Source organism: Anolis carolinensis, chromosome 3 (assembly GCF_035594765.1).
Source record: "Anolis carolinensis isolate JA03-04 chromosome 3, rAnoCar3.1.pri, whole genome shotgun sequence".
In the NCBI taxonomy this organism is placed as follows: domain Eukaryota; kingdom Metazoa; phylum Chordata; class Lepidosauria; order Squamata; family Dactyloidae; genus Anolis; species Anolis carolinensis.
This window is the reverse complement of record NC_085843.1, coordinates 242,862,713-243,151,070: the sequence shown is the minus strand read 5'-3', so window position 1 is coordinate 243,151,070 and position 288,358 is coordinate 242,862,713. Positions and strand designations below refer to the sequence as shown.

At 39.8% G+C, this 288,358-nt stretch overlaps 8 protein-coding genes across 15 annotated transcripts in view; 5 read left to right on the top strand and 3 right to left on the bottom strand.

Annotated features, from left to right (window-relative positions):
- Positions 1-894: 894 nt before the first annotated feature.
- On the top strand, positions 895-91,212 carry farp2 (FERM, ARH/RhoGEF and pleckstrin domain protein 2). 5 transcript variants are annotated; one of them, XR_010004702.1, is made up of 27 exons: positions 895-1,028; positions 10,887-11,118; positions 27,549-27,653; positions 30,828-30,870; positions 34,963-35,041; positions 36,442-36,539; positions 38,877-38,991; positions 43,293-43,440; positions 45,251-45,346; positions 50,449-50,612; positions 50,808-50,876; positions 53,487-53,544; positions 56,832-57,084; positions 69,312-69,475; positions 71,329-71,418; positions 71,989-72,122; positions 73,247-73,328; positions 73,723-73,960; positions 78,556-78,686; positions 79,612-79,680; positions 80,929-81,018; positions 81,607-81,689; positions 83,139-83,257; positions 84,196-84,359; positions 85,158-85,297; positions 88,050-88,157; positions 88,685-88,714. XR_010004702.1 is itself a non-coding variant. In XM_008106336.2 (27 exons), exons 1-27 carry the CDS (start codon positions 904-906, stop codon positions 89,992-89,994), a joined length of 3,276 nt encoding a protein of 1,091 aa, XP_008104543.2. In that variant the 5' UTR covers positions 895-903; the 3' UTR covers positions 89,995-91,212. The 5 variants fall into 5 exon arrangements, 4 of the variants coding, with proteins under 4 accessions (XP_008104543.2, XP_008104542.2, XP_016847603.2 ...); XM_008106336.2 differs by lacking the exon at positions 84,196-84,359 and adding an exon at positions 89,904-91,212 and having other exon boundaries at positions 88,685-88,836; XM_008106335.2 differs by lacking the exon at positions 85,158-85,297 and adding an exon at positions 89,904-91,212 and having other exon boundaries at positions 88,685-88,836.
- Positions 91,213-91,624: 412 nt separating this feature from the next.
- stk25 (serine/threonine kinase 25) lies at positions 91,625-123,447 on the bottom strand. The gene is made up of 12 exons (XM_008106338.3): positions 123,297-123,447; positions 121,229-121,343; positions 112,223-112,453; positions 110,534-110,590; positions 108,457-108,565; positions 98,948-99,105; positions 97,422-97,607; positions 97,051-97,196; positions 96,391-96,505; positions 95,745-95,816; positions 93,670-93,806; positions 91,625-93,276 (listed from the first exon to the last, which is right to left on the bottom strand). The coding sequence occupies exons 2-12, from the start codon at positions 121,256-121,258 to the stop codon at positions 93,237-93,239; spliced, it is 1,281 nt and encodes a 426-aa protein (XP_008104545.1). The 5' UTR covers positions 121,259-121,343; positions 123,297-123,447; the 3' UTR covers positions 91,625-93,236.
- Positions 123,448-151,902: 28,455 nt separating this feature from the next.
- bok (BCL2 family apoptosis regulator BOK) lies at positions 151,903-182,189 on the top strand. The gene is made up of 5 exons (XM_003218318.4): positions 151,903-152,098; positions 155,223-155,598; positions 170,223-170,351; positions 179,380-179,543; positions 181,200-182,189. Exons 2-5 carry the CDS (start codon positions 155,370-155,372, stop codon positions 181,323-181,325), a joined length of 648 nt encoding a protein of 215 aa, XP_003218366.1. The 5' UTR covers positions 151,903-152,098; positions 155,223-155,369; the 3' UTR covers positions 181,326-182,189.
- A 3,113-nt stretch (positions 182,190-185,302) lies between these two features.
- On the bottom strand, positions 185,303-216,031 carry thap4 (THAP domain containing 4). Of its 2 annotated transcripts, XM_003218319.4 has the most exons (6): positions 215,784-216,031; positions 209,019-210,172; positions 197,909-198,068; positions 193,692-193,801; positions 193,431-193,534; positions 185,303-185,645 (listed from the first exon to the last, which is right to left on the bottom strand). In XM_003218319.4, exons 1-6 carry the CDS (start codon positions 215,864-215,866, stop codon positions 185,526-185,528), a joined length of 1,731 nt encoding a protein of 576 aa, XP_003218367.2. In that variant the 5' UTR covers positions 215,867-216,031; the 3' UTR covers positions 185,303-185,525. The 2 variants fall into 2 exon arrangements, with proteins under 2 accessions (XP_003218367.2, XP_008104546.2); XM_008106339.3 differs by lacking the exons at positions 209,019-210,172; positions 215,784-216,031 and adding an exon at positions 206,355-206,497.
- A 771-nt stretch (positions 216,032-216,802) lies between these two features.
- Positions 216,803-247,386, top strand: atg4b (autophagy related 4B cysteine peptidase). 3 transcript variants are annotated; one of them, XM_062976516.1, is made up of 13 exons: positions 216,803-216,937; positions 227,084-227,182; positions 227,389-227,460; positions 229,755-229,853; positions 230,558-230,659; positions 231,375-231,447; positions 233,208-233,287; positions 234,251-234,447; positions 235,402-235,480; positions 243,672-243,817; positions 244,241-244,297; positions 244,895-244,988; positions 245,658-247,386. In XM_062976516.1, the coding sequence occupies exons 4-13, from the start codon at positions 229,793-229,795 to the stop codon at positions 245,729-245,731; spliced, it is 963 nt and encodes a 320-aa protein (XP_062832586.1). In that variant the 5' UTR covers positions 216,803-216,937; positions 227,084-227,182; positions 227,389-227,460; positions 229,755-229,792; the 3' UTR covers positions 245,732-247,386. The 3 variants fall into 3 exon arrangements, with proteins under 3 accessions (XP_062832586.1, XP_003218398.2, XP_062832587.1); XM_003218350.4 differs by lacking the exon at positions 216,803-216,937 and adding an exon at positions 216,994-217,140; XM_062976517.1 differs by lacking the exon at positions 216,803-216,937 and adding an exon at positions 224,771-224,793.
- Positions 247,387-248,494: 1,108 nt separating this feature from the next.
- dtymk (deoxythymidylate kinase) lies at positions 248,495-258,167 on the bottom strand. Its single transcript, XM_003218320.4, has 5 exons — positions 258,003-258,167; positions 254,412-254,520; positions 253,351-253,441; positions 249,869-250,066; positions 248,495-249,767 (listed from the first exon to the last, which is right to left on the bottom strand). Exons 1-5 carry the CDS (start codon positions 258,130-258,132, stop codon positions 249,657-249,659), a joined length of 639 nt encoding a protein of 212 aa, XP_003218368.1. The 5' UTR covers positions 258,133-258,167; the 3' UTR covers positions 248,495-249,656.
- Positions 258,168-258,658: 491 nt separating this feature from the next.
- ing5 (inhibitor of growth family member 5) lies at positions 258,659-274,018 on the top strand. The gene is made up of 8 exons (XM_003218351.4): positions 258,659-258,815; positions 261,796-261,867; positions 263,598-263,764; positions 264,927-265,038; positions 265,281-265,374; positions 267,595-267,730; positions 268,938-268,999; positions 270,516-274,018. Exons 1-8 carry the CDS (start codon positions 258,776-258,778, stop codon positions 270,553-270,555), a joined length of 723 nt encoding a protein of 240 aa, XP_003218399.2. The 5' UTR covers positions 258,659-258,775; the 3' UTR covers positions 270,556-274,018.
- Positions 274,019-276,430: 2,412 nt separating this feature from the next.
- d2hgdh (D-2-hydroxyglutarate dehydrogenase) overlaps positions 276,431-288,358 on the top strand; it is a 20,554-nt gene continuing 8,626 nt past the window's right edge. The window contains exons 1-6 of the mRNA XM_003218321.3: positions 276,431-276,552; positions 281,205-281,602; positions 281,834-281,891; positions 284,064-284,203; positions 285,570-285,763; positions 286,442-286,610. Of these exons, the coding sequence (XP_003218369.1) occupies positions 281,212-281,602; positions 281,834-281,891; positions 284,064-284,203; positions 285,570-285,763; positions 286,442-286,610 (952 nt within the window). The 5' untranslated portion in view covers positions 276,431-276,552; positions 281,205-281,211. The remainder of the gene's footprint in view (positions 276,553-281,204; positions 281,603-281,833; positions 281,892-284,063; positions 284,204-285,569; positions 285,764-286,441; positions 286,611-288,358) is intronic.

Genomic DNA, 288,358 nt, shown 5'->3' with positions numbered 1-288,358 from the left:
ATTCTCCCCAGCATCATTGTCTTCTCCATGCTTTCCTGTGTTCTTATTATGTGGCCAAAGTACTTCATCTTTGCCTGGAATATCCTTCCCTCCAGTGAGCAGCCGGGCATTATTTCCTGGACTATGGACTGGTTGGATCTTCTTGAAGTCCAAGGCACTCTCAGAATTTTCCTCCAACACCACAGTTTAAAAGCGTCTATCTTCCTTCACTCAGGCTTCCTTATGGTCCAGCTCTCGTATCCATAGGTTACTATGGAGAATACCATTGTTTTCACTATGTGGACCTTCGTTGCCAGTGTGATGTCTCTACTCTTCACTATTTTATCGAGATTGGTCATTGCTCTCCTCCCAAGAAGTAAACGTCTTCTGATTTCCTGGCTGCAGTCTGCGTCTGCAATCATCTTCGCACCAAAGAATACAAAGAATTCCAAATTAACTCTTTATCCCAGGTTATATTGCAATAGGAACGCATATATTCCATTTTAAAGCAGACAAGCTGGAATCAGATCCTGGGATAAAGGACAGTGTGGAAGAGCCCTTTAAGAGGGAGCAATATTACCTGTGAAGAACCTTTGCACAATGATGGTAATTTCAGGGCCTGGTTGAGATCTCCTGTCAGATCAGGAGACACTGGCCTGAAAAGTCATCTCGTGGGGAAAGTTTCAACTCCACCCGAATTTTTTTTCTTTTTTTGGCTACGGGCCTGTCTGTAGTAAATCTTAGAAATGTCACCTCGCCTGGGAGATGGCTTCTCTTCCGCCTCCTCCCTCTGACTAGAATCGCCTCACTCTCACTGCACCCCGTTCCCTAACGTCTGTGTTAGACTTTGGAGATGTGGCCCATTCCGCCAATGAGGAGCTCTGAATTGGATGGAAGCCCGCCCCGGGGAGCGCAGGTCAGCCAATGGGAAGGCGCGCTTGGCGGGGACGGCGCTGGCCTCCTGAAGCGGTTGAGGGGGGAGCGCGAGCGTTGGAGACGCGAGCGCGGAGTTGGGCGCGAGGCGTCGTCGCCGTCGCCGGTCTGAGGAGGTGAGGAGGGAAGGGAAGCGCGGGAAGGGAAAAGGGAAGGAAAGGGGAGTCTCTGCCGCTGTGGCGCTTCCTCAGAACCGCGCCGAGGGCCTGCTTGCCTTCCTGTGCGGGTAGAGGAGAGAGGGGACAGTTCAAAGCCGAGCCTCCTCTGTGCCTGAGGTTCAAACGCGGCCCGCTTCAGGAGAGGCGTTGCGTGGAGTTTGGGCACCTTCAGAATGTGCCTCTTCAGCTCCTAAAACTTGGCGATCCGAAGTTTCGTAGGGAAGAGTGAGATTAATACCTTCCTCATAACTCTGCAATTCTCTGTATCCGAGGATAGGTCTACACAGCCATATAATGTCGTTGACGCTGTATTTATCTGTCTAGACCAGGCAGGATGCGTCTACACCAGGCCTGGGCCAACTTGGGCCTTCCAGGTGTTTTGGACTTCAACTCCCACAATTCCTAACAGCCTACAGGCCGTTAGGAATTGTGGGAGTTGAAGTCTAAAACACCTGGAGGGCCCAAGTTGGCCCAGGCCTGATCTACAGTGTAGAATGAGTGGATTTTAATATTATTATAATATAATAGCATAATATAATTACTATATTTTTTATATCACTAACAAAAGGAAGAACAAGGAAATGCTTCATATATGGGTGATTGCGACAAGGCAGAACTAACCTTTGCCTCCTCAGCCTTCTCCCAAAAGGTTAACAGGTGCCTCAGACTGGTGGAAGCTCCATCTTTGGAAGCTTGTAGACAGAGGCTGGCTGGCCATCTGCCAGGAGTATTTTGATTGTGCTTTTCTTACATGACAGGGGGTTGGTTCAAAGGTCAGCTGCTAGACTGCTTACAGGAGCAGGATATAGAGAAATTACTTCGCTGCTGAAGCAGCTACACTGGCTTCTGGTTTGTTTCCGGCCGCAATTCAAGGTGCTGCCCAAGTCCTATACGGTTCGGGCCCATCCTACTTGAGGGACTGTATCTCCTTCTACCAATCCACTCAAGCCCTGAGATCCTCAGGAGAGGCCCTTCTCTCAGTCCCATCACCATTGCAGGCGCATTTGGTAGGAATGAGAGGGGGCCTTTTCAGTGGTGACCCCGTGATTCTGGAACTCCCTCCCTAATGAGGCACACCTTATGGCCTTTCACTCGCAAATTAAAACCTATCTGTGGAGCCAGGCATTCCCAGATGAATGATAATAGGCACCTCCAGTCTGATAAATATTTTGATAATACTTGACAAATAACCTCAGTGGCTTGCTGTAAGGTTTGAAATTGTTTTATTTGATATGTTAATTGGGTTTTTTATATCAGGGTATGATGTTTTAACTGATTATGTATTGTGGTCGGATGTATTTGTATGAATTTTATATGTTGTACACCACTTTGAATCCCACCCACAGGAGAGAAAAGCGGGATAGAAATGAATTATTATTATTATTAATAATAATAATAATAATTGGACTAGGTGGCCCATGTGGTCTCTTCCAACTCTGTGATTCTAAGGTGCTCCACTTGGGGAAGATGGAACAAAGGATGCAGTAGGGCAGGCATGGGCAAACTTGGGCCTTCTAGGTGTTTTGGACTTCAACTTCCACAATTCCTAATAGCCTATCGGCTTGAAAATATCTATTTTTTAAATCATCCCAAATGCAAACCTTGATGTCGCCACATTAATAATAATAATAATAATAATAATAATAATAATAATAATAATAATAATAATAATAATATCTTTATTTATACCCCACCACCATCTCCCCACCGGGGACTCGGGGCGGCTTATATGGGGCCATGCCCAGGACAATACAATATAGCAAAATATAAAAACAACATATCATAATACAATTACAACAATACAATAAATAATCATGTACAGTACAACACAAAATCAAAAAAGCAATATAACAGGGCGGGCCGCATGAACACTCAGTTAAAACTTGGGGTGAGAAAAAGATAAGAATAAAACCACGGGGAACAGAGACATAAGATAGCAAACAGTCTAGAGGATAGATGATGGGGGGGGGAGTAACAAAAAAGTGTGTAACAGTTACTCTCCGAAAGCACACCGGAAGAGCCATGTTTTTAAATCTTTCCTAAAGGCTAAAAGAGTGGGGGCTTGCCTGATTTCAATGGGCAGTGAGTTCCACAAACAGGGGGCCACAGCAGAAAAGGCCCTCTCCCTTGTTACATTACATTATTACACTATGCCCTTTGACAGGGTGGGCCGAAAGTCTCAAAGGCGTCTATTTTTTTTTTTTTAGTAAAAACTGCATTATATGGTGAGTGTAGACCAAGCACTTTGAACTGGGTTATCTGAGTCCACACTGCCGTATAATCCAGTTCAATATGGATTTTATTACAACTGTGTGGAAGGGGCCAAAATGCTTCTAAAGTACATTTAAAAGTAACTTTGAAAAGTAACTAAAACATTACCTTCTGCATTAAGATTGGGTAATTGCAGAGGGCGTGACAGTTTTTGCCCCTTCATCCACTTAGTGACTGCAAAAAGATTGGTCCTAAAGAAGTAATTTCTAGTTTCCATTTGTATGTATTTGTAGCCTGTAGTTTGTCTTGCATCCTTCCTTATGTTGCTTGGAAATGTCAAAAAGAAACTGCAATTCTGCTAGGCAAAACACAGTTCCAGAATTCCACAAAGTTGGAAATTATGGTTGGCCAAGGCTTCCAAACAAGCATACCCATAGAGATATACAGTCTCAGCTAAAAATGGTTGTAATTTCTAAAGGTCATCAAGACTGATCCCCATTCTCCTAGTAATAATAATAATAACAACAACAGTAATAATACATAATTGGAAAAGGGTCCCCCTAAAGGTCATCTAGACTGATTGAATTTGTGGATACGATCTGTGGATCTCTATGTTAAATTAAAAAAAATCCTGCTCTTTCTGGGTTGTTATTGACAAATCTGGCATGTGCGACTCTCATTATGGTGGACTTGGTTCCAGCATGTCAGTTTTTCCAAGGCGTTGATTTTAAATGATATGCTTGGATTCTCTCACACAGAGACTGCCTTCCAGAAGGCTTGTAGACCACTTACATGCTATGGTAGATGTAAAGATTGTATTTGGCTACTGGAATAAACATTTTGTTTTACTGTTTTCTACCATTTTGCCATACATTGTTTATCACCATTTAGCTGCATTGATGATCCTGTAGGTGTTTTTAAATACATGGTTGATTAAAACCTAATTGTCACATTGTGGATTGGAGGTTTGCTCTTGGAAAATGTTTCTTTATTTATAAGATATAAGCTGATATTCCTTGACATGAGTATAGCAGTACAGTGAAAGCTGTAGGTGGCTTGTGCAATACATGATGAACAGCTTATGTGATGGGTGTGTAGTTTATGGTGATCCTCAATTATGCACTTTTTCTATTTAGAAAATCTTCAATCTGGAACGATTGCCCAAGCTGCAGCTTTTTTTATATGAGATCGCACAGTATTAAATTGTTAAACTGTTAAATTCAAGTTGGAGAAAATTTATACAGTAATACAAAATGCCCATATTATGAGTATCTGAAGAGTATCTGGGGTGGAGGAATTGCACCTTCTTGTGTGATTGCAATGAGCATGCATAATGTGTTGCTATAGCACATTTTCCTGATATATATCTGCCTTCTTTTAGCGTCATGGTCCATAGCAATTAAAGGCCTACACATTGTAGTAGAAAATGTTGAGAATTTTGACCTTGATATAGAAGGCATTATATTTTACTTTCACATGAGTTATAATATACTCATAACTGAAGACACAAAACCCTCAGATAAAGAATAGTAAAGCAGTCTTAAGGATATATCGTGTATTTATGGGCATCATTGACCTTATAATGTTGATAACATCTTATGACATGTAAAGAAAAAGGTCCCAAGTTGTTGAATAATTTCCTTCACCTTTGATGAATGCTTTGCAGAGAGTAGCAGTTGAGTTTAACGCTAGATTGAAACTTGAAGTTCTAGTGGATCCTGTTTTACTTCTCATGTTGCTGTCAGCCCCTTTTTCTATCATTAACTTAAGAAAACCTGTACATTATTACATGTACAGTAATTCTAAATTGCACAAATGTTTGCAGGTTGTGTCGGGGAAAACCTCTAAAATTGTCAGAAAACTGTTCTACTACATCTGTGAGATATATAAACCTTACCACTAAAATCCAAATCCAATTGCTAGTCCCAACAAGAGTAGATCCAGTGAATGTGTGGTGAATATTAATCCTACACTGGTGTACATTTCAGTTGGCTACTTTAGTTGGAACTGGCAATTGGATTAGACACATAGGCAGATCTGGCCTACTGAGAAACCTGTACGTATTTTACTCTGCTTTTCAATGCATAAATCTGCAGTCAGAAAGTCTTTCTGCTAAGGGCTAAAATTCTTCCTTCGTTTCCTTCACTTAACATAGTGAACCTTGGGCATTGTTAATAGAGTAATAAAGTAGGTGAGCTTTTGACTCAGTTTACAATCCGTTTCTGACTATCTAGGCAACAAAATAAAATACCAAAGTACATTTCTGACTGAAAATAATTTAAAGTCATGTCTTTAAGAAAATATCCAAAATCTACACAAGAATACCATTTTTAGATAAATTTGGGGTGGGATAAGTCAAATGTGCAAACTTTTGAGATCTCCAAATTTCAGACATTGGGGAAGATGCTATAGAAACTACAAGATAGTGTAGCTCTCACAACATTTCACTTATTTTCCTTTTGAAATGTGAAAGGGGAGGAATTGTAGTTTCTTTTCAAGATACAGTATATATGTAACAATCACTTGGTGTCCTGATTTATCAGATATCCATTATTTGAAGAGTTGAAGTTCAGTTCTGTATTAGGAATGTATGAAAACCCTCACATTTCATATTTGTTGATTTGTGGAATGTGTGTGCCAATCATGCTCCCAACAAAACAAACCAATCCATGAGCATTTGGTATGCAGCAAAATAGCCATAGGTACCAATCTCTGGTTGTCCACCTAATCAGGTAGTACCTGATATGGTGTCATTCTATTGTTCATTTGCTAGTGATGGAGAGCAGTCCAAATTATGCCTCATGCGCTCCTTTTTTAGTCATCTGTAGAGGAATAATGGGCACCAACCATGCTTGCAGTGTGCACATCTGAGGCTATTTTGCTACATACCAAATGCCCTGGGGTTGGTATGTTGTGAGTGCAGCTGGCATCTGCTCTTTTCAAAAATGAGTGCTTGTCATACTCATAATAGACTGACCCTGATGTGTTTGGTGTACAGTAAATAGCCTCAGACCGGGTGAATCTATCTGTTGTGAATCTATCTGTTGTCTGCTTTTCCTATTCTACAGGCAATTGAGAGAGGATGATATGATGCAGGCCTGTATAAGCCCAATGCAAGTTTTACAAAGTTTCATGAAAACTGTAATCTGAAGAAAACCTGACAACCCTAATAAGTCTGTAACTCAAATTTCTCTTATCTTTTAACAAATTCTACTGCTACGACAATCAGTGTTGTGTCTCTCACCCTTCCTTGAAAAACATGTGCACCATGAAGTTGAATTACACTAAATAGACTACATAAATAGATTGTGATGGATCAATGTAAATAGCTAGTTATTTACAAAACAGTTGGGCTGAGTACACTGCCCATTTTTCCTTGTTTTAAATGCAAGGTGGGAATCTGAATATTACTGTTTATGTAGCTATCCATATGATAAATGGACAAGACTCGTACAGCATTGTGATTTAGTGAGTTATTTTCTATTTTATTAATTTCACTCATATGCTTGGAAAAATGTTCTAACAAATAATTGCAGCAAACTGTATCTCTTGAATTCATTTCACTATGTTGCAGCAGACCTAATGCATTTATATTGCAATTTAAATTGATACCTTGAATAAAAATTGTAGAAGGTCTTAAACTTTGGGGTTCCAAAATGATATCTGAATTTATAGTCATGTGTCTTCTTGCTTGAGAATAAGCCATATTGAGTCCATTGGGACTTATCTAGCTATAGGCTGTACGCATTATTTTCTGCTTCTTATTTTTCTTCATGTGTTTTATGGATAAAAAAATCAAGTGGGTATATGCAGTTGTTCCTGTTCATATACATCCTCATGTAGTATGCAAGCACATAGTTTGATTCCTGGTATTGACCTTTTTTGACATAGAGTGTTGCTTAGAATATTCCTATGTTTGCTTATAGATAGGTGGCTATTGGACACACTTGAACTAATTACAGACACTTTTAAGGAAATAATAGATAAAGATTGTATGATAATTGTAAGAGACAGTTACCAATAGATTTCTTTCTAGCTATCAAGATGATTACATTTAAGAAAGTATAAACTTGAGAAAGACACATTAAATGTATTATTACTAGGATTTTGTTGTATCTTTTTATAATTATCAAACTGAGTGATATTTTCTGTTAAGTACTATATGTTTGTGTATTTTAGTCTGCTTATTTTGCTATAAAGTCCTGATTTGTAGATTATTACCTGCTTATAGAGTTTGGAACATTTGCTCTAATGGTTTGCTATGTGTATTTAGTAAATTAATCTCATCATTTTGTATTAACCTTTATATTGGCTATATGTTTTAGGTTGTTGAATTAGGCTTACCATATTTGTTAATGCAGTTGAAGCTTGTATACATCTTTTGAATAAATTTAAGTCTTTGTACAGTCATTAGTGCATTTAGCATTTAAATTTATATATTGTATTATTGTTATCCTTTGTTCTTTCTGAAATCATGAAAAGACAGATGTCAGTATCTAAAGCAGTTGTTACTTTAGCACTTTACCTACTGCTTACAGTGTGCTATCTTTCCTGTTTTCTTGGTTCCCTACAAGGGCTATATTCTCTGTTTACATTAAATGAAGTTGCTCAGTACAGCTGCTGCTTTTCAAGTTAGTGTCCATTAGCATTCTTTTTGCTATGAAGTGACAAATTGGCACAGTGGCAAAAGATACATCCCAAAATCTTACATAAAAGATACTTAAGCCCTTCTGCAAGTGCCCCTTCAACTGTTAGTGTGATAGAGGGCCTTCTCTGTCTATTCTCCCCCATTATGGAAATCTATATATATAAAAGAGTGATGGCATCACGGCAATTCACAAAACAACAAAAGTACAGGCCCCCCAACCTCAAAATTTGACAACACAACCCATCATCCACGCCTCAAGGTTGATACAACAAAAAGAAAAGAAAAATAAAGTCCTAATTAGAGGGAGAGCAATAATTTTTTTTATCCAATTGCTGCCAGTTTAGAGGGCTAATCTCTGCCCACTTGGTTGCCTAGCAATCAAGGGGCAGCCAGGTTTCAGTTAGGGGACAGGCAGATTTAGGCCTCACTTAGGCTTCTTCCACAGATTATCTAATTTGCACTGGATTATATGGCAGTGTAGACTCAAGGCCCTTCCACACAGCTATATAACCCATTTATCATCTTATATTATCTGCTTTGCACTGGATTATCTTGACTCCACACTGCCATATAATCCACTTCAGTGTGCATTTTATACAGCTGTGAAGAAGGGGCCTCAGATAATCCAGTTCTAAGCAGATAATTTAAGATTAGAAATATACAGTAGAGTCTCACTTATCCAACGTAAACAGGCCGGCAGGATAAGTGAATATGTTGGATAATAAGAAGGGATTCCGGAAAAGCCAATTAAACATCAAATTAGGTAATCGTTATACAAATTAAGCACCAAAACATCATATTATACAACAAATTTGACAGAAAAAGTAGTTCCATGCGCAGTAATGCTATGTAGTATTTACAGTAGAGTCTCACTTATCCAACACTCGCTTATCCAACGTTCTGGATTATCCAACGCATTTTTGTAGTCAATGCTTTCAATATATCGTGATATTTTGGTGCTAAATTCATAAATACAGTAATTACTATATAGCATTACTGTGTACTGAACTACTTTTTCTGACAAATTTGTTGTCTAACATGATGTTTTGGTGCTTAATTTGTAAAATCATAACTTAATTTGATGTTTAATAGGGTTATCCTTAATTCCTCATTATCCAACATATTCGCTTATCCAATGTTCTGCCGGCCCGTTTATGTTGGATAAGTGAGACTCTACTGTACTGTATTTACAAATTTACCACTAAAATATCACAATGAATTTAAAACACTGACTACAAAAACATTGATTATGAAAAGGCAGACTGCGTTGGATAATCCAGAACATTGTATAAGCGAATGTTGGATAAGTGAGATTCTTCTTTAATATGAAATAATTACTGGGATAGAATAATGCAGAACAATATAATCTCTAAAACCAGGACAGTAAATAAACAGGGGAATTCCACACAGGAAACAATCGGGGCCAGCTAACACCTCCCAACAAAGTATTCCCATCATCAAAGTCTGGCAAATCCTGTTTTCTCAGGGCCACAGACAGTAGAAGCACATAAAATATCGCAAACACCACCACTCTGAAAACAAGGGAATTCCAGACAGAAAACAATCAGGGCCAGCTAACACCTCCCAACAAAGTATTCCCATAATCAAAGTCTGGAAAATCCTGTTTTCTCAGGGCCACAGACAGTAGAAGCACATAAAATATCGCAAACAACACCACTCTGAAAACAAGGGAATTCCAGACAGGAAACAATTAGGGCCAGCTAACACCTCCCAACAAAAAATTCACTCAGGGAGGAAACAGCCAGGCTTTAAAGCTGCAAGGCCATTACATCCTAATCATTTTTCCTAATTGCAGCATTCATACTTGCCTCCAACAAACAAAAAAAAACCAATCAGAAATATTGTATATTCACAACCTTTAGGAAATAATATCCCCTGATGGCGCAGCATGTTAAAGCGCTGAGCTGCTGAACCAAAAGGCCACAGGTTTGAATTGGGGGAGCGGAGAGAGCCCCCACTGTTAGCCCCAGCTTCTGCCAACCCAGAAGTTCGAAAACATGCAAATGTGAGTGCATCAATAGGTACTGCTCTGGCGGGAAGGTAACGCCGCTCCATGTAGTCATCCCACATGACCTTGGAGGAGTCTACGGACAACGCCGGCTCTTTGGCTTAGAAATGGAGATGAGCACCAACCTCCAGAGTCAGACACGACTGGACTTAATGTCTGGGGAAAACCTTGACCCTTGACCTTAACTACCACCAATTCCTCAATACTTTATTTCCCATACCACCAGACTTCGCCACAGCAACGCGTGGCCGGGCACAGCTAGTTCTCCTATAGAAAGCTTACATGAAATGAACATTGACATATTTCTACACCTGGAAAAGACTTATTTATTATCCTGTTGTTTTAAATATGCTGTTATTTTATTGTTTGTAGTATTTCACTTCAGGTTATAATACTGGATTATTTCTAAATTGTGGACTATTCATTGGTGGGGTGTTGTGTGGGTTCCAGGCTACATTCTTCATATTGGTGTTTCCGTTTTGTGATATTGTTTGCATTCTTGCTGGGGTTTTTTGTGATATTAATATTATTGTGTTCGTGTCTCTTCAAGTTGCTATTGATTTATGGCAACCTCATGAATTCTGTTACTCTGCTGTTCTAATCTTTAGGGGAAATCCTGGTAGTGTTGTATGGATTCTGTACTTTCTCTCCCTACTTAAAATAGATATAGAGACTGAACCAGTCTTATGAAGATGCATACTAAGCCCTATTTTGATATCTCAATAATCAGATATTAGTTTAGCAAACTTGTAACTACTTGTAGTTGTATGTTAACAGGAATTAACATTTCACCACTGAGTAAACAATTTTATTAACTCCAAGAAAAACATTTCCACAAGCTATACACTAGCATCACATTTTTTCTGCATAATTCATTCATTAAAACAAAACTAAAACACTTAAGCTGATGTATATTTTTCCCTGTTAGGTCATTGGATTATTGTTTGAAGGTGAAAATGGGGGAAATAGAAGGCACTTACAGAGTACTGCAGACTCCAGGTTCTCGTTTGGGAGTTCAGAAAAACTCTGGAGTGAGTACTTTGGAACCAGGACAAAACCTCTCCTCTGCCATAGCATCAGCACCAGCTAAAGCACATGAGAGGTCTCTGCAGATCAAAATAAAGCTTTTGGATAACACTGTGGAGGTCCTTGATATTGAGGTAAGTTTGAAATATATTTTTGCTTGGTTTTAATTGTTGTTTAATATTTGTTCTGAAGTATTTTTCTGTTAACTTAGATTGATATTTGTTCTGAAGTATTTTTCTGTTAACTTAGATTTTTGTATAACTTTATCAGGTTAAAAAGCTCTACTTTTAGATATGCTTGTTTTAGATCAATATTTAGCCATCTGATTTCCATGAAATCTAAACTGTGTATGGTTGGCCATGACTCACCATATTCTGAGACCTGAAAACCAGGAACTGTTTTTGGATTTTAAAAGATTTTCAAATGTAGCTATATAGGAAGTAATCTGGAAACGTTTACTCTACCCTATTATTTCCTGTGGTTTCACAAAAAGAAAAATCAGCTGCGTACTAGAGGAAAGGTACATACAAACAGATGTTAGCAACAGCAAGCTTTGCTGTATGGGAAGAAAAGAAGATGTAAGGATAATTTTATCAATTAAATCTTGAAACTTCTAGAATCAGTTGTGTTAGAATATTACTATTTGACAATATCTGCCTTCTACATGTATTACCTTTTGGACTGCAATTGGCAAACGTCTAGTGTTTCTAATACAGTAGAGTCTCACTTATCCAAGCCTCGCTTATCCAAGGTTCTGGATTATCCAAGCCATTTTTGTAGTCAATGTTTTCAATATATCGTGATATTTTGGTGCTAAATTCATAAATACAGCAATTACAACAACATTACTGCGTATTGAGCTACTTTTTCTGTCAAATTTGTTGTATAACATGATGTTTTGGTGCTTAATTTGTAAAATCATAACCTAATTTGATGTTTAATAGGCTTTTCCTTAATCCCTCCTTATTATCCAAGATATTCACTTATCCAAGCTTCTGCCGGCCCGTTTAGCTTGGATAAGTGAGACTCTGCTGTACCTCTAAAAAACAATCAGACTAAGGGAGGATTTTTTGTAACAAGAAACCCTCATTTAAAATTTTTTTGAGGCTTTAATCATTCTTTTGCAATGCATTACTTGTATTTCAGAGTCTGTTCTCTACAATGTGAAAAGTATTAACAGCTTTTAAAATGCTGAATGTGGGAGGATGGGCTCTTTCAAATCCTATTAGATACCATACTTCTGGAATCTAAATGCCGTTGAGCATAGTTAGCCAGTGCCTTGTTGTCTAAGAAAAAAATTCAGAAAAAAATCACTGCCAGATGTTTGTCGTGACTCTCTGACTGAATATTCTAAATATGGCCAGTACACTTTCTTAAGCCTATTTTTATCTGCCCACAGACAAGAGTTAGTAATTCATGGCTATGGATATTGCAGGCTCTTCTAAAAAGTAATTTAAGCTTTCCATTCTCCCTGTTATTTGGTCCACAATATTGTTAAACCTGTTATTTTTCTTAATGACCTAACATTCCTTTAAAACAGTTTTTGAGGACAAGCATTTTACCGCCCATGAACTATAGTACTAGTCACCACAATTAGAATTTGGGCTTCAGATAGTTCTTACCTTAAGAAATAAATTCTGTTTCTTTGACAAAGAAATTATCTTGTTTGTGGTAATACTATTGCCTTAGAAATAACTTTTTAGTTTAACAATACTAGAATTGTAACAGACTCTTAAAATTACAATCAATGACTAGATTTGCAAGTAGGTTGGCAAATAATTTTGTGTGGGATACATAGTTCAATTTTATCTTCCTGCCAATGGTACTTTAAGTGAAAAAGTAATAGCACCATAATCTTCCAGTTAGTTTCAATCGCAAGTGTTTTCTATTCAGCATGCATTGCTCTTCTATTGTCTAACACATTGTTGTTTGTGCTGTTTGTGCTGTTTTTCCCCTTCAGTTTACTTATGTAGAATTTAGAAAGCTATCTTATGCCAAGTTAAACTATTGATCTCTCTAACTTGATATTATTGGCAGCCTTGCAGGCTTCAGATTATGGAGTATTTCCTTTATTTATGTGGATATTGAACTAAAACATGTACTCCACCATTTACTACAGCCCTTTCCTCTGTTGTGTGTCATCGCTGTCCTGCAGTACTCTAGTCCATAGAAGTCAGAGTCATGCTATCCTGCTTCATTTTAGTAATGCTTGTAGAAACACTTTAGACAAATACAGTGTTCCCTCACTTATCACTGGGGTTAGGTTCCAGGGACACCCACAATAAGTGAAAATCTGCGAAGTAGGGACACTATATTTATTTTAATATTTACACATTATTTTAGTAGTTATAGACTATTTTAAGTTTATCAATCAATTGTGTGTTGATAAATCACCTCCTTCTCCTTCCGTTGCCACTTGGGCTCCTTTTCTCTCCCTTTGGTTTCTCCATCCTCCCTTCCTTAGGCTGTAAATTGTAATTTTTTATGATTTATAATAGTCTTTTAGAAGTTATTGAAAAACCGCGAAACAGCGAAGCCGCAAAAAGTGAACCACGAAGTATTGAGGGAACATTGTACCAGTTTTCTGTATGGAGAGGTCTAGTAACAAAGTTTCTTCTTTGAGTTCTCTGTGAATGCACACTTGTGGAGAGGTTGTACGCATTTGCAGAGTACTAACAAAGTCACAGGCTGTATTTCCATTCTAATGTTCTGGAAACATTGATAAGCTATAATACACGTATTAAAAGTACCTATTTTACCTTTTTTAACCTTTAGCTTTCCTACCTTTTCATGTTTCTTGAATGTAATGGACATGTCTGCTGTTTATTGGGCTAGTATGGTGTGTATGTTTGGGGGGGGGGGACTTTTTAGGTTTCTTCTAATGCAGTGGTTCTCAACCTGGGGTCTCCAGATGTTTTTCGCCTACAACTCCCAGAAATACCAGCCAGTTTACCAGCTGTTAGGATTTCTGGGAGTTGAAGGCCAAAAACATATGGGGACCCCAGGTTGAGAACCACTGTTCTAGTGCTACAAACTTAGGGTTCCTTTTTTCTCAGAATGCAGTCATCTCGTTTACCTCCTGTTATTGGGAGACAGCAGCATGGGTGATGATGCCCCCCCCCCCCAAATCACTGTGAATGTAAAATCTGCAAACATGAAAGGCCAACGGTGCTGTCCACAAGGCTATAAGCTTGAGTTGACTGTTTCTCAATGAAAATGGGAAACTAAGGGGGGGGGGGGAGAGAATGGACTTGCTTACTCCATCCCTTAGGACTAGGGTCAGGATAGGGGCATGGATGACTGGAATTCTAACCAGGAACACTCTGGTTCAGTCATGGCTAGGAAATCTCTGGCATTCCAGATGTTCGGGTTTCAACTCCATTAAGCTCCAAACAATGTGACCAATGGTAAGAGATCCTTATTAAAAACACCCAGATGGTCATAAGGATACATATATTTATGTTCACAAATGATGTAGACATATGTATGACAGAGATTGATTCTTGAAGTTACAGATGCTTTACCACATATTACATTGTAATCTTACCCATTTGTGGTGCCTCAATTCACTCAGTGAGTTTCCTTGGTGAGGGCCAGGAATTCAAACTGTGGACTGTCAGAGGCCAAGTCCAACACTAAAACCACTACTCTATAGAGCAGGCATGGGCAAATTTATGCCCTCCAGGTGTTTTGTACTTCAACTCACAGAAATCCCAGCCAGCTTATCGGCAGTTAGGAATTGTGGGAATTGAAATCCAAAATATCTGGAGGTCTGAGGTTTGCCCATGCCTGCTGTAGAGGCTTTTTTACCCTTGTACTCTTTCCAAATATAAATTATTTCCAAGAAGAAACTTACCTACATAAAGTTACATATTTATTTATTTATTCTGCTAGTTACTAGGGTACAAGTTGATCCATATTTTCACAGAACCTTGACCTTCCTTCTGTATTTCCATCCTGAATGAAAACACTGGCAACTAAATCGTATTGCCAATTCCAAAACTTTTCAGTACAAATCCTCTGTTCATTTTAAGCTTGAATGTACTTTTTTAGCAATCAACTTACCAGTATGTTTTGAATGCATTTCAGGATCATGCATGAATCAAATAAATAAATTACTTATGGAAACATTGAAGGATCCCATTTTCCATGCTTTTAAATTTTTTGAATATTGTTTTGGAAACCCATGAAAAGTGAAAGATTTTGCTTGCAAAGATCCTGTAGTTGGTGCAATCCCTGGTGTCATCGGTCTTAGGGATTAAAACAGGCATGGGCAAACCCAGGCCCGCGGGCCGGATGCAGCCCTTTGGCCTCTTCTGCCCTGCCCCCATCTGCCTTGACCCCCCTTTCATCCTGTGGACATGGCGACCTGCTGCATCCTCAGCCTGAGAGGAGGGCTGAGGCAGGGACATGCAACAGGCAGCTGAGAGCTCTCTGGAGAACTCTCTGGCAGAGAAAGTGCCTGCAGCGTGGCATCCTCCTTCCTTCTTCTCTGCCTTCCTTCTTCCCTGCCTTCCTTCTTCTCTCCCTTCCTTCTTCTCTCCCTGACTCCACCTCCACCTCCTCCTCCTTGGGAGCCGTCAAGAGAAAGGAGAAGAAAAAGAAGGGGACTGATGCTGGTCCTCTTTCCCAGCAGCCCCGTGGCCAGCCAGCAAAGGAGCTGCAGCACTGTTGTCCTTTGTTTGAGCCCTCTTCTTCGGGTGGAGAAGCTGCCGCTGCCCTCTTCACCCACTTCTTGTCTCCCTCCTTCCCCCCTGCAGTGTCGATGGTTCCCCGCCACAGGAGCTCAGTCTCAACTTCACTCAGCCTGGAGAAGGGGGGGGGAGGAGCAAGATACAGGTGAGGAGGGTGGTGGCAGCAGCTGCTTCTCCACCTGCAGGAGAGGACTCATGCTATTCTGGAGGGCAACACCACTGCAGCTTCATTTCTGGCTGGGTGCAGGGGCTGGTGTCGCTCCCCTTCTTCTTTCCTTTCCTCCTTCCCTCTCCTGCCACCTCCTGAGGAGGTGGAGGAGGGGGAGAGTCAGGGAGGGAGAGAGTGAGTGCATGCACGTGCTGCAAGCCAGCCACTTTCTCTGCCGTAAAGAGAGGGGGGAAGAGAGGGAGAGACAGTGTGTGCACACCACAATCCAGGCTGGGGACACTGGGTATATGTGTCCCCAGGCTGAGAGGAGGGCCTGGGTATTCAAAACTATCCCCTGCACCAAGTACCCTTGCCCCCCCCCTCTGGCCCACCTGCCCCAGCCTGGTCTGCCATGTGGCCCACACCACAAAAAGTTTGCCCATGCCTGGATTAGAATATACTTTGAGCATTTCTAGTTTGAAGCAGTTCTTTTGGTAGACCTAGTGCTGTGAATGTGGCTTCCACTTCCCTTTCTATAACTGTGGGTTCATTTTCAGCTGTTACAACTTAATACGGTAAGAAAAGGGATGGAAGAATAGCTATATATTTAAGTAAAGAGATAAGCAGCTAAATAATGCTATCAAGATCTTTTAAGTTTGGAGTGAATGTTGTTCAGTTTGAGTTTTTATTTCTGAACATCAATATATATTCATCTAGTCTTAAAGCAGTAATCATTTACAGCTGTGGAGATATTTGGGTCACTGATAAAGAATGCAAAGTGTCCTTGGAATGCATGAAGGTGTATTTAGAAAAAAGCTTTATATGTTGGGTGAGCTAGATATACATGAAAGTGTGCTCATCATGTCTTTAGAAAAGTACATGAGTATGTGTGTCCTTTTCCTGTGTTTGTAACATATGTAGCATTTTATGTTTGTACAAATTTATTTTTTTAATATCCCACTTTTCTAAAACTCTGGGATTCAGTGTTGCTCTCAAGACAGGTTTTTTTTTTAAAAAGAGTAAGTTTTTTAAAAGCACTAAATTAAATTAATTAAAACATTTTAAAACATAGCAATGGAAATAAAATGTTATCCTTTTTCCAATAAAAGACCCAACTGCATCCATCAACAGCCAAAAGCCTATCTAAACAAAAAAAATAATAATTGTCAGCTAGAGAACAGAGAGGGCCAGCCTGGCCTGTGGGAAAAAATACCACAATCTTGGAGTAGCCACTGAGCAGGCTCCTCTCATTTATCTTTACCAGGCAGCAATGGTACTGAGGAAGAGCCCTCCTCCAAGTATCTTAAAACTTGGGTAGGGTCATATAAGAAAATATTGTTTATTGGATAGCTTGCATACAAGAGGTTATTTTAATTCCACTGATTCCTTCCTCTTAGGCTAACAGTTGAGTTTATGTTAATCCCCATGGGATTTTGAAGATACTACATTTTGTGACATTCAATATCCAAAAAATATATCGTATATGGAGAGTTTATAGATATTTGTGGAGTGTGAGAAAGTAAGAAGGCTTTTTGTATAAGATGCCCAGATCTTTGGGGGGGGGGGGGGGTTGTGCTCCGAGGTTAAGATAAGTAATGGATAAGTTGAGAAGGCAGAAAAAAAGAAAGAAAAGGCATTAAAGGAAATTTAAGGTGATGTAGGTTGTTATGAGATGTACAAATAGAAAGAACTCTGTCTTACAGCAAGGGAAAAGTGGACTAGTTAGAGCTTTAGAAGATATGCATTTGTGGCTCGTGAACCCATTTAAATTTACTCATCTACCACACTGACTAGTAATCAGCTATGAAGGACTGAAAATTTATTTTTATTGGCTGTAAGGTGGAAACTGCTTTTGGTTTTGTCATTAGAGTTTAACCTTAACGATATTAATCAATTTATCATTTAGTTCATGAGATGAATGTTTTTGTGAATATATTTCAAATCTTGCTTTTTATGAGGATATATTCAGGTCAAAATGAAATATGCAAGTAGCCAAAAAGAAAACCTGTTCTAGGAAACCTGCATTCCAGTGATTTTCAGCAACTTGAAATTTGAAAGCATATCTTGGTCATCTGCTTACTCCTTACTTTAGTAAATTTGGAGTAGAATCTATGGAATGTTAGGGGCAGGACTATAATAATGCTGTAACTAACTGTACAATGATGGCACAGTATAAAAATATTTGGCAGTAGTTTGAGAAATGAGCCAAAATGGGAAATTCCTGTTGAAATGTGACCTTTAAAGAAACTTAGGCCTTTCTACATTTTTATCAAGACTATAATAATGTACTGGAATATATGACTTCTTCCTTTGTGTAGCTGGTATGCAAATAAATGCAACATTAAACTGAAAATACAAAATTCATTTTCTGATTTGTAAAAGAACATTAAACCTTTACATGGGATTATTATATCTTAGCAAGAAAATTAGAAACTAAGAATTCAAGAAATAGCTTGAGCTAAATCCAGTTGCTAATGTGAATAATTTTCTTATTGCTCTGGAAAGCGCTAAAACATCCTTTGAGTTCCTATGTGCTTTTAGGTTATCTGTCAAATTATGGCAACCTCATGAATTTCGTAGGGCTTTCTTGGGCAAAGAATACTCAAAGGTGGTTTAAACAGTTTCTTCTTCTGAAATATAGCTTGAATATTCACAATACTGGTGGATATTCAATTTCCCTCTTCATAAATATATCAATCTTAGGATGGCATTTTATCTTTAAAAATATCCCTGCTACTTTGAAAAAATACTACATTTAATGTGATGTATATGTACATGTATTAGTTTTGGCATGTATATCATAGTACATAGTTCCACAGGCATTTCAGTTATTTCTCATAACTTAGATTTGTGAAATCTATTTTAAAACAGACATTCTAAAATAAGAAATGTTTTCTACATAATGTTTCTGACAAGGGCATAGCACTATGAAAAAAACCCCTTATATTTATATTTCAAGGCAATATTTTTCACTCCATATTTGAATATAATTTAAATAGTGCACATGTAAAAAAAACCAGTGTTGACAGCTGCCCAAGTGATAGCAACTTCTCTTACTTGGAAAGGGGCAAAGTTTTACCTTTTAGGACAGATATTTCTTGCTGACTATGAAACTACTGATCAGCCTGTAAACATGAGAATTAAGAACTTCAAACTTGTTTGAGATTGTGGAAAGGATGATGCAACAGTACTCACATTTGGGCTGGGTAAATCAAATATTACAAGTTCATATATTCGTCTTTCAATGTTTTTTTCTGGGAATTGAAAATTTGAGGGCTGTAATTGTAATATGAATTCTGCTTACTTAGCCTTGTCAAGTCCACATTCAATTCCTCAATTTACTTCACTGGATTAATAATTTTACAGAATTTCAGTGATTAACAAGGTCAAATGTCTGGCTCATAGAAGCCCTGCTCATAGTGAAAAATGATATAAAGTTGGCCCCCACATTCGCAAATGTTAGGGGTGAAGAATCCCCACAAATGTGGAAAGACATCAAATATCTCTAGGAGCAGAGCAAGACATCTTTGGATAGCCAGAAGGTTGGAGGTGCTGCTGTTGCTGTACTCTCCATGAAGCTGTGGAAAGCAGAGAAGTGACAATTTCAGTTGCCAACCCCCCGCCCCCTCAAGTCTGGGAACCAGTAGATATCAGTGGGAGATGAAATAGCCATTACTCCATACTCTGAAGCCATGGCAGAGCCACGAATGACAAATCCACACATGGAGAGGTTTGACTGTAATCAAAGTGCAATCATTAAGGGTATTCTTTTTTGAAATTATACACACACAAGGGAAACCTACATACATTAACTCCATATATTATTACGTAGGATATGACAAACAACATTACACACTAAACATACAATTACTGTATAAACTACAGGGAAGGCTAATATGAATCTTCTCCCTTTATCAGATATTATAGCTGATAAATACTTGAAGTTCCATTATTATTTGTATTACACTTCTAATAACTCCACATCTCTATATATAAAACCCAAAGTTGCAATATACTCCCATTTTGCCTTCATAAAATTAATAAACATGTCCCAGACCTTAATGGAATAATGGAAGAGACAAGCTTCTTCTTCTTCTTCTTCTTTGTTTTTTGTTTTTTTGTTATGAAGACTCCAAACCAACCTCCACTTGGAGACTTTGTTGTTGGCTTTCCTTTTCTGTCAAAACTGTAGTTGTACAACATGAATCTAGAGCTTGTGGACACAATCCAATCCAGAGAAGTTCTTACCCAGGCTCTCACTTTTCTTCCAATACTAGAGAATATCAGCCTTTTGTATCAATAGTAAAAAGTCCCTTTTTAAAATATTCTGCGACTAATTAGATATGACCTTTGGTTACTCTTCTATAATTACAAATAACCTTCTTCCAGTGATACGGCAGTGAGGAAAGATATAATTTAGGAAAGGTTTCTACCTCCAGGCACCATCCAGTTCCCTAGGGCAGTGGTTCTCACCCTTTCTTTCACCACGAATCCCCTTTTAAATACTTTTTGTGGCAATGTACTCCCATGACTTAACTCGAGATTTAAGGCAGTAGACTGCCTCAAATCATTATTTCCTTTTTATCATGAAGGTTCTTCAGAATTAGAGAATTAGAGAGAATGGAGTATCAGTTAATTTGTTAATGCATACACTCCTGTTATAATACAATATTTTGATTATAATGATTCCATATGAAACTATTATTATTATTATTATTATTATTATTATTATTTATACCCACTTTTTCTTTATAAAAAGTACCGTATATACTCGAAGATAAGCCGAGTTTTTCAGCCCTTATTTATGAGCTAACAAAGCCTCCCCCGGCTTATATTCGGGTCAAGGTCAAGCCAGCAGCGGAGCCTGGAGGCCACAGTATGTTTTCTTTTCCAAAACCTCCCTTCTTCGCTTCTCCTCCCAGGCTGGTTATCTTTTTTTTTTTGAGAGAGAGAGAAAGACAGAGACAAGAAGCGAATGTTTTCAAAAGCGAAAGGAGAATGTGAGAGAAACCCTTGCAAGACAGATTGCATGGGTAGAAGGGGAAGGAAAAAAGATATTCTTGAATTTTCACGATTCATTATTATTATTGTTATTATTACTACTACTATTACTACTACTATTATTGCAAGAACATTTGAGTCCAAAGGGAGGGAAGGAGGGAAAAGAGAGCAACAAAAGGTGTGTATTTCTTTTTATTCCTAAGGAAACAAAAATGAGGTTTTTTTGGGAGGGGAAGAGAAGTTTTTAAAAGACTTTTCTGGCTACTTTTAGAGTTTAAAAAAAGGAGAAAAAAAGAGATGGGAAAGGGCAGGAGAAAAGAGGACAAAGTTGTTTTTAGGGGGACTTTGCTTGCATTTCTTCCTTGGGCAAATGCATGCCCCAAAGCTTCTAAATATTTATATAGATGTTCCCCCTACAAATACATTAATATATGAATTTTCCCCTCATATGTTTACAGGTCTTTGCAAATCCTATGTAAATATAGATAGAGATTTCCATGTACCTGTATATCTGTTCCTATATGTATACATTAATTTTATATATGAATTTTATATCAATTTTACCCTCACATGTTTGCAAGTGCAGAGGGAAAATGCGCGCATGCACACATACACAAACACAGATGTCTAGATAGATATAAACATTGATAAATAGGGCTTGCAAATACTGCAGGAAGAAAATGCACATAGAGGATTTGCAAAGGTTTCAGGGGGAAATACACATGTGAAATTAGTATATATAATGATAGATCTATATCTAGCTCTGCATTATTTATGTAGGCATTATATGTTTGCCTGTTACTATGTTGGAAGCTGGCCTGAGTTTCCAGGGGGAGATAGATAGGGCAGGGTACAAATGAAGCTGTTGTTGATGATGATTATTATTAATATAAAGTTATTGTTGCTTTTCCACTTATAGAGTTAGTTTATTGTTTTTCTTTGAAATACAGTAAATATTCAAAACATTTAACCCACTGATGTCTCAATTAATGTAATTTTATTGGTATCTAATTTTATTTTTGAAATTTACCAGTAGCTACTGCATTTCCCACTCTCAGCTTATACTCGAGTCAATAAGTTTTCCCAGTTTTTTTGTGGTAAAATTAGGTGCCTCGGCTTATATTCGGGTCGGCTTATACTCGAGTATATACGGTAACTCAAAGCGACTTACAGTAAAACAAATGCAATACACATTGTAAGATCATAACAATACCCCTTTACCCCTTTGTAATATTATAAGATCATAACAATACATTGCAATTTTATCAATAAAGTTGGTATTTTGCCAGTGATCAATCATAGTGTTCTTTAAAAGAAAAAAAAAGGAAAGAAATACCATAGATCAGTGGTTCCCAACCTTTGGTCCTTCAAGTGTTTTGGACTTCAAATCCCACAATTCCTAACAATTGGTAAGCTGGCTGGAATTTCTGGGAGTTGAAGTCCAAGCACCTGGAGGAACAAAGGTTGGGAACCACTGCTATAGAAAAACTGAGTTATCCGGTATGACAAAGCCATCACACTGACATGAAACCTGAAGATGTCTCTTCAGAGAGAAAGAATTTAAAATAATAGTATCAATACTAATAGTAGTTAATAATTTAATAATAATAATAGTAATAATAATAATGATAGCAGAACAATAATAACATTAATAGACAGTAATAATGCCTCAGTAATACCAATAGCCATAACAATAATAATGACAGTACTACTACCTCTACTGGTACTACTACTACTACTAATAGTAGTAATAACAATAGTTGTATTAATAGAAATAATAATAACAGCAATACAGTGTTCCCTCACTTATCGCGGGGGTTACGTTGCAGGACCACCCGCGAAAAGTGAAAATCCGCAAAGTAGGGTCGCTATATTTGTTTTGTTTACAATCTCACTGGCAAGTAACATCTCTGTCCCCTACTCGTCTCTCAAGCATGCACATACCTTGTGAGGCGAAAACAAAGCTGCTTCAGCCTCCTTTTCTCTCGGCTTCTCCTTCCGCCCTTCCTTCCTTAGACTTCTCCTTAGGAAGGAAGTAGAAAGAGGGATTTATAATGTTATTTTATAATTTATACTATTAATTGTTTATTTAAAAACCACGAAACAGCGAGGACATGAAAAGCGAACCACGAAGTAGTGAGGGAACACTGTAATAACTTTTCTCTCAAATTGCAATTTTGAGATACTCATCTTACCATTCAGTAGTTTGGTGAGGCACTAGCACTCTGCCAAGTTAAAGCTACAAGTCCCATGATTCTGTAGCATTGAACTATTGCCATTAAAGTGGTGTAAAATTGCATTAATTTTACAGTATAGATTCACCCACTGACTTGGATAATGGAGCTTTCCATGTTGTTGCATCCCCTATCTGCTTGCCATCTACATATTAGTGAAAGCTCTCAAGATAGAATCTCTTTTAGGTTCCATTATGTGGTTAACTGATCACACCTGATCACTTAAAATGGTGTCACATAGCATTAATTCTACCGTATAGATATACTCTTAAATATCAAACTGTTTAGCGACTGAAGAAGTGAAATTATATCCATGAAAGTGCATGCTAAAATAAAATCAGATTTTGCCTTATAACTACTCTTTTGGATATGGTTTACTCACTGTATTCACCCAGTGGATTTCCAGATCAAAGCCTCCTTGGTGACAAATAAGGCCAGGCTGTGGCGCAGGCTGGTTAGTAGTTAGCTGCAATAAATCACTATGACCAAGAGGTCATGAGTTCGAGGCCAGGCCACCTTGGAGTGACCACCCAACAATTAAAATAAAAAATAGCCCTGCTGGTTGTTGACCTAAGTAACCCGAAAGACAGTTGCATCTGTCAAGTCGGAAAAATTGAGGTACCGCTTATGCAGGGAGGCTAATTTAACTGATTTATACCACCGGATGAGGAAGTACTCCATCAAAAAAGGACTCATTGTAACAGTGGATGATGAAGCAGCATCCCCTCCTGTGGCCGGAATCGAGCATACCCTCACAAAGCCAGAAGCTGGGAAGTTAAATAGCCTCTGTGTCTGTCTGTCTGTTGTTTGTCTAATGGCATTGAATGTTTGCCATATATATGTACATTGTGATCCGCCCTGAGTCCCCTTTGGGGTGAGAGCTGACTTCCAAAAAATGAAGGAAATACTGAGTGGCATTCCATGGACGTCAATATTAAAAGACAAGAGAGTTAAGAATAGATGGGAGTTTTTAAAAAGTGAAATACTTTTAAGTTGCCCAGAGTAGGGCAACTAAAATGATCAAGGGTCTGGAGAACAAGCCCTATGAGGAGCGGCTTAAATAACTGGGCGTGTTTAGCCTGCAGAAGAGAAGGCTGAGAGGAGACATGATGGCCATGTACAAATACGTGAAGGGAAGTCATGGGGAGGAGGGAGCAAGCTTGTTTTCTGCTGCCCTGCACACTAGGACGCGGAACAATGGCTTCAAACTACAGGAAAGGAGATTCCACCTGAACATCAGGAAGAACTTCCTAACTGTGAGAGCTGTTCGGCAGTGGAACTCTCTCCCCCAGACTGTGGTGGAGGCTCCTTCTTTGGAGGCTTTTAAGCAGAGGCTGGATGGCCATCTGTCAGGGGTGCTTTGAATGCGATTTCCTGCTTCTTGGCAGGGGGTTGGACTGGATGGCCCATGAGGTCTCTTCCAACTCTACGATTCTATGATTCTAACTCAAGGCGCAAATGCGAACAGTGCCAACAAAGAAAAAAAGAAAGACATGTGTGAAGAAGCCAGAATGGATGTCCAAAGAACTTCTAATCGGGCTAAGACTCAAAAGAGACATGCACAAGAAGTGGAAAAGGGGAGAAATCACCTAAGAAGAATTCAAACAAATAGCCAACTCCTGTAGGGAAAAGGTTTGCAAGGCATTTTGCAAGCGCAAAATGAGCTCAGGCTTGCCAGGGACATTAAAAACAACAAAAAATGCTTTTTTGCTTACTTTGGTAGAAAAAGAAAGAACAAGGAGGCAATAGTCCTCTGCGAAGAGAAGATGGGGTGATGGTGACAAGGGCTGATCTACTTAATGCCTTCTTTGCCTCGGTCTTCTCACAAAAAGAAAGCCATTTTCAACCTCGAATGGACAAAGGATTTGGGGAAATCCAACCCCAAATCGGGAAACAAGTTGTCCAGGAACACCTGGCCTCTCTAAACGAATTAAAGTCCCCAGGGCCAGATCAACTACATCTAAGAGTATTGAAGGAACCAGCTGAGGTTATTTTCGGAACCACTAGCAATTATCTTCGAAAATTCTTGGAGAACAGGAGAAGTCTCAGCAGATTGGAGGAGGGCAAATGTGGTCCCTATCATCAAGAAGGGAAAAAAGAAAGACCCAAACAATTACTGTCCGGTCAGCCTCACGTTGATACCAGGCAAGATTATGGAAAATATCATTAAGGAAGTGGTCTGCGAATATTTAGAAACAAATGCGGTCATTGCTAATAGCCAACACAGATTTACCAAAAACAAGTCATGCCAGACTAATCTGATCTCTTTTTTCGCTAGAGTTACGAATTGGCTTGATACAGGGAACACTGTGGATGTAGCGTATCAGGATTTCAGTAAGGCCTTTGACAAAGTTCCCCATGACCTTCTGGCAAACAAACTAGTAAAATGTGGACTAGACAAAACTACGGTTAGGTGGATCTGTAATTGGCTAAACGAACGAACCCAAAGGGTACTCACCAATGTGTTGTCTTCATCTTGGAAAGAAGTGACGAGTGGAGTGCCGCAGGGTTCCTTCCTGGGCCTGGTTCTGTTCAACATCTTTATTAACGACTTAGATTAAGGGTTAGACGGCACGATCATCAAGTCTGCAGATGACACCAAACTGGGAGGGATAGCTAACACTCTAGAAGACAGGAGCAGAATTCAAAATGATCTTGACAGACTAGAGATATGGACTGTATCTAACAAAATGAAGTTCAACAGGGAAAAATGCAAGATACTTCACTTCGGCAGAAAAAATGGAATGCAAAGATACAGAATGGGGGACGCCTGGCTCGACAGCAGTACATATGAAAAAGATCTTGGAGTCCTCATGGACAACAAGATAAACATGAGCCAACAATGTGATGCACCTGCTAAAAAAGCCAACGGGACTCTGGCCTGCATAAATAGGGGTATAGCATCTAAATCCAGGGAAGTCATGCTACCCCTCTATTCTGCCTTGGTCAGACCACACCTGGAATACTGTGTCCAATTTTGGGCACCGCAATTGAAGGGAGATGTTGACAAGCTGGAAAGCGTTCAGAGGAGGGCAACTAAAATGATCAAGTGTCTGGAGAACAAGCCCTATGAGGAGCGGCTTAAAGAACTGGGCATGTTTAGCCTGCAGAAGAGAAGGCTGAGAGGAGACATGATAGCCATGTACAAATACGTGATGGGAAGTCATAGGGAGGAGGGAGCAAGCTTGTTTTCTGCTGCCCTGCAGACTAGAACGCGGAACAATGGCTTCAAACTACAGGAAAGGAGATTCCACCTGAACATCAGGAAGAACTTCCTAACTGTGAGAGCTGTTCGGCAGTGGAACTCTCTCCCCCGGACAGTGGTGGAGGCTCCTTCTTTGGAGGCTTTTAAGCAGAGGCTGGATGGCCATCTGTCGGGGGTGCTTTGAATGCGATTTCTTGCTTCTTAGCAGGGGGTTGGACTGGATGGCCCATGAGGTCTCTTCCAACTCCATTATTCTATGATTCTATGAATATAAACACTGTAAGTAAGTAAGTAAATAAATAAATAATTACAAGAATCTCAGGGCACATCTACGCTGTAGAGTTAATGCAGTTTAACATCACTTTAACTGCCATGGCTCAATGCGATGGGTTCGTGGGATTTGGAGTTTGGTGAGACAACTGCATTCTTTGGAAGAGAAGGATAACGAACTTGTAAAATGACAACTCCCATGATACCATAGCATTGAGCCAGGGTAATTCAAGTGGAATCAAACTACATTAATTTTAAAGTGTTGATATGTGATTCCCAAACACTAGTCTTCCAGCTGTTTTGGACTTCAAATCTCAGAAGCCTCTGCTGCCTTGGCCAATGATCAGGGATCCTGGGAATCGAAGTCCAAAAGCATTTAGAAGATTATGTTTCTCCCTGTCTTTTAGTTACTCTGTTCTTCCTCCTTCCTGGATAGCCAGTCGCAGAGCAATCGATTGCGGGCGGCTGGTTTTGGGTATCCTCTATCAATGCGCTCTGGGATTGGCAAGTGTTGTCTGTCAGTTGCCAAACGACCTCAAGATGGTGGCAGATTTTAACTGCAAATAAATTGTAACATTTCTTCAATACTTTGTGGACCCCCTGTCATGACATTGTGGACCACAGGTTGAAAATCACTGCCTTAAGAAGTTACTATGAACATGGTAAAGACCTTAGTCTGGAGTAGTTAGTAATCTATACCATAGAAACTTCCTGAAATACGCCCTAAACAGGTGCACACCAACTGCACACTTGGTGAAATACAAGTAGGAGAAGACAATTGACCTTTGGAAATACGTGGAACACAACAAATCCAAATGATGTCAATGATTATATTGTTAGATATATCTCACTGACATAGTGCTAACTGGCATGAACTTTTTGGATTTTTTCCTTTATTTCATGATGAAACTTTAATGCTAGCATCAGTCATTGCTTTTCAGGAGTTAATATATTTCCTTTCTGAGTCCTGACAAACTGTACCCTACATTTTTACTTATTTTTGTTTTCCCAGTCAAAAAGTTATGGCCAAAAACTGCTGACAGAAGTATTTAATCGTCTGAATTTGGTTGAGTCTGACTACTTTGGAATTGAGTTCCAGAATATGCAGTCATATTGGGTATGTAACATATTTATCTCACTGGTAAAGTTTTTAATGGATTTCCTTTCATTTTGTGTTTTAGAAGAACTTTTACTCATACAACAGCTATGATTCAAATATTGCTTTGATTCAGATACAACAAATATCAATTCATCTTTTGGGGAAGGGAATTTCCTATCCTGTTTAAAATAAGCAGTAGTTAGACTACTGCAGAAAACCTCCTCCCTGGATCCCTGGACCCTCATAAATATAGACGAGCCTCTAACCTTTTTTTGGGCAGGATTGTTAAGAAGGCAGTTGCCCTCCAATTCCAGGTAGTCTTGGATGACACACCATTCCTTAACCCATTTCAAACCAATTTCAAAGTAGGATACGGAGTTGAGACTGCTATGGTCCCCTTAGTGAATGATCTCCATCTTAACACTGACAAGGGGTGTGTGCCCCTGTCAGTGCTTCTAGACCTCTCAGCGGCTTTCGATACAATCAACCATGGTATTCTTCTGGAACAAGGGAGGTGGCATTGGAGGCACTGTGCTGCAGTGGTTCCAGTCATACCTCTCAGGCAAGTTTCAGATGGTGATGCTTGTGTATAGCTTCTCTGCAAAAAAGGAGCTGTTGTATGGCATCCCACAAGGGACCATTTTATTTCCAATGCTTTTGAACATTTATATGAAACTGCTGGGAGAGATCATCTGGAGTCATGGGGCTGGATGTTATCAGTACACTGATGGCACCCAAATATATTTCTCCATGCCTTCAAAAACAGCATCAACTTAGTATGTCCCCTGAATCAATGCTTGGAGGTGCTTGCTATCAAGAATCCTAACCTTGAGATGGAGGTATTTCAACCAGTTCTGGTTGGGGTTATACATTCCCCGAAGGACTGTGTTTGCAACGTGGGAATGCTCCTGGATCTGTCTTTCGAAATGTCAGCTCAGGTGGATGTAGCGGTCAAGAGTGCTTACTACCAGCTACGCCCCCTCCTAGAATTGAAGAAAAAGGCTGTGTACACATTGGACCTCAAGGTTGGACTTGTAATGCATTTTACATTGGGCTACCTTTGTACCAAGTTCGGAAACTCCCATTAGTTCAAAACCTGACAGCCAGACTAGTTATCGAAACATTTAGGAGTGAGCTTATCACTTCTAGACTAAAATCACTCCATTGGATGCCAATTTGTTTCCAGGCAAAATACAAAGAGTTGGTGTTGACCTTTAAAGCACTACATGGTTTGAGTTCGTGTGACCTAAAGGATCGCCCTCTCCCGTACAATCCGCCTCGGGCAATTAGATCCCCTGGAGGGTAGCTACTTCAACCAGCCAGAACCCGACAGGCAACTGTCACCCAGAGATCCTTTTCATCAGCTGCCCCAAGACTGTGAAATGATCTGCCAAAAGAGCTCTGACAGCTAAATGAGCTGTCGGAATTTAAAACACAACTGAACCTCTCTCTTTCAGCAGGCCTACCCAGTTAGCTTTAACTATGACTTTGAAACCACTTTCGATGTTTATAGTGTTTTAACTTTTGTCTAATGTATTTTAATATGTATATGTTTTAAAATATGCTTTTATGATTGTGTTTTATCTACAGTATGTTTTAATATGTGATTCTATAGATGTGTTTGGGCCCCTGGTTGTGGCGCAGTGCGTTAAAGCGCTGAGCTGCTGAACTTGCAGACCGAAAGGTCCCAGGTTCAAATCCCGGGAGCAGAATGAGCGCCCACTGTTAGCCCCAGCTCCTGCCAACCTAGCAGTTCGAAAACATGCCAATGTGAGTAGATCAATAGGTACCGCTCCGGCGGGAAGGTAACGGCGCTCCATGCAGTCATGCCGGCCACATGACCTTGGAGGTGTTTACGGACAACACCGGCTCTTCGGCTTAGAAATGGAGATGAGCACCAACCCCCAGAGTCGGTCACGACTGGACTTAACATCAGGGGAAAACCTTTACCTTTTACCTATAGATGTGTTTGACTATGTTGTCACTGCCTTGAGCTGAAAGGATAGGCAGGTAATGAACAAATTATTATTAGTCATCAAAGTATCATTTAATGTGTCAAAAAACCTATATTCTGAGCTAAAGTAGTTATACAATGGCAGCTTTACTGTGGTTCTGTAATGCGTAGCCTCTCAAAACTGCTGTGAATGCTTCTTTTTGTTCCTTCTATTTTTGGTGAAGGAGATTTAAAACCTGTGTATTTCTGAATATACAAATCTGTTAATTTGCTTCCAGCCCAAGATCTTACAAACATATAAAAGTTTAAAGTTCGTAGAGTTTTAAGAAATCTTGTAAAGAGATTATGTTATATAAATGTGTTCAATGTATTTGATTTGATGGCAGAATGTGCACGTTTAGGTATAGCTATTTACAATGTACATATTATAGTTTTCAACTCATAGTACTGATTTTTCAAGGTTTATAGCAGAAATTTATATGACTAGTGATATGTCAGCTGATTTCTCAATGGGCAAAAAAGCCTCTGAAGTTATTTGTAAAGTGTGCATGTATACATGCAATTAATGTATGCATTGGAAAGGGTCCAAAGAATTATTTATTTTGGTTTTTATCACTATTTGAATTCCCTATATCTTAATTGCCATGATAGATTTCATACAGTCTCTTGTTTGACACTCCCAGAGAGAGTCCATTGTTTCCTTGATCCATGGATTCTATGGCACCAGTGTTTATATAGATAGTTCCTCTTCCCAGGATTCATCTAGACTGTAGAATTAATGCGGTTTGAGTCCATTTTAACTGCCTTGGCTCATTGCTATAGAATCCTGGTCTACAAAGTCTTTTATCTTCTATTCCAAAGAGACCTAGGGCCTCATAAAAACAACAACTCACAGACTTCACTAGCAATGAGCCAAGGTAGTTGAAATGATGTCACACTGCATTAAATCTGCAATGTGGATGCACCTCAGGTTCATACAAAACATGATATGCAATGAAAATGGAATCCACCCCACTTCCCTTTGTGGATTTCAGGAAACCATTCCTTTTTTCTTATGCTAATTTTCAATATGTTTTTATAATGGCTATTTACAGACTTGTGCTATGACTTACTGCTTAGCTAAGATAGTGGTTAAAACCACTAACCAGAGAAAATACTGCTTTATATCTGTCAAAACAAGTAAAGTCTGATTTTCTGTTTTGCTGTCAGTATAACTAGTTATTTTTTGTTTTCTTCAGATTTGGCTCGAGCCTATGAAACCTACCATTAAACAAATACGAAGTAAGTACATATATCTTTCTCAGATGAATTTCTTTTTAGAATTAAAGTAAAAATAGTCAATACAGCTATTTAGTGCTGTTATTAGCGGAGGATATTTTTTTTAAAAAACTTGAAGGTAGGTGGCTCAATAAGCATGACATGCAGCCTTATTGTGAGTAGTTTAATCAGTAGCTGAAGGTGTTATTTCCACAGCTGGAATAGCCAAAAAAAGCCTGAAGTTATTTAAGGTAGCTTGCAGATGGAATTTCCATTAGCTAATTCAACAATTCAAACCCATGTTTGGGGTTAGCGTGTTAAATTGCAAAAAAAGACAATAACTTTTAAATATAAGCTGTAGAAATAAATACAACATCAACATATTTCACAGACCAACATTTCTTTTCTGACTTAAAATGTATATTCCATCATGAGTTTTATAAAGTCACATTCATGTTCCCATGTGCCTCCTACAAACATTACTTATTTTTATTCTTGTCCTCGTGTGACTACCTTTTAACATTCGATAGGCTGGAAACAGTCTTGAGGACCATTCTGTAACAGTCCCCCTGGCTCCTAACTAAAATATCCTTTAGAGGGTGTGGGGGCAATTTCACCAGGATTTGAGGCCCCAATTCAACCGTTTTAAGCCCAGAAGAGGCATTTTTAAACAGGAAAACAGCCCAAGAGACATTGAAGGCCATTAAATACAACCTTTAAAAATGTAGCAGTGTGTGACGCAAACAACAGCTCTCCAAGTTCTTCTGGAGGGTCATTAAGGCCCCTTAACTGTTGACAGTTGCTCATCCCATTTTAATCAGCTATTTTTTAAAAAACCTTTACTTTTAACCAGTTGGTGTTTTTCAGCATTCACATGCTACTGGCACCTAAGATAGGATATGTTCCAGTGTTTTAGATTTTCTGTGTAGCACACGTTGGTAGCCAATGTAACTCAAGAAGTAGCATTGTTACTACTGTATGCTTGTTGGTAATTTGAAGTGTACATACCCTTTTGATAAAATACTGAAAAATACCAGAAAAATAAGAAAACTTATAGGGATTGTGTGGCATGATGATGATTTCTACTTTGCTTATCTCTTTGGATTGAGACCCAAAATAAAATGATAATCTTCATTTCAGATATGCTTTCAATACAGGCAACTCTCTGACAAATAAAATATTGTTGATTATCACTTTGTGTGTGTGTGTTTGTGTGTGCACATGCATGTGTCTTTCTTTGGTTATACTCCCAATAACAAAAAGTTACTGGTATAACATCTCCACTATTTACCCTTGAATACACACAGGTGTCTATTTACAAGACAAATTATTCGTGAAGGGGTTGAATATACTGATAGTGGCATACAAATGATTATTTTGTATTTAGTCAGCCCTGCTTCTAAGTTTATACTTCAGTCTGGCATTTGAAGACTATAGAAGCATCGGTAACAGACAGAGGAATAAATCTTCTTGACAACTTGGTTGTACTGTTCTAATTTCTGTTAGGGTGAGAGATGAGTAAGGGTTCTGTGTTTTAGTTTCCATTGTTTGATTTGCGCTGTATAAAAATAGAAATCTATTTTCTACCTGCTTCATTTTTGCAGGGATGCCAAAGTAAAGATGTATAGAATTTGTCCAGTTCTACCACTTTCTGTGAAAAGATTTTAAAGCCCAGTTGCTAAAGTGAATAGATTGATTTTATCTGTGACTAGCTGTGCCCGGCCACACGTTGCTGTGGCGAAGTATGGTGGTATAGGAAATAAAGTATTGAGGAATTGGTGGTAGTTAAGGTCAAGGGTAAAGGTTTTCCCCAGACATTAAGTCCAGTCGTGTCTTACTCTGGAGGTTGGTGCTCATCTCCATTTCTAAGCCGAAGAGCCGGCGTTGTCCGTAGACTCCTCCAAGGTCATGTGGGATGACTACATGGAGCGGCGTTACCTTCCCGCCAGAGCAGTACCTATTGATGCACTCACATTTGCATGTTTTCGAACTTCTGGGTTGGCAGAAGCTGGAGCTAACAGTGGTGGCTCTCTCCGCTCCCCCAATTCAAACCTGTGGCCTTTCGGTCCAGAAGTTCAGCAGCTCAGCGCTTTAACATGCTGCGCCATCAGGGGATATTATTTCCTAAAGGTTGTGAATATACAATATTTCTGATTGGTTTTTGTTTGTTTGTTGGAGGCAAGTATGAATGCTGCAATTAGGAAAAATGATTAGGATGTAATGGTCTTGCAGCTTTAAAGCCTGGCTGTTTCCTCCCTGAGTGAATTTTTTGTTGGGAGGTGTTAGCTGGCCCTGATTGTTTCCTGTCTGGAATTCCCTTGTTTTCAGAGTGATGTTGTTTGCGATATTTTATGTGCTTCTACTGCCTGTGGCCCTGAGAAAACAGGATTTGCCAGACTTTGATGATGGGAATACTTTGTTGGGAGGTGTTAGCTGGCCCTGATTGTTTCCTGTCTGGAATTCCCTTGTTTTCAGAGTGATGTTGTTTGCGATATTTTATGTGTTTCTACTGTCTGTGGCCCTGAGAAAACAGGATTTGCCAGACTTTGATGATGGGAATACTTTGTTGGGAGGTGTTAGCTGGCCCTGATTGTTTCCTGTCTGGAATTCCCCTGTTTATTTACTGTCCTGGTTTTAGAGATTATATTGTTCTGCATTATTCTATCCCAGTAATAATTTCATATTAAAGAAGAATCTCACTTATCCAACATTCGCTTATACAATGTTCTGGATTATCCAACGCAGTCTGCCTTTTCATAATCAATGTTTTTGTAGTCAGTGTTTTAAATTCATTGTGATATTTTAGTGGTAAATTTGTAAATACAGTACAGTAGAGTCTCACTTATCCAACATAAACGGGCCGGCAGAACGTTGGATAAGCGAATATGTTGGATAATGAGGAATTAAGGATAACCCTATTAAACGTCAAATTAAGTTATGATTTTACAAATTAAGCACCAAAACATCATGTTAGACAACAAATTTGTCAGAAAAAGTAGTTCAGTACACAGTAATGCTATATAGTAATTACTGTATTTATGAATTTAGCACCAAAATATCACGATATATTGAAAGCATTGACTACAAAAATGCGTTGGATAATCCAGAACGTTGGATAAGCGAGTGTTGGATAAGTGAGACTCTACTGTAAATACTACATAGCATTACTGCGCATGGAACTACTTTTTCTGTCAAATTTGTTGTATAATATGATGTTTTGGTGCTTAATTTGTATAACGATTACCTAATTTGATGTTTAATTGGCTTTTCTGAATCCCTTCTTATTATCCAACATATTCACTTATCCTGCCGGCCTGTTTACGTTGGATAAGTGAGACTCTACTGTATATTTCTAATCTTATATTATCTGCTCAGAACTGGATTATCTGAGGCCCCTTCTTCACAGCTGTATAAAATGCACACTGAAGTGGATTATATGGCAGTGTGGAGTCAAGATAATCCAGTGCAAAGCAGATAATATAAGATTATAAATGGATTATATAGCTGTGTGGTAGGGCCTTGAGTCTACACTGCCATATAATCCAGTGCAAATTAGATAATCTGTGGAAGAAGTCTAAGTGAGGCCTAAATCTGCCTGTCCCCTAACTGAAACCTGGCTGTCCCTTGGTTGCTAGGCAACCAAGTGGGCAGAGATTAGCCCTCTAAACTGGCAGCAGTTGGATAAAAACAATTATTGCTCTCCCTCTAATTAGGACTTTATTTTTCTTTTCTTTTTGTTGTATCAACCTTGAGGCATGGATGATGGGTTGTGTTGTCAAATTTTGAGGTTGGGGGGCCTGTACTTTTGTTGTTTTGTGAATTGCCGTGATGCCATCACTCTTTTATATATATAGATAAACCAGATGTTGCATCAGTTTACCATCTGTAAATTTATCCTATAGCAGCAATATGTCAGTGTTTTGGTACTGTACAAAGTTTTGGGAAGACCTGAAATTGCAGATCGTTCAAATCAGAACATTAGCTCAAAAGCAACCCATTAACAACATAAATGGGTAATTTTCATGACCTCCTTTTTGAATTTTAACAGTAATAATTCAATTTGAGTATTCAAAATGTGAAGGTAAAAGCTAATAAAATGTATTGACTTTTCAATAGGACCAAAGAATACAATGCTTCGTCTAGCTGTAAAGTTCTTTCCTCCTGATCCTGGTCAGTTGCAAGAGGAATATACCAGGTAAAGAATACGTGTTAATTTCTAAATTATTTTTTGTGAAACTATTGGGTAGGAGGTATGGGTTTTTGAAATAACACTTGAGAAATTAAGTCTTCATGGTGATGTTGAGTGTAGCTTTGTTTTGCTTTCAATAACACCAGTTTTTTTCTAACCTAATTTGGTAATGGAAAAAATTCTTCAGGTGTGTACAAATAGAATGTACATGTCACAAAATTGGTCAAAAGTGGCTATTTCGGAGGGGGGGGCAGAGGATTGATTAAATGACATAACTTCCTTGAGAAGAAAATACATGTTGTCATTTTGTGTATTCATGGCTTGGACATGTTGATACTTACTTCTGAGTAAACATACATAGGATTGAGCTGATAGTGACCCCTCCCAGCAGTAGCGCTATGTGATAGATAAGTATAAGTTCATATGTTACTCTGTTATGTCAACTCATAGAATAGTGCCCCACCAATTCTAGGATGGTTTATCTAAGTTCTATTTTCCAAACCCAGTCTATTGTGTTAGACCAATGTTTTCCTATGCATGTTATAAGCAGGAAATGTTTCTTCAGTGTTCTTCCTGAGATTCACTGAAACATTCTTGAGCAGATCTCTGTACCACCAAACTGCTAGTACTAGATTTTCTGCCAAGCCATGCTTTGTATTTCTAGTATTCTTTGCTTCACTGCACCTGCACATACTGTTATTAATGATTTTAGTCCATGCCATTTTTTCCACCCAGCTTTACTTACTGGCTTTCAGTTGTTTTTTAAGAGTTTTTTTTTTGCATTACTAAATGACTTCTGTGGATGCATTTAAGATCTATGGGAAATGATAGTGTATTGGGAGAAAAGTCTCTCATTCATAGTTTCTGCCAAGGCAAGGAAGATAAAGAAGTGTGTGTGTTTTGTTATATTTGGTAAAGAATTTGAACTATGTGTTCCATGACGCATCCTGTATAGGATGAAGTCTGAACTTGTATAGCAAGAATGGGGAACCTTTGTCCCTCTAGTTGTTCAATTCTAGCTATTAGCCACTTTTAGTTTAAAGCTCAACATCCCTAGACATAACATTGTTGTATGACTTGATGAGGCTGGATTATTTCTAAAAGTGTTACTGTTCCTGCCAGGTATGCTGGTCAGCAAAAACCAGTTAGAGGATGTAATGACAGTAGGTGTGTGTCACTGAACAGCAACTGCCAGATTGATGATGGTGATACAATCTTTCTCTTGGTTATTGATCACTGGAAGCAATGCCATCACTATATAGATACATAACCATAGTGTATTGCATGAACCACTTCTAATTATGTATTGCTGCTGACCTTGGCTTCATCTAATGTTTACACTCTTTTTCTGCCAGAATGGATTGTTTGCCACACAAGACATTATGCTATTGATTCTTCTTTTTTAGGTATCTATTTGCATTGCAAATCAAGAGGGATCTAGCAGAGGAACACCTTACCTGCAATGATAACACAGCAGCACTTCTCATATCTCACCTTCTGCAATGTTAGTATCAAGCGTGGCCTATGGGAATGTAGCATTACTACTCATTAGTGCAGGCAGTCCCCGAGTTACAAACGTCTGACTTACAAACTACTCATGGTTAAGAATGGGGGTGAGACTACTGCAAGTGAGAGAAATCTACTACTCGGAAGGGAAATTTATTCCTCTAAGAATGATCATGGGGAAAAGGTATCTCCACTGAAGCTTTATCACCAATCCTTTTTTCCACAGCAAGCCAATTTTTTCAAAATCCTGTCATCACTGAGACAGAAAGTGAGGTGAAATCATCTGAATAGTGGTACAGACAGAAAGGCAAACACCACAGGGATGTTAACCTTTCCCTGTGCTATCCATATTTTAAAAATATAATTTTTTGGCTGGGATAAATGCATTTTCCCTGGCACTGCCTCCGAGGACTGTTTGGAAGTTGCATCTGATATGAAATAATGATGTCTAAATGTTAGTACTAACCAGGAAATTTTAAAAAGTAACTGATTCTGTGTCAGCTGCACAGTTACCAATAAGCTTCTGAGCCCAAATTCAGAGTGTTGGTTTTAACCTTTAAAGCTCTAAGTAGCTCAGGATCATGATGCTATAGGGAACATCTGCAGTTGTGCCTATGCTTGTGTCAGAAGTCCTTCATGTCATTAAGATTGGAGAGTCTTGCCACTTCTCCAGGCAACATGTTACGTTGCCGAACCATTCTCACTGTCTAGACCTTTTTCTGACGTTCAATCAAGATCCATCCTCCTGTATTTAAGATCATTAGATCCGGTTCTTTCCTTTGAGACAACAGAGAACAGGCTTGCTCTACATTTTCTGTGACGGTCCTTGAGGTATTTAAAGAATGCAGCAATTTCACTGTTCTCTCATATGTTTTGTTCTCTGCCTCTCATCATCCTTGTTGCCATTCAGGATCTTTTGGGAAACTTCATAAAATCTTAAGAATTGATAAGGACTGTAAGAACCATCTAATCCAACCCCCTGCCTTGCAGGAAAACACATCTAAAGCATTCCTGAAAAATGCTGATTGAACCCATTTAAAGGCCTCTGAATAAGAAGATTACACCAATCTTCAAGGCAATCTATTCTACTATTAAACAGCTCTTGCAGCCAAGAACTTTTTCCTAATGTTTTGGTGGAATCTCTTTTTTTAAAAAAAATTGAATAAATTGATTTATATTTCAGTTTCTGAAACAGCATTTTCTACATGACATCCCTTCAAATATTTAAATATAGAATAGTCTTAAAAGTAGAGGAGCCATGCTGTTGAACCCTTTGCCATGTAGGGAATTTACAAAAGAAGTCTTTGTTTAAAAAGCTCCAAAGAAGAAGATTCCACCACATTCCAAAAAAGCATATTCCACTGTCAGACAGCTCTTGCCATCAGTCAGTTGTTCATAATGTTTAAGTGGAATTTCTATAGTTTAAATTCATTTCTCCATGTTCTAATCTAGAGAAGCAGAAACCAAGCCCTTTCTACCTTCAGTATCAGGTCCTTCAGATATTTAAATATAGCTATCATGTCACCTTTTAACATTCTTTTCTTCAGGGTAAACATACCCTGCTCCCTAAATCAGTTCTCATAGCATATGATTTCTACCACATTGAATTGACAGCTATGGGTGCATTTCCTGCATGATTTAGCAACATTTCATTACATGCCAGATTGTAGGCAGCAGTAGGAACTCTGTCCCCATTTCTCGTTTATTTCATGACAAATGATCATGTCTTAGAAAATTCTGTCACAGCTACCGATAAAAATTGGATGTAGTAAAACTCGTAACACAGGAAATTGCTTTTCAATGAAGCAGATAGCTGCTGACACAAGACTGGAAACATTTTTCCAGTGTTTCAGGCAGGATTATTTCCTCTTCCTATTTGAAGAGGCCAGGTACTGAAGCTCAGATCTTTGGTATGCAATGCATGTACTCAACTACTGAGCTATAGCTCTCCTTTCTTCTTTTAAGAACACCGTCAGTGAGAGTGGTTGGAAAAGACGGTAGGCAGATGCTTGCATGGAGTTGTGAACAAATAGGAATCGCATTGAAACCCAAATTATTTACATAATATTAAAAAAACATTCTGACATTCACCTCATAAAGTTACTGTATGAATCCCAAGGCATCTCATAGCACAGGTTAAAACAAAATATACCTAACTGTATGACAAACGTTCAATATGGTTGTAATAGTCATATCTTTTAAGAAAAGCCAAAGAATGAATGTTGGCTGATCTGAGTAATTAATCTCATATATGAAAGTACCTTTAAAAATTTGCTGAACCTGTGCAATTAGTTTTAAGGAACAGTTTCTTTTATATATTTCTCTTCTACCACAGCGGAGATCGGAGACTTTGATGAATCAGGGGACCGAGAACACCTTAAAAATAATCAGTATTTCCCAAACCAAGATAGACTGCAAGGAAAAATACTTGAATTTCACAGGAAACACATGTAAGTGAAAAATAGTACCCTGTTTCTATTATTCAGTACATTTTTATGCATTTTGGAAAATTACACCAATGTTGCAAGGAAGATGTTATCAATACATGTTGAATTGCCTGATTTTTAACAGACTGAAGTGAAAGCAAATTTCTTAGTATTAATCTGATAAATGATATGATAGTCTTATTCTGGTTTTTGTGGTTCACACTTACAGGATAATCTTACTTAGAACCCCTGTTCCACCCACCGAATGTATGCAAACTAGTTTTGTAACCACAAGTGAATTTGAGGTGCAATTGTTAGGTGGCAAGCCACATCGTGAGAGTAAAAATTAGATGGCTTCACCTTGTATTGAGATATCTTCTTCTATACTAAACAAATGTGGGATAATAAACACAGCAGTTAATGTATATTCTAAATACATTCTGATAAGAAACCAGACATTTCAAGAATTAAAAGCTTCATGCCTTAAGTTATTAGAAGTATGACTTTTCTGATTCCTCTTCAGCTTATTTTGTACTTTTTCAGCAGCTGCTCACTTGTCCACAAGTGTTCATTTCCTTAGTTATATTCATTGCAGAAGTAGAGAATCTTTTTCTTTACTGAGTTGCACTTCCTCGGGAATGTCAGAGGCTACATGCTGAATGCACATATCTAGTATGAAAGTGGATAGGCCGACTCTTTTAAATATCCACCCCGAAATGCTATTCTTCCAGAAGTCTGAACTTAACACTTATGGAGGGGTTTCAAATTAGTCCAAAAATTTGAGATGTTCCATAGTATCTCATGAATAGTATGAGGGTTTCATAAAGAATAGCTAGTTGACTCTATTAGTAGTTGTTTGGCTTTAAATATTAATTAAAAGCTTAGTCAATATTCTTACTGCATTTCTGTATTTTGGAGGCTTTTTCATTTTTCCCTTTTTCTTATAAGTTATTTGCACAATAAAAATATATGATGAAATAGTCTTCTTGCATAAAGCAGTTTTTTATGTCAGTCTCTGTATCAAATGTGTATTTCTGTGTCATCATCATCATCGTTGTCGTCATCGTCATCATCCTGTTTCTTGCCTGCCTTTCCCCATGCATGGAGGAACAGCATAATTTAAAATACAACACGAACTATTAGTTAAAAAACATAACACATACTCTAGATAAAACATCAGTTTTAAACAACATATAAGAGCAATACATTTAAAACTTAATACAAAGTTTAAAATTTATAATTTAAACGTCATCTGATTTATTTGACATAGAAATTCCCAATTGAGTACCTCTTAATATTTTCAACATGCTTCTTTATTTATCTTGAAACGCGCCTAAATGTATATTTATATACATATTTTATGAAGTTTTAATGAAACTTAATTTTAAATTGAATTGGAATGTTATTGTAATTGTTTATATGTGTGTTTTATTTATTTATTTACAACATTTATATCCAATCCTTCTCACCCGAGGGGACTCAGGGTGGCCTACAAAAATTGGCAAAATTTAATGCCCAAGAAATACAGTCATAAAAGCAAAACAATACATATAAATCCATTAAAACGTTATTAAAATACATTATAAAAACCTTAAAAACATATATAAAATTAATTCAATTCATTTTATATTTGTAAGCTGCCCTGAGTCCCCTTATTGGGTGAGAAGGGCGGGGTAGAAATACTGTAATAATAAATTTAACAGTAATATTTGACAGACTTTGAGATTTTGTTAAACTATCCATTGTGTACAATTCTTTTAAAAGACATCTATTGAGTGTATAAACATGATATGCAGGTCTTAATGGTATAATATATGTAAGAACCTTGGGCAAGAAAAAGAAGATTCTTTTCAAACCGTATTACTTGGGTATAAGACTTAATATTTAGTATCAGTTCCCTTTGCTGCCATTCTGAGCCTTGAGAAAAACAAATACAAATATAATTTAAATAATGTGTTTAAAAGATCCTAACTTGTTTGTTAAATTGGAAATAAATCGTTCACAAAATAATAATAAATAAATAAATAAATAATAAAACTTTATTTATACCCCAACCCATCTCCCAAAAAGGGACTCGGAGCAGCTTACAATCTATATCAATGACATTGAGAATGTTGTGTACTCCTTGGACATAATAAAAATCTCCTTTGAAGCATAAGCTTGTCTTGACAAAGGAAAAACAAACCAGGGAGAGGGTATTTTTTAAAAAAAAAATTAATAAAGCTCAACAGCAATTAAACTACTCACTCATTTTCTCTAATGATACATTGTTCATGACCCTGCTGACAGGTATTGCCAAACATGGAAGTTGCATTGTTATTCTATAGTAGTATGCAAGAACCTCTAGGAATGTCTATGGAGAAGTTCTGTTCTGCTCACTTGTGTGTTTTACAATATGTTTTTCTACTTTTTCAAGTTATGAACAGGAAAGTGACTACGGTAGTTGACTCTTGTGACTCAAGTTATCTGCCACTTGTTTGGTAGATCATTGCAGTAATGTTCAAATACTTCCGCAAGAACAAAATTCTTTTTTAAAACAACAGTGTTTGATCTGTTGAAATCTTTTGTTGGAATATATTTCTTCTCATGAAAATTCTCTAAATGGCAATGGACTGGAAGTAGGATGGCTAAGCAGATTTATCTACTTAACGGATAACGAAATTAGACCAGATTGTTTTCAGGCCAGTCTGTGAGGATTAGTCAACTGAAAACATCTGAAGATAATTGCTCTGAAACTGCTTTATGCTTGTAAACATTTGTTTGCATAGTGTGGATCAACTGGAATATTTTCTGTTTTGCTCCCCACTTCAAAAAGATTCTATCTTTTGAAGATTCAAGGCAGTTTAATTAAAACCACAGAGTTGTTTGGCAGGCATTGTGTACTGAATTCTTTTTGTCACAAAAATAGGTTGGAAATGTCAATAAATATTAATGCAGCTTAGGAAAGTGACGTTTATGGCTACATATTTTGGCAGCTCAAATGTGGTGGTTAGCCATTAATATCCAGTTTTTTCCCCTCATCTATTTTGCAAGCCAGAGAGAAGAAATTGAATATTTTTGTTTTCACTTTTAAACGAACTGGTGAATATGATAGGAGATGAAATCAAAGTCTTCACCCTATTCTAAATCAATAAAAAATCTATAAAAGTATTTACTGTGGGTGCCAAGGCAGGCAGAAAACTGTCAGAGAGACTGCATGCAACAGATCCTTTTTTGAAAACTGCATTGCTGAGGTATTAGTGAATGTTACTTAACATATTACAGGGTTATCTAATGCATACAAACCACAAGGTTGGGTTACAGTATTGTCATCCAGACAGAGGTCAATTTCCCTCCCAGACCTTACCATCACCACCACAGGTGTAACTGCTCAGTATGCCAAAATAACTTTTTTCTTCATGAACTGCACTTTTCCTGCCTTATAATAAATAGATCTCTCTGGAGCTTCCAACAACAATTTTATCTATATATATGAATGTAATCATTTGCTGTTACTGTATTCCAGCTGTTTTTTAGTAGTCAATAGGATCTTTTTGGGTCTTGCCTCATCCTACACCTTTGCCTCATTTTTCTAGGGAATAGCTGGTAATGTAACAACATTTACAGAATTGTAGAGCATAGTATTTGTTTTTAAAATTGTAAAAGGAAATGTAAAATGTTTCCAGACAAGACTGAGCAAATTAAGAATGCATCACATGTAAATAGCAATTACTACTGTATTTGAATCTCATTATGACGTCACTATAAGCTATTCTTGATAGTGGAATTAGGGCACAATCTGGCTTCTTTCAAGAACCAGGAGACCAAGGATCATGGGACTTTTCACCTCCTTCATTGTGACCATAGTGATGCCAACCTGGCTCCATCAACTAACAAAAGTAGAAGCTGGTTCTGCAACTTTTGTCCCCTCTCTGCCTGTCATAAGGAGCATTTGATCACAAATCCAGTAGTGATATGACTGCAGAATCCAAGGGAACCACACTTTCACCATTTATCTACCAGGAGTTTCTGACGTGTGTGGGTGAATGTCTGAGTGTGAAGTTTGTTATGATTGCTATTTATTGCTTGAAACTCATTTTGAGCAAAGGGTGAAATATCAGGCCGCAAAATAAATGAATAGATTGCCTTGTGCTTTACCATTTGCACATACTAATAAGATTGTGAAGGTTTGCTCCTTTTCTCTAACAAAGAATTTAATTTACTGCATTATTTAGTGATGGCTTATTGAATTATTATGTCAGAAATTTCCTTTAAAATTTTCCTAGCTTGCAAAAAAAATCACTAATTAACTAATAGTTCCTTTGTTTTTATTTTGATTACTATAGTGGCCAAACTCCTGCTGAATCAGATTTCCAAGTACTTGAAATAGCTCGGAAGTTAGAGATGTATGGCATGAGGTTTCACCTGGCATCTGACCGTGAGGGGACAAAGATTAATTTGGCTGTTTCACATACAGGTGTCTTGGTATTCCAGGTAGGAAAGAATTATTTAACATGATAAACTTTGGGTAGTTATGGCAACAGAACTTTGTATTTATATCAAGTCTGAGTAACTGTGTAACTGATCTAGGTCTAATATCTGTATGAATGGTTTGACCTCTCAGGGCTGTATCAGTCTCTATAACTTAGGGAGTGACACTAGTCATAGATGGAAGTCTCAATGGCTCTGGGGTGCCATTGCAAATGTGGGTCCTTTAATATCCCCACCCCCCAAATAAAGCCAAAAAGCAATGTTAGAGTATCTGGTAATTTAAATTTGAAATTTGACAGTTGTTGACTTCATTACTCAGCATAACAAAAACTAGGAAAGATACAGTCACTCATAACATTGGTAGTGTTCCTTCACTTGCCATAGCTATGTGGTTGTTATACTCCAGAAACTTCATTTTTGTGGCTGCCACAAACTATGTTGAATTAGTTGAGACTATATGAGATATTCATTGAAAAACTATAGCAGAACATGGTGCAGGATGTCCCTCAAAAACAAAGTTTTTGCAGTTTAATAATTTTTTCCATGTTTTTATGATAGAACAAATTAGGAAATGACATTTAGAACCCAAGAACAAAAATCCTGTTACGTAGTGTTATTGGGTGAACATCTAAGTGTGCTCTTTTATCATGAAATTAAACCTGCAACAGAGTAGTGGATTGTTAGCTACGAGCACATATTACATGTAGAGGTATAGTTTAAATAAGAGGTCTAAGCCTGTAGGTGAGATACTACAGGTTGTTCTAAATCTCCTTGGATGATTACAGCTAAGCTTTTACTATATTGTTTGGTTTATCAACAAAATATAATGAGGCTGGAACTGTAACTAGTTTAGATAAATAACAAACATTACTTGGAGTCTGAAATTGCTCTAACCAGGAAGATAGACAAATATCCCCATGTGAGCCGCCCCAAGTCCCCCTGGGGGAGATGGGAGCGGGATATAAAAATAAAGTTGTTGTTGTTGTTGTTGTTGTTGTTGTTGTTGTTGTTGTTATTATTATTATTATTATTATTATTATTATTATTATTATGATATGTCCTGCAGTAGTAGTTCAAATTGGAATTGCTAGTATCTTTTATTCTCCTGGCAGATGAATGAATGACATGAACTAATGTTGCCTTCCCCAATAGAACAGAAGAACTTAAGCATAAATCTTTGTAATGCATTGATATTATCCCTTGAAATTGATGTGATAGTCCCAATATTTTACCTTAGAATATTGGCAAGATCTATTGTTCTCTAAGGTAGCAAGAAAGGGAAAGGGGCAGGAAGAAGAGCTGTAATTCTTTCCTACTTTTTCTGTTGTAAGAAAGTCTTTGAAAACTATTTTTTGGTGCAGAGAAGTGTATTTTCTGCACAGGAAATAACATTTTTCACATAAGAAGTAATATGTCTGTGCAGTGATGGCTCCTGCACAGAAAATGTGTTTTCTGCACAAAATGGCCATCTATGGCTTTTGCACAGAATAATTCCTGAGCTGCAGAAATTCTCATATGTTCAGAACTCTTATCATCATTTCTTGACATTTGAGAAACATATTTTTTCAACTAGTTTAAAAATATTTTTGATTATTCTAGCAGGAAATAACATTGCAGCCTTAACACACTATAAAAGGTAAAACCAAAAACTTATAGATATTTTTGATAATTCAGCTTTTAACTTTTGTTAATCCTTTTGAATACATCGTAAGGGGGTTGAACGATTGTATTACTTTAATTACAAAGAACTAAAGAATACTTCACAATTTTAGTACATTTGTTCTTCAGTTGTTTCATATTGCCTTTAATATAGGGTAATACAAAAATCAATACTTTTAACTGGTCCAAAATAAGAAAGATAAGCTTCAAGAGAAAACGATTCCTCATCAAGCTTCACCCAGAAGTTCATGTAAGTAGAGTATCATTATGTTTCTTCCACAGTTTTTAACTATTTGCAGAAACACATCTAGCCTTGTTTGCACAACCCAAGTATTCTCGGGTCTTATAGTTTTTGATATTAATAAAGGATGCATACTTAATGCTGTAACTTAACCACTTTACAAATGTAGTGCTACACTAAACATTCTCTAGAGTAAGAAGATTATTGTAGACACAGTCAATATTAGAATGGAAAATCGAGAAAAAAATAAATGAATGCAGAAATCAGATCATCACAAGAACTAGCTCAATTAAAAGAGAAAGGAATTTAGCATTTTAGAAACAATATTTTTTTTTCTTGATAGAGGGTTTTTGGCATTTTACAGATTTATTTTTGAACAAATTATTTAACTATGATAGCTACTATCTTGTTGCATGGACTTTTAAAAATTAAAAGCAATGGATGTATTGTTTGAATTTTTTGATAAACCAGGTAGTTCTCTGTGTTTCCTATGAGAATGTAATATAATTTGCTTCACAGTGCAAAATCATGGTATTATGGAATTATGAAAATCTTGGTGGAAAATTGTCAATTTCATCCACGGACTAGAGACTAGTAATCCTCCATTTAATAAATTTGCCCCCTGTTTAATTGGGATTGATGAATTTAGTAAGACTCCTTTTTCATCCCTGCTTCTGGTAGATTTACTTGAAATTGTCATTTTTAGTTTACACTAGCTTGGGGACCCGGCGATGCCCGGGTCATTTGAGATTGGTATTATTTGTGTTATAATGTTATGCATTGTGTTTGGAATGGGTGAACTACAATTCCCAGAATCGTGGGTGAATCCTCCCCAAACCCTGCCAGTATTATAAGTTGGCCATTTTGGGTCTGTGTATCAGATGTGCTGGAGTAGTTTGTGGATGGGGGTGAACTACTGCAACTTCCAGATTCCCGGGGCAATTTCCCCAAAATATGTATCAGTATCCACACCAGGCAATATTCAGTCTGTGTGGCAAGTTTGGTGTAGATTCGTCATTGGCTGGGTTCAGTGGTCTTTGGATGGAGGTGAACTACAACTCCCAAAATCAAGGCCCCTTCCCACAAATACCTGCAGTATGTTCAGAAGGCCATGAGGCTTCTCTGTGTGAAGTCTGCTCCTAGTGCATTGTCAGTGGGGGTCAGTGTTTATCTGGCTGCAGGTGAACTATAACTCCCTTTTTCCCAAACTTGTCCAATATGTTGTATTGGTTATAGGGACTCTGTGTGCCAAGTGTGATGCTCATTCATTGAAGGTGAACTATAAATCCCAGTATCTACTACTCCTCAACTTCCAATCCACTTCCCCTCCAAACCCACCAATAATCAAATCTGGGCATATCGGGTCTGCATGGCAAGTTTTGTCCAGAGCCATCATTGTTTGGGTTCATAGCGTTCTGGGTATAAGTGAACTACAACTCCTCTATATTCCCCAGTAGGAGTGACAGCGCTCTGACTTGATGCAGGGTGAACTACAACTTCCACCATGTGGAGTCAATCCCTAAACTCCTGCAGTAAGTTTAGTTGCAGCTCAGTTCTGCTGTGTTTGTTATGCAGAGAGATTGGAAAGGAAAGGGCAGTGGGCGGGGCCATGCAAATTCCACAGCAATGGAGAACCCTGGGATGCCTGCCTGTGGTGGAAGAAAAAGCAAAATCTAGGATGAAATGGTCCGCAAATGAAAGCATTCCTTGGGTGGTGGGCTATAGTGTTTGGGAAGGACATTGGCAGGGGCTGGGCTGTATCTTCATGGCGCTCGCTGTAACCGCAATGTCAGTGGAAAAGAGTAACTTGCTAGATTCGTAACCCTGGGAATTATAGCCTGTTTGTGGAGGCCGGAGGCTGTCTGTGTGAGCAGACATCCGTGCCACGCACACACATACGGGTTTTTGCTTTTATTATGGACTAGCTTGGGGACCCGGCGATGCCCGGGTCATTTGAGAATGGTATTATTCGTCTTTTAATGTTATGTTTTCTGTTTGGAGTGGGTGAACTGCAATTCCCAGAATTGTGGCTGAATTCTCCCCAAACCCTGCCAGTATTATAAGTTGGCCATTTTGGGCCTGTGTACCAGGTGTGCTGCAGTACTCTCTGGATGGGGGTGAACTACTGCAACTTCCAGATTCCCAGGGCAATTGCCCCGAAATATCTATCAGTATCCCCAGCAGGTAACATTCAGTCTGTGTGCCAAGTTTGGTCTAGAATCGTCATTGGCTATATTCAGTGGTCTTTGGATGGAGGTGAACTACAACTCCCAAAATCAAGGCCCCTTCCCACAAATACCTGCAGTATGTTCAGTGGGTCATGTTTATCTGGCTGCAGGTGAACTATAACTCCCTTTTCCCCCAAACTTGTCCAATATGTTGTATTGGTTATGGGGGCTCTGTGTGCCAAGTTTGATGCTCATTCATTGCAGGTGAACTATAAATCCCAGTACCTACTACTCCTCAACTTCCAGTCCAGTTCCCCTCAAAACCCACCAGTAGTCAAATCTGGGCATATTGGGCCTGCATGGCAAGTTTGGCCGAGAGCCATCATTATTTGGGTTCATAGCGTTCTGGGTGTAGGTGAACTACAACTCCTCTATATTCCTCAGTAGGAGTGACAGTGCTCTGACTTGATGCAGGGTGAACTACAACTTCCACCATGTGGAGTCAGTTCCTAAACTCCTGCAGTAAGTTTAGTTGGAGCTCAGTTCTGCTGTGTTTGTTATGCAGAGAGATTGGAAAGGAAAGGGCAGTGGGCGGGGCCATGCAAATTCCACAGCAATGGAGAACCCTGGGATGCCTGCCTGTGGTGGAAGAAAAAGCAAAATCTAGGATGAAATGGTCCCCAAACGAAAGCATTACTTGGGTGGTGGGCCATAGTGTTGGGGAGGACATTGGCAGGAGCTGGGCTGCATGTTCATGGCGCTCGCTGTGACCACAATGTCAGTGGAAAAGAGTGACTTGCTAGATTGACCCTGGAAACTATAGCCTGTTTGTGGAGGCCAGAGGCTGTCTGTGTGAGCAGACATCTGTGCCACATACACACATACAGGTTTTCGCTTTTATTATGGATTTAGATTTAGATTTAGATTTAGGGTACCTATTGTATAAATGCAAGTCATTATTTGAACAATCTTGATTAAAATTGTGTTTGGTGTCTACTTGCCTTTCTCTTGTATGTCTTCAGATAACTTCTGGCTTATGGAGACCATAAGGTGGATCTGTCGTGGGGTTTTCTTCTCAAGATTTGTTCAATGGGGGGTGCCTTTGCCATTCTCTCAGGCTGAGAGAATGGGACTTGCTCAAAGCCACCCAGTGGGTTTCCATTTCTAAGTGAGGATTCAAACCCTGTCCTCCCAGAATCCTAGTCTAACACTCAAACCACTATTACTAGTGCGCAAGATCTGTTGTAGTTCTTTTGACTATTGAACTTTACTTCTGTATCTCCTGTAGTAGTGACCGTACTGTAGGTGTGATGTTTCAGAGGTAACTAAGTTTATATTATTCAGCCTCCAGCAATTATATACTTAAACATGTCATCTTCACTCATGCCATTCCAGACTGTGCTTGCCCCATTCATATGTGAATGGCCACTATGTCAAACATTTCACACTTTTCCTTAACTCTACACACTTACCCCTGAAATTATTTAGCATACTAATATATTGTGCAAAGATACAAACCCATACAATAGTTTGTCTTAAATTACCAAGACTATCTGGTGTAAGATACTGTTACTGAGGGTCAAAGTGGTTTGGTGCAAATGAAGCATAAAAACCTAAGTTGGAGGTCTTATCTAGTACAACTTTCTTTTCACACAGTGGACAATCAATTGGCTACACACAACGACTGGGAGGAAAGGAGTGCAACTTCATCCTCTGCCACATTTCCCATTGATTCAGGAAGTGATGTGTATCTGTTTGTTTAGAAGCCATGGATGGCCCTTCCTCCATGGACTGAAGTAATCCCCTTCAAAATTCTCCAAACTGGCACACATCACTATCTCTTCAACAATGAATTCTTCAATTTAATTGTGTTATTTATGTAGAAGCACTTACTTTTACTTCTCTTCAGTCTCGCACCATTTAGCTTTGCACATGGTACTAGGTTCTAGTACTCTCAGAGAAGGAAGAAGGTTTTCTTTGTCTGCTTTCTCTACAGCAGTGGGGTCCCCAGATGTTTTTGGCCTTCAACTCCCAGAAATACCAACAGCTGGTAAACTGGCTGGGGTTTCTAGGAGTTGTAGGCCAAAAACATCTGGGAACCACTGCTCTACAGCATGCATAATTTTACACACCTCTGTCATGTATTTCCTTCATTGGCTTTTTTTTCTGAGATAAATAGAAGCAATCATTGTACATTGTTCCTTATAGTGGAGTAACTCTAGTTTCTTGATCATTTTTTCACTTTTTCTGTACTTGGTTTGAGATAATTCTTACCAAATGTTTGGATAAAACAAACAATCAGACCAACAAAATAGGCTCTTAACACTCTTGCTACTGTTAAGCTCACTTACTGGTCAACAACTTCGTCCTTTTTAATTATGGATTAATTTTTTTCAGTAACACTTTGTATATAGTATTCCAGACTACCTACAAGTTGAGTATCACTTTTCTAAAATGTTTGGGACCAGAAGTATTTTTGGATTTTGGAACACCTACATTTGCATATGTGTATATAATGAGAAGTCTTGGAGATGAACCCAAGTCTTAAACACAAAATTCATTTATGTTTCATATATACTTTATACAAATTTCCTGAATGTAATTTTATTTGCAAATTTTACATAAGTTTTACATGAACCAAAGTTTGTATACATTGTACCATCATACAGCAAAGGTGTCACTATTTCAGCCACTCATGTGAATGTTTCTGGATTTTGGAATATTTTGGATTTTGGAATTCTGGATAAGTGATATTCAACCTGTATTCCATTTTTTCCAACTTATAATAAAAAGAAATGAGGGGGAGAGTTGCTCAGTATTTCCAAAATACTGTATTTTTGTCTTGGTAGTGATCTATGGGGTGTTCTAGAGCAGATTATCATGAACTGTGTTTTTATGTGAGTGCCTGTAGCAAATTTGAGCTTCATTGTATTTCAATTCTAGGGTCCATATCAGGACACTTTGGAATTTCTTTTAGGGAGTAGAGATGAGTGCAAGAACTTCTGGAAAATATGTGTTGAGTATCACACTTTCTTCAGGCTATTTGATCAGCCAAAACCAAAGTCAAAAGCAGTCTTCTTCAGCAGAGGGTCATCTTTCAGATACAGGTATGGAATAGCGATATTCATATTATTTCACAAAAATGTAATAAAAAACTTTTCCAGTAATTCCTTTTAAATTAAAGATCTTGGATCTTATTCCTTGAAAGCAACATATCTTTGTTAAGAGCCCAAAATTGTTTTTCTCATGGAGATAACTTTGGTAACAGTTCAACTTTTCTTTTTCTTCTCTTGGCTTTTCAGTGGGCGTACACAGAAACAATTGGTGGATTATGTTAAAGAGAGTGGGTTGAAAAAAATCCCATATGAAAGGTAACAAGCTATTTTATGAATGAAGAACTTTTATTGTTCCTTTATAGGTCATCGTGTGCTTTTAAATCTATTCTGAAATGATTTTTGTTTATATTTAGGATAAGTCGTTTTTGTGCAGATCAAACTATTCCACTCAATTCCTAGGTTTAAACTGTTAAATTGTTTCTGGTTTATTTGAACTTCAAATTGATTCTTGGAGCTGGAAATTGTATTGGACTGGAAGGAGCTATAATTTGCTTCCAAACTATTTTGTGCATCTTAAAGCCCCAGGTTATTTAGATCAATGGAAAAGAGAAAAAAGGGGTTGTTTTGAACACCAATTTTATTGCAATTAATGTCAGTTGAAATCATCTAATACTGGTCTTCTTTCTCCTGTATTTCCTTTTCACAAAGGAAGAGTAAATAATTGCCATGGGATCATCTCATAAGTTTGAGGCTACAGTATTAAAAGAATATCCCTACTGTATGACCCTGCCTATAGTTGATAATTTTAGAGCAGGGCTATGTAATTGTGGTGGCTCCCAGGTCAAATTTTCTACTCCTTGGATATTTCAGTGGTCACGTTTATTGCCAAAACTAGTCCCAGAATGGAAGTGGACAGAAGTCCACTTGTGGTTTTGAAAATGGCCATTATCTTATATTTAAACAGTGCAGAGAGCGCCTACAACCCATTGGAAGGGTGCTTTGTGTCTGTTCGAAAGGAAATCCATCTCATTTAGATTCAGAATAAAAGCAGGTCTAGGAGCTGGAAGCCCCAAGGACTGCAAAACCACCTTTAGGGGCTGTTTCTGGCTCCATGATCACACTCTGCACATACATACTTAAGGTAGAAGGCAGTAGGAAAAAGAGGACAATCACAAATTCAGATGGATAGACTCAATCAAAGAGGCATGGCATGAATCTGCAAAATAATAGGGTGAGTTGGAGGTCTTACGTTTATAGGGTTGCCATACATTGAAGCTGACTTCAATGATAATAAGGAGCCTCCGGTGGCGCAGCGGGTTAAACTGCTGAGCTGCTGAACTTGCTGACTGAAAGGTTGGTGGTTTGAATCTAGAGAGTGTGGTGAGCTCCCACTGTTAGCCCCAGCTTCTGCCAACCTAACAGTTCAAAAGTATGCAAATGTGAGTAGATCAATAGGTACCGCTTCGGTGGGAAGATAACGGCGCCCTATGCAGTCATGCCAGTCACATGACTTTCAAGGCATCTACGAACAATGTCGGCTCTTTGGCTTAGAAATGGAAATAAACACCAACCCCCATAATCGGACACGATTAGACGTAATGTCAGGGGAAAACCTTTACCTTGATGATAATTAATAGCAATACCTTAAGAGACTATTTTAGTTGGATAGGGACATGGGAGAGACATTTTTGCAGCTATATTCTGTTATGAAACTCCCTAAAGAGGTCAGATTGTCCCCATCTGCATAGTTTTAGCCATGTATATACATTTGTTTAGGCTTTCAAACAGCTTTAATCCACTTTTTGAATGTTTTAGTTGTTGTTTGCTCCGATTTTACTTATTACATATCTCATAGTTTTGGTTTGTTTATTGCCTCTACCCTTTTTTGGGGGAGGGGAGCAACTGACATATATTTTATAACTGGAGTCAGCATGGTTTACTGGTTGAGAATTGAACTATTTCTTTAAGGAGGGGGTTCAAATCCCTGCTTGGCCATGGAAACGCACTGGGTGACACACTGAGTCACACTCAGCCGCACAGGAAAGCAATGAAAAACCTCTGAATGAATCTTGTCAAGAAAACCCCATGATAGGTTTGCATTATAAAAAGGACTTCAAGGCACACAGCCACAAGAACAGTGTGCCAGTGTCTGTATGAAAATATATATTGAGAAACATAATTCTTTTATCTACAATTTAGGCATAAAATCAAGAATTGCTTCTAATAAATGAAATCATTTTTGATACAGTTCTGAGATATATCTACTATTATCAGTTTTATACCACTTATTCATTTGGTCAGACCACACCTGGAATACTGTGTCCAATTTTGGGCACCGCAGTGGAAGGGAGATGTTGACAAGCTGGAAAGCGTCCAGAGGAGGGCGACTAAAATGATTAAGGGTCTGGAGAACAAGCCCTATGAGGAGCAGCTTAAAGAGCTGGGCATGTTTAGCCTGCAAAAGAGAAGGCTGAGAGGAGACATGATAACCATGTACAAATATGTGAAGGGAAGTCATAGGGAGGAGGGAGCAAGCTTGTTTTCTGCTGCCCTGCAGACTGGGACACGGAACAATGGCTTCAAACTACAGGAAAGGAGGTTCCACCTGAACATCAGGAAGAACTTCCTCACTGTGAGAGCTGTTCGACAGTGGAACTCTCTCCCCCGGGCTGTGGTGGAGGCTCCTTCTTTGGAGGCTTTTAAGCAGAGGCTGGATGGCCATATGTCGGGGGTGCTTTGAATGCGATTTCCTGCTTCTTAGCGGGGGGTTGGACTGGATGGCCCATGAGGTCTCTTCCAACTCTACTATTCTATGATTCTATGATTTGAACTTACAACAGCCTGTGAAAGTAGTTGAAGAAAGATTCGCATGTTAAATATTTAGATTATTTCTCAGCACTAGTTACACCATATTTTTGTTCACAGGAGGCACAGCAAAACCAGAATGTCTGCTCATACCTTGAATCCTGATGCACCCAAACAAGTTAGTGTTGAAATGATGCTGTTATATATTTAGAGATAGTTTTTTGCATTTTTAATGATGTATCATTTTAAAATCAGTATTTCCCATTTTGGGTAGCAATATTACTGAACTTACCCATAGTTTTATTCTTTTGCATGAATTATGAAGCAAGCTTGCTTTGGGAACATGACAAATGAAATATTCTATCTCCTTTTCCTACCTTTTCAGTGGCAGACATCTGTGCCATGTCACAAGCTGAATATGAAACTCTTATATGAAGTTACTTTCAGAATTTTATCATTTTAAAAGTACAAGATTTTTTTTCAGATTTTTTTTTTTGGCACATGGAACTATGGTATTGCTTGGATCCAGGTCAAGATTTAATCTTAAATATTTCATAATGTCTCTTAGTGAAACCTTTCATTTATATGGGCAGGACTTATCAAATCAAGCTCTTCTCTGTTACAGTGACATTTTTTTTTCTGTAAACACACTTTGAGACAGCAAATATTGTTTGCGTGTTTATTTTCTTTTAATGAGCTGGATCCTAGAATTAATAAACTTTGCTAGTTCCCCAATATAGAATTGTAAGCCACTTGAATTCTCACAAAAAAACTTAGAAGGAAAGATTGTTCTTTCTAACATAGAATGCCTGTTCACTATGCTGCTCTTTCACACAGGACAACCACTCTACTCAGTTCTCATATCAGCTCTCCCAATTCGTTTACTATGGTAGCATTATTTGTGGGTGAGCCACACCAAAACTACTATGAAAAGGTCATTTACCTCATATCATCTGATAAACATAAAAATTTCCCAATAATATTCCCTAGTTCTTCATATAGCTCAACCAGAGATATATCAAAATAAATGATTGTATGAAGAAAAACTAATCAGGCACTAAAAGTACCCTGAAGCCAATAACTAAGCTGTCCAAATTGCCTGGATATCTCCTGAGTAATATTATTTTGTGGCTCAAATGAGGAATGTAGGTGTGTCTCAACGAAACTATTGTCTCTCACTTTGTGTTAGAATTGTGTGTATTTGTGTTTTGACACACTAGCAGATATAAGTAATGAATGGCGTTCACATTGTGAAGGGCATTGTTAGACTCTGTTCATTTATTATCTTTCATCTTAATAGTAATTCATCAGATTTAGTCATATTGAGATTTTCTCAATATAAATCTAAATATTTTCTGCCTCACAAACATTTAAAAAGTAAAAGGGTGAAAATACTTTTGTCTAAAGTTTCTTGAAATGCTTCACTATTAGCTAAGGAAACTATTGGAAAAGGCTGGTTTAGTCCAGGGAAGGGAAATAAGATAGTCTTTTATTTATTTATTTATTTATTTATTTATTTATTTATTTATTTACAGTATTTATATTCCGCCCTTCTCACCCCGAAGGGGACTCAGGGCGGATTACAATGAACACATATATGGCAAACATTCAATGCCAATAGACAAACAACATTCAGTTTTAGACAGACACAGAGGCATTTTTTTTAACATCTTCCAGCTTCACGATTTCCGGCCACAGGGGGAGCTGTTGCTTCACCGTCCATTGGTGGCTGTTCTTCCTCTTCTTTTCCTCGTGAGCAGTTTTATGGTGTTGTAGATTAGTTAAATTAGCCTCCCGCATAAAGCGACCCTAAATTTCCCTAATTGACAGATTCAACTGTCTTTCGGGGCTGCTAGGTCAATAGCAAGCCAGGGCTATTTTTTTTTTTTTATGGTCAGAGGCTTAACCCGACCCGGGCTTCGAACTCATGACCTCTCGGTCAGTAGTGATTTATAGCAGCTGGTTACTGATTTCTTTCTGAAACTGGTCCAGAGGGCTGGATATCAGTGGTTGTATCCTTTACTTAAAAAATTGCCCTATCTTCTGTCCCTTTCCTATTTGCATTTTTCCCTGCAGAAAGTAGACACTGTGTCTGCCTGCATCAGCTAAGTGTCTGGAGGAGCTGTTCCTCCAGGGTCTTACTGTATCATGCACTGGCCTTTTCTGTGGCTCTTTGTCCTGATCTGGATTATCCTGGTTAGGCTTGGGACTATTCCTCCATGAGCCATTTCCTCAGGTCCTGTAAGAGTCTACTTTTAGGGATCTTTCCATGACACCATCCAGCCCTCTTACATTGGTTCCAGAAGCCAACCCAATCCCCATTTTCCACTCTAGACTTAGTCTTTTCTTGCACTGTAACTCCTGACAGTTAAAACATATAGTGATTTGGAATGACAGGGGCTGTAGTCCAGTATATTTGGAAGACTCCTATTTGGAGAAGGTTGGTTTTAGAGGAATATCTAAAGTATGGTGAGAGTTATATATGACAATTCTGTAGTCGGGAATCATGTAATTCTAACTTAAGGCTCTTACCTATCTTCAGAAATGCAGTACCATGTACTGCATATACACATGTATAAGTCTAAAAATTGTAATCAAAAACCTACATCAACTTACCCACTGATCAGTATAAATACTGTACAATAATCTTTACCAAAAAAGGAATCATTTCATACTGCCCTGGAAGAACCTAAAAGAAGCACCAACCCCTTCTATTCTCTTTACTGCGGTACCACTTCTGTCTCTTTTAAATGCTTGCATGGGAAAATGGTGGCAGCAGCAAGATGGGTGATCCCCTCAGGCAGGATGGTGCTTTCTTCTTTCTGCAGAATGATCCTCAAATTATCCATAGGTGATATCAAAATCCATAACTTTGCTCCCCAAAACCTGCCTTCGGTTTATACTTGAGGTCGACTTATAAACGAGTATATGCGGTAAATGTGTTCATGTGCATGGAAACTTGCAACCTGCTAAATGAAATTTTGTGCTTGTAATAATAATTTAGGTGCTGCTGCACCATGCATTTGTAACCTACTCATGTAGCCATGACATTTTGTGTCTTTCACATTGAAACTACTTAATAGTCTTTAAGTCACTGCCATTTTAAAATATAGATTTTAGAACTGGAATGGCAAAACCAGCTCTTACTTTTTTGGGGATAATCCAAGGTAATATCTTTGTATTGTACCATTGCCACAAGGGTAGATGAGCAAGAGCCTGTACAGGTATTTAATTCCTGCAAAAAGGACAAGGATGAATCTTCAGGTCCTCACTTTTAGATCACACGAGGCATCTATGTTTAATTTCTGGTTCAGCTATCACCAAGTATGGTTTAAAGACATTGTATGTATAGTTTGTAGACCAATATCTGAACTTACTTGCATAGAGCGTATTTACATATCACTTCCTGTCAACGCAATTGCTAAAATAGTTTTCTAATATAAACCTCTCTTCTTTTCTCCCCAGAACCTCTCGTTTACAGATGGGTTGAGAACCCCTGGGTCTAATATATGTACATATTCTTCTTTACACTCGGATCATGTATTATCTGCAAACATTGCCAGCTTACCCACTTTCACAGAAAGCAATGCTTACTTTCTGGAGCCTAGAATGTTACATACGAGGAACTTGCCAGCAGAAGGAAATAGTGGGTCATCAGAAGAAACTGGGAAGAAAGTGGTACAGGAGCCTGGATCACCAGTACTCCAGTCATTCCAAGGTGTTGGGTTTTGTAATGTTGCAGAAGACAGCAGTCCCTTTTGTGCTGGTATTGAGAGTAGCTGTAGTTTAGGTGTAGCTTTAGAAAAGTGTTACAAAGAAAGTAATATTACTTGTAAAAATGACAATGATGAGGATGATTATACCACAGGTATGACTATTACTGCCAAACAACATGAGCCTCACGCGAGGGGTGTTCCACCTTTAAAACTGGTTAATTCCCAGCTTCAGGTTTCTGAAGAGTTCATTGATGATGATCCAACTGAAATTTCCTTTTTTGGTGGAGGATCTGAGGCATTTTCTTATTTGTATGGTGATTTAGATTTTCAGGAGTCAAATTTATCCAAGTGTCTCTCAAACTCAAGTGCTTTAACCAAAGAATTTTTGCAGCAAAATACTGTGTCGTGCCAATCAAGTCCTGATAGATACTCCACAGAAGCAGTAGATATGAACATGGATGATGAGTTTGAATTTGAACAAGATAGTGATTTCAATGGAAATGAGCAGCCATCAGATACCTCAGAACTATTTGAAGTTAAAGCTCAGGCCAGCAGAATGCAAAGTCTACTGAGCCCTTCTGAAACTAGTTCACTAATTAACAATCGATCTGAAAGTAGTTCTCTGAACAATTTAACCTTCAATGGTACATCATTTTTGCATACTTATGGTTCTGCTAATCATTCTGAAGCTAGCTCTATGGTGAATTTTCCAGCATATTCTGTTCGCTCTGAGTCAAGCTCAGCTTTTCAATTCACTGACATTATTGACCAGTTGGAACAACTGAGCTATCCTCCTACCACTACAGAAGACTCTAGTAGCAATGATGATTCTTGGGATTCTGAAACGGTTGCCCCATTAGATGTAAACCTCTTTTTTAGCAATCCTTTTGTTCAGGCTACTGGAGAGAATTTCACTCTTGACTTTCAGGACAATCTGAAAAATCTCACCCAAGAAGACAAAACAGAAAATACGCACACTAGCCATTAATATATATGCTGATATGGCACATTCATTTATTCCATTTAAAATCTGATTTTTTAAAAGAGAGTGTATATATTTACTATTTCTGATCTCATTCATTCTTGTGATTAGATTTTAAATTTACATACCATAGCTGACCGTCTCTTTATTACCACATTTTTATGTTGAAGTGTGGATGTCAACGGTACATAGAACATAGCTACTGTAACAGATAATGTATTGTAGTCAGCATTCCACATCTGCTGGGATTAGAGGCACAAAACCCCATGAAAGTAAAAAACCACAAATAAAGACATTGTTATTTTTTTAACCCAAGAAATTGCTGTTTGTTTTACGTCTTCCTGTGTGATTCTGTGGTCAATGTCTACTGGAGGCTAGCCATAGAGTTGTTCTTGAAGACCTAAAAGTTCCTAAAGATAACATATTAATTAAATCCACGAATAATCAAATCTACAAAGGTCAAAACCGCAAATGTGAAAAGCTGACTGTATATTATTTTAACCTCAGAAAATAGACCATCTGTAGTGATTGAGAATGCATCACAGTTGATGTTAACTGCATCTAGGTTTGAACGCAGCATGTCACAGTCAGCACTTGTATCCTGTGGGTTGATTTGAACTACCATGAAATATAGATGGTTGTTCAGCAGAGTGGCTGCATCTGAAATTAAGACAGATAGAAATTGAGCAGAAGGGACTCTGAAATATATCAATGTTGTTCAAGAAAACTCTACAGGCTTTCAAGTATCAAAAAACAGATTATGTTTTAGAGAGCTTGTATACAGGTATCCATTGTGTTTAGGACATCATTATGTTTTCTGAACTTAGAACCAGAGCTTTTTAGATAACAAACTTACTTTCTTCAATAATTGGACAGTCAGTATCTAGAAAAGGTACTTTGTAGTTTATTTTGTAGTTTCTTGTAGCTATTTTACTATAATACTATGAAGAAAAGCCAATAACTACTGAATTTATACAGGGTGGGTCAAAAGTCACAAAGGGGTCTCAATATTTAATAATTCTTTTATTTTTTGTTTTTATTTGAAGACACCATTGTAGGGATGTGCAAATCTGTTCTGTTTTTGTTTCAAATTTCGGGTGCCCCCCATACTGTTTTAGGGAAGATTGGGAGGCGTTCAGATTTGTAATTTGGAACCCTGAGTTCCATTTCCGTTTTGGAAAGAATATTCTCGAAATCAGAAGGCGGTGGGACAACCAAAAACAGAATGGATTCCGTGACGTTTCATACACCCCTACACCATTGTGACTTTTGGCTCACCCTGTGTAATAGGTTTGTGTGAATTAGAGGAAATCAATTATGGGAAGAACTGATTACTGTGACTTTGATTTAGAAATTATGTTTCTTCAAGAAATGATATCATGATTGCAGGAAGAATTTAAATAAATTGTAGTCCAAAGGAAGCACATAAAATGATTCAGATTACAATAATACTAGAAGACTGTGTGATGATAATTCCATCTCCTGATAAATATGTAAGAATGGATTCTGTGTTGCAAAGCATGAACTGAAGTTTTTTTTTATAGAAAAAGAAAACTCGAATGATGTTGCAGATAAATCTGAAAAGATGGTGTCTTAATGTTAATTAGGTCTGTGCAACTTTATGATTTTAATTCTTGCCAATATAAAAGGAAAAACGGTACAATATAAGAATATATCAGATTTCTTTTAAGATAAAGAAAATGTTACTTATTTTATATCATATGATAAATGGAATAATCTTCACTCTGGACTTGTTATTACATTTTAAAACCACTACTATAATCCTCATAACCAATTTTGTTAGATAGATTTTATGTAAGTGCTGCTTAGATTAATGAAATGATTATCTCTAGGCTTTTTGTTTCTGAATTTTCTGAATACAGTACTTTTATTTTTCCCACTAGAATTTAATAGTAGCTGTGGTGAAAGTCTCCTTATTCTTGAAATATTATATCAACAAGAATTATACTAGTTTGAGTTAGTAGCACCTTAAAGAATACATATCGTAGAGTGCAATCTTAAATATTTCTTTAAATATAACATATTTGGCCTTCCAGTAATTTCTCAGGAATGCCATGGCTCTGTATAACCAACCTTAGCTATGTTTTGGGGAGCAGGAATGTCCTCTGCTCATGGCTTTTCATAGACAATATTGAGCAAAGATTTTAATTCTTGGATTCCTTATTAGTATTAGTAGTACCATAAAATTGCTGTATATTATAAGAAAAAATATTTTAAAAGTTTTATTACTAGACTGGAGCTAGTCATTTATTATTTATCTTGGCCAATTGTTATTTGGAAAGGGCTTGCTTATTGACAGAAATATGTGCCACTTTGGTGATGCAAATTAGAAATGCTTAAAAATGAGGGCCACAAAATGATGACACGTGCTTGGGTTTTCCAAATAAGTATGTTAAATGATAACACGAGGCAGTTGTATTTCTTCTTATCAACTAGTTGTATAGAACAATCCACTTCTAAATTCCTGACATGAGAGAACTATTTACCTTTTACTTTTTAAAAAGCTTCCTATCAACATAATTGAGTCTGTTGGTAGGATCAAATGAGCTATCCCCTTCCCCCCCCCCCCCCCCCCCCCCCAGTTTGAAGCTTGGTATTTCCTGCATATGTTGTTCAGTACCAATATAAAGACTTCACATAAAATAGCACCACCAAATGCATGTCCTTAGATACATTTTCCATATTAGCCCAACAATGTTGCCCTTTTCAAACTTTCTTGAATCTCTTTTTATGGCAGTTTGAGTTTAAATGCCTTATCTTTTAATAAAAATAACTTTTAGAAGAGTTTTAAAGCTGAACCTTTCTCAGAGAATCCATTTGTAGGAATTTGGAGGATTCTTGAGAATTTTAAGTGGAGAGAAATAAAAAAATGTGCTGATCTCAACATGATAGAAATAGTAACCAACAGTTTGGAGCTGCTTCATCCTCCATGGAGCTCCCTCCCCTTTTTATTTTTTAAAATCAAACTATTTTTTTCTACTGCAGAATTAAACATGTTCTGGTCCATTTTTATTTTTATTTTGTCAATGCGGTCAGATGCGGAGAGACTCTAGTGCATCTATTTCCTCCAATAATTTTTGATCCTTTGTTAGGTTGAAAATCCTAGCTTCAGAAGAAAGTTCTGTGGCCTTCATGATGGTTGAGCAGGGCTTGAAGGGATCCAAGATGAGAGCTAACCCTCTAAGATTGAAACTTTGTCAACTACCTCATCTGTAGGGGGGATTTCTGGAATGTGCTCTTAGGACCATTTAAAATTTGTGCCTTTTTATAACAATGTAATAGTTTCTATTCTTAACATATCAGATTGTCTGTACTCTTGTCATTAAGTAGAAACTAGCTTTTGAGCTCCAAGCTTTATGGAAGTATGGGGTTTTTTTGGTAGTACTCTATAAAATATTTTTAAAATACTTATTTCACAAGATGTTACCAAACTTCTTCCTGACTTCAAAAGCAAGATCATTTTGATCCAAACAAAGATTGAAATGCAGAACTTAAAAGAAATATGTTGGATCAGCTTGTTTGTTTCCATTGGTTTTTTCTTTTTATTTTAAAGAATAAAGAATATAACTAGGGCGATGGTGGAAATAACCAGAAATTCAATCTCTTTCTCAGGCAGATCTCATTAATGGCTTCAATGTGCACAGTTATATAAAAAGGTGCTGTCTTATTCTATTCTTAATGGAGAACTGGGGAAGCATGCTTCTCAGAGTAATTTCTATGAAATTTATACTTCAGTAGGTGTTTAAATCTACTGAAGTGGTTCAACCCAATAGCATCTAGCAACATCCTCATAAATTCTGCTAAGTTTTTAAGTGCTAGAACTTAATTTGCTTATTTACAACTTTATAAAAATACAGTCCTGGTTTTTGTAAGAATTTCTGTTTGCCTCAGGGTCAGTAATCAGGCGGAGGGAAAATTAATAGTGAGGATTCCTCAGACATGAAGAGACATGAGATAGCCAAGGAGATGAATAATCTGTTTGTGAAATCAAGCTATTTTATAGTTATAGCAATAGCTATAGAAATGAGTTTTTCTCCATTGTACAATGTTAAAGTATTCAACTGCACTTTATGGTACATAGGAAGGTAGTATTAAATACTCCAGAACTTAATCAGATATATTCTGAACAATATTTTTAAACATTATTTTATGGCTGTACTCATTTTGTATTTAAACATATTTATTCCAGCCCTTTTAAAAGCATGCAAAGAGCTGGTTGGAGAATTTAGGGTGTTCTGGGGTAAACTGTTAAGAATCAACAGAACTGATAACATAGCAATGAACTGTTTGTATAATTAATTGTTATTACAGTAACCTCAGTATTTATATTAACCACTAAAATTGATGAGTTATTTTGGACAGGGTATTTACTTTGCATTCAAGTTGATTTTTAGACTGTTTTCAAATTTTAAAACAATAATTAGTTTCCATCAAGTCCAGTCAGCCCTCCACATTCATTGGGGTTAGGGGCACAAGACATTTGTGAAAATGAAAAATCACAAATAAAGATATTGTCATTTTTTTAAACCTGCAAAAATTCTCTATGAATGTCGAGAGCAGTGGTTCCCAATCTTTGGTCCTACAGGTGTTTTGGTCTTCAGTTCCCACAATTCCTAACAGATGGTTAACTGGCTGGGATTTCTAGGAGTTGAAGTCCAAAACACCTGGAGGACCACAGGTTAGCAACCACTGGTCTTCCAGCATGCTTCCATGATCCACCTCCATTGGAAAATGACCACAGAATCGCAGTTGTGGATCTAAAGATTACTAGAGAAGTGCTGTCACTAGAAATCTCTAGCTGAGGCCTGCACAATCTGTGGCTTTCCAGGTTTTTGAGACGCAAACTCCCAGAAGCCCTAGCCAGCTTGTCCAGTGACCAGGAATTCTGGGAGCTGAAGTCCAAAAACACCTGAAGGGCCATAAGTTGGGTAGGTCTGATCTAGGTCTTTCAGCTTAACTGAGAGACATTGACCATAGAGTCACACTGGAGGTGCTAGAGATTTCTAGGTAGATTATAATCAAATCTGAATGATCCAATCCACAAAAGTCAAAAACACGAATGTGGAGGGATGACTGTTTAAGAAAGATGGTACATATGTGTACCATATGGTTGTACTTTCTAGGAGGACATTAACCAAAAACCTGCTGGTAACTCATTCCCATTGTCATTTTGCAAAATCTTTGTTTTCCAAGGATTACACTTGATAGTGAAACTTCTATATTAAAACTATTGATTTCCAGTTTGTTTATTTGTTTATTAATAGTCAATCTCTTTCTCAGTAAATTTAGGATATAGAATTTTGGTGGACAAATTCATATTGTGAGCTTTTTGTAATTCTTTGTGCTTGTTTTGTAAAGTGTTGAAGGGGTCATCTATTTTATCACTAAGAACAATCTTAGGTGTCAGATCTGCAATAATCCATCAGTAATTAAAATGAATGAATAAAATAAACATGAGCTCCAAAAGTGCCATATTCAGAGTCAGGTGATACCTTCTGAGTGTGGAGGACATAGGAAAATTCAAATTGTTTGTATTGGTAGTAAATTGTGAAAGATTATCTTCAGAACATATTAGCCATATATATTAAAGTTTTATGCACCAATATTTTGTGCCTTGATATTAGTATTTACTTAATTGGTAATTTAATACATAAATATTCATGAGAGAAGTACATTTCCTGGACTGGATTTTCTAAATGCACCATTCTATCATTTTCATGCTTCATCTGTTCCTTTTTATACACTTTTCTGTTCACATTATCATAATCATATATCTGTGAATTTGTACTAATAGTTTTGAAATCGTTTATACAATAAAATGAGGAAGAATTCATTATGAATAACTATATGCTTTTAGCTTTTTTCTTGTTTACAATTTTATTTTTAAAAAGGTGGCCCTTTTCCAGTTTGGGGGTGATGTTTAGAAAAATAGAAGCCATTTCAATCAGCCTGGCATTGAATGCGATAATAGATATTTTTTCTTGAGACGTTTTGTTTTGTGATCATAATTATGTATGCATGTATACTTACAAAAATATGCTTGCCTTGACTGACATTCCTTTAATTGGTTTTGTGATGCCTTTGGTGAGACCTAGGACATCATATCGGTTTCATATTCTCATTAGTGATTCTGACAATCCTGCTCCAACTGCAAATGCCCCTCAAACCCACCTTAAAAGTGATTCAGCTTCTGGAGCAATGGATAACTTTGTTACTGCTGAATAGGGCACTTAAGGATTACGTGATCTAGCTTCTTCTACTAGTCAGCACAATGTTGCAACAGGTCTCCCCGCAGGGATCTCTGCTAGTGTTCCTTCCTGCATTACTCACTGGTGGAAGGGGCTGGTAACATCATCCTAAAGTACCCCACTCAGCAGCAAAGCGGGTCTTCAGATGGCTGAATGGCTTTTATGATGGGTTTCAATGGTTGGGTGAGGAGTTAAAAGCTGGCTACAGTGTGATAGCTACATGTTTGATTCATGATGTCAGCCTGTCATTGGTGCATATAGGTCTCTGAAAGTAATCAGTATTTAACTTAGCTGGTAGATTCCCCCCCCCCCCCCCCCAATTCCAAATAGACTATCCAGATTGTACCAGTAAAGGATTCTGTAGATCCAGTCATTTTTGGGGCTTCTCTTACTTAAAGTTGTTCATTTTGTCCTCCGTACTTGTTTTAGAATGCTGATTTAATATGCATAGTAAACTACATGCTTGGCACCCACTTTCTTCATGGTAAGCTTCTGAGACCAAAGCAGGGCTCATAGAGAACCAAGGCTGTTGGGTTTGCTTTTGCGTCTGAGGCAGATCTCTAAGGGGATCCCTTCATGGGAACAAAAAGACAGATATACCAAGTCCATTTATTTAATTCAATTCCTTAATCTGAATTAGCTTTATTTCACTGGAATTTGTCACCTAACCAAATCAGACTACTGTATTTGTGATTCAAAAGTATAATTACCTTGCTTATGTAATATTATATTCTTAAAATGTATAAAAAGATCTAATTGTCATCACGGTACAAGCTCTTTGCTATAAAAAGCACTTAATAGTACTGTCTGAAGGTGTGTTTCTCCAGACGTTGCATCCTTTAAGGAGAAACAGAAGTCAGTGTAGCACAGGTGATTTCACATTCAGTCATATTATCAAAAACTTTTCAAATTTCTAGGAAGCTTTATTTATAACTTCACACATTGAAATAAAAAGTCTTGGTCTGGGAAATGAAATACACCATAGTTTCTCTTTTTAACATTAAATTCCACATTGAAAATGGCAATGACACAATCTTAGACCTGTTCTTTGAAAACTTTTATGCAAGCTTTTATTACCAAGATGCAGAATGATACTGCATGGCTGTGTTCTGTGAATGCTTTGTTGCACAGAATCATTTCTTAAGGAACTACTGTTACAGGTAAGTAAAATATTTCCCATAGCATTTTTACATGCATCATATGTTTTCTTCTAGTTTTTTAGGATGATACAAACATGTATCACCTAGAGTCCCCTTGGGGAGAGAGGTTGAGTTCAAAATAAAGTTGATTATTATTATTATTAGATGCAAATGAAATATGAGAAAAGGCATTTCCTAGTAAAAGGTTTTGTAGACTTAACTTCATCAAATGCACTTTGTTGAGAAAACCAAATGATTGTGAGGTTATAATTCCACATTTTTTGTAAGAGTAGTAAGATATTTATAACTTAACATTAGTTCTGAATTAGTTCTTTATTGTAAAGAACTAAACAGAACTTACAACCACTACTTGTACAGCCAGGGAATGAGGCCTTAGATTATTTTTCAGGAAGGTAAAAATTCCACACCCAGTGTTCCATAATAGGAGATCTACAGTTTTAAGCAGCAGTGTTCTCATATTCCTGGGCTTTGAAATTTCACTTTGTTTGAAAATCAGTGTGACATTAAAGCTTTGGCTTAAATGTAAAATGTACAAAATACTTCAGCAATACCAAAATACCTCAATTAACAAAATCTCAAAAAAAAGCTCATTTTTTCAAATTCTTTTTACAGTGGCCCACTAGCTGAGAGGATTTTTTTTTAGCAGCATCAATATTGGATGATGGTGAAAGAGGGCTGGAGAAAGACTTTCAGTGCCACTTAGCAGTATGTCTGCAGTAAACAGTGCAATAAAGCTCGAGCTAGGAAACAATGAGATTCCTCTCTTGCTAAAACTACTGTGACTGTATGCGCCTGCCAGCAAGGGCCAAGGTAAGCAGCAGCTGCTGCTTCCAGAATCCCTTAACAAACATGCATGAACAGCAAAGCAGAGAAATGGGGGAAAGCAAATAAGTGCCTCTCACTAGCTATCGGCAGCATTATAAGGAATGGTAGGACTATATATTTGGCTACCAACATGAAAACAAAGAGCAGTGAAAATAAAAAAAAAAAAACGATTCCTGGATTCATTTTGGAAAATTCTTTCAAGTAATCTGAAGATTTTGAATTTTATTTTGTTTACTTATTGCATGTCTTACCTGATCCAGTAGTTTCATTTTGGCTGTGCATTCTGTCATTTTTGAATAAAAGTTGGTTGAAACACATTGAACTGCTTTTTTGTAGTGTGTGAACCTATCCCTATACTTGCAATGTTTTTCTGCCTCTAGTACCAAACTTACTGTTAACCAAGTAACGTCCACGGACACTGTTAACTGCAGTATTCTTCTACAATTTAAATTTTGCAAAATTAAAATTGTAAATATAAACATGTTAATAACAGTGTTGATTGCAAGCCATTTCAGTCCTGTTTTTAAGCATATAAATATAAAAATAGAGTAGTTAATATTGAAAAGTTTTTCACCCATGTGGTCTCAAAGCATTTTGTATTATACCTTTGTCATCCTTCAAAATATACAGTAAGTTGACTAGTATTATCCCTACTTTACAGTTAAAAGCTATGAGAAAGTGAGTTTCATAAAGAAATGTAGTCAAATTAATGGTTGAGCTAAGTTTCATGAAGAGGCTTACAGAATTCTAACTAATATATCACATTTCTGTTCCGGGGAATATTTTCAAGCCATGAATGGTTTAATGTGTAAATGCACAATCCGTGGATACAGAAGAATGACTATTCCAACTCTGTCAGAATAGGCTGCAAAATACTTCCATCAGTTGGCACCCTTGTAACATAAGATATTTGACAGCGCTTGATTACTTCTGAGAATGTATACTAATGCCTTTAAACTTTTAATATTGATTTGCATCAAGTTTCAAAACTCCATTGTTACAAACTTTAGTACAGCTAGCATAGAATGTGTGCCACAGCTTTTAGTGGCAGAATTAGTGTATTTTCAAAATGGAGAGAGTTTACCATTACAGGACCTCCCACCAATGTAGCAACAACATACAACATATATTGTGGGCCACCTCCTCATATATACTCATTATGTCCAGATTTGAGAGTTTAGATATCATTTGAGAAAATACAAATCACTGAGACAGTGTCAAAATGTTGGACACATTTATTTGCTCCTTTTCTTTATATCTAAATTGTATGTTGAAACTGATTTAACACTTTTCCCCGCAAGGGACAAATGCCAGCAAATTCTTGTCATGTGGCTCATGCAGTCCGAGGCCAGGCAGGGACCGCATTAACTGATACGAGATTCAGTTGCTTGGCCTGTTAATAGTTAACTTCATCCTCAATAGTTCGAATCTCTTCCAGGTGACTAAGCGTAACAATGTTTAGCTTCCTGAGTAAGTCACTCTGCACTAAAACTCCCTCTTCATGCTACTTCCCCCTTCCTTTACTTCAAACGTGATTTTCAAAAAGGCATTGCTTCCTGAGTCAAAAGACCAACACTGAATGCCTGTCAATAGTGCAGCAGAAAACTTGCAGTTGGCTCTCTTCCAACTTTGTAATCTCTGCTTGTAAAACAAGCATAAAAGTATTCCGTGTCTGTTGATTACCATGTCTATATGGTTACTTTGGGTAGACATTTCTGAACTGTACAGTATAAAGTTAAAAATAATAAAGTGTGGAATGAAGATTAAATGTTTGAAAGACTACAAAGGTTTCTGTTTTTTCTTGAGACTGCAGAGAATGGAATTTGGAGTGGGAGTGGCACTGTAGCTTTAGGAGCGTTTGCTAGTGTCGGCGTAGGAGCTGTTTTTGGTTTTGAGAGTGAATAACAATGAAAGGAACAGCCTAAGACAGAAGTTTGTGCTCCAAAATGCAAAATAGAATTTTTAGAGAATCAGAAATATTTTAAAACTTGGTTCTATGTTACTGGTTTGCTGTTTTGTAGAAACCATTTCTAACACCAGTATGTCAAACAGTACATTATATTTTCTTGCAAAAAGAAAGCTTAATAAGTTGTAACTGCTCCAAACATTAAATCTGAGATCATTTGCATAAAGAAACACACTTTGTATTTTGCTCAACAGATCTTTTGTTCCAGAGGAAAGCTACAAAAGAAGTCTTAACACTTTAGCTTAGAAACATTGAGTTAAAATACTGTCTTGACAATCTCCTTGGCTCTTCTTCTGTGATCCTTGCTAATGACAATTACCTTGTTGCCATGACTGTCTAAACAGATTCGCAAAAGCTTCTTGACAAACGGAAAACGTATCTCCACCCAATGAATAATGCAGTGTTGTTTTCAGCCAGTGGAGAAAACTCTGTATTGGGGATAATTCCACTTGTACATAGCTAGGGGAAGTCTTGGCTTCTGCACAGTGATAGACAGGGAATTTAGCCTGTAGTCTGCATTTCTGGAAAGATGTTTCCTGTCCACATACACATAGCTTTTGAAATCAGCTGTATTCTGAAAACATGACTTCTTTGTGGTCTCTGACTCAGACACTTAGGTTTTGTGCATGCATATGGGCATTAGCAACATCAGGAGGAAATTAAAACTCTTAAACTGAGATTTCTTATAAATCTGATTATTTTTAATATCAATTACTCTAAAAGTTTTTCCTGCTACTATGAGGTGTTAAAGAGAACTGTATTTATCCAGTGATATCATAATTAAAGCAGTGTATGGCTCTCTTGATAGATTTCAACAGAGAAAATTGGTTTATGGCTATTATTTTGTAGTGCACTTTGATCAAAAATCAGAATTCTTAGCAAATACTAGGTTGAACTATAGGAAGTACTGGTTAACTTTCTTGAACTGAAAGTGATCAGAGGAACTGTTTAAAACTTCATATGTGTCAAATATACTGCTAAAAACAAAACCCATTTTTAATATCATTTTTTCTTATGTGATACTTAGGTTCTCAGGTGGCTTCCTTTAAAATGAAGACTCCAATGACCTTGAACCCCCCATTTCAAGTGAATATGAATTCATCTGGACAAGGCTCATCTCCCCTTTTGAGCCCTGTCTTGAGTGATGTTGGTGGTGCAAGAATAGAAGAAGAGGACGAAACAAGGCGAAAGGTAAAGCAGGGGTGAAATGAATTTCATTTAAAAAAGGATGCAAATTATATTTCTGTTTATTGTATGATTCTCAACTTCTGCTATTTTCTACATTTCTATTTGTACAATATTAGCATGTTTGGGCCATATAGTCCATCCATTTGCCCCCTCAAAAGTCGTAAGCCACATAATGCATAATGCTTTCCCTGCATAGCTTTCTAACCAATTCGTTTTTTCTGTCATAAAATAATTTCATCTCTTTGTGTATTCTTAGGTGCTTAACTGCTAAGAAACTATTCTCCTAAATGTTGTTCCAAGAAAATAAACTGCATCATAATAGCTTGAGGTGGCATGGAATAACGTAAAAGACCTGACACGGTTTAGCAAAATAGTTTAAATCCAGCTGTTTTAGTCATCTTTGATATATCATGCTAGAGCCCAGTATTTGTCCATTCCTTTTCAGAAACATATTTTAAAGCATGTGTTTCTAAAGATTGGAGTGATGAAGACAAACCAGAGTTTATTTTTTAATCGTCCAAGCTCATTTAGTCCTTGATTAACAATACTAATATTTGTTATTAACAGTATTGATTACTGCTAGAGATTAAATCATGGGCAATATCAAACTGCCTAAAACAGAAAACAAAATCCTGAGATCATTTATGTGAGAGAAATGACATTTATAACAAAATCTTCCCCCTCTCCTACTATAAACACTAGAATTCCTGAGAATTCTGTTTTAACATAATATAAAGAAGGCTTTCAGGTTGATTTCCATAATAATGAGCTGACCATTTCATATTGTAAGCAATATTACTTTGCAGAGATATTTACTGAGGTGAGCAGTACTGTCTGGAGGCGTCAGGCAGTACCTCCTCCCAATTTATCCCAGCTGTTTTTATTGTCCTCAGCCTCATGAATTGACTCGCTTAGAAACTTCCAGGAGTGGAAATATACTTTTAAAATAGATCGAAAGACCCCACTGCGTTGTTTAACATATAAAGAGAGTCATTTTTCAACATTTGAAAGGCAACATTTAATCACTTCTACTTTTCTTTCTTTTTCCAGCACTTCTGGCAATCTTTGCAGCCCCTGGAAGGACTGCAGCTGCTAGAATCTTGCTAGAATCACTGTTCCCACAGTGCTGCCATCCACCCCATTCACATACTAAAGGAGTGATAAATTTGTGGCCCCCCAAGTGTTTAGCTTTCAATTCCCATCAGTCCTAGCCTATCTGGTCACAGGTCAGGGGTGGTGAAAAGTATAATTCCAGCAACCTGTGAAAAGCTACAGGTCTTCCCAAGTCTGGCCTATAGAAATAGCACTATTCTTCAAATTACCCACTCTCCTCCTGTCCATGCATCAGGGAACAGGGAAGAGGAAAGGTTCTACTTTCTTGGGCCACTTAACCAAGAGTCATATAGATGGAGCTTTGATCCACATTCAGCCTGGTTTGATTCCTATCTGTATGCTCAGTTTGAAAATTCCTATTTATGTTAATGTCAGAAATCTTCTCTTCCATTTTATTTCACTTATGAATTACATCCCGTTGTGGGCTTCTTTTATGACACTGGTTACTTGGTCACAGGAAACAGTTAATTATAAACAACTGGATCTGACCTTAAATCTGATTTAGTAACTCCTGTACACACCTTGAATTCAGATTTAATTTTGGAAAATAGCTGCTTCAAAATTTTGTTTTATTAAAAAAAATACAATTTAAAACCATTCACAGAGGGAGGTCATGATTTCAGCTGTGTGCAATATTGCTACATCTGGACATTTCAAGCAGTCTTATTATAGCTTAGCCAAGTTCATTGTTAATAGGAAACATTTTCTGTTTCATTTATTTGGGATTTACTTGTGCCTTGTAGAGATATCCAGCGGACAAAGCGTATTTCATTGCAAAAGAAATTCTTGCTACTGAACGGACTTATTTGAAGGACCTAGAAGTACTAACTGTAGTAAGTAATTTAAAGCTACTGTGGCCCATTGTTCTCCCCAAACAATTATCTTTGATCATTTCACAAGTCTTTGTCTTAATGTTTTCCTATAATCCCACTCTGTTTCAGTAGCTAGAAAGGGATCCAAATTCCTTGCATCTACTTCCTGAGTTTATCACATCATCTTCCCAGCAGCTTTTGTTTTGTTTTGGTGGTTTTGTTTTGGTGAACACTTTCACTCAAAAGCACACAGAATTTGCTACTGCAGATATGGCTATCGCATCATCTCATATCAAGGTTATTCTCTGACTAACTGTAATTTGGCACCTTCAGTTTCATTTGAGAGAAAAACCTATGAATAATGGGTATATTACCTACCAAATATATCAATGGGAATTTTTCAAGTTGCCATAATTGTGAACAATATTTTGTGCATCTTGTTTAGTGAATGCGTCTGGTGACAGATTTGTTTTCATTTTCAGTTTTTCCAAAATTGACTTTTCTGGGTTCTTTGATCATTTTCATGTTGCTTGTAGTAGAAAAACAAAGCCTTATTTCTCATTTATATTATTATTTATCTTTCATCTGCAGTGGTTCCGCAGTGCAGTTGTTAAGGAGAAAGCCATGCCGGACGGGCTCATGTCCTTGTTCTTCTCTAATATAGACCCTATCTATGAATTTCACAGTGGTTTCCTGAAGGAGCTTGAGCAGCGTCTAGTACTTTGGTGAGTTTAAACAGAATCGAGAATATTTGATGGATGGAATTTTCTTGACGTCTGATGAAACTTCTTATCTTTTAAACAGAGTAATTTAAATTAGCATTTTATTTGCTAAATACTTAGACAGAAAACTTTTCTGTCAATAGAAAGCAAGGAATGTGCCAGTCTAATTTATCTGGGAAGAGAGCTTCAGAATCTGGGAACACCTACTGAGAAGGCCCTCTCCCGTGTTCCTACAAGATATTCCTGCAAGTGGAGTGGGACAGAGACAAGGGCCTCCCCAGCAGATCTCAAAGCATGGGCTGCTTCATAAGAGAAAATACAGTCCTCCAAATGCCTTGTACCTGAGCCATATGGGGCTTTATAGGTCAAATGGACCACCCACTATAGCGGTTGCAACAAGGGAATTGTATGTTTCCTGTAGCCAGCCTTAGCTAGTTATCTGGCTGAAACTCTTTGGACCAGTTGGAGTTTTTGAACACTCTTCAAAGACAGCCTCCCATTATACTAATCCAACTGGGATATAACAAAGGCATGGGTCTCTTTGGCCAGGTCTAATATCTGAAAAAATGGGCACAGTTAGAGCACAAAGTTTAACTGTTCAAAGGCACTCCCAAATGATGCTGAAACTTCAGTTTCCAGGCTCTGAACTAATTCAAGGAGTACAACCAAAGCCCCTTCTATACTGTCATATAAAATCCGGATTATCTGTTTTGAAATTGATTATATGGCAGTGTAGACTCTTATAATCCAGCTCAAAGCAGATAAAGTGGATTATCTGCTTTGATAATCTGGATTATATGCCATTGTAGAAAGGGCCCAAGATGCAGAACTGAATTTTCAGGATGGTGGGGGGATTACCTCACCTATCACAGGGCAAATCCCTACTTCCTGCCTTTCGATTGAATAGGCTGAATTCCTATTCACTGATCTGCTTTTCTAGAAGCATGCCCTAACATGCTTGATTATAGTGAGATAAGATTTTATTTTTTAAAATTACAATTCTGGTTTACACTTAGGTAACTGTTGCTTTCTTTAAATAAACAGCTTTTGGAGGAGGACTATTACTGGAGAATAATTTTAGGGGCCAATTGTCTGTAGAGCATAACTTCTCAGTCTCTCAATTTTAGGGAGGGACGGTCAAGTGCTTCCACAAAAGGAGATTATCAACGAATTGGTGATGTGATGCTGAAAAACATGCATACACTAAAGGTATGGAAATATAAAACTCCCATGTCCTCGCCTATATTTCTGTTTAAGAATGATAGCACCAATTGACAAAATTGTCAAAAGACTGTTCTGTCTTCTAGTGTGTCCAGAGCAACATCGTTAATCTTCACAATGCAATATATCTCTTGAGTTCTCAAGTTTAAAAAAAATCTGAGATTTGTAGGAAGATCTTTGCCATATATGAGTAATACATATCCACATAGCTACAGGTTCACTTAAAAAAAAAAGCAAAGAAGAAGTGACATAGTCCAGATTTGCAAGTATCTAGAATTGCCTCAAGAATTAGATCTAATTGGAGAATTGTGTTTAAAAATATTAAACAATAATGTGTGTGAACATTTTTATGTCTCCACTTACGACTTTTCTTATCTCATAGGAGCTTACCAGCTACCTGCAGAAGCATGATGAAGTCTTGACAGAATTAGAGAAAGCAACTAAGCGTATTAAAAAACTGGAAATGGTTTATAAAGAGTTTGAACTCCAGAAAGTTTGTTATTTGCCACTCAACACTTTCCTTCTCAAACCCATCCAGAGGTTAATGCACTACAAACTGATCCTGGGGAGACTTTGCAAACACTACACACCAGATCACCGGGACTATGCGGACTGCCGGAGTAAGTGGTGGATTAAGTAAATAGTCACAACACTTTTAGCTGATTTTTTATCTTTTCATTTTCTGTTGCTAGTTGACAATACATGAATTATCTTGGTGGGAATTTTATTCTTTATTAGACTAATTTATAAGGTTTCATTTTGTTTGACCTCTGAGTTTTAAGAAGAAACCAGACCAAATGGAAAAGTTTCATGTTACAAACTATTACAAGGTTCTTGGTGTTTGTCTCAGGATCTCAGAATGGAGTCTTAATATCTACATTTTCAGCTTTAAAACTGCTTTTACTAACACCCTTTTATTTGGTGTTTGTGTAGTGGGATATTTACTTAATGGCTGATTCACACATACATGTACTTCTCTCAACAGATCAATACTTAATTGAACGCATTAGCAGCTTCATTGGAAAGTATTGACTTTGGAATTTGATATTTTATGACAGCTGTCATGATTAAATTAGGAACAAATGCGAATTGATATTATGTGCTTTTTTATCATATACTGTATATGCATTTAACAGACAAACTGAGAAGAGTATATTGCAGTTTAGCCATAGTATGGAGTTCACAGGCAGTTGCAAACATTGAGAAAATGTAAATACATTATTCCTATGTGGTTAGAGTGTTGTAATGCATCACAGTAATGAAGATCTGGTATCATGGTTATAGATATCGTGCTTTTGTTACATTTGCATGTATATTTTGCAAATGTAATAAAAGATGCAAAACAGAATGCCAGAACTACAAATGTTACATTTCTTCCTCCTGCATTCAGCACTCACTCATTTTCGTGCCTGCAAAATAGACATATGAAATCATCTGCCTCCTAGGATTGTTTTGTGAACAGAATAAGATTATGGAAACAAGTACGGCAATTAAAAATAACAGGATTGCCAATGATTTTGGTTTTAATTTTTAAGGGTTTTTCTAGCCATGGAAGGTACAATTTATGCTCCTATTAAAACAATAAAAACAAAAGTGTAAGGGGGTAAGGTGGGAGATCAATGCAGAGCATAAGCTTTTCTTTGTGGAAAATATGGCCAGCCTCTCTAACCATGAGCAACCTAATTGCTGTTCTGTTCTTCTGTTACCTTCCATCATCCTCTAAAAATGCAACACAACAATTTGAAAACCTGTGCTTTAAACACAAGGTGTAAAAATGTTAATGCAAACATGTGATTTTTCAGAATTCATTTGTATACTGCTGTGGCACAAAATAGAAACAACTCATGACTCCCTCAAGAGGGTATGGACAAGTTTGTTATGTTAGACTAAAGTAAATGATATATTTGTTCAAGCCAGGCCAGACCATCTACACAATTAGCATTCACATTTTCTTTATAGGAAAAAAATTGATGCATTTCTTTAGGTTGGAGAGCAAGCAAAATAAGGCTACTGAATATTGTGCTCACTGAAATTTACTGTAAATCTTTGCAGAATGCAGAAGTGTGTATTTTCATTCAATTTGATTCTTAAGCAAGAATTAGTGAAATATGACCCATTTAGTGAATTGCTGTCTGTATGCGATGTGAGTTAACAGCAGTAGGTCTTTAAAAATATTCCACCATAACCATAACCAAAGATCTAAAATCCATAGAAAGGAAAACCCTAGAATAATTAAGAAAACGCATGGAGGGGAAGTTAAAGGATTATAATAATCTGCAATTATCATGGTTCGGCAGAATAGCCCTAGTAAAAATGAAAGTCTTACCCAAAATAAATTTCTTGTTCAGAATGATACCATTAATGATTTCAGAAAAGGAAATAAATAAATGGCAACAAATGATAAACAAATATTGCAATAATGGTAAAAAGAACAGATTAAACAAACAAATTTGGTACAACCCCCAAAAAGGAGGATTGGGCCTTCCGAATATAAAAAAATATTATGAGGCAAACCAATTAAGATATGTAGTAGAGAAGATGATGGATGGAGAAGGTTTGGAATGGATGGAATCAGGGAATAAGGCAGTTGAGTGGAGAAAGGATAACATATTCTTTAAGGAAATCTCAAAGAAAGAGATAAAACAAATTGGAAATATATCATTAAGAAATATAATGGAAATATGGAGTAAATATAAAGGACAATTAATAAGAATTCAGTTTTAACGCCAATAATAATGGAAAAAGATTTCCCAAAGGAACTAAAAGGAACACTAGATAAAGAATTAGAAAAAAGGGAACTAAAAAGGGTAGGAAATTGGATAGAACAAAAAATGGAAAAGGTAAAAATGAGAGAAGAATTGAGAGGAATAAACATTTCTTGGATTCATTGGATTCAATTAGAAAAATGGAATGAAAACTGGTGGGCCCGAAATAAAACTGGAAAACAAATAACGCAATTTGAGGAATTAATAATAAAATCATTAAAAAGAGAAAATAATGAGCCATTAAAAGGAACAACAAGTAAAATATATAAAATACTAATTAAAGACAGAAAAAAAGAAAAGATTGACATTAAGAGAATCATGGGAGGAGGAATTAGGAACAAAGATAATGGAAAAAGAATGGGAGGAGATATGGAAAACAAGACAATTAAAAAACATGTCAATTAGAATAAAAGAAAATTATTACAAATTAAAAATTAAGTGGTATTTAACACCAAGAAGGTTAAATATTATGAATAAGAATAATAATGAAAAATGCTGGTGAGGGTGCCAGGAAATTGGAACCTACATACATATGTGGTGGGATTGTAAACATGTAAAAGGTTTTTGGGAATTGGTCATAAGGGAAATAGAAAATATTATGAATATAAAAATTAGAAGGAATCCAGTGGAAATATTACTTTTAATTAAAAAAGAGGGTGAGAAAGATAAGAGGGGGAAAAATTTAATAGAGATGCTATTAACAGCAGCTAGATTACTAATTGCAAAATATTGGAAAGGAGAAATGAAAATACAAATTAATGAATGGTATAAAGAAGTTTGGCGAATGGCACTGAATGACAAGCTAACATCAAATTTAAAAGTAAAGAAGGGATTATGGAAAAAATGATTTTGAAAGTATTTGGAGAAAATTTTTAGAAAAATTATTGGAAAAAGAAGATGGGAATTTACCTCCAAATGAAGAATTGAACTTTTGGTGGGACTACAGAAGAAGAGATGGCTCTGGGGAAGGGGAGCACAGGGGTGAATGTAAATAAAAGGGGGAAATGTATAGAACATGTTTATATAATTGTAACTTTTTCTCAAATAATAATAACAATAAAAAACTTCAAAAATATTCCACCATAAATATTCCACCAAGAGCTTGTGAGCACAAATGAACTGGAGATTGAAACATTCAGCCTAGTAGACAAGAGAGTTGTTTCAGGTGTTCCTTAGAGTTTAATAAGCCCCTTGGGATTTTTTTTCTCATTTTCAAAATAAAATCCCCTCTGAAATTTGTTGCAGTTCCAAAACTGGATCATCTTAGATTTAGGAGTTGTTATTTGAGCAGTAAAAGCCAAAGTGCACTAAACTAGTTGTGTGGGGTTTGTTTGTTTTGGCTCTACAGTTCCTGCTACATTTCTTTTTCTTTTGCCAGTTCTTGTTTTCTTAAGTGCCTCTTTCTTTTCTCTCATAGTTTCATCTATAATAATACCCCCTCATTCAGAGAAATGTAACGGCAACTTTTTCAGTGCTTCCCTTGTTGCAAATCCATGGAAACTCCACATACAGTTTTCTATTCTCCAATCTAGTTCTATAGGTGTTTTTAAAGCTAAGAGGGATAGCATGCTATGCTCATAGATTACATGATCATGCATTGTTTAACAGGGGAGAGTGGCACAGAAGCCACACTATCACTGCCTCCAGTAGTCATTATGACAGATGTGAAGACTATTGTCGGTAACCTTCCAACTGCTAAATTGTAAAGTCTGACTTATGTTTACTGACATTTGTTTATATCACCTGATCATGTTGTCATATAACATATTTAAATAAGGCTTATGAAGGTGTAAAGTAATACACCATCAAATACACATTTCAAGTGAAATGTTAGTTAACCTAACATTTCACAAGTGGTAACTATTGAGTAAGTATATTATGTCATGTATAGGTCTAGTCATTTTAGTCAAAAATTAACCTTAAAACCTGTGTCACCTTATTGCAGAGATCACTGTAAATACTGTAGCTTAACTTTTATCAAAAGGGGAACCACCCCTTTCTCCGAGCATAATAAGAAAAGGTAAGAGCTTCATCTCTACTGAGAGAACCCAAAAGAAATACCAACCCTCCTCTGCTTTCTCCACTATTACTTTCTCTTCTGGACTCTTTTGAATGCCAAAATGGCAGTAAGGGTCTTAAGTATCTGGCCCCCTGACAGAATGCTAGCCCTTTCCCCTCTCTGTAGTATAACCTCTGACATATCTATGGGTCCCATTAAAATCCATATTTTGCCCCCAAACCTACCCTTGACTAATACATGAGATCAACTTATACACAAATGTGTATGGTAGTTTTCTCAGCGAATATTTCATGTCTTTAATAAGTAGATGTGACCTTAATTTAGGATAACATCTTAACTCTTTTTACATTTATGTAATGTTTTAGGTTAGATCAGTGCTGCTGTGATCTGTTGAGTTTGTGTGTTTATGTTTTGTCATCCTCACCCGCAGGTTCACTGAAGGAAATCACAGAAATGACATCACGACTTCAAAACAGCCTCATCCGCTTGGAAAATTTCCAGAAGCTGACAGAGTTACAGCATGACCTCCTTGGCATTGACAACCTTGTAGCAGCTGGCAGAGTAAGAAGTTCTTTTTCATTTTAGGTTTAAGCTTTAAAGTTACTAAACTTTCCTATTCTTTTGCTTGTTGGATTCCAGCATAGTGTGATGGCTTTAGGAATTTTATTGCTGTACTTCAGAGCTAATAAAAAAACTACCCAGTGCTCTTGCCAAAAATGCATTTCATCACTGAAACATGCATATCATATTTTGCCAGCATGTATCTAGAAACCTATTATGAAATCTGGTTGTTCGAAGTGCCATTATTTTATTGTTTCGCTGTTTCAGTCATGTTAGTCACCTTGGATACGCAATGGCAACTAGACACAGCTGGGCACATCTTCCTCAGCCACTCATTGGCTGCATGAATGCATCATCTAGATGCTGTTTTATACCAAGGGGATGGAGTGCCCTGGAGGGCTACAGTAGTGCTTCCTTCCACATATGCACAGCAACGCTTGGATGGTCCCAGGCCTATGACAACAGCCAGCTAGTGGTTGGGAAGGAACTGTGCCCAGGATCTGTCTAAATGGTGGCATTCACTTGAGGAAATAGGTGCTGCTGTTACTCTCCAGACCAGGCCTGCACAACTTGTGACCCTCTAAGTGTTTGGCTTCGAACTCCCAAAAGCCTTGGGCAGCTTGTCTAGTGATCAGAAATTTTGGGAACTGAATCCCAAAACATCTGAAGGGCCATGGGCTGTGCAGGCCTTCTCCAGACTAATGGTGAAGGCAATATGGCTGAAATCTGTCAAATAGTATCTTAGCCACAGTGCTATTTTTTGACTAAAAGTGGAGATGGAAACAACAGGAAAGTGCTCTTGTTTCTTGGAGACTGAAGAGCCATTAAATCCGACTTTTCTTGTAAGCTACCTTGAAAAAAGCATGATGGAAACAATCAAGGAAACACTGAGAAAAGAAAATACTTTTTATCGTTTTTTGCACAGGAATTTATCCGGGAAGGCTGCTTATACAAGTTAACAAAAAAGGGTTTACAGCAAAGGATGTTCTTTCTGGTGAGTTCATTCTTTCTTCAAGATTGTGATTCATGATGTTGCTACCTTCTTACAAGTGATGGTCGATCGTTTTGAAAGTCCAGTTCCTGTAGATTCTCTCCTACACTGTACTTATGATAGGGTTTTTTGTTTGTTTTTTTCGTGTCAGGAGCAACCGGAGTTGCTTCTGGAGTGAGAGAATTGGCCGTCTACAAGGACGTTGCCCAGGGGACGCCCGGATCTTTTGATGTTTTACCACCTTGTGGGAGGCTTCTCTCATGTCCCCACATGGAGCAGGAGCTGACGGAGGGAGCTCATCCGCGCTCTCCCCAGGTGGGATTCGAACCTGGCAGCCTTCAGGTCAGCAACCCAACCTTCAAGTCACAAGGCTTTTATCCCCTAGGCCATTGGAGGCTCCATGACAGGGTTATTTATGTGAACTTCCTATTGGGTTATAGCAGAAATATCCTTTTTACTAGACTGACCTGTTTTCTGATGTGGACAATTAAATTAATGGGTCTCCAAGCCAAAATTGAGTATGCTCTGAGGGGGCTGCGAGAGGCAGAATGCCACTTCCCACATGTACTGTGTAGGTAATGACTTTGTACATGGTTTCCTCAATTTTCAGTGTTGTTTTGTTAAGGAGATTCTGAGAAAACTATCTTTGAGGCCTTGAGAAAGTGATTACTGTTAGGTATTTTAGTCACCATTATGAACCATTAAGTGCAAGTCTTTTTCTTGTACAGAAAGGTTTTTGATGACTGCATATGAATTAAATATTAGATGAAAACCATATTCTTAATCTAGTAAAATCTTTATAATGGTTTGCAAAATCCTGGATTATCTTTGGGAAGTGAGGTTGATTTTTAAAAGTTGTATTTATGCTAAGCTACAGCTAAGAAATAATATAGATATCATGTGGACTGCTAAGCAAATTTTATTTATGGTGGTGGTACATATTCATTTTGCCACTGAATGTTATGGAACATGGATGTAAGCATGGATTTTGAAGTAAGCAAGGAAAGAAAAGCAATGTACAAATAAAGTGATAATGATGGGAGAGTTTTGTGTAAATATCTAAAGCTGTGGTTCCCAAACTTTAGGTCTCCAAATGCTTTAAGCTTCATCTCCCAGAATTCCTGACTGTTGGCTGTGTCAGCTAGGGCTTCTGGAAGCTTAAATCCAAAATGCCTCTAGGGCCAGAATTTGGGAATCACTGAGATAAAGGGTGTTGTTAACCTAAATTTTAATAGTATTTCTGCCCCTCAGTTTTCAGATATGTTGCTATACACAAGCAAAGGAGTCACAGGAACCAATCAGTTCAAAATTCATGGCCATCTTCCTCTTCATGGGATGCTGGTAAGTGGTTTTCTGTACAGTAGCCAGGTGTTAACATAATTAACTACACATCGTCTTAATACGAACTTTTTTCTGTTGAACTGTAAAGTGACTGTTTCTAGTGGCTTTGAAGTTTTTCTTTGGGTGCTTATATGCATAATTGCCTGTGTTAAAAATAGCTGGAAAAGCAAGCACTCTCGGTTTTCTGGCCTCTGAGTGCTTGACAACAAGACTGAACGTGTTGTTTCCCTTTTCCAAGGTCAGCTGGATGTGATAATGATGTTGCTTCCACCCAAAACACTGCAGGTTCTCTCATTCTTTAATGAAATTTTTGTGTATGTTTTTAATTTTCAGCTGATAGTGCTGGATCCTCCGGTGAGTAATAAGCCCAGTGAGCATATTGGCTAGTCTATTTACCACCTTTTGAAGTGGCAATGTAATTGTAGCTGATAGTTTTTCCCCACTAGAAGCCAATTAGATATGTCTATGCTTTCAAAAGTAGCTGATGTGCAGATTTGTCACTGTTGTCAGGCTGTTACTTTCCACTCGCAATTACAGATGTATGTACTATTGTTATCTGCATGTTGATGCAAGTTTCTTCTGTTCCAGGTGGAAGAGAGCGAAAATGAATGGTCTGTACCTCATTGCTTCACAATCTATTCTGCTCAGAAGACTATAGTGGTGGCAGCAAGGTAAACTTTTTTCTCAACCCTTAATGATGAAAAAGTGTGGGTAGAGAAACATTGTCACACAAGTTTCACCCCACTTCTGCTCCAGGTTAAGTAGAAGAAGAAATGTAGATGATGTACCTCTAAGTCTATACCCATATGTTTTCTGTTTCTTTCTTTGCTTTCACATTTTGTTTGTATTGTATGGCTTCCAACCAGGTTCAAAGAAAGACAGTGGCAGCTTGCAATCTCATTGTGAAGATATATCTGCGTACTGGCATGGTGTGTCCTTTATTCTTAAGAAGCTTCAGGTTCAAGAATAATACAAGTTTCTGCACTGTTCTGTAGATTTTTAAAAAATAATATTTATATGAAATATAAAATTATTGAGAAAAGCTTTTGTGCTTGCCAGACTGTTGAATTTTTGGACTTTAGGGTCTCTAGATTATAGATGTGTTAGTTATCCTTGGACATCACTTCTCAAGGTACCATGATTTAATCCTTTTCTCAGGGTACCATGGGAAGAATAGTTTAGTGGAATGTGCTAAGAAGGACTTCTTTAACTTTTTCCACTTGCAACCCCTTTCCATCTGAATTTTTTTACAGGATTCTAGATATATTGGTATATAAAATAGGTATAAAATCAAACATGTACTGATAATAAATCGGCATTTCTTTTTGTGGAGTATACAGCTGAAGCATTTTCAGTAGAGTCCACTGTTAACACTGCATGTTATTGCTATAGATTTACTGTTGTCAGTTTTTGTGGTCCCAACATTGTAAAGGTTAAAGGTAAAGGTTTCCCCTGACGTTAAGTCCAGTCATGTCTGACTCTGGGGGTTGGTGCTCATCTCCATTTCTAAGCCGAAGAGCCGGCGTTGTCCGTACACACCTCCAAGGTCATGTGGCTGGCATGACTGCATGGAGCACCGTTACCTTCCCGCCGGAGCGGTAATAATAATAATAATAAAACTTTATTTATACCCCGCCACCATTTCCCCGTGGGGACTCGGGGCGGCTCACAATGTTACAAAAGTAACAGCGCAAATACATTAACAATACACACAGTTTAAAACACAAGAAGATGATAAAACAAGTTAAAACAAAGATTTAAACAACAGTAATAATATCAATAGTAATAATATCAAACAACCACCAATGCAATGATGGTACCTATTGATCTACTCATATTGGCATATTTTCGAACTGCTAGGTTGGCAGAAGCTTTAGCAACATTGAGCTAAGGGGATTCACAGTTTAAGATATCCCCAGTCAAGATAATTATGGACCTCGCTCAAATATAAATCCCTGAATTCTTTAAGATGAAGCCACCACACAAATACAATTATATATGGAAATTATAGAAATGCTAGATTTTGTCTGAACGTTGGTCAAGCAGTCTTCCTTTGCTCCATAAATCACACATACCTCTGGAAGCATCATGCTTACCCATCAATCCAATTCATTTTTCAGCACTCGCCTGGAAATGGGGAAGTGGATGGAAGATCTCAACATGGCCATTGAAATGGCAAAGAAAACCAGTGACAAATCAGACATGGTTCTGGAAAATTCCCTCTGCAGTCGTTCTAACAGTAAGTGCTACCTGTGATTTGTGACTCTTGGTTAATTATGCTCTCTGCATGTTTCATTGGGAAGGGAAAAAGTATAGATCACATAATCTATCAGTGTTCTGGCTTCATAAGCTTCCATATCTGCTCTGATGCTCCAGATATTTAAGGCTTGGCAAATAAGAAAGCTCAGCTGTTAGAAATAGTATTTTTTTTTTCATTGTGTTATTTTCCTGTTCCACTCTCTGCACTGGAAAATATCTGTGTGGTGGCTTCATCTTATCCATGTAAGACCACTGTTAACATTCAAATCTATGAAAGCCATTTAGTACAATTTCAGGTTATGTGTTCTCCTGATTGTCTTCTAGTATACAATACAGGCAGTCTCTGGGTTATGGACAAGATTCTATAAGTTTGTTCTTAAGATGAATTTGTATGCAAGTTGGGAACAAGTACATTTTATAAGTGGAACTCCAGCCTTTTTTTTTTTGTATTGGATAGCTTCGTGAACACCTCTGTCGTGTTTGTTTTTCAGTCTTTGCTCCTGTTCAGAAGATTTCACTTCACTTTTTGTCCCTGTGACAATTGGATTTTGAAAACTTGGGGCCATCATGGAATCAGGGATTGGTGATAAAGTTTCATTGGAGACACCTTTTTCCCATGATAATTCTTGCAGGAGTGAATTTCCCTTCCAAGGGGTAGATTTCACTTCCTGTTGTCTCGCCCTTGTTCTTAACTATGAGTTGTGCGTACGTTGATATCCGTAACTCGGGGACTACCTGTAGTTGTGTTATGGTTGTGAAACTCTGTATCCATCGATGTTCCACATTGAGTGAGCAATGGATGCCAGGACCAGAGTAATCTATGCATGTTGTTTCCTCTTTGGAGTGGAAGGATCCATGCCACTGGCTCTGCCCATATACCACAGTCTGTTAAATGTCTGCTCCCTTCTCCTCCCTCAGGATCCTCAGATGAGGTTTCTCTAGAACAGGAGTCCGAAGAGGACATTCATTCTTCTCGTAGCTCCCTGGACAGGCAGAGCCACCACCGAGCCAACACTACCATGCATGTCTGCTGGTATCGCAACACCAGCGTCTCCATGACTGATCACAGTGTGGCCGTCGAGGTACCCAGCAGCAGCAGAGCCCATGTCCCTTTCACACGCCACTCTGTTGTCTGTCTTGGTTGCTGGTTTATCTGCACTGCACACACTTTTGTGGTTTTCACCCTCATCTCCATCACTGCCTTCACTGATTTCACTGGCTGTATGTGTGCGAGAGAGAGCAAATGAATGAGTGACTACAAGATGTGTGAATGTATCATTTGTGTCTTATCTGCATGTTTCCATCATTTTCTCAGCTAGAGGTGCTTTGAGGAAATCTGATTAAGAAAGAAAAATCCCCACAATCTCTATAAGAAAAGAAATGGCTAAACAAAACACTAGCTGCAAAAGCCTTTTTTCAGTTTCACGTCTATACAGTTGGAGAGTCCCAACTCTGCCTGAACTTTGCATATAATTTTGGGTAATCTTTTCACATAACAAAAACTCAGAAAAACAATAGATTCGTAGCAGTTAAATCAATTTGACACGGCTGCTGTTTTAACATCAGAAAGCTAATGGAGGGAACTAACTTTGGACTATGAAGCCAAACATGTGTGTTCTTGTCTGTGACTAATTCCTGTGTAATGACCCCTGCCTTCATTAAAATGTTTAATCTTCCCACTTTTTCCCAAAGCGCTGTGATCTCTTGCATTGCTGATCTTACGACTTAACAAACCATGGACTGTGTGGCATCTACATTTCTTTTTGTCGCTGCTGCTGTTGCTTTTTTCATGCTATTTCTTTTAACAATCCTTTTCAAGTACTCTCCTTTCTTGCTCTAATTTCTCTTTTCTTTCTCTTTCTATACTCTTTTCTGCTCAGTCTTCTACTCCCTTGCTGTTTCTCCAGAGCTTCCTCCTCGCTATTTGCTGGGCCAGACTCAACGGCCCAACACAATCACCCACGTTTGCTGGTACCGGAATCAGAGCCTATCCTTGTCTGATTATCTGTGCATGATTCAGGTAAAGCAGCCTCTTCTACTCTCAATATTGTAAGGAGGATCTGTGTAAACCAGGAAGAGAAAAACATAGTCATGGGAGATGCTCCTGGACAGTAATCAAACCGGACCAGCCAGAAGATATAGTATCTGGGGGGCTGCACTTTGCCTGCCCTGGAGTGCTTACTATTTGAGTCACCTCCATCACAGTGCTCACTCAAACATGGTTCTAGCATGCAAAAACATGGATCTGATATAACAAAATCTGTTGTAAGAACAATCCTTTCCCTAACTACACAGTACCAATTTTATAATTTAAATTGGAGACGGGAATTGGGTGTTCATCTGTATGTTGTTGGATGGCAACTCTCAACTGTCTTAATACAGCGATAGCCAATTTTTATACCTAGTTTAATGAATTTCATTTATTGCATAGATTTGATCATAGCAGATGACGATTATCCCCCTCCCACCTAGTGATCAGGTTTCAGTTTATCAGGTGTTCAATATGACATTCTTGTTCAATGGTCTTCAGAACCTTGCCCCCAATTCTTTGACCCTGCATTTGTCTCTTGTGCCTTGTTTGTCTTTCTTCTGTCTTGTCTCATTAATCAAATTCAGGTTTTCTGTATTGCTTAATAATTGTTACTGTGTTGTGGGAATCAGAGGACACACTTAAATCAAAATGAGATGGAAGGGTTAACTAGGATGTATATTAAGGCCTGAAATCTAGGTAATAACTACATCCATAATTACTCTGCCTTACATCCATGGAAAAGATGTCAAATGCATGTTGTTATAGAGAAATTGATCACTCTGTAAAAAAGGTGAATAAACAGCATATGGCATTACATTAGAACTCTTCAGAGTTTCTCCATAATCAAACAAAATATAATTCAGACTATATTTTATCCTTTGTGTAATACTTCCACAAGTCCAAATTTAAAATAATAACATTCTGTTCTAGCTATACAGATTGGGAAAAAGGGTAACTTGCTCAGATTGGAGGAAAGTTGTCTTAGTCTTTCCCTTTCCTTTTAAAAAGTGGGTGGATGTTAATTTTGCATCCAAAGAAAACCGAGCAGATTGAAATGGACATGGTAGCTTTACTGTCTTTTAAAAATATGTTGAATGACAGTTCCATTATGGAATCTTCATAGCAGGAAGCGTAAAGCTGAAAAGAGTTAAGAGATTACATTGTTCAAAATGATGCCATTATTTGTAAGGGGAGAGAGTTGGATTTTATTTTGCTGTATCTCTAATTCTATAAGAGGATGTATCTGTAACACACCCATGTTCTTCATGGTATACAGCAGGGGTCCTCAAACTTTTAAAGCATAGGGCCAGTCCACCATCCTTCAGACTCTTGAGGGGCCAAATTATCATTTGAAAAAAAAATGAAAAAATTCCTATGCACACTGCACATATCTTATTTGTAGTGCAAAACAACAACAATAACAATGAAAGACCAATACAATATTTAAAAATGAAAATAATTTTAACCAGCATAAACCTATCAGGATTTCAATAGGAAGTGTGGGCCTGCTTCTGGCTAATGAGATAGTCTTATAGTTAATTAGGATTGTTGTTGTGTGGGTCTTCAAGTCAATTCAGACTTTGGGCGAGCCGAAGTCCAAAATTATTTATTTATTCATTTACTACATTTATTTACTACATTTATATCCCACCCTGAAGGGAACTCAGAGCAGCTGTATGTACATACAATATATTATATTATTAGCATAGCACAATATTAGCATTATATATTACTATATTGAACTATACCACTATACTGTAATATTACAGTAGAATTTCACTTTTCCAACATAAACGGGCCGGCAGAACGTTGGATTAGCGAATATGTTGGATAATAAGGAGAGATTAAGAAAAAGCCTATTAAACATCAAAATAGGTTATGATTTTACAAATTAAACACCAAAACATCATGTTATACAACAAATTTGACAGAAAAAGTAGTTCATTACACATTAATGCTATGTGGTAATTACTGCATTTACGAATTTAGCACCAAAATAACACAATATATTGAAAACATTGACTACAAAAATGCGTTGGATAATCCAGAACGTTGGATAAGTGAGACTCTACTGTATATGTAATATATAGCATATAATTAATATTATTATATGGTATTATTATTAATATTATATTGTATACATTGATAATATTATTATCAATATCATATGTATATACAATATATTATATTATTAAAACTGATATAAAAATCTTATATTATAAATGAGGGCGGGGGCCAGGTAAATGACCTTGGAGGGCCGCATCCGGCCCCCGGGCCTTAGTTTGGGGACCCCTGGTATACAGTATAGGGATCTGTGGGAGGAAAAAGGGGGTATTCTTAAAGTATAAAATATTTTACTTAGATGAACTGATAAATAGCCTTGTCACCAGAATTGCAGTTTTCCCATTTATTACACAAATGATCTAATCAAGTGGTTCTCAACCTGTGGGTCCACGGGTGTTTTGGCCTACAACTCCTAGAAATCCCAGCCAGTTTACCAGCTATTAGGATTTCTGGGAGTTGAAGGCCAAAAGATCTGGGGACCCACAGGTTGAGAACCACTGATCTAATCATACAAAGTTATTTTCCGTGTGCCATGAGCTATTCCTCAACTTACCGAGAGTCACACCTTAGAAGGAGCAATCTGTTTTTAAATATGGAGTTCCAATAGTTCTTTGTTGACCTGTAAGGGAGAAATGATCTCAGCTTCTCACACCATTTTTTTCTCTATTTTGTGTAGAACCAGCTGTCAGGATATCTACTAAGGAAATTCAAAAACAGTAATGGATGGCAGAAATTATGGGTGGTTTTCACAAACTTCTGCCTATTTTTCTACAAAACACACCAGGTAAAAATGTTGAGCTGTGGTTAGGCTCACATTAAGATTTACCCTCATCCTAGAAATATATTTTGTCTCTTACTTTAGTTTACACATGTGTCTCTTTACACCACCTTTGCAAATTAGACGTGGCAAGTGTAGTTTTCATCTGAAGTGAGAATTCTTTCCAGTGCCAGAGCAACAGAAAATGAATATTGGTCATAGTATGTGCTGTATGCTTTCTTTAACAGAGGAGTTGAAGCTGATTGTTCAAAGACACTTAGTTTAACAAAATTCCCAAGGGAACATTGTACTCATCCATAGAAGGACTAGGGCTTTTTCTATTGTGGGATATCCAGTTAAATATGAATACTCAGTAGGTTCTTTATGATAGGCAGGTGTGTGCTGGTCAAGAATAGATTGCATTTGGTACATTAAAACAATGTGATGATGTTGTATAGTTGTTTTAAATTGATGTGCTGTTTATTTGTAATTTAGAAAAGGTTGTTAAATGGAGATACAGTCATCTGCTAAATAAGGAAATTTGCTGTTCCCAGGATGATTATCCCCTGGCGAGTTTGCCACTCCTTGGCTATGCAGTCAGCATCCCAGTGGAGGCAGATGGCATCCAGAAGGATTATGTCTTCAAGCTGCAGTTTAAGTCTCATGTGTATTTCTTCAGGGCTGAAAGCAAGTACACCTTTGAAAGGTAATGTGCTCTGTGGACCTGATTTGTGAGGGTTATTTTGTTCACTGCCTGGTAATCCATTTTAAAAACTTTATAGAATATGAGTAAGGTTATGCTTTTTTCTTGCCACTTCTACATTTATTCATGAGCACAGTGGTTGGTGAACTCAAATGATGCCTCAAACATGCATGAACTTTATGCATAAATAGTCCATATAGAGATTTTCCTCGTTCACAATTTGCAGTGTACAAACCAGATGGATCAGAGATGATTTTGAGGCAGGCATATGGAAAGATGGTGTAGAAATACTTTTCCCCCCCAAGATCTTTTCTCAGTTTTTTTAAAGTAGGGAGTACTTTGGGAAATCGGGGAAGGGCTGTACTATTTTACCCATTTTTTCTAGCACAAAAAGAAATCAACAGAAGCAATCTAACAAACATCTTTTACGCTGGGTCTTATTGAGGATAGAGTCAACTGACATGGCATGCCTTATATCTGAGAAGGATGTGAACTAAGGATTTTCACATGATGATCCATCATGCAACAAAGATTATTGAGAAGAATTTAATTGCCCTGCCAGACTTGAAGGGTGTTCCTCATAAATGCGCTACTGTGCAAGTTCAATAATAAGCAGCTTGTTTGTCTACTTGTTCCTTCTGGGCTGGGTGAAACAGCAAAACTGCATGATGCCTACAGAAAACCAGGGGAGATTTTAAAAATGGGTCCCTGATGATAAGTTTTTCTTTATTCTATGACATCTTTGTTGGAGTGATCTGGCTCATACTTTTCACCTTTGGTCCCCCAGATGATTTGGACTTCAGCTCCCACAACTCCTAATAGCTGGTAAACTGGCTGTTAGGAGGCTCAGAGGTTGAGAACCATTTAACACTAAGCAGTGGAAGTGATGGAAAATTGCAGGTCTCCTAGCTTGTTCCCATTTTAATATTCTACTTCCATCATATTAAAAAAATAAATGCTTATTTTATCAAAAAGCTTTAAGTAGAAAGGTTTAATATTTTCACCTAACTTACTCAAATAATAATTGGCATGTAGCTCAGCTCTTGAGTGTTGTTGTTTTCTCTCCTCAGGTGGATGGAAGTGATAAAGAGAGCCACAAGTTCTCCTGGAAGATCTAGTCTCCACATCCCAAAGGATGAAAAAGAAAAGACCACAAACTGAAAGCAGAGCTGGGCCTCTGTTAAATGTTCATTTTCTGTAGCAATGCAGAATTGGGGACAGGAGCCTGAGCCTGAGAGCAGTATAAAGAGAAACCTCCTGTTACTATTGTGGCCAAGTTAGTTGCCTCATGGAAATTGATTTTTTTTTTTTTGCAGTTACCCAAAGAGAATCTCAAGAACTCCATTCATGGAAGAATTATGGTTGCTGAATTTAAACTTAAAACAAATAGCATTTGGCAATATTGTCTGGATGATTGTAAAGTCTGATGACTTTCAAGTGGCTTCCTAGGTTAATGCTCAATTCTGGCTAAACAATCCTTGTGCAACTTGTTCTGTCAGCCTACCAGCCAGACATGCCTTGCATGCTGCTACCAGCATTCATATTTATATAAAAATTTGCATTTCCTACTTACTGTAGAATAAAGTATCCTGAAAGCTGTTACATAGCAACTTTCGCCCTTCTTATTTTCCCAAAGCAGACAAACACACTGTTCTACAATTAACATGGCTTCTCTGAACCAGTTATTACATCTCTGCAAGGCACAGATAAATGAAATTTCTGGTCATATCAATTTTTCCTGTGACTTAGGGCAGTGCCACCAAGCATTTTGGCAGACTCTATACTGAGTTTTGCTTAATAAAGATGTGAAATCTTCCATGGTACGAATCAATCGTCGTTTTAAAAAAAGACAGGCTGCATGAGTCCATGAAAAAGAAATCCGGGCTCTACATTAGGACAATAGTTTTATTAGGATGATGTTGCCCTTGGATAGTAGTGGAAAGTAGTTTGCTGGTCTGATGATGGATGGTGTTAAAGCAAAGTTTATTTAATATGTTATGCTATATTGAACAACAATGTGGTGATGGGTAGTGTATTTTAAAGGAAACAGACTGGGGTGGAAAATTATTTATATATTTAACATTGATTTTTGTCATATGAGAAACTAGAGGAGAGATGGTAAGCATTTATACCTAGTCCCTTCATTACTCTTAAAATTGATAAAAACATTGTGTGGGGTGAATGAGTCTTCTAGGTAAAAGGTTAAGGGTTGGTACCCACACAAGACCCTAAAGGGAAGACTGTTTTCTGTTCAATATCTTCATCGGTAATCTGCAAAGTGCTAAAGACTTCTATTATAATGGCCATTCAATGTAAGTTAAATGTATTTTTTTATTTATTAGTGTCTGTTTTTGGAAATAAAACTATTCTAGATCTTTATGGATGGCTTTCTTGCAATTGTAATAACCTATTAAGACTATTAATTTTAAAAAAAGTGCTCCACTCTTTCAGAAATACCTGCCCACATTTATTTTATTCTGCCTTATTCCTAAGGTAACTTTTCTGTAGTGCACAGTCCTAAGAGTTCCTGATAAATTGTCTTTAGAGCTGTAAGTGTGCCATGAATGATCTGCAATTGAACCCAGGTTCATATCCTGAGCAAAATGTCACTCTTAGGAGAGGTGCATGTATATATGAGCCCTGTAGCAGACACCATTAGCCTTTAATAAGTGGAATTGAATTATTGCAATGCATTAGGTCAAACCGAACAACACTGTTCCTGTTCCTTAGAGGAACATTTTCTTTCTTTGGTATTTCTAGTATTCATGCATAAATAAGCACAGTGTCATACTTTTACTTGACAAGTTAATTTTATTGGAAGTGGCAGATCCCTTTCACTGCTCATTTTAAAATTAAGCCTTTGTTGCTCTAATTATTGGAGACCCTTTTGAGAACATTCTGGTGACACAGTATAATATCAGGTACCTTTTATGAATAGCACAAGGTAGCAACTTTGCTTTCCTTTTCTACCAAATCCCCCTTTATTCCTGGAGATAATGGTTTAAGGAAAATGAGTCTTCATCTTCTGTCTATGTTGCTCTCTTCAGTTATCCATTAGCCAGACTGGGAAGAAACAGCTAAAATTCTTAAAGTTACTATTCCAGCATACTCTATAAATACCACAAATACAATCTTTGCCATTAGTGTTCCCCATACTATAAATGGAAGATATGCCCAAAAGTCTTCCTTTCGCCCATAATTAAACAGCCATATGTTTCTCTCAGAGCCAGTCCTCTGAAACGATTTGTTAGTCACTACATGACTACACTTTTAGGAACTGACACTTCAGAATGGCCATCTTTGATATGTGTGACTGCTCTAGCTCTACTATATTACTGCTGGAGAGGAAAAACTAGTTGGAACCTGATATGCTCATTATACCAATTCTGAGCCAGAACCAGATATAAGAGCTGTTGGGAACTTCACTAATGATACTGTTCAAGTTTAAAATGAAATGAAAAGTTGGGGGGGGGGGGGGAACAACCCACAGAATATATTTGGGGAATGTCAGCTAGGACTTTTCCCAGCTGTTGGCACCACACATTTTTCAATTAACTGAAAATCTCAAACCAGATTTAATACAATCACAAATCTCTGCAAAACGAAGACTTCGTGTAAACCCTCACTCCTTCACTAAACTGGAGGAGCAGTTACGCATTCAGTTGTCCTCTGTTTTTTAAAAGTACATAATGCTCTGCCAAAAATGTTTGAACTGAATTAGTGTTCATACATAAGATATAAAGTAGCAGCAAAAGGCCTTGGTAGGATAGGAGAACACCTATTCCAAGCTGTTGTCAGTGAAACATGGGCCAGTGCAGAGTAGAGCAGCAGTCAAACCTACCGCACAAAAGGAACACGTAGACAGACAGGAGGAGACAAACTGCTAGCCCAATCTTCTCTTAGCTAAGGAGGAACACATTACAACGTTTTCTTGATTAGCACCAGCATGCCTGGCCATCCCACTGTATGGGGACAGTCCTTCCTTGCTTACCAATCTGCTCATGTATAAGTTACCTCTGGCAAGAGCAAGGGAAACATTACCACAGTCCTACTTCCCTTTTGGAATGTGTTTGCTTATGAATTTCCATTTTCCAGCAGTCAGGATTTTGCTATTGAAACAAGTTCTGACCTGAGAAAAATTGGACACAATTAAAAACTTCCATGAAATACACTGTAGAACAGTCTGTAAAGTAGTCCACGATCAGTCGTGTTGCGAATCCCATCTTGGGTGGTCATGAAAACACACACATACAAAGGCTCTGAAATGTCTGAGAATCCATAGCACAATGTTAACATCCAACAGCAGAGATGGTGATGGATTCAAGACACAGTTCGTATGGAGCGGGGGCGGGGGCGGGGGGGGACGCCACCCTTCCTCCTACAAGCGATAAAGAGCGGACTCTTCAGCGTGCCGAAGTCAGGTGGTTCCTGCTGTGTGAGAACCTAAGGGAGAAAACAAAAAGATTTTGCTGGCTTCACAGTGAACACTGAGCTATCATCATGGGTTTTTTTTTCAAATACAACTAAAAAATATCAAACAACATGTTCAAGTAAAATTACATTGCCCAGATCAACAGCTACTCCTTGGTTCTGCTTTTAGTCCTCAGTATAGATTTAGATTTCTCTATTTCATCCATCCACTAATTAAATGATGAAAATTACTACCATATGACTTTAAGAGAGAGCCTGAAGTTCAGAATACACAGCTATACACTAGCTCCAAGCAAACAGCAGCATTACAAGAACATACTAGGAAAGATGTAGAACTAGTTTTGTTACAGCCGCACCCTGCTCCAAAAGTAAATCTCGTCAATTAGCAGACATAAACACTTTTACCTTTGCACTCGCTCCACCATATGTGCAATTAATTTGTCAGAGATTCCTGGACAAGATTCTTCAGCTAAGCCAAAGGCATTCTCCAGTTCCTCCATGGCTCCTACATTCCCTCCAGTCTGCTTATGCTTGTCTTTGAGCTGCCAAGAAGTTAATTAGCAAATTGAACATCAGGAAAAAAGTAGGAGTAACATAAAATTACTGTTTTTACTTGAGGTTAATAGCATTAACTGGCACTGTGATAAATAGTACAATAACATGAGAACAGAGGCAAGTCTAATAAAGTCTAAGTGCAGTACTAAGCACAATTTACCTGACATTATTGAGACTTATTTCCCGAGACAAGCACTTAGGAAGGGGCTGTAAATTCATTTCTCTTAGCCTTGTGGATTCTGGAAAACCTTGCCAGATTAAGCATCTGAATTGTTCTCTAACATACCCAGTTGTTGCTCCATGGGTTGATACAACAGCTATTACCCATGAGAAGCAACATGTTGCTTTACTAAAACACCCAAGTGATTTTTGCACACCATTTAGCAAAATTCATAGTTAAAGCTGGAGAAGCTATTAATTAGACACAAATGGGGAATTAAAGAGATACTTTTGTCATATTTGTAATATGAATAATTTTAACACTCTTTTACTCCTTACGTCACCCTTACTCAGCATGCCATACATTATCTACTTTATAAGTTAAACCATGGTCAAACATTTTGAAACCAAGTTTGACATCAATAACTCTTACACAAAAGATTGAATGCAATACTTGGAAGCTTTGGGCTATACATTTTGAGCAACCTGTGTACACAGAAGTGCATACACGGCACACACATTAGGGAATGCAAAGCTCATCAACCTTGCTCCATTGAAAAATGACTCCATCCGCTGTGCAAACTAAGTCACTTTGACCTGTCCTCACAGAGCCCGAATTGTAATCCAAGGATCAACCAAATTGCCCTTTGCTGAGTTCAGGCTACCTCCCACGTTGTCAGAATGTAGAACAGGACAAGTCTTAATAATACTCTGAGGAAACATGATCTATTCTACGCCCCCTGGCGGAAGAAAATGAGTTCTGCTCAATTACAGAGAACTCTGTCTAGGCTACAGCAAAACAAACCCTATGGGCTTAAATCCATTATGTAAATTGTTTAGTACCGGCTGCTTAATTTAGTTTTATACTTGTCTCATTGGGAAAGAGTTTCAGTATGACTCCCATATCCATCAGAATACATTCAAAGACACACACATATATACCTTGTGACTACCCCAAACTACAGATAATAGCAAACTATATATTGCCTATATTTGGGCTGAAAAGATACCATACAATTGCACTGGAGGGGTCCACAAACATTTTCAGTACAGAATACTTTTTGAAGTGTGGGTAAATGAAACAATGGATATTGAGCCTGCGGATAAAGCGGTTGTACATTATACATTCTAGAAAAATAGTGAAGGATCGAGCAAAGGCCAGTGAATAATAGAATTTCATTTTACATTACAGATAAGGAAACAAAGTGGGAAATTATGGAAATTTGCTGGAAAGCATTCATTTACATACATATACATCTAACATAATACTCTACATTTTTTTTACATTGTTAGCTCCAAATGTTGGACACTCAAGAGCCAAAGTAGGCCTAATGGAGGCATTATATATATTCAAGGATGTGCCTACGCAGAGAATGATTATGGCAGGAGCATTTCTTGTTTATACACAAAGACAAGCCTCCGTGCATTTCACGTGTGAATGGAGCACACATGGCGGGGTGATTGTCCATGGATGCTCCATGGCATAAAGCTTGGCTTCAACCTGGTTGGTGGTATGAACCACAGCTGCTTGTTAGTCATATGTATTTGTATGGGGGCAGCACAGAAGAAGAAGTTATAGTATCACCATCTATGTCCAAAAGTGATAAGGCACTGGAAACAATGAGCAAATGCATCACTATGGAATCACACACACATCACCTATTAAACTTTTGATCACATTCCTTCTGAACACAGTGCTTTAAACCTCTCAACAAATCCCTTCAGACGTTAGAGGAGAAAAAAATCAAACCCTGCCACTGCCTCACCTCTCCAAAGACAGGGCGAACCAGAGTAGAGAGAGACTGAGACCGTGGCTGCCGTTTGATGGGTTCAGCAGGCTAGAAAAGGAAAACAAGAAAGTTGCCAGTCAATGTTTGCCTCTGTATCCCTGTCAATCTGCTGTTTTCTCTTTAACCACAAAAATGCTTTGTACTGGCAAGTAACATGAAACTGCTTGCCATAGCAAGAAGAGGAGAAAAAAGAATAAATGGGAAAAACATCCATTTAAACCTCCTTTTTGCTTCAGGTTCTCAGCAGCACTCATTCTCTTCAAGAGGAGCTTAAGGGGAAAGTATAGCACTGGCAGGAACAGTGACATTTATACATTGGTATAAAGTTTATTGGAAGTCACATTGCCACTTTTGGAAAAAAAACCTCTTACGATCTTGGTGGTTAAACTCATCAGCTACATCAAGGATGACAAGAGTCAAGGTTTGTCAGCTAGGGCGGTAGGCTCCCTTGGCTTGCTCAGTGCAAAGGACAAAATGAAAACAAAAACCACCCCAAATCAAAACAAAGCAAACACACATGTCAAAATAAGTTACGTTCAACTGCTATAATATCAGAGCCATAAAAAAAAGGCTGTCGTGATTTGGAGAACTGTTCCACAACTGCTCTGGACATCAAACTGACCTTTTGGGACCCATGATGAGACAGTCCCTTGTGCAACTTGTTCAGCGAATTGGGGCGAATGGTTGGTGGGAAAGTCCACATGGGTCCTTGATCCCGTTCATCTGCATCTCCATCACTAGAAACAGAGATACAAAGGCGGCTCATATCCAAAGACAATGCCAAGTAGAGGAAGCCATGCATAGATGAAGATTTGGGGGAAATATTCCCAGATTGCTACTGTGACTAGCTTGGTCCCTTTTTTACCATTAGTTCAGTGTCTGCCATTTCCTTTCAGAATAAAGTTCCCAGACCACTTTCTATTCATGTTACAAATCACTTGGGGCTAAAGACACAGAACTCAAATTTTCTCTAATAGATATCCAACTCACTCCCTGGAACTTCCTCAAATTTCTCTCTTTTTCTGATGGAAGCAAACTGCAAAGTATTATTATCATTCCTCTATTTGCCTGTTGCTTTTTTCTCTTAAGAGAAACTCAAAGTAGCAAACACTGCTAAAAACAATGCAATAAATTACATATCTGCCATCTTTGCCCCTCCACAATAAGCCACACAAAATAATTATTAGAATAAACAGATATTCCTCAACAGCAATCCAAATAGAGTTGCTATATGAGGGGGAGGATAGTTAGAAGGGAGAATAGGAATGAGGGAAATACATACATGTCGGAGTCATCGGAGCTTGAATCCTCACCATGCCCCTCTGACTTCCAGCGCTTGTACCGATCAATGAGCTCCATGAGAAATGATGTTTTTTTGGTGTAACGTGTAATAAATTTGTGCTTTAGCAGTTCCTTTGCAGTGGGCCTCTGTGAAGCAGAGGAGACAAAACAGGGTTTGCTTGCAGTCTCCCCAAAGCCTCTTATGGGGAGACTTTCCATTTTGAAAATGAAACAGGCCTGCTTCAACTCCACTAAGAAAAAAATTATGGCTTCTTAGGGGGCAGTTGCCAAATAACATAACCTTCAGGAGGTCTTTTTGAGCCAACACTTGGGGCTCTTATATTTATAAGGAGAAGCAAGAACACCACTTACAAATCGAGGGTCCTTGTTAAGGCAGGCCTCCACAAATTCCTTAAAGGGCTTACTGTGGTGTCCCTCTAAAGTTGGAGGGTTGTTTTTGGGAATCAGGAAAAGAACTCTCATAGGATGCAAGTCGGAATTCGGAGGCTCTCCCTTTGCCAGTTCAATAGCAGTAATGCCAAGGGACCAAATATCTGCCTGGAAACAAAAGGAAAAAGAATATACTCAGAACACATTGTCTTGGTACTGCACATGGCCACTGACTTCAGCTTTCATCTCAGTTCATAATGAAAAACTACAGAGATAAATCACTCAGTCAGCCTGCTTCCTAATTTGTCCGAACTCTATGCGCAAATGAATGACAAATGTGTGATCATCATATTGCCACCTCCCTGATATGGGTCTAAATGAAAACTACTTAGAATGAGAAATTATTTATGCTGGACAGATTCACAAGATCACAAAGATGTGTGGTTTAACACAAAGCATCTTCATTGAGCCAAAATTTATTTTTAAAAAGGTAATTTTAATTGTTGTATCATTAAATGAGAAAATTACAAGAAGAAATGGAAAGCAATTCCACAGATTCAAACTCTCTTTTTGTTTATTATTAAGCAGGCCTTGCTGGCACTTAGCTGGATCTACACTGCCATATGATCCAGATTATCAAAGCAGATAATCCACATTATCTGCTTTGAACTGGATTATATAAATTTATTTATTATTTTTTATTTATTTCAAATATTTCTATCCCGCCCTTCTCACCCGGAGGGACTCAGGGCGGCGTACAATTGGCAACAAATCCCCACTGCCACATAATACAAGTTCAAAGCAGATAATTTTGATTTTGGATGGCAGGGTAGATGAGGCCTTAGACTGAAATCTTGCAACCTACAGATAAAGTTCTGTGTTCTCCATCTTCCAATAGTGATATTCCGTCAACATATCAGTAGTAAAGAAAAGCTTATGTCTGTAGGTCAGAAGTGGACAATCTTAACTATCCTATTCCTAGCAGTTTCTTGCATAAAGTCTCATAAAATCAATGACTAGATCTGCAGTTGACCAAATTAAGGTGGCAAACAAAATTTAGACTGATTTTTTTACAGAACTAAATTAACAAGAAGGTGCCCTTCTGCAGTGAGTGTAGGTAAATTTTTGATGCACAAATTATGAATAATCTCAGCAAGGTGGAATGAGGAGTGTTTTTCATCTTGAGGTGCCCATTCCCTCCTGGGTATCATTGGAAGGGGGCTAGTTGCAAAAAGAGTCAAAGCCAGAAGTCTGTAGGATTAAAGGGACAACTTCAGTTCGTTCTCTCCCCCCCCCCCCCCTCTCTCTCTCTCTCTCTCTCTCTTGCATTCATCATACACATATTCTCACCAAAGCAATTAGGTGTGGATGTCCTTTCACTATGCCTGTTTCTCAGCTATGAACATCTACCTGCTCCTTTGCTCCTTTGTAAAAGTGCAATCACAGCTTGGATAACATGCCATGCATTTTAACCATGAGTTGAGTTGTTAAGCCTCATCTCAGCTCACCTTGAAGTCATAGGCTGATTGCTTGATGACTTCGGGTGCCATCCAAAAAGGGGTCCCAACAAAAGTGTTTCTCTTGATCTGAGTGTCTGTCAGTTGGCCAGCCACACCAAAATCAGCTAGCTTCACATCTCCTTGTTCTGAAAGTAGCACGTTGGCTGCTGTTTATAGAAGAAAAAGCACAGAAATACCTTTGAATCAATTGAGCACACAATGTGATCCCTCTTTCAATAAGAAGTCGTGTCTTTTTGAGACTTTGCTGAACCATTTTGCGTTCACTCTCAGGCTGGTAGAGAAGACCAGACACAGCTGTCAATTTGATTCAGTGCTCCTCCTCTCACTCAACATCCTAAGACAAGACAGAACAGGTTCTGGTGGTCAGGAGGCCACACTAGCAGACCCTTCAAACCCACTGAGGATCACATGCAGATTCCCACTGCTGAATTCACCACAAGATGACAAAAAAGTGACTTCTACCCTTGGTAGACCAAGGGCAAGATGGATGGATGGGATCCTTGAAGTGACTGGCTTGACCTTGAAGGAATTGGGGGCAGTGACGGCCGACAGGGAGCTCTGGTGTGGACTGGTCCATGAGGTCACGAAGAGTCGGAAACGACTGAACAAATAAAGAAGAACTCTTGACAAGTAGGATTTTAGCTCTAAAGCAAAGAGTACACGCCCAGGGTATTTCGTTTACAACCATTCAGGGAAAAGAGGCTCCACCTAAACATTAGGAAGAACTTCCTGACAGTAAGAGCTGTTCGACAGTGGAATACACAGCCCTGGAGAGTGATGGAGTCTCCTTCCCTGGAAGTTTTTGCGAAGAAGCTGGATGGCCATCTGTCAGGGGTGCTTTGATTGTGTTTCTGCATGGCATAATGGGGTTGGACTGGATGCTCTTGTAGTCTCTTCCAACTCTATGAGTCTGTGGTTCTTTTTGTAGAAAGGAACCCTCAAACAGAACGCAAGATAGAAAGTGGCCCGGCTGCACTTGACTCATGGTCCGCATGTTGCCCAGCTCTGCCTTTTAACTTCAGAAGCAGAACCATAGCATTACATTGCTGAAGTACTGCATCTTATTTAGCCCCCTCCTCTGCAACTCATAGAATCATAGTGTTTGTGATGACTCATGGGCCATGTAGTCCCGTTCCTGGTACTATTGAGGCAGATGAAGAGGAAAACTTGGGTTTCCCACCGTTTCAGCCAGAATTGGAGCCCTTGCACCTGCAAGATGTTTGCCAACAAGAAGTCAGCCAAACAAGCCTTGAGCAGAAATCTCCCCCATTTTCTCGCCGGGATTATTATAATCAAGATAGGGGCGCTCGAGAGGCGACTCGCCGGAGCGCCAGGATAGCTGCCAGACAATTAGCTGATTAAGTCTGCTTCCCTTGGGAAACTTTAAGGAGTCATGCATCTGGACACAGTATAGGTTTCGTTTCTTGTTCCCCAGAGAAAGTGTTCCTTGGCGGGAAAACAAGATCCTATATAGGTGTTTGCCCGCAAAGGAATCCTTGCGGAGTCAATTCGTCGGCTTGAGGAGTGAGATCGTGTGTAGACTTCGTACTCCAGTTCCCAGATCCCGGATCAAGTTTCCAGCCCAGCCTTGTACCATGGACTTCTATGGACTCAGTTTTTGATTCATGTTTGCCTTGTTTCAAGTTTGATCTGGCCAAGTTTCAAGTCTTGCCTTGCCTTGCGTTTTAAACCACGGACCTTGCTTCTCTGATTCAAGCCTTGTTTTCCAGTTTCCTTCGGATTTACCTTAAGCCTCAAAGACTATGGACAGTTCCCCACACTATTGCTTGTCGAATAGTGTGTGTTTTGGTGAAGTGGATTATAACTTTGGACTTTAATATCTCATATTGGACATTGTTTTCCTGGACTATATTTGACCTTTCCTGAAAGGTCTACTTCTGAACTATATTCTTCACTTGTTTTTATTGACTTTATATATTCCTTTAATAAAGATATTAGATAGATTCTGGTCTCTGCGCATGGTTATTGGTGCTCTGCAGCCTGGGTCCTGACAGTTTGACTCCGCCACCTTAAGCACCAATTAACCTAGGCCAGAATGTCTACTGGAACCGGGGCGGAAGCCCAACCACTCAGCTACACCATCTCCAAGGATGAAGTGGACAGAATCCGTGATACACTCCATACGCAGGAGGGAGAAATACGGGGCTTGAAGGAACGCGGAGCCCGTCTCCCTGCCCTGGCGCTACCAACCAAGTTTTCTGGAGAAGCTTCCAAGGTTCATGTTTTCCGTCGCCAATGCCAGGCATACCTAGAAGCCCGTCATGCCGAGTTTCCCCAAGAAGACGTCAAGGTGGCGTAGATTTACAGTCTCCTAGAAGGGCCAGCGGCCAATTGGGCGACGGCGCTATTTGATGAAGCCTCCCCGCACCTAAGTTCCACGCAAAACTTCCTGAATCACCTTAAGGCGACTTGGGGGATCGAGGACAATCTAGAGGCGGCTGGCCATAAACTCCGGCGCCTTTTCCAAGGGGACAGGCCCTTGTCCCAGTACATAGCCGAGTTCCGAGTGCTGGCCCAAAACACCGGTTGGAATGATATAGCCCTCAGAGGACAGTTTCGTGAGGGTCTCGACATTGAGATGCTGGAAGAAATCTCCAAGGTGGATCCTCCAAACTCTCTTGAGAGACTTATTGACCAATGTTTACGAGCCGAAGTCATGCTTGCCAACAGAAAACAGTGGCTCCGAGGCCAGAGTGGAAGAGCAGGAGTGAAACCTCCCGCTCCCGCCGGCATCCAACCACGTCCAGTGTGGAGACCCCCGCCACCAGCCCCATACCCCCGAGGAAGCGAGGAGGAGCCGATGCAGTTGGGCAATGTGCGTCCCAGACTAGATGTTGCCGAGAAGGCCCGCCGCCAACGTTTAAACCTCTGTTGGTACTGCGGAAACGGGGGCCACTTTGCCAGAGAGTGTCCAGCCAAAAGAAAGCCCGCCGCTCGTTTGGCGGTGGCGTCCTCCGTGGAGACGGAGACGGCCGAGGCGGCAGGCGCAAAGCCGGCGGGGGAAGCCAGCGACCGGGCGTAGAGAGGCTCGCCAACCCGGTCAGAAACCCCACTCAAGAGCCGCCAACCGGGGTCCTATTTCTCCTAGTGGTCACCTTGTGGTCAGCGAAAAAAGGACCCGTCATGATCCATGCCATGATAGACTCAGGAGCAACAAACAATTTCATCGATAGAGAGTATGCCGACTCTCTGGGATTACAATATCACGATTTCAAGAACGCCCGGGTGGTGCAAGCCATAGATGGCCGCCCCCTAAAGACAGGTCCAGTAAGCCAATGGTCTGAACCCACCAGAATGTGGATAAGGGAACACATGGAAGAGATTTCCTTCTTTGTTACCGAGGTTCCTCACTTCCCTGTGATTTTGGGAATTCCATGGCTGACACTCCACGACCCAAACATCTCCTGGACCAACAGAGAACTGCAGTTTGCTTCTAAATATTGCCAAAACCATTGTCTTGTAGCCAAGGTCTGCCATGCCACAGACGCTGAACCCATCATCACCTTGCCCAAGAAATACTCAGACTTTTGGGATGTTTTCAATGAAAAGGAAGCCGAGAAACTACCCCCGCATAGGCCCTATGATTGTGCCATTGACTTGGTGGAGGGGGCCCCGATCCCGCGAGGACACCTCTACTCCCTGACTGAACCAGAGCAAGAAGCTCTCAGGGAGTTCATAGAGTCAAACCTCCGCAAGGGGTTCATCAGACTCTCTCAATCCCCAGCCGCTTCCCCAGTGATGTTTGTGAAAAAGAAGTCAGGGGACCTACGCTTAGTTGTGGACTATAGAGCATTGAACAATATCACTAAGCGGAACCGCTATCCCCTGCCTTTGATCTCGGACCTATTAGACCGGCTTCGAGGGACCAAGGTTTACACCAAGCTGGATCTTCGGGGGGGCTTACAATCTAGTTCGCATCAGGGAGGGGGACGAGTGGAAAACCGCCTTCCAGACTAAATTCGGATTATTCGAGTCCCTAGTCATGAATTACGGTTTATGTGGAGCTCCCGCAACGTTCCAGCACTTTGTCAATGATATCTTTCAGGATTATCTAGATCGGTTCTTGATCATCTACTTGGACGATTTTTTGGTGTTTTCTAGATCACAATCAGAACATGAGAAACACGTCAGAATGGTGTTACAACGATTGCGGGATCATGGACTATATGCCAAGTTGGAAAAATGCGCTTTTGATCTACAAGAGGTAGAATTCCTGGGATACCGTGTCTCGCCACAAGGGCTCTCCATGGACCCGGCAAAGGTTTCAACAGTATTGGAATGGCGGGCGCCAACCAACAAGAAAGAGGTGCAGCGTTTCTTGGGGTTCGCGAACTACTACCGCAAGTTCATTCCAGACTTTGCCCGCTGGTCTGACCAAATCACCAGCTGCATCCGTGGAAAACAGCCCTTCCGCTGGACGGAGCAAGCAGAGGGAGGGTTCCAGCAACTAAAGAAGTTATTCACGTCCCAGCCAATTCTACAGCACCCTGATCCTAAAACCCCTTTTGTTGTGCAGGCTGACGCCTCCGATGTGGCAATTGGGGCTGTACTCATGCAACCAGTGGGAGAACATCTTCACCCTTGTGCCTTTTACTCCCGTCAACTAACAGCCCCAGAGAGAAATTACACTATTTGGGAAAAGGAACTTTTGGCCATAAAGGCAGCCTTTGAAAATTGGAGACATTGGTTAGAAGGGGCCAAATTTCCCATTGAGGTTCATACTGACCATCGTAATTTGGAACATCTAAGGACTGCTCGCAAGTTAAATCAGAGGCAGCAGCGCTGGGCGTTGTTTTTTGAGCGTTTTGACTTCCAGATCCATTATGTAACCCCTGCTCAGACCAAGCAAGCAGATGCTCTTTCACGGAAACCAGAGTATGCTGCAGGGCGCAGAGAAACCTTCGAATCTCAATTGCTACAGCCTGAAAACTTTGCCACGCTCACAGTGGGAAACACCAAATCCACTGCAATTGAACCAACTCCCTCTACTCCAGGACCCCTTTGTGCTCAAGAAATTAGAGCCAGTCAACAAGCAGACGCCTGGGCTCAGGACCAAATTCGCCAAGGACTACGTTTCCCTTTCTCACTTAAGGATGGACTATTATGCTACAGAAATCATGTCTACATCCCCCCAGGACCAGGCAGAGAAAAGGCACTTCGCCTGTGTCATGACTGCAAGCCAGCAGGGCATTTTGGACTATTTAAAACCATGCATTTGATCCTACGAGATTTTTGGTGGCCCAAAATCCGCAAGGATGTGGAAAAATATGTCAATACCTGCCCGATATGCCAGCGTTCCAAGACAAGAAGGGAGAAGCCCTCAGGGCTACTGCATCCCCTTCCTACTCCATCTCGTCCATGGGAGATAATTTCTGCGGATTTTATCACTGACCTACCACCTTCCCTTGGATTCACCACGATCCTAGTGGTGGTGGACCTTTTTACCAAGTTGGCCCATTTCATTCCCTGCGATGGCCTCCCCACGGCCAAAGAGACTGCAGATTTATTCCTTCAGCATGTTTTCAGACTACATGGATTGCCCAAGAGTTTAGTCACAGATTGTGGATCTCAATTCACCTCTCGTTTCTGGAAGGCACTACAAAAACTATTGGGCATAGACTCTCGTTTATCTTCAGCTCACCATCCCCAAACGGATGGGCAAACTGAGCGCACCAATGCCACTTTGGAACAATACCTTCGCTGTTATGTAAACTACCAGCAGGACAATTGGGCTTCCCTGTTACCTCTGTCAGAGTTTGCCTACAACAATGGTGTCCAGGCTTCAACTAAGGAAATCCCGTTCTTTGCAAACTACGGCTTCCATCCACGTTTCTTTCCTCCTGTCATTGAAACCTCAGAAGTCCCCGCAGCGGAGGACTGGCTGCAAGAACTCACAGCGGTGCAACAACTATTGCTCCAGCAACTGGACCAAGCCAAGGAGGACTATAAACGCCACGCTGACCATCATCGCCAGCCGGGCCCCGAAATCAAGGTAGGAGATCGGGTTCTGTCCACTCGCTTTTTGCCCTCCCACCGTCCCTGCCGGAAGCTAGATGCCCGTTTCATTGGTCCCTATCCAGTGGTGGCGCAACTTAACCCTGTGACTTTCAAACTCCAACTTCCGCGCTCTATGCGCATTCATCCAGTGTTTCACCGCTCCCTGCTCCTTCCGGCGGATGATGTGCGCCCTGATGCAGACCGGCCGGCCCCCACTCCTGTTTTGGTGGATGGGGAGGAGGAATTCGAGGTTCAGGACATTTTAGATTCTCGCTTCCACCGCCGCCGCCTTCAGTATCTCATTGACTGGGTGGGTTTTGGCCCCGAAGAACGCTCTTGGGAAGACGCTTCCACAGTCCATGCCCCCGATTTAGTCCGCCGCTTCCATCAGGCCTACCCTGCCAAGCCGCGGCCCCGCACCTCGGGAAGAGGGCCCTTTTTGGAGAGGGGCCTTGAGGAGGGGGATAGTGTGATGACTCATGGGCCATGTAGTCCCGTTCCTGGTACTATTGAGGCAGATGAAGAGGAAAACTTGGGTTTCCCACCGTTTCAGCCAGAATTGGAGCCCTTGCACCTGCAAGATGTTTGCCAACAAGAAGTCAGCCAAACAAGCCTTGAGCAGAAATCTCCCCCATTTTCTCGCCGAGATTATTATAATCAAGATAGGGGCGCTCGAGAGGCGACTCGCCGGAGCGCCAGGATAGCTGCCAGACAATTAGCTGATTAAGTCTGCTTCCCTTGGGAAACTTTAAGGAGTCATGCATCTGGACACAGTATAGGTTTCGTTTCTTGTTCCCCAGAGAAAGTGTTCCTTGGCGGGAAAACAAGATCCTATATAGGTGTTTGCCCGCAAAGGAATCCTTGCGGAGTCAATTCGTCGGCTTGAGGAGTGAGATCGTGTGTAGACTTCGTACTCCAGTTCCCAGATCCCGGATCAAGTTTCCAGCCCAGCCTTGTACCATGGACTTCTATGGACTCAGTTTTTGATTCATGTTTGCCTTGTTTCAAGTTTGATCTTGCCAAGTTTCAAGTCTTGCCTTGCCTTGCGTTTTAAACCACGGACCTTGCTTCTCTGATTCAAGCCTTGTTTTCCAGTTTCCTTCGGATTTACCTTAAGCCTCAAAGACTATGGACAGTTCCCCACACTATTGCTTGTCGAATAGTGTGTGTTTCGGTGAAGTGGATTATAACTTTGGACTTTAATATCTCATATTGGACATTGTTTTCCTGGACTATATTTGACCTTTCCTGAAAGGTCTACTTCTGAACTATATTCTTCACTTGTTTTTATTGACTTTATATATTCCTTTAATAAAGATATTAGATAGATTCTGGTCTCTGCGCATGGTTATTGGTGCTCTGCAGCCTGGGTCCTGACAGTGTTAGAAGAGACCTCGTGGGCCATCCAGTTCAACCCCTACCAAGAAGCAGAAAAATTGCATTCAAAGCACCCCTGACAGATGGCCATCCAGCCTATGCTTAAAAGCCTCCAAGGAAAGAGCCTTCACCACACTGCGGGGCAGAGAGTTCCACTGCTGAACAGCTCTCACAGTTAAGAAGTTCTTCCTAATGTTCAGGTGAAATTTCTTTTCCTGTAGTTTGAAGTCATTGTTCCGTGTTCTAGACTCCAGGGCAGCAGAAAACAAGTTTGCTTAGCTGTTGGGAGTGTGTTATTTAGATTTTTTAAAATCCACAGTGTCCAACAAGGGATAACAAGATTTCTCTGTCTGAAGATTATTTTTTCAAAGGTCTGCTTTGAATGAATTAAAGCAAACATTCCCCATCTCTTTGAGCACTATTTTAAGGATTTCATAACAGCCATAGTGCTCAAGCAGATTTTAATGGACGAATGTGTTCTCTCTGAGACTTGAGTCCCTAGTCATCTCAGAACTGATTAGATAATGGCAAACTTTACATCTGAACTTGTAACACATTTGAAGCCACTGAGTTCTAACCTTGGTCACTTCCAATGATTTGAAAAAAGAAAAAACTGTCTATTGCATGGTTTGATTTTAGCGAGTTAAATAGACCTCTGGAACAATTGGTGCTATTTCCATGATGGTGATGGGGTATGTGAAGTATTCAAGAAAACCACCAGTATCATGGACTGCAGAGTCTAAACACCCAAAGGCTTCCTGGATAAGTGGGCTTCGAATGTTTCGGTCTCACATCATGACGAACGCTGCCCAGGAGTGGTAGTGATAGACCAGCCAGCAGCCAATCAGGTAAAAACCAGGGGCAGTCTGCACTGTGCTAGAATTCAGCTTTCTTATATTCTACTAACGTCAGAATAGGTTTGTAAGAAGAAAGGAAGGCTCAAAAAAAGAGATCAATTCTCCTCCTTTGCTTGTTCTGTGTTATTCTTGCACATTTAATTTCTTCCATCACCAATGTGGAGTAGGAATGGAAAGAATACTCAGAAATGGAGTTTTAAAATATTTTTTCGAGTATTGAGAAGAATCCGGGCTTAATTCATGCATGATTGAATCCTGGACTGGCATCATCTTCACAGTTCAGGACATGTTCTGCTCACAATGGACTGTCTTTTCCTACACAGAAAATTCGGGGCGAATTTTGTACAGACTAAATCGCAAACTGCGAAGAGTCATTGTAAACTGAAGCTATTTCCCAACAGGAAAAAACTGCCTTGATGTATGTATCATTTGAAAAATAAAAGCAATAATATAACATTAAATTAGGGAGATCCAGTCTCCTCTCCTGCTTTACTTGGGTCCTTTTCTATATCATCTTGGAAATAGCACTACAAGCATTGGAAGATCTTGACTGTGATTCCTATTTTACTTCAGGACCTAAAAAAGTAATATATCATAGGACCTATTAGAAGCATGCTTATATCTTGATGAAGTACAGCTCCAAGCATTTTTAAATGATTATTTTAAGTCTGCTCATTAAAGCACCTCCTCCTATGAAGCTAAATCTAAAATAGCTTCTATTTTAGAAGAAATGCAGGATATAAATTGAATAAACAAGAAATTACCTTCATACAGTTAACACATTTGCAATGGTAATCACAATTGCTATTATGCTTATTTCAAGTAACGTACATACATTATTTCACTAATGGTTCAAGCATCCCTAAGGATTTCATAATTTGAGGAGATATTCAACCCAGGCAAGTAGAGCCTGGGATTTCTTCAGGATTATGACATCTCATTATCTTATCTAGCAACTAAAAGCCAGATTTCCTCTTGTCTCCACCTCTGTGGGAGACACCTGTCTTCCTCCTTTCATAATCATGAAACTTATTCTTTTTTTAAAAAAAAAACCCAAGGATTTTTCTGACTGTTAGGTGCAGAAATTTGCACCAAAAAGCAGACTTCACCATCGCACAAATGCAGATGTATCCACTAGATTTGGTTTTTCTGAGAATATTGCTGCAAAGCAAACAGCAATCATGACCTCATTGGTCTGAGGTCTTTCCAGGAAAGGGAGAGATGGGTGTGTTTTGTGAGACTGACCTTTGATGTCTCTGTGGATTTTCCTCTCACAATGAAGGTAGTCCAAACCCTTGAGAATTTCCCGCAGAATGGTGGCAATATAGGTCTCTTCTAAGGGACCAGGCTTGAGCTGCAAGAAAAGGCAGAACGAAAAGATGGCTGAGGGGTGGCTGAGCTGACACTGGAAATGAAAAATCTTAATCAAAATGTTGTCTAATCCCTCCTGCTTAATAACGCCTTCATCCGGATGTGTAAAATAATCATTACTTGGAGGGGTGGGGGGAAAAGAGAAGAAAACGAAGAATGCAATAGCAGTCAATACCATATGTATGAACTTCCAACTGGATTTGAATTGCTAAAGAACACCGGTAAGTTCCTTTATAACCAATTTGGAAAAACTGTATTTTATTGCGCAGAAAAGTATGAGGAATCTGTCTGAGATGGTAGTCCCATAATAGGACTTAATATTACGCTTCCTGGAATGAAGGTTGCCTTCACTTCAATTCTATGTTATAGGCTGAAAGTCAACATAGTTTGGGCAATCCCCGGGTTGCAAACAAAATAGGTTCTGTAGGTCAGGAGCCCCTGGGGGTGCAATGGGTGAAACTCTTGTGCCGGTAGTTCTGTTGACCAAAAGGTCAGCAGTTCAAATCCAGGGGGCGGGGTGAGCTCCAGTCTGTCAGCTCCAGCTTCCCATGCAGGGACATGAGAGAAGCCTCCCACAGGATGGTAAAATATCTGGGCGCTCTCTAGGCATCATCCTTGCAGATGGCCAATTCTCTCACACCAGAAGTGACTTGCAGTTTCTCAAATTGCTCCTGGCATGAAAAAAAGTAGGTTGTTTCTTAAGTTGAATTTGCATGTAAGTCAGGTAGATTTTTTTTAAGTGTAACTCCAGCTACATAGATAGATAGATAGATAGATAGATAGATAGATAGATAGATAGATAGATAGATAGATGAACTTTGGATAACATAGGGAAGATTTCACCTCATTTTCTGTCCCTGTGACAACTGGATTTTGGAAATTTTGTGCTGTTGTTGAAACAAGGATTGGTGATAAAGCTTCAATGGAGACACCTTTTCCCCATGATAATCTTACAAAAGTTAATGTCCCTTCCTAGGGGTAGATATCCTCTCAATTCATGGTGTCTCACTCCGTCTCTAACTAGGAATGTTTGTAACTTGGGGACTGCATGTATCAGAAAGAGAAAGAGATACAATCAGGTATCCACATTTATGGGGGGTTAGGGGCACAGGACTTACAGGAAACTGGAAAAGCCATAAATATCTTTAGAGCAGGTGGGCAAGCTTTGTCCCTCCAGGTGTTTTGGACTTCAACTCCCACAATTCCTAACAGCCTACCTGGAGAGACAAAGTTTGCTCATTCCTACTCTAGACACACCCCCCTGGCAACAGTATTTAACAGACACAAAAAGTACCCATACTTGCTGGGCAGATGTGCCTGGATGCATGTGTGTTACATTGCTTGCTTACTCATTCGGGAACAAGAAGATGGGTGAGGGGGTGGGAGAAGAGAGAGTGTGAGACCCAATGCATGCACCCTCCCTCTTCCTGACCCATCCCTCCCCACCTCCTGCCTATGCAAGTGAGAAAATACTCATGCACTCCCCCCCCCATCCCATCTCCTTTTCTTCCATCCATGCAAGTGAGAAAACACACATGCACCCTCCTCCCACGCTATTCCCCCTTATACATTCCTCTCTTGCATGACTGAGCCAACGCACAATCTCTCTCTCTATCCCAACGTGTGTTCTCCTCACCCCATTCCCTTCCCACTTTCTACCTGTGCAAGTCAGTGAATATGTGTGTCGTCCTCCCCTCTCATCTCCTTTCCCCATGTGAGTGAATGCACACACATGTGCTGCCCCATCCCTTTCTCCCTTCCATCCACACAAGGAAATATCCCGATGAACAGGCCCAGTCATCCTGTCAACTAAATTTCCATGTAGCAACATTGAGGTCTCTTTTAAATATGGTGTAGGGCAGCAAGGTGGGCGACAGCAAATACAGCAATCCACAAATAATCAAATCTGAAAATGCTTAACCTATAAATATGAAGGCCCAATGGTACATACTAGATCCAGTGCTGAGCCTCCTCCCAAGTACTCCATGATTATCCAGAGTTTGGTGCCCTGTGAGTTGGACAAAGATATTTTTTGTTTTAATGAAAATCTTTACTGAAACATAGACAACAAAGACTGCATCCCAGATCCAGCACAATGAAGAACACTGAACTGCTATTTCCTAACTATTCAAATAAGAAATTGACGACTCATAGGACAACAATTATAATAGCATAGGTAAAGGTTTTCCCCTGATATTAAGTCTAGTTGTGTCTGACTCTGGAGGTTGGTGCTCATCTCCATTTCTAAGCCAAAGAGCCAGTGTTGTCCGTAGACACCTCCAAGGTCATGTTTCCAAAAATCAACATGTAAGGGGGAGCAAGAAGGTTGAATCTTTTGTTTATATAACTGATAAATTTGCACCAAATCTCTTAGAATTTATTATTAAAAGGTCTTGATTATCTTTAATAACTTTCATTTTTTCCAAATCATTTTTCCATGAGTACGATGTTTCAGATTCTACCTAATGACTGCGAAAGTGACAAGGCAAAAAGGCCTTTCTAATTATGTGAAATATCTAAATGTCCTGTCAAACATACAATAAACTCTTTTTGAAACAGAAACTCATTTGTATGACAGAAAAGAAATAGAGATTCTAACATTGGTAATAAAGAAATTGTGATGTAATTTTACTGATTTTACTGTGAGTACTAAATTCCAGAAATGAAATACTTATGGATTCACATACGCTAGGTGGTAAGACCACATTGGTGCCAACTATTCCCATCTGAGCCTTTAGAAAATATTTTCAGGCATGAGAGTAAAATACCACAGATTTATTAATTCTATGTGATGCTCTTTCATATTTGAGAACATGGCTTTCATTGGTCCTTTTAACCACACATTTTTCCATTCAGAATCTGGAATGGTTTTACCTACATCTTTTTCTCATACTAATTTTGTTCCTATATTATTAAAAAATTCCCCGTACCCCAACAATCCTACCCTTGCCATTTTCTCCTTTTGACATATTAGACTTTTGGTAAAGATGCAACTAACAAATAACTAATCTACTATCCCCAATTTTTTCTTTTTCTTCTCCCCTTTTCTCCCTGCCTTCTACTCTCCTAGTAAAAGTTCAATAAAAATTATCTGGAGAAAAAACTAAGATTAGAAATGTATATAGCCTAGAAAGCATGTATTCAATGTCAGTTTCATTCAGTAGCATGAACAGCTCAAACAGCAGGGAGATGAATTATTTGCACAAATATCCCATTTCCTCTTTTTAATACAGATTCTGAATTTCACTTAGATTAGAGAAATGTCCAACAAACTAAACATATCCTTATACTGACAACTGATATTTTTACTGAAACTGATGTTAGCTGCATAAAGATTTCTGAAAATGTTATTTTAACATGATCACTGCTCCTTACTTACTGATGCACTGATGTGTTTGTCACAAAATGCAGGAGAAGAGAAGCCTATGAAATTCCTGATTGAGGACTATAGGAAGGTCCTCAAAGTGCTCTGAAACCATAAATTGGCATCTTTTCCACTTTCATCTCCAAATCTCTGAAAAACGCACATGCTAAACTAAAACAAGCAAGCAATCATGTGACAAATTCCACATTTTCCCATTTTGGTAAATCAATTGCAACCCAAGCATGCCACCCAGGTTTCCTTTGGAGATTTCTTTACCTTCAAGTAGGAACCATAGTAGCGGGTGATATAGGGGCTGTCGCACTGGCTAAGCACCGTAATCTCTTGCTGGATATCCTCAATCTCATCTTCAGCCTCCTCAAGGTCAATGATCTTGATCGCTACCACTTCCTTAGTGCGGTTATCAATTCCTTTGTACACCTCTCCAAAAGACCCTTTACCGATCCTTTCCAGCTTGGTGAAGAGTTCCTCTGGATCAACCCTAGAGTGCTGGGTTAGCAGAAAAAAAGTATGATTGGAAACAAACGTGAAAAGAAAACACAAGATTTCTTTTAATCCTCAATGCTTTCCATAGCAATACAAGTGTTTCAGTGACTAACAGAATGCAAAAGCCACCTTATTATTTAATAATCCCAAAAAGCATACAACTTTTGAAGTACACTCAGCACAAAGGAGGAGTAGAAATCTTTGGCTTTCCGGATATTCTAAACCATAATTCTCACAGCCCCTTATTATTGACCAGGCTGAATGGGCCTTATGGGAGTTGTAGGCCAAAATGTTGGTGGGTGGAATGGTCCTACACAGAGTAAGCGCACAAAAGAGACTCAACAAAGTGTGTCTTCCAATAAAGTATGGATGAATGTATGCAATTTGCTTGAGATGGCGATAGTCCTTAATCAAGTTAGACTAGACAGGAGTTTTGAAACATTGAACTATGTAACAAAATTTGAAAAAGGTTCTGTCCCTGGCTTGAAAGTGTTGTTTCCTGTTTAATTGTGCTGTACTTACTTTGAAAGTAGTTGTTATACTCCAGAAACTACATTTTTGTTGAAGTGGTTGATATTCTATGAGATATTCATTGAAAACCTGTAGCAAAATGTGCTGCAGGATGTCCCGCAAAAACAAAGTTTTTACAATTTAATAAACTTTTTCCATGTTTTTATGATAGAACCAATTAGGAAATGACATTTATAACCCAGGAACAAAAACTGTGTTACAAACCGTTATTAGTTGTGACAAACTCACCATGTTCAGATGTAAGACACTTTAAATACCAGTTGTGTTATGTTAGTGTGAAAATCCACAATTCAGGAAGTGGCCTGCTGAATCAGATGATCAGCCTATTCATCTGATTCAGTTTAGGGTTGACCTACAGAACTAGAGATGTAGGACAAGCATGGTTACTATTACAGCTCTACTTCTGTAGGTCGACCCTAAGCTGATTCTCATACAAACATGACACAAGTATTAACTATGTCTCTTAACTTTGTAAATACAGTAGTCTCACTTATCCAACATAAATGGGCCAGCAGAATGTTGGATAAGTGAAAATGTTGGATAATAAGAAGGGATTAAGGAAAAGCCTATTAAACATCAAATTAAATTATGATTTTACAAATTAAGAACCAAAACGTCATGTTTTACAACAAATTGATAGAGAAAAGCAGTTCAATACATGGTAACGTTATGTAGTAATTACTGTATTTATGACTTTAGCACCTAAACATTGCAATGTATTGAAAACATTGAATACAAAAACAGTGACTACTAAAAGGCAGACTGCATTGGATAATACAGAATGTTGGATAAGCGAAAGTTGGATAAGTGAGACTCTACTGTACTCAAATGGCTTGCCATTTTATTCAATGTTTGTGCAACAGGGAAAACTTGGATTAATTTCTGGGGGAAATTAGAATTCAGTTGCAAACTCACAGATCCACTTCCATGAGAATCACACACTTAAGACCTCCCTTGAAATGTGGTCTCTCTTCCAATGTAGTAACACACGTTCAAGGATATAGTAGGCTCCACCAGATAACACACAAAGCCTTCTTTTGCATTTTTATATATACTTTCCACTTGAAACCGAAGCCTATTCTACAAACTAAAAAGATGCAATTCCCAAAATAACAATTTTCATCCTGGAACTAACAAAATGTTACATTTACCCCAACTTTACTTTTACAACAAGATAGATTTTCTTGTTGTTCCATCATTATATTTATTTGAAGAAATGATCAGTTGTTGTGACAATTTGGCTCGATCAGCACTTTTGAACAGAGTTTACCAGAGCAAAGGTTTCCAGGAAATCACAGGTGTTTAAAATAGAACCAATTACAACTGGCCATTGAAGGGGGAGAGGAAAAAATGCACAGCTCTATAACAGAAGCTCTGGTCTGCAACAAAATCCATATTTTGGAGCATCAGCTTTCAGATGCTAAAAGGAAGTTTTTTAATTTTTAGGACTAAGACATGCAGGTTCATCATATTCATACAGTACATCTACACCAGGCATGGGCAAACTTTGGCCCCCCAGTGTTTTGAACTTCAGCTTCCACAATTTCTAACAGCCTACTGGAGTTGAAGTTTATAATACCTGGAGGGTCGAAGTTTGTCCATGCCTGATCTACACTGAAGAATGAACACTGTTTGATACCCACTTTAATTGCATGGGCTCAATGCTACGGGATCATGGGAGTTTTAGTTTTTCAGGGTCTCTATTCTTCTCTGCCAAAGAGTGCTAGTACCTCACCAAACTATAACTCCCAGAATTCCAGAGCATTGATTGAGTCACCACAGTCAAGTTGGCATCAAACTGCATTAATTCTATAGCACAGATGCACCCTTGACTGCCCAGTCATTAGTTCAGGTGCTCCAGCCTATCGGATTATGAGAATTGGAAAAGCACCATCTTTTAATGATGCCATTATTTCTTCAATTGTAAGATGCACTGTAATTTCAGTACCCCACTACCAATAATAAAAACACATGGGATACACCTGTAATTCTAATACGCACCTCATTTTTGATATGTTTATATAAGAAAAATGTGTCTTAAAATTGAAGAACTATAGTAGCTTTTGAGTTGTTCCCCCTAGATTTGCCAAAGGGCCCATGAGAACAGCAGTAGGAGTGAGAACATGACAGCAGCAAGGAAGGGCTTTCACATCCACCCCAACATTTCTCTTCACTGTCCTACCGCCAAGATAATCTGCTGCAAATCACACCTGTGAGATCATTTGATCAAAAAGAACACATTTTAAAGAGCAGAATTACACAAAGTATGCAAATTAGCTTTCTCAGTAATTTATACTCCTGCTGCAACAGTACTTTTGTAGAAGGGGAAGAGCACAGATTATTATACACACACCCTGGAATATATAAATTTCCCGCACCTGGCATGTGCACAACTGTGAAAAGCTATGGTATAAACTCAACTGTAAAAGCATTAACCATAGCCACACCTATTTTGGTTCCTGATCTACGTTAGATTTGAATCCCAGGCAAAGAAAGAGTCTCTTGTTGTGAATAATTAAACTGATAAGTTACCATTAAGAAACGTTTGGACATGGTACAAGAGATAAACTGCCTCTCCTACAATGACGTAAGGACCTTTTCTGCCTTCCCACACACTGTGGGTGCTGTTCCATTGTAGAATTAATGCAGTTTGACACCACTTTAATTGCAATGGTTCAATGCTATTGAATCATGGGGGTTGTGGTTTTGCAAGGTCTTTAGACTTCTCTGCCAAAGAGTGCTGGAGCCTCACCAAACTACAAATCCCACAATTCCATAGCACTGAGCCATGGAAGTTACAGTGGCGTCAAACTGCATTAATGCTACAGAGTAGATGTGCCCTTTAACACAGTTCTCTCCTTCTCTAGAAAAGAAGAGGGCAAATAAAATGTTCTCACATCTCTACAGAAGCACCCAAACAACCAAAGACCTATGAATAAATCCATGCTAGAACAAGAGATTGGGAAAAGAACAAGAGTGATGAAACAGAAGCACATTCGGAGAGGAAAAAGAGCCAACATTTTATATTATTAAGAAAAGACAACAGCAGAATCTAAGGACATTATGAAAAAAATTGACAGACAAAAGGATGAGATGGACATGTATTGTGATTGTTAGCTGCCTTGAGTCCCCTTGAGGAGAAAGGTGGGATATAAATAAAAATAAAAATAATGATGATGATATAAACAAAGGGCTAGAACCTGATACCAACTTAGAATCATAGAATCTTAAGAGTGAATCCATTCTGCCATACAGGAAAGCACAATCTAAGCACTCCCAACAGATGGCCATCCAGCCTCTACATAAAAACCATCCAAGAGGGAGACTCCACCACGCTCCAAGGCAGCATATTCCACTGTTGAACAACTCTTACCATCACGAAGTTCTTTCTAATATTCCAGTGGAATCTCTTTTCCTGCTTCATGAGTCCTTTGCTCTGTGCACTCATCTCTATGGTGGCAGGAAACAAGCTTGCTCCTTCCTCACTGCGACACCTTTTCAACTGTTTAAACATGGATCTCATGTCCCCTCTCAGATGCCTTTTCTCCAGCCTATACTTACCAGCTCCCTAAGCCGCTCCTCGTAAGACTTGGTGGCCAGACCTTTGATCATTAGGGCCGCTTTTCTCTGGATACATTCCAACTTATCCATATCCTTCTTGAGCTGCAGTGCCCTGAACTGGACACAGAGTTATTCCAGGTGAGGTCAGACCAAAGCAGAATAGAGCGGGACTATGACTTTCCTTGATTTAGACACTATACTCCTATTGACGCAGTCTAGGATCCTGTAAACTGAGAATATGTCTTGATCTGACAAGAGCCTTTAAAAAGACTCTGTTCAGCAGTGATTTCCACACTTCTGTCTCAGTGTCTCAACACCGCCTTCCTGCAAAATGATGCTTTTAGGTTCCTTCTAAAATCCAAGTTATCCCTCACCCTTACCACAAACCCTATTGTGCTAAACAGAAAAATAGAAGAATAAGAGGACACATTATGCAATGCAGTAGTTAAAGTTAAACAATACTTCACACAAAAACTAAGCTTTCAAATTCCATCCTTCACTAGTCAATTCTACACCTGAGAATAAAGAAACATGCAAGGTTCACAAGACTGACACAGATCAATGCTGCATATCCCAGGAATTGAATCCCATCCTTTTAGTAAAGATAAAAGTTTTCCCCTGACATTAAGTCTACTCGTGTCTGACTTTGGGGGTTGGTGCTCATCTCCATTTCTAAACCGAAGAGTCGGCATTGTCTGCAGACACTTCCAAGGTCATGTGGCTGGCATGACTGCATGGAGTGCTGTTACCTTTCTGCCACATTTGCATGTTTTCGAACAGCTAGGTTGGCAAAAGCTGGGACTAACAGCAGGAACTCACCTGACTCCCCGGATTTGAACCGCCAGCCTTTCAGTCACCAAGTTCAGCAGCTCAGCGGTTTAACCTGCTGCGCCACAGGGGGCTCCTACCCATCCCTTTACTGTATGTGAATAACTGCTTCTCTGCATTTTATGGGACTGGGGCAATGGGTTAAACCCTTGTGCCGGCAGGACTGTTGACCTGAAGGTTGGGTTTCTGACTTGAAGGTTGCTGGTTTGAATCCAGGGAGAGTGAGGATGAGATCCCTCTGTTAGCTCCAGTTCCCCATGTGGGGACATGAGAAAAGCCTCCCACAAGGATGATAAAACATCAAAACATCAGGGTATTCCCTGGGCAACGTCACTGCAGACAGTCAATTTTCTCACACCAGAAGCGACCTGCTGTTTCTCAAATTGCTCCTGACACGAAAAAAACCCTTCCACCAAGTTGACTATGTGAGTCAATTAAAATGGAAAGGCAAGTACACTGCCTGCAAAAATATAATGCTATTCTTTTGTGAGATTCACAACACTCCTTTAAAGCCATGCTTCTCCTTTTGCAAGGTGGTGAGTTAAGAATGAAGTCTATTATTATTATTATTATTATTATTATTATTATTATTATTATCCCACTTTGCTCTCTTAAAAGATATTCAAAATGCTAAAAACAATGCTAAAAACAATGTAATCTACATGTTACAACACAAAACCTACAACACAGTAACACTACGACAGAGTGAAACACTGGACTAATAAAAACAGTAAACTATTAAAACACATAAAATGCTACATAGTAATTCCTGGCTCGTTCTTAACTTTGTAGTTTTCTTTGTTTACTCCTTAAGACTATTAGATTTCTAGCTGACTTTGAAGAAATTACTCCAATCTCTCACAAGTATAAAATTTTAAAAGAGAAATTCTAAAATGATATTCATTCCATTCTCAGTGGGTTCATAAAACCGCACCACATTTTTTTCTCCTTGAACTGACACATATCTACTAGTTATTCGCTGGTTAGGATGTTGGCTCTCCAAGCATATGTAAATAAAAAAGCCATTTGTAAACATCTTTGGAGATTGTAACCTGAAATCGCCTGCCATGTTTATTTTTGACTCAGCCTCAGTTCAGTTCAACCTGAAATTGAGGAATGTTCATCTACTATTATGCTAAAAGAAGTCTGATTCTTAACTGATTTACGGTAGCTTTCCTGTTCTTCTGCAAAGAGGCTAATACTCTGAGAAACTCTTAATTCCGATTTGCTCAAGAATTACAATGAAATGACTTACAGAACTGACAAAACCTGATCAAAAGAACTGGAATCATCTGGTGCAGTATTTAATCTTTTAACAAGAGGATGCTTCAGAACTATCCAAATGCTTAAAACACTAAAAATAAATGAAGGTGACTTTCCAACAGATCTCAGAGCCATAATGAACCACACATTTTCAGAAAACAGGAAGGTTGCAGAAACAAAGAGAAGCTGGCAGGGCTATCACAAGGACCATCCTTCTAACAGGCAATATATTGGATTAATATACAGTAGAGTCTCACTTATCCAACATAAACAGGCCGGCAGAACATTGGATAAGGGAAAATATTAGATAATACAGAGGGATTAAGGAAAAGCCAATTAAATGTTATGATTTTACAAATTAAGCACCAAAACATCATGCAATTATTGTATTTATGCATTTAGCACCAAAACATCTCAATGTATTGAAAATACTGATTACAAAAACATTGACTACTAAAAATCTGACTATAAAATAAAGATAGAATTGCATAAAATGAACTTATAGTATTGGAAGTTAAATCCATAAAAAGTTAGTCCTTGCTGCCTAAAGAAACAGTTGTGGATCCGGGCGGGAGGCAGACTGCATTGGATAATCCAGAACATTGGATAAACGAAGGTTGGATAAGCGAGACTCTACTGTATTAATAAATTGGATCATTGGAAAGACAGGTGGACCAATGTCAGCATGCTGGAAGAAGCAGAGACCATCAGCATTGAAGCGAGCTCCTACACCATCAACTCCACTGGACTGGCCATGTTGTCCAAATGCCTGCTCACCGTGTCCCAAAGCAGTTACTATACTCCCAACTCAAAAATGAAAAACGGAATGTTGGTGGACAGGAAAAAAGATTTAAAGATGGGCTAAAAGCTAACCTTAAAATCTGTGGCATAGACACCGAGAACTGGGAAGCCCTGGCTTTTGAACACTCTAGCTGGAGGTCAGCTGTGACCAGTAGTGCTAAGGAATTTGAAGAGGCCCGAATAGAGGGCAAAGGGGAGAAACATGCCAAGAGGAAGGTGCATCAAGCCAACCCTGACCAGGACTGCCTTCCACCTAGAAACCGATGTCCTCACTGTGGAAGAATAGGATCAAGAATAGGGCTCTACAGTCACCTACATATCCACCGCTAGGACACTGCACCTGGAAGACAATCATACTCAGACGAGTGATCACCTAAGTAAGTAAGGATTGGATTAAGCCAATTTATGAACGTCAGGCAGTCCATGAGTTACAAACATCCGACTTGCCAATGACTCCTAGTTAAGAACGGGGCTGAGACAATAGGAAGTGAGAGAAGGGAAATTCACTCCAAGTGATCATGGGAAAACAGTATCTCTACTGAAGCTTTATCTCCAATCCTTGTTTCCAAAACAAGCCAAATTTTTCAAAATCCAATGATCACAGGGACAGAAAATGAGGTGAAATCTTCTGAACAGGGGTACAGACAGCTAAACAAACATCACCGGGGTGTTAATGCTTCCCTACGCTATCCAAAGCTACATGTGTGTGTGTGTTTAACCCAAGGGTTTAACCCATTGTGCCGCCGGGGGCTCTGAACCTTTATCCTGGGATGTAGGGCCTGTTTGTAAGGGCCCTGAAAGGCTACCAAAATGAAAGAACTGAGAATGCAAGGAGTAAGAAGCTGTTTTCTGCAAGGTCCTCAAGCACCGTATTCTTATAAAGAAAACACACTCCACTGATGGCAAGAGGGGCATTACACCTGTGCAATTCCAATTGTAAAAGAGGTGATCCAAGGAAGGCATTATCCGGAGATGTATTAGCTGTCAAGTACATTGGGGATGGACACAGCCCGTGTGCATATTGGCCAAGTTCTCATGCATTGCATTCATTTGGGTGTTTCTGTTAATCTGTTTATATAGTAAGAAAATTCAACAAATGCCACGTTCAGACTCTGCAGGAGTCTACCGTATATCATGGACAAGTCTACATAAGGACCACCAAACGCAGCATTGCCCAAACACGAATCAAGGAACATGAAAGGCACTGCAGACTAAAATAGCCAGAGAAGTCAGCCATAGCAGAGCACCTGGTGAACCAACCTGGACACAGCATATTATTTGAGAACACAGAAATACTGGACCACTCTAGCAACCACCATGTCTGACAACACAGAGAAGCCATTGAAATCCACAAGCATGTGGACAATTTCAACAGAAAGGAGGAAACCATGAAAATAAACAAAATCTGGCTACGAGTATTTAAAAAAAAACTCTAAAATCAAGACAGCAAATAAAGAACAATACTCTGAAAACAGGGGAATTCCAGGGATTAAACAATCAGGGCCAGCTAACACCTCCCAACAAAGGATTTCCCAGGCAGTAAGCAGCCAGGCCTTGAAGCTGAAAACCTATTCAGTGCTAATAAGGTGGCCAATTAAAACGTTTACACCTGCCTCAAACAAACAAGTTTTTTCTCCCACGCTGTACCTTCCATTGATATATAAACACCACTTGCATAGTTTTCCAACAGCCCTCACAACTTCTGAGGATGTCTGCCATAGATGCAGGCGAAACGTCAGGAAAGTATGTTTCTGGAACATGGCCATACAGCCCGGAAATATAGTTTTTACTTACCTGGTTGGCAAATTCCCTCAGGTGAGCCATAGCTGGAGATTGGCACAAGACCCATGCACTGACCAGTCCTCTCAAATAGAAGAGGGTTTTCTATCTCTTGTTGGGATCACTTAAACTATGAACAAAACATAGGGAAAAATACAAAAAGGCTGTTGTTTAAATTGGCACCATAAAAGATAAAAGAGCTGCACTGAGGAGAGAAAAATCAAAATTTTAAAATAATAATAATGATGATGATGATGATGATGATGTTGAAAGCTTTCGTGGTCGGAATCACTGAGTTGCTGTGAGTTTTCCAGGCTGTATGGCCATTTTCCAGAAGCATTATCTCCTGATATTTCACGCACATCTATGGCAGTCCTCCTCAGAGGTTTTGAGATATACTGGAAACTAGGCAAGGGGGGTTTATTTACCTGTGAAAGGTCCAGGGTGGGAGAAAGAACTCTTGCCTGTTGGAGGCATGTGTGAATGTTGCAATCAATCACCTTGATTAGCATTTAAAAGGCCTTGTAGCTTCAAAGCCTGGCTTCTTCCTGCCTGGGGGAATGTGTTAGCTGGCCCTGAATGATAGGATGTGTTAGCTGGCCCTGAATGTTTCATGCCTGGAATTCCCCTCTTTTTAGAATGTTGTTCTTTATTTACGGTCGTGAGTTTAGAGTTTTTTAACACTGGTAGCCAGATTTTGTTCATTTTCATGGTTTCCTCTTTTCTGTTGAAATTGTGGATTTCAATGGCTTTTCTGTGTAGTCTGACATGGTGGTTGTCAGAGTGGTTCAGCATTTCTGCATTTTCTAATAATATGCTGTGTCCAGTTTGGTTCATCAGGTGCTCTGCTATGGCTGACTTCTCTGGTTGAGTTAGTCTGTGGTGCCTTTCATGTTCCTTGATTCCTGTTTGGGTAATTTTGTGTTTGGTGGTCCTTATGTAGACTTGTCCACAGCTGCATGGTATACGGTAGACTCCTACAGAGGTGAGAGAATCCCTCTTGTTCTTCGCTGAACATAGCATTTGTTGTCGAGCTTGGTTCATCGGGTGCTCTGCAATGGCTGACTTCTCTGGTTGATATAGCTTACAGTGCCTTCCATGTTCCTTGATTTCGTGTTTTCCCCCAGGCAGGAAGCAGCCAGGCTTTGAAGCTGCAAGTCCATTAAATGCTAATCAAGGTGGCCAATTGGAACATTCCCACTTTCCTCCAACAAGCAAGAGTTCTTTCTCCCACCCTGTGGTGCATTCCACAGATAAATAAACACCAATTGCCTCGTTTCCAATAGGCCTCACAACTTCCAAGAATGCCTGCCACAAATGTGAGTGAAACATCAGGAGAGAAAGAGTCTGGAACATGGCCGGACAGCCCGAAAGACTCACAGCAACCCAATGGCAACAGTATTGTTCCACTTTGAATGCCACGGCAACATCCTATGGAATAACATGGTTTATTGTCGAGATAATCATGAGCAGCAAATACATACAATGGAACTATGGTGTGCATCTAAAGGAGGCCTGGTCAAGCCTGGGCCCTCAATCCAGGTGTTTTGGACTTCAACTCCCACCCTTCCTCACAGCCTCAGGCCCCTTCCTTTTTCCCCTCAGCCGCTTAAGCGGCTGAGGGGAAAAAGGAAAGGGCCTGAGGCTGTGAGGAATGATGGGAGTTGAAGTCCAAAACACCTGGATTGAAGGCCCAAGTTTGACCAGGCCTGCTGTAGATACAGCCTGAATTACCACAAGAGTTTTAACCTTATAGATCTATTGATACCCTAAGAGTGGGTTTTTTTGTGTTTATATATAATTACATATATATCATAATACCTTTCTGCTGAACACACTGCACCATAATGGTATAGAATGGACAGAATCTATTGGTGCGCCCCCCCATCCCGTCAGATGGTATCGCCCACAGAGGTTCGAATCCCCCCCGCAGTGACGCAATGGGCCTGCCCTCACCCCAGAGAGAGATAGAGAGCTCCACCCAGCCCCTTGGAGACACCTTGCCATGGCAACGGGCTGCTGCTGTCCCGCCACCCTCCCTCCGCGCAGAGCTAGCCGCGTTCCATTGCCCTTCTCCTCTCACCTGCGCCCCGCTGTTCCGGACCCATCCTCCCTCCCTCCGCTCTCACACCAGCCCAGGATAGTGATAGAACTCGGGAACAGCAAACGGCAAGGGCGGCAGGCAGAGTGAGAGGGAAAGGGAGGGAGCGGGAGGGCAAACAGCCATGCGCGGGAACCTCTCACAGAACGAGGCCTTCTGGGAGAGGTAGTTCTTCGCTCCCGGGCTTCCGTAGGGACGCAGGTAAGCAAAGACTGCAATAACCGTCGTGCATTGCGAGAACCCGCGGCAAGCATATCCAGGCGCGGAGGCGTCTGGGAAAGAGAGTCTGTTAAGAGACACAAACAGAGGCACATCACTGGTTTGCTGTGGATTTTCAGGGCTGTATGGCCATGTTCCAGAAGCATTCTCTCCTGACGTTTCGCCGACATTTATGGCAGGCATCCTCAGAGGTTATGAGGTTTGTTGGAAACTAGTCAAGTGGGGTTGCTGTGAGTCTTTCGAGCAGTATGGCCATGTTCCAGAAGCATTCTCTCCTGACGTTTCGCCGACATTTATGGCAGGCATCCTCAGAGGTTGTGAGGTTTGTTGGAAACTAGTCAAGTGGGGTTGCTGTGAGTCTTTCGAGCAGTATGGCCATGTTCCAGAAGCATTCTCTCCTGACATTTCGCCGACATTTATGGCAGGCATCCTCAGAGGTTGTGAGGTTTGTTGGAAACTAGTCAAGTGGGGTTGCTGTGAGTCTTTCGAGCTGTAAGGCCATGTTCCAGAAGCATTCTCTCCTGACGTTTCGCCGACATTTATGGCAGGCATCCTCAGAGTTTGTGAGGTTTGTTGGAAACTAGTCAAGTGAGGTTGCTGTGAGTCTTTCGAGCTGTATGGCCATGTTCCAGAAGCATTATCTCCTGACGTTTCGCCCACATCTATGGCAGGCATCCTCAGAGGTTGTGAGGTCTGTTGGATCTAGTCAACTGGATCCAGGGTGGGAGAAAGAACTCTTGTCTGTTGTGCTGTCGAAGGCTGGAATCACTGGGTTGTTGTGGGTTATCCGGGCTGTATGACTATGTTCCAGAAGCATTCTTTCCTGACGTTTCGCCCTCATCTGTGCCAGGTATCCTCAGAGGTTGTGAAGTCTGTTGGAAAACAATGCAAGTGGTGTTTATATATCGATGGAAGATCCAGGGTGGGAGAGAGAACTCTAGTCTGCTTGAGGCAAGTGTGAATGGTGCAATTGGCCACCTTGAATAGCATTGAATAGCCTTGCAGCTCCAAGGCCTGGCTGATTCCTGCCTGGAGGAATTCTTTCTTGGGAAGTGATTAACTGGCCCTGATTGTTTCATGTCTGGAATTCCCGTTTTCTGAGTGTTGTTCTTTATTTACTGTCCTGAGTTTAATGCTGGTAGTCAGAATTTGTTCATTTTCATGGTTTCCTCCTTCCTATTGAAATGGTCCACGTGCTTGTGGATTGCAGTGGCTTCTCTGTGACATGGTGGTTGCTAGAGTAGTCCAGCATGTGTATGTTCTAAAATAACAAGCATGTGGACAATTTCAACAGAAAGGAGGAAACGATTAAAATGAACAAAATCTGGCTACCAGTATTTTAAAAACTCTAAAATCAGGACAGTACATAAAGAACAACACTCAGAAAACAGAAGAATTCCAGACATTAATCAATCAGGGCCAGCTAACACCTCCCAACAAAGGATTCCCTCAGGCAGGTAGCAGCCAGACTTTGAAGCTGAAAGGCTATTCAATGCTAATCAGCGTGGCCAATTGAAACATTCACACATGTCTCTAACAGACAAGAGTTCTTTCTCCCACCCTGGACATTCCACAGATATATAAACTCCACTTGCCTAGTTTCCAGCAGACCTCACAACCTTTTGAGGATGCTTGCTATAGATGCAGGCGAAACTCAAGAAAGAATGCTTCTGTAACAAGGCCATACAGCCCGAAAAACGCACAGAAACCAAGCCCATATTGTTTCACCTGCATCAAAGTAGGTAAGAGTGTCTGTTTTATTGAACAAAGCATAAGTAAAGGCTTGACTGCCAGCATCTGGCTGGATTACCCAACCAAACAGGCAGGTTCAGTGCATATCTACAACTTGAGAAAAGAACACTTTGTTTACACTTCATTTGGTTTAGATAAAACCCAAAAGAATAGGTAAAATTGCTTTGGCAAGAATGGCTGGTTCTTAGTTTACAAAGAGGGCGAGGTGCAATTGCTCAAGTGGTTGAAAGAAACTGCACGAATATTCCCCAGAATGTCAACACTGTGATAGTTCAGTAGTAACTGATATAAATGCCTTTATGTTTATTTGACCATTGGCACCCTTCTGTTAATTGATATAGTAGCCTCTGTCCTGTATTCAAGTTTCAGGGCCACAGCCAGAAAAAAATTCCGGCGGGGGTTTTGAAACTTTTTTTTAGAGAATCATGAAGAGCAGTTCCATAATGCAAAATAATTTAGAAATCAGGCTCCATTGATAAACTTCAGTGGACACTCAAGACAGATAAACTTCAATGGACACTCATGGGGATTTGGTTAATCAGTTTAAATTCATGAGTAAACCAGGTTTAAAAAAAACCCCAAATTTTTTGGGGGGGGATGAACCCCTAACACTCTTATCTCCCTGAGGAGACTCAGAGCGGATTACAGGTACATACATGGCAAGCATTCAATGCCAATATACAATTGACAAAGACAGTACATAAACAGAGGCAAGGCTCTTCATCTCCAGCATCTGATTGTGCTTGATACGGCCATGGGAGGTGCTGTTCTTTCATTTCCCACACCGAGGAGCCTGTCGTCCATGGACTTCTTTGCTGGTTCTATTTTTGCAGACATTTTTCAAGGCGCCTTTTACCTCCCTGCCAAAGTGGTACCTATTTATCTACTTACATTGTTGTTTTTGAACTGTTAGGTGAGTAGAAGCTGGGCTGTCAGCAGGAGCTCACCCCGACCCGGACTTGAACTGCCAACCTTCTGGTCGGCAGGATCTTTTACAGCAATAGTTCTCAACTTGTGGGTCCCCAGATGTTTTGGCCTTCAACTCCCAGAAATCCTAACAGCTGGTAAACACTGGGATTTCTGTATCTCAAAAATTAGAGCCAATAGGGGCCGGGCTTTAGCACAGCAGATTAACCACCAGCTGCACTAAATCTTGCCAAACCAAAGGTTGGCAGTTCAAAGCCCAGGTCGGGAGGAACTCCTGGCCTCTAGCCCAGCTTCTGCCTACCTAGCAGTTCAAAAGCAAAATGTGAGTAGATAAGTAGGTACCACTTAAAAGCGGGGAGGTATTAAGACACCCATAAGGAAATGCCAGAAAAAAAATGCCAGCGATTTGATCAAGGAGGAAGTTTACGAATAAAAGCTCTTCGTCAGGAAGATGGAGCAACAGCTCCCCCCCCCCCCAGACCAGAACCAAGCACAAGCCTTTAAGATGCCGAAGATGAGAAGAAGCCTATATATACCTCTATCTATGTTCAATTGTGTATCTTGTCAACATATAAACGGCATTGAATGTTTGTCGTATTTGTGCATTCTGTGATGCACCCTAAGTCCCCTTCGAGGTGAGAAGGGCAGAGTATGAACACTGTAAGTAAATAAATAAAAATAAATAACTGGTGTCATTTTTGGAATCTTCAGATCAAATATATCCAGAAGCAAGTCTAACATTTGAGTCACCGAAATGTGTGTTGACCAGTGTAATAGAAATGTATAACAACATTTGTTTTGCCATCTGGGACAGGAATTATAGCACAAAACGTGTCCTTTCTTAATCACCAACAGTTGGCTTTAATGTCACTGACTTTTTTTTGGTGTCAACTGGATTCAACCTTTCTGGTCCCACTTTTGTCTTGCAAGAGTCCCAATCCTGATGGCGCCAATTCTGCAAAGCAAGAATGTGGGAGAGCACCTTCTCTGCTGTGGAAGCATAGTTACAGAATACCATTAAAGGCCTGATTTATGCCACTATTGGTGGTTCCAGATTTCAAGTCCTAACCCTGACTGTCTGGTTTCCATGCGTCATCTTCCAGGCAGGAGACAATGGTGCAATTTTTCCGGTTTTGGTGAGCAAAGTTCCAGGGGCTATTTCAGTTAGCTTCCTCCTCCCCTCCCTTTTAGAGAAAAAAGCAGTATATAAATGACTATAATAATATAATAATTCTTGTGGTGCCATGCTTCAGTCACTGCTTTGCTTTGCTGTATTTGCCTTTTAGCTAGAAGCACAGAGACTAGAATGAATATTCCTTATGCCCAAATAAGTGAGAAGGAGAAATCCCCATCTTTCACCTTGATCTGAGAACTGCCCCTTTCGCTAAGATTTCTGTCTTGATGTTCAAGTATTATCTGTATATGATGAATAAGCTGTGAGCAACTGGGATTGTACTTAATCTATAATACTGGAAGACATCACCAGGAATCTTCCCTAAATCTCAGGGCTTGACCCAGAAACCTCAGGGCCTGCAGTGATCCTGAAGTGGCAACCCTAAAGTCAAGTGAAACCATAATTGCTTACTAAAGTATCTGGGGACTTAAACAAATGAAGATGTGTGTGGTTTTACATCATTTATACCATCTTTAATATCCTCAAGGCAACAGATCCCATCAGATCTTGCAAACCAAGCAAATTCAGCCCTGGTTAATACTTGGATGAAAGGCCACCAATGGAATACTAGGTGCTGTAAGCTAGACTTCAAAGGAAGAAACTAGCAAAACCACCTCTGATTATTCCTTACCTAAGAAAACTATGAAATTCATGTGGTCACCATAAGTTCACAGGTGACTTGAAGGCATATGCATATGCACAATGATTTTAACCTTTTTGTCCCAACTCATTAAATTGCTTAATATATTTTAGCTCTTTAGATTTATTTTCATTGTTTTAACTTCATCAAATTGGTTGTTCTGTATGTTAATACGAGATCTTTAGAAAGTTGATTTGAAGAAATAAGTAATACTCTGCCGATAGCATCGTGGTGGTTCATATGTGGATCATTTGTGGCAGTGACCGGCTGAAAAACAGAAGCTGGGAAATACTGGTATTGACATGTAAGTTGCTATGTAATTCCTTACTATGTAATTCCTTCCTCAATAAATATAATACATTATCACTGTTGCAAAATTAGTAATATCTTATTTGTTATTTTGAGAAATGCATAGTTCAGGATTTATACAAGACACGTGCTTTCTTATACAATAGAGTCTCGCATATCCAACCTTCATTTATACAACATTCTGTATTATCCAACTCAGTCTGCCTTTTAGTAGTCAATGTTTTTGTAGTCAATGTTTTCAATAACTTGCAATGTTTTGTACAAAGTTACACATTGTAGACTGCAATAAAGAATTCCAGCCTGTGTTTGAAGCAATACATTGTGGTATCATGATCCATGTACTGGACTGCAGAACCTTGGACAAGCCACTCTCTCCCAGTTTAAAGAGAAGACAGTGGCAAAACTATGAAAAAGATCCTGCCAAGAAAGTACTAAATTAGAATCCTAATATGTCAGAGCTGACCTGAAAATAGAAAACATTTTAAAATTTAGGTGTCAATATTCAGTGCTACCATAAGGGGGCACACAAATTATATTTTCCAGACAATAGAATGATTTGACTGCTGAATTCTATGCTCTCTGCTAGATACCGAGTTTGGAGAATTGTTCATAAAATACACAAGAGATTTTACCACGTAATAGAAAGTGCATACTGCTGCAAAAAGGCATGCTGATTTCTAAACAATGAAAGGAACATGCCAAGGCTACATAACAGAGAAAGGAAGACATGGGCTGGGAAATGAGATTAGTATCATATAAAAAAGTGCATGGGGTTAGGGTCACTGACTAGGAAACCCTAGCAAAGGATTTAAAGATTAAAGATTTTTACATGAAGGGAAAAACTGGTCAGAAAAGGAGAAGACTTTAATCTTAAAGGTGTGAAAGTTACTCAGCAAAAACTGCAGAAGCACAACCAACACAAAAGATAAAGAGTAAAATCTAATGAGACAAAGTTTTTTAAGACATTAAATACCTGTATCGAGATAGATATATATATATATATATATATATATATATATATATATATATATATATATATATATGATAGATAGATAGATAGATAGATAGATAGATAGATAGATAGATAGATAGATAGATAGATAGATAGCATGGAAGGACCAGGTACATCCAGCAATAATCTGGATAATCTGAATAATTTGGAAATAAATTCAGAAACAGATTGGCCAAATGATCCCGAGGGATCTTGTTAGAATTACAAATACTTTGTTTCACAATTATGCAAACAAATTGTCCCATTTCTGGAGCAACTAGTGGCAGACCAAATGGAGAGAAATACTTAAAGAGTAAGTCTCTGATCCATCTGGAAACCAATATAGATTGCAGGAAAGGACCCTCTAGTCCATGAGTCAAACTCAAGGTCCACAGGCTGAATTCAGCCCTGTATGTCATTTTATGTTGCTCTCCTGATGCTGGACTACAACTCCTGTATTCCACATCATTAGATATCATTACTAGAGCTGATGGGAGTTGTGATACAGTAACATCTGGAAGGCTGCCATTTGTTCTGTTTAGGCAGAATGTTGAAATTTGAATTTAGCTACAAGGCTTGTGGATATGATGCCCTTTACCCTTTCCCCAACTGCAGAACCACAAGTGATGTTTGGTTACAATTCCTATTATCCCCAGTCTTCTTGGCAAATAATAAAAAGTGATGGGTGTTGTGATTCAATAACATATGGAGCCCCAAATTTGGTAAAAACTACTAAAGAGCACTGACCACTATATAAAATTATAGTTGGCCCTCTGTCTCCATAGATTATCTGTCTATGGAGTCAATTTCCCTTTGAAGGCAACCATGAGGTTGATGTGGCCCTCACTGAACATGACTGTGAAACCCCTGGGGAAAGAGCTTGCTGTTGCTATCCCAATATTCCAAAAGTTACCATAAGTTTCCATTTAGATATTTTTAGGATGAAGAAACCTGGTTTCTGGAAGGATCTGAACTTAGTTTGGTTTGGCTTTTTGTTTTTAACTGAGCTATAAACATACCAACACACTGTGCAAAAACATGGCAATCATTACAAGGTTTCCAAAAATAATCTCAGGTCTACTTCATTTTCCCCAGACCTCTTGGGAGCTGAACTGGATGCTTCCAGATAAAAAGGAGATAGAGGCATACATAGATATATAAAACCTAATTGAGGAAAAGCATATGTTAATTGCAGGTCTTAAAAAGACTGCTCTACTGTAAGTTCAATAAAAATGGAAGTTTTACTATTTGCATTTCCTTTCTGGCTGTTATTATTTGTTTCATTCAGGATGATTACAGAAAATAATTATGTTGTAGAGAGGAAGGGATGCTTAAAATTATCCGCATCAGGTGTCAAATACACCACGGAGCAACTGAGGCCTCACAATCTCTTTGGCACTTGCCTGCATTTCACTTGTTTGTAGTCACAGTCTCCCACTCCTTAATTATATAATGAGGAATCTTAGCTTAACTTCCTCATCCCTTTCTTTCAGGAAAGAAGGTTAAGCCAAGATATTCTCACATATCTGAACGATGTTGTGAAAGTTTAGGTGCTGTGTGTGGTGGTCCCAACAGATGCACCTATTCATACAGAAAAAAGTAACCCCTGTTTTTAATTGGTTTTTTTATTTGTTTTTGATAATACATTATATAATGTTACATAAGACACAGGGTTTCTTTTTGTTGCCATGGAATTAGAAAGCAAGTTACCTGCAGTTACCTTGTGAATGCACCTCATGTAGAAGAGAAAATGTCAGCAAGTGTCGCTGAAACCAGGTAGCAGACGACGTCTGTTGGAATTCCCTTTTCCAAGAAACTATTAAAAGTGCAGGTGCTATCTCTAGATTTCATTCTTCCGTCCTTAAATCTAGTACCACTAGTGGAAAGATCCTGGGTCCAGTCTTTCCACTCAGGTTGAAACCAGCGCCTTAATATTAACTGTGTTGGGACAGGATGTGTAGAAAGTGAGTCACATAAGGCCTGATACCCCATTTTACAGTTACTTAACATTAACCCACCCTCCCTCAAGGAAATTGAAACTCCAGGATGCCTTCCATTAACTTTTCTGAAATATTTTTTCACCCAAACTGCCATAGACACATCTCAGTGTTGTTTTTGCCTGTCACTAATCCTCTAACCTCAGAGGGAAAGCATAAAAAATGCTGTATAATGGAATCAAAAGTGACATGAGGTCAGTTCCAATCTTATCAGAAGTGATGATGTGGCCTATGAAGTGGAAATGGTCCTCAAGCCCTTTGCAACTGCTTATTTTTGAATTGAGGTTAGGTTTTGTTTGTATGTTGGAATGCACATTACTTTTTTTCCAAGCATAATTCAAATGCAATTTCATGGACTTTTCCTGGGCACTATATGGAAAATAACATTGTCATTGTGATGTTGTTTACTGGCCCCTTTGCCATCCAGGTTTGCCACATTTTCCAGTTTTTAACTGGATGGAGGATGGTGACAGCAGCAAGCACAGCTATGAAAGATCTTGCTGACCGGTAGGTTGACAGTTGAAGCTGCAGGTGGGGTCAGCTCCCTCCGTCAGCCTAGCTTCTGCCTACCTAGCAGTTTGGAAACAGGAATGTGAGTAGATAAATAGGTACCGCTTTAGTGTGGAGGTAAAAGGCGCCTCTTAAAAACATGCTGGCAGTTCGATCGACAGGCTCCTCAGTGTGGAAGAACGGAACAACAGCACCTCCCCATGGCCGAGTTGAGCACAGCCTCCAGATGCCAGAAATGAAAGAGGGCAGCCTGCCTCTGTTTATGTACTGTCTGTCTTTGTCAATTGTATAATGGCATTGAATGTTTGCCATATATGTGCCTTTAATCCGCTCTGAGTCCCCTCGGGGAGAAAGAGCGGAATATAAATAAAGTATATTAACAACAAAGGAAAAGAGGATAGAGAAGAGTACAGAAAGAGAAGAGGGAGAAAGGATTGGATGGAGACGAGGGAGAAAAGGTTAGACTGAGGAACAAATCAGAAGAGTGGACAGAAGGAACAACAAAGGGAGTAAATGTAGAGTGGATGGATAGGACAAGTGATATAATAGAAGGTACAAATCGCTAGAAAAGGGCGGAAAGAAGAAAGCAGGGATATCGCAAGAATTAGAGTGCATCTGCATTCAAGAAATAATAGTTTGACACCACTTGAACTGCCATGGCTCAATGCTAAGAAATCATGGTAGTGGTAGTTTTAAAAGTCTTTAGCCTTCTCTGCCAAAGAATGCTGGTGTCTCACCAAACTACAAATCCCAGGATTTCATGGCATTGAGGCATGGCAGTTCAAGTGGTGTCAAACTGCATTAATTCTACAGTAGCGATGATACAAGAATTTGGAATGATAATATTGAGAAAGAAAGCAGAGCTAAGCCCTTGGAGAAAAGTAGGGAAGAATGGATCGTATCAGTTAATTAATTTTAAGTGTTTTACCCTGGATGGATTGTCATTTTTCCAGTGTGGTGAGTGGAATGATTCTGGCTTTTGCAAACAAATTCAGTGCAATAAGCATAGGTATCTCTCATGTGTGTATAACTGTAGCAATTTTAACTTTCCATATTTGATTTCAGTGGATGAGTAAAACATTATATTTTCCAATTTTCTTTACAGTTTCTCTTCATGAAGAACAAGGAGAGTGAGAATCAGACACAGGAATTTTCATTTTTGGTCTCATGAGGATGTTAGTTAATTTTAACTTAAGTATTATAGATGCTTCCCCTTTCATTAACATTCCTATCATTTGGCTTCATGAGTCCATTTTCACCTGAGAAATGTTGGAGGCTATGCGAGTGTGAACAACTGATCACTAGCTTATGAGATAAACTAAGTACATTCCCTGAGGAAAAAACCTTCCTGATCTCCCTTGGATGGTGATAGCTATTTCTAGAAACAAAAAAATACAAAGCCCTTCTTTTTCCACTTAACATGGATCAGCAACATCTTTATATAGTTATTTTTGTGTGCAATTCTGATTTTTGGATTCTTATAGCTCCTCGGTCATGTTTTGATCCTCCTGGTTTCTAAGCCTCTGCTCCCTTGGCTTGTCTCCGAAAAAAATAGGAATGAAATGAACTAATTAATTCTTTGCTTTCCAGACACCACTTATAAAACCCAAACTCATGTATTCTAATGATGCTAAAATGGCTTGTGTAGTTGCTGTGGAAACATACTACCTTCCCACTCTCCATGCAAACTTGTCCCTTGGTTGTATTGGAACGAGACTTTCCATAATTTACCAATCTTAAAAGAGACATTTCCAAAAGACAGAATAGCAGAAGTACGTGTGGTGTGTACATCAATGTGAAATGTCTTATAACATACACAGGCTATTTCTGTGCTATACAGCCAGCTATATATTAGTGAGAGATATGAAACTGGCCCTAGATTATGATTGGGAAACTACATAGAGGACAGGGGCCATTCACCACCTTCAGCACTCACCTGGCTGGCCACACCAACAAGTTTCAGCACACTCAAATTATGGGACGTCCTTTCTGGTTGCCATTTTGGGAGGGTTTCTGGGACATTTCCCTCTCTGGCTATGCAGGATTAGGAGAGAAATTCCTGCATTTTCAGACACTTTTGGCCTGCTTGAAGGCAAATATGGTCCTCCAAACAATGAAAAATTCAGCCTCCAGCCTCACCAAAGGGCACACTTAGGGGCCCCAAGAGGCAGCAGCCTTTAAGGAAAGGAATGCAATCAAACCTCCACATTCACTTGGGTTTGGAGCACAGGACCCCTGTGAAAGTGAAACACTAAAAAAAATATTTCTTTTTTTTCACCTGAGAGAACACCTCTCTAAGAATTTCTAGGTCCTCCAACATGACTCTGTGGTCAACCTTGCTAAAAGTTGGCTGTAGAATAACACTGGAGGAAATAGAGATTCTTAAAGAAAGCATTTTAATCCATGAATATTCAAATTCACAAATGTAGAGGACTAACTATCATAGCCAAGTATGATTGTCTTCTAAGGGATTGTCTGGGTGGTGGATCCATAAGTGACTGGAAAGACCTATTCTGTATCCACGTGGTCTTTTATGTGATTTCAGTTCCGCTAAAACTGCAGTTTTGGGGCCTGGAGAGCCAAGCTTCCAAAGGGAGAGATAAGATACAGATGGGTTGAAGGCAAAATCAGAGGCATTTATTCACCTTGGCCAAGATGGATGCCAGTGGAGTATGAGCTCCAAAGACTGACATATCTCAATGTGAACATGCAGAAATATGTATAGCACTGCAAAACAAAGGCACGTTACTGTGCAAACTCTGGATTGGTCCAAAAAGTAGCTGGCTAGGATCTGCTCCCTGGTTGCTCTGGGGCTTCATCTGACGTCATCACTGGTTGGCTCCAGTCATGGCAGGAAACTGTCATTGGATTATTTATTTATTAACTGTCTTTGGATTATTTTCGAGATTTGTGTCCATTTATTCATCTACCCAGGAGAATGATGTGAGTGGAAAGGGATGTGGTATGGCAGGAGATAATGGGATGAAGTGGGTTTTGATTTATCTGTTTCAGTCAATACAATGGGTGCCAGCCAGGTAAACAAACATGGGTTCAGTATGTTGCCATATACAATGGAGACCTCACAGAAGGGGGTCTGGCACAATACTATAGATTAGGAAACATTCCCAGGATAAAATCAGATAATATTGTGAGAACCTTTGCAAGAGACCCATAATGTGTTCCCTGTGACTCTTCCAGGGTATTGTAAAAGGTCAATACGTGCTCACTATCTGACCCAATGAAGCTGTGGACTCAGGTTCATATTTTTGGGGTTCAATTTTCAATAACATTACAATGAAGACATAGATTTCCAGATGGAAGTCATCACAACTAGGGTTTGCTTAATACTCCTTCCTCCTGACACATTTCTTCCTTTCACCTTGTATTTCACAGACTATATAACTCCGTATGGCCAAGATGGAGAGCCTTCCAGGTATAAATAACCCACCATGTCTAATATCTCTACTCATGGACCAAGTTGACTAGAGGTGGTGAGAAATGAAATTCAGTGATGTCTGGTGTACCAAAGACTTTTGATTCCTCTCCTAAGTCTTAAAACAAGGGGGTGGGAGAAAAAGCAATTTGGTTGCATATAATGTATAATTGGTTCCCTGATAGGTTTGGAAGAAGAAAGAACAGGGGCTGTAAGGAATCAATTTCATCCAGTCCGTAGGTGGCAGTCATTGCTCAACAGTCATCACCACCATGTCAGATCTTTGATGCTTGTAGGATCTTTGGTTTGTGTCTTCTACAAATCAAAACATTCAAAAGAAAATGTCATGCTTCTCTTTTTTGAAAAGAAAAGATACAAGAAAAATTAATTAATAATAAGAAATTAATTGCTTCAACAGCAATTTTGACTTTCAGAACATAAATCAGAATTAAGGCAAAATGGAAAATGAAGAGAATGGAGCAGAATGGTTGTGGTGGTTGTTGTCGTCCCTAAAGTAATAGAAAAAAATGATAAGTTCCAAGCAACCGTAACTGAGAAAGCCATGGGACTGAAAGAAGGACATCTCTTGCAGATCTCAGGATCTGGAAAGGATCATAGGGAAAGTTATAGTCGTCAGATACCCTAGAGCAGTGGTTCCCAAAGTGTGCTCCAGGGAACCCTTGGGGCTCTGCAAAGCATACTGAGGGGCTTCACATTTCCCTCCCCCTCCAAGCTTTCCCTCTTCCTTCCTGCTCCTCTACCCGTTTCCCTCGCCCGGCAAAGCCTTTTTTCTTCACCTTCCTTGTCACTCAGATCCTTTTGCCTCGCTTTCCTTGCTTCCAGGACCCCAAACCCATAGGATTTCTGCTATTATTATTATTATTATTATTATTATTATTATTATTATTATTATTATTATTATTATGACACCCCAAACAAGATAGATATGCTGGATTTCGTATCACAAAATCACAAGTCGAACACTTCCCAAGTGTCTAGGACTGTGTGATGTATTTTCGGATGATGCGTGCAGATCCCAGTAGGGTGGCCTTTTGCAGTTGGCATCTCGTAATTTTGTCAATGTCTATTGTTTCCAAATGCCGGCTGAGATCTTTTGGCATGGCACCCATTATTATTATTATTATTATTATTATTATTATTATTATTATTATTATTATTATTATTACAAAGACTGGGTGACCATCTGAATGTGCTTTTCCTGCATGGCAGAAGGGGGTTGGATTGGATGGCCCCTGGGGTCTTCCACTTAAATACTGTTAAGTTTATGTTGGTCTAATAGTTTACACATGTCTGATATAATAATAATATATAATATATTGTATAATATAATACAATACAATACAATACAATACAATACAATACAATATATAAACATTTCTTGGGGCTCGACGAAAAGCTTTTGTTTCAAAAAGGTCTCCACAGCTGAAAAGGTTTGAGAACACCTGGCCTAGAGTCTAGACCATTAGGATTGCATAGGTCATAACTGTAACGGTTCTAGAGCCTGACATCCAAATAATGGATAGATGTAGTGCCTCTACAGTGCATAATAAATGCAGTCTGATGCCATGTTAACTGCTATGACTCGGTGCTTTGGAATCATGGGTGCTATAATTTGGTGAGACACCAGTGCTCTTTGGCAGAGACGGCTGTAGACCTCCTAAAACTACAATTCTCATGACTCTGTAGTATTGAGCCATGACAGGAACCATGATAGGAGCCGCCGGGGGCACAGTGGGTTAAACCCTTGTGTCGGCAGGACTGATGACTTGAAGGTTGGGTTACTGACCTGAAGGTTGTCGGTTTGAATCCAACCCGGGGAGAGTGCGGATGAGCTCCCTCTATCACAGTGGTTCTCAACCTGTGGGTCCCTAGGTGTTTTGGCCTATAACTCCCAGAAATCCCAGCTAGTTTACCAGCTGTTTTTACAATTTCTGGAAGTTGAAGGCCAAAACACCTGGGGACCCACAGGTTGAGAACCACTGCTCTATCAGTTCCAGCTCCAGCTCCATGTGGTGACATGAGAGAAGCCTCCCACAAGGATGGTAAAAACATCAAAAACATCTGGGTATCACCTGGGCAACGTCCTTGCAGACGGCCAATTCTCTCACACCAGAAGCAACTTGCAGTTTCTCCAGTCACTCCTGACACATACACACAAAAAGATCGTGACAGTTCAGGCAATGTCAAATTGCATTAATTGTACAGTGCAGATGCACTTTTAGTTTCTTCACAAATCAACTTCAGTGATGTAACATATGGACTATATTAAATCATCGGAGCCTTGATAAACAATTTGGGAAGTGGGGGATTCACAGCAAATATTACAACAAGGATGGATCTTTCACAGTCATTCCTAGGTAGCTTTTTCTTACAGTTCCCCTTCAATTAGATTGGGTATGCAATAAACTATCACGTTTAACCAGTAATTTAACAGGACTTGTCTGCCTGTCTTGTATTGAAACCCCACTGATTGCACAACTGTTCAGTGACCTTTTGAAAATACCCTGAAGGCACCTGCTTGAAAAACCTATTCAGCTAGAAAAACTAATGCTGTAATTACCTAACTCTGGATTGCCAAGAACATCAGGGAGGCTGCTTTCACCGCCACTCCTTTCCCTGGGGCTGCGGCTCATGCAGACAGGAGAGGGATGAGCCCCAGGCCGGTTCCTCATTCTCCGTTTCCCCAGTGGTTTCGCACCGTCAACATTCCTCTTATTTCTCTCTGAAAATGTTTGCAGCAGTGAAGAAGTGGGAGGAAATTATTTCAAGAAGCTTTCCTGTCATACCATTTTATTAAAAAAAAAACACTTTCACAAACTCAATTTTAAATTACATATTTTAATATTGTGTACTGAAATACAATTTTATGCCCCACCTCTGAACCTGTATAAAGGTTCTCAAGAAACATGTTTGTAAAGACCCGTTTAAAATTATCACTATGTATATTTGCAGGTGTGAAAACAAAGAAGATATCAACTAAAAGAGAAAAACCGTAAGTTCCAAAACCACTTCCAAGATATCAGCATGTAAGTTGCTGTGGGTTTTCCGGGCTGTATGGCCATGTTTCAGAAGCATCCTCAGAGGTTGTGAAGTCTGTTGGAAACTAGGCAAGTGAGGTTTATATATCTGTAGAATGTCCTGGGTTGGAGAAAGAACTATTGTCTGTTTGAGGAAAGTGTGAATGTTGCAATTGGCCACCTTGATTAGCTTTGATTGGCTTTGCAGCTTCAAAGCCTGACTGCTTTGTTGGGAGGTGTTAACTGGCCCTGATTGTTTCTTGTCTGGAATTCCCCTGTTCTTTTAGTGTTGCTCTATATTTACTGTCCTGGTTTTAGAGTTTTAGAGCTTTTAAACACCTCCCCATAAAGGATGCTAATCAAGATGGCCAAACTGGAACATTCACAATTTCCTCAAACAGACAAGAGTTCTTTCTCCCTCCCTGGACATTTCACAGATATATAAACCTCACTTGTCTAGTTTCCAATAGACCTCACAACCTCTGAGGATGCCTGCCATAGATGTGGGTGACACGTCAGGAAAGAATGCTTCTGGAACATGGCCATACAGCCCGGAAAACTGACAGCAACCCATTGATTTCGGCCATGAAAGCATTCAATAACATATCAGCATGTATTTGCTCCACACACAAATAACTGTACAGGGTGTTTGAAAAAGAATTGAAGTTGAAATTAAATGGTAAATAGGGAGTTGTTTTAAAACACCCTGTATTAGTTTGCTTTTTCATCCCCGCCTGGCTATTATACTGTGCTATCCCCAGTCCTCAATGCATTGGGGTGTCTTTGTGTCTTTAAGAGATAGCGAGGAAAACTGCCCGGAGCTGAAGCTGATTTATCTGATCTATTTGGCCACATTCTTAGGAATCCTGAAGACTCTGTGCTTAATTAGTTGTGGGAATGTGGACAGCAAGCCTTTCCCCCTCCAGCACTACATTCCTACACAGGACATAGGGAACAGTTTGATCATGTTATACAATGGGAACAGCTGTAACCAGCCAGAGAGAACCCTTCCTCTGTTAAGTATCTTACAAATAAACAGAGTCTCTATTATGCTTTGCCTCTCTCTAAGATGTGGTCTTCATTGCATAATGTAAACAAGAAAGGAGGAACCCTTATGTTGATTTAGCAAGGATTGATCAAAACATTTTGTTGTCTCAAGGCAAAGCATATTCCACATACAGACGGTGTTATTGACTGCCTTCAAGAGGACTTGACTTATGGCAACCTCATGAATGATAGACCTCCAAGTTGTTGGAAATAGCAATCTTCTCAAGCCTCCACTAGAAATTTGTTTTGTACATGATTCTGTTTGATTACTGTATTGTATATGTATTTTTTGGTATGCAGCTTTCCTTTTATGTTTCTTGAGGTTGTGGGAGGGGATGCAGACCACATGATCAGATCTGGGACTACTCTGAGCTCAGACTCCATTCTAGAACACAGACATGCTTTAGCCATGAGATGCTTTAGAGCTCAGACTCCTTTAGAGCACAGACTCCATGAGACGCCATGTAGACTTTGGACCGTTAAGAGCAAGCTCATGTTGCTCTTGATTATAAGAAAGCTGCCCTGTATTATCTACACAGAGAAACTACTTCAAACCTATCTGTAACTAGATTGACAAGTTATGTACCTGTATGCTGAATATATGAAGGTTGTGAGTAAACCAGATATGTTACTTTTAATGAAGTCTACTTTATTTTTGTCTCTTGAGAGCATGATATAAAAAGAAGATGTTTTATGATGGAGTAGATGTTTCTGGGCACTGAAAAGAAACACTTCTGAAGAACTGCTTTTTTTGTGCATTGGCATAATCTCTCTTCCTAACAGATCAGAGACAACCAGGTTATCAGTCTAACAACTGAAAGCCAAATTGCCTTGCATAAGTAAGTGTGATTATATAGCACTGAAGAGATTATATAGCACTCAAATGAGTTTTTTGCTATTATCTGGAAGATCATGCTTTTACAAAAGGTTATAATTTTCAAATGGTTGTGAATTCCATTTTTCTCCAAAAGGTTATGGAGGTTCTGGTTTTCCAAAAGGTTACGATCTCTAAAAATGTCATGCCTTTTCAAAACAAGTCACATTGTCATCAATAGCTCTGATATGATCTTGCAGATTTGGGCTGTGACTTCCTTGGTTGAGCCGATCCATCTACAGTGTGGGCTTCCTTTTTTCCTATTGACCTTCATTTTACCAAGCATTACTGCCCTCAGCCAATCCATTACTAATGACAGACTTGAATTTAGAACTGAAACAATTTCCCTGGAGTTAGGTAGGAAGGGGAAGTAGAGCCAGGTAAACAAATGAAGAAGGGCCCTGCTCATCATCTTGCTCTTTCAGTGGCAATTCAGAAGCAAAGTATAATCAAAATACAGTGTGCCTGCCTGCCAAATAAATGGGAGTTCAGTTCCAGAAACATACAGATCATCACACCCCATATTATGAAATGGTGTTTCCATGTTCACATTGCCATCCTTTAATAATCTCGGTATGAAGATTCACAATTAGTGGAAATTGCAGATCCAGAGCCCACTAATCAAGAATTCTCACTGTGTGCATCTATGATTCCTATGCCAAACAACTCCCACTTTTGAAGTCTAGCAGATTTGTGACATTTGATTTAAGTGGCAGGCTGGGTGCCTGATTTAAAATTTCTTTGCAGACCAAACTTAGAAATATATTTAGCATATGATTTGTAGACACGCTCCCCCAAGTGATGAAAGACATATCTGTGTCATATGATGTGATTTTTCTCTCCCACATGCCTTGGATAAAGTACTGAAATTTGCAATGGCCTTAATTTGCAAGTCTGATGCTAATGAGTTTATTGTACTACATATTCCTATTAATGTTTAATTTGATATTGTTAGAACAAGCTAACTTCTTATTTAAGTAATGTTTTAGTGATGAATTACAGATAAACCAATTGCTTTCCACACAAAGAATTCTGAAGTCCACTAAATCTATACTTGGTTTTCCTTACTAGATGACATGTGTCACTTTTCCAGGGCAGTTTTAAAATAGTTAATAGAAAACCAATTATTTATTTAAAAAAAAAACATCAGGAGCATCCATAACCTTGTCAGAAAATCTGTTTCTAAAAACCGTTAGAGTAGATATGTCTAAACTGCACAGACAGATTTATTATCATCAGAATTTTTTTCACATAACTAGAATAAGCTCTTTCCATAAATAAGCAAGTTTTAGGGAGCCGCGGTGGCACAATGGGTTAAACTCTTGTGCCGGCTGAACTGCTGATCTGAAGGTTGGGTTGCTGACCTGAAGGCTGCTGGTTTGAATCCACGAGACAGGGTGAGCTCCTGTCTGTCAGCTCTAGCTTGTGGAGACATGTGAGAAGCCTCCCCGGGGCAACGTCTCTGTAGACGCCCAATTCTTTCACAGAAGCGACTTGCAGTATTTTCTCAAGGGGCTTCTGACATGATGAAAAAGCACATGCTTTGCTGTAAAATAGCAAAATATTAAAAGGAAATAGCTAATAAAAACATTTCCCTGTTTGGGAAACTACTAATTGACCAGCCAAGTTAAATAGGGAGAACAAAATAAGCAGCATCTGAAATTAGGAAGCTTTTAACTAAAGGGCAAAAGGCTACAACAGCTACGTTTACACTAGTTCAGCTGGATAAGACTAGTCTGCAAGTACAGGTAAGTTTTACTGCAAAAGTAAATAGCAACAAATCAGATACAAAACACTGAAGAGGACAACACAGAAATCGTTAGAATGATTTATCATCAGGATACTCTGTGAAAAATTAACAAGAGATGACAGTTCCAGAGATCAGAATTAACGTGGAAGCAATCTTTGTCTCCAAACATACATTATTATCAGCAGATCAGTTTACTGTGTAATTTAATGTGGTTTCTTCCCGGTCATGCTTTGGGATTAGGAGGAGACCCTAGAGCTGTAAAGTGATGAAGCGATTGGGAAGTGGGGATCATTGCAAATCAGATTTATTAATTTTTTTGCAAAGCCTAAAATAGTGCTAGCAATCTCTAGGAAAATCAATTACTTTTTTCAGAAAACATAAATATCTCCATGACACTGTTTTCAGGCATTATTTCAAATCCATGACCAATAACACAGGTCACATTTAGTGACAGAAAAATATTCTCAGACCCTGCTAAATACGGGAAATGCTTGCCATTTAGTCCAGCCTGGAAAACTGCCAAGCACATTGCTCCTCATCACCACAGTAAGGTATTTGGCCAACCTCTGACTCCGTTGTTTCCTCATTTCATGATAACAAGATCTACATTCAGGTTCTACTGTACACCCCTCAACTAAATCCTTCCTTTTGTTTACTACTGTGTTAATGATTTCCATTTTCAACACGAATTCCTGTTTCCCAGCTGGCACAGATTATTATTTACTTAGGCATATTTGAGTGCGGCAGCTTTCTTTTGTTTGACTGGAATGGAGAAATGTAGGCTGCATTCACATTAGGATGTGAGAGCCATTTAAGACCGAGGGACTTTGCTCCATGCACATTTCATCAATATATAAGCTGGCCATCCTTAAGAAAGTCAATGAAACACTCCCGCATCGGAGTGTTCAATGCATCTAGTACATTGCCAGGCTCCTGTTGGTAGAGCAAAAGGGAAAAAGGAAGAGCTGTATTCATTGTCCTTCCTAACAATTTTTTAAATTGAAGCTATTAATATATTTAGAAAAATGTAGTTGAAGGCTGAAATGCGTTCATAATATATATAGTTTTATACATTCAGGAAGTGATACAGTACACAATCAATGCAAGTTGGACAAGAAATAAAGGTAAAGCTATTCCCCTCTGGGGGTTGGTGCCCATCACCATTTCTAAGCCAAAGGGCCAGCATTGTCCGTAGACACCTCCATGTGGCTGGCATGACTCCATGGAGCACCGTACTTATTGATCTACTCACATTTCAATGTTTTCTAACTGCTAGGTTGGCAGAAGCTGCGGCTAATGGTGGGAGCTCACTCCACTCCCTGGATTCAAACCGCTGACCTTTTGATCAGCAAGTTCAGAAGCTCAGTGGTTTAACCTGGTGCACCATTGGGGGCTCCACAAGAAATATCCATGTATATATTTATTAAAGGGTTTAAACATGATATATTTGGGGGTACTGCTGCTGCTGGGTCCTTCCAGAGCCTCCAGTGGCTTTGATATTGCAGAACTTTGAGAGAGTTTTAAAAATGTTTTAATGTTTTAAAAAGAAAAAGAAAATTATATATTTTGTTTGGAATCTTTCTGAAGGTCTAGGTCAATTTGGGGAGGGGTGCCGTGGCTTGACAACAACATGGCTCAATTCTATAGAATCCTGAGTGTTGTACTTTCTCTGCCAAAGAAATCTCAGGTGCTCAGTTTGGGAGTCATCCTAAACTCCGCTTTAAACCTGGAAGCTCAGGTGGTGGCGGTGACTAGGTCAGCTTTTGCACAACTAAAGCTTGTGCGCCAACTTTGCCCATTCCTGGAGACTCCGGACCTGGCCTCAGTGGTGCAGGTGCTGGTTATATCCAGATTGGATTATTGCAACACGCTTTACGTACGTTTGCCCTTGAAGAGCATCTAGAAACTGCAGTTCATTCAGAGAGCAGTGACCAGGTTTCTGACGGGTACTAGCTTCAAGGAGCGTACTATACCTATCTTGGAGCAGCTTCATTGGTTGCCTGTCTGTTTCCGGGCTCAATTCAAGGTGCTGGTCATCACCTATAAAGCCCTATACGGCTTCAGTCCAGCCTATCTGGAGCACTGTGTCCCCAGTTACATCCCAGGGCACGAACTTAGATCAAGCAGGGGAAACCAGAATAGCCACACGAGCTCCCACTAGTATGCATTATGCATAACTAAACAAGGCTCCTTCTCGGGTGCAGCCCGAGCCCTCTGGGACTCCCTCCCTGAAGAACTAAGGGCTGCCCCATTTTTGCTCAGCTTTAGGAAGGGGGTCAAGACTTGCTTATTTAACAAGGCCTTTAATTGAGCCAGGGCAGGAGTTGGGGATTTTGTGATTGGGACAGAGGAGAGATATACGGGGAGGAGGCTATGTTTTTATCTGAAATGTGGGTTTAATCAATTGTTGTTTATCTTGTTTTAATTTATTTTGTTCTCCTGATTGATGGATTTTAATGTTTGTTTCCTGTTTGTAAGCTGCCTTGGGTCCGCATTGCAGAGAAAGGCGGGATAAAAATATCCCAAATAAATAAATAAATAAATAAATAAATAAATAAATAAAGAGTGCTGGTGCCTCACTGATGCCATAGCATTGAACCAAGGCAGTTAAGCTGGATTCAAACTTCATTATAGAGGCACGCTTTGTACCACAGTGACTAGGAGGGAAGAGGAAGCTCTTGTACAATACATTAGAACACCAGAAATATTGCAGGTACTACTCAATTAAATCTTGCAAGCTGTTCCTCTATTATCTGAGCTGGAGATGTCCACACAGTACTTTCTTTTTCCCTGGAGATTATCCTACCAAAACTACAGAATTTATATCCTTGTTCCCTGGAAATGACAAAGAAAAACCGGAAGGCTCAATGCCAGTTCCTGATGTCTGGCAACTCTATGTGCAGCCCTGCAGACGTTAACAATCTGATGTTCATCTTTGTGAAAAGAAGAAGCACAGCTTAATTTAATTATCAAAGAGAAGTATCAGGTCTTCCAAATTTAATTAGATTTTCTAGGGAAAGGGCTTGTTAAGCAGAGGCACTGACAAATGCAGCATGCGTCGGTCCGAATGGTTACATTTCGAGTCTGTTTATTTGATTCCCTGTCCTTTGTTAGTCTCGTCACAGCTCTTAAATTCTGCATTTGAAACATGCCTGCATCCAAGGTGGCCTGATTTTCCTTCTGAACAGTTTCTCCCTGTCCTCAAGTGGCTGCTTCTTCTTGTTCCCTTCCTTCTCTTCTTTCTCCTGTTTCCCTCATTCTTTTGATGACAGCTTGCTTTGAAGTATTCTAGCACAGAGATTCTTCCCAGCTCTGTTTATTAGATCTGTATCTTTTTAAAAAGCACTCAAAAGGCATGGCAAGGGATATAACATCTCTAAAAATGCTAAAACAGGATGGAGTGCCAGTTTTAATATGAGAGTGGAATTTGTTATGCTGTTAAAAGTATAAATAATGGAATACTTACTTTCTTGTTGAGTTTTTAAATTTTACAGTTAGGAATATCACCTGCATTATTTTAGCATGTAAAACAATCCAATTTATTATGTAATCCAGTGGTTCTCAACCTGTGGTCCCCAGGTGTTTTGGTCTACAACTCTCAGAAATCCCAGCCAGTTTAACAGCTGTTAGGATTTCTGGGAGTTGAAGGCTAAAACATCTGGGCCCACAGGTTGAGAACCACTTGTATAATCCTATGAGTCCAGATGCTTCCAGATGAGTTTGTTATGTGAGATAGATAATTCTGTAGGTTAGTTCCTTGGTGGTCAAAGGGGCTGGAAACCAAAGCAACCTTTGTTTATTCTAAAGCAGACATGGGTAAACTTGGGCCCTCCAATTCCTAACTGGCTGTTAGGAATTGTGAGAGTTGAAGTCCAAAACAGCTGGAGGGCCCAAGTTTGCCCATGCCTGTTCTATAGCCTTCCATGTGGGAACAACAAATTATCTACCTTATTATAAAATGGCACTTGCTTTAATTCTTCCCTTTCCTTCACCTGTGTGATGGGAAAAGTATCACTGAAAGGGAGCTGTGCAATAGATTCGCCCTGCTGCCCCTCTCTTTTCTCCCTGAAGCCATGCAAAAGATGATGAGGCCCATAGTCCAACCCTCAAACCACTATACTATGCTATCACTGGTGAAAATGAATAATCCCTTCAATTCACTTCAGTCTGACACCAGCCCCTTAAGGTTAGATTTCTCTCAATTTCCAAATAGGAAAACATGATCTCACTCTTTCAATGACAAGCTGTGGGCAACTGTGGTTGGTACTTTACCCATCATGCTTATCAACATAACCAGAGCTATCCCTCGGTCTTAGGTTCTGACCCGAAAACCTCAAAGCCTGAGAAGATCCTGAACTGGCAACATGGAAGGAATGTTGGGTTGTGGGTTTTCCATTGTGGAACTTTTGAATTCAGACTTGGATTTGAGGCAGTAGTACTTCTTGTTACAGATAAAAACATGCATTAATATTTGGAGAAGGCAAGCTTACACGGAGCTTGAAAACATATTCAGACATAATCCCGCTTGAGTTTTGTGGCATTATACTGTCATAAGTTTTTTTCCTGCAAGTTTAATTTACTAGTATATTACAGGCGTGAACTAAATACATTTGTCAGAAGTCAGACATATCTGCTCCAGTCCTCAAGAAAACTGGATTTTAGCCAATCTATTGTTAAATCTAAAAGATAACATTTTAGTAGCATATATTTGTTGGTCAGTCATGACACATCGGTTGGCAAAGCCAGAAATAAGTGAGGTTAAAGTTACATTTGTAACAGTGAACATGATTCATGCAATAGCCATATGTGAATGTGAGTGTTTCAAATTCATTGAAATGTATGTCTGTAGGATCTACTCACTATAGACTTATAGATGCTAGACAAAGAACCAGATTCTACTGTTGCTAAAGTAGGGGGAGGGACAGAAAGTGGGTGGTGATGGTATCTCCTTTTATATCATCCGCTTTACAACCCTAGAATCACAGCCAGAATAATTTGGATAATTTAGTCCAATAACCAGGATTGTAGTTATGACTTCCTTGGGTAACTCATAAGAACATCAGCCCTGGCCTTGTCTTACTCAACTGCTGAGTATGCCTGACCTGTTTGGTACAAGTCTGTCCACGCAAAGCAGGTGAATGTAGCACTGAACGAAACATGCAGAATAATCACAGAATGTCTCAGACCTACACCTGTTGTAGGTCTATAAGCTAGTTGGCATTGCCTCCCCCCACCCCAATGTGTCACGGGAAGTTGCTGTTAACTGTGAGAGTAATAAGGTTGAACTCTGTGAAAGCCATCCTCTGCATGGCTATCAGCCCCTGCCCAGTAGGCTCAAATCAAGGAAAAGCTTCATGAGAACCACCACTCCTCTTAATGTTCCCCCAGCAACAGTACAAGTATCCCTCTGGGCAGCTAAATCAGGCAATCCCAATTGGATGGCCTCCCACGAGGGTCTGGTTCCAGGGACAAACCAAGAATGTCCCCTCGGGGAGAAGGGCGGGGTATAAATGCATGTAATAAATAATAATAAATAAGAATAGGCAACTTGGAAGTCCCTGAACAGACTCAGAAGTGGAGTTGGCAGATCAAAAGACAACCTGGCAAAATGGCACTACCTAGAAGAATCCTCCATCTTGTTCGACTGTGGAGCAGAACAAACAACTCGGCATCTCTATGCTTGCCCAAAATGTCCTGCCTCATGTACAGAGGAAGAATTGTTGAAGGCTTCAGACAGTTCCTTAAAGCATAAAAACAAACTTGAGATAAAGCTACAGACAATGTGGTCGCTGTTGCCTGTTTTTGGTCAAAAATTATTTAGCCGCTTGTGTTGCCTCTATTTTTTATCAGTTTTATACTTATTTATGCAGTGCTTTTGACACAAAATAAAAACTCTACCTAGTTTGGCAAGGCACCAATACTCTTTGGCAGAGAACATTATGGCCCCTTCTACACTGCCCTATATCCCAGGATCCGATCCCAGATTTTCTGCTTTAAACTGGATTATATGAGTCTCCACTGCCAGAAAATGTGGATAAGATAATCTGGGATCAGATCCAGGGATATAAGAGCAGTGTGGAATGGCCTGAGACATTTTAAAATTACAACTCTTATGAGTCCATAGAATGGAGCCACATAATTTAAAGTGGAGCCAAACTGCATTAATTCTACAATGTGGATGCACCCTTATCATGTGTGTTTTTCCTCAATAAGAACGTTCAACATCTCTGGTGCTCTTCGGTCACATGTGACCTGATTTTCATCTGTTGGGAAGTATGACAATGTTGAAATTTCCACCCTGTTTACTAAAAGTTATGTGGTAATTTTGAATAATTTCAAAAAAGAATTAGGTTTTAAAAAGGAAGCAGTGCAGCAGGGTGCAGGGTGGGTGCAGCCTCTAGACTACATCCTATTGCTGATTGCTACTTTATATTTATAATGTATATATTTTTCATGTCCATATGAAATAGCAAGGGAAATAACCTCCTTTTAATTGCCTACATGCAGTTATACATTCTCTTGTAACTGTCCCTGCCTGGTTTCCTGCTGTTCTGCAGCATGCCACTTTAAATAAGTGATCTCTTAAAATACCAAACCTAAACCAACCACCCTTTCCAACCTTGACGGAAAAGAGATTGTGTCCATCAAATCCTGTGTGTCCTTTAATGATAAAGAGCTTCTTGGGCTTATCTTGTTGGTTCACATGGTGGTAAAAGCCAATAATGTCACAATGCTATTCCCATTTAATGGTTTATTATTGGCCTTCTTGATAGGGGAATACATCCTGCTTGATCCTGACAGTGGTCTAACCAGGCTTTTTGATTCCACTTGTAGGCCAACACTACTTGAAACTTTGGATCCTTATATAGTAAATATATAGTCATTATTCTCATCTAATGTGTTGTCGAAGGTTTTCATGGTCGGAAACACTGGGTTGACATTCTCATCTACTTCTAGAATTACAAATAAAAGTGTAATTGTGAGAAGGATAGAGATAGATTTTACTGTTCTGTAAAAAAATATTTTGATGAATGAGGAAATTCCACCATTGGTGGATGGCTATTGCCAGATACAAAGCGCTGTCATTGACCCATCTCCCACTTGTCAGTTTCTGGAACTGTTGTGCAACTTTATGTTGCATGTAGGTGTTTGCAGTCACAAATGAGGAAGCATGGCCTTTTGACCGTGATTTGACTTCAGTTATTGCATTGTCCTGGGCAGCAGATGAAGAAGCCCAGCAAAAGTTCACCAAGATCTTCAAGACAACACAAGAGGGGTGTCTGAAGGGTTCTACACTGCAATATAAAATCAAGATTATCTGCTTTGAACTGGATTTTATGGCAGTGTAGACTCATATAATCCAGTTCGAAGCAGATAATCTGGATTATCTGATTTGATAATCTGGATTATATGGCAGTGTAGAAGGGCCTGAGCAATCGTATCCAGGCGAAGGTGGCTAAGAGGTGGGTAATAAATTCATTATATTACATTTTATTATTGCTTGTCTTAATATGGATTTCTGAGAATCAGTATGGTGTAATGGTTTGGGTGTTGGAGAAGAATTCTTGAGACTTCATTACTCCATTATGGAAACCCATGGTGACCTTAGACACATTGCTGGAAAGTGTGCGAGTGTGCATATGTGGATTAACTATCTGACCACACCACAAGGCAGGATGGGATAATTAATAGCCTTGTATAAGTTGTGTGAAAAGACAGTTAGTTTAGTGTAGTGTTAAGAGTGCTGGATAAAGCTCAAGATGCCCGGTTTTTAGAGTTATGAAACCTTCTTGGTGACGTTATCACCAGCCTGGTCTAAATCACAACACTGTGTTTGTTAAGGACCAAGTGGAGTGAAAACAAAAATTTGAAAACTGTCTTGCCCTGGAAGAAAGATAAAGATTTGTTTTAGTACACATCCCTAATGAAATAAAAACATGAAAGGGTGGGGAACCATTTCAGAATGTTACCTGGGATGCTGAAAGTCTGTGGTAGGCCATTTGGAAGTGCGGGAGCTGAACAACAGGGATTTTCTAGTCAGTTTGCAATGTTCTTCTTTAGAGCTAAGCATAAACAATGACAGCATAAGAATAAAAATTGGGAATGAACAAAAAGAAGAAAATTAATTTTAGCGGGATGAGCTGTATCTTATTTTGGCAGCAAAATGCAGTATCAATTTCTTTAGATAAATTGGGTGTGTGTGTGTATAAAATGGGTTTGGGGGACATATGCAATCTGACAGCTAAATCTTGCCCTCCCCGACCTACCCATATGATAATTTGGATCGGAGCCTGGGATATAGGGGCGGTGTGGAGGGGCACTAAACTAAAGACTCCTCTAGGACTGTATTTTCAAAGACTTTTGTGGTGGAATCACTGGGGTGTTGTATGGTGCTGTTTGGCCGTGTTCCGGCAGCATGTTCTCCTGATAGCGAAACGTTGAGAAAAAATTCTGCTGTTTATTTAATTACAGTATTTATATTCTGCCCTTCTCATCCGGAAGGGGAGTCAGGGTGGATCACAGGACACATAAATGGCAAAAATTCAATGCCATTATACACAGACAGGACAGATAGAGGTATAAAGGCATTTCCCATCTTTTGCATTTTGAGATTATGCTTGATTCCGGTAGAGCAGTGGTTCTCAACCTGTGGGTCCCCAGGTGTTTTGGCCTACAACTCCCAGAAATCCCAGCCAGTTTACCAGCTGTTAGGATTTCTGGAAGTTGAAGGCCAAAACACCTGGGACCCACAGGTTGAGAACCACTGCAATAGAGGTATATAAGCATTGCCCGTCTTTGGCATCCTGGAGGTTGTGCTCGATTTCAGCCGGGGGAGGGGGAGTGGTGGTGTTGTCGCTCCATCTTCCATGTTGGAGAGCCCTATTCACAGACTTTACTCATTTTTTTAAATGACTGGCATTGTCTGGTATTTTCTTGTGGTGCTATTAAACTACTTCTCCACTTAAGCGGTACCTATTTATCTACTCAAAGGAGCCCCGGTGGCGAAGTGCGTTAAAGCACTGAGCTGCTGAACTTGCAGACCGAAAGGTCCCAGGATCAAATCCCGGGAGCGGAGTGAGCGCCCGCTGTTAGCTCCAGCTTCTGCCAACCTAGCAGTTCGAAAACATGCTAATGTGAGTAGATCAATAGGTACCACTCAGGCGGGAAGGTAACGGCACTCCATGCAGTCATGCTGGCCACATGACCTTGGAGGTGTCTACGGACAACGCCAGCTCTTCAGCTTAGAAATGGAGATGAGCACTAACCCCCAGAGTCAGACATGACTGGACTTAACATCAGGGGAAACCTTTACCTTTTTATTTATCTACTCACAGCTGTTTTCGATCTGCTAGCTAGGCAGTGAGCTGGCTCTCATCCCCAACTCAGGGAACTGCCAACTTTTCGATTGGCAAGCTTTATGTAGGTATGTTAAGTCTGACTCTGGGGGTTGGTGCTCATCTCCATTTCTAAGCTGAAGAGCCGGTGTTGTCTGTAGACACCTCCGAGGCCATGTGGCCGGCATGACAGCATGGAGCGCCGTTACCTTCCCGCCGGAGCGGTACCTATTGATCTACTCACATTGGCATGTTTTTAAACTGCTAGGTTGGCAGGAGCTGGTGGTTAATCTGCTATGCCAAAACCATGCTAGAACACAGCCACACAGCCTGGAAACCACACAATACCTAGTCCTAATATTCCGTAGCATTGAGCCTTGGCAGTTCAAGTGGTGACAAAATGCAAAGATTCTACAGTGTAGAGATGCCTGGTGTAGTAGTGCCAAGTTATGTAAGTCACGGTGGGCATTCTCCTCTCTGCGCGCTCTTCCCTGGGAGGGAGGCCAGCAGTGTGTGTCTCCTTAAGGGCAGGCGAGTGAGAGAGAGAGTGAGTGAGTGGGAGGCGCGGCTCCTCCTTCCTCGCGTGGGATCCCTTGCCTTACAAGGCCACAGACTGGCGGGCCCCTCCCTCCTTCCTTCCCTCCGGAGGAGAAGTGGAGCCAGATCTAGAAGCAGCAGCAGCAGTAGGCGAAGGGAGGCTGGAGGCGGCCAGGCAAAGGATCCTCCCCGTCTTGCCTCTGTTCCCAGGCAGTCAGTCGCTGGAGCGTGGAAGGAAATGCCTCGAGCAGGTAAAGAGATGGGCAACTCACTCCACGATGCACATTCCCCAGTTTGCCCGCTTCTCTGATCGAGGGTGCATGGAATGAACGCTGTAGAATGACTGCAGTTTGACCCCACTTTAACTGCTAATTGGGGAGTTATAGTTTCACTAGGTCTTAGCCTCCTCTGCCCAAGAGTGGCAATGCCTCACCAAACTGCAGCTCCCAGGATTCCATAGCATTGAGCCATGGCAGTGCAAGTGGTGTCGAACTACATTCATTCTGGGGTTGTTGTGAGCTTTTCGGGCTGCGTGACCATGTTCCAGAAGCATTCTCTCCTGACATTTCACCCACATCTATGGCAAGCATCCTCGGAGATTGTGAGGTATATTGGAAAAACTCAGCAAGGAAGGTTTAAATATCTGTGGAAGGGTGGGAGAAAGAATTCTTGTCTGTTGGAGGCCAGTGTGAATGTTGTAATTAGTCACCTTGATTAGCCTTAATGGCCTTGCCAGGTTCATGCCCTGGCTTCTTCCTGCCTGGGGGAATCCTTTGTTCGGAGTTTTTTTCTGCCCCTGATTGATTCATGTCTGGAATTCCTCTGTTTTCAGAGTGTTGTTTCTTATTTACTGTTCTGATTTTAATTCTGGTAACCAGATTCTGTTCACTTTCTTGGTTTCCTCCTTTCTGTTGAAATTGTCCACATGTTTGTGGATTTCAGTGGCTTCTCTGTGTAGTCTGACATGGTGGTTGTAAGAGTGGTCCAGCATTTCTGTGTTCTCCAATAATATGCTGTGTCCAGGTTGGTTCACCAGGTACTCTGGTATGGCTGACTTCTCTGGTTGAGTTTGTCTGCAGTGCCTTTCAAGTTCCTTGTTTTGTGTCTGGGCAATGCTGCGTTTGGTGGTCCCTATGTAGACTTGTCTATAGCTGCATGGTATACCGTAGACTCCTGCAGAGGTGAGAGGATCCCTCTTGTCCTTTGCTGAACATACACTAGCACCTCTCACCTCTGCAGGAGTCATGAAAACTCACACAAACCCAGATAAAGTGGATTTTCTGCTTTGAAAATCTGAATTACTGTATATAGCAGTGTCGAAGAGGCCTATGATGTGGCATACTGCAACTGATATTATCTTGTTCTTTGTCAGATTCTTTTTGCCTCTCCTGCCTAGTCCCGTCTTAACTGGCTCTCTGAAGGTTCAAGCAGGGGTCTGTCTGGTCCGCATATTTAAACTGGGGCTGCCAGGGACTGGGTCTGAGACTTCATGCTCTTCCCCATTGCTTTCCTCTGAACCGGCATCTCAGGTTCCACAGGTTGTTTTCTTTTGAATACTTGAGGGTCTGCTAAGTGAATTACATCTCAGTGCTGGGAGTGATGAGAGAGACTGTATTGTGATTTTTTCAAGGAATAATATTTGAGAGTCCCCTGTGGCAGAGCGGGTTAAACCGCTGAGCTGCTGAACTTCCTAACCAAAAGGTGGGCGGTTCAAATCCAGGGAGTGGGTGAGCTCCCGTTGTTAGCCCCAGCTTCTGCCAACCTAGCAGTTCAAAAACATGCAAATGTGAGTAGATAAATAGGTGCCATTCTGGTGGGAAGGTAGCAAGTACATCAATAGGTGCTGTTCCGGTGGGAAGGTAACAATGCTCCATGCAATCATGCCGGCCCCATGACCTTGGAGGCATCTACAGACAATGCTGGCTCTTCAGCTTAGAAATGGAGATGATCACCAACCCCCAGAGTCGGACACGACTAGACTTAATGTCGAGGTGAAAGCTTTAACTTTACTTTACCTAATATTTGAGAAAAAGCTGGAGGAATAATAACTTGCTTCTTTTAGGGAAGGCCAGGGACTCGCTGTCTCTTTGGCACCAAGCAGAAAAGCTTTGGGATCGGCCTTTTCCCCAGCACAGCATACTGAAATCTGGTGTGATTTTTTTTTGTCAATAAAGCAGGTTTTGTGAAGATGCTGCATAGATAAAGCACAGTGAGATCCCTACTTCTTAGGATGAATCTACATTACAGAATTAATGCAGTTTGACATCACTTGAATTACCGTGGCTCAATGCTATGGAATCGTGGGAGTTGTCATTTCGGTAGGAATCAGCACTCATTGGCAGAGAAGGTTAAAGACCTTGTAAAACCACAACTCTTGTGATTCTCCAGCATTGGGTCATGGCAGTGACAGCGGTGTCAAACTGCATTCCTTTGGGCTGAATGGGCAATGTGATTTGATTTGTGCATTTCTTGCTGGTGTTACTGTTGCCTGATTTTGATGTTCCTTTGTGCTTGCGTTGCAGAAAACTTGATCAGAGTGGCTGGCTCTCAATGCAACTTCCCCATTCTTATTGCTTGGTCTCATGAAAATGTATTCACCTTCTTGCTTATTCTTAAAAGGGCCTGGAAGACAGAGAGTTTAGAGTCTGGGAATGTCTGTTGACATCCCTGATTGTTTTTGCAGGATGTTCTGAATAGGTGTGATTTGAGTTCTGGGGTATTTAGTTGTGTTTCTGATTTTTCTTTTGTTTTGGCAAGAGTGTCTGTCTCTGTGTTGCCTCTGTGTCCGTCTATATATTTATTATTTATTTATTTACAGCATTTATATTCCACCCTTTTTACCCCGAAGGGGACTCAGGGCGGATCACATTACACATATAGGCAAACATTCAATGCCTTTTAACATAGAACTAAGACAAGACAAACATGGCTCCGAGCGGGCCTCAAACTCATGACCTGCTGGTCAGAGTGATTCATTGCAGTGATTCATTGCAGCTGCTCTCCAGCCTGTGCCACAGTCCGAGCCATGTTGTATGTCTAATGGCATTGAATGTTTGCCATGTATATGTGTGTTGTGATCCGTCCTGAGCCCCCTTCGGGGCGAGAAGAGCAGAATATAAATATTGCAAATAAATAAATAAGAGGCAGTAATGCTGTAATTCTCATTATGCTTATGGCAAATTAAGCCCTGGGGAACAGAGAGAAGACTGACTTTGAGTAATGCAGGCTAGGAACTTGCTGTAAGCCACTTTCTGCAATAAAAGAAAACGATAACTTCTAAAGTTGGCATCAACTGCTGTTAATAAGTAATGAAGATTAGATATAAATCTCCCCACTCTTAATTTATTAATTTCCTTGGTCTTCTTATTAAACTAGGTAGCCAAGAACAGCATCTGCATCCAGGGAGGCACTGAACTGAAATCACAGTGATTCACTCTCCAGCTGTCAGTTCGGTTCCGCTGAAGGCATCTCCGCCAAGGAATTCCTCATGCCAGCCCCACCCTCCATGTTGGGAATCAGGTGATGAAGATGGATGTACTGCGCCGCTCCTCTGTCTTCGCTGCAGAAGTGATGGAAGTGTTTGACCGGACACCCACCGACAAGGAGCTTGTGTCTCAGGCCAAAGTGCTGTGCAGAGACTTCATCCACTCCCGGCTCATACGGGCTGGCATTGGCTGGAACAAGCCTGAACACAGCGTGCCTGTTCCCGGGGGCAAGTTAGCAGAGGTATCCAACATACTTCTCAGATTAGGTAAGTGCAAAACTGCCAGAGACAGAACAATTCTCATCTTGGGTCATGGGATATATGTGCATGTGGAGGTCCTTTGCAATTCTATCTTAAAAACGTTACCAGAACTCTTCATTGGCTGTACTTTATTAGTTATTCTAGAAGTCTTAGTCCAAAACAAGTAACTTTTCTTAGCACTGATTCATCTCTGCTGATGTTGGATTTGTGTGCTCTGATTGGTGACACAGTTTTGCTCTTGGAAAATTTCTGCATGGTCTTGTCTTGTCAATAGTACATGGTATTAATCCCAACAACATGCTTTTATTGCAAGGAAGGGGTACAGATGGTTTTGATCCAGTAGATCCAAAGCCCCCGATGGCGCAGTGGGTTAAACTGCTGAGCTGCTGAATTTGCTGACCAAAAGGTTGGCAGGTTGAATCCGGGAAGCAGGGTGAGCTCCTGTTGTTAGCCCCAGCTTCTGCCAACCTAGCAGTTCAAAAAACATTCAAATTTGAGTAGATAAATAGGTCCTGCTCTGACGGGAAAGTAATGGTGCTCCATGCAGTCATGCTGGCCACATGACCTTGGAGGTGTCTACGGACATGGAGATGAGCACCAACCCCCAGAGTTGGACACGACCAGACTTAATGTCAGGGGAAAACCTTTACCCAAGATCCAAAGCCCCTCCAATTCCCCAAGGACTCTCATAATCTGAGCTACATTCATTGTAATTAGATTTTCCCTTGCCTTCAGCCTTCTTAAGATTTGAATTCTTTCTTATTTGGGTGGTTTTATTACACTCCTACTGTTCTTGTCCTATAGGATTATTGTTTTCTCCTCCACCATCTCCTTTCTTCATTCTCAGTTTGCTTTTATTACTCCTAGCTATTTTGTTGTCCCCCCCCTTCGCATCTCATCTCCTGGTCAAGATTTTGCTATGATCTTGGGTGGCAATTGTTTCAAAGGGCTAGCAAGTGCTGGTGTGAACCTTAAAGGTGTCTCTTTGACAACTGTTACTTTATTGATCAGGGTTTGGCTAATAAAATTCCATATTATTGCAACTATCTAAGCAATGCTGTTTAATGATAAAACCACCACAGAAATCTTCCAAGAGACAGGCCTCATTTTCTTCCTTCTGTCTCTAATCATAAATAACTTTATATAGATCCGCAAGGAGAGGCGGGTAATAAATGCATTATATTACATTATATTGTATTATTTAAATCATTTTTTCTTAATCTTAGTATGGATTTCTGAGAGTCAGGGTGGTGTAATGGTTGGAGAAGCATTCTTGAGACTTCCCTGCTCCACTATGGAAACTCACTGTGACCTTAGACAAGTCACATTCTTCCAGCCTTAAAAGAAGGCAATAACTGCCACCACCACCCTTAATAAATCTTGCCAATAACACCCCGTGATAAGATCCCCTTAAGTTGAAAACAGGGGCCCCTCGTGGCACAGTGTGTTAAAACGCTGAGCTGCAGAATTTGCGGACCAAAAGGTCCCAGGTTCAAATCCTGGAAGCGGAATGAGCGCCCACTGTTAGCCCCAGCTCCTGCCAAACTAGCAGTTCGAAAACATGCCAATGTTTCTCAATAGGTACCGCTCCGGTGGGAAGGTAACGGCGCTCCATGCAGTCATGCCGGCCACATGACCTGGAGATGTCTATAGACAACGCCGGCTCTTCGGCTTAGAAATGGAGATGAGCACCAAGCCCCAGAGTCGCCAAGACGACTTAACGTCAGGGGAAACCTATACCTTAAGTTGAAAACAAAGACACACAACACTAAGACCAACATGGATTGCTATATGTAATCAGATCTCCTGCTAGTGACTGCAATGGAGCAATGTAATAGTAACTGCAGTGTTTATCATTCTACATGCCTCACCAAACTACAAATCCCAGGATTGCATAGCATTGAGTCCTGGCCATTTAATTAGATATGACGTCCCTCAAAGAGGAGCTCCAAGTGCAGCTCCTGAAGCAGCTTCCCCTTTTACTTTGGCTCAGCACTAAGATTACCGTATGACGAAAATCTAATGCGCGTTCCAGTTTTGTCAAGGTCATTTGGCCAAAAAAGATGAGCATTAGATTTCAGTAAATACAGTATAAATACAAAATAAACATACACAAATGTAGGGTTAACTTATCACTGTGTATACTACTAACAGGTTTGTCTGCAGTCTCAGTCTAGAGACTGAAGTCAACAGCATCTCAATACCTGATTTAACCATTGGAGCCCCCAGTGGTGCAATGGATTAAACCCTTGTGCTAGCAGGACTGCCGACCAACAGGTCAGCGGTTTGAATCCGTGGAGCGGGGTGAGCTCCCGTCTGTCAGCTTCAGCTTCCCATGCGGGGACATGAGAAGCCTACCACGGTTTGGTAAAACATTTGGCTGTACCCTGGGTAACGTCCTTGCAGATGGCCAATTCTCTCACACCACAAGCAACTTGCAGCTTCTCAAGTCGCTCCTGACACACACAAAAATTAACCATTGGAATCTTCTGCATCTTCCCTGATCCCTCATTTTAGGCTCATTACCATTTCTGAAGAACACTTTATCACTTCGTGGTCCGGGGCCACACATCATGCTGGGTTTCTGCGTTGCTGAAACTTAATGGTAGCATAAAACCTTTCAATGAAGACAGTTTTGCTTTAAAACAAGTTGTATGTGGAGCCTAGTTTTTAAATCTAATATGTAAGTGCTGATTGGCTTCATAATAAAGTGATAAATATTTCCTGAATGCATTGTTTTAAAGCAGAATGCCTTACTCAATGATGGATAGTGTAGCTTCTATACTCTTCACTTTCATGGTATGGCAACAAAATGGAAGGAAATGTGGGGGGATTATTACAACTGTCAAAACAATGTAGGAGGATGCATGCAGCCTATCCCTTGAAATAAAGGAATGACTAAATTAGGAATGCTGTTTTTTTCTCCTTTATAAACTCGGTTTGGGTTTGTTTGGGGGTATTTTTGGTATGTCTCCTGTTTCTCAATATGTGTCACAAAACAAAGTTTTTGTAGCCCCTTTCAACTGGTGCAACAAGTCAGGCCTGTTTAACCTCAGGGAGAGTGGTTGGGAAACACCTGACGTGCCTGGAGTCAAGTATGATCCGCAAGCACTTAAATCCACCAAAGTTACTTCAGTAGGCTTGGTATCATCGGATTCACATTTTTGAATGTTTTTATTATTAGTTAGTAGAAAGGCAGTTATGTGGATGCATTCCAGGGCTGAGGTGGATAAATAAGTAGGTGAAGGACAAACTCTGTCAAAGAAAAGCACCTCCTAGCATCAGCTGCTCTTTGGAAGGGAGAAACACTAAATCTATATTGAGAAGAGTATCCTAATATATCCAGCATATATTAGGTATTAGAAAAGCCCTTCCAGAGCAGACCTAATCAAGTTCCAGCATACTGTTTGTCCCATAGTGGTCAACTAGATGTTGCTTGGAAAGCCCAGAAGTAAACTCTCTTGTTATGGTTGTTTTCATGTGATATTGTCTCTGACCCTGTCGGTACTTATCAGATAGCAATCTTGATAAGCAGTAATGGCATTTGTCTTTCATGAACATGACCACTTTCATTACATCTTGCAGCAGCAAGTTTTATAAGCTATAGTTATAAACTGGGAACCTAGTTGGAGAGCTGGACTAAAAGTCCAGGAGGCCAGGCATCAAATTTCTGCTCAGGAACCCACTGGATGACCTTGGACAAGCGATACTCTCTCAGCCTGAGAGCAAGGCAGGGGCAAGTCACTTATAAGTAAGCAATACCAAAAATCCCCTGGGACTGTTGGAAATAGCAACCTTATACAAGCCTCCAATACTAGATATTTGTTATGTATATAATTCAGATTGCTTACTGTATTGTATAGGAGCCTCCGGTGGCGCAGCAAGTTATTTATTTATATTTATTTATTACAATATTTATATCCCGCCCTTCTCACCCAACAGGGGACTCAGGGCGGCTTACAATAAAACACATGTATAAAAATTGTACAATGCACTATAAAACAGTTAAAAATTATTAACTTACACCAGACATTTATAAAACACATTATAAAATACAGGTGGGCCTGTCAATTGAGTTCCAGCATAATAATAATTAGCGCTGCTAATTGTTATTCGAAGACCTGGCCCCACAACCAAGTTTTAACCTTCCTACGGAAGGATAGGAGGGAGGGAGCCTGCCTGACTTCACTGGGGAGGGCGTTCCATAGGTGGGGAGCCACTACTGAAAAGGCCCTGTCTCTCGTCCCCGCCAGCCGCACCTGTGAGGCTGACGGGACCGCGAGCAGGGCCTCACCTGATGATCTTAAGGGTTAAACCACTGAGCTGCTGAACTTGCTGACCGAAAGGTTGGTGGTTCGAATCCGCTGTTAGCCCCAGCTTCTGCCAACCTAGCAGTTTGAAAGCATGCACATGTGAATAGATCAATAGGTACCATTCCAGTTGGAAGGTAACGGCACTCCATGCAGGCATGTCGGCCACATGACCTTTGAGGTGTCTACAGACAATGCTGGCTCTTCGTCTTAGAAATGGAGATGAGCACCAAGCCCCAGAATCGGACACGACTAGAATTAATGTCAGGGGAAAAGCTTTACTTATTGTATTGTGTATTTATGTATTGGTACACAGTTTTACCTTAACTCTATGTTGTAGGAAAGGCTGCAGACCATGTAACACAGATCTGGGACTTTTCAGACCTGAGACTCCATTTTAGAGTACAGATGCTATTAGAATCTCAGACTGTATTTACTATTAGACTCAGAGATGCTTTAGACTTTGGACTGTTGATTCTAAGAAAGATGCTCTGTGTTATTTTCTCAGATAAACTACTTCAAATCTACTTGTAACTGGACTGATAAGCAATAAATATACCTGTATGCAGAATGCATGAAGTTTGTGAGTAAACCAACTGTTATTTTAACAAAGGCTACTTTATTTTGTCTCTTGGGAGCATGATCTAAACCAAGATGTTTTAAAGGAGAGTAGATTTTTTTTTTGCGCAACTGAAATAATACTTCTGAAATTCTGCTGTTTTTTGTGCATTGGCATATCTCTGTTTCTAACAGATTAGAGACAATAGGTTTAGTCTAATAACTGAAGACATTTGCCTTGCATGGATAATTATTACCTCTAAAGAGAAGATTCACTCAAATGAGTTTTTAGCTCTTCTCTGGAAGTCAAGCTTTCCAAAAAGGTTATGTGTCCAAAAGGTTATTAATGTCTTTTCCCAAAAGGTTATGACACTCTTTTAACAGGTCATGCTTTTTACCAAACGGGAGAGGCTCACTTTAGGTCAGCATCAACTTTGAAGGCACATAACACACAACAATCACGATAAACTGCGAGGTAATTTCTATTCCCTGAAGGGGCCCGAGGCTGTTAGGAATGGTGGGAGTTGAAGTCCAAAACATCTGGAGGGCCAAAGTTTGCCCGTATCTGGTTTAGACTCTTTTCTAATGGTCTCTTGTATGTCATTCTTCCTTTTCACAGCAATAGTACACTGGGTTGAGTTTTTCAGGGATCAATCCACAACAACCCCAAGAGCTTTTTCTAGTCATTAGCCAGTAGCTCAGACCCATGCATGTATACATGACTTATACGGGGCAAAACCATTTCAGATTTTCCTTGACTAAAAGGCATTTTTGTTGGGAATGATCTCATGAGTCTTCTATGCATTCAGTTTTTTTCAGTCCTGTCTCGTGGTGTGAACTGATGCAGAAGAGTGCCCTTAAGCAAGTTTGTCATATTAATCTTTACATGAATAGATAGAAAGAAGAGGGAGGGGAGATTTAATGCTTTGAAAAATCCGCAGTAAAGATTAAAAAATACTTGAAAAACCAGGACAGTTCCTCGAGCATTGTGCCATAATTTGAATTGAGCATCTTTGTGGTTGAGAGTATGGACTGTGTGACTCACCTTCGAGCAAAGTTAGGCATTCACAATGTTGATGTACAACAAACAGCCATGCATTTTGAGATTGTTTGTTACATATATAATTTCCTTTCCTCAAGTTAATTAACAGTGATGTACATCACTTTCCTAGTCTAATCTTACAAGAATCCACTGAAGTAAATCAGGCTGAAACAGTGCGACTGCCTCAAGATAGCTCAGCCCCCTTCCACACAGCTGTATAAAATCCACATTGAACTGGATTATATGGCAGTATGGACTCAGATATCTGCCTTGATATTCTGGGTTATATGGCTGTGTGGAAGAGCCCTCAGTGAGTTTCATGGCTACGTATGTTCTATAGTCTGTATCTTCAAAGTCCCACGCCCCATCTACGCTGCCATAAAAACCAGTTGTATAATGCATTATATGGTACTAGCTGTGCCCGGCCACGCGTTGCTGTGGCGAAGTCTGGTGGTATGGGAAATAAAGTATTGAGGAATTGGTGGTAGTTAAGGTAAAGGGTAAAGGTTTTCCCCAGACATTAAGTCCAGTCGTTTCTTACTCTGGAGGTTGGTGCTCATCTCCATTTCTAAGTCAAAGAGCCGGCGTTGTCCGTAGACTCCTCCAAAGTCATGTGGGATGACTGCATGGAGCGGCGTTACCTTCCCGCCGGAGCAGTACCTATTGATGCACTCACATTTGCATGTTTTCGAACTTCTGGGTTGGCAGAAGCTGGGGCTAACAGTGGGGGCTCTCTCCGCTCCCCCAATTCAAACCTGTGGGCTTTCGGTCCAGAAGTTCAGCAGCTCAGCGCTTTAACACGCTGCGCCATCAGGGGATATTATTTCCTAAAGGTTGTGAATATACAATATTTCTGATTGGTTTTTTTTGTTTGTTGGAGGCAAGTATGAATGCTGCAATTAGGAAAAATGATTAGGATGTAATGGCCTTGCAGCTTTAAAGCCTGGCTGTTTCCTCCCTGAGTGAATTTTTTGTTGAGAGGTGTTAGCTGGCCCTGATTGTTTCCTGTCTGGAATTCCCTTGTTTTCAGAGTGGTGTTGTTTGCGATATTTTATGTGCTTCTACTGTCTGTGGCCCTGAGAAAACAGAGGATTTTCCAGACTTTGATGATGGGAATACTTTGTTGGGAGGTGTTAGCTGGCCCTGATTGTTTCCTGTCTGGAATACCCTTGTTTTCAGAGTGATGTTGTTTGCGATCTTTTATGTGCTTCTACTGTCTGTGGCCCTGAGAAAACAGGATTTGCCAGACTTTGATGATGGGAATACTTTGTTGGGAGGTGTTAGCTGGCCCTGATTGTTTCCTGTGTGGAATTCCCCTGTTTATTTACTGTCCTAGTTTTAGAGATTATATTGTTCTGCATTATTCTATCCCAGTAATTATTTCATATTAAAGAAGAATCTCACTTATCCAACATTCGCTTATACAATGTTCTGGATTATCCAACGCAGTCTGCCTTTTCATAATCAATGTTTTTGTAGTCAGTGTTTTAAACTCATTGTGATATTTTAGTAGTAAATTTGTAAATACAGTACAGTAGAGTCTCACTTATCCAACATAAACGGGCCGGCAGAACGTTGGATAAGCGAATATGTTGGATAATGAGGAATTAAGGATAACCCTATTAAACATCAAATTAAGTTATGATTTTACAAATTAAGCACCAAAACATCATGTTAGACAACAAATTTGTCAGAAAAAGTAGTTCAGTACACAGTAATGCTATATAGTAATTACTGTATTTATGAATTTAGCACCAAAATATCACGATATATTGAAAGCATTGACTACAAAAATGCGTTGGATAATCCAGAACGTTGGATAAGCGAGTGTTGGATAAGTGAGACTCTACTGTAAATACTACATAGCATTACTGCGCATGGAACTACTTTTTCTGTCAAATTTGTTGTATAATATGACGTTTTGGTGCTTAATTTGTATAACGATTACCTAATTTGATGTTTAATTGGCTTTTCCTGAATCCCTTCTTATTATCCAACATATTCACTTATCCTGCCGGCCTGTTTACGTTGGATAAGTGAGACTCTACTGTATATTTCTAATCTTATATTATCTGCTCAGAACTGGATTATCTGAGGCCCCTTCTTCACAGCTGTATAAAATGCACACTGAAGTGGATTATATGGCAGTGTGGAGTCAAGATAATCCAGTGCAAAGCAGATAATATAAGATTATAAATGGGTTATATAGCTGTGTGGAAGGGCCTTGAGTCTACACTGCCATATAATCCAGTGCAAATTAGATAATCTGTGGAAGAAGCCTAAGTGAGGCCTAAATCTGCCTGTCCCCTAACTGAAACCTGGCTGTCCCTTGGTTGCTAGGCAACCAAGTGGGCAGAGATTAGCCCTCTAAACTGGCAGCAATTGGATAAAAAAAATTATTGCTCTCCCTCTAATTAGGACTTTATTTTTCTTTTCTTTTTGTTGTATCAACCTTGAGGCGTGGATGATCGGTTGTGTTGTCAAATTTTGAGGTTGGGGGGCCTGTACTTTTGTTGTTTTGTGAATTGCCGTGATGCCACCACTCTTTTATATATATAGATTGGGAGTACCCAGTGGCGAAGCGGGTTAAACCGCTGAACTTGCTGACCAAAAGGTCGGTGGTTCGAATCTGGGGAGCGGGGTGAGCTCTCACTGTTAGCCCCAGCTTCTGCCAATTTAGCAGTTTGAAAGCATGCAAATGTGAGTAGATCAATAGGTACCGCTCTGGTGGGGTTACAGTGCTCCATGCAGTCATGCCAGCCACATGACCTTGGAGGCGTCTACAGACAATGCCTGCTCTTCGTCTTACAAATGGAGATGAGCACCAACCCCCAGAGTCGGACACAACTAGACTTAATGTCAAACCTTTACCTTTATATGGCATTATAACGGCATTGAACCACATTATATCAGTCTACATTGCCACATAATGCAGCTCAATGCAGTTAAACTATATTATGAAACTGAACTATATGACAGTGCAGATGGGGCCGCAGTGCTACATTCCAATCACACTGGCTCTCTAAACAATATACAGCTTGTGCTATCCACTATTTCGTCTTTACTCCAAATGTGCTTTTCTACTTGGAAGCAATTATCCTTGGCTTCCTCCGTTCCCTGCATTTTCTCATAAGAAATGCTACATGCTCTGTAGTTAGAGAGCCTACCCCCGCTTGCAAATGGGTAATATTCCTTCTTATCAGGCCTCTGCATGTATACAGCATATTTCCTTTCTGCTTTTTGTAAAAAAAATCAAATCACATGGAACAATTCAGCCCTTCTGAGGGTCAAATGTTTTCCTTGCAGGATCCTCAAAAAAACAAAACAACACCCAAAACGCCAGTCTGGTATTTCAACCATTTAAACAATATTGACTAAAGTCAGACTGCTTGAAGGTAGATGAGATTAATTAAGGCAGTCTTTTATTAATCTCAGAGATTCAATGAGACTGGATAGGATTAATAAATGTAACTTTTCACATCTTATCATCACAGTGTTAGTGTGTGTGTATCAATGCATCCACAAGGGAGGCTACGATGTGTCTATTTTTCATAATGTTAAGAAAAATGTACGTACAGTAGAGTCTCACTTATCCAACATTCGCTTATCCAACATTCTGGATTATCCAAAGCAATTTGCTTCTCGCCCCGATCCACAGCTGTTTCTCTAGGCAGCAAAGATTGAACTTTTTATGGATTTAATTTCCGACAATATTGCTACTGAAAGTTCATTTAATACAATTCTATCTTTATTTGTAGTCAATTTGCTAGTAGCCAATTTTTTTTAGTCAATGCTTTCAATATATTGCGAGGTTTTGGTGCTAAATTCATAAATACAATAACTACTACATAATGTTACCATGTATTGAACTGCTTTTTCTGTCGATTTGTTATAAAACATGATATTTTTGGTGCTTAATTTGTAAAATCATAACGTTTAATAGGCTTTTCCTTAATCCTTCTTTAGTATCCAATGTTTTCACTTATCCAACGTTCTGCTGGCCTTTTTATGTTGGATAAGTGAGACTCTACTGTATAACAATACAATAACTCCCCCAAAAGCTGTATCTAAAAAGTAAGCAAATAAATTGAAAAGATGCACAATTCAGCACAAGGAAATGTATATGAAGCACATGAAGCACCACAACCCAAAATCTCCAAAATGATAAATATGCTGGTTGGGGGACTTGAGAATTTGTCCTTCCACACTTCTGGTTGATGGCTGGATTTCACATACTGACATTGCCTCCCTTTGATTTCACTCAGTCTCCTCTAACTCTGTCTGGACACGCTAGAGATTGAGTCTGACAGCGTTTGTATTCAGGCATATGTTCTGCAGCTTAACTACAGTCCTTCCCATGACCCTTGCAAAGCTACTGGAGATTTCTGTGAGCTTCATGTCTCTCGAGGCTTCCCTTTGAGTGTTTTCTCATGGCAAAAAAGGCTTAAAGTTCTGGCCACTTCCCAGCATCGTATGTTCACACAGATCCCACACTCCCAAATGTAGATGGAAAGCTAGGCATGGCTCTTGATGTGTGATAGCTTTCCTCTATACCATGCGTGGGAATGATGCACCACCAACCCTGGACAATAGGGCAACTAGTGTTGGGAATTATAACCTGACAACATCTGATAATATAATTTTTTACATTATCTTTGTTATGTATCTTGTATGTCTCATGTAACTATGTGTATTGTAAATAACTTTTAGCCACTATATATATTCCCTATAGGATCCCTATTGAAAAAACTCAGAAAAGCAACTTAAATAATAAGCTACATTCCACCAGATGAAGACTCTCGAGTTGAAACCGGTTGTGGTTTTGGAGTCTATTATTCATTGTAAAGAAATAAAAACAATTATATATAAGAAGAGGAGTCAATTTGTGAATTTGGAGTCTACTACTTCCCAGTAAAGAACAATGATAGTTTACGAGAAGATTCATCTTTTGAGAGAAAAATATTATTTTTACTGTGAATGTAACAGTCCTTTGTTTTATTGTATAGCAATGCTTTTTTTTGTATTTGTATTCATATTGATGCATTGAACTAAATATAGGTTTAATGACATTTAAAAAAATCTGTATTACTATAAGAGTGGGTACTTGTCTTTGTAGTTCCAGGGAACCCATTTTCTTTTATAATAACATCTAGAAAGCAGCATGATTTCTACCCTTGCTTTATACCAGGTCTTCTCAAATTTTTCCCACTTGTGACCATATTCCACCTGAGTATATAAGTATATAAAATAGGTATAAAATCAAACATTTCTTGATAATAAATCTGTATTTACAAGGCTTTTTAAAGAAGCTGAATTTTTTATGAAATACAGCTGAAGCATTTTCTGCAGAGTCCATTGTAAACACTGCATGTTGTTGCTAACAGGCTTGTGCATATGGGTGGCATTCAGAAAACTTTTGCTCTTGCCAATTTTTGTGACCCCAATGTTGAGCTAAGTGGATACTATTTGGGATTGGGACTCACAGTTAAAAGGCAGTTGAAAAAAAGTGTTACTCATAGGCTGCGTACAACAACAACCTCACTTTGTGGCCTCCAAGCACAAATCTCCATAATCTCCAAACTCCTCAGAACTCTTTCTTTTAAAAGGGATGCAAGTCATCCCAGAAATAATAAATAGTCATTACTGGGTGGCAGTACACCTTTTATACGCCCCCATCTCACACAGCCTCAAAAATGGGACAAAAATTAGATGAAATGCAAAGAAGTGCAAGTCAGAGGTAGACTTTTGGGGCAAAAATGCAGTGGTGTGGTCCACTGTGGTAGTAAAAATGAGCTGGCAGTACAGTTTCCTCCCTCTGACCTATGTTTATGTAAGAAGGTCAGGGAATCAAGAGCAATTTTGAAGACCCCTGAGAGCAGACCAGTGGGAGATGGATGCAATTGCTCATAAATTAGTCAAACAGATTTGAAGAAGCACCAAAACAAGCACTGTTCAAGATCTTGACTTCTCTCCATATTAATGCAAAATAAATGGCTTTAGGCATGAAGTATGCTTTCTATTTTGATATCAGCTCAATAGAGAGTTGAAGAAGGGTGTATCCCACAAAAGTGAGAACTGAGACAGCTAAGTTTTCCACACCTTTTCAGGGATGGGAAGCACCCACCCATCCTATTACTCCTAATCTTGTCAAAAGTCCTTGGAAAAGCATTTTTCTGAGAACATTTTGGCGGTCCTGGGACCATGTATGAGAAGAGAATGTAATGACCAGGGCCGGCCCCACTCATGCGGCAGCTGACGCCGCCGCCTCGGGCGCAGGCCCGGGGGGGCGCCGTCAGGCTGGGCGGGAGGCGGGGCACCGCCCTGACGGTGCCCCGCCTCCCGCCCAGTGCGCCCTGGCCCGTCTGGCCTGCTTGAAAAGGCCAGACGGGCGAGCGGGAGTAGCGTGGGAGGCGGGGCCAGCTCTGACGCCGCTCCCCCCCCGCCCAGCGTGCCTTGGCCCCGCCTCCCACGCTGCGTGGGAGGCAGGGCCAAGGCACGCTGGGCGGGGGGGGAGCGGCGTCAGAGCTGGCTCCGCCTCCCACGCTACTCCCGCTCGCCCGTCTGGCCTTCCTAGAAGGCCAGAAAGCAGCGGAGGTCCCTCCAGGCCGCGATTGCGGCCTGGAGGGACCTCCGCTGCTTTCTGGCCTGGTAGGAAAGGCCAGACGGGCGAGCGGGAGTAGCGGAGGCGGAGCCAGCTCTGACGCCGCTCCTCCCCCGCCCAGCGTGCCTTGGCCCCGCCTCCCGAGGCAGGGCCAAGGCACGCTGGGCGGGGGGGAGCGGCGTCAGAGCTGGCTCCGCCTCCGCTACTCCCGCTCGCCCGTCTGGCCTTTCCTACCAGGCCAGAAAGCAGCGGAGGTCCCTCCAGGCCGCAATCGCGGCCTGGAGGGACCTCCGCTGCTTTCTGGCCTGCTAGGAAGGCCAGACGGGCGAGTGGGAGTAGCGTGGGAGGCGGGGCCAACTCTGGCCCCGCCCCCCCCGCCCAGCGTGCCCTGGCCCCGCCTCCCACGCAGCGTGGGAGGCGGGGCCAGGGCACGCTGGGCGGGGGCGGGGCCAACTGTGGCCCCGCCCCCTCACTAATCGCCATGGCCCCGCCTCCCACGCAGCGTGGGAGGCGGGGCCAGGGCGCGGGAGGCGGGGCCGGTGGCGGGGGCGCTTTTCAGCACCCCCGCTTCCCATTAAAAATTATCTCCGGCCGGCCCTGGTAATGACTGATTATTTTGAACACCCTTCATCCCACTCTTCAATCTAGACATGGTTGCCAGTGTACAGCCAATGGCGTCACTAGGAAGGTGTGAATCTCACTGTGTGACATCATCAAAGAGGGTGACATCAAAAGGAATGTTTACAGAATTTTTGTGCAGTGTTTCAATAGAAATGTATTTGGTTTTTTATTTTAAAAAATACCCTGGCATTTTTAAAAGATATAACTATAACTATAAAACATTTTATATGTACTATATCAATATTCCTACAAAACAGCTAAAACTCTATGGTGGACGTCTGATGGGACTCTCGTGGGGCTCCGTTTCTGCAATGCATGAAAATGGAGCCTAGAAGTTGTTTATAGCTTAGAAGGTATTACAGTAGAGTCTCGCTTATCCAACGTAAACAGGCCAGCAGAATGTTGGATAAGCGAATATGTTGGATAATAAGGAGAGATTAAGGAAAAACCTATTAAACATCAAATTAGGTTATGATTTTACAAATTAAGCACCAAAACATTATGTTATACAACAAATTTGACAGAAATAGTAATTCAGTACACAGTAATGCTATGTAGTAATTACTGTATTTACGAATTTAGCACCAAAATATCACGCTGTATTGAAAACATTGACTACAAAAATGCGTTGGATAATCCAGAATGTTGGATAAGTGAGACTCTACTGTACCTGAATCCATGCGGCAAAAAGCAGGAGAAAGCATAGGAAAGGTGTGGTAAGGCTGGCTATTCCAGAAGACAGGGAAAGACGGGGGGGAATGAGGTCAGACAGTTGTCTCCACTTTCCCCTGCTTTCCTGGCACTCATGGGATGAGGTCCTTAGTGACACCATTGATAACAGCTTAAGGAGCAGTATCTATCAATATGAAGTAGTGCCATCACTCTGAAGAGATCAGTGTACAATGGCCGTCAAACATACATCCTCTTTATTTTGCATTAGATCTATTTCACATGGCTTTGAGTTGAATCTTGAAGTATATTGACATTGAACTGTTAGGGGAGGTGATTTTCCATTAGTGGCACATTATCTTTTCAGTATCCTCTCTGATGTCAGTTGAATGGTCCAGCCTTTATTGATGTTTAAGCATAGCTTAAGAATGTCGGAGGGATGCTCTGCTTAGAGTCCCCGGTTGGTAGGGAAGGTAATGGCACTCCATGCAGTCATGCCGGCCACATGACCTTGGAGGTGTCTACGGACAGCGCCAACTCTTCGGCTAAGAAATGAAGCTGAGCACCAACCCCCAGAGTCGGACACGACTAGACTTAATGTCAGAGGAAAAACTTTACCTTTACCTTAAGAATGTTTAAAACTTTACTCAGGCTCACAATTCTTGTTGTAATTGGTGTGCTTTCACTTGACTTTATCAAGATTGTACCATTCTGCTTTATTACACTGTAGTGCTTTTAGAAAATTGTATTTTGTTGTCTGCCTACTTGAAATACAGGTTGAAAGGTCAGACCCAAACTATTAAACATCCCTTGTGTTTCACTTTCTTAGGTGATGAGCTGGAGTACATTAGGCCCAACCTTTACCGGAACGTAGCGCGACAGCTGAACATTTCTTTGCACTCTGAAACAGTGGTGACGGATGCATTCCTGGCGGTGGCAACGCAGATCTTTTCTTCAGGTGTGGAAACTACCTGGTCTGCAGTGTGGATGAGGGAAGTTTACTCTCACTAGGGAAATCCCTTTGATTTCAAGCTCTGGGTTGCTACACACTCCTCCCAACTAATGACTGTATCATACAGGAGGAATTGGGAACTTTTGACTCTCCAGATATTTTGGAAGGCAACTCCTACATTCTTGTACAGTTGGCCTTCTAGGAGTTAGTCCAATATTTCTGGTAGTTCGAAAGTTGTCTGCCTGTAGTTACTGACCAGTCTCTTTTATTTAGTTTTTATGTAATTTTCCTTTGTCTCTTTGGTTTCTAAAACTGAAGGCACTTTTAGCTGTCAAGTTAAGTTTCTCCTCAGTTTCTCCTGCTCTTCAGAGCAGCAGCAAAAACCAGAGAACTGGAATTAGCTTGTGATCAAGGTGGGGACCACAAAACTATTTTTAAAGTATTGGGACTCCATATTAGCCAGCAGGTTGTTATTAATTTTCTTTAATTACAGGTACATTTCCCGAAAACGATAAGAACATAAAATCCACTGCATTAAAACAGCAACAGCCCTATATTTTAATTTAAAAAATAAAAGAAAATCTATTAAGATGCCAAGAAATTCCTCCTCGCATCAACCCTTTTAATGAGTACAGTATGTACTTGTCTTCACTATTAAGTATGCATAAGATAGATGTCATGCAGCTTTTCTCTTCCTGGGAGGGCTCCCCTATTAAGGCAATTAATGATTTATCAACACTAAATGTATTTCTGGAAGGGCTCAGTTACAGTTACTGTTTTTCTCTCCAAGACATTTATTGTAATTGAGCTGTCCCAATAGTATATATAGTGCTTGATCATTTAGTACACATCTGACTGATGTGATCCAGTTAGCCATCCCCATGTGCCCCTTTTGGGGTCTGTGTATCAAGAAGTGTTATCATGTTAGAGTTTTAGAAAAGTTACTCCATGGGTTTCCACTCCAGAATTCTTTTGCTAGTTCATGGATTCTAGGTTTTATACTTTCTAAAGTATATTTTGAGACTATAATAGCACCATGCTTGCTTCTTGAGCATTCATGAACTAGGTATAATGTCCTAGCATTTGGTTTACTTAAATACTTCAGTAAAGGTAAAGATTTTCCCCTGACATTAGGTCTAGTTGTATCCGACTCTGGGGGTTGGTGCTCATTTCCATTTCTAAGCCGAAGAGCCGGCATTGTCCGTAGACACCTCCAAGGTCATGTGGCCAGCATGACTGCATGGAGTGCCGTTACCTTTCTGCCGGAGCGGTACCTATTGATCTACTCACATTGGCATGTTTTTGAACTGGTAGATTGGCAGGAGCTGGAGCTAATAGAGGGAGCTCACCCCGCTCCCTGGATTCGAACCTCCGACCTTTCGGTTAGCAAGTTCAACAGCTCAGTGGTTTAACCTGCTGTGCCACCAGGAGCTCCTTTAATACATTAAATACTGTAAACAAAATAGATACAGAGAGGGGGGTTATGGATATATTGACCTTCCATTACTGAGCCCTTTCCCTTGTAAAGACTTGCAGACATATTTAAATGGAGCCACAGTGGCGCAATGAGTTAAACTCTTGTGCCAGCTGAACTGCTGACCTGAAGACTTGAAGGTCAGCGGTTCGAATAGTTGAGATACCCCATCTGTCAGCCCCAGCTGCCCATGCAGGGACATGAGAGAAACCTCCCACAGGATGGTAACACATCTGGGCATCCCCTGGGCAACGTCCTCGCAGACAGCCGATTCTCTCACACCAGAAGCAACTTGCAGTATAGTCTCAATTCTTTTCTGACATGGTAAAAATTGATTTAAATCTTTTAAAAATCTCCTCTGACTTGTAAGCTTAATTCTTAATAATTAAAAGAGATACCTACAATCCCTCTAGGACTGCAATTCACTTTATAAAGAAACTGAAGTTTAGTGTTTGATTTTAAAGAAAAGTTTAAAATTGTTAGCACTTTTATGTTTTTAAGTAGCAAAGGCTTTAGTCTACTTTCTTGCTTGCTCTTTGCCAATCAAAATGAGGCTTTGACAGCACATGGTGTGTGTGTGTGTTAAAATGTGCCTGACATGGGAGAGAATCCCTTTTGATGCGGGGTTGGATGAGCAGAGAAGCTGTTTCTTCTCAGCAAGAATGGAGACATACCATTATATTCTCATGGAAAATAAGTTCATCTGAACACATTGGGGCTTACTCCTGAGTAAAATCAATTAAAATGTTCAGGAGAATGGTATTGAGAGATCTTTCAGGAAATAACTTCTGGAATTATTGACAAAAAAAAGCAAAACACCTGATGTTTTCTAAAAAAAATGCTCAACTCCATATGACAGCTGCTCCCCTGTCCTTGAAGATGCCTCTTCCATTTCCTTTCTAGCAATGGGGAATTTGGATTTTTTGGAACCCTGAATTTCTGTGGGCTGGCCTATTTTTTGTGGGACATAAGCCTGCATTTGAAGGAATTACAACCATGTGGCACTATGCAGAAAAAATCTGTGAAAGAAGATGTACAAATCTTAGTTTTTGCATATTGCTCTCAAAATAGACATAGCCTTTGAGTAAACACAAGTGCCTCTGCATCTTATGTGATGTACCTGTCTTGTAACAGTGTCATGATGTCAATTCCCAGGATTTCTCTTCGATGACGGGACCGCCCTGGATGTAGCGTATCTGGATTTCCATGAAGCCTTCAACAAGGTCCCCCATTACCTTCTGGCAAACAAACTAGTCAAATGTGGGCTAGGCAAAACTATGGTTAGGTGGATCTGTACTTGATTAAGTGATGAACCCAAAGGGTGCTCACCAATGCGTCTTCTTCATCCTGGAAAGAAGTGACGAGTGGAGTGCCATAAGCAGGCTTCTGTCCTGGGCCCGGTTCTGTTCAACATCTTTATTAATGACTTAGATGAAGGGTTAGAAGGCAAGATCATCAAGTTTATAGACAACACCAAATTGGGAGGGATAGCTAATACTCCAGAAGACAGGAGCAGAATTCAAAACGATCTTGACAGATTAGAGAGATGTGCCAAAATGAACAAAATGAAGTTCAACATGGAGAAATGCAAGATACTCCACTCAGGCAGAAAAACTGAAATGCAAAGATACAGAATGGGGGACGCTTGGCTTGAGAGCAGTACGTGTGAAAAAGGTCTTGGAGTCCTCGTGGACAACAAGTTAAACATGAGTCAACAATGTGATGCAGCAGCTAAAAAAAGCCAATGGGATTTTGGCCTGCATGAATCTAGTGTCTAGATCCAGGGAAGTCACGCTACCCCTTGATTCTGCCTTGGGCAGACCACACCTGGAATACTATGTCCAATTCTGGGCACTGCAATTGAAGGAAGATGTTGGCAGGTTGGAATGTGTCCAGAGAAGAGCAACTAAAATGATCAAGGGTCTGGAGAATAAGCCCTACAAGGAGCGGCTTAAAGAGCTGGGCATGTTTAGCCTGCAGAAGAGAAGGCTGAGAGGAGACATGATAGCCATGTATAAAGATGTGAGGGGAAGTCATAAGGAGGAGGGAGCAGGCTTGTTTCCTCCTGCCCTGGAGACTAGGATGCGGAATAACAGCTTCAACCTACAGAAAAGGAGTTTCCACCTGAACATTAGGAAGAACTTCCTAACGGTGAGAGCTGTTCAGCAGTGGAACTCTCTGCACCAGAGTGTGGTGGAGGCTCCTTTTTTGGAGGCTTTTTAACAGAGACTGGATGGCCATCTTTTGGGGATGCTTTGAACGCGATTTTCCTGCTTCTTGGCAGGAGATTGGTTTGAATGACCTATGGGGTCTCTTCGTTAGACTACATGCGTACCTCTATGTCTTTGAAGGAACCTTGAATAAATCCCACCAAGTTAATTTCGGGGGATGAATTTACCTCCCATGAATTGACCTAACCCGTTTTGGGCAGAAATGTTCCATCTTCTTGGAAATTTCCAGAAATTAAAGATGTACTTCTCCAGTCATTCTAAACCAACACTGTGACTCAGGTTTATTTTCCAACCTTCTCGTGCAATTTTAGAAATGATGAGTACTTGCCACCTTACTTATGAGTCAAATGACCCGTGTAAGATTTTTAAGATTCACTGGATGTAGGATGGAGCAGTGCCAAAGAGGACAAGACTTTGTCAGTTCACAAGTGTCCCATTGAGGTTGAATCCACTGCAACTCCCTCCTCTGTACAGGTCCACAAGTCCTGCCCTCACCCCAGCAACAGAGAGTGAATGTATCATAACTGTTCTACGAAGATGTTAGTTTTTATTATCAAGATCCAAGAAATGGTTATAGGAGGCTTAAAGTTAAGGCAAGCAACATAAAGGCCAGCTGTTCCTGAGCCAGACATTCCAGCCTTTGGGGGAAAAAAATCAAGGTCAGACTCAGCGACAGAAAACGGAAAGCAGCTGCCGGGAGTGCTTTTTCAATCTGACTTGAATGTTAACATTCTGCATTAGACCTGTATATATATGTGTGTGTGCCTTGTCATTTCATATAATTTCTTAGGCAAGGAATACTCAGAAGTGGTTTACCATTTCCTTCCTCTAAGTATAGTCTGTGTGTATTAACGTGTGCCTTCACGCCGTTTGTCATTTTATGGCATCCTCATGAGTTTCATAGGATTTTCTTAGGCAAGGAATACTCAAATGTTTTCGAATGGCTAGGTTGGCAGAAGCGGGGGCTAATAGCGGGGGCTCACCCTGCTCCCCAGATTCGGACTGCTGACCTTTCAGTCAGCAAGTTCAGCAGCTCATCGGTTTAACTTGCTGTGCCATCAGGGGCTCCTTATTTCTTGGTACTTGCCATATATGTGTGTGTGTGTGTGTGTGTGTGTGTGTGTACAGGAGAGAGAGAGAAAATAGATGTGAGTGAGCAAGGAGCACTCAAGTTATTTTCCCTGATTATTGCTTGCTTGAGTATATAGTAGGGTTGCAGTGAAATAAGGGTTTCCTGTCCTTTAAATGACTGTTTAGTCATTTCCAGCAGATTTTATTTCCTACCTGTTTGCATGACAAGCAACACCAGTTGGAATTAGTTCCCCCAGCTTTAAAGGAAGGCAATAGCTGCTGATACTTTTAAATCAGAAGGTAGAGTAACAGAAATTGCTTCTTTTCATGATGTTCTAGATATCAGCTGTCTCACTTAGCCCAACAATAGGTCCAGCCACTGTTTTAGTGGTACAGAGAGCTCTTAAAAGCAAGATCACCATCTCTGAGCAAAAACCTAGAAATCTGAGAGCTAAGGCCAAAGTATGGATGCCTGCCCAGGACCAGCTCCCCAATAACAATCTTCTTAATGTGCTATCAGCTGTTAGATATGACCATTTTCTGTCTGTCTCTGTGTATTTTTCAATGAATGTTAAATGCATAGAATTGTGATTCAGAAACCATGCTGATGATTTTGACTAGAAAGTTAGGGGTGGCGGCAGTTTTCTTCCTGTGTTTGTACTGCACGTTTCAACTATTTGACTTAATTTAAAACTTCTAAGTAAAGTCTGTTTGAGCTGCTGGCTTTAGAATCTAATAAACTCTGACTCAGGTGTTTGTTTAGGCTGGAGAGATTTCAATAAGCTGAACCGCTCTAAAGAACACCGTGCAAAAGAACAAGTGGAAAATATATTTTAAAAAGAGCTTCCCAGTTCCCATTTGGCAATAGTTGGATTTCTGTTCCTTCTCTGTGGAAGAGCAGCTACTATTTTCCAATATAGTGGAGGGAGGATGGGGGATTAAATTTTAAGAACACCAAAAATATGCTGCCACCAAAATATATAGAGAATCGAAATATATTGCTGCCACCTTTTATATGTTGTGGAGTCTTACTTTTATTACATTGGGACTTGGAGAGAGAGAGAGACCTTGAATAAGGTTAAACAATAACTGTTTGCTTATTTGTCACTTGTGGTACATAAGCGTGATAGTTTCAGTGATACAGTATATATACAGTACAAATGCTTGGTGGTTAAAATAATGGTTTTTGATTATTCTCTTCTGAAGATGTTACTTATAAACTACTTTCTGTGTAACTTTATTCCATATAGTTTCTCCGCCTTTTCTTTCCTAAAAGGCTTTTACTATATTTCTCCTAATATACTGACTTTCAAAACCTACACTTCTTAACTAGACTCCATAGTCTGACTAAACTGCACTTTAAAACTTCCCTGAACTCACTCTCTGAGCCAATTGAACTAACTACTCCCAGCTAACTGAACTCTGAAAAAGAATGTTCAGCTAGCTGTCTAACTGCCACTTTGGCTCCGCCCATCTCCGGTGGCTCATTCCCTGCTTATTTGCATGCCACCAATCAGACAGCACCTTTGCAAATAAATGCTCAACGGCGCCTCCCCCAGGCTCTGCTGCAAATAAGACCCACAAAATGGCTGCCTATCTCTCTGGCCTACAAAATGGACACACACACACCAATCCTTCGAGGTGGGCCACATACCAACTTTCCAAGGTAGGCTGTATCTGTTACATCCAACCTTTCCAAAACATGGTGCTTTTCAGACACGTTGAACTACAAAAAGCCAGCATGGCCACATTGGTAGTTGAGTGGCAAATTGGTGAGGTGTCCTTTTGGTCCTATAAGCAATGGGCAGCACAACACTTTCAGTGTGTATGTGCCTTCAAGCCACCTGCCAACTTATGGAAGCTCCTTTAACTTTTCATAAGGATTTCTTAGGCAAATAATTCTCAGAGATGTTTCTGCCAGTTCCTTCCTGTTACAAATGACTAAATATCAAAGCAACACTAAGAAAACAGGGGAATTCCAGACAGGAAACAACAAAGGATTCCCCCAGGCAGGAAGCAGACAGGCTTTGAAGCTGCAAGGCTATCCAGTGCTAATCAAGGTGCCCAATGGCAACATCCACACTTGCCTCAAAGAGACAAAAAGTTCTTTCTCCCATCCTGGCCATTCCACAGATATACAAATCCCACTTGCCTAGTTTCCAACAGACCTCACAACCTCTGAGGTTGCTTGCCATATATGTGGGTGAAACGTCAGGAGAGAATGCTACTGGAACATGTCCATACAGCCTGGAAAACTTATAGCAACCCAATCAAAATATTTGCTTAAGTCGCGTACAATGCTTTAAAATAGAGTGGCAGTTTCGCATGTCCTGGGACAAGAAAGAGAGTGAATACTCTCTGGTTTGAGTCAAGGACAAAATAAACACTGCCTTAAACTTCCTTTGTAGCGCCTTGAGGACATTTCTTCTTTTGACTGAGACCATGCTCAGGAAAAAGCATTATCGAGCAATACTGAGAAGTATTTCAAGCTCTGGATTTGTTCGTGGCTTGAGTATGATTTTGGGGACCAGCATAAAATGTCTTAGGATTCTCAAGAAAGAAACATTTTGGATATAGTGCTGTATCTTAAACTTGACATGGCAAGCAGGGGTTAAGAGAGGCTTCAGTTGGGCCCTCAGTGGCTGGGTTGTTGATGTTATGATCCTGGTTCCATTTCCCCCACCCCCTCTTGATGTTGTGTGGCTCATTAGAAGGTTTGTTTTGTGGTCTGGATGGAAACTGATAATCAAGAGAGGGTTGATTTATTTATCTAGCTAAAGGATGTGTGGTTTTGTGAGCTCAGTGGCTGACCAGACGCTTTGCGCCACATGGCTCCCTGGAAGCCTTCCAGCTGCTAGGAAGCCAATGCAGGGACTGGGGGCGGTTGGCTGAGCGGCCAGTCCTCGGTCCCGTTTGTTCTCTCCCGTCTGTGCCGTTCAGTATTTACATACCTTTGGTCCACAGCTGGCTCCCATCCGGCCGTTCAAACAAAAGCCCATCTCAGAGCCTGCTCACTTTTTATGCATTGTGTATCAACTTTGAAACAGGGATTTATTTTTAACTTCAGCTCCATGGGATGATATGTAGAGACAGATCCCGCACTCCTCCCAGGGCTTGTTTTTTTTTTTCTTGGTGGTTTTTAAAGTGCTGTGCACACATAAAGTTAAAAGTTGTGATGCCGTTCCAGTGTGTCTTTGTAAAAAGAACAGCTTGTTTTGGCCCAGTTGTATCAGAATTGGTGGTATTTTTATTTGAGGTTAACGGGCAGAAAGGACTTTGAAGAAAAAGGCAGTTTGAATCTGCTTGTCCCTGAGCACCTGTGTCCTGAGTATCCTTCATATAACACAATTGTAGCATTACAATAGCACTCCTTCCCGTGGCTGCATCCTCTGGAATCCTGGGATTCTCCTGCATACAATTCTAAATCCCTTACAAAATTGAACAGTATGAACATTATTGCTTCCAAGTGTGATATGACATAACAGGAAACTGTGAGGGCCATGTTTGATGTCATGCCATTGAAGGAATGAACAATTGCATGAACGACTTTTTGAAAGTAAATTGCAGGAACTGGTGTGGGTGGCAATGATCCACAATTGGATCAGTTTGGCATGGCGCAAGGATTTTTACCTTGGAGCTTTTGTAGCAGGTCTGAGCCAGATTTGGAGCTGTGGATGTCTGCTACTTGCATTGTGTTAGGAACACTCATATTAGAGTTAATTTGTCACCAATGCACATGGCATATATGAGGAAGCCTTTGGATTTGGACCACAACAAAGGTCCCACTGTCCCCATTCTGGGGCACCAGCTGAAATGGAGGTTTATCTGCATGTTCCATTGTAAAAGCCATTCTCACAATTGTGAATTGTTTATACATGGTACTTCTTCTACTTTGGCCTTTACAAGCATCACCTTCAAGGTTGGCTGACTATTGTGAATCAGTCTTCTGCACCAGGCACTATATGGTCAGTGACTTCAGGGTAGGAAATGGCAGATATATCACAAATTACTAGTTGAGTGAAAATGTTTGTATTGTTTGTAGATATAAGCCAGACGGTATATAAACAACAACAAAGTTGGGTGCTTTCCCAGGAATTGTCTAGCTTTGTTTGGGATGAGATGTGGAAAGAGATCATGCTGTTACCATTTGTGAAACAATTAGCGGAACAAGACACATGTTCAAATGATATAGGATACTGCTGTATATATCAGGACTTGAGTCCTATCATGTTCTAAGACCATGTTTTTCTTCCTGCAGGCATAACATGGGGCAAGATTGTGTCTCTCTATGCTGTGGCAGCTGGCCTTGCTGTGGACTGTGTGCGACATGCTCAGCCAGCCATGGTTCATACTATTGTGGATTGCTTGGGAGAATTTGTACGCAAGACCTTGGTGACCTGGATGAAGAGAAGAGGAGGCTGGGTAAGTAGTAACAGTACTTTTCAGGTGTGGAGAGTATATGTCTTTCCTCAGTGTGGTTAGACAGATTCTTCCTTGATATCTGTTAGCTATGTCAAGTAGGGATGATAAGAGTTGCAGTTCAACAAGAGCTGGAAGTAATATATTCTCTCTCTCTTTTTTTTTTTTTTAAAAAAAAAGGTTTTTCAAGGGGGTTACCAAGTTAAAAGGCAGATGCAGAAAGGTTGGGAGAAGGAGTGGAAGCCATATATTCTCCATCCACCACAAGTTACAGCCTCTAAATGTGGAGTTTTACACTGTGAAAATGCCATTGACCTGAATAAAAACATAATGGTTTTATGAACCACCAGCAATCATAATGCAAACTGGGGGCAAAGTTCCCTGTTTTGGAGCTTTGCCAGTCAACTAACTCTTCTTCTATCCATCCCTGCCGCACAATGATACTGATTATACTGGCTCTGTGTGTCTCTCTAGCAGCTTTGCAGCTGACCCATGACAACTCTGAGGCTATATTTGCCATCAAGTTTCCGGCTCAATTCCATTCAGCTAATTTGCTCTTGACCTATACCACCTTTTTAATGAGTCTAGTTCTCATGCCTCAAAAGCTTGCTCAGAGCTTCCACTAAACACTATGATTTGAATGACACTTGACTTTGTGAGACACCTGGGGCATATCCGTCTGGGCTGGCTGTACAGATCTGCAGGCTGTTGAGAAATGGACAGAAATATATTGTGAGAAGTTACTACTCTCAGGGTATCAGTGACCTTCCTTTGATATAGTTTTACTACATCTTGTATGAGGAGGAGGAATTCTGTGGCTCTCCGGGTGTTTGGCCTTGAATTGCACTATCCCTGACTATTGGCCATGCTGCCTGGGACAGATGAAAATTGGAGTTTAATATTTAAAGAGACATGGGAACCCTGCCTTATATGAAAACTGAGCAGCAGTCATTTAAATCAGAAACAGACAGCTGTGAATATCTTTTTTTTTTGTTACAACTCCTGACAATTATTAGGAATGGTGCAATTCTGCATCAAACACCTGGAGGACCAAAATGTGAGTTTCAGAATGACGATCTTATAATTATCTTTGTCTCTCCCTTGTGCATCTTTCAGTGAATGCTCAATGCATGGATCTGTGTTCAAAAACTATGCTGAGGATTTTGACTATAACTCCTACCTGTTCTAGTCAGTGTTGAAGGACTATGGGACTTACAATCTTCCTAAATTACAGATAGTTGGATTGGACACCTCTGTTCTCATTGTAAAGGAACTCAGAGTTGTGTTTCAACACTGAAATGCTTCTGGATGTTGGGATATGCTTCTCGTCCAAAAGTTGAATGTGCAACCATCCTTTGCCCTTGTGGGTCTTAGCTCTAGAGTAGAAATGTTCAGATGAGAAGATTCAGGCAGCATTTTGGCCTTCTACTATATAGGCATAAGCTGTTACAACTATTGGATAGGCAGTATCTAGATGTCATGGTATTCGACCGAGGTGATTATATGAGGAAAGTTCTAAGAGTTGAGAATCTTCCCTGTCATCTACAAGGAATCCTTGGCAAACCCTATTAGATCTCAAGTTGTGATACTGAACATTACATGGATGGGAAAATTCCAAGAACAGTACATTTCTAACCCTTTCTCTCCTTTCCTCTCTAGAGTGACATAACAAAATGTGTGGTGAATACTGATCCCAACCTCCGCTCTCATTGGCTTGTGGCTGCCATTTGTAGCTTTGGCCACTTCCTGAAGGCCATCTTCTTTGTGCTGTTACCAGAAAGATGAAGTTCATTTGCTCATGGAAGCCCCAGTCTTCTTCTTCTTCTCATAGCTGAAGAAGAGCAGGGAAAGAAATTAATTGAGGAAGAGAGTTTGACAACCTTTCATTCTTCTGGCTTCCCAAGCTCTTCATCCTTGGTGGAATAAATATTTCTTCAGCTCACTTTTGCAGCAATCACCCGTTGCACTTTCAAAGTTGCTTAGGATTATGTTCAGTGGTTTGGGAGAACGATGGCTTTGCAGCGGTTATTTATTTCTTTTTGTTCAAATTGTTCTCTATTTTTTGTAGAAGATGATAAGAATCATAGTTGGTGCTGCTGTCAAGAAGAAAACTGTGCTGTTTGTTTGTAATGCGTCAACTGTTTCTCCGTTTTTCATTTGGATCTCTCCAGCTTTGTTATTTCCTGTTAAAGCTGTGAAATGGAGGACTTCTTCAAAAGCATGACGTTCTTTATGGTTTCTCTTAAGTTAAAGAATAATTCCAGTTGTGGTACTCTCTTTACTTAAAGGGGAGCCAGGCAGAGAATGGGTACCTCGGGCAGCAGAATGACCAACTAGATTACATAGGGTGTCAAGGACAAAATATCAGGAGTCAATTTTTTTTTTTAAAAAAAAGCTCTGCTCTTTCCTTAGTGGAACAAAAGAATGCAAATTGTAGCACATTTTAAAATATATTAACAAGAGATCTAACTGGAGCATGAGAAAGTGATTGAGGGATGCAAGAAGATCCCATTAGCAAAACATACCTTATATGACAAAAGCAAAAAGATATGTCTGTGAATTGTATCCACTGCAGTGCATTTACCATGTGCAATGTGTGACTTTTATTTCTGTTGTGATAAATAATAAATGATTGAATATTTTATTTCATCAACCTGGAGCTGTTTCTGAAGTCTGAAAATAGCCCAACATTACAAAGAATGCTTCGTAGTTGCAAAACAAAAATTACCTGACTGAGGAAGAGAGGTGAATCCTCCAGCCTAAAAGATACAGATGCAGGGAAGTGCTGTTACTTTAAGTCAGAGATCGCAATAATCAAGCCATTCAGAAATTGATGGACAGCAACCCTGACCATTGCTAGGTTGGCTAAGAATGCTGGGGTTTTAGTCCAACATTATTTGGAGCCCCCAGTGATGCAATGAGTTAAACTTTTGTGCCGGCAGGACTGCTGACGTGAAAGTTGGGTTGCTGACCTGAAAGTCAGCGGTTTGAATCCAGGGAGAGCGTGGATGAGCTCCCTCTGTCAGCTCCAGCTCCCCATGGGGGGCATGAGAGAAGCCTCCCACAAGATTGTAAAAACATCAAAATATCTGGATGTCCCCTGGGCAAACTCCTTGCACATGGCCAATTCTCTCACACCAGAAGCAACTTGCAGTTTCTCAAGTTGCTCCTGACATGGAAAAAAGACTTTGGAAGACTGCATGATTTCCACTCAGACTTTATTTGAAATGAGCACTAGTCTATCATGGGAGGAGTAGCTAAATCTGAGCTGAGATCTTGGGAATTGTGTTACATCTGGTTTGAAGTCTGAATGGTGAAGTGGTTAGTTTACAGTTCAGAGGGAAGTGTAAAAAGGAGAACTCAACAAAGCCTTGGTTCTTTAGTGACACAGACTGTTTCATGGGCCATGTAGGCCTAGAAATGTGGAAAGCAGAAGCAGGACTGATATGAATCAGCTGCAATGGACAGAAAAGGGACTGTTTCTGGGAAAACCACCACCTCCTGCTGACATAGAAACCTAGATATAGTTCTGGAGTCAAGGAGTTAGCTTTTGCAGGAGCAGGAGAACATGTAGGGAGACCTTTTGCTTTGCAAAGAGGTGCATTTCTCATTCTCCAGTTCTGAAGCACCTGAAAAAAAGGCAAACGTATATACTGTACATCAATAATTCTCACGTATCACTAGTCCTCTTCAATAGCATGTTTTATTCTCAAGGGAAAAGTCTAAATGGTAAATGAGGTCCATGTAAACTCTTACGTTCAATATTTATATGTTCTTCCCTGAAGACTCCAATCTGAATGGAAAATGTGTGTAGTGGATGGGAAATTTAACAAACACATTCATTTGCTGTAGTTGTTTCTGTGAACAATTGGCTCCTTTTACTAATTTTCTATTTTAAAAAAGATGCAGGTATTCCACGTGTATACTGTTTTCAGATGAAAGAGAAGGTGGAAGGCGTATAGAAATGCCTTCCCTTCCCACCAAATACTTTCCATGTTAAGAGTGCAGCTCTCAATGCAGCATTTTGGAGAAGGATGGTGGTGGCAACAGCTCAGATTAAGGATTATGCACCACCCAATACAATCTGACACTTGAAAAGCTAGTGCTCCTGCTTTCTAGGTGGGGAATCAAAAAGCATAAACACAAACCAAGATTCATGGATTAATACAAAATATGCAAGGGCAAGGCAAACAATTTCTGTGAACTCTCCACATACTCCTGTTTGCTGCTTTTGTTATTTTTGAAAAAAAGGTCAAGGGGAAAGACTGAATATTTTTACTGGTTGCATTAGAGTAGGGATGGGGAACTGCATAAGGAGCAGAGGCCAATCCACTTCCCCTTGCATCCAGCACAATCTCCAGTGTTCGGTTTTGGCTAATATTTCTCTTTGTTGATGGGAGGGGTGTTGGATTTTCAGACAGTTTTAGTGGATTTGGGGCAAAAAAAATCACTTGACAATTTGGTCCTACTTTTGCTTTCAGAAAAAGAAGAAAAAACTCTATAGCAATGGGTCTCCTGCATTCTAATGTAACTTTATCATCCTAACATCCTCTCCATTGTTTTTAGCTGCTAATCCCTGCCATGCTGATTTTCAAGTAGTCTTCATGAATATACCAACATTTCCTGTTCTGTTAAAGAAATGACAATAACCCTTTGTCATTAAGTTTTCCTATTTAACAGCGAATTGAGCGTGTAGGTGATGGGAGGGAAATATGAAGGACTGAAGGTCAAAAGCCAGCAGAAGATTAAATTTCCAATTTTTTACATTATACATTAGGACATTTTTAGTGAAGTACATGTGGATCCCATCTTTCATAGCTGCACAGGCTGCATGTGACATCAGATGGGGCCACACACATAAGGTTCCACTACTGTCATGCAAAATGATACAATGTACTGGATTGATGTATTGGCAAAGTATGTGAAGGAATGTCTCTAGGCTAACTTGATTCCACTTGTTTTTCTAGAAGTTTTAAGAGGCCATATTGACTGGAGATGATGAAATGGTAGTCCAAAATCATCTGGAGGAAACCAGATTAGACACGGAAAATTGTCTTCCTGCCCTATCCATCATCTGGTACACATTGTTGGTCCTCCTACTCTGCCAGTTTTCAGACAATCATTACTACCTTTTTAGATCTAGATTTCATTTCATCAAAGCAGGGCTGGGAAAGTACTCATTCAAGAGCAAGATGTTATGGAGATGTTATGGAGAGGACTTCTTCCTCTGCATATATAAATAATAGAATCATTAAATAGGAAGAGACCCCAGGGACCATCCAGTCCAACCACATTCTGCCATGCAGGAAATGCACTATCAAAGCAACCCCAACAGATGGCCACCCAGCCTCTGCTTAAAAATCACAAGAGAAAGAGATTCCACTATGCTCCGGGAAAGCATATTCCACTGCTGAAGAACTGTTAACATCAAGCCATTCTTTCTGATGTTTAGGTGGAATCTATTTTGATTCTTTTGCAATTTGAATCCTTGTCCTAGTCTCCAAGGCAAGAACAAATATGCCTGCCGCCTCCTCAATGTGACATCTATCTTTTCACATATTTAAACACGCCCCCTCTTAAGCTCCCCCCCCCAGCTCAACATACCCAGCTCCCTCAGCTGTTCCATGTTTATAAACTCTTAAAATTGCTCCCTTAAAATCACCCAAAATATTGAAAACCTCCACATTCCATAAATAACACATTTTGGAAGCTTCTTTAATGAGTGCTCATATAGTGACTTCACACCATTGCGAGCCACAACCTTAAAAATAAAGGCTTCTTTATTGGCTTTCAGTTTGCTTTAAGACTAACATTACAGAAACTTCAGAAGGGACTCCTTCGGCAGCTGTAGCTTCTGCTGTCAAGTATGAACTGGGTCACGAAGATGTAAAGTCAGTGTGTTCTTTTCCGCCTCCTCCTCTTCACATAGGGCTCCCTTATTCCTGGTCTCAGGGCCTCTCTGGAGGGAAAACACTTTCTTTTGATTCACGGAGTCACTTTCTTGTAGGTGATGTGAAGGTGCTGAGTCATGGGCTCTGTAGTGGTTGCCATGGAGACTGTCTGCTCCAGCTTCCCATCAGAATTGAGCCTGAATTTCCTAGTAATCTACAGGGGGGAAATAGAAAACACGTGGCTTATTATTTGATCCTGTTTATCATTCAAGAAGAAAGACACCAGCAAAAAAGTAGATCACAATAAAAGGGCCTGGACAAATCCAATTATTGGGGGGAGAAAAGTCTCCCCACTCTTGCAAAAACCCTACAAAGTTATTAAGACTTGTTTAACTCCTCCTTTTCTCCAAAGTACAGATTGTTATTATGAAGGAACAAATAACATCCCACAAAAATCAGCAAAAAAGTAAAAGTCTTGGAAAAAAAAGTAGATTTGTTTCCATGCTGGAAACCTGTATCCATCCTTTTTCAGTGAAGAGTCTGCCAAAGTGTAAGAACACAATGCAAAACTTGTAAATTAGCAACAGTGCAGCTCAGGGGTCTTTATTCCGTTTTTTGTTTTTTTTTGTTTTTTGAACTCCATCCAAAGTAGGACAATAACAAAATACCACAGTGATTCGGCAGCTCATTCTTTTTTTGGCAAACAACTGAATCATCTTGCTTGAAACAACTGAATCATCTTGGCTGTATCTTGCTGGTACAGCCAAAGTTCCTAGGCTGAAAACAGAGATCTTTCCATCAAGTTCTGCAATCTATGGGTAGCAACCATCTTACCCGAGGTGTTCTGTAATTATACTAAAAACTGTAACTTTTCCAAGCCTTGCCCTGGAAGCATCTTTTTTTTTAAAAAAAAAGAGTTTGAGCTTTCCACAAAATTGGAAATGGGAAAAAACATACATGTGCCAAGCATTAAAAGAACAAAAATACATGACACATAATTAAGGTAAAGGTTTCCTCTGACGTTAAATCCAGTCATGTCTGGCTCTGGGGGTTGGTGCTCATCTCCATTTCTAAGCCGAAAAGCCGGCGTTGTCCGTAGACACCTCCAAGGTCATGTGGCCGGCATGACTGCATGGAACGCCGTTACCTTCTCACCGGAGTGGTACCTATTGATCTACTCACATTGGCATGTTTTCGAACTGCTAGGTTGGCAGGAGCTGGAGCTAACAGCGGCCGCTCCCGGCGTTTGAACCTGGGACCTTTTGGTCTCCAGCTCAGTGCTTTAACGCACTTCGCCACTGGGGCTCCGGGGCACATAATTATCTCCTCCTTAATCAGCACTGTGCCTCATCTGAAAAATGTTTTTGTCAAGCCAGCTTTAGGCCAAGTAAGAATATCCAAAGCTAAACATAACAGCAGAGAAAGGATGGGCTGCAAACTGTCAGTACAGTCTTCTAGATAAGACCATAGCAGACACAGCCTCCAAGGGCTGCCACGTCATTCTCAACACACAACTTCATTTCTGGTAATAACAAATACCTTCAAATGAATGGTACTGCCATAAGCACACATATTGTACCATAATATGTTAACATCTTCATGGCTGACCTGGAAAAAATGCTTTCTTAACTTCTGGACCCAGAAACCTCTCCTCTACCTGATATTATTTTCATAATTTGGACCTGTGGAGAGCACTCATCCAAGTTTTTCCACCACAATTTGACAACTTTCACTCTGCCATCAATCTCAGTTGGGAACCAACACAAATTCACTTTCTGGACAGCTCCATACAGCTCTACAACAAAGCACAACACTATATTTCAAACACACCGATTGCCTCCAGTTTCCATCCTGAACACACTACCAAGTCTATAGTTCACAGCCGAGTCCTCCAATACAATCACAGTTGCTCAGACCCACAAGACAAGAATGTCAAACTCATGAAATTACAACAAGCATTTCTCAAGCTAATGTCTCCACCAAATGAATTTAAAAAATCCAAATCAACAAGGGAAAACTTTATCCAGAGCTGAACTATTAAGAAGAGACTGAAGACAGACCTCACTAGTGGTCACAAATATCTCCTAACTGAGGCCACTCAGATTTATCATAGATGAAGGACAGTCTATTCTGAACAATACTGCCCTCTCAAGAGCTTTTGGTGGCAAGCCTTTTCTTGCCTACAAACAGCCTCCCAATTTCAAACAGTTACTGGATGGGGAGATGGGTACACAATCTTACCACAAGCCCAGACGCTCACACATCAACTTGGGGAATTTCATCACAGAACCTAACCACAGCACCAAGAATATTAGATGTATAGTACTTCTACTTGATCATCCTCTACTGTGATGTAGGCCATTTTGGTCTACAATACCCTTTAGCACACTCTATATTGAACAAATAGGCCAGTCTCTGAGCCAAAGGATAAATGAATATAGTGGGAATCCACACAAAACTGTTGCAGAACATATCAATCTCCTGGGACTTTCCATCTTGGACCTTAAAAAAGCAATGCTTGAGCAAAAAACTACAAAAGATTATTGGAAAGAGAAACAGCAGAAATATATATATCCACAAACTCAAATGTGTTGACCATGGGTTGAACAGTGGCAAAGGTTTCCTAACACACAAACAGCCCAGCCCCATGATGGCTTTTTTGGCCAGTTTATGACATCTCCTTTCTGGTTTCCAGCCAGCATCTGTGCTACATTACAATAAATCCCTCCACCATCCATCTTGTTATCTACTCAGCTTGGTTTTAGGCAATATCCTTCCTCCTGCCTGTGTCCCCAAGCAACCATGCTTAAAACTGAACTTGTCACCTTGTCATCATAACCACAAGTTTTGTATTTCTATTGCTATTCACACACACAACATACTAATTCATAAAAATCTGTTACTGAGCACTTCATGCATCTGGTAAAGTAGATTTAAGGCTATGAAAGCTTATGTTGTCAACTCCTCTCTCTGTTGGTCTCAAAAGATCCCTTCACATACTGATCCAGACTAAAACAGGTATGTATTTGAATAATGGAAAAGACTTAAACTTCTCCCAAAAAGTGGATGAAGTAAATAGCTTATGACTGAGTAGCAGGTTCTGGCACCTAACAATTTAGAATTAGACTTCAAGCTTATATAGTCAGAGCACAACTTGGCAATGCCCTGCAGGAAGGTCCATCCACTTATTTCAGCAAAAGATTTATGCCCTTAACCCAAGGTTTTGTGTATGTTAGTCAGTGCCCTTTGCTCTTCTGCCATTCTTCTAAATGAAGAAATGGAAACATCCAGGACTACAGGAACTCTGCCCAAGAAACAAGGCCAAAAGTTGTTTCATTGAGCAAAAACATTAAGTATGGAGCAATCAAAACATAAAAACTCAGTTCACCCTAATGGTTCAAAGACATTTAAGTATATCTTGTAAGAAAGCATACACAGAAATCTATTTCTTATCCATTTATCAAAATGTCTGTGGAGTAAAAATACTTTGCCTTTCAAAAACAAACTGAGGAACATTATCATTTTTTACATACCCAGGAATAACCAAGTGACGATGAAATGGTTGGCAATGGAAAGGAAAAACAGATATCTTTTACTGGGATGTCTCTCCTCCTGAACACAGCAAAGGCCAACAGCTGCCAAGAATTGGCTTTTTCTCTCTCAACCCAGCAAACATTGTGAAGTAACCCAGTGGTTACAGCATTCTCAAGGGACAAGGCCTCAGTCGCCCACTATAGAAGGGATGCTAGGAGTCCAACCCATTCTCATCCGGCAAGAACAAGTTTTTTTTTAAAATGTAAAGTATTTAAGTATCTGTGTAAGCCGCTCAAAGCCTTTGGGATAGAACAGGATATAAACCAAATAAACAAACTTTGGTCACTATGGAGCTTATTTCTTTGCATGTCAGAAATGAATTATGATTTGATTGTTCATGATTTATCCGGATCTTCTTTACTACAATAAATCTTTCAACAAACACTGATATTTACCATGATTTCCAGATAATGTATTTGTAAGGTGATGGATAAGTTTGAACACACTCATCCTTATGTAAAATGTTTATCATACATTACACCGATTTTTATTGCATTGTAGGCATTTATAAACAGGAGTCATTGGGTATGTCTAAATACACAGGATGTCCCCAAAAAGGTATACTCCCTTTAACAGCTAATAGTAGACATAGTGATTATCTGAAGGGTACGTGAATACATTTATATTAAAGAAAAGATGCCATAATGATTTGATAAAATTTACAAATTCCATCTTAAACTACAATTTTATGTAAGGTATTTACATTGCCATCCCTGCACAGCAATGTACTCCTTGCCCTTTTGAAGTACAGAGTTACAAACCTCATTTTAGGTTTCGACTGTAATTTTACAACACTTCTCTATTATTCTCACCCAATAGCTTTAGAATCTTATAATGACACTTCAGTTCAAGCCGTTGGGCACAGACTTCAAAGAGATGGAAATAAGAGCTTCACATTCAGGAGTTTTAATTTGCTGTTGCCACTTGTGTTGGAAATAAGTTTTTCTTTTTGTGTCAGGAGTGACTTGAGAAACTGCAACTCACTTCTGGTGTGAGAGAATTGGCCGACTGCAAGGATGTTGCCCAGAGGACGCCCAGATGTTTTTTTGATGTTTTTACCATCTTTGCGGGAGGCTTCTCACATGTCCCCAAATGGAGCTGGAACTGATATAGGGAGCTCATTTGCGCTCTACCTGGGTTCGATTTGAACCAGCAAACTTCAGGTCAGCAACCCAACCCTCAAGTCAGCAGTCCTGCCAGCACAAGAGTTTAACCAACTGCGCCAGCGGGGGCTTCTTGGAAATAAGTGTAACCCTGTGTCTTCATTGTCACAAACAATAACTTTATGTGTATTTGTTGCACGTACCTGTCCTAACTGGTTTGATGGTTACATGGTGCGTGAAGGTAAGGAAAGAGAGAAGTGTCCTTGTCATAAAATAATATTTAGATTCAGAGACACATAGCTCTCTGACTAAACAAAATTGACATATAGACAGGTAATTTAAGTTAGGTGAAGAAATGAGTAAAAAAGCCAATTCATAGCCTGACAACACACCAAAACACACAAATAACTTCTACCAGAGTTATGCTTCTCACTTCTCACTGGAGAATGTTCAACGTGCCTAGCCTCATCATACTCTCAACAACAACAACAACAACAATAACAACAACAACAACAACTTGGTAATGAGCAATTGTTAGATGGGTATACAGATAAGCAATCAATTCCATCAGTTCTCAAGACCTGAGGCCACTAGTGGCCAGCAGTTTACTTAGTATTTGTTCTACATTCAGTTTCACTCACTTGGACCTTTTGAATCTAGACACGATGCCATGTAGGAATCCATGCTTTTTAAACAATTCTAGCTAGCACCCATTTTAAGACTTTTAAAACCAGTCTTCCATCTTTAGATTATTCATAGATTTATTTATTTTTTAAGAAAAAGCACAATTCTTCTATTTCACAAAATCCTATTCTGCCATTTTATCATGGCATAGACGTCACCCTGAGTTCTTGGTGAATATGCCAACAGAGCTCAAATTCTGGGAGACTGTACCAAATTTGTAAGGTTATGAGCACAATCCCAGAAGCAGACCTGTAATCCAAGAACAACTTTAAACAAGCTAAGCATAGAGAGGCTTGTCACCAGAAGGATGGCCACTGGCGATGAATTAGTCACTGCAATTATGTGTGGAACCGACACTGATGGAAAGATTACCTACACTGAGGAAATCACAGATCCTCATTTTAAAATGTATACTGTAGGCTCTTAATATAATGTAAGTCTTAACCAGCTGGCATCACTGCTAAAGGTATCTGTCTTATTCTTTGACCAGGAAGTCTTTTCTCTTCTTAGAAGGCTTAGGAAAACAAACACATTATTTGCTTAAAAAGACAGCCAGTGCACTCCAGGCAGAAAGGCAAAATCTACAGAATTTAAGAAGGCTCTGTTTTCCAGGTATTTCATGCCTTTTTAAAATAAGCACTTAGCAGGAAAACAGAACAGCAGCAGAGCCCCCTGAAAAATCAAAACTCAAGGGAGGGTACACAACAGAGAAATGTGTGTGAGAATTGCTACATCATTCTAATGGTGAAGAAAAATCGGGTGTGTTGGCAGGAACATAGCCAAAACTGCTCTAATGGCTCTAGGCTTCCTGGAATCATATCACTTTACTCAAACTGTAAATGTAGATAATGTCCTCTCAGTTTCTGTGTTAGAAATGAACAAAAAGACATCTGTAGCTGAAGTGCCAAGTGTTCATTTTCATCTTTGCAATAAATGGACGAATGAGATTCCCAGTTGTAGTTTCTTCATACAGACAATGGACCTGATTTAAATAAATGTTATTATTGTTTGGAACAAATATATTGATGTATAATGCTTTCTTCTGTTATCTGTTTTATGGTATTGTAAACTCAACAAAGCACTATTGGTAATTATAACACAAGAAAAGAGAATAATAAAATATTACATTAAAATGTTTCATAAGCATCAGAGGATGCACAGAGAATTGTAATAGTAGGAGTAGGAATAATAATTCTTTACTGACTTTGCCAAACTGGTGCTACAACCTGGAAAAGAAATGCATTTAATTGGGGTTATTCCCACTTGATGTCCACAACACTTTCAACAATTGTGAAAGTGGAAAAATACTTTTTATTGTGGCACAAAAGTTTGGCAAAAACGTACTGGCATTTCTTGTTTGTACAAGTGCTTTGCTATGACCTGAATGAATAAGCTGTGTACAATCTACTCCTTTCCAGGGGCCATAGAAGGAGCAAAATGGAATCCACCTCAAATACATATACACACCATGCATCCTTGCAAATGGAGCTACAATAAAGGTAGGCCAAAGAGAAGGATCCCATATGCCCAAAAAGAGATTTGGAAGCACACCTCACCTCCATCCTGAGTACAGTATCCTAAAGTGTACAACATTTATACATCTATAGCCACATGAGCCCCCACAATCATCTCATGTTTCTCTATTGCAGTGTTGTTGTCTACTGAACTACCAAACAACATTTGATTATTAGAACACTTGTAAGTCTTTAGTACAGAGGCTATTAGCTAGAGTATAACGGTCACCAAGGACAGAGAGTACATACAGGTTTGCTTTGTGTGGTTGACAAGAAAGTAGAAAACAAGACGTGACGTTTAAGATACCATATAGATGGGGAGAAAGAGGGGCAAGTTTCAAAGGAGCAAGATAGAAAATTAAATTGCAAAAAACCCTAATAATTTTAAGATAGTTGATCGCAGTTATTAAATATACATATAAAAACACCTCTTACTAGCTCCTACATTCAGTCAGCTGGCTTCTGAAACAAAGACGTGTATTTCTGCATTTATATTTAATGGATAGAACCATATCATTTCTTTTAAAGATATGTATATATATATATATATAGTTAATAGTTAGTAATCGCTAATAGCTACACGTGGGATAAAGGGCAGAAATATAAGAGGTCTCCAGAAATCTTGAAGTCAGTTGAAAGGATACTTCTCCTCCTTTCTTATATGCAGGCTCGACATAAATTGAATCACTTTATTAAATAATACATAATAATAATAAACTCTATTTATACCCTGCCCCCTCTCCCCGAAGGGACTCGGAGCAGATTACAGCAATCAGCAGATACAAAAAAATATAAGCAATAGATAAAAACAATAACCAATTATTACTACATAGAATTAAACATACTAATAAAACATTAATAAATAACAATTTTAAAACTATTTGTCCTCAAAAACAATATATAGATGCTGTTTAATTAGTCCATTCCTGTTATCAAAATATCTAGCATTATAGTCTAATAGTTCCAATCCTGTCCGACAGTTAAGATAATCTGCTATCATGGTTTACAAAAGAATAGATCTACTTATTTTGCCCTTCTGATTGGATGTTGAGTAGGAGTTTACCATAGCTCTCAACCATCGAGACCACACTTAAGTCTACTCACTTTTTCTACATCGGGTTTCTTGGCAAATGAGATCCTTGCTACTGAGTGGGAAGCTAAAGAAAGTTCCTGCCCATTCACTTCTCCTTCCTCCACCTCCACCAAACCTGAATGAAGAAAATGCGTTATTAGTAATAGTGAAGTTTAAAAACTGTAATAGTAGATTCAACTACTGGGAAGAAAGGCTGCAGAATGCTTTAACTCCTTTTGACGAAGTCAGATTTACAACATAATATAGAAGTCCTAATGTAATTAAGGTGGTACCTGTGTTTTGAGCACTGATGAAGGCCACCTTGTTAGTGTCAGGCTTGATACGGATAAATCCACATTCTCTGTGCATTGGCTTCCTGGTGTCTGGATGGAAGGCGCTGAACCTGTTACAAGTTGAGGGTGCTGACATTATTATGTTTCTATAAACAAATTTTCCATAGAAACTAGAACTCATCCAGCGATATTTTTAGCCTCCTTTGCAGCAAAGAAATATGGCCTGTATATATCCATGTACTCAAGTTGTTAAGAAGCACAGTTCTTGATCCAGTTTTCTGAGGCCTTATTTAAGGACACTATTTACAGAAAGGTTATTGCCATAAATATATTGACTCATAGGGCCCTGAAAACAGAGTCTTTGGGATATTTTCCATCTCTGATATTTTGTATCATTCTTTTAATGCTGAGATAAATAACCATGGAACTTGAGTAGACAATACAGAGAAATGCAACAGTAATTTTCCTCCTAAATAAAAAAATTGATTTAACTCATTCTTAAACAATTAAACACTAAGCTATAACCTCCCTAATATCTCTCTCACAAACATAGTGTTATTGAATAACTTCTTTCATTACATTTCTCCCAAGCTATTCAAAACAAGAACACTGTCTACTGACCTAGAAAGCCACTAAGAGAGTAACAATTTAAAACCCACTTCCCCCTCAAGCTAATCCATAGGAGTCCAAAAATCAGCATAAATGTTGATGATGTTGAAAATCAACAAAATGAGCAATTCAACATAAAGATTTCTACATATAAGAATACCCATGATGCAAGCTGTTTTTCAGAATACACTAAACTTACGGCATTTTCAAGGCTGTAACTTAATCTATATATATAAAAGAGTGATGGCATCACGGCAATTCACAAAACAACAAAAGTACAGGCCCCCCAACCTCAAAATTTGACAACACAACCCATCATCCACGCCTCAAGGTTGATACAACAAAAAGAAAAGAAAAATAAAGTCCTAATTAGAGGGAGAGCAATAATTTTTTTTATCCAATTGCTGCCAGTTTAGAGGGCTAATCTCTGCCCACTTGGTTGCCTAGCAACCAAGGAACAGCCAGGTTTCAGTTAGGGGACAGGCAGATTTAGGCCTCACTTAGACTTCTTCCACAGATTATCTAATTTGCACTGGATTATATGGCAGTGTAGACTCAAAGCCCTTCAACACAGCTATATAACCCATTTATAATCTTATATTATCTGCTTTGCACTGGATTATCTTGACTCCACACTGCCATATAATCCACTTCAGTGTGCATTTTATACAGCTGTGAAGAAGGAGCCTCCTATAATCCAGTTCTAAGAAGATAATTTAAGATTATCAATATACAGTAGAGTCTCACTTATCCAACGTAAACAGGCCGGCAGGATAAGTGAATATGTTGGATAATAAGAAGGGATTCAGGAAAAGCCAATTAAACATCAAATTAGGTAATCATTATACAAATTAAGCACCAAAACATCATATTATACAACAAATTTGACAGAAAAAGTAGTTCCATGCACAGTAATGCTATGTAGTATTTACAGTAGAGTCTCACTCATCCAACACTCGCTTATCCAACGTTCTGGATTATGCAACGCATTTTTGTAGTCAATGCTTTCAATATATCGTGATATTTTGGTGCTAAATTCATAAATACAGTAATTACTATATAGCATTACTGTGTACTGAACTACTTTTCTGACAAATTTGTTGTCTAACATGATGTTTTGGTGCTTAATTTGTAAAATCATAACTTAATTTGATGTTTAATAGGGTTATCTTTAATTCCTCATTATCCAACATATTCGCTTATCCAACGTTCTGCCGGCCCGTTTATGTTGGATAAGTGAGACTCTACTGTACTGTATTTACAAATTTACCACTAAAATATCACAATGAATTTAAAACACTGACTACAAAAACATTGATTATGAAAAGGCAGACTGCGTTGGATAATCCAGAACATTGTATAAGCGAATGTTGGATAAGTGAGATTCTTCTTTAATATGAAATAATTACTGGGATAGAATAATGCAGAACAATATAATCTCTAAAACCAGGACAGTAAATAAACAGGGGAATTCCAGACAGGAAACAATCAGGGCCAGCTAACACCTACCAACAAAGTATTCCCATCATCAAAGTCTGGCAAATCCTCTGTTTTCTCAGGGCCACAGACAGTAGAAGCACATAAAATATCGCAAACACCACCACTCTGAAAACAAGGGAATTCCAGACAGGAAACAATCAGGGCCAGCTAACACCTACCAACAAAGTATTCCCATCATCAAAGTCTGGCAAATCCTCTGTTTTCTCAGGGCCACAGACAGTAGAAGCACATAAAATATCGCAAACAACACCACTCTGAAAACAAGGGAATTCCAGACAGGAAACAATCAGGGCCAGCTAACACCTCCCAACAAAAAAATCACTCAGGGAGGAAACAGCCAGGCTTTAAAGCTGCAAGGCCATTACATCCTAATCATTTTTCCTAATTGCAGCATTCATACTTGCCTCCAACAAACAAAAAAACCCAATCAGAAATATTGTATATTCACAACCTTTAGGAAATAATATCCCCTGATGGCGCAGCGTGTTAAAGTGCTGAGCTGCTGAACTTCTGGACCGAAAGGCCACAGGTTTGAATTGGGGGAGCGGAGAGAGCCCCCACTGTTAGCCCCAGCTTCTGCCAACCCAGAAGTTCGAAAACATGCAAATGTGAGTGCATCAATAGGTACTGCTCCAGCGGGAAGGTAACGCCGCTCCATGTAGTCATCCCACATGACCTTGGAGGAGTCTACGGACAATGCCGGCTCTTCGGCTTAGAAATGGAGATGAGCACCAACCTCCAGAGTCAGACACGACTGGACTTAATGTCTGGGGAAAACCTTTACCCTTGACCTTAACTACCACCAATTCCTCAATACTTTATTTCCCATACCACCATACTTCGCCACAGCAACGCGTGGTCGGGCACAGCTAGTATTTGTATAACATACAAGTATGAACAAAAACAAACAGCTTTGAGAAAATAATTGGCCGTACAATTAGAAGCTTTGGGTAAGATATTTATGCACTTACACAATACAGTAATATAAACAACTTCTCAATCCTTTCTGCAATTTTTAAACATTATAATCCACCACATAAAATTCCAGGATTTTTTTTTCTAAAACCAAATCAGAAACCAGGATTATATTCACAGTCTCTCTTTTTGTTTACACATGTATGCATTTTCCTCAGGATGAGAAGAGATGTAAGTGACTGATATTTCAAACATTCTTTGATGGGCTTAGAAGGCAATAAATCACACTTGTGATAACATGCTCGCCTTGCTTGATTTTGACCAAAGCTTGTTTGAAAGACTAGTAGGTTTAACCAAAAAGTTAACAGTTAAAAGTCTTTTATCACAGCACCCTCCACAATTTCTCCTACTCTAATTACAAACACAGCCACAGGTCTTCCATTATACTCTTCTCAAATCCATCCTATAGCCACTGTTGCTTGTTCACATTGTTCTATGACATATCTTCATTTTAAAACATTTGTCATAACCACTGGTATCCAGTAATTCCATATTGGCAAATAAAAGGGTTACTATTTTAGTATGCTTAGAAGAAGCCTCCTTCTTATCTAAAAGTCAGAGTTTTAATAAAGTAGTAATACTTTTTCTATTACTGTTTTTGGAGTCTGTTCATAAGGCCCATGACTCTTAGACACTTCTATCTTTGGTGACCCTAGACCAATTTAGTGTGCCTGCCTACTGTTATCTCCTTTACCATTTGCCTTCCTCTTAAGTCTTCCTTGGTATGGGCTAAAAACATTTGAGAGGGAACAGGGATCTTGGGAAGTAAAATAACTATGAAAAGCTATATATATATATATTTCTTTGCCTGTTAACTTATCGGGGAACCTAAGTTTGGACTGTAACAGAATAATGTGAGCCTCTGAAGGTATTCTCTTCTTCCAGTCACATCTGAGATTACTAAATACTGAAATATAACTGCACTGTAAGGATTGTTTTTGAATTTGATTTGCTATTTTGTTGTATCAAATTGACCTTCTATTATATTTGAATTAATGTATGCCTTTGCACTCAATGACAGCTAGATGCAGTGAAGTGATCTAAAATTAATAATTCAGACAGTTTCATAATGATAATACAGATTATTCTAAGGAACACCCCTTTCAAATATGCCCCAAAATAAGACAACTCACGAAAAATTCAGCATGGGCTGCCCCACATGAGAGATGTGCACTTCTTCGAGGTACTGAAAGGGCTTCATTGTTGGGTAGGTACAATCTCCTGGTGGGTCTGAGAGCCAGGTGCCTAGCATCCAGGAGAGAGGCTCAATCAGAGGGTTCATCTGAGGGGTTTCTGTGGAAAGAAAGAGACTGAGAACATCCAACAGGTTTTCTAACAACCAAAATCAGATTTACTACATGATGGCTAGCCATTAGGGCAAGGCACATGGGAGCTGGTAGTCATGGTTGCCACTACTTTGGATTACAGCTTCCGCTTTAGCTGTTTTTGTCTTATTTGTCTTAGCTACTATCTCTTCCCCTCCACAAAGCTTTAAACACATTTGAGCACATACAAACTTTGAGATAAGACAAGTTAAAAGTTCAAAACCTACAAATCACAAAAAGAAACAAACAAAGAAGTTAGTTCTGGCCAGGCAGCTGCATGTTTACTCATCAATTTCTGATAATCACAGTATATTACAGAGCAGTGGATTGGTTAATGGGATGCCTTCTCTGCTTTTTCTCACGTGGCCTCAATAGCAAAACAAAACCATAAACCTCTGTTGTCTGGGCTCATGAATGTCAATAGGAGTAGGGGAAGAGGGGGTGCAAGCTTTCTCAAAATAGGGTTCATAAGGTTTTTAAGGCAAGTACTGAGAAAAAAGCTCTGAGATAGGACCAAATTATCATGGACTATTTGAAATTGAGGTAAAAATATATAAAAGAGGACAATGATTTCAATGAAACTATATATGACAGTTTCTATATACAGTTGTAAATTTGGACTTTTTATATAATTTAAGACTGAATTATAATCCATTTCACCCAAATGAACACTAAAGTGGCCAAGCTGGCCAAATGAGTGGGTCAGTCTGCAAATAAGACAATCTTCAAACAAAGATTATTTTTAAAAACAGGACTGTCTTTTGGCAGAACTTCAAACTGAAGACTGTCCTCCATAACAGAAGCCATGCGCTCTCTGCAAGTCAAACCTATCCAGTCCTGCTGCTCTGATCACATTTATCACAATATCCCTATTCCAGGTTTCCAACTTTTTCCATGTTTTTTATGATAGCACCAATTAAGAAATGACAGTCATAATCTAGGAACAAAAATAATGTTACATAGTGTTATAGGTAATAGTGGAGCATAAGCCCAGTCATCCCTTTCACATTCACTGAGGTTAAAGAAATAGGACCCCCATGAAAGTTAAAAAAACACAAAGAAATTGCTTTTTTTTTTACTGAGAGTACACCTCTGTGGTAATTTTGAGGTCTTCCAGCATGACTCTATGGCTGACTTCCGCTGCCACGAACGATGTTGAATTGGTTGAGACTCAATGACTAATTGAAAAAAACTATAGCAAAATGTGCTGCAGGATGTCCTAATAAACTTAATAAATTTTATTATAAACATAATAAACGTTTTCCATGTCTTTATGATAGAACTAATTGGGAAATGACATTTATAATCCAGGAACAAAAATCATGTTACATAGTGTAATCCAATCTGCAGAAGTCAAAACCACAAATGTGGAGGGACAACTGTAACCATCCTAGACAGCCAAAGAAGACCTTAAGATGATGATGTTTTAATATCTTAATGTTAATGGTTTTAAATTGAATTTAAATGTTGATTGTTTCTATTGATTTTATGTTATGTTTTATTTGCTTTGTAAAATGAGACATTGAATTTTTGCCTAAATGTATGTTGTCTGCCGCTCTAAGTCCCTTGCGGGGTGAGAAGAGCAGGATAGAAATGAAGTTAATAATAATAATAATAATGACCACTAAATGCTCAGGAATACTCATTGACTTTGGTTGCAAGAGATCCCAGTCCTCAGCTTTCCTATTAACTTGCACTGGAGTTTTGACTATTTGCAATACTATTAGCAATACGCTCAATGTGGTGTTCTTTCCAACACTGTACAAAATCTGGCCCTATTCAGAGGAGATTAATCAAGACAATACAAAGTGCAGAAAGCATGCCATATGACAAAGGAACTTGGTATGTTTTATTCTGAGAGATTAAGGTTAGGCTTGATAATAATATTCAAATATGAAAAATGTTGCTAGAGACAGATCAAACCATTGTCTCCCATTTCTACATGCAGGAGGAAATACACCTAAATTGCGAGCCAACAGATTTAGATTAGACGTTCTACTTAATTATAGAATATGGTCAGTAGAATCAAACTGTAAGGCCTGATATGACTTATGAAGTTCTGTATCTCCTCAGTGGATTGATCTGTGACTCTAAAACAACTCTCTACATTAAATGCTGAGAATTGCTTCACATATAAATACCAAACTACGATTTGAAAAAACGAAGAGCCTAATTCCCTCCTTATAAATTCTCTGTTCTTTTAATGCAGTGTAATACCTTTGCTGTGTTCGTGGCTAGGGAAAGTTTGCCAAACTTTCAGCATGTCTCTGTTTTCCCCCTCCTGAGGAATTTTTTAAATTCTAATTAAATACCATGATCTAGGGAAAAGGATGAATAACAACCTAAAAAAAAAATCTTTAAGGATGGAAAAGTGGAAACCTAATTCTCAGAGAAATGTATGATAGAAATCTTTCATTCAATATTTCCACATGTCATATATGATCAGTCAAATGTTCAGAAAATGTATTTATTTATTTACAGTATTTATATTCCGTCCTTCTCACCCTGAAGGGGACTTAGGGCGGATCACATTACACATATAAGGCAAACATTCAATGCCTTAACATAGAACAAAGACAAAGACAAACGCGGGGCTCCGAGCTGGCCTCGAACTCATAACCTCTTGGTCAGAGTGATTTGTTGTAGCTGGCTGCAGCTGGCTGCTCAACAGCCTGCGCCACAGCCCGGGCTTTTTCTTTAATAAATAACAGGGAATTTGAAAAATTACGTTTTTAAGAATGATCAATGAGAAGTACTGAGTAATTTGCCTATGTTATGGGATTTGGAAGAAATGTTTAACAAGAACAAGTGGGAAATGAAGGTGTACTGATAAAGATGGAAATTGGAAACATACACCCTTGATTTCATTATATCAGAGTTTAAGAGAAGATTTAAAAAACCCCAGCACATTTTAAATTTCATCAACTCAGTTGATGAAAAGTGAGTAAAATGCAATCCAAAACTTATTCACAATTGCTGGAGGTAAAAAAGCAGCAGGCAGAGATGTTTGCCACAAAAACTTATGGTAACCCTAAGGATTAAAACACCTTTGATTAATATTCAAACAATATCCTGAAATAGCCAATTTTGCTAAGAATTATTCTATTACACCTGTAACTGAGACTAAAACTATATGACAAGAAACCATTATCTCCATTGTATTTTAGTATATATTTATATATAATGTTTATTTATTTACTGTTTTGTGTTTAAATAATTTCTTCATAAAATGTATTTTTAAAAAATATTAAAAGATCATCTTTGATTAATTTCACTAATAACGCAATAATAGTCTAGATTATAAATTAACTATTTGAAAATGCTTTTTCATCAGGGAAGATTAGATAACTGGTTGCATCAACTTATGTTGACATTTATGCAAAATGTCATTTCACACTGAAGTTTCAACAATCTTTCCTTAAGGCAGTTTACAATCTTAAAAAGGTAAAGGTTTCCCCTGATGTTAAGTCCAGTCATGTCTGACTCTGGGGGTTGGTGCTCATCTCAATTTCTAAGCCGAAGAGCCAGCGTTGTCCATAGAGAGCGGTACCTATTGATCTACTCACATTGGCATGTTTTCGAACTGCTAGGTTAGCAGGAGCTGGAGCTAACAGTGGGCGCTCAAGCTGCTCCTGGGATTTGAACCTGGGACCTTTTGGTCTGCAAGTTCAGCAGCTCAGCGCTTTAACACACTTCGCCACCGGGGCTCCAAATCTTATGGCAAGTTAAATTTGAACAGACTGATTATATGATACTCTTTCATGGACTAAGAAAGTTTAGCAGTTAAAAAGGCTCCAAAGACCAACAACTAGCCTTACAATAGAAGTAGGAGAAGATTTATGTTTTACTACCATCTAGTGGTTAAAATCATATTACAGCTATTCACTATAAATGTCCTGCGAATTTGGAGGGGGGAATCTTCAAGAAGATACAAGACATATCCATATTATTTGCTCCTCTTTTTACTATCTTTGTTATGTAAAAATATTTTCTATAAGAATTTGTGTGTCTTTCTATGTTCAAAGAACTGCAACCAAAACAGTGCAAGTTTCAAAAGAGAACTATCAGCAGACTAGAGATAACCCTGAGGTTTATGAGCAGCTCAAAAATATTCAGGGGAAAAACCCTCCAGGAATATGTTGTCGAAGGCTTTCATGGCATAGTGATAACTACTATATCAGACTACACAAAGAAGCCAGTGAAATCCAAAAGCATGTGGACAATTTTAAAAGAAAGAAGGAAATCATGAATATGAACAAAATCTGACTACCAGTATGAAAAAAAACTCTAAAATCAAGACATTAAATAAGGAACAACATTTTAAAAACAGAGGAATTCCAGACATGAAACAATCAGGGCCAGCTAACACCTCCCAACAGAGGATTCCTCTAGGCAGGAATCAGCCAGGCCTTGAAGCTGCAAGGCTTTTCAATGTTAATCAAGGTGATTAATTGCAACATTCACACTTGCCTCCAACACACAAGAGTTCTTTTCCCCACCAGGACCATCCACAGATATATAAACGTCACTTGCCTAGTTTCCAATAGACCCCACAACCTCTGAGGATGCCTGCCATAGATGTGGGCAAAATGTAAGGAGAGAATGCTTCTAGAACATGGCCATACAGCCCGGAAAACTCACAGCAACCCTCCAGGAATAGGCATATAGGCTTCATACTATAAAGTGGCCTGGCAGAGTGCTAATGCGGGGAGGACAGAGTACAAAAGTTTAAATAAAATGATACACAGATATACATGGCAGAAACAACTGATAGGTCAATTGCTCTTTCATATATATGTGATCGAGGTGACCCCCCCCCCCCAGGACTTTGTAAAAGATAGTTCAAAAATCAAGACTTTATGTTCTATATTTCATAATTTATAGTAGAAGGTGATTGGGACTTTTTACTAGAGTTTACTGTGGTTTACTAAAACTCTCTGCACAAAAGGTGTTTGACCTTTTAGCCTGAGGCAAAAGATAACAACTTCCTTAATCCTTTCTTTAACCAGTGACAAAAGCACTCCCTTTTGTTTACCCAGACAAAGGAGTTAGCAAAGGAAAAAAGCCAGTTTTAAACCACATGCTTTACAATCTTTCCTTTGGATTCTGGATTTCGTATGAAACTTTATGAACTCTAGACCTTTGGGTGGCTGGGTGTGGGCAATATGATTTCTGATTCTATGAATGTATTCCTATATGTTTCCCTTCCCAAAATGCCTCATATATGAAAAATAGAGTGACTGAGGTTTGACTCAGCTACGTGCAGACAGCCCCCCCCCCCCTTGGATGGGCTGGAGTACCCTGCCCAGAGGAGATTATCACCTACCCTTGCATGGACAATTATTTGGGCTGTTCCCCCTTCTGAGTTCGGAGCAGGCCATCAGAAGGAAGAATAGCTCACCCTTCATCCACACAATTATTCAGGAAACAGCTCTCCCTTTGTCAATATCAGCGTGTCAGACACATATGTAGATTGGACATATTGACTCATCCATCCTTTTCATAATCTGCTTGGCTGTCCATTAATCGCTGCTCAGCCCGCCCCTTGTCCCTGATTGGTAGACTGTAGGAAGCCATCTGATTGGGGGGATTTCAAGCCACCCAGTCAAAGAGCCAATCAGAGTGGAACTGGGCGGGGAAAGGCGGGGAGGGAGATTTGAATTGCTCCGCCTGTCTTTTTGCTTATAAAAATTGCTGCAATGTAATGTAAAAACTGCGAATGATTGCGTCTTGACATCCGCGTCAGCTGACTCGAAATAAAGACAACTCGGTTCTCTCTCTTCAAGATTTGGGTGAGATTATTGTGGGAAATAGGGTTTTAATTCGCAGTGCCCCCGCTGGCCAGGATCGAATCCTGCGGTCAGAGGGCATCGGTTCATCCCTGCTCCAGGGACAAACCCTAAATTTGCTCGACAACATATATGGTCCTTTGTTTTATCTTTATATTTCAACTGTTGTATTTAGCTTCAAGCCATAGTGCTGTTGTTATTGTTATTACCTACAACAAAGAGCTCTTTTTGCATAAATCAATTGTTGCGCAGCTATAATTCACACCAGGGGCAACATGGTTTAGCCATTTCCTTGCATTTCTTTTTATTTAAAAACCAGGAAACCCTGCACAAACGTTTTAAAAAACTATGCCAGATGCTACCACGCCTTTTTCTTTCACTAACTTTCTTACACGAAGGGCAACAAATTTTCATATAAAAACTAATGGGGGAGGGGAGAGATTTAAACTTTTACTGCATGTTAATCCTGATCCAGATTCAGCCCCCACACATTTATCCTATTGTAAACAACATAAGCATGTGTTTAATATTCCCAGGGACAGAAGACAAAGCTGCCAATAGACCTCAGCGAAGGAAGTAAAGAATTTAATTTAGCTGGAATTGGGCATGTCTACCCCAAAAACAAAACAAAAGAGAAATGCCAAGAACAAAAAACAAACAACACAGCCCAATAATGACTGGATACAAAATGCTTTGATAGCAAAAATAAATAAATAGCAAATTCAATTTTTCTAGCCTGTGGAAGCCTCATCACGGTTGCATAAGACAGAAACAGAAGCAGATCAATGTAATTCTAAGAATTCGTTTGAGAAACCAACTCTAACATAGGGGAAATGCTGAAAGGATCTAATTATAATTCAATGGCACCCAATACTGACAGAGAGGCAAAATGTCAGCTAGGCTGGAGGTAAGATGATACAACATGGACAAGGGAGGAAAAGTCACATAAAACTAAGGAGTGATTGAACACTTGTTTGAATATGATTGTTTTTATTCAGATGGAATGAATTTGGAATAGAACTGAGGGCTTCCCAGAGACATCAACAGAAAAATAGAAAAAGATTTTAATACAGTAGAGCTAGGCAAAGGGGTGTTGAGTATAGTGATCATCCCAAAATGACAAAATAAAGAAAATCCTAAATTGGGGGGGGGGGGGGGGTAAACAAAGTCCTGAACAGAAGCCCTACACATAGTAATGCGTACTAGAAAATTCACAGCAAACCAGTGATTCCGACCATGAAAGTCTTCAACAACACAATATGTACTATACACAAGAACAAATCAGAACTCAATAGCCACGGTTAGAACATCCCATATCTTTTACAGTGATGGAAGAGACAGGGAAACCTGAAACTCTTTAGAGGTTGGAATACAACTTCCTTCACCCCTGGTCACTGGACATTTTGTTGAGTCAAACAAGAGATGCAGCTCAATTATGTTTTCAGGGCCACAGGTTCCCTGCCTTTCATTATTTGATTGGGACAAACTCACAAAGTTTTCATCATCATATTATTCTTCACACATAGGTTATGACAACTTCCATCAAGCAATTTGAGAAGCAAAGCGAGATTGCATCCTTCCTGTCGAATCTGAACTAAGCACTTGCTGGTCACAGACATTAGTTGCACAATTATATAATGAAATATACATAAAGCTTACTGATTAAAAATCAGTAACTGAACATGTGTTGTGTGCCAATGGCGACCCCTAAGGTGACCTCATTACAGGATTTTCTTGGCAAGATTGGTTCTATAAACAATTTGAGTCATCAACTTCACACACCTACATGAATGTCTTATCTGCAAACATCATACTTAGGTAAAGGTAAATACTTTAAAAATTGTGGAATTACAGATCTGTTCAATACATTCTTTTTGGCTGATCTTAAGAAAAATTGGAGCTGGAGATATATGTATATGTTGAAAAATCAAATCTGAAAATGGACTGCAACGCTAACTATGTTTCCTTCACCACAAACAGAAGCCCAAGAACTAAACAAACAACATGTGAAACATTATTGTTCACGTGTTCACTTTCCTACTTAAGAGATGCTTAAGAAAGCACATAGTAGCATCTGGTATGAGGTAGAAGAAAAAAACAGCAGGAGAGCATAAAATGATTGAAAGTAGAAGATTGTAAAATCCTACCCTGCCACCTCCAATTAAAAGTTAATGAATAGTGAAAGGCTACTGAATAACCTAGATCAATCGTTGGTGAAGACTGAGACAACATGCCCAGTTTTGGACACAGACTCGGGAGCAAACTGGAAACTAATGAAAGCTACCAAGGACACATTTAAGGATCTGGATTGAAGCAACATCTTTTTAATAACAAAGATTGAAAACAGTAGCCTGCAGAATCATTCAATAGGCACAAAAGAGAAGCTCAGATGAAACCTAACTTTCCCCTTTCAGAATATCTTAGTATGGTACTTTCATTAAAATATTAACTACATTAGACAGTACCTGTAATTTTTTCATTGCTGGCCATATCTTGCTCTACTAATTTTAGCTTGTTCAATCTTGAATCCCTCTTTCCTTAGTCTCCAGAAAATGCTGTGCACAGCTCAGCAGGACAAGACAGGAAGTAACCTGAGACTGTACAAAGGTTACCCCAGTGTTTTCTGGGACTTGTAGTTTAGTTTAAGCAAGCTCTATGAAAATGACATACAAGTGTGTGACTTAACTCTTTTTTCCCCATTGGCTCTCACAGATTAAGGAGACTTATTCACAAGCACAATAAACGAGAAACTTGCAGTTTCAGGTTCTAATATAACAGGTTTTGAAATGCAAGGCAGAGGCAAAAGCAAAAAAATAGAAAGTCATGCTGGTTAATCTGAATGTTTACAGTCAGTATAGTTTGCTAGTAAACTCAAACCGGCTAGCCTTTGCTCCTTTAATTGGCAGCTAAAGAGGCGGGAAGCTTTTTGTCAATAAAAAACAGACAAATTCCAGCCAGTAAACCAAAATGTTATTACTATTTGATCCTATTTTATTTGGAAAAATGTCAAATTCAATTTCAAGCTCTAGCTTCCCAATCTTTTAGTCAACGCCTACATGTGCCTGTCTAATCGGATACATAAATTTTTAAAGACCTCTCAATTTCAAAAACAAAGCAAAATAAAGCAACACACAATGAGAAATAACCAATAACAAGCAATTAAACACATCTTAAAATTATAATATCCCTGCAAAAAAGTTGCAACTAGACAAGAAAACAACAATAGGGAAGAAAAGTCAACATCGTATATTTTAAAAAAAAGATAAATATGGCTTTAAAAGTCATAGGATTCATTGGGTGGCTCTCTCAAATAGATGTAAGATAGGCACCACAACCAAAAAGGCTTTATTTTAGTGCACACTTGGGCCCCATCTACACTGACCATTTAATGTATTTAGAAGCTAGTTTCAAACTGTGGCAGCCAGACAACACACTTCCACAAATGCATGCAAAACAAAGCCCTTAATGTGCATCAGTGCTCTGTGGTTTGTGTAACTACCACCATCTGGATCTCAAATTGGTTTCAGGATTTCCTATGTAATCCTTTGCCCTGCGAAATCACTTTTTAAAATAGTTTTGAAACTGCATTAAATGGCCAGTGGAGCTGGGGCCCTTGTTTAGAATCATTAGGAGCAAAAGCAAGGCTTCTTATATTGACCAGAGTGCATTAGCTGGTCCATAAAATCAGACAACATTTATTCCACTGAGAGACTGCGTGGTGCAATGGTTCAAGTGTTGGACTAAAGCTCTGGGAGAGCAGGGTCCAAATGCCCGCTTGGCCTTGGCAACCCAGTGGGTGACTTCGGGTAAGCTGAATTCTTTAATGCTCACGGAAAGGCAGAAGCAAACTTCCATTGAACAAATCTTGCCAAGAAAATACCTTAATGTTGCCAGATGCTGTATATCACTTAATGAAACATAGCTACAACAGTAAATGAGTGCACAATATAAGACAGGGGCAAAGTAAAATACCTTATGTACACACCTTATGATACCTAATAGATTTTTTCCCTTTCATTCTTATATGCAATCACTAAGATGAGTCATGGTGCAGGTGAAGACCTGTGTCCTGATTTTTTGTTTCATAAACATAACATAGCTAAAACTGTATGTTATTCAACTGTTACATCAATCAGTGGGATCATTTTGTTGCAATGGCCTAAGCCCAGCAATGGTTTAATACATTATGTTGTTTCTATACATACTGCATGATCCAATCTGGTGGTAAATATAACCTGTTATGTACCCCAAGAAAGCCTTCAGAAGAAAAGTAAAATCTTGGCTCTGAGATCAGGCTTTCGGTGATTACTACATTGAAATAATTGACTTGGAATATGTAGAATGACGACAGAATGGCCTTGGACTATAATTTTTGGATGGCGTGATTTTAATATTAAATGTAATGTTTTTAAATGTTTAATATGTACTAATATGTACTAATTTTAATTCAATTATTTAAGTTTGCTCTTTTTATGTGTTTTAAAGCATCTAATTGTTGCCATATGTAAGCCACCTTGAGTCCCTGCGGGGTAGAGAAAGGTGGGGTAGAAATTGGGTAAATAAATAAATACCCCAAGAAAATGGGATGAATATTCATATGCAATGATATGACAGATAAGCTTAATTTCTAAGCATTTTAAACTACTCCACTATGTTGGCTTTCCTATACCTGAATAAGATATTGCAAATATGAAAGCAACAGCTAAACTACCTTGAAAAGGTACTTAGAGACAGTATGTTTCTTTAGAGCACTGCTTCTTAAACTGTGGGTCCCAAATGCCTTAGCTCAATGTTGGAGTCACAAAATTGGCAACAGGAAAAAAATTCTGAACACTACCCATTTACATAAATCTGTTAGCAATACAGTGGACTCTGCAATAAATGTTCCAGCTGTACTCCACAAAAAGGAAAATTAGCCTGCTTAGCAAGCCTTGCAAACACTGATTTTTTAAATCAGTAATGTTTGTTTTCTTCTACCTATTTTATATATCTTAAATACTTGGGGCTGTGTAAAATGTTCTTGAGCAGAAAGATATAATGAGTGGGAAAAGTTTAAGAAGCCCTACTCTAGACAATTTCATATTGTAACCTCAGTTTGCCTCAGCTGTGAGAGTGCAGAAGATACTGACCACAGTCCTGGGATAACAAGTTGCTCAGGAATGGGAAATTGATCCTCTTCAGTTCATCTAGTTTTTCCTTCAGTTTGCGAACTTGGCTGTCGGAGCGGCTGATCTTCTGCCTCAACTGCTTCAGCTCCCCATTCTTCTTCTCCACTTGCTCCCTCAAGCAGCATACTTGACTCTTGCTCTGTCTGGAGGAGAAACAGTACGAATGGAGGGAGTCAATGAGCTTGCAGGCTCCCGAGGCAGACATGATGACCTCATTGATGGACATGGGGTTGGCGTCAGTCTCTCCCTTTTCGCCAATCACGGCTTCTGCCGCCGGTTTAGGGGTCAGATCAGTCGGGGATGCGGAAATACTTTGGGAAGGTTTCTGGGGTATAGCCGTCAGAGAGGAAGTAGAAGTGGCTTCAGTTAAATTAGTGTCCTGCTCCACAATGTTGCTACTACAGCGTGGCTCCATGCTCCTCCTCAACCGTTTCCTTTCTACTTGCTCCTTTGGCAGAGATGATCTCTCTCTGGTGTGTTTGGAGAAAAAGCTGTAGGAGTGAAGGGAGCCAATAAATTTGCATGCACCCGAAACTGATGGCGTGAAGTCATCTTCTGATACCCCGCTTTTGTCCATTTTCAAGCTCCCAGTGTTAATAATCATTTCAGAACACTCACCTATGGAAAGTTTTTCTGGCTTATTTTGTGTCACTTTTGTGACTAAATTATCTGCCAACATCCTCCTAAGGGAACCTTCGAGTTGGACCTGGAAGGTTTCTCCCTGTTCAGACATGGATCCAATTTCAGCTTGAAGTGTGACTTGTTCCATTGCTTCAGTCCCTTCCACTATCAAGTCTTGGCCAGATGATAAGACTCCATCAACTACCTCACAGCCGCTTTCCTTTGCTTGATACCCATCTCCCTGCAGAGTATGGTTTATTATCTTTCTCCTCCTTTTGACAAAATCCCTGCTATCTCCCCTTTTCTCTGAAAGCTGGAAAATAGTTGGCACAGCTGTGGGTTTCAACAGTCGATGCTGGTCCTCCAGCCGTTTTGAGAAGCTGTCCTTAGTGAAATGCTCACTGCAGAGAAAGGAGTATTTGGTGGGAGTCCAGCTGTCTCTCTGAACTGCTTTCAACCATTGGATTAATCGCTTTGAATCCTTTAATGGAAACCTTGAAAACAGTATGGAAGAAAAAAAGAGTTAATATACTATGTTTTTAAAAAATTATATATTTTTTATTTTAGGACATACACATACACAACATTTCCAATTCCCACCACGAGGATTATTTTCTTTTACATATTAATCCTTTTTGAGACAATCCTTATAGATTTAGATACTATATAACATTTGTATCCTATTTCTTATGTCCTGATCTCTAGACTTATTCATAATATAATTCTTGACCCGGTTCCATCTTTCTTCAACTTCTCACATTCTGTTTTCATTATCTTTTGAATCATTTAATTTTACATCCATAATTTTGAATTCTATTTGATCCACCATATACTAATACCATTTATTTACTGTCCACTTTGATTTGTTTTTCCATCCCAATACTATCACCGCTTGTGTGCACTCAAATATTGCTTCCTTTATTTCCCTGTAATTTCTCATTCCCTCTCTTTGTATTAAGCCACCATTTCTTTTGTTATCACCCAATTGATTCCTTATATTTGGTTTGACCCATTTTGTATAGTCTGCCAAAAGTACTGTACCTGTTCGCATTTCCACATCATGTGCATAAATTGCCCTTTCTGTTGACATCCATGACAGCACTGACTGCTCCCCTTTTTATAATAATACGCTAATTGACAGGGTGTGTGATACCACTTATGTAATATTTTCCTCCTCATTTCTCTTACTTTTGTATTCCTTGTCATCCCTATTGTCTCTACCACTTGTCTCATATCTTGTTCTATAATTTGTAACTCCGTTTTCCACATACTTTTCCAGTCCCATATTGTACACTTGTCAGCCTCTATTAGCATTGTATAGAAAAAAAAAGAATTACTATGTGTGACTTCTTTTCTTGGAAACATAATAGCATGAAGCTAAGAAAACAGAAATTTCTACAAGACACTCTTATGTACTATTGTTCATTTAATAGACTTATAGTGCATCTTCCAGGTACAAAATTCCTCAAGAATGCTGGACTGTTTTAACTGAGTTTTAATTTACTCATTCATTTTAAATATGGATTTTTAAACTAGCTTTCAAAGGTTTTTGAAGATTATTATTTGATACAGAAACACACATAAATACACACTGTACAGCTTCCTTATTCATGGATTCAGTATTTGTGGATACACCTACAAAACAAATGCTCCTTGGAAGTGTTTGTGGGCCTCTCTAGATCCTCCAGTGCAATACTATGACATTTTCAGGCCCAAATATAGTCAAAACATAGGGCTCACAATTATAAATAGTTTCATATATTAGTGTATGTGTGTGTTGGAATGTATCCCACACAGGGGAGTAGAATTTCAAAAAAATTAATGATCACAGATATTGTCACTTGCAAACAAGATTTATAACCTAGCCAAGTGATTTTAAACAAAAAGCTTCAAAATCTGACGGGCTTCACTTACAAAGAACTAAGTCATACACTAAAGGTACCAACAAGAAGAAAATCCTGGTAACCTCACACTTAATTTTTCAAAGCAAAGGGCTCTATAATCTAGATCTCGTAGACAGATCTTAAGGCATAAGCAATTAGCAACTAATCAAATTGTAGCTCATTTTCATCAATCAGAAATATTTACCTGTCCAAACAGAGAACTATAATTAGAAGCTAGATATCCATATTTACCTCAAAACATATTCTGTTATTTAGATACTTTAAAAATATTGTACGTGTATCATGTACTCGGATCTAGCAGGCCAAAACAATGCCACAAATAAGTCTGCCTACAGTACAACATCCTGATATTAGCTAGCCGTCTTTCCTTCTTCATTCATTTCCAGCTTCTAGTGGTTTCTCATTTACAATTGATGCTTTGGTCAGGATACAGAAACAATAGATGTTACAAAATATTTCATTGTTTCTACACAGACGTCACACCAAATTCCAGACTGGGAGTTACAGTGCAATCCTTAAGATGTTTACATTGTGTTCAGTGGGACTTAGTCCCCAGTAAGAATGTGCTTCCCATGAGCTGGTTTACGAAGGCACACAGCCTCTAATACTGGAGAAAAACAAGGAGGAGGTGATACATAGCTGTCTTGTCTACTTTTAATAGCCATGTCTATCATTAATTTGCTAAACTCTCTTCTACAGCAGTCCAGGGTGGCAGCCATCACATCTTATGGCAGCAAATTCTAGAGTTTAACACTATTCGCCATGTAAACAGGTAACAAAATAGTTATGACCATTGCTCCGCCACCACCTCTATCATGGAAATGTTAAACAGATATAAAACAAAGCAGACAAGCAGTCCTAAACCATGATTTCCCTATATTTATACGAGTTTTAAATTATAATTAAGAGAAAACTGTGGTCGATATGATGCAATGTCTAAATCAAGCATCTGTTCCAACAGTTGTTTTAAGGCATCATCCATCCCATCCGAGGAAGCAACACAGTGAGGTCACTATAAAAGTTTGGCAAGTGGTGATGCTTAAATCCGCTAAACCTATTAAAATATGTTCAATTTATAGACAATCTATAGATTTATAGAATATTAAAATATGCTCAATTTATAAACAGATTTATAAACAGATACAGAATGGTCTTAAAATAATATGAACATAATAAAATAATATGATAGGATTATTGAAAGTACAGTAATTGGACTTTTATAGATAAGAGTTTCTAAACAATATCTAATGTATGTGTGCAGATGGTCTTAGAACTGATACTATTATTGGTGTTGTGTGTTTCTGACTTACAGCAATTGCAAGGTGACCTTAAACAGGGCTTTCTGGATGCTATAATGCCAGAGGGGAAATCCCCATGGAAAGACAGGTTTTGCAAAAGCAATTGCCCGTATGAATTAAATGGAGTGATTACCCACATAACTTTACTTTCAGAGAGAATATAGCTCCTGAATCAGAAGAGCAAAGAAAAAACATGGCATGGACATTACCTCATAAATTTTTAAAAACACCTAACAGACTACAATCCTATGGGCCAGAATAATGGATTACAAAGAGGATCTTGCTTTCTCAACTGGCAATAAAATCTCCAGGTTTTATGTGAAGCTCACACAATAGCCTTTTACTTCCTCAATTTGGTTTTAGAAACAACTTGAAGGCACACAACAAGAGCTTTGCATATTCTCACCATTTAGCAATCTTTGCTTTCTAATTGAATGGGCGTGCAATTCAGTGCATCCTAACTTTAGACAGGATGCTTGTCACCAACGTTATTCACTTTTTAACAATGAATCATCTTTACCAATGAATCATTTTCATCAAGAAATTCCTTCTACCTGTTTTGGGAGTTGCTAGGTAGGATTAATCCACTATAATGATGCCTCACCTACCTTAACAGGATCAAGGGCCCTTTCAGACAGGTCCTATATTCCAGGATCTGATCTCAGGTTTTCTGCTTTAAATTGGATTATATGAGTCTGCACTGCCAGATAAACTGGGATAAACAGAAACCCTAGGATCAGATCCTGGGATATAAGGCTTGCCTGGAAGGGGCCCTAGTTTTCCAGCTGCACCACCACTACTACTACTACTACTACTACTACTACTACTACTACTACTACTACTTCTTCTCCTTCTCCTTCTCCTTCTCCTTCTCCTCCTTCTCCTTCTCCTTCTCCTTCTCCTTCTCTTAAAGCAATACCCAAAAGGTCTTTTCCTTCAGGAAAGGCTCCAAGATGTTGTCCATCCGCAGGTCTGCTTCGCACTTGAACACAAATTGATTTCTCTACCTGGATGACCCTCGTGGCGTCTTCCAACTCTTACAATTCTGTGGACAGTCAGGTAGACCTGACTGCAACAGGGATGTGATTACCTATTTACAAACCCACATCTCACCCCCAAAGGCAAGGCTTGCTTTCATGCCACAGAACTGCTTGGACTAGCAAGAGAGCCTTGCCATCAGTAAGAGAATGCAGACAAATCCTTGGGAATAAAAGTATTTTCGAATTGGGAATAAAGGCAGTCCCCAAGTTACGAACAAGACAGTTTTCCAGCCTGTATGACCATGTTCCAGAAAGAACTCTTCTCTGCTTGAGGCAAGTGTGAACAGGGACACAGACAACAAAACAAACACCACAGGAGTGTAAACCAGGCCTGGGCATACTTGGGCCCTCCAGGTGTTTTGGACTTCAACTCCCACCATTCCTCACAGCCTCAGGCTCTTTCCTTTCCCCCCAGCTTGATTAGCATTGAATAGCCCTGCAGCTTCAAAGCCTGGCTGCTTCCTGCCTGGGGAAATCCTTTGTTGGGAGGTATTCGCTGGCCCTGATTGATTCTTGTCTAGAATTTCCCCGTTTTTTAGTGTGGCTTTTTATGTACTGTTCCGATTTTAGAGTTTTTTTTTTTTTAAATACTGGTAGCTAGATTTTGTTCATTTTCATGGAATTGTCTTTTTGTTGGAATTGTCCACATGCTTGTGGATTTTAATGGCTTCTCTGTGTAGTCTGACATGGAAATTGTTAAGAGTGCTCCAGCATTTCTGTGCTCTCAAATAACGTGCTGTATCCAGGTTGGTTCATTAAGTGCTCCGCTATGGCTGACTTCTCTGGTTGATATAGTCTGCGGTGCCTTTGATGTTCCTTGATTCGTGTTTCCCCCAGGCAGGAAGCAGCCATGTTTTGAAGCTGCAAGTCCATTAAATGCTAATCAATGTGGCCAATTGGAACATTCACACTTTCCTCCAACAGACAAGAGTTCTGTGTTCACAAATAATATCCTGTGTCCAGGTTGGTTCATCAAGTGCTCTGCTACGGCTGACTTCTCCGATTGGATTAGTCCTCAGTGCCTTTCATGTTCCTTGGTTCGTTTGGGCAATGCTGTGTTTAGTGGTCCCTATGTGGACTTGTCCACAGCTGCATGGTATACGACCAGCCAGGCCTTGAAACTGCAAATCATGGTGGCAAATTGGAACATTCACACATGCTTCAAGAAAACAAGAGTTCTTTCTCCCACCCTGGACATTCCACAGATATATAAACCCCACTTACCTAGTTTCCAACATAGCTCAAACTCTGAGGATGCCTACCATAAATGAGTGCGAAAGTCAGGCGAGAATGCTTCTGGAACATGGCCATACAGCCTGGAAAACTCACAGCAACCCAGCGATTCCGGTCATGAAAGCCTTCGACAACACAAGTCAGGTTCTGTAGGTTTGTTGTTAAGCTGAATTTGTTTGTAAGTGGGAACAGGTACATTTTGTAAGTGTAACCCTAGTCAATTATAGGGAGCTTTGGATAGTATAGTGAAGGATTTACACCAGGCCTGGGCTAACTTGGGCCCTCCAGGTGTTTTGGACTTCAACTCCCATCATTCCTCACAGCCTCAGGCCCTTTCCTTTTCCCCCTCAGCCGCTTAAGCGGCCAGACCTGGTTTACACTCCTGTGGTGTTTGTTTTGCTGTCTGTGCCTCTCTTCAGAAGATGTCACCTCACTTTCTGTCACTGTGTTTGCTGGATTCTGAACAATGTGGCTTGTTGTGGAGACAAGGATTGGTGAGAAAGCTTCAGTGGAGACACCTTTTCTTGGAGCGGGCCCACCCTTTTGTCTCAGGCCCTGAGCGAAGACGCGTGTCTGGCCAGGGTCGTGAGGAGGGGCCTTCCCGTGACGTGAGGCGGGCCCCCGAGTTACCTGTGGAAGGAGACGGCGGCTGGGCCCCGGGAGGCCTTGCCCTGGCGGTTGGAGCAGTGCAACGCCGCGCAGCAGATGACCATCTCCGGAGGCCGCAGTGGCAGCGACGAGCCTCTCCTTCCTTCTCTCTCTCTGTCTGTCTCGCTTTCCCCGGCGTCACTCCCCTCGCCCGCCGTACAGCAACATGGAGGAGCCAGCCGAGTCACAGCTGTCGCGCCACGCCCCAAAGGGCCACTTCCGTACGGCCGTAAAATAAGCATGCGCGTGACGTCACCGCCGCGCCTCCATCCATACGCTGACCCCTCCTTTTTGTCTCTCTCTCTCTCTCTCTCTTGCCGTACAGCAAGATGGAGGACCCCTGGCAGCGTCACACACTCCACTTCCGTACGGAAAAGAGCAGCCACATATCCGATGGGCTGAACCTCAAAAGGAGTACGTGACGTCATCGTTGCATTTCTCTCCCACCCATCCCCCCCTTTTGTATTTATATACCTCCCCAACTAATCAATCAAAACATTATTTCTATCCCGCCCCATCATCCCGTGGGGACTCACAGGCATAATTCAAAGGATTCCCCCAGGCAGTAAGCAGCCAGTCCTTGAAGCTGCAAGGTGGCCTATTGCTACATTAACACTTGCCTTCAACAGATAAGAGTTCTTTTTTCCTCATCCTTGACTTTCCACAGATATATAAACACTTTATGTGCCTAGTTTTCAGCACACCTCACAACATCTGAGGATGCCTGCCACAGATTCAGGGGAAACGTCAGGAGAGAATGCTTCTGGAACATGGCCATACAGCCTGGAAAACTCACAGTAACCCAGTGATTCCGGCCATGAAAGTCTTTGACAACACATAATTTATTATTTATACATACAAATACAAAAGGACCCCTACTTATTAAGACTGATGCTCTGACGTGTTGAGGACGCTATATTGGGTGGGGCTTGTGAAGGGTGCGTACAACAATATGGCGCCCCCCTTGCGCTTTTCACCGTTCTCACTCTTTGCCGCTTCTACGTTTCCGAGGGGATAAGGAAACACACTGGGGGACGGTCACGATTTATTTCCACTTCTGAAGGAGAAGAAGTCCGAGCGGAGTGGGCCCGTTGAATAGGGTTATGCTGTCCGTACAGCAAAATGGCACCCCCCAGGTGAGCAGAGTCAGAGCTGTGGTGCAGAAGAGCTTGCTGACCTTTGCATGCGGCCTATCCCGGACGCGGATGGGCGGAGAGGCGCCTCGTGATTGGTTCAGAGCGGCGCCGTCGGGGCCAGTGGGCTAGAGTGTCCGTGAGGAGAGGGGCAGAGAGAGCCGTGGCCGTCCCTGAAGCCTGAGTTGGGGGCAGGATGGACGCGGGTGAGGCTGAGGGGTGGAAAGGGAGGGGGCAGAGGGGGGCTCCTTTGGGTTGGGCTGGAGGAATGAAGGGAGGAGGAGGGGCGGGGTGCTTTCAGGCTACTGAGAAGTCCCCAAACAGTGTGGCCAAAAGGGAGACATTTGGGCCCTCTCGCCCCCTTTCATGCTGCTGTCTGTCTGTGTTGACTTAGAGCGCATCTCCACTGTAGAACAGGCCTGGGCAAACTTGGGCCCTCCAGGTGTTTTGGACTTCAACTCCCACAATTCCTAACAGCCGGAAGGCTGTTAGGAATTGTGGGAGTTGAAGTCCAAAACACCTGGAGGGCCCCAGTTTGCCCAGGCCTGCTGTGGAATGAATACAGTTTGGCATGGCTCAAAGCAACGGTGTTCTGTCAGTTATAGCTCCTTCTTTGCCAATTACAACTCCCAGGACCTCATAGCATTCAGCCAGGGTAGTTCAAGTGGCGGCAAACTGAATAAATTCTGCAGTGTGGATGTGCCCCACATCTTGCCACGCTGTTGCCTCACAAAACAGTATGCCTCTTAAATGAAACTGTTGATGTTTCCTCATTATAATTTCCTGCCCTAAACTCTTGACTAGTGAGTCAGGGGAATTGTATAAAGTTCAAAAGGACTGAAGTAACTGAGGGCACTCTTGGAAGTTTCTTGTTTCAGGCCTTGGAAGTGGAAATGTATCCTACACAAGTGCTGATCTATATATGGGAGATACTGTATGTATATATATATATGGTTTATGTATACCATATATATGGGGTGTATGTATATATGAAAATCTTATACACACAACATGTATATATATGTATATACACACACACAGACATCATATATATACACACACACACACACACACATATATATATACACACACATACACACACCATTTATTTATTTATTTATTTAAAACATTTATATTCTGCCCTTCTCACCTTGAAGAGGACTTAGGGTGGAGCACAACATATATACGGCAAACATTCAATGCCAGAGCATAAAATAAACCATATACATACATACATACATACATACATATATATATATATGTAATAACTAAAATTAGTTATTTTCACATTAAAATCATTATTTAAAACTATCACAAGTCAGCCGTAAAATTTCGTATATATACCATATATAAACCCAAGATTTGTGTAGGACACTCATCTCACACACACACATATATACACACACATATACATCCATACCTATAGAAGAGTTGGTTTATATATGGGATTTTCTTGTGTGTGTGTGTATATATATATATATGAAGGTAAAGGTTTCTGCTTGACATTAAGTCTAGTCGTGTCCAACTCTGTGGGGTTGTGCTCATCTCCATTTCTAAGCTGAAGAGCTGGCGTTGTCAGGTATTGTTGTTGCTCTCTCTCTCTCTCTCTCTGTGTGTGTGTGTGTATATATATATATATATATATATATATAGACATACATACAAGAAGGTGGGTCAAAAAGCTCCTGTGGCATAAAATTGTTATGAATGAACATATAACAGCAGAAGTTGCTACAGATCATAGCCTGAACTACCCTCTACACAAAACAACCGTTCAACATTTTTGGACCTCTGAAAGACAAGCTACGTAATTTCAGATTCAATGATTTGAATGACATTAAAACAGCTTTAAAATGAAGGGTCATGAAGCAAAACCCTGAATTTTTCCAAAATGGTTTTGATACCTGGGTTAAACGATGGTGCAAATGTTTACAAATTGATGATGACTATGTTGAAGAGTAGTTTTGTGTAGAGAATAGTTCAGGCTATGATCTGTAGCAAGTTCTTACGTTATATGTTCATTCATAGCATTTTTATGACACAGGAGGTTAAACTTTTTAATCCACCCGCGTGTATATAATGGAGGAGGGATATTTTCAAACTGTGAATGATTGAACCCATCAATGTGGAGCACCAACTGTATCTTACCTGTCAGAAGTACAAGAGGGTGTATCTACACTGTAGAATTAATGTAGTTTGACACTACCTTAACTTCCATTGCTGAATGCTGTGGGATCCTGTGAGGTGCAGTTTGTCTCATCAGCACTGTTTGGCAAAGAAGGCTAAAGACCTTGTAAAACTACAAATCCAATGACTCTATAGCATTGAGCCATGGCAGTTAAAATATCAAAATGAATTAATTCTACAGTCTCAGTGCCTCTGCACTCAGTGCAGAAAAGTTCCTATAAGAATGATAAGGAATAATGTTAAGAATATGATCGTATCCTTGTTCTTTATCTCTGCTTTCACTCACCAGGTGAAGAAATACATTGTATTCTTCAGTCTGAAGCTGTTGACTTTTCTAAACAAAATAACAAGGATTAAAAATGCACAATTGTGGGACTGTGCTGCTTAGTAGTAATTCAGGCTATTCAGTTTTGTTTGTTGGTTTGTGTGTGTTTTGTTTTTTAAAAAACAACAACAACCCACAAAAAAGGCTAAATGCATGGATAACATCATGTCTCTTGAGATACTAAATCAATTGCTGATGTCTAGTGTTTCAGATTTTGCAGTGACCTTTTGCTCTCTTCAGCTTTTTGTTGACATTTTAAAGAGCGTTTAACAATATGTTTTTGTTTGTTTTCAATCCTTCTGATTTCATCCTAATTTTATAATATGGATATATCTTCAGTGCATTGCCATAACATATAGTTCTCTTGAGACTAGCATTATGATGAATGCTCCACTTAACATTGGTTGCTAAGGATGAGTTGTTTGTTGTTAAAAGAAATGAAATAATGGAACAGCAATAGGGGTTGCTTTGTATGCTGGATCTGTCCTTGCAAAGACACTAATGGTGTGTCTTGCTGTGATAACTGACTGTGATTAAAATTGTTATGTTACTAAGATACTTTATCCTCTCCACTCCTTGAGTGTAAGTTTAAAAAAAGAGATAGAACAAGAACACATGATTTGTTTTTATTGGTTTGCTGGTGGTATCTTAATGATCTGTCATGTGTAGAAGTGCAATGGCAATTCTTATTGTTCTTCCTTATTGTGTCAATGTGACATCTCTTCCAGTATTTTACACTTGTTGAACTAGGATTGTTAGTTGTTCCTTGTTCCAAAACAGCCACAGAGAAAACAAAATCATTAGTTTCTGACTCTATAACCCTGCCATGGGCAATTTCAGATGTTTTAATCACGTAAGAAAGCAAACTGGATGCTTCATAATGCCATTTAAGATAATAATCTGAACTGTATGTATCTATAATTCCTGAGGCCATCTGAGCACTCTCTTCTTCAGTGGTTGATATATTTTATCGTAGAGCAGTTATTGCCATATGGCTTTTAATGGACATGACAATAGACTGGGAACAGAATAAAGCCATGTATTTCTATGCCTTGGCCTAGTCATTAATCAAAATGAAAACTGTCAAGAAAAAAAAGAAACTATAAAAGAGCTTGAGGTGAAAAATTACATCATTGAATACTAAAGTCAAACTCATCCATGTCATAATATTTCTGATTTCTTCGTGTGGCTATGAAAGCTAGACAGGGAAGAATGCTGACAGGAAAGAAGAAAGGAGAAACCTGGTGTTATAATGATACCATGGATCCTCAAAAATGAATAAGATGAATAAGTGGGTCAAAGCACAAAGCAAGATTGGATTCTCAGTCAAAATAACTAAACAAAGATTATTCTATTTTGGGAAAATAATGAGACAATGAAGTTGAATGTTTGTATTTTGGGCAAGTGATGAGACAAGAAGATTTATTGGAAAATATGTTAATGTTGAAGGCAGATGAAAGAGATAATGACCATGGACCATCTAGATCAAAGGAGTGAAGTTCTTGAGTTTGCAAAACCTCAGGAGTGCTGTTGGTGACATTGTCTTTTTGAGGTCTCTCCTTGCTAGCGCTACCATGTTGAACACGTAAGAGTAGGATCAGCAGCAGCAACAACACAACACCACCACAATCACCACAATGTATTTAAGGCTAACTCTTCTATAAGACAGTATATTTGGGTGGTTTATGATGGTGTGGTGTAAGGATTCAGGGAGACTGAGGTTCGAATTCCTGAGCAGCCAACCCACTGGGTGATCTTGGACACATCACTCTCTAAGGAAAACAATGGCAAACTTCCACTGAAGAAATCTTGCCAGGGAAACTTTGTGCCGTAGGTCAAAAACAGCTTGAAGGCACGTAACAAATGATTTTAAATCAAGATATCTAGCATTAGATCAACAAATCAGATAATCTTTCTTTTGATTTTTTCTATGATATCTTCTTTAGAAGGAAAGAAATGGCAGGACATCTAGCTGATCTCTGTTTCTATGTATGTTAAACACAAAGACAGCATGTAGCTAAGTGATATCCTTCTTATCTGTGATAAGAGGAGGCTGATGGTTCTTAAATGCACTGTTTAGCAGCAGTGTATATCTTACTCCCCCTTTCTTGAGAAAATTTGTTTGCATAAGTAGCTACTTTAACTTCATTGCTTCATTTGCAAACTGAATGATTAAATGTTCCAGGACCTAAAGTGCGTAAGCAGTGTCCAACTCCACTTAGCTGATCACTGCAGATGAGTGAATCATTGAAAATGTCTCATTATTTGAAAGACATAAGAAAAGGTGGAAAGCTATGTAGAACAAAACATGTAGTTAGAAAGTGCTGATCATCATACATCAAAATATTTTCAGAAATCAGAGTGACTCAAAGACTGCTTTCCTCAACAAACAAAATATAACTTTCAAGTAACTGAAACATTAGCATACAGTTTAGAAAGTTTATTGGTGTTTTTCAAAATGAAATTACAGGTAACCTGGATTACCCTAACAGTGCTTTTTAAACTTTTCCACTTTGGACTCCTTTCCTCCTGAGAGAATGTTACATGACTCTGGGCTTGCTTACTTACTTAGGCGATCCCTTGTAGTTCGAGGATGATGGTCTTCCAGTTGTGGGGTCTTGAGGGTGGGTTCTTAGGTGGCTGAAGAGACCTATTCTTGATCTGCATGTTTTACCGCAGTGAGGACATCGGTTTCCAGGTGGAAGGCAGTCCCGGTTAGGGTTGACTTGACGGGCCTTCCTCTTGGCATGTTTCTCCCTTAAACCTTCCATTCGTGCCTTTTCGAACTCCGTAGCACTGCTAGTCACAGCTGACCTCCAATTAGAGCACTCAAGGGCCAGGGCTTCCCAGTTCTCAGTGTCTATGCCACAGTTTTTAAGGTTGGCTTTAAGCCCATCTTTAAATCTCTTTTCCTGCCCACCAACATTACATTTCCTGTTCTTGAGTTCAGAGTAGAGCAACTGCTTTGGGAGACAGTGATCGGGCATTCAGACAACGTGGCCAGTCCAGCGGAGTTGATGGCGTAGGAGCATTGCTTCAGTGCTGGTGGTCTTTGCTTCCTCAAGCACGCTGACATTTGTCCGCCTGTCTTACCAAGAGATTTGCAGGATTTTTCTGAGGCAACGCTGATGGAAACGCTCCAGGAGTTGAGTGTGATGTCTGTAGACCGTCCATGTTTTGCAGGCGTAGAGCAGGGTTGGGAGGACAATGGCTTTATAAACGAGCACCTTGGTATCTCTATGGATGTCTCGATCATCTAACACTCTCTGCTTCATTCGGAAAAATGCTGCACTCGCAGAGCTCAGGCGGTGTTGTATTTCAGTGTCAATGTTGACTTTTGTGGAGAGGTGGCTGCCAAGGTAGCGGAAATGGTCAACATTTTCTAATGTTACACCATTAAGCTGTATTCCTGGCATTGCAGAGGGAGTAGCTGATGCCTGATGGAAGAGCACTTTGGTTTTCTCGATGTTCAATGAGAGGCCGAGCTTCTCGTATGCTTCTGCAAAGGTGTTTAGAGTGGCATGTAGGTCTTCTTCTGAATGCATACAGACCCTGGGTATATACAAATAGGTATAAACATCAAACATTTACTTATAACAAATCAGCATTTGCATGGCTTGCTAAACAGCTAGGTTTTTCTTTTTTCTGAAGTACAGCTGAAACACTGTAAACATTGCACAAGAGATTTGTGTAAATGTCTGAAACAGCCACTTGGTGATGTTCAGAAAAAAATACAATACCAAATTCTTTGGGACCCCAGCATTGAGTTAAGGGGACTCCATTTAGAGTTGGGACCCACAGTTTAAGAAGCAGTTGTCTTAACATGAATGAGCCCATCCCTTTGCTTTCTCTAATGCAATGGTCAACTGTGGTCCCCTTGGCTGTTTTTAGCGGCTTCTCACATGATCCCTGAACCAATGACTATGTTTGCTAGGGTTGCAGTTTAACATCACAGCAAGAGTGGTTCTCTATCAGTGTGTTTTTAGCCATTGTTTCTCTTAAGAAAGATTCTATCTTGTCTCCATGTTGACCTTGGTGTTTTGCAGTGTGGCTTTTATGGTGAAACATGCCGTATGAAATGTGGCATGCTCAAGGAATTGCACTGGGGCCAGATGGTTCTGACCCCATGTTCCTAATTTACTTGTGTGTATTTGTATCTCTACTGAGAAGGACTCAGCAATCTTTCCTCAGAACCTGTCACATTGAGAGTTACAATCACACAACCCACGAGGTGTGATGCCCTCAAAGGCAAGGTTGCAGACCATGTGAAATTCGAACTGGATGTGTGATCTGGAGATCTCTTGATTTTAGTTTGCATGTAAGAGGCTAAAGAAAAAAGGATGTAATGTTGAGATGTAAATTTACTCCCCGCTCTAACTTTATCTTAACTCGTTTAGACTCATAACAAGAGGGTACATACTACACTTGTTTATTGTCTTTTTTTAACTAAAGGGGCCTAGGATTTTTTCTTGCGATTCGTTTGTCTATACAAGGAGGGTTTGCTTGGCAATACAGTAGAGTCTCACTTATCCAAGCTAAACGGGCCGGCAGAAGCTTGGATAAGCGAGTATCTTGGATAATAAGGAGGGATTAAGGAGAAGCATATTAAACATCAAATTAGGTTATGATTTTACAAATTAAGCACCAAAACATCATGTTATACAACAAAATTGACAGAAAAAGTAGTTCAATATGCAGTAATGTTATGTTGTAATTACTGTATTTATGAATTTAGCACCAAAATATCATGATATATTGAAAACATTGACTACAAAAATGGCTTGGATTATCCAGAAGCTTGGATAAGCGAGGCTTGAATAAGTGAGACTCTACTGTATTTAAAAAAACAGGTCTGTAATACATTGGGAAGGAAGTAAAAATAATGCAAGAAATAATTGTGGGAGTCCTGATGGTTGATTCCTAGCTTGTGTATCAAGTTGTAAAGTTACATTCCACGCAGTTAATGTTCTTGTTAAGTTTTCCACTGCTTTTCCTGACATGCCCAAACCTGTGAGATTTAAACAGAGTAGATCCCAAGCAAGAGTTACTTGTCTAATGGCTTTATGTCAAGTGTCAATATATTGTAAGTCAGGATAATGTGGGAGAGAACACAGTGAAGTTTTCTCAGTACCAAAGCAGCTGAATCTGTCAATGTGCTGAGAAAAATGATTCTGTTGGGGAAATTTGCTCTTCCAGGATGGATAAACATTTGATTATTGCATAGCAACAAAGATGGGAAGAGTAAGGTTACTGATATTTTGTTCTTTATGTCCATATTTGCTCTAAAGTGGGCACATTGATGATCCCCTGGAAAGGGAGCAGAAGACACTTGAGGAACGTTGCAGAGGTCAGGATCAATTTGAATTTCATGTGAATGACTGTTCCATTGCACTTACGTTTCCAAATACATGGATCCAGACTCTGTCTGTGCCCTGCAATTAAAAGCAGTTTTCATTTTGAGATAAGGAAGCTTTCCTTGCTGCTTGAATCCCCAAAAAGACAGGGGAGATAGAGATATGGAAGAGTTCAATATTGCATATTTACTTCTACTTTCTAAATTCATGGAAAGTTTTGATTTTCAGCCTTTTTGTCATCCTGTCTACTATTAACTCGAGTCTATAATGTGAACTCCAGTTCCAATCTTACAACAGGAGCCCCTGTCCTATTTTCCCTGCTGTCTAAATTTCTCCAGTTATTTCCATCACTCCCAGCATTTTTATCCTGCTCTCCTTTGAATAAATAAACAAACAAAAATACAGGGTTGACCTTGGTGTGACCCACTGGTTGAACACCAGTAGATTCCCCTTGAAAGCATACAGTGAAAAACCATGGTCTGGATACAAACAGAAAGTGGCTGGAGTCCAGCGGGGTGCTTAATTTGGCAGGCAGTGAACCGAAGATCCAGCACAATTTAGAGCAATCTGTTTGATGTTGTTTAGCAGTTTGTGGCTGACCTTAAGGACTGAATAGAACCAGAAGCTCCGTGGAGGCCTTTTATTTGTATGCTACTTGTTGGCAGCTTTCCATCACCCTTAAAGCTAGTTAAACTGGGCAGTATGTGTAGGTCTTGTGCCTCCCTTGTGCCTCTTTGTGAGTTGGTCCCTATGGAATATTGCTAAGAACATCTGCTCCTTGAACAAAATGTTGCTTTCAGCAGCTGTTCATATTGGTGCCATGTGCTTTGAGTAAAAGGTAATCAAACCCTCTAATCCACTTTATAACAGAGGGACCAGAAATTAAATGCTGAATGGAATAGTAACACAGTAAAACCATTGTGTTCAATACATATTCATAGAATCATAAAGGTGAGTTGTAAGGGGCTTCATGGGTCATCAAGTCCAACCATCTGCCCAGTGCAGGATCTCAAACTAAACTAGCCTCTGCAGGTAGCTGTCCAACCTCCTTTTGAAGGTTTCCAGAGAAGAATCCACCATCTCTTGAAGGGTCCATTGTTAAACTACTCTTACTTTAAAGAAGTTTCTCTTAATGTCCAGCCTAATCTACTCTCCTGTAACTTCAGACCATTACACCTGGTCCTACTCTCTGGGGCAACATACTTGTCCCCTTTTCTCTGTGACAGCCCTTGAGATATTTAAAAACTATAATCATGTCTCCTTTTCACCAAGCTGAACATGCCCATATCCATCAACATTTCCTTAATATGTTTTGTTCTCTGTAACTCTTGTCATCCTTGTTGCTGTTCTTCAAATCTTCTCCAACTTGTCTATATCTTTCTTAAAATGAAGTGTCCAGAGCTGAACACAGCCAAAATAATGCATCTTTTTCAAAAAAAAAAAGTTGTTTTGTTGTTAAGTGCTTGTGTAAGAGGTTATTTGCTGAATGTGTAGGGGCCACATCCTTGAGACCTTATGTCCCATCTAAAAAAAAACACCTTCACAAATGTGTAAAGAAGACCGCATCTTCCTCTATGAACCTGCATGAACCTTGAATCAACAGGAAAGGGTCTTCTCTCGGTCCCACTACCCTCCCAAGTAAGATTGGTGGGAACGTGAGAGAGGGCCTTCTATGTGGTAGCTCCGTGGCTCTGGAACTCCTTTCTGAAAGACATCAGAATGGCCCTCTCCCTACAAACTTTCATGAATCAGATAAAAACCTTTCTCTGGTATCAGGCCTTTAATGAAGATTAATACAAGAGCGATAGGTGCCATAGTAACATCTGGGGCTGAACTTTTCTGTGCAATACCTTATGGACATGTGGTAATGGAAAGATAATGGCTTTGGTTTATGTTTATTTAGTTTTTAACTACACCTAAAGTGCTGATTGTATTTTTATCTGTAATGTGTTTTATTAAGGTTTAATTGTCTTATTATGTTTTAATTGTTATTATTGACTATGTCTATTTCCTTTTTATCCTAATGTACCTGTATGTTATATATATTATTTTAATTCTCTGAGGTCCCTTCTACACTGCTATATAAAATCCAGTTTTTCTGCTTTAAACTGGATTATATAGCAGTGTAGACTCATATAATCATGTGGATTATCTGCTTTGATAATCTAGATTATATGACAGTGCGAAAGAGGCCTAATTTAAATGTCCTTGCTTCATTTATGTGTGAACAGAAGAAATGCTAATGAGTGTCTGACTACGTTTTGTGTATTGTGTTTTGAACAGCTACTCTCACATATGATACACTCAGGTTTGAGTATGAAGACTTTCCAGAGACCAAAGAGCCAGTTTGGATCTTGGGGAGAAAATACAGTGTATTAACAGGTATTGATTTTGCAAGTATTTGAAATATTTTGAAGTGCTCTAAATAATTCATTTTGCCACCTGGAACACTGTTGTCTGGTACTTTATGTTTAGTAGACTTTAACACAGGATAGGTAAATGTCGAAGAGAAGCTGAAATGTTAAAAAAGCATTATCCCTCACTCGTGCCATCATGGTTTTGGTGACATGTTATTTTCAATCTTTTAGAAAAAGAAGAGATTTTGTTGGATGTGACTTCTCGCCTCTGGTTCACATACAGAAAAAACTTTCCAGCGATTGGTAAGGAGCAATCTCTGTGTCCCTAGTCAACAGAATTTCATAGGAATGGTTTAATAAGGCTATTTGGAGTATGGAGCAGAAAATGTTTCTAAGATTAGCTGTTTAGATTCAGGAACATATGTTTACATTTGTTTCCAGTCTCTGAAACATTACATTTTTAGCATTTATTGAAAAGACAGAAATGTGTTCATATTTTGAAAGTAGTAAACAGTGGAAAGTACATAAATGTCAGAATACAAAAGCCAAGATCCCACATCAGCATAATTGCACTGGAGGCCCTTCTCCATAGCCCTATATCCCAGAATATCAGGGCAGAAAACCCCACAATGTCTGTTTTGAGTCAGATAATGTGGAATTTTCTGCCTTGATATTCTGGGATATAGGGCTGTGTGGAAGGGCCCTTGATGATGCCATTCCCTAAAAGCCTGACTTTTCAGGTGGCAGCATCCCAACTGAAGGATGTCTAAGACACTGAAGATCGGGATTCTGGGAAATGATATCTGCAGCCCCTTCTGTGTTTCAGGCCTTGTTGAGAGCAGGCAGCCTCCGAGACATTATTAGGATCTTGCCACAACTGCTTGCCTTAATGCATCCTGTGATTTGGAGATCACTGGAGAAATTATTTCCCAGCAGTCTGACCTATGTTGTCGTGTTGTGTTTTATCCGCTTGCTGCAACGAACTGCCCGTCAATGAAACCCTTACCACTTGAAAGGATGGGGCATAGAATTTCAAGTGATTATTGCTAAATGCACACAAATAGCCCTAACCCCAGGCATTTGCAAGATGACAACTCCACAACATAAGACCTAATGAAATATTTTCAATTTGCAGAGTTATTTATTAGATTTATTTCTAGCTCAAAATGGTTAGTCAAGCTTGATAATTCATTAAACCATTTACAACTTCTTGTACCCATTGTCATTGTGAAATGTACTGCATTGAAATTGGGTCCATCATCTTGAAACACCTTGTATATATTTTGTGCATCGTGTTAGTTATAAATGTGAATCCCCAGTATACGAAATAGTAAGTTGACTTTGCACTCCTGTAACTACCAAAGAGAGGGTGTGAACCAAATAATACTTGGAGGATCTGTTGGTAGTATCTTTGTTTCTCTTATTCGTTGTGTTTGTATATATAAGTTAAAATAGGATTGTCCAAACATAAGAAAATTCACAGTCCCTCAGGTAAAAACTATACTGGAATCTGTCTTTTTCATTAGTACAACTGTTCAATTTCCAAATAGCCATGTAAGTCAAAGTGATTGTGCTTTTTGTGTGTCAGGAGTGACTTGAGAAACAGCAAATCGCTTCTGGTGTGAGAGAATTGCAACTGCAAGGACGTTACCCAGGGGACACCCGGATGTTTTTGATGTTTTACTGTCCTGTGGGAGGCTTTTCTCATGTCCCCACATGGGGAGCTAGAGCTGACAGAGGAGGGCTCACTCCGTTGTCCCCAGATTTGAACTGCCAACCTGTTGGTCAGCAGTCCTGCCAGCACAAGGGTTTAACCCATTGTGCCACTGGTGGTTCCTTCGGTGATCATGCTGATAACAAAGTATTTTCTAGAAAGTGAAATCCCCCTGTTTACATGTTGTAAATATGGAACTTGTTTAAGAATTCAAAAACAAAAGTAAACATCCATATGTTCTTTTACTAAGTTAAGACTCTAAATGTTCAAATTGTACATTTAATATCCAAAATTTGTTGTTGTCTTATAGCTCAAGATTGTATGGTTTGGTTGTAAATTGTGTAAGCTTAAATATCTGGAAATAGCATTTTAGGTTTTTTGTTGTGGTCCCTGAATTAATTTTGAACATGTATAGTTATTTTACCAGTGTGCTTGGCTGTGTTCATTACAAATATTATGTAAATATATTTATGTACATTAGAGGTGGGAAAAAATGCATGCCTCCAGAGGATATTTCACTGGCACTTCCATCAACCATAGCAACACAGCTTATGGCAAGGAATCCTGGATGTTGCAGTTCAGCATCATCTTCAAGGCTACACTTTGCTTACATCTGATGTTTAATTTAATTCCCCATTCCTTTTATTTTTTCCTTCTGAAAAATATATAAGCCTGGCTCAGTGTGATGAAAATATAATCCTGTATGTGTTTATGTGGGATCAAGTGTTTAATATGGCTTAATCCTAGATAAATTTGAATATGATTGTGACTCTTTCTTGGCTTTTTCACCATCCTAGTCAAGATATAACACAGTATTATTTTTGCCTTAAAGTTTGACACAATGTTAAATGGTTGGCTTCCTCTGTTTTCATTATGTCTACAGGGGGAACAGGCCCTACCTCTGACACTGGTTGGGGCTGCATGTTAAGGTGTGGCCAGATGATCTTTGCTCAGGCCTTGATCTGCAGACACTTAGGCAGAGGTACGTCAAATGTCTGTCATAATAATGGTGAAAGAGCATGATGCACTTGTTTGTTTAGACAGTATGAGGTCTGTCAAAATATTTTCGTTGTGAAGAACTGCATGATTAAGTTACCCCAGCGGAAAATACTCCAGTTGTGATTATGATGATTATCATTTATTGATATGGTGCTTCACTGTACATGGTGCATTACAAGTAAAAGAAACAGTCCCTGCCTTTGGGCTTACAATCTATCTAAGAAATCTATAAAAGGAAAAGGGGGTGGCAGTGTGAGAAGAGATTAATTCAAGCAGATTCTACCTCTTCTTCTCTGAGGACACAGCAGTGACAGTTGAGATGGAAGGAGGACAGTAGAAATTTAATTGGAAATTGCAGTGGGAATGGAAAATGATACATGAGAGCAGGGCAAGAAGGCACTTAGTTGATGTGTCTTTAAAAGATTTAAGGTGTTTTTCATGACTTAAACTTCATTGGAAGAAAATAGATCTGGAAAATATAACTTCTTTTCTGGTGAATTAGTCTTCATTAGTAGTTTGGGGTTGTATTCAATTGCCCTTTTCCTTTGTATATTTAGATACCAAATCATAATTTTTAAGCCAATGGATTTTGTAGTCTTCTGCTAATTATCTGTGAACACTCAGAGGAAAAGAAATAATATGTTGAGTTGGGAATATTGATAGAAAGCATTTCCTTTGGTGTCCTAGACTGGAGGTGGTCAAAAGGGAAGAAACAGACAGACAGCTATTACAATGTCCTTAATGCCTTCATTGACAAAAAAGACAGCTATTACTCAATTCACCAAATAGGTAAGATTTTTGCTTGCATTGTGTTCTTTCAAGTGTTCCACCTTCATATTCCTTTAATATTGTAGTCAATATCAGAATGTAGTCTTCTGATTTTATTTTTCAAACAGACCACTGTTTCAACATGAAAAAATATGGACTGTATTTGGATACTAATTCTTTCTTCTGAGCATCTGATACTGTCTAGTTTCAATTGAGTAGCTTCCCCAGCTAGCCCAGTACTTTTCTTCTCCAGCATTTCTTCCCAAGACTTTCCTCTTACCCAGAAGACATTTTTTTAGTGACAAGTATGTGTTCCTTATGTGCATCTTGCAAAGTCGGTTCTCATCTTACATCTTACATCAATAGAATGTTTTTATTAAAACATCAAAGAATGATGACAGATTCACATGGCAACTCACATGGCTTGTGCTTCACTTGATAAAATCACATCTCCCTTACAGAGTACAACATTTTCCCCACATTTTTTCATATATGTTCTTCAATATATGCAAAATGGGTTTTTTTGGACAAAATTGTTAACATTTATTTCTCCAAACCTTTCTAATGTGCTTTCTTTCACAAGCAAAGAGGTGCTTGGTTTCTGAAATATGTTATAATTATTTTAATGAGTCTTTGCAGAATTATAGGAAACCTCACGTTTTACTACTTTGGTTAAGAATCTTTAATGGATGGAATAATTCTTGGGTGATATTATGGAACAATTTGCTTTTTGCAGCCCAGATGGGAGTTGGAGAGGGGAAATCCATAGGCCAGTGGTATGGACCAAATACAGTTGCACAAGTACTCAGGTAAATGCACAGTGGTTCCATATATCATGGACATGTTTACTCCACAGAATTATTATAAACTATCTGTGCTGATTTCCACAGTTCGGTGACTATTCCAAGCAAATCAGATTGATTAGTGCTGCTTTTTCTGAATAATAATCACCTTAGCATAGTGGTTCTCAACCAGTGGGTCCCCAGGTATTTTGGCTTACAATTCCCAGAAATCCCAGCCAGTTTACCAGCTTGTTAGGATTTCTGGGAGTTGAAGCCTAAAACACCTTGGAGACCCACAGGTTGAGAACTACTGCCTTAACAAGTCAAAGGGCATTTCAGCTGTTCCTATCAAGTTAAGCCTTGAGAACGTCATTTCCTTTAGTTGGGTCTTTCATTCTTGTGCCTTGTACTGTAGGGATGTCAGATGAATCCAGGCCTGTATAATCTACATGTCTGTTTTGTGTCAGAGAAATTAAAATCAAACTTGTACAATCTGTCTAAGTCCTTAGTTATTTTCAATATTTTTATAACATAGTGACAAATTCTCTCTGTGGCTCACAAATTAAAATTAGAACCATAATATCTTTTTAAGAGACTTGTTTGCTTTTTCAGTAACTATTTCTATAAAGTCTTTAGCCCCATGAATTTCCTGTAATTAAGTTCAAATACAATTAATTGAAATATTTGCACTTTCTTTTTCAAATATAGGAAGACGAAAGACCCATTTAGTATAAGATTGTTTTCCAATAATGGCTGGCAAAATATATATAGAAACATGCTCCCTGCCATTTGTGTCTTTTGTGGTTAAAATGTCATATTCCTACCATATTCCTTTTAAAGGTGCAGAAGCAGGCCTTATAGATAATAATGCTAATTATTAAAATCCAAAACAGAACAAAACCAGCTGTAGAAAATAACATAAATGCACTAAACTTAAGTATGGTCCCTAAGTTCACATTCAGTAATCAGGCCTGTACCAATAGGTGCTAACAATTGGATTTAATCCTTAAATAGTAAAGAAAAATGCCATGAAATTTACAACCTGAGTATTATCTTCAGCATAGTTATAGGATAGAGCCTATATCACAATGTAATTGATACATCATTATATTCAAGAATTAGAGAGATTCTAGTTAACTGATTAAAACACATTTCCCAAACTGGCCCTACTGCATACAGTCTGTTTTATTTTTGGTCAGCATCTGCCTCTCAATGAAAGGGATGTTCTAGTAAAAGGGATAAATGAAGCTGAGGCCCATATTTGTGTTGAGGAGGAAGCTTTGAACACTGTGTAGACATTTTTCTTTCCTGACTGGGAGACGAACAGACCATTGCTGACATCAGGCTCTTAAGTGGGTTTTTTTATTGTATAGTTATATAATAATATGTTAGGAACATTTTCTCTGTATTATGCTCAAATATCAACTCATGAAAATAATGTGAAAACTAAGCCTTCAAGTGCTTCAGTTGTATCTAAACAGCTACGTTCTTACCTGTGCAGACCTGGAGACCTCATACAAATTTTAAATCTGTGATGTAGTACTCTGGTTTTTTTTCTTCTTCAAATTTTGACAACATTTATTTACAAACACAGAAAAAAGGAATCTAGCTCATGTCATCATGTCTAATGCTACCTCTGAATTAGATGATAGTAAGTTGGTTCTTTTGGCGTTTTCATCACTTCACAATTGTACCTTTGAGTAATGGCAGCTGGATGTCTCACTCAATCTCACACTGTTTTTTAAAACATATTTGCCACTAATGCTTCTTCTTCCTTTGTTTCCTAGAAAACTTGCCAGTTTTGATACATGGAGCTCCTTGGCAGTGCACATAGCCATGGACAATACTGTTGTGATGGAGGAAATAAGTGAGTGTCTATTATACTGTGGGAATGTGCTTCATGGAAAACCTCTTTACTGAACAAGTAATTTAGAAAACATATGAATGCAGTTAACTTGTAAATCTCAGGTTGTAAGGTGCTGTTTACCCTGGACTCTGAACTAGAGAACTCTTAGGCAAAGATACTTCCTTCACTGGGTCATTATGGTTAGAGGTAGGTGACTAAAACAGAATATGCACAAAGGAATGCTGTTTGTTTGGAGAAGAGTTTTAAATGTAAGATTTCCAAATCCAGCACGGTGTTTTTAGTATATGTGAAAAAGGGAATGCAGTTATTTCTTCATCTTTGCAACTTCATGGTGGTAAAGGCAACAAGCTCATGCTAACCTGGAAAATCCTACCTCTAGACTTTCAAACATTAGCATCTTTCACAACAATAACATACATTTCTGGATAGTTAATTAATTATGTGAGCCTTACATGACCAAGTTATTTAATTTTTGACATGCAGAAGGCGTATTTTGATTAAAAAGTGAACTTCTCTTCCTTTGCACTGTATGAACCTGTTCCTATTCTTTTCATGTTATTTCTACTTCTGGTACCAAAGAAGTAGTGAAGGAGAGGAATACATCTACTTTGTTCACTGACCATTAACATTTTGGCTTTTTGAAGTCTCTATAAAGCAGGCATGGTCAAACCTCCACCTTCTAAGTGTTTTGTACTTCAGCTCCTACAATTTCTAACACTGCTGTTAGGAATTGTAGGAGCTGAAGTCCAAAACACCTGGAGGCCCGGAGTTTGCCCATCCCTGCTATAAAGAATGTTGGGAAATGGTCGAAGTGTGAACAAGTTGGGGAATATGTATAAGGGGGATATAGGCTCTTCATGGGCAGTTTCTATTTCCAGCACTCTGGGAGCTGTGCAGCCAAGTGAGAGTTTGGGTGAAATTGTTGTGTTGAGGCTTTTATGCGTCTGTCTTTTCTCTGGATAGGGAGGTTGTGCAAACCCAGCTGTCCATGTCCCGGAGCTTCAGCATTTCCTGCTGCAGAACCAGACTTCCTTTCCAATGGGTATCCAGAAGGAGCAGAATGTACAGACAGGCTATTGCTCTGGAAACCTCTAGTGTTGCTGATACCACTTCGCCTTGGGCTCACAGATATCAACGAAGCCTATATTGAAACACTGAAGGTAGGAAGTGATCGTTTGAATTAAATATGCAGTCAAAGCAGTCTGGAAGAGCTTTTCAACAGAGCTGTTCATTAGTGGAACACCCTACCTTGGAGTGTGGTGGAAGCTCCTTCTTTAGAGTCTTTTAAACAGAGGCTGGGTGGCTTTGATGTGCTTTTCCTGCATGCCAGATGGAGTTGGACTGGATGGCCTGTGCGGTCTCTTCCAATTCTATGATTCTAGTACTCTATATGTGCAGTATTAATAAATTTCCTTACTAAATCTAGTTCATTGTTAGCTAGGCCATTGTATTTTCAATACCTATTTACTTAAAGATGCATTCTAAGTCTAAATATTAAGGCCACATGTATCTGAAATGCATAGATCACATCGGCCACTTTAACTGAATTATTAACGTTCATCACATATGGAGGGACTGTGTGTGTGATCCCAGCATGGATTTTGTATAATGAATAGTCTGATGCATGAAGGGAATTCTTAAGACTAGCTGTGGCCTTCTGTGTTTATCATGTATTTGATTATATTGAATTGCATTAAGCATAATTAATATTCAGGTATTTGCTGTTCCCTTTTGCAATCCTGGTGCTATTTTACAAACCCTATAAAACGATCAAGGCTACATATTTCATCTGATAGTTATGTCCTTTGAAGACACTAGGACTTAATTTTGAATAAATATCCCTGGAGACTGTTGTTGTTGTCAATATTTGCCAGTTACCTCTCCTCAGAGTTAGTGGGCACTTTGAAATCTTTCTTACTTCCTGTTAACATTGTGCACTGCTCTCCTCTTATGACAGGGCTTTTATCCTAAAAATAGGGGCTGTAGCTATTCTTGGATATGCAGCACACTGGAATGTAGCCACATTTGCCTAACAATATGTTGTTTTTTAATTGAATTGATGTTCCATTTTGTGCCAGTTGCTATGTGACACATTGGTGTCTATTGTTTTTCAGCATTGTTTTATGATGCCTCAGTCTTTAGGAGTCATTGGAGGAAAACCTAACAGTGCTCATTATTTCATTGGATATGTAGGTGAGTAACAGTCATCCCCAGCAAATATACCAGGCATGGGCAAACTTCAGCCCTTCAGGTGTTTTGGACCTCAACTCCCACAATTCCTAACAGCTGGTAGGCCATAAGGAATTGTGGGAGTTGAGGTCCAAAACACCTGGAGGGCCAAAATTATTCAGTCTAATCCAAGATGCCTGAGATAAACACTAAATGCCATCCATGATGTGCGAGTGTTAGCATCGTAAACAGCCTTCTCTGATCTGACCCTCTTCAGGTGTTTTGGACTTCACTTCTCATAATTACTGACAATTAATCATGTTAACTGGGACTTCAATGTGTTATAGCAATGTGTGATAGCTACTGGTACCATAGTTACCTTCAATTACTTAAGATTTTGTGTAATGATGATGTAAGGAACGTACATTTACAAAGTAAGTCAATGAAGAGGAAGAAAGCTGCTTTATTAGTGTAACAAGTTATGGCAAGGGATGGACTGGATGGTCCTTGTGATAACTCTATGATTTTACTTTTAACAGTTACCTTTGAAAGGTATTTTGAGAGTATTTTTTAAAAAAATTATGCCATTCTCCTATGAACAAGTTTTTTTTCCTGCAGAAAGAGAAAATGAAAATATTGAACAAGAAATGTAACAAGTTCTTTTTTTCACTACTGCAATGTGAGCCCCCAGTGGCACAATGGGTTAAACCCTTGTTCCCTCTCATTGCTCTCTTTTTTTCCAAGATGATGGAAACCAGTTCTCCTAAGTTCTTCCTCATCTGAAATTTTGCCATATTCTACTTTAAGATGTATGTTTCAAAACAAATAGTAAATGTTTCTTTTATATACTTGAATATTAGATGCTTGCCTTGTCTTATTTGTCTCAGAGGGATATGCAAGACATTTAGTGCAGCAAAACCTCTTAAAGGAGAGAACCTCTTCACTAAATAAAACACACACAAGGTATTATTATATCCAAGCATCAAAGCATTAATAATACTGGAAAACATATTTTGTTGCCTCAAATCGTAGCCCTATGTCACGACCCAGGCTGCAGAGCACCAATAACCATACACAGAGGCCAGAATCTATCTAATATCTTTATTAAGGAAATATGTAAAGTCAATAAAAATAAGTATAGAATATAGTTCAGAAGAAGACCTTTCAAGAAAGGTCAATTATAGTCCAGGAAAACAATGTCCAATATAAAATATTAAGGTCCAAAGTTGTAATCCAATAACCGAAACACTCACTTTGCCAAGCAAAGTGAGGGGAGATGACAAGGTTCTTAGTCCAATGAACTTGATGCAAGGCTAGGAAGTAAACTTGATTCTTGAAACACAAGGCTTGATACAAGGCAACAAGGAACGAGGAACAGGGACAAAATCCGTGGTAAATACTTGGCAAGGTCCTGGAAAGCAAGGCTGAGTCCTAGGAAGCAAGGCAAGGTCCGTGGAGCAAAACAAGGCTGGAAACGGGAACGAAGGCTTGGAAGCGGGAACGGAGGCTTGGAAGCGGGAACGGAGGCTTGGAAGCGGGAGTAGCGCTGTCCACACACAACCTACTCCAGTAGCTGACGAATTGACTCCGCAAGATTCCTACAGGGCAAAGAACCTAAATAGGGTCTCGTTTTCCCACCAAAGAACACTTCTCTGGGGAACCAGAAACGAAAGTCAATCTCTGTGTCCAGATGCATGACTCCCTAAAGTTTCTCATGGAAGCAGGCTTAATCAGCTGAATGCCTGGCTGCGATTCTCAGGCTTCTGCGATTAGCCTGTTGAACTCCTTTTTGTTGTTGATAATAATTACGGCGAGAAAATGGGGGAGATTTTGACTCAGGGCTTGTTTGGCAGATTTCTGGAAGACAAACCTCCTGCAGGTGCAAAGGCTCCAATTCTGGCTGGGAAAGTTCCAATTCTGGCTGAAACGGTGGAAAACCCAAGTTTTCCTCTTCATCTGTCACAACAGCGCTAGGAACGGGACTACATGGCCCATGAGTCATCACACTATCCCCCTCCTCAAGCCCCCTCTCAAAATAGGGCTCTCTCCCCGAGGCGCGAGGCCGCGGCTTGGTGGGGTAGGTCTGATGGAAGCGGCGGGTTAAATCGGGGGCATGGACTGTGGAAGCGTCTTCCCAAGAGCGTTCTTCGGGGCCAAAACCCACCCAGTCAATGAGATATTGAAGGCGGCGGCGGTGAAAGCGAGAATCCAAAATGTCCTGAACCTCGAATTCCTCCTCCCCATCCACCAAAACAGGAGTGGGGGCCGGCCGGTCTACATCAGGGCGCACACCATCCGCCGGAAGGAGCAGGGAGCGATGAAACACTGGATGAATGCGCATAGAGCGCGGAAGTTGGAGTTTGAAAGTCACGGGGTTTAGTTGTGCCACCACTGGATAGGGACCAATGAAACGGGCATCTAGCTTCCGGCAGGGACGGTGGGAGGGCAAGAAACGAGTGACAGAAGGAAAGAAACGTGGATGGAAGCCGTAGTTTGCAAAGAACGGGGTTTCTTTAGTTGAAGCCTGGACACCATTGTTGTAGGCAAACTCCGACAGCGGCAACAGGGAAGCCCAATTGTCCTGATGATAGTTTACATAACAGCGAAGGTATTGTTCCAAAGTGGCATTGGTGCGCTCAGTTTGCCCATCCGTTTGGGGATGGTGAGCCGAAGATAAACGAGAGTCTATGCCCAATAGTTTTTGTAGTGCTTTCCAGAAACGAGAGGTGAATTGAGACCCACGGTCTGTGACCAAACTCTTGGGCAATCCATGTAATCTGAAAACATGCTGAAGGAATAAATCTGCAGTCTCTTTGGCCGTGGGGAGGCCATTGCAGGGAATGAAATGGGCTAATTTGGTAAAAAGGTCCACCACCACTAGGATCGTGGTGAATCCAAAGGAAGGTGGTAGGTCGGTGATAAAATCCGCAGAAATTATTTCCCATGGACGGGCTGGTGTAGGAAGGGGATGCAATAGCCCTGAGGGCTTCTCCCTTCTTGTCTTGGAACGCTGGCATACTGGGCAGGTATTGACATTTTTTTCCACATCCTTGCGGATCTTGGGCCACCAGAAATCTCTTAGGATCAAATGCATGGTTTTAAATAGTCCGAAATGCCCTGCTGGCTTGCAGTCATGACTCAGACGAAGTGTCTTTTCCCTGCCCGGTCCTGGAGGGATGTAGACACGATTTCTATAGCAAAGTAACCCATCCTTAAGCGAGAAGGGAAAATGTAGTCCTTGGCGAAGTTGGTCCTGAGCCCAGGCATCTGCTTGTTGACTGGCCCTGATTTCCTGAGCACAAAGGGGCCCTGGAGTATAGGGAGTTGATTCAATTAGAGTGGATTTGGTGTTTCCCACTGTGAGCGTGGCAAAGTTCTCGGGCTGCAGCAGTTGGGACTCAAAGGTCTCTTTGCGCCCTGCTGCATATTCCGGTTTCCGTGACAGAGCATCTGCTTGCTTGGTCTGGGCTGGGGTTACATAATGGATTTGGAAGTTAAAACGCTCAAAGAATAAAGCCCAGCGTTGTTGCCTCTGATTTAGCTTGCGGGCAGTTCTTAGATGCTCTAGATTCCGATGATCAGTATGGACCTCAATGGGAAATTTGGCCCCTTCTAACCAATGTCTCCAAGTTTCAAAGGCTGCCTTTATGGCCAAAAGTTCTTTTTCCCAAATAGTGTAATTTCTCTCTGGTGCGGTCAGTTGACGGGAGTAAAAGGCACAAGGGTGAAGATGATCTCCCACTGGTTGTAAGAGTACAGCCCCAATTGCCACATCGGAGGCATCCGCCTGCACGACAAAAGGGGTTTCAGGATCTGGGTGCTGGAGGATTGGCTGGGACGTGAATAATTTCTTTAGTTGCTGGAATCCTTTCTCTGCTTGCTCTGTCCAGCGGAAAGGCTGTTTCCCACGGATGCAGCTGGTGATTGGATCAGACCAGCGGGCAAAGTCTGGAATGAACTTGCGGTAGTAGTTCGCGAACCCCAAGAAACGTTGCACCTCTTTCTTGTTGGTTGGCGCCCGCCATTCCAATACTGCTGAAACCTTTGCCGGGTCCATGGTGAGCCCTAGTGGCGAGACACGGTATCCCAGGAAATCTACCTCTTGTAGATCAAAAGCGCATTTTTCCAGCTTGGCATAAAGTCCATGATCCCGCAATCGTTGTAACACCATTCTGACGTGGTTCTCATGCTCTGATTGTGATCTAGAAAACACCAAAAAATCGTCCAAGTAGATAATCAAGAACCGGTCTAGATAATCCTGAAAGATATCATTGACAAAATGCTGGAACGTTGCGGGAGCTCCACTTAAACCGAAATTCATGACCAGGGACTCGAATAAACCGAATTTAGTCTGGAAAGCGGTCTTCCACTCGTCCCCTTCCCTGATGCGAACTAGATTATAAGCTCCTCGAAGATCCAGTTTGGTGTAAACCTTGGCCCCTCGAAGCCGGTCTAAGAGGTCCGAGATCAAAGGCAGTGGATATCGGTTTCGCTTAGTGATATTGTTCAATGCCCTATAGTCCACCACCAAGCGTAGGTCCCCTGACTTCTTTTTCACAAACATCACTGGGGAAGCAGCTGGGGATTGAGAGGGTCTGATAAACCCCTTGCGGAGGTTTGTCTCTAAGAACTCCCTGAGAGCTTCTTGCTCCGGTTCAGTCAGGGAGTAGAGGTGCCCTCGCGGGATCAGGGCCCCCTCCACCAAGTCAATGGCACAGTCATAAGGTCTATGCGGGGGTAGTTTCTCGGCCTCTTTTTCATTAAATACATCCCAAAAGTCTGAGTATTTCTTGGGCAAGGTGATGATGGGTTCAGCGTCTGTGGCATGGCAGACCTTGGCTACAAGACAATGGTTTTGGCAGTATTTTGAAGCAAACTGCAGTTCTCTGTTGGACCAGGAGATGTTTGGGTCGTGGAGTGTCAGCCATGGAATTCCCAAAATCACAGGGAAGTGGGGAACCTCTGTAACAAAGAAGGAAATCTCTTCCATGTGTTCCCTTATCCACATTCTGGTGGGTTCTGACCATTGGCTTACTGGACCTGTTTTGAGGGGGCGGCCATCTATGGCCTGCACCACACGGGCGTTCTTGAAGTCGTGATATTGTAATCCCAGAGAGTCGGCATACTCTCTATCAATGAAATTGTTTGTGGCTCCTGAGTCTATCATGGCATGGATCATGACGGGTCCTTTTTTCGCTGACCACAAGGTGACCACTAGGAGAAATAGGACCCCGGTAGGCGGCTCTTGAGTGGGGTTTTTGACCGGGTTGGCGAGCCTCTCTACGCCCGGTCGCTGGCTTCCCCCGCCGGCTTCACGCCAGCCGCCTCAGACGCCTTCGTCTCCGTGGAGGACGCCGCCGCCAGACGGGCGGCGGGCTTCCCTTTGGCTGGACACTCTCTGGCAAAGTGGCCCCCGTTTCCGCAGTACCAACAGAGATTTAGGCGTTGGCGGCGGGCCTTCTCGGCAGTATCTAACCTGGGACGCACATTGCCCAGCTGCATCGGCACCTCCTCGCTTCCTCTGGGGTATGGGGCTGGTGGCGGGGGTCTCCACACTGGACGCGGCTGGATGCCGGTGGGAGCGGGAGGTTTCGCTCCAGCCCTACCGCTCTGGCCTCGGATCCATTGCTTTCTGTTGGCAAGCATGACTTCAGCTCGTAAACATTGATCAATGAGTCCTTCAAGAGAGTGTGGAGGATCCACCTTGGAGATTTCTTCCAGCATCTCAATGTTGAGACCCTCCCGAAATTGTCCTCTGAGGGCTATGTCGTTCCAGCCGGTGTTATGGGCCAGCACTCGGAACTCGGCTATGTACTGGGACAAGGGTCTGTCCCCTTGGGAGAGGCGCCGGAGTTTGTGGCCGGCCGCCTCCAAATTGTCCTCGATCCCCCAAGTCGCCTTAAGGTGATCCAAGAAATGTTGCGCTGATCTCAGATGTGGGGAGACTTGATCGTACAGTGCCGTCACCCAGTTGGCCGCTGGCCCGTCTAGGAGACTGTAAATCCACGCCACCTTGATGTCTTCTTGGGGAAACTCGGCATTACGGGCCTCTAGATAAGCCTGGCATTGGCGACGGAAAACATGAACCTTAGAAGCTTCTCCAGAAAACTTGGTTGGCAACGCCAGGGCCGGGAGACGGATTCCGCGTTCCTTCAATCCCCTTATTTCTCCCTCCTGCGCATTGAGCTTATCACGGATGCGGTCCACTTCATCCTTGTCAATGGTGTAGCTGAGTGGCTGGGCCCCCGGTCCGGCTCCGGTAGACATTCTGGCCTAGGTTAATTGGTGCTTAGGGTGGCGGAGTCAAACTGTCACGACCCAGGCTGCAGAGCACCAATAACCATACACAGAGGCCAGAATCTATCTAATATCTTTATTAAGGAAATATGTAAAGTCAATAAAAATAAGTATAGAATATAGTTCAGAAGAAGACCTTTCAAGAAAGGTCAATTATAGTCCAGGAAAACAATGTCCAATATAAAATATTAAGGTCCAAAGTTGTAATCCAATAACCGAAACACTCACTTTGCCAAGCAAAGTGAGGGGAGATGACAAGGTTCTTAGTCCAATGAACTTGATGCAAGGCTAGGAAGTAAACTTGATTCTTGAAACACAAGGCTTGATACAAGGCAACAAGGAACGAGGAACAGGGACAAAATCCGTGGTAAATACTTGGCAAGGTCCTGGAAAGCAAGGCTGAGTCCTAGGAAGCAAGGCAAGGTCCGTGGAGCAAAACAAGGCTGGAAACGGGAACGAAGGCTTGGAAGCGGGAACGGAGGCTTGGAAGCGGGAACGGAGGCTTGGAAGCGGGAGTAGCGCTGTCCACACACAACCTACTCCAGTAGCTGACGAATTGACTCCGCAAGATTCCTACAGGGCAAAGAACCTAAATAGGGTCTCGTTTTCCCACCAAAGAACACTTCTCTGGGGAACCAGAAACGAAAGTCAATCTCTGTGTCCAGATGCATGACTCCCTAAAGTTTCTCATGGAAGCAGGCTTAATCAGCTGAATGCCTGGCTGCGATTCTCAGGCTTCTGCGATTAGCCTGTTGAACTCCTTTTTGTTGTTGATAATAATTACGGCGAGAAAATGGGGGAGATTTTGACTCAGGGCTTGTTTGGCAGATTTCTGGAAGACAAACCTCCTGCAGGTGCAAAGGCTCCAATTCTGGCTGGGAAAGTTCCAATTCTGGCTGAAACGGTGGAAAACCCAAGTTTTCCTCTTCATCTGTCACAACAGCGCTAGGAACGGGACTACATGGCCCATGAGTCATCACACCCTATTTGTGGGGCTTCCAAAAATGGCAACAGTTTTTTTGTTGTTTGTGAGATACAGAACGTATGCCATCTATTAGTCGCCATCTGCCCATCCATAGAAAACCATGATAACTATATCTTAGAAGCTAGAACTGATGTAGTCTATCCAATGCCAGTCTCTGAATCAGTGCTCCAAATAATCCCAGGAACAGGCCTAAAACCAAAACACCCAGAAAATGTTTTGTCGTTGGACTGTATAATAAATATTATTTGTAAAACAGAAAAAAGGACAACACCCCGGAAGATTATAATTAATCCAACACTATCCATGTACTTTGCAGTCTTCCTATAAGACAGGCATTGGCAAACTTCAACCCTCCAGGTGTTTTGGACTTCAACTCCCTCATACACTGACTCCTTCATACACTGAAGAGCAAATGCAGCATCATAGGTTGAATTTGTGTCATGAGAAAATAACTAAAAAAAATATAGAAAGTGCAACCTAATGGCGCTACAAATTGATAACAATAGCTTCATGAGATATATTTTTACAGGAGGAGAAGGTTGTGGTGCAAATATGGGGAATAGCATTTCTGAGCATAATCCTCTCTAAAACAACATGCTCATCAGCTGAGTTCAAGCATTGTGCATGTAAAGAGCATGGGCCACACATATCAATGGACTGAACTCCACTATCAATTTCCCCAAGTTTATTGGAACAAGCGATAAGACCTGAAAGGTTTAGAGTCACTTGAACACAAATAGAATGCTCAATGGGATCAGGCAATTCTTTTATCAGAATTCCTGATTGTTTGCAAGTTCTGTTCATGTTTAAATGAATGTGAGCACTCTTTCATCTGAAGTCCAAAACATCTGGAGGACCGAAGTTTACCAATGCCTTCTATAAGAAGTTCAGTATTCTGTTGTGTTCTGTAATTTCTTCTCTATTTTTATCCAGGTGAAGAGCTTATCTATCTCGACCCACACACCACTCAACCTGCAGTTGAGCCCATGGACAGTTGTTACATCCCTGATGAGAGTTTCCACTGCCAGCATCCGCCCTGTAGAATGAGCATTGCAGAGCTTGATCCTTCCATTGCAGTGGTGAGTCTGGGCCTGCAAGCCATTCCCATTCTTGCTCTGAGATGGCCTTTTAGACATTTCTTCACTTCCAGCCAATTTTTCTCCCTCCGTAATGTTAGGCTCTTTTTTCTTTATCTAATTCTCTAGACCAGGCATGAGCAAACTTTGTCCCTCCAGGTGCTTTGGACTTCAACTCCCACAATTCGTAACAGCTGGTATGCTTTAGGAACTATGGCAGTTGAAGTCCAAAACACCTGGAAAGCCAGAGTTTGCCCATGCCTGCTCTAGACAGCATATATTGCCGTACCAATCCTTTAATATTCAAAAGATGAATGTTTCCTTGTGGTTGTCTAAAACGTGTTCACTTTTAAAACACAAGGTATATTTATAACCAAGATTCTTCGGTATTTATTCTATGTACAGATGATTGCCTTTCTTTTATAGGGCTTTTTTTGCAACAATGAGGAAGACTTCAATGACTGGTGTCAGCGAATAAAAAAGGTTTGTAGATAACCAATGTTTCATCAGTAATATAATCAGAAGCTATTGTCAGCAGTGTACAATTGAACTGGGCTTTTGTTGTGTTGTGTTGCCACCATCATCCTGACTTGACTTGTTTGAGACCAAGACTTTTCGTGATAGCCAGACAATTGGTCTTTGATGTAGGATATATGACTGTCAAAAATATGTCTTCTACCACCTCTTACTTCTGCCTTCCATGATAAGATGCTCTTAGATAATAACATTTTATGTAAAATATTTCTATCCTGCCTCTAGCATTTAAGGCTGCAATCCTGTACATGAAACAAGTCTTACCCAAGTAAATTTCACTCTACTTTTAAGTAAATTTGCATGTAGCCAGCTTTAATATACACATTTTTAAAATGTCAGCACACACAAATGAATGGTAACATTAAGTGTAAACAACTGCCTACTGAATTGAATAGATATCTATTTGAATGCCATCTTATATTGGTGCACTAACACGCTATACTAGGCACCTATATTATGAAATTTTCTGCTAATTATTACATTTATTCATACCTTGCTTTATCTCTCCCAAAGGAGACTCATTCTTAATTACATTTTTCCCCACAGTTGTCATTAATTAGAGGAGCCCTGCCAATGTTTGAACTAGTAGAACATCAGCCTTCACACTTCTCTAGCCCTGATGTTTTGAATCTCACTCCAGGTAATTTGCAAATTTTTAGAGCAATAGTAAGTCATTTGTGTTAAAAAAACAAAGGTTTTCTCCTTACATTAAGTCTCGTTGTGTCCTACTCTGGGGGGTTGGTGCTCATCTCCATTTCTAAGCTGAAGAGCCAGCATTGTCCACAGACACCTCCAAGGTCATGTGGCCGGCATGACTGCATGGAGCGGTTACCTTCCTGCTGGATCAGTACCTATTGATCTACTCACATTTGCATGTTTTCGAAGCTGGGGCCAACAGCGGGAGCTCACCCCGCTCCCAGGATTTGAAACACCGACCCTTTGGTCAGCAAGTTCAGCAGCTCAGTGGTTTAACCAGTTGTGTCACCGGGGGCTCATTTGTGTTACTTACATTTTTGTTATTTCAAAAGCATTACTTATGTGATAGCAAGCCTTTTGTTGTTGCACTTTTCCAATATTTGTGTTAAGATGCCAGCTCAATAAGGCACTGGGAATCAGTGATTCTCAACCTTTGGGTCCCCAGGTGTTTTGGCCTACAACTCCCAGAAATCCCAACCAGTTTACCAGCTGTTAGGATTTCGGGGAGTTGAAGGCCAAAACATCTGGGGACCTTCAGGTTGAGAATCACTGGGTTAAATGGTCTTAATAGGCCCGTTTAAATCAACAGTGCTACCTTTTTTTTGTCTTGCAGACTCTTCTGATGCTGACAGGCTGGAAAGATTCTTTGATTCAGAGGATGAAGATTTTGAAATCCTATCTCTTTAAAAGACACATCAGAAGCCAACTCTGCCGATGTGTGTTGTGGCGGGAGGGGAGCTTCTCGGAGAGCCTGGGGCTCCCCACCAGCTTACATAGGTGCTTGTTGACATCCCTGCCTCCCATCCAACCGTGTTCAGTGCAGCCCTGGAGCAGAGTAGATTTTCTGCAGTGGGATCAAGAAACAGGTCATCATTAAGGCCTTAATAGCTTTAGTCAGGCTTTCTCAGCATAAGAGTACCTGCAGGAAAGGGATGCCGTGTTCCTAGGAGCTGAAGATTATTTTTTATGTTAGTGGCCCAAAGGTTCAGAAAAAAATAGTAAAAGCCCTTTAAGGTGCTCGAGTCTTACAATGTATCTGTTAGGGAGAACTTAATCTTGTTTCCCTGCAACCTCCCCCCCCCCAAGATAGTTTGGAGTGGAAAGCGCCATAAAATAAGGCAGGCATCTATCTAATAGTTGTCCTTCCTAGCCCAGTATATGTCCAGTGGCACCTTGAGGTACAAGCTCCAACAAGTTGGAATACAATACAGATTGGTATACATGCTTTACATTATCTCCTGTGATAGCACTTCTACACACCTTACTCCTCGATACAAAATTGTCTTTTAAGAACACTCACGTCAGCTCTGTTGTGTCGTTTAAAAAATTGCAGTAGCACATCATGCACCACAAATGTAACTGTACAGGACAGTATGAAACTGACAAGCTTTCAACAGTTAGAACTAAATGTTTCCACTGAAGAGTTCAGCAGCAGTTGCATTAGGATGAAAGGAAAGGTTAGCCAGGGCTTGACTTTGTTAAACTTAGCCTTTATTTGTTGGATATTTTTCTAATCCATATTAAAAATATGGTGGCTGCTATTTAATATATGATGGTGCTGGAGATATCTGCCAGCTTGCTTGAACTGAAAGTATCTTTAATCCGCCCTTTTGATGTCATTTCCCTGCATTTAGACTTTGATCATGAAATCTGAAGCTGAGTTTTACTTTAACGTAAAACTTACTATTTTAATATCCTGGCTTACTAAAATGCCAGAACCAATCCCTTCTAGTTCATCACACAAAACTATGCCTCTGTTGTGTGTTTACTTATTCATTTTTCAGTTAAATTGTTTTTAATAAGAGGCTCTGAAGGAACACACAGCAGATTCTGGCTGTCAAGAAAGGTTAATTACTGGTTGACCTAGGCTGGAAAACATGGTGGTTGTACTCCAAAATAACAGAATTCCTTTGTCTAGAAGAGGTGGAAATGGGTGGAGGATCCACCACTTCCCCCCAGTGTTATATATCTTTTTGCAAATCTTTGGCACCATTGATGGATGCTGCAGGTGGCAAATATGTTTACAAAGCATTCTTTTCTGTATTATCACTTATCAGCAGCGTCCTCAGCCTAAAAAGTGGTAGTACAATCATCTGTAAAGTTATTGCATAGAAGAGTAACTGGCCTACAAAGAGTAGGTTGTAGGTCTGGTTGTCCCTAAAAAAGCCAGAAAACAACGTGTGAATCATGATGCTTATCTTTCATTGTTATAACTTGCTGTTTTTCTCTGCTACTTCTCCTCTTGATCGTAGACCTTTTGAGGGAGAGGAGATAGAAGAAGTGGGGCTGTGCTCCATCCATTGCTTTCAATTTGTATATGAATAAAACTGATTAAAGACAAACTGTACTTTTAGTCTTGATTTCTGCAGCAATACATCTCAGTCTAGCTTAAAACTTAGTCAGTAGTATAATTTTCAATCAGTGTAAACCTGACAAACAAGCAAGAAAGTCAGGGTTACAGTTTTTCATGTTTCTTTTTAAATCCAGTCTTGTATTCTCTTTAGACCTGTTTTCATTTTGTTGTTGAGTATTCTCCCCTCCATTAAAGATAGGTTAAAGAATGCAGAGGAGGGAAATGAAACAATGTTCTTGGTCTGCAGCTCCCCAGTACAAGCTGCTATTGGGGAAAGCTACAGCAAGCCACTCAAAGGATCCTATATGTACAGAAAGCTGTCTGCACTGCAGGAAACCTTACTCAGGCTCTCACTCAAGCTCTGAGAAGTTGCAGCTGGGACTTCAAGGAACACATCCCTATTCTTGAGACAAAACACATTGGACCTTGTTATCCTCCCCTGAGAACATTTCATACACATTACTCATAAAATGGACCAAACTAGCCACCCAGTGTCTTAACATGCACTGGTCAAACAGCACACAGGTATTAATTGGTGAATGAATGAATAAATACATGAAATCTGTCCATTGGTCATTTAACCTAGTAATAGCTACTGGTGGAACCAGCCTTCCCAAGTCCTGCTACTTAAGATCCTTTTTAACTGTCAATGTCAGATACCACAGTGTAAAACAATACTATTGGTCCAATATTTGTTCTACAACAACTACTTTTGCTCTTACCTACAGAATGATTTGGACAGTTTCATACTTTTGTACTTCTTTATTGTTCTCAATTTAGATAGGAAGGCATTTACGTTTGGAAATTTTGCCCATTATTCTAACTGCTAAATTAACAGAATGGAAAGTACCATTTTGACTCAGAACAGTCTATGCTACTTCAAACTACACAGCATGACCATCATGACTTACATAATAGTGTTGATAAAGGTATAAAAATGCTATCCAATGCCCTGGAGCCCAACATAGTCTTTTTTTTGAAAGGGTGAATTCCTCATAATGGAGAAGATTAAATGAAAGATGAAACATGCAGCTAGAAGTTTCAGGAACCTTAAAGAATACCAGATTAGGAAGGAGGTACACAACAAGAGACAGCCATTGTGATTAAATGAAAGTTTAGATTGTAACTGGTGCAAGATCACTTCCTTTATACATTCAAAAATCATAGTCTGGAAAATTATTTAAATAATGTCTTGCAATTTGAAGAGCATGCTGCTAAACACAAATGATTGATTTCTTCAAAATAAATAGACTGAAGCTCTAGAACAAGGCAGACAATTTGGCACTCTCCAAATGCTTTAGATAGCAAAGTTCATTGAGATCCAGCCAGCATAGCCAAGGACAAACATAGGAGTTATGGTCCACCTCCCAAATAAAATAAAACCTGACGGAAAGTAGATTGCAGTCCTCTATTATAGAACCACAAACTGTTTTAAAACAACATGGTAAAATACAAGTAAACAGCAGAAAACTCATTATTTGTACTACTTTTCTCTTAAGCATATGGAGAGATGGAAAAATGAATAATGCTCTAGAATTGTCAGTATTTTAGCAGTAAAAAATAACCCTGAAGAATATTTATTCAAGCTTTTCAGAAACTAAAAATATACATTTTAATTTAAATATATGTTGTAATCTCTTAGGTGGTTTCTAATACATTTTTAAAAAGATTTTAACAGACAGTGACTCAGCTTTATGAGAGCCACAGAGCTCTCTTAGATATGCAGGACATTTTGCATAAATCAGCAAATCTTCAAGTGTAGTTTTCCATTTCATTTGAACTGATTAAATTTTTAACTTGAAAACAAAATATATTAAGCAATCTTTAAATCATGGCTGAATATTCTGGTTTGTTCCAAAGCCATTAACAAAGAGTGACAGTTTGATAAAGCATGTCAGTTTGCAAAGTCATTCAACTGCATGGCCAAAACAGACTGCATATCAATCTGATACATGATTATCTAAACGTGAACATCATATGATGAGGAACTGAGGAAAGACGTTATTGATGTCAACAACCATTATACAGTCTCTGTGAGTAGAATAAATCTTATTGCTACACTTCTTTTATGCTTCTGGTCCAGTAAAGCCCCTGGAGAGAAGCTTCTAAGGGAAGATCAGACTCTTCTCTTTTAAAGCACAACAGTCTATAGAAGAGTGTTAAAATAAATAGCCAAACTAAGAAATCCTATTTGGTCTGTTAAAAAGGTTGAAAATATAAATACTGAGATGCTCGAAGTTGAACACATATAAACCAGTTCTATTTCCACAGTTCTCCTATAGGTTTATGCTGAGCTTCTTGCATGGCCTCTTCTACAATTGATTTAATTTCATTATGTAAATCTTCTATGGTCTTCGAAGCATCTATCACCTGTATCCAAGAACAAAGCAAACATGTTAGAAGTAGAGAAAAAAACCTCCAATGTTTTAGAATATAAAAAAGGAAGTTCAGCTAGGTTCTTTTCTTCTTACTTTCCAGTTCAAAGTCTTATCTTCCATCAAATCATAGTAGCACTGCAGAACTTTCTCTTGAAAAGAGCTGTTCTCATATCGCTCACTTCCAAAGTCTCCTCGTTTGGCTGCTTCAGAAGTATTCAGTTGGAGGAAAAGGATCACATCTGGTTTTGGAAGCCCCACATCAGGTTGTTTACACCATTCTAAAGAGAAGTTCTACCAAAGAAAAAGGAAAGAAGAAAAGAAAAAGAAGTAAGAGATGTGGTAAATAGAAAAATCAAGCCAATGAGCATTTTGATAGGAATACGGAAAGTCAGAATCTACAAGAGGTCCATTTAACTCAGTTTTGTCTATGATCAATGATAGCATCTTTTCAATATTTACAATGTGTGGTTTTCCCAGTTCAACATGGTAATGCCACAGAATGAACACAGGGCTCCTTGTATAGAAATCCTACATGTTCTAATAATGCCTAGGAGCTTTCTCCAAATACTGGAGAATTTAAACACCAGCATCTTAAAGGCTAATGAAGCCAATGAACATTCAAAAGATCAAATGAAAATAAAACAGCAAAGAAAGGCCCTAGAGGTGATACGAGCAAAAAACAAACAACTAGCATCTCAATCATCATTTGGGCCAGATTAGTAACTACTGTAACACAGTATACCTTGATTTCAGGCAAACTCATCTTCAAGCATGAGAGAACATACATGAAGCGTGCTTCCAAAATGTACCAAATCCATTTGAACAAATTTTACAGGAACTGAAAATACCATGCTGAGGATATGCATTATCTATATATATAAAAGAGTGATGGCATCACGGCAATTCACAAAACAACAAAAGTACAGGCCCCCCAACCTCAAAATTTGACAACACAACCCATCATCCACGCCTCAAGGTTGATACAACAAAAAGAAAAGAAAAATAAAGTCCTAATTAGAGGGAGAGCAATAATTTTTTTTATCCAATTGCTGCCAGTTTAGAGGGCTAATCTCTGCCCACTTGGTTGCCTAGCAACCAAGGGACAGCCAGGTTTCAGTTAGGGGACAGGCAGATTTAGGCCTCACTTAGACTTCTTCCACAGATTATCTAATTTGCACTGGATTATATGGCAGTGTAGACTCAAAGCCCTTCAACACAGCTATATAACCCATTTATAATCTTATATTATCTGCTTTGCACTGGATTATCTTGACTCCACACTGCCATATAATCCACTTCAGTGTGCATTTTATACAGCTGTGAAGAAGGAGCCTCCTATAATCCAGTTCTAAGAAGATAATTTAAGATTATCAATATACAGTAGAGTCTCACTTATCCAACGTAAACAGGCCGGCAGGATAAGTGAATATGTTGGATAATAAGAAGGGATTCAGGAAAAGCCAATTAAACATCAAATTAGGTAATCATTATACAAATTAAGCACCAAAACATCATATTATACAACAAATTTGACAGAAAAAGTAGTTCCATGCACAGTAATGCTATGTAGTATTTACAGTAGAGTCTCACTCATCCAACACTCGCTTATCCAACGTTCTGGATTATGCAACGCATTTTTGTAGTCAATGCTTTCAATATATCGTGATATTTTGGTGCTAAATTCATAAATACAGTAATTACTATATAGCATTACTGTGTACTGAACTACTTTTCTGACAAATTTGTTGTCTAACATGATGTTTTGGTGCTTAATTTGTAAAATCATAACTTAATTTGATGTTTAATAGGGTTATCTTTAATTCCTCATTATCCAACATATTCGCTTATCCAACGTTCTGCCGGCCCGTTTATGTTGGATAAGTGAGACTCTACTGTACTGTATTTACAAATTTACCACTAAAATATCACAATGAATTTAAAACACTGACTACAAAAACATTGATTATGAAAAGGCAGACTGCGTTGGATAATCCAGAACATTGTATAAGCGAATGTTGGATAAGTGAGATTCTTCTTTAATATGAAATAATTACTGGGATAGAATAATGCAGAACAATATAATCTCTAAAACCAGGACAGTAAATAAACAGGGGAATTCCAGACAGGAAACAATCAGGGCCAGCTAACACCTACCAACAAAGTATTCCCATCATCAAAGTCTGGCAAATCCTCTGTTTTCTCAGGGCCACAGACAGTAGAAGCACATAAAATATCGCAAACACCACCACTCTGAAAACAAGGGAATTCCAGACAGGAAACAATCAGGGCCAGCTAACACCTACCAACAAAGTATTCCCATCATCAAAGTCTGGCAAATCCTCTGTTTTCTCAGGGCCACAGACAGTAGAAGCACATAAAATATCGCAAACAACACCACTCTGAAAACAAGGGAATTCCAGACAGGAAACAATCAGGGCCAGCTAACACCTCCCAACAAAAAAATCACTCAGGGAGGAAACAGCCAGGCTTTAAAGCTGCAAGGCCATTACATCCTAATCATTTTTCCTAATTGCAGCATTCATACTTGCCTCCAACAAACAAAAAAACCCAATCAGAAATATTGTATATTCACAACCTTTAGGAAATAATATCCCCTGATGGCGCAGCGTGTTAAAGTGCTGAGCTGCTGAACTTCTGGACCGAAAGGCCACAGGTTTGAATTGGGGGAGCGGAGAGAGCCCCCACTGTTAGCCCCAGCTTCTGCCAACCCAGAAGTTCGAAAACATGCAAATGTGAGTGCATCAATAGGTACTGCTCCAGCGGGAAGGTAACGCCGCTCCATGTAGTCATCCCACATGACCTTGGAGGAGTCTACGGACAATGCCGGCTCTTCGGCTTAGAAATGGAGATGAGCACCAACCTCCAGAGTCAGACACGACTGGACTTAATGTCTGGGGAAAACCTTTACCCTTGACCTTAACTACCACCAATTCCTCAATACTTTATTTCCCATACCACCATACTTCGCCACAGCAACGCGTGGTCGGGCACAGCTAGTTTTACTATAAAATGACATTTTGCAAGCCCTCTACCGAAGTGATTTGATACGGGGACTTAGATTTTGACTGGTCTCACCTGAGTGGCGACTAAAACTTAATCCAACCTTTTGTAAATAAGATTATGCTTAATTTTGAAGTTGGTTCCATTAGAGACCTCAGATAAATTGCCACAATGTTAATGACATTTCTGCATTTGTATAAATGTGATAATATCCATTCAAAAAGATTACAAAGACAACTGCTATCACCAGGGGGAAAAAAAGGGGGGGTAGAAATGCTGTAATAAATAAATCAATAAATAAATAAATCTATTAGCGTTTTAAAAGCTGAATCCATTTCTCAAACTAAGTCACAAAAGATATATTTAAGACAAGGATGCGCAAACCTGCCCTGTTTTCATCCACTTAGCTTCTTGGACGAGCAGAAATTTGAATGCTGGTAATGCTGTATATCCAGTATGGGCAATTTCCACAATAAATATAAGCTGTTTCTTTAGCTTAGTAAAGTTCTCATAAATATTGCCTTCATTCTAGCCTAATGCACCTTTTTACCCACCTCTTTAGCACCTGTGAAGGCAACTCCTGAAAAGGCATATCTGTCCACTACAAGAGTGATACCCTGATTTAACTTCTCTTTGATTAATGGCCTAAACAAAAGAGAAATATCACTGTTAAACAAAAGCTGAAATATAAACAACCTGAAATAAAACTGGGATGCAAATTGGAAAAAATTCCATTGTGAAAATTTTTAATTTTAAAACATGCATTGTGTCATAAAATTGATTTTATAATGAACATGCCATATACCAATACAAGTGTGTAGATTCAGAGGTTTTTCCCCCCAGAGATCTCTAGAAAGCATAGATAATTATACATCTCATTATGTTAAAATTGATTAATGATTTTCTTTCATTGAGTTTAAACACCATAGTATTAACAGGCCTACTTTGACCTTTCTCTTTCACTGAGTTGTCATAGGTCAAAGTTGATGATGTAAATTAACAATAAATGAAGTGACATTAAAGTAATTTCTATTTATGGGATCTAGAAATAGGCTGTAAATGTTAACTTCTTGAAGAAATCATGTATAGTTCAGTCACAATAATCCTCCTTCTTTTGGTACTGCATAATTATGTTACAAATTTGGCAATATTATTCACATTTAATTAATTATAAGGGGTTATATTCCTCAGCATCTTTTCTGCAGTAGTTATCAAACTGCTGACAGATTAAATTATTCTTCTTCCACACTCTGGCAGAATCCTAATTCAGGATCAGAGTTTCAGGGAAATCTCAGGGCAGACTGAAAGACGGGAATGGAAACTCCTGTTGGATGAGCATTAGTCTGTTTCCACAGCCCAGGATTTAGGTTGCTATTCTGTAAGCTTTCTTAATTGTAGACAATATGCTTGACTGCCCTCTTCAACAAACATTACCAACTGGATAGAAAAACAGTTATTTGATCTTCCCCCTACTTTGACAAATATTTTTAAAATTCTCAATTGTATTCCTTAAATCCATAATTCTCCTTAACCAAAGGAGTGGTACTAACTAGATGTTAATTGGGGGCTCTAGCTCCATTTGTGTACTCTAGAACTCAACAAAAATTTGGCTTACACTTGTTCCCAGCGATTAGCAGAAAACAGCAAATGCACCGTGTGATCCTCCAAGTTGTTCTTCTTTTCCAAATAGGAACTTATCAGTTGACCAATTTTTGTTGTTCTTTCTGCAATAAAAAGTAGGGGGAAATACTTTCAGTTTCCCTAAGTTTTGTTTAGGATGTTTACCACATTTGTAAGCCTTAATACATCAAAGGCATCAAATTTTGTCTGATCATAAAACAGGGCCATCCTTAATACTTCATAGGAGACTATCAATAGATACCAGGTGTTGTAGGCTATATTTCAGAAGAAAGAACTGGCAAAACCACCTCTGAGAACTCCTTGCAAAGGAAAACCCTATCAAAAATTCATGGGCTCACCATAAGTCAACAGTAATGAGAAGGCAGATATACTGTGCACACAAACTGTAGCACAAGGGAATTTACTAAAAGATCTTGGTCTTTAGAGGAAAGTAGAAGAAATAATCTTAAACCTGCAAATGTACACAACACTTACAATCATACTATAAATGTAACACTTTATGCCAGAATTGTTTAGTGCCATTTGTCCCTCCTTCATCTCCATATCATGAATTATGTATCTCAGGGATGGACAGCTATGGAGGAGCAAGATGACTTCTCCATAGAAGCCAACTTTTGTTTATTTATCCAGAAGTGGGACACACTGCTGTTGTTTTCCAGAACCTGAAATGATCAGTGGTTTGACCAATTCAGGGAACCACAGCAGTGGGATGAAAGCTACCTCTGTTTGAAGAATTATTAAGTCTGGGATGAAAACCCACTCTGTTTTAAAACAGGGGAGTTTGAGGCCCCTTCTACACTGTCCTTATATCCCAGGATCGGATCTCAGGTTATCTGCTTTGAACTGGATTATATGAATGTGCACTGCCAGATAATCTTGAATAAGCAGAAAATGTGAGCTCAGGTCCTGGGATATAGGGCTGTGTAGAAGGGGCCTGAAAGGCTACAAAAATGGGTTTGGGGGTCAACCTTTGCAAAATCCGAGTATCCTCCATAAACTCCAACCACTGAGTCATAGTGGGCTGTCATTTTACAACCATTAGATACATACAAAAACACAAAAGGCAGCTACAACAAAAGCAACACAACAGAAAAAGAAGCAATGCTTATTATGTATACTAAAAATGTCTCTACCTACATTTTGTCATTGTCTTTGAAATTTCTTGAAATCTTAAGCCCCACATATACAAGGCAGCAAGGAAGTCAGTGAACTCAATGGTTCAACCCCAAACTGTCCAAATGCAAATACAATCCTTTCCCTGCCACTGACAACACCAACACCATCACCCTTTTTCCTTCTCAGAATATCAAGCAGGGTCAGAGGGGCAGTAAATCAGGCTGGATCTGCACTGCGATATAATCCAGTTTCTGGATCCAGATGATCTGCTTTGAATTGGATTACATGAGTCTACACTGCCATATAATCTAATTCAAAGCAGATCATCTGGATTGAGAAACTGGATTATATGGCAGTGTAGATGGGGCCTCAGTTTCAGTGCTGCAGGGTTCAGAACATAAACACATGACATGGCCCCAGCCTTTTACCAATATACAGATTGAGTATTCCTTATCCAAATGCTTGGGACAAAAACATTTTTTGGGTTTTGAAATACCTGTACTGTAAATTCATACATCAAGGGTCCTCAAACGTTTTAAGTGGAAGGCCGGTTAATGGTCCCTCAGACTGTTGGGGCAACAGGCTATGATGAAATAGTTCAAAATTAGGATTGTTGTTGTTGTTGTTGTTGTGTGCCTTCAAGTTGTTTCAGACTTATGTCAACCCTAAGTCTAAAGTTTAGGAAAGGGGCCAGGTAAATTACCTTGGATGGCCGCATCCGGCCCACGGGACTTAGTTTAGGGCCCTCTGACATACATAGTAAGATATCTTGGAGATGGGACCCAAGTCTATTTCATGTATGTTTCATATACACCTTGTATCAGAGTTTTGTAAACCATGCTTCCCAATACATTAGTGTGTCATGCAAACTTAACTGGGAAACGACAAAAATCTTGGGAGATGTTATCATATTACAAATCATATATTTTCAAAATATGAATGAAAGTTGCATAATATGTTGTGTCCCCATACATTTGTTATTACAATTTATTACAAACCAACCCCGTATAAGCATTTTGTGGTTTGTTTAAACTCCGGTTTGCCAGTAAAACCGAATCCCTGCGTCATGAAATTTCTAAAAAGCATGTTTCCAACATGAAACATTTGGAGAGCTCTGCTTTATACACATAACCTGTAGGCACTTTTGCACACAATATTTATAATACTACGTAACAAAATTTTGTTTTGAAGTTTTGGTGTCTTTGTTTTTAAGCCTGTTGCTGGGGTTATTTGGGGTGCTGATTCAGAAAATTGCACTGGATAGATCACATCAGATCTAGATTATTAAATATGGTTTTCTGTGGGAAAGCAGATGGCAACTACTGGATGGCATATGTTCTGTATCAGAAGCTAGAGCTGATGTGGTCTATCCAATGCAATTTTCTGAATCAGCACCCCAGATAAGCAAATCGAACCCAAAAACTGATTCGTACCCCTTCTGGTACTAATGTTGGAGAATAGTCCCTGGACAAAAAAAGGCTGGGAACCACTGTTCTAAATCGTCACTGAGCAGTCACATGACCTGCATCCCTTCCAACTGCTTTAAATATATAGAGACAGGAAAACTGCAAACCCACAAATAGACATATCCTTCAGAATATAAAATGGCACAACATAAAACAAACTTAAAATAGAGGAGGCACTAAAAGTGGTTCTCAACCTGGTATTTTGGCCTACACCTCCCAGAAATCCCAGCCAGTTTACCATCTGTTAGGATTTCTGGGAGTTGAAAGCCAAAACATCTGGGGACTCACAGGTTGAGAACCACTGCTTTAGAAGATTGCTTCCTCCAACAGCCAAAGTGTTTAATGTTTCAAGTAAGACAGCTTTGACACAACCCTGGTTGTTTGGTTAACCTCTGCCACATACTGGCAGAGCCTTGGATCCTGACACAAAGTTTTCATTCATTCAATTAATGTAGTCTGACACCACTTTATATGTTCTAAGTTTTGTATATTGTTTCATGTGCTTTAATGCTTAATATAAATTGGGTTGTTGTATGTCTTTTGGGCTGTGTGGCCATGTTCCAGAAGTATTCTCTCCTAACGTTTCGCCCACATCTATGGTAGGCATCCTCAGAGGCTGTGATATAAAAGCAATTTTAATATAAATTGCTTTTTTACTGTTTTATGTTTTATTGTATTGTTGTTTTTATTGGCATTGAATTTTTGCCAGATCTGTTATTTGGGCGAGAAAGAAATGTCGCAAATAAATAAACTGATATGGCTCAGTGCAATGGAGTCTGGATGTTGTAGTTTCACAACTCTTGTCAAAGAGCGCTGGTTCCTCACCAAATTACAAATACCAGATTCGCATAGCATTGAGCCCTAGGCAGTTAAAGTGGTGTCAAGCCCCAGAAATACACCATTAAAGCACTGCTGGCAGATAGACATCCAGTTGGCGCCATTTTTTAGACGAGGTGCTTCCCTTATCTAGTGTTTCCAATTACCTGGGAAGCGGAGCAGCTCTGCGCGGTGACCCTTTGCCCCCAGGGCCTCCACCAGCCTTCGGCTCTGTGTGCTTTTGCCCGCGCGGTCCACGCCTTCTAGGACGATCAGAGCCCCGCGCCGCCCGGCCATGGCGAAACAGAGAAGACAGGGTTCCCGCGCTATGGAAAAGCGCTCTTCCGGCGTGCAGAGCGGCTGCCGCGTGGCCATGGCAACCAAACCGGAAGTGGCCCTTCTCATTGCTGCACGCCAATCCCGAGAATGTTAATCCTTAACTAAGGATGGATCTACAGCATGCAGGAGCCAACTTGGGCCCTCGGGGTGTTTTGGACTTCAACTCCCACAATTCCTCACAGCTTAAGCGGCTGAGAGAGAAAAGGAAAGGGCCTGAGGCTGTGAGGAATGGTGGGAGTTGGAAGTCCAAAACACCTCGAGGGCCCAAGTTGGCCCCTGCCTGCTGTAAACAACCTATGGCGCCCAGAGAGAATATACTGAATGGAAACTAAGCAGGGAGCAAGCGTTGAGGCGCGTCCGTTGAAGTCGACACTCGAGAGAAAGTCTGCGCGCGCACCACCGCGCGCTCAAAAAAAGAGCGAGGCAGAGCGCGAGCCAGAGAGAGGAGGGAGAGCCCCGCCCCCTTATTTATAAGCGCCGTCCAATCGGCGCCGGCACCCTTATGATTATGCAAATAAGGGGCGCTGGGCCGGCCATTGCGAAGGCGCCCGGGTGACAGCGGCGCGCGGCGTCCGAGGGGGGGCGGGCGTTGGTTGGCGAGATGGCAGCGGCGGCCTTGTACCTGGAACACTACCTGGACAGTGAGTGGAGCCAGGGACGGGGAAGGAGGGGGTGGAAAAGAGGGAAAGGGGAGAGAGCGCGAGCCGAGCGAGTCCGAAAACCATCGAAGGCCACGCCGGCAATTCCGGCTGCGTCACAGATCCTGGCGCGTGGGCGGGCGCGTGGGGGAGGGGGTGGCGAAAGGAGGGGAGGAGAGGGGGAAGTTTCCTGCTGCGTCATTGGCTACGCAAAGGGCGGGGCTTCTTCGCCGCCTGCCGTTGCAGCCCTCCACCGCCAGGGGACTTTAGTTCCCAGGATTCCTGGTCGTTCGCCAAGCTGGCAGGGGTTTCTGGGAGTTGAAGTCCCCAGCACTTACAAACGCAAAGCTTGCGATTTCTAGACTTAATCGCCACTTTTCATTGCAATTCATCGTTAAGAAACCATAGAAGCCAAAGCATAAAGTTAAATTTCCCGGGATGTATGGCCATATACCAGAAGCATTCTCTCCTGACGTTTCGCCCACATCTATGGCAGGCATCCTCAGAGGTTGTGAAGTTTGTTGGAAACTAAGCAAGTGGCAAATATCCGACAAGCCCCAACCCTTCTGGGTTTTATTGTTCAATGCTTTGAGAATTAAAACGGAGGCTTATTCAAATTATATTGGTCATGTTCTTGAGAGAGGGGGGGGGGAGGAATTCTGGAGTCACACTTCCTGTGGCCTCTGTATATAAAAAACTAAGTTTAGTGCTTGCTTGTTTAATCTAATTATTTTGTCAATTCTTTAAAAATAAAAATAATGCCATGAGAAAACGAAGCATACTAAGATTCTGATAACTACTTAGAATCATAGAGTTGATACAGACCCTCCGAGGGCCATCCAAGCCAATCCCCTGCTATGTAGGAACACACAATCAAAGTACCCCCAAAAGACGGCCATCCAAGTAGGAAATAAGGTACCACTTATAAAAGTGGGGAGGCAAGTTTAACTAATTTACAACATTGGAATGAGGAAGTGAGGAAGTGCCATCAGAGTGGATGATGAAGCAGCTGCTCCCCCCTGTGGCCAGAATCGAACATCCCTTCAGGAGAAGGTTAAATTGCCTCTGCGTCTGTCTGTCTGTTGTCTCTGTCTCAGTTCGATGTGTTTATGGGCATTGAATGTTTGCCCTATATGTACATAATGTGATCCGCCCTGAGTCCCCTTCGGGGTGAAAAGGGCGGAATATAAATACTGTAAATAAATAAATAAATCTCTGCTTTAAAACTTCTAGAGAAAGGAACAACTAGAGCAGGGGTCCCCAAACTAAGGCCCGGGGCCCGGATGCGGCCCTCTGAGGTCATTTACCTGGCCCCCGCTGTCAGGACCCAGGCTGCAGAGCACCAATAACCATGCGCAGAGACCAGAATCTATCTAATATCTTTATTAAAGGAATATATAAAGTCAATAAAAACAAGTGAAGAATATAGTTCAGAAGTAGACCTTTCAGGAAAGGTCAAATATAGTCCAGGAAAACAATGTCCAATAAGTGATATTAGAGTCCAAAGTTATAATCCAATAACCGAAACACACACTTGCCAAGCAAAGTGTGGGGAATGACAGGGTCCTTTAGTCCAATGGAGCTTGACAACAAGGCTGGAAGCAAACTAGATTCTTGGCAAATGAGGCTTGGTACGTGGCAACAAGAGGCAAGAAGCAAGAACAAGGTCCGTGGCGAGGTCCGTGGAACAAGGGTAGCTTGATGCTAGAACAAGGTCCGTGAAACAAGGCTTGGAACTTGGTCCTGGAGGCAAGGGACTGGAGTAGCGTAGTCCACACACGATCTCACTCCACAAGGTGACGAATTGACTCCGCAAGGATTTCTTTGCGGGTAAACACCTATATAGGATCTTGTTTTCCCGCCAAGGAACACTTTCCCCGGGGAACAAGAAACGAAACCCATACTGTGTCCAGATGCCTGACTCCTTAAGATTTCCCAAGGGAAACAGACTTAATCAGCTAATTGTCTGGCAGCAATCCTGGCGCTCCTGCGAGTCGCCTCCCTAGTGCCTCTATCTCGATTATAATAATCCCGGCGAGAAAATGGGGGAGATTTCTGCTCAAGGCTTGTTTGGCTGACTTCTTGTGGACAAACATCTTGCAGGTGCAAGGGCTCCAATTCTGGCTGAAACGGTGGGAAACCCAAGTTTTCCTCTTCATCTGCCACAATAGTACTAGGAACGGACTACATGGCCCATGAGTCATCACACCCGCCCTCAGTTTTATAATATAATATTTATACATATAACATTGATAATAATATTATAATGTAATACAATACAACACTAATAATAATACCATATAATAATATTTATATATTCTATATAACATATAATATTACTAATAATATTACAGTATAGTGGTATAGTTCAATATAGTAATATATAATGCTAATATTGTGCTATGCTAATAATATAATATATTGTATGTACATATAATTTGTAAGCCACTCTGAGTCCCCTTTGGGGTGAGAAGGGTGTGATACAAATGAAGTAAATAAATAATAAATAAATTTTAGACTTAGGCTCACCCAAAGTCTGAAATGACTTGAAGGCACACAACAACAACAACAACCCTAATTAACTTGACTAGAAGCAGGACCACACTTCCCATTGAAAACCTGATAAATGTATGTTGGTTAAAATTGTTTTTATTTTTAAATATTGTATTGTTCTTTCATTGTTCTTCTTGTTGTTGTTGTTTTTGCACTACAAATAAGACATATGCAGTGTGCATCGGAATTTGTTTGTATTTTTTTCAATTGATAATCCGGCCCCTCAACAATATGAAGGATTGTGGACCGGCCCTCAGCTTAAAAAGTTTGAGGACCCCTGAACTAGAGCATAAGATATAATAGAACAGGTGATCGTGGGAGTTAGCAATGTTTTTAATTTTTTCTAGTTATCTGTAGTTTGTGAAAGATATTCTTTTATTAATGCATTTGTATGTAGAAGAGACTGCAACTGTTCTTTTGTTTATTTCAGGCATAGAAAACCTTCCTTGTGAGCTGCAGAGGAACTTCCAGCTTATGCGTGAACTGGATCAGAGAACAGAAGGTATAGTGAGCCATTTTTGTTAAACTGGATTGCCACTGAAAATAATTTGATAAATCACAGCTTGGAAATTACTTTAAGTAATCAGCACACTTCTCAGTATACATGGGTATGATTCAGTTGTCATATAGTTTTAAGGCCAGCTGCAGGTCATAACAGAGCTTTTCAAACTTTTAAATCCTTTAAAATTCAGTGCATCAACAAACATTTTCTTGATGCTGACAGAGGTTGCAAATCAACAGAAATAGCATTTTGAATCTCAAAGAAACTTGATAAGAAGGATGGACAGACCTTAAAAGTAGATACAACATCTAGTAGTATAGGTTTATCAGTTTTACTGTGCCTTTGACTGTCACTGTAGTCCTGGGCCATAGTCTTATGCTTGCATATTTACTGGTCTGTTTCAATCTATGGGGTTGCCCCTCTATAAATTGGAAGACCTGGAAGTTTTAGAAAAGTAAAGAATAAGTGCAACAAGGAGAAGCTGTGTTCCAGCACAATGTAAACCACCATTAATTACAACAGCACAAATTTTGTTGTGCTTCAGATGTTGCTGAAAAGCACAGCTTTTGGATCTGTCGTCCTGGGTGTTACAGTTCAGTGACATCTGGAGCATTGCACCCACCCCCTTAGTCTTTAGGAAAAGCTTAAAAACCTAGCTTTTCCAGCAGGCTTTCGGAAAGTGAACACTCTCCTCATGTCAGGTTCTTGTCTAAGTGACCATTACATATTTGATGCACTTTATCTTATCCCAACAGTTAGAAACAATCTTAACGTCTACCTCATCCCAAGTCTCCTATCAACTTGCAGCACTTTGGCTTCCCATTTCATTCTCTTGTTTACATTATACACTCCGCACACTGGCCCAGTTCGTTTTTACAATTTTTGCTTTGGTTTTTAGATTATGTCAATTTGATATTACTGTTTTTAATGTTTAACGTGTTTAACTATATTTTTGTGATCTGTTTTTATTGTTTCAATGATTGTAATTTATCAGGGCTTGGCCCCATGTAAGCCGCCCCGGGGTCCCTAGGGGAGATGGAGGCAGGGTATAAAAATAAGTTGTTGTTGTTGTTATTATTATTATTATTATTGCATGACTCCCACTCCTAGTTTATTAAGCCAGGCACAAACCGTATGCTCCTCTGCTTTTCTCTCCTCTGGCATCACTGTACGGAACCTGGAAATGTTAACTTCTTCATAATCCACTGGTTGCCAGTTTGTCTGGACTACAGTTGGTTTTAACTACCGTATGACTATTTGAAGCAGTCTGATATCTACTTATTTCAAACAGACTGTAGATGGGATTCTTGTCTGGATGGAATAGAAATGGAAGCTTCTGAACTTTTCTTTAGAACTGTACCTGAAAAACAGGGAACTGAGTGTACTAGCCTAAGGCCATCTCATTGACTGAGATAAGCATGAAAGGCACTTCCAGACAAAAGCTGCATCTTCACCTGCTCCCTGCTTACTTAGCCATCAGCCAGACTGTTGCCCACCACCCCTTCTTCAGAGAACAGAGGAAAAGGGTGAAAATAGTGGTGGCGGCGGCAATGGGAGCAGCAGAGCGTGGCATATAGCATGGAAGCAGCATGCTCTGTGAGTCTGCAGTTTTCAAATTGCCTGATTCACAGTCTTCAAAGCCAGGCTGTGTGGAAGGGATATGTGTGCAGAAGTGTCTAGGGAAATTGTCAGCTGCTCTCATACACTTGCCATGTCCCATTTACCTGCAGACAAAAAAGCAGAAATCGACCGTCTTGCTGCTCAGTACATTTCAACCGTGAGGAGTCTGTCGTCGGAAGAACGGGTGGAAATCCTGCAGAAGATCCAGAATGCCTATGCAAAGTGCAAGGAGTATAGCGATGACAAAGTGCAGCTGGCTATGCAGACTTATGAGATGGTAAGGCTCAATAAATGGAGTACTTCTGTTGCAGAGCAGATGAGCTGCTCTCTCTGTCTTAAGATGTTTGCCTTGTAGCTTATATCATAAACTGAGGTACATTGTTGTTTGCTTCCATGGGTGTATCTATGGTGTAGAATTAATGCAGTTTGACACCATTTTTAACTATAACTCAATGCTACGGAATCATGGGAGTTGTAGTCTTCAGCCTTCTCTGTTAAATAGAGCTGTTGCCTCATCAAACTACATCTTCCGTGATTCCATAGCATCAAACCATTGCAGGTAAAGTAGTGCCAAACTACATTAATTCTACAGTGTAGATCAGGCTTGGGCAAACTTGGGCCATCCAGTTGTTTTGGACTTCAACTCCCACAATTCCTAACAGCCTACTGGCTGTTAGGAATTGTGGCTTTTGAAGTCCAAAACACCCGGATGGCCCAAGTTTGCCCATGCCTGGCATAAATGCACCCTAAGTTAGTGGGACAGTGAAGCTGCTGAGGGTTTGTTCTGAACTTTAAAGGAGCTATTCAAAAGGATCTTATTTTGGGGGTAAGTTCTGCACCTTGGATAATTATGCTTTTAAACTTTAAGAGTCAAGCCTAGAGCAGATTCATTATCCCACTAACATGGAAGCTGCCAGCCTCCACAGCCAACAAAGGCATGGGGATTCTGTGCTTTATTCAAGTTCAGAAAGATAACAGACTTGCATTATACATTCTCTATTTCCAAATATTTGAGCTGAGGTTGTGCATAAGGTTGTGATTGTTCCATGTGGGATCTTTTACTGTTTGGGAGCCAAAAGTAAAACCCTGAAGTTTATTTTAAAATGCTGGATATTGGCAAGCAACTGGATTTGTCAATTGGGGATTTATTGACATTTTATAAAACAAGATTGTCTATTATTTTGAGGCATCTCGGGGTTCTTGGTGCTTTGAGATTCCAACAGAGACACTGATCATGCTAGTTGGGAGATTCTGGGAGTTGTAGTCCAAACAAGTAACTTTCCCAGACCATAAACTAGACATATGAGGGGCTGTATTGAAGTGAAGAAAAGGAGCCCATTGATTTCAATTTATTCAATGAAATCCTACAATTGCTAGAGTTACTAGTCAGAGATACAAAATGGTGTTTTTTTCAACGGTGTATTCTCTCTTTAATGTAGGTAGATAAACACATTCGACGGCTGGATGCTGACTTGGCACGATTTGAAGCGGATTTGAAGGACAAGCTGGAAGGCAGTGACTTTGAAAACCCTGTAACACAAAATTTGAAAAGTGTGTACTTCATGAACAGTATGGTCTCACTCTCAAGAAGCCCTTATGAACTGAAATTAACTTGTTTATACTGTACTTTCCCAAAGCGTACACTAATATAGTATCTGTTAGCCCAGAAATCAAAATACTGTAGTTCAATTTTAAAACAATTTGCGGTTTGTTTAGTTTAAAAAATGGTTGTAAAAATTGCTAAGGTTTTTTTCCTCATATGGTGGAGCTAACAGCAAATAATTGTGTTTCAGAGGGGAGGATTCCAAAGGAAAAGAAAAGCTCCCGAGGCAGAGGCCGGAGAACATCTGAGGAAGAGGCTCCAGTGAAAAAGAAACCAAAACGAAGGTAAGAATTAGGACCAGCATTCAACAAGCAACTTCCTTCAGAACTGTTTTAGAATTTTACTAGCTGTGCCCGGCCACGCGTTGCTGTGGCTTAGTCTGGTGGTGTTGGTCAGTCTACATTAGGTTGTATTTATGCTGTGACCTCCACCCTTCTTTATACTCACATTAGTAGTAGTATTTGAAGTCTGTTACCTTCTTCAATTTTTGTGTTGATTGATAATTGCTTGAGATCCCTGTTCTCTTTGGTTTGTTGTTAGTTGTAATGTCTGTTTCTGCTGAGTGTGGTTTATATTTTTATTGTGGTACAATAGTCCTTTTTTTGTTTTGCCTGTGTAGGTGTTTATTATTATTGTTTTTGTTGTGGTCATGAAGGTTGGATAAGTTAGATGCTACTGTATTGTTTTTTGGAGGCCCAGTGTAGCACTGACTGGCCTCTCAGCCTCAGTGCCTGGCTGTTTCTTGCCTGTGATGGTGTTGATTCTCGTTGCTTTTGTGGTTGTCATTGTTATTATTGTAATTGTTTTTTTGGAGGCCAAGTGTGGATGTAGTGATTGGGGAGGTGGATGAGTTGTGTTGTCAAATTTTGTATTTGTTATAGTCACAATGCATTGTTGTGAGTTTTGTGGGTCCGGATTGTAGTTTTGTGGTGTGGTTGTGTTGTTACAATCGGGAGAGAATGCTTTTATGTTGTTGCCAAGTTTCATATTTCTGGGGCATTTAGTTGTCTTGTTATAGTCATGATGCGTTGTTGTGAGTTTTGTGGGTCCAGTGTGGGTGTGTGGTGTGGTAATGTTGTTACAACTGGGAGGCAAGGCTTTTGCATTGTTTTGCCAAGTTTTGTGTTTCTGGGGCGTTTAGTTGTGTAGTTATAGTCATGACGCGTTGTTGTGAGTTTTGTGGGTCCGGATTGTGGTTTTGTGTTGTGGTTGTGTTCTTACAACTGGGAGGCAAGGCTTTTGCGTTGTGTTGTCAAATTTTGTATTTCTGGGGCGTTTAGTTGTGTTATAGTCACGATGCGTTGTTGTGAATTTTGTGGGTCCAGATTGTGGTTTTGTGGTGTGGTTGTGTTGTTACAACCGGGAGGCAAGGCTTTTGCGTTGTGTTGTCAAGTTTTATATTTCTGGGGTGTTTAGTTGTGTGCCAAGTTTCGTATTTCTGGGGTGTTTAGTTGTGTTGTTATAGTCACGATGCGTTGTTGTGAGTTTTATGGGTCCGGATTGTGGTTTTGTGGTGTGGTTGTGTTGTTACAACCTGGAGGGAAGGCTTTTGCGTTGTGTTGCCAAGTTTTGTATTTCTGGGGCGTTTAGTTGTGTTGTTATAGTCACAATGCGTTGTTGTGAGTTTTGTGGGTCCTGTGTGGTTTTGTGGTGTGGTTGTGTTGTTACAACTGGGAGGCAAGGCTTTTGCATTGTGTTGCCAAGTTTTGTATTTCTGGGGTGTTTAGTTGTGTTGTTATCGCATAATGCGTTGTTGTGAGTTTTGTGGGTCCGGATTGTGGTTTTGTGGTGTGGTTGTGTTGTTGTAACCTGGAGGCAAGCCTTTTGCATTGTGTTGCCAAATTTCGTATTTCTGGGATGTTTAGTTTTGTTGTTATAGTCACTGCGCAAACAACTTTATCATTTTATATATATAGATAATTGTAGTAATGCTTTGTGATAGCAAGTTTCATTGATATTTATTTGAACACCACCTTAAGATTTTTTAAGGCAGGACAGAAATATTTTAACGAAAAAATGAATGAAATTTAACCAAAGGATAATTCTAGATGCAAAATAAAAAAATGAACTACTAAAATAATAGGTTGTCAATCTGATTAGGGCAAATAAGGAAAAATGTTTGTCCAACTTTAAGAAAGATTGGGATTTGTTTTATTACATTGTTTTTATAATGATGGTGATCATATATTAATTGTGAGATTTTTGAATTAGGAAAATATCATTAAAAGTAGAGGTATGACTATATAATAATACCATATAAAGTGAATAGATTAATAAGAGATATAACCATCAGGTAAAGAGTGAGAGGTTCATAGATTAGTGATTTGTTGTTGTTTTTTCTGTCTTTCATGCAAGTGTATTCATTCATGTGAGTTTCTTTTTGTGAATTCTAGTTAGTTGCAAAATTTAAAAAACTGAACTACCAAAAATAATGGCAGTTACTAAGTTAAGTTAAGCAGTTGCTAAGAGTAATCTAATGCTCATTTGTATTGCTTCCACCAAAGATCCGAATTAGCCGATACCATCCTGTCAGTTCATCCTTCGGATGTTCTGGACATGCCAGTGGACCCAAACGAACCCACATATTGCCTGTGCCATCAAGTATCCTATGGAGAAATGATCGGCTGCGACAACCCTGATGTACGTACCAAGATAACCAAAAGTATCTGTCCATGGTTCAGAATGTGTAGGAAAATCTTTTCTGTAAGTGAAAAAAAAAACCCTGTGATTTAAGATGTGGACTATTTTAATCTGAGGTCCAGAACAAGAGATGGAAATGAGCCTTCTAATACATAATTGCAGGTGGGAGAAAGAGCCAGAGTGGTGTAGTGGTTTGAATGCTGGACTAAGACCAGTTCAAATGTCAACTCAACCACAGAAACCACTGGGTGGCATTGGACAAGTCAGCCATTCTCAACCTCAGATGAAGACTACATATGGAAGTTGTTATGGGCCTGATACCTTCTGTGTCCTATCAATGCAACATGATTAATTTGCAGCACATAGGAAACTGCTAATACTGCAGTCAGAGCTAGCAATAGCAGGGGTTATTTTTTTGCACTGTAACTCAGAATTCCCTAGACTGTATCTACTGAGGCACTCAGGGCTATAACATTATGTAACATGATTTTTGTACCTGTGTTATAAATGTCATTTCCTTATTGGTTCTCTCATAAAAACATGGGAAAAGTTTATTAAAGTTCAAAAACTTTGTTTTGCGCGACGTCCCGCAGCACATTTTGCTATAGTTTTTCAATGAATATCTCATAAAGCCTCAACCAATTCAACATAGTTGATGGCATCCACAAAAACAAAGTTTTCAGGGTATAACAATACTTTCAAAGTATGTATCACACAATTAACTCTTTCAAGGCAGGAACAGAAAATGTTTCAAATTTTGTTACATAGTGTAATTCAAGTGTGTTCTTTTTCCTAAGCATGACTGTAGTGTGGGGCTACAATAAGGATTCAGTACAAGAACTCAAAAATGTAAAGCCATTAGAAATAGGGTTGGTTGCACATTTCTTAAATAAAAACGCATCGTATAGTTCTTTTTTACCCCGGGATATGTTGCTGGAAAAAAGTGTGAAAGGGGGCTGTGCAGTAGTTTTCCAAGGACATGGGAACTTTTAAAGCATAGATGAGGGAAGGATTCATTTTTAATGGGAAGTACCTCTTTCAAATGGCCACTGGGAGTTACCATTAGACTATATTAATTTGGAATTGTTCATCGAACATATATATAGAAGCAGGGTTTTTTTTAACCAGAAAAGTTGTAGATATATCAGACAATATTACCAAACTCTTTCAAAAACAGTTACCATATTTTTACCTTCCCAATATTTAGTGTCCAATTGAATGGTTTCATTTTGCCTGCGTGGACCTTACAACAAAACCCAAAGGGAAATGGTAAGTGCTGTGAATCACTGTTTTCTGTAATTTTTAAAGACATTTTCTCCTAAAAAATGTTCAAAATTAAATAAAGTTCTTGCACTGTGTCTTGATTGCCATGTGAGTTTTAATCTTTATCTTGAGAATTGAGGATAGAGCCTGAAGCTATTGTTCCAAACATTGAACTAAGTCTCATTGAGTGCAGTAAAACTTTCTGTTGAATGCATGCCTCTAGGATCAGGATGGAGTTCCAAATATATATACTATAAAGTCTTCTTCATTAAAGCTTCTTGGGAGTATGGTCAAGTCTTCATTTTTGCAGAATATATAGTTTAATTGTCAAAATGTGCCATCAAACCTATGAAAATGTCAGCAGGGTATGTGGCCTGCATTTTAGTGTGAATAGATTTTATTTTAAACTAATAATGATAGAGTAATGTTATGAATCAATTTAAAACTTCCAGCTATAGGCCTTTCTGCTTCTAAAATCCTTTGTGTTAATAAATAAAAAGAAAACAGTGCTTTTTGCATGCGATGATGATAGTTAGAAGGTAAATTTATTCAATTTGATACCTGTGACACAAAGCTTTTACTACACAATTAATTTTCCATCATTTGATTTAGTATCTAAGTTCATGCTGTAACTGTTTAATTCCTAGGAATATTTTTAATAAAACAAATTAGCAACTATAGCGATTCTTCTGTTAGTCTGGGAGCAATCCAGGTCATACATGCAATGTTAAAAGAAGGTTGGATGAAAGATAGAGGCTACTGTGCAGTTCTGCAATAAGCATTGTAATAAGCAAGATGAATAGCAAGAGGCAGATGTAGTATGATAAGTCATGATAACATCACTGGGAATGATCTGCCTTAAGATCTTCCAGGTTACCACACATTTATTGAGGAGATTGAAGAACAAAAAGTGAGATAAAACAGTCTTATAATTTCCCTGTTCTGGTTAATTCACCTTTGGAGCCTCCGGTGACGTAGTGGCTTGAAGGTTAGGTTGCTGACCTGAAGGCTGCCAGGTTCGAATCCCACCTGGGGAGAGCGCGGATGAACTCCCTCTATCAGCTCCAGCTCCATGCGGAGACATGAGAGAAGCCTCCCACAAGGATGGTAAAAATATCCGGGCGTCCCCTGGGCAACATCCTTGTAGATAGCCAATTCTCTCACTCCAGAAGCGACTCAAGTTGCTCCTGACACACAAAAAAACCCCTTTGATCTGTGAGAGGAAAGAAAACCTACCCTTATCTCTTCCTGTGAAATTGATGGGACTTAACATGTCTTTATTTTGGGATATTTAAGACCCCTTTATTTTAAAAATGGATGAGATCAACATCCACAACATGCTGATCATTTTGGTGTATTTTGTATTATCCTGCCTATATCAAGGTGCTTCATAATTACAGAAAACCCTAACTGAAAGAGGTGACAGAAAGAGCGAAATGGAAGAGACAGGGAATTAAATGACCCAGATGTGAAATGCTTTGGAAGTGCTGTTGTACTAAATATTGTGCTTTGCTGCCCTTAGGTTTTGTCCTCGCTGTGCTCAGGAGAAAAAGAAGAAGTAGAAGAAGAGAACGTATTGCCTAAAAGAAGACGTTTCATATATTCATACCCGTTGCAATATTTTATCTTTTTTTCCCACTGACCTATGTGTTTGATCTGGTATTTATCAGTGGCCAGTTGTCGTTCTCTTTATCACAGAGGGAGCCATCCTAATTGGGAATAAGAGGAAGTTTGTGGGTGATGTTTACCCAGGTTACGTTTCCATGGCACTGTGATCAATGTTATGAAGTAGCCCTGCACTGGAATTTCTGTTCCCATAACTGATGTGAAATTGCCTATGGCCTTGCATGTGAAGGTGATATCATTTGTGGTTATCAAATGTGTATTCACTGCACCGCACAATATTTATGAAGGAATTTAAAGTCTAATTGTTACTTTTCCTAAACTATATTTAGTTCTGAAAAGGAGGGGATTCTATTTTTTTTAATGTACAGTTCTGCCCTTTTAGGGGCAAGCTGCAAAAGCAATGAAAGCTTTCTTGGAAAGGCAAAAGGAAAGTAATAACATTATTTTGTTAAGATCTATTCCATGTTGGGGAGTTTTACACCTGCTCTAATTGTTTCTGATTTGTGTGCTATTTTCTCTGGACTTCATTCTGGTCTTGATCTTATACAGTAAAGACACAAGGAGTTCTGAAGATGACAGAGGAGATCAGTAAAGTCTGATTCACTCATTAGTGAAACATTAGTGATATTTTTTTTCTAGTAATTATTGCTGAATGTCAATAATCTATTAGTATTAAAGTTTAAGGAATAACTAACCAGTCGAACTAGCTTTAAAAGGTCTCTGGTTTTAAGGAAGTAAAGAATGCTGTGCCCGCATAAAGCCAAGCTGTTTGGTACGATCTTTTACAGAAGCTTAACTGACATGAAATATCTTTTTTCTGAGTCTGGTATTAAAAAAGGATCTTAGATTATAGACAGACAATATTTTGCTTTTTCCCACTGGAAAATTTGAAGAGGCATGATATATCTGTCATTGTTTATATAATACATACTTTTGTCTCCCATCTGGTAATACAGCGTTTGCCAGCTTCAAAAACTAAATTCTCCTTGGCTAGCATAGGAAAAAAGATGCAACATCTCTACATCCTAGATAACGATGTTTTCTGCCTGTCACTTTAATATTTCATCCGTTTCCAAATGTATATGGGAAAGCAATTCAGAAAAAAATGCCAGTTCTCATTTCTGTTTATTTGTTTTGTGAAGTAAATATGTGGGTATTTTTTTTTAAAAAAATCTCCCAAATATAACACACACAGCAATGCTGTCTGTTATAAAAATGTGGAATTTATTAGGAATTTCCTAATCAATGATGGCTTCTGTACCCTTGAAACAACTGGCACACCATAATGGCTGCAGTATCACTTTGAATCTTGCTTTCATTCTGGAAAACAAAGGGAAGAATTATTAAAATGCAAAAAAATCCCTAATCAGCAATTCTAGCTTTAAAAGAAAGGTAAATAACTTGATTTGCTTCATGTCAGGAAGTAAGTTCTAACTACTTATTTCACACTCCAATTTTGCATGCTGCTTAGTAGGCCGGGGCAAGGAACCTTTTCCATTGCAGATATTTTAGGATTTCAGCTGCCATAACCCCCAGCCAGTCTGGCCAGTAGTAAGCGATCATGAGAATTATAGTTCAAAACATCTGGAGCAGTGGTTCCCAACGTTTGGTCCTCCAGGTGTTTTGGACTTCAGCTCCCACAGTTCCTAATGGCTGGTAAACTGGCTGGGATTTCTGGGAGTAGAAGTCTAAAACAACTGGAGGACCAAAGGTTGGAAACCACTGATCTGGAGGAAGGACCCCATGCCTGTTGAAGGAAATAATGGAATATAGTGACTGTGTTCTTTTTATCACTTTGGATTCCTGTTACTGCATTCAGTGTTTATACACACATTTTCATTGCAGAGAGGAAAGTAATAATGTCTGGAGGGAAGTAATTTGGAATTCTAGTGTCCTTTGGTCATAATTTTCTGCCAGAGTTTTGCATTACTGCCTAATTTGTTTTGCTATTAAGAGAAGCAAGTGTTCATTTTGAAGCAGTTGTCCTTCTCAATATTGTATGCACAGGTATGGATCAGTTTCAAAGGGAGGCATTAGATTAGACTTTTTCCAATGATGAAGAATTGGATTGAGGAAGCATTTAATGGGAAGCTGAAGTGTGAGAAGCACTTATTTTTTTAATGTAAAGTACGTCTGCAGACGCTGTGGTCTGTTAAGCCAAATATGGTCTCCCAAGCTCTACAGTTCACCAGATGCTTGACAATCCTTTTAGTTTGTGCAATCCCACTCAAAGTGATGGGGAAAAGATTAACTGAAGACCTGATAGCTTTATCAAGTAACCATACATTGTGGCTGGCATATCATATTTATGCCAAGCATGGATGACTCAATAATTCAGAAATTAATGAGTAATGCCTTTCTGGACAGTAAGATGAGATGGTATTAGTTTTTACTATATTTTTTCTGATTTAGTTCCCCTTCTTTTCAATTTTTGTGTTAAGATAACAGGATTAGCATTAACATAAATCTTGAAATCCCTTGAGACGTGTTTTTGCATAAACAGTGCTAGTATATAGGTACTGGAGTTAACTAAACTGTTAACTTTATTTTAAAATAGGATTGAAATCATGTACGATTCCAAAGAATTAAAAGGGGTCCCCCCCTTGTTTAAGATAGAGGCACCAGAATAGTAGTGAAGCTACTGCTTTTGGAATATAGTCTTGGACTGAGCAATAAAAGTGTTTCATGTAAATGCTGCCACTTTGGAAGAAAGGCACCAAATTGATTGTTATATCAAATAGATCATTTTGGTCAGGATTGTACAATGTATACAGATTACAATATCTGTCTTGATTCTGACCTGCGGAGAATGTATTCTCTTGAATGTTGAATGTATCTGTCCGATGATTGTTCTTTTTGATTGTCAGGGATTGAGCACAGGGGGGAAATTGAAATAGCTCCCCTCTCTCTTTGAAACATAACATATTTTGTGGTAGTCATCTTTTTTTCCATAGTTTCTCACTAAGCAAACAAATGTCACAGCCTAAACTCCCTTGTCAAGGAATATATGTTTCCTTTGTAAATTGAAAAGAATATTAGAGATCTTTTTATTAAAATGTGAAAATGTATATCTGTATTTTTGATCATGTTATAGATATGATAGGTATATTGTTATAAATAAAGTATTTTTGGGAACAAATGTTTCATTGTTGAAGTAGAACACAGGGTATACTTAGCAACTTCAAATAATGCTATCAAAAATGTATATGCCTATAATAATTTTGCTATTCTACAGGAAACGCATTGCACAAATCTAGTGTCCTATTACTTTGTTGTGGTTGTGTGCCTTCAAGCCATACCCAGCTCCTAATGGGAACCTATCTTGAGTTTTTGTTTTCTTATATTTGAACCATATATTAATCAAGCCCTCAGTAAAAGTGTTATCTAACGTTTCTTTTATTTACTTTGTCTACAAACATACTTGCCATCGGGTTGCTATAATAATTTGCATTCTCGACCTCAGAGGAAAAGCAATGATACACCCCACCTGAAGAAATCTTGCCAAGAAAGCCCAATGATAGGGTTGCCATTTGGTCAACAAAGACTTGAATGCATCTAATAGTGTTCTAAAGTAACTTGGCTAGTATAGAGTCTGTTTTGACTTGTGTGAAATAGCACAATTTGCTGTCCCACTCCAAGCATTACGGCATCTTGGGTCATCACTGACTATATTAGAACCTCAAAAGTAAAATTTGCTTTGAGAAGAAAGGACGGTTTGATCATGCCCTGGATCTTGCCCTGCCAGACTAACCTGCACTCAGCTTTCCCACACATTATAGGTTACGTATCCCTTGCCTGAAATGCCTGGGACCAAAAGTGTTGGTTTCTTTTCAGATTTTGGCCTATAGTGGGCCCTATGTTTCCGGGACCCCCACCCAGCCCTATGAATAACAAAATCCATTAGATGTTCAAGAGCCATTATAGACCATGTCATGATAAAATAGTCTTCCTTATATGTATAAAAATAGCAAAATCAAGCTTTGCTTTTTGGTATTTTTTAAAATATTTTTTTTTCAAGCTGTGGATAGTTGAATCTGCTGATAGAGAATCCATGGATACAGAGGGACGAGTGTTGCTATATCAGGCCTGGGCAAACGTGGGCCCTCCAGGTGTTTTGGACTTCAACTTACAGAATTTCTAACAGCCTACCAGCTGTCAAAGACTTTCATGGCCTGAATCACTGGGTTGCTGTGAGTTTTCTGGGCTGTATGGCCATGTTCCAGAAACATTCTCTCCTGACGTTTCACCCACATCTATGGCAGGCATCCTCAGAGGTTGTGAGGTCTGTTGGAAACAAGGCGAGTGGGGTTTATATATCTCCAGAGTGCAAGAAAGAACTCTTGACTGGGGCAAGTGCGAATGGAGCAATTAGCATTAAATGGCATTGCAGCTTCAAAGGCTGGCTGCTTCCTGCCTGGGGGAATCCTTTGTTCTGAGGTGTTAGCTGTCCCTGATTGTTTCCTGTCTGGAATTTTCAGAGTGTTGTTCTTTATTTACTGTTCTGATTTTGGAGTTTTTAAAAAAATACAGCCAGAATTTGTTCATTTTCATGGTTTCCTCCTTTCTGTCCATATGCTTGTGGATTTCAGTGGCTTCTCTGTGTAGTCTGACATGGTGGTTGCTAGAGTGGTCCAGGATGTGTATGTTCTCAAATAATATGCTGTGTCGAGGTTAGTTCATTTAAAGGCATGAAAGCCTCTGCAGACTAACTCAACCAGAGAAGTCAGCCATAGTAGATCACATGATGAACTAACTGGATACAGTATATTATTGGAGAACACAGAAATGCTGGACCCCGCTAACAACCATTGTGTCAGACTACACAGAGAAGCCACTGAAATCCACAAGCATGTGGACAATTTCAACAGAAAAGAGGAAAGCCTGAACATGAACAAAAAAACTCTAAAATCATGACAGTAAAAAGAGCAAAAGTATTCCCTCACTTATCATTAGGTTCCAGGACCACCCACAATAAATGAAAATCCGCAAAGTAGGGATGCTATATATTTATACATTATTTTAGTAGTTATATACTATTTTAAGTTTTTATCAATCAATCGTGTGTTGATAAATCGCCTTCCGCTCCCGTTACCGCTTGGGCTCCTTTTCTGCCCCTTCGGCTTCTCCTTCCTCCCTTCCTTAGGCTGTAAATTGCAATTTATTTTAGAGTTTATTGAAAAACCGCGAAACAGCGAATTCGCAAAAAAGCAAACCGCGAAGTAGTGAGGGAACTCTATTTGTATTTTATAATGCGTTTTATGAATGTCTTATGTCAGTTAATATTTTAACTGATTTATAGTGTATTGTACAGTTTTTATATGTGTGTTTTATTGTAAGCCGCCCTGAGTCCCCTGTTGGGTGAGAATATAAATATTAGGATATAAATATTGTAATAAATAAATAAATAAATACTCTGAAAAATGGGAATTACAGACATGAAACAATCAGGTCCAGCTAACCCCTCCCAACAAAGGATTTCCCCCAGGCAGGAAGCAGCCAGGCTTTGAAGCTGCAAGGCTATTCAATGCTAATCAAGGTGACCAATTGCTTCATTTACACTTGCACCCAACAGACATAATTTCTTTCTCCCGCCCTGGACATTATTCTTCAGCTAGATAAACCCCACTTGCTTGTTTTACAACAGACCTCACAACCTGCCATAGATGTGGGCGAAACGTCAGGAAGAATGCTTCTGGAACATGGCCATGCAGGCCGGAAAACTCACAGCAACCCAGTGATTCCGCCCACGAAAGCCTTCGACAACACGTAGACTCTGAAATGCTTCTGTATCTCTCGGCTCCGCCCACGTTGCGTCACTCTCTCAGTTCTCTGTCTGGTCCGGCGAAGAGGAGGAGGAGCGCTCGAAGGCCCGCCCGGATGTGCCAAGAAGGAAAGGCAAGGAAGGCGCAGGGATTGCCTGAGCGCCTTTAAAGGTGAGCGAATAGGAAGGCCAGCTCTGCCCTTGGAGCCCCGTTTTGGGCAGGGTTCTTACCTGTTCTAGGTTGCATCTACACTGTAGAATGAATGCGGCGTGGCACCTCTTTAACCGCCCTGGCTCCATGCTATGGAATCCTGTGTTTTGTAGTTTGGTGAGGCAACAGCAGAGGAAGCCAAAGACCTTGTGATACTCCGATTCCTCAGCATTGAGCGATTGCAGTCAAAGGCCTCTTCCACACAACTGAACAAAACCCCACATTATCTGCTTTGAACTGGAATATATGGCAGCGTGGACTCAGATAACCCAGTTCAAAGCAGATATTGTGGGATTTTCTGCCTTGATATTCTGGGTTATGTGGCTGTGTGGAAGGGCCCAAAGTGGTGTCAAACTGCATTAAACGTACAGTGCAGATGCACCCATAAAAATCCATGGAGACTACAACCCATCCAAAGGCAGAGAATAGTTTTCCTGAGATGCAAGTGTATTCAGATTTGGTTTTGGAGAGAGGAAATGCCAGCTGGAAAGAATATATTAAAAGTTGAAAGCGGGGGAAATTTTGAAAGTACAGTAGAGTCTCACTTATCCAACACTCGCTTATCCAACGTTATTTTATTTATTTATTTATTTATTTATTAGACTTGTATACCGCTACTCCCAGTTTGGCTCGGATCGGTTTACAGAAATAAAAACAATACACTTAGCATTAAAATAACAATAAAAACAATAAAAACAACAATAAAAACAGACATAGCCCCGAGTTTTTCTGGATTATCCAATGCATTTTTGTAGTCAATGCTTTCAATACATCATGATATTTTGGTGCTAAATTCGTAAATAAAGTACAGTACTACATAGCATTACTATGTATTGAACTACTTTTTCTGTCAAATTTGTTGTATAACATGATGTTTTGGTGCTTAATTTGTAAAATCATAACCTAATTTAATGTTTAATACGCTTTTCCTTAATCTCTCCTTATTATCCAACATATTCGCTTATCCAGGATTCTGCTGGCCCGTTTATGTTGGATAAGCAAGACTCTATTGTACATACAAGTATAGTGTATAGTGTGGAAAGAGGGCCAGGAAGACCCCATTCCACCATGTCTCCCGTGTCAATATAACATATAATATTATATAATACTAATATTATGCTATACTAATAATATACTAATAATATAATATACATATAATATATACATATAATATTGATAATAATATTATGCTATACCAATATTAGTAAAGGTAAAGGTAAAGGTTTCCCCTGACGTTAAATCCAGTCATGTCGGACTCTGGGGGTTGGTGCTCATCTCCATTCCTAAGCCAAAGAGCTGGCGTTGTCCATAGACACCTCCAAAGTCATGTGGCCGGCATGACTGCATGGAGCGCCATTACCCGCCGAAGCGGTACCTATTGATCTACTCACATTTGCATGTTTTTGAACTGCTAGGTTGTCAGAAGCTGGAGCTAACAACGGCCGCTCACTCCGCTCCCCGGATTCGAACCTGCGACCTTTCAGTTTGCAAGTTCAGCAACTCAGTGCTTTAACACACTGCGCCACTAGGGGCTCCATACCAATAATATACTAATAATATAATATATTGTATATACTTATAGTATTGATAATATTATAATGCAATACAATATAATAATACACTATTATAATTGTATATTATATATTACATGTAATATGACTAATATTGCAGTATAGTGGTATAGTACAATATAGTAATATATAATGCTTATATTGAGCTATGCTAATAATATAATATATTGTATGTACATATAACTTGTAAGCCGCCCTGAGTCCCCTTCGGAGTGAGAAGGACAAAATATAAATGTCGCAAATAAATAAATAATAAATAACAGTGCCTTTCCTATTCTTAACATTCATGAAACAGTGACATTAAGGTTGTTGACCTTTGGGATGAGATTAAAAAAACAACCTTTGCTCCTGTTCATCCAACAGGTGATAGAATTGAATCGGTTGGTCAGTTTAAATCCAGCAAGTTCCCATAATCACAATTTCTCATTAAGTAAATAAATGTCACAGCCTAAACTTCCTTGCCAAGAAATGTATGTTTCCTTTGTAAATTGAAAATAATATTAAGGATCTTTTTTACTAAAATGTGAAAATGTATATCTGTATTTTTGTTCATGCTATAAATATGATAGGTATATTGCTGTAAATAAAGTATTTTTGGGAACAAATGTTTCATTGCTTGAAGTAGAACACAATGTAAACTTGGCAGCTTCTAATACTATCAAAAATGGATACTCCTATCATAATTTTTGCTATTCCACAGCAAACCCATGGCACTTTTCTAGTGTCCTACTACTTTGTTGTGGTTGTGTGTCTTCAAGTCATATCCAGCTTTGAAATTCTTTGAAATTTCTTTGCTTAAAGATGAATAGTGAGGGTGTGATTTAAACATCCTGAACATTATTTTTTGAGCCTTCATTTTAGCCTACACACATTTTGTTCTTTTGCCTCCAGATGTTGTACATCACAATATCAAATGCTGTAATAATATTACTGAAGCAGATATGGGGAAAGCCTTGACATCTGAGCTTGTTGCAGGATCTGGTCCTAGTGTTGTATCCTCCCCCCCCCCCCACTTGTTATTCAGCCTTCTGTTGCATTTTATTAGTCGTGTTAAATCCTCTCACTTATGACCATATCACAACACAACCATCAATCTAGATTATACCCATTTTTCCCTATAGGCTTTCCAGATCAATTACTGTCATTTTAAAGATTTACAGGTGTAGTTTGATGTCTTCAAAAGGCAGGGGGGAAACAATTTTCTGGTAAACTGCTGTGATTTTTCTGGGCTATATGGCCACGTTCCTGAAGCATTCTCTCCTGAGGTCTTGCCCACATCTATGGCAGACATCCTCAGAGGTTGTGAGCTTTGTTAGAAAACTATGCAAGTGGGATTTAATATATCTGTGGAAGGTCCATGACGGGAGAAAAAAAAACTCTTGTCTGTTTGAGGCAAGTGTGAATGCAGCAATTGATTAGCATTGAATAGTCTAGCAACTTCAAAGTTTGGCTGCTTCCTGCCTGGGGGAATCCTTTGTTGGAAGGTGCTAGCTGGCCCTGATTGATTCATGTCTGGAATTCTTCTGTGTTGTGGTTCAACCTGATGGAGCTGAGGGGCTTGGGGTTTCAGGGTCTCAGAGATCAGATACAGTTGCAATTTCAGAGTTTGACAGCTCAGCTGCAGCTTCAGAGCTTGGAAAAACACTGGAGCCAGATGTTAACTGGCCCTGGTTATTTCCTGTCTGGATTGCCCCTGTTTTGTTGTTCTTAATTTACTGTCTTGATTTTAGAGGTTTTTTTTAATACTGGTAGCCGGATTTTGTTCATTTTCATGGTTTCCTCCTTTCTGTTGAAATTTTCCACATGTTTGTGGATTTCAGTGGCTTTTTTGTGTAGTTTGATATGATAGTTGTTAGAGTGGATCAGCATTTCTGCGTTCTCAAATAATATTCTGTGTCCTGTCCACCACTTAGAAAACAGAGGAATTCCAGGACATCAAACAATCAGGGCCAGCTAACACCACTCAACAAAGAATTCCTCCAGGCAGGAAGAAGCCAGACTTTGAAGCTACAATGCCATTCAATGCTAATCAAGGTGGCCAATTGCACCATTCACACATGCCTCAAGCAGACAAGATTTCTTTCGCCCACCCTGGACCTCCCACAGATATATAAACCCCACTTGCATAGTTTTCCAACAGATCTCACAATCTCTGAGGATGCCTGCCATAGGTGTGGGTGAAACATCAGGAGAGAATGCTTCTGGAACATGGCCATACAGCCTGGAAAACTCACAGCAACCCAGTGATTCCGTCCATGAAAGCCTTCGACGACACAATTTGCTTGTATTTCTTCTTCATCATCATCATATTATTGATTTCTTTCATCTGTACCCCATGCTTTCTAGGCACTGTCTGTGTTTGCATGATTTTCTTCTCAAGTAAAACCATACCTTGTAAAACTTTTTGAGGGTGATTAAAATTCCCAGAATCCCCCAGCAGAGCTAGCCAAGGAATTCTGGGCCTTATAGTCCAAAACGTAACTTTTAGAAGCTTTGAGTCAAAAGGCAAAAGCAGTTGGCCAAGATAGGCAGGTAGGATAGGAGTTGCAGTGAGCCTAGTGGTAAATATTTGGATTGAGGTGAAAGAGATGTTTAAAAAGTCATAAAGGAATGACTACTGGGTTGTAAATGTATTTTCATACATGTAATCTGTTTGAAAGGTTCCAAGAAAATGCATTCCATTGTCAAAAGCACTTCAAAACTGAATAGTCAGAACCTATGCCATCCATGTCTGGGTAAACTACACCCATGTGGGCCATCTCCTTGAAGGCTCCTTGATGGGGACAGAGAATGCTAACTAACCTTAAATTATATTTATCTGTGTGCTTTGCAATTTCCTAGGTATGCCATCCCCGGGAATGCTTCTTCAATACATGTGGTGTGATTCTGAATTTCTCCTATCCATCACTGTCTTGGAGAGTTCTCTTTGATGGCTACTTCTCTTACTGTTTAAATTAAACCATCTGAAAATAAATGTCTGAAATTGTGTGCCTTTTGGGGAGGAAAGATAAAACTACATTACTCTTCCTTTTTGTGCTTCAGGTTAATCATGGCTGCTTCCAGCCTTAGTCGATGTTGTTATTTTGGACACCATGGGACCTTTGCAAGGATGCAGATGAGATGCTCAAGAAAAGCCTCGAGTCTATGGGTCAACGGTAGTTCTCCTTGCAAAATGACAACAAAAATTATAAGGCCATTGACAAGAACGATGCTTAAGCCACCTACTTCCCATTCCTTGGCCAAAAGAAGTCTCCATGCCACCCAGCTTCATCTCCAGGAAGTGATGCTTACCAGTGAGCGATATGGGGTGCAAAGGTTGCCCTTCGCTCGTGTGTCTGATGCTGACCTGTCTTTCTTTGAATGTCTTATGCCTGGCAGAGTTGTCACAGATGTAGATGAACTGAAACTCTTTAATGTGGACTGGTTGAAATCAGTGAGAGGTTAGTTACGTTTAATGCTTTGGTTTCAGCAATACCATTATTAAAATGTTGTCTGGGAGTTGCGTCACTTTACAAAACTGCCCCACAGTGATTAATCTGCAATCTAGCTTACTATTATGATATCTTAAACCTTCTCAATTCTAGCTAATGAAGAAATCTAGCATTGTTGTTCTGATGGGAGTGGTAGTGTGAACGTCAAGTAGATGTCCTTACATCTTCTTTACATGACAGGCTGCAGTAAAGTGTTGCTGAAACCACAGACAACGGTGGAGGTATCTGAGATTCTCAGGTAACATTTTATTATTATCATAATGAACTGTGTAATAATATCTTAAGCATTCAGGAAAATATTGTTTACTTCTGTGCCATTTACATACATTTTAGTAACAGATATATGGGTCTTGTTCTTAGTAAAATGTTGTAATGGTATTCCAGAGTCTTTCCTTTTTGGATAGAAGAACTTGGGAGGTTGAGGAGTGAATGATCTTCTAATCTCTTTACACAAAGAGAGCCAGGGAATATTTTTAGTTCAAGTTTTGGACAAAATTCTCACGGGCAGAAGACATTTGAACAGCGAATGGGGCATGAGAAAGGAAAGCAAGTGAGATGGTCACAGATGTAATTCTTATCAGTGTGGGCATTTCCCCATCAAGCATACAAAGCAGAACTAATTATTTGCTCAACCAAGAGTCCAACATTTTTTTCTATCTACATTTTATAACAGAATTGCTAAGCTAAGTTCCACGTAACACATTTCTTGCATCTAAACCCCATCACAGGTCTGTGTACGGTATTTTATATTTCTTCTTATTGCCATTCAGTGACAGGCAATAAAAGTATAAATAATTTGTAGGCCAAATGGGGAATCCTAGCAGGTTAGAGTTTCTCTATTTTTTCCATAAAGGCACAATGGAAAAGTTAAAGGTTGTATTCTTTAAAAAGAAGCCAGTATCTCCTTTCTTTGCTTTCAAAGTAAGAAATAGCTAAAGAATATTCATCATGATGGTCTAAATCTAATTGTTAGTCCCAGCCAAAATAGTTCTTTGAATAAATAAGAACTAAGTAAGCTAGCAATTTATGTTAGTTCCACTGATCCAACAAATCTATATTAGTTGGTAGTGACAGGCAAAATGACACTCATAGAATCATAGAGTTAGAAGAGACCTTGTTGACCATCTAGTCCAACCCCCTGCCTAGAAGCAGGGAAATCACATTCAAAGCACCCCTGACAGATGGCCATCCAGCCTCTGTTTAAAAGCATCCAAAGAAGGAGCCTCCACCATACTCGGTGGTAGAGAGTTTCACTGCTGAACAGCTCTCACAGTGAGGAAGTTCTTCCTGATGTTCAGGTGGAACCTCTTTTCCTGTAATTTGAGGCCGTTGTTCCTCATCCTAGTTTCCAGGGCAGCAGAAAACAAGCTCCCTCCCTCCTCCCTATGACTTCCCCTCACATTTATATATGGCCATCATGTCTCCTCTCAGTTTTCTCTTCTGCAGGCTAAACATGCCCAGCTCTTTAAGACGCTCCTGATTGGGCTTGCTTTTCAGACACTTGATTATTTTAGTCGGCCTCCGCAGGACACATTCCAGTTTGTCAACTTCGCCCTTCAATTGTGGTGCCCAGAATTGGACACAGCATTCCAGGTGTGGTCTGACCAAGGCAGAATAGAGGGGTAACATTACTTCTCTGGATCTAGATACTATACTCCTATTGATGCAGGCAAAAATCCCATTGGCCTTTTTAGCTGCCGCATCACATCATTGGCTCATGGAAACCCAGCAATTTTTCAAAACCAAAAGTGGACTTCAGATCGCTTCCAGATGCTTGTTTGTTTGTTTTATTTTTGACAGTCTGTTTCACCTCAAGAAGCAGAATATTAGTTACACTTTTAAAAACAAGAATCATTCTGGCTGCGTGTATTGACAGTTACATTAGAAGCCACCAAACTTATTCTGAATCACTTTAAACCATAAGGTTGTCTTTTATTCTTGAATTGTTTTTGCCCAATTGCAGCATTTTTAAATGTAATAGGCCCTTGGAACAAGGCTTCATAACCTTTTTAAAAATCATTGGTCCCTTTGAGAATTTCATGAAAGATCAAGAAAAAAATACATATACCTGTACCAGCAATAGTATACAGTGCACTCCAAAATATTTGCGTATTATGTATGTCATTGCAGCTGAGTCCCTTCACATAATCTTTAGCCAATGTTTGCAAATCCATCAAAACTCACACTGGTCTGGTCCCCTTCTACATTGCCATATAATCCAGATTATGAAAGCAAATAATCCACATTATTTGCTTTGAACTGGATTATATGAGTCTACACTCCCATATAATCCAGTTCAAAGCAGATATTCTGAATTTTATATGGCAGTCTAGTAGGGGACCTAGACTCCAGGTTAAGAACCCCTGCCTCAGGAGAAAACTCCCCATGAGCCAAATGTGTTCCCTTTCAGGTATTGCAATGAGAGGAACCTGGCTGTGAATCCCCAAGGAGGGAACACTGGCCTCGTTGGGGGCAGCGTCCCTGTCTTCGATGAGATCATTCTCTCCACGGCTCTTATGAATCAGGTTATCAGCTTTGACACTGTTTCAGGTGGGTATATTTATCTAGGGTCTTTCTGTACTGCCATATAATCCATTTTATCAAATCAGATATTCCACATTATCTACTTTGAACTGGATTATAAGAGAGTCTACACTGCCATGCAATCCAATTTGAGACAGATAATATGGATTTTATATGGCAATGTAGATGGGATGTATGAATCACTGATAGAAAGAAAATACAGCCTCTCATGTGGGTTGTACTGTTGAAAGCAAATGTGGAATGAATGGAATTCGTGCAGGGTAAATATGGATAACGCATGGAAAAGATATCTTTTGGATACCAGAATCCACTGGACAAATTTGTAGTTTTGTAGTTCAAAAAGAGTAGTGATTCCATGCTGTGAGTATGGGAAACAGGAAAACCACCCAGCCCCCCATGTAAGAAATATTTCTCAAGTATCTAATTTTTCCCAGACAAAAAAGGAAGGCAAAAAGATAGATATGGTCTTCTTAAATTGATTTATTACTCTCAGAGCCAAAAGAACTAAGTATTACCTATAGAGTATTGATGGGAAAACAGATACAGACTGATATTTATAATTATAGTTTCAGATTGTTATTTACAGTTATGGATATCCCCTCTCCCGCCCCCCAGAGCCATCCCTTACTCCCTCCCCTTGATCCTGTGAGCTGAGTTGGGCCTTGATAGTACAGTACTTGTATGTGGTCTCTAGCCTAGATTTTAAATTTTGTCAATGATTCAATTTTATAATGGTTTTTTTTTATTATTATGGAAGTTTGAAGTTTATAACCTCTCGGGTCACACATGGATGTATGGGGCTAGGGACCCTTGATATGAGCTAATCATTGATTGTAATAAAAGTTTACTTACTTAATTATTCTAGTAAATCATTTATGTTCTGCTTTTCCTCCCAAGAAGCCCAAGATGACGTACATGTCTTTCTTCCCATCTCTATTTTGTCCTCACAGACACTCTATGGGGTAGGATAAATAGCCTTGTACCGGACCTTGATGACTCACTGACTAGATTAGGTTGACCCACTGAGCATTGTGACTGAAAATGGAAGAGATAGCAAAAGGAAGTTTGAATTTATTTAATGATTACCTAGACCGTGGTGAGGTCTCTCTCTGGACAGATATCTGTTGGGATTGCTCTGACTGGAGTTCCTGCATTGAATAGGAGTAGCACTCATTTGCCTATGGCAATGGTTCTAAAATTTGGTCCTCCAGATATTTTGGACTTCAGCTCCCACAATTCCTAACAACTGGTAGACTGGCTGGGATTTTTGGGCGTTGAAGTCCAAAACACCTGGAGGACCCAAGGTTGAGAACCATTGGCCTATGGAGTCCCTTCATGATTTCTCAGCTGTTACTTGATGCTTATGTTTCAGGGATCTTGGTTTGTCAGGCTGGCTGCATTTTAGAAAACCTCAACAATTATCTAGAGGAGTTGGACTTCATCATGCCCCTTGATCTAGGAGCAAAGGGCAGTTGCCACATTGGAGGGAATGTAGCTACAAACGCTGGTGGTTTGCGACTCCTGAGATACGGCTCTCTCCGGGGGACAGTCCTAGGATTAGAAGTGGTGAGGGGAAACTTTGAAAACTACTTCCTGTTCTTTTTAATTCCCTTTATAGTTTTGCCACCATTGAAGATGCCATGTTATTATTGTGACCTTTAACATAAATATTTAGAAGATGTGTTGTCGAAGGCTTTTATGGCCAAAATCACTGGGTTGTTGTGAGTTTTCTGAGCTGTATGCCCATGTTCTAGAAGCATTTTCTCCTGACATTTTGCTTACATCTATGGCAGGCATCCTCAGAGGTTGTGAGGTATATTGGACACTAGGCAAGGGAGGCTTATATTTAAAAAAAGCTCTAAAATCAGGGCAGTGAATAAAGAACATTCAGAAAACAGGAATTTCAGACATGAATCAATCAGGGCCAGCTAACACCTCCCAACAAAGGATTCCTCCAGGCAGTAAACAGCCAGACCTTGACACTAAAAAGCTAATCAGTGCCAATCAAGGTGATTAATTGCAACATTCACACTTGCCTCCAACAGACAAGAGTTGTTTCTCCCTCCCTGGACCTTCCACAGATATATAAACCTCCCTTTCCTACTTTCCAAAAGACCTCACAATCTCTGAGGATGCCTGCCATAAATGTGGGCGAAACATCAGAAGAAAATGCTTATGGAACATGGCTACACAGCCCGGAAAACTCATAGCAACGTTGAATATATCTGTATTGTATCTTTCCAGGTATTGGCGGATGGTTCCCTTCTGAATTGTTTGACATCTTTGCGGAAGGACAACACTGGGTATGACTTGAAGCAGCTCTTCATTGGATCAGAAGGGACGTTGGGAATCATTACTGCGGTGTCCATCCTCTGCCCGCGGAAACCCAAGGCTGTGAATCTTGCATTTCTTGGTGAGAACCGTTCTTGTTTTTAGGTGCCATAAATGATATATCACAAGATTAGACTTGAATGCAGTTGTGGTTGAGATAAAACTACTTTGTCTTCCAATTCCTCCAACTGGCTTGGATTTAATTTTTACATGGTGACTGGTCTTACTGTCAAGACCCAGGCTGCAGAGCACCAATAACCATGCGCAGAGACCAGAATCTATCTAATATCTTTATTAAAGAAATATATAAAGTCAATAAAAACAAGTGAAGAGTATAGTTCAGAATCAGACTCTTCAGATGAGGTCAAATATAGTCCAGGAAAATAATGTCCAATATAAGATATTAGAGTTCAAAGTTATAATCCACTTGACCAAAACACACACTTTGCCAAGCAAAATGTGGGGAAATGACAGGGTCTCTAAAGTCCAAGGTAGCTTGACAACAAGGCTGGAAAATAGGCTTGAATCTTGGCTTGATCAAACTTGAAACAAGGCAAACATGAAACAAGAACTGAGTCCATAGAAGTCCGTGAAACAAGGCAAGGCTGGAATCTTGATCCGTGAAACAGGGAACTGGGAAGTCTACACACGATCTCTCTCCTCAAGCTGAACAAATTGACTCCGCAAGGTTTCCCTTGCGGCAAAACCCCTATATAGAGTCTTGCTTTCCCGCCAATAGAACACTTTCCCTGGAGAACAAGAAGTGAAACCCAAACTGTGTCCAGATGCATGACTCCTTAGAATTTCCCAAGGGAAGCAGACCTAATCAGCTAATTGTCTGGCAGCGATTCTGAGGCTCCGGCGATTAGCCTCCCTCGCCCCTCTATCTCTATTATAATTGTCCTTTCGGGAAAACGGGGGAGAATTCTGCCCAAGGCTTGTTTGGTTAACTTCCTGAGGACAAACATCCTCCAGGTGGCGAGGCTCCGATTCAAGCTGAACCGGTGGAAATCCCAAATTTTCCTCCTCATCTGCCACAATAGCACTAGGAACGGGACTACAAGGCCCATGAGACATCACACTTACGAAGGAAGAGGTCAAAATCAGAGCATAGAAGGAAATTGTTTTTTCTCAACAGCTTGAAGAGTGGATGTATGTAACCATTCGGAAACCTACATTAACATTTTTGTGTACAAAGAACTGTAAATAATACAATTTTATTTACTGAATTCCTTCTTTGCATCTGTTGTTACTTAATCATGATAACGATGAACAATACTGATTGAAGCTATGAACAGCACTGTTATCTAGGTCAGAGGTGTCAAACTTGTGGCCCTCCAGATGTTTGGGCCTCCAACTCCCAGAAGCCATAGCCAACTTGTCCAGTGGCCAGGAATTCTGAGAGTTGAAGTCCAAAACACCTATTGGGCCACAAGCTTGACACCACAGGTCTAGGAGCTCAGGGTAACTTAAGAATTTCTACATTAAAGTAGAACAATGAACGTTGTTCCTTCTTGAAGATGCATAGGGAAATTGGGTCACACCAAGCACATCCTGATCATGGTGCTTTGAAAATGGTTTCATATAGGATCATCTTTCCAGAAAAGTTTTTGATTATCAGTAAGCAGTAATATCTGATGGTCTCCTTAGTGACAGTAGGAAGACAAGAAATTGTGTTAAAAGAAAGACCAATCAGCAATTCTGTTGAACATTGATATCCAAGTCTGATATAGATATAGAATTAGTGTGACTACATCAAATTTATAAAATTGACAAGATGAACACTAACTATTTGATGACAATAATTTTTAAAACAATAACAATAACTTG

Excerpts from the sequence above, each read along its gene's own strand:
- farp2 (XM_008106335.2), top strand. The coding sequence starts at position 904 with ATGGGAAGGCGCGCTTGGCGGGGACGGCGCTGGCCTCCTGAAGCGGTT. Across the intron at positions 45,347-50,448 it reads AGCTTCACCCAGAAGTTCAT|GGTCCATATCAGGACACTTT; the intron begins GTAAGTAGAGTA and ends TTTCAATTCTAG. Across the intron at positions 50,877-53,486 it reads AAAAAAATCCCATATGAAAG|GAGGCACAGCAAAACCAGAA; the intron begins GTAACAAGCTAT and ends TTTTGTTCACAG.
- stk25 (XM_008106338.3), bottom strand. The coding sequence starts at position 121,258 with ATGGCTCACCTGAGGGAATTTGCCAACCAG. Across the intron at positions 96,506-97,050 it reads AGCTCCGATGACTCCGACAT|TGATGGAGATGCAGATGAAC; the intron begins GTATGTATTTCC and ends CTCTGTTTCTAG. Across the intron at positions 95,817-96,390 it reads CTCATCATGGGTCCCAAAAG|CCTGCTGAACCCATCAAACG; the intron begins GTCAGTTTGATG and ends TTCCTTTTCTAG.
- bok (XM_003218318.4), top strand. The coding sequence starts at position 155,370 with ATGAAGATGGATGTACTGCGCCGCTCCTCTGTCTTCGCTGCAGAAGTG. Across the intron at positions 155,599-170,222 it reads CAACATACTTCTCAGATTAG|GTGATGAGCTGGAGTACATT; the intron begins GTAAGTGCAAAA and ends TCACTTTCTTAG. Across the intron at positions 179,544-181,199 it reads TGAAGAGAAGAGGAGGCTGG|AGTGACATAACAAAATGTGT; the intron begins GTAAGTAGTAAC and ends TTTCCTCTCTAG.
- thap4 (XM_003218319.4), bottom strand. The coding sequence starts at position 215,866 with ATGGTCATCTGCTGCGCGGCGTTGCACTGCTCCAACCGCCAGGGCAAG. Across the intron at positions 198,069-209,018 it reads CTTGTTATCCCAGGACTGTG|AAACCCCTCAGATGAACCCT; the intron begins GTCAGTATCTTC and ends TTCTTTCCACAG. Across the intron at positions 185,646-193,430 it reads AGAAACCCGATGTAGAAAAA|ATTACTAGGAAATTCAGGCT; the intron begins GTGAGTAGACTT and ends TCCCCCCTGTAG.
- atg4b (XM_003218350.4), top strand. Across the intron at positions 243,818-244,240 it reads TTGATCCTTCCATTGCAGTG|GGCTTTTTTTGCAACAATGA; the intron begins GTGAGTCTGGGC and ends TTTCTTTTATAG. Across the intron at positions 244,298-244,894 it reads GGTGTCAGCGAATAAAAAAG|TTGTCATTAATTAGAGGAGC; the intron begins GTTTGTAGATAA and ends TTTTCCCCACAG.
- dtymk (XM_003218320.4), bottom strand. The coding sequence starts at position 258,132 with ATGGCCGGGCGGCGCGGGGCTCTGATCGTCCTAGAAGGCGTGGACCGC. Across the intron at positions 254,521-258,002 it reads AGAGCTGCTCCGCTTCCCAG|AAAGAACAACAAAAATTGGT; the intron begins GTAATTGGAAAC and ends TTTTTATTGCAG. Across the intron at positions 253,442-254,411 it reads GCTAATCGCTGGGAACAAGT|GCCATTAATCAAAGAGAAGT; the intron begins GTAAGCCAAATT and ends TCTTTTGTTTAG.
- ing5 (XM_003218351.4), top strand. The coding sequence starts at position 258,776 with ATGGCAGCGGCGGCCTTGTACCTGGAACACTACCTGGACA. Across the intron at positions 265,039-265,280 it reads TGTAACACAAAATTTGAAAA|AGGGGAGGATTCCAAAGGAA; the intron begins GTGTGTACTTCA and ends ATTGTGTTTCAG. Across the intron at positions 269,000-270,515 it reads ACAAAACCCAAAGGGAAATG|GTTTTGTCCTCGCTGTGCTC; the intron begins GTAAGTGCTGTG and ends TGCTGCCCTTAG.